The sequence below is a fragment of the Dermacentor variabilis genome, chromosome 5 (assembly GCF_050947875.1).
Source record: "Dermacentor variabilis isolate Ectoservices chromosome 5, ASM5094787v1, whole genome shotgun sequence".
NCBI classification, from domain to species: Eukaryota; Metazoa; Arthropoda; class Arachnida; order Ixodida; family Ixodidae; genus Dermacentor; species Dermacentor variabilis.
In genome coordinates, this window is record NC_134572.1 from 96,164,409 (window position 1) to 96,452,766 (window position 288,358).

Here is a 288,358-nt window from a genome sequence, read left to right on the forward strand (position 1 = left end):
AATTAATGTGCAGATGTCTATCACCGAATGTGTAAAATTGAATATTGCATTACTTTAGTTGTTCTCGAGCTATATGTTCAATGCATTTGATAGCACAAAGTGCATAAATATTGATTTTGTATTTTTTTACCCAGGTATACGCCACTACGTTAAGGCTTCCAATTACATTTGTTGTTTCTGCACACCCAAGACATGAAGTCTGCTTAAAACAGAACCTTTATGCCACAGCAGCAATGATGTCAGCTCTACCACCGAGCATACGGCTGCACTAAACTATCTGTTATGAGCCAGGAGTAAAGTTATCTTAGCTTCTTTGACCATTCAGTCGTTAAATTAAGTCATCAGTCTTGCCAAATATCATGGTATAGCTCACTGAAAAGCATGGCCACTAATGCCCACAGTTGGGCACTAGCTCCGTATTGCACCATATTGCTTGGTTTTAGTTCTAAGTGACAAAATAATGACAAATCTAAGTTATGACGCAAAATAGGCAAAACGAAATAATAAATATACGTACGCATTTACGACATGTTCATTAGGAGACTTTTCGTCATTATAAGTAGTATAATCTCAGTGCTTTCCATTATCGTTCCCACCGACTATTATTGTTCGACATATGCACTAAAATTACCAATAATTTGCTATTAAAGGGCACCGTTAGACCAGCAATAACAAGATAGCGTGCAAAACTATGAGCAGACGACAACCGGCAAACGGTCACTGCTAAATTATTCCAAAATGCTTGGTGTTCTCCGACCAACGTGAGAATGTGGAAGCGTTTGTAAACATTTCTTCTTTGTCTCCAACATAATAATTGGGCTACATTATTTTTATATGTTTCTCAAGTCCATGAACATGCACCGTGCAGCATGGCCTCTTTGATAAAGTGCGCGCGCGTCTATACAGACACCATGGAGGTGAGCTTTGAAAAAAAAAAAAACATGATTGCCTGTAGGTACGCCAGCGTTGTCATCATTTTTACAATGACAAAGAGGTAATTGATTTTTGAGGGCTTATGACGTTCGCAACCTTCATTTTGGGATCGGGAGCATCGTGCGAACTGAACGTTAATAACCTGAAACCATATGGCTCTTTCGTGCAGCTGATTACTCAAAACAAGAAATCGCAGGATGCTCGTGAGTGGTCATCAAGGGTTAACTCATCGCATAACATGAAAAAAAAATGGCAAACGTTCAAACTGTCCCATTCGGAGAACACATCTTTGTAAGAATAAATGTAACAAATATTTCAATAGTCCTTCTTTTGAGAACAGTGGAATACTAATCAATTACGAAACCTCTCTCCCCTCGAGTTCAGAGATCCTGTTGCGGCTGCTGCAAGTGTGGCTGTAGTATTCGTCCATTGCGAGCACCTGAGCGTTGTCTTCGGAATATCACGAACTTAATATACCTGTTGTAGCATCCCTGCCATTCGCTCGGAATACACGTGTGTCACAAGCATCTCGTACGCCTTGGGGGCATCTGGACTGCAACGTGCTCAACGTGAGGAGAATGATGGCGAAATGAACCCCGGCACAAGTGACGCACACACATTAGCCCCCGGAAACCCACCTTGCTCATCCTCCTCACCACATCGAGTTCCTTCTTGTCATTTTTTGTGCTTATAGGATAGAGTTTTGCGCGTACGTGAACGTCTAGACTGCACCTTGGGATCTCCATTTCTTGCCGTCAGCTCCGCTGAAAGACCTTTTTGACGCGACCGACGAGGGCGCTTTTCCCATGGGAAGCAATTGACACAGTGATCTGGGGCTTTCTTTCACACCGCAGGAAGGCAAGCGCAAAGGTCGGCACCATGAAAAACGATGAATCGCGTTGGCTGGGCGCTCTTCTAGTGTGTTTCACGTAACTTGAACAAAGGATTTTAAAAAAAAAACGCGATTAACCACAACCGAATGAAACCAACGACATAGGGTTTGCCGTCATGTGGCGCTCCTTAGGCTATTTTTATATTGCACTCAATTAAGTAATTAAGTAAGATCAATTATGCAATGCACGAGCGCAGTCACGTGTTTTTATTTCATATTTCGCGGGCTCTCTTTAAACTCGGGAAAAAAATCCCGATGCAGCATGTATGGTGCCACAAAAAATTGGATCGGTCGCTTTTAAATGTCGTCTACAATGTAACGGAACGCGCTTGGCCCTAAACTGAATATTTAAAAAATACATAATTGATGTTAGTTAATTAACTGATTATGCGCAATATAAGAAACACCCCAAAGAGCACCACATGACAGCAAAGCATATATCGTTGGTTTCATTCAGTTGCGGTTAACCACCTTTTGGTAAAGTTCTTGGTTCAAGTTACGTGAAACACCCTGCATAAAGGTTTCGTAAAAAGGACCATATCAAGGTATACAAAGGTGTTGACGCCGCGGAGGTAAACCACGTAAAGGTCAACATGGTCTAAAACCTGTAAATCAGGTCGTGATCTCTCCGTAGTGCTTATGAAACCTTTAAGCTCTCAAAAAGAATGAAAATAAAATCAGGTTTATAATTTGTAAAATGCAAATTAGTTGTGGCTAAAAGTAGCAGCGGGGGTAACCAGATTGTCAGTGTGGTCATTGCCGATCTGGAAGCTCATATTGAATCCAGAACTCATGGTGCTGACCTGTCATGCGATATAAATGATCAATTAGGGACTGCCTCCTAAAATTCCGATGGCTGCCGAGACTGAGCTCGAGAATTGCGGTGCGTTTGGGCTGAAGCAGTGGAGGCAAACTTCCTGACACGCGCAAGGAAGGCTTGGCTTTAAAGAAAAAAACTAAGGCTTCTAGAATTTAGATTCTAGACCTCGACAAAAACCTTTCTTCGGCTATTTCATCCGTTTTCGCGGTCGGCGCGCGAAATTTCCTCGCCGATGCAAAATGCACGTGCTCTAGCGCAACCGAGTTGAGGGGCGCTATCAGTGTCGAACGCCAACTAACTTTTTGAGCTGAACGTGCTGTCACGTGAGAGCTCAGCGGCGTCTGTGGACGGTAGTGACGCTGCGTCGCGCCTCTCCATATTGGCCGCGAGATCGAGTAGAGTCGCTGCCTGGCCGGCACTGGCTCAAAGAGGATAGTGTGGATTGCTCATCTCGTCATCTGCTAGCCGCTACTTGTTTACACGTGCGCTTTCGGCGCACATATCCGTGCAAGTCAGTTATTAACGCGACAGCGTTAAGAAGCCCGTGTCACAGAAAATGCGGCGTCGGCGTGCCGCGGCGACGTTAAACGTCGCTTTGGCAAAAAAAAAAAAAAAAAAAACAATTTCGACCCAAATCTCGAATCACGCATACCCATCTATTTCTCTACCACCAAAGTTGTTCAGGCGTTGCCTTTTTTGTTTACAAAGTTATTCCTCAGAATTTTGAGAACAGCAGCCCACAAACGAATGGAAAGGAGGAAAACACCAACAGCGCATGTCCTTTATGTTAGCTCTTTCAGAATAAAATATTAAAAGTGCGAAATAATAACAACAGATCGACCCACGCAAGTGGCCGCGCTTCTACCAGAAAGCTCGCCTTCGAGCATAGCATTGGCAGCCAGCGTTTTCCGGTAAACGTTGCCGGGTAGCATGAAAAGCGTTAAGGGGTCTTTGAACGCTATCGCATTTCATTCTTAAACGCGAAGCTTAAGAGGAAGCTTTAGCTCGGGCCCAACTCCAACGCGGCCTATTCAAATACATGTAAAACGCAAAAATGTTTTTCTGAGATAACCCCTGGACCGATTTTGATGAAATTTGTTGCATTTGAGAGACAAAGTTAAATTCTAGTGACCGATGCAAGCAGAATGTCGATTTAGTGCCTGAATTTCGTTACAAGAATTTTCAGAAATTCGAAAGTTTAAAAGAAGTAGAAGCAAGAATTTAAAAAATAATCGCTCTGCTCCAAGAACAGATATCACGGTTTTGTAAACGGCATACATTAGATCATTGAAAGTGACCAACTTTTATATGTCATTTTATGTCTTACGTGAATTTGTTACGCCGTGAACAAGGGTTCTGCAAAAGCTGAATTTACATACTACTCAATTTTCCTAGGCTCATGTGTAACATATCAGTTTTGTCCGATTTAGATGAACTATTAGATGCAATTAACATAGTTGTGATATCATCTTTGATTGCTAAGTTACAGGATTGTAAACTTGATAGTTTCGTTTTCTGAAAATTTAAAAATTTTGCCAATATTTAATAAAAAATTGGTGCCCTCAATCAAAATTTCAAGACTAACAGTCACTAGATTTTAAGTTTTTCTTTTAAATGCAACAAACCTCGTCAAATTTGGTTCAGTGGTTGACGAGAAAAACAAATTCTCCTTTTACATGTATTTACACAGGAGCACCCGAGTTAAATTTTCCTCTCAAAGGGCCCCTGAAACGATTCGGACAAATTTTGTAGACGCGCAGGGTACAACTTAAGTAGAACATTCGCACCAGAATTTAAGTGAAGTGTTACGTAATAATGGAGCTACAAGCAATTACAAGTTACCCTCCTCCCTAGCCATGCTTTTCATGCCAAGCCATCGGGGCTAAGCTCCGCCTTCACTGGTTCTGCGTCACGATGCGACGTCACATCTTCCACTTCCGGTTGTTTTGGAGCCCGCCCCCGCCCGCGCGAGACCTCTCCGCTAGCCGCTTGGCCGTCGACCGCAAGCGAGAGCTATTGAAGCAGCGCGCGTTGGCGAGCATTCTGTCGCAGTGCCAAACGTGTCTGGTATTCCGTTAACCACACTCTGGCGGAACGTTTGGACTGAACGGTGGAAGCATAAACTCAAGCTGATGAAGGAACTTTAGTGTAGACGTACGTGAGCTGCCTGATCGGTCTCCACGGTCCAGCCACCCGTTGGCGCAGAGCTTAACCAGACAAAGAAAGAGCTAATATTGCTCTAACGAAGTGTAAAACATTTTAAACAATTACAAAAACGACGTGTTAACGATTACACGCCTGCGAGACATTTACACCAGCAGCAAAGAAGAATACATTTTGTTACTGCTACTGTGTCTGGTTGAGCTCTATGCCCCCAGGTGGCTGCACCGTGCAGACCATTCACATTAGCGCTTCTGTTCATCCCACGAAACCACACGCAAGGGGACACGGCCAGTCGCGGCCTGTCCCCTTTGCGCTTGCGTTTACCGTAATACCGGACTCGCGAAGCGCTATTGCGTTAGTAATCTTCCGGTGTAAAGTGACGGCCACAACCGCCCAAATCCTGGCGCCGATCGGATAGCGGCAGTCCGATGCGCTGCAGCCAGTCCGTTCGTCTACTTGCTTGCAGAGGGACACGATGTCGCAGCTTGACATATTGCCAGTCGCTAGGTTTGCAGTCCACAACGCAACAAGGTCGAATCATACTGCTCGCGAAAAGACAGACCGACACTGACGGCGGAGCTCTCGTCAAAGACGGAGCACGTTGTAACACAAGCAGACGACACTTGCTGTGTGCCGGAAGTGCTTAAGTGTGCAGAAAAATTGTTCTTGTGCATTCCCTTTATGTTACTTTCTGTTTATAAAAACAAATTAACTAACATTTCAACTATTACGAACATCATTTGTTTACCATAAAGTTGGAAAAATTATCGATCACGCGCACTGGTCAGCCAATCGGATAGCTCGCCCCACTGACGTCACATGGGTGATTTGCGTCATAAGGGTAGGGGCGGCTTAAAATTCCGCCGCGCAGTGTGCTGCGATCGGCAGCGATGTGCATTTTTAAAACGTTATAATAAATTACACGCTTTACGCAGAACACTTAGATGCGTCAATTAATGATCAGAAGGACCTACTCTAACGACTTAGTACGTTTGTAGAAAATCGTCAAAATCGTTTCAGGGTCCCTTTAAGGCTCCTCCAAATTTTTCCGTGGTTGTATCGCCGTCGCAAATGGTGGTAGGCATCTTTTTTTTTTTTTTTTTTTTTTTTGACGCTATAGTGACTCCTTCGGCTTTGCGCTGTAGCCTTTGCGCTGCAATAAATTAGTGTCGAGCGCGCGATGTGCGATTGTCGTGTCCTTCATTTGTTACAAGCATTTAAATTTTACTGCCGCATTATGATTCATGCACTTCACCGAAAACATTTGGCATTGTTTTAAATAGATGAAGTGGTCGCTGCGATACCTGAACGCAGAGCTCTAGCGATTCCTTGTAGCTATGTGTCGATCATTCCGCAATCTTCCTGACACCATGAAACATGGACGAGGTGGTCTGAGACCACTTAACCGAAGGAAAGAAAACCTTAAGCGCTCATATGACCAGGATACACTTGATCTCAGGCGTATAATTGCATGACTGCCGCTTGGACGTTATGCAGCCATCCTTAGTTGTTCCTTAGGTGCCCATTTATTGTGTGGACATCCCACTATGCAAAAAAAATTTTATCTCGCAAGTGAACTTTCGCGCTTGGTATTTTTATCAGTTGCTACAAAAGGAAGAGATTCTAGAATATTATAAAATGAACATATCTAACATTGTGGTCACTAGACTTCAATGTTACAGGCCGTCGTAGAACTGAGCTGCTGGCGGCTAACATAATGAACTGTTTAGGGGGGTGTTCTTAGCTTGACGGGTAGTAGCGGCCATTATTTTCTAATATGAAGAAAACAACGTAATGGTGTTGCCTCTTAAAATAATTGAAAATTATTTGCATCATTCTCGCGCACGTAATAATTAAAAAAAAATATTTCCTGCTAAAATGTAGCGTTTTTACCGCTACCCTGAAAAAACAAGCAAACAAACCTGTGTAAAGCCCCATGGTAATGCGGCCACGACGTAGTCAGTCGTAGTGCACCGCACCTTGTTTAACTAAACTTGGTAACTGTCTTGTACTTGACAGATAATTGAAAAAGAAGTAAAAACCCAGTTGCGTATCCGTACGAGGGGTGAAGTACATTCACAAGAACTAGCTACTTTAACTTAATTGTACAGGAATACAATAATAATAATATTTGGGGTTTTACGTGCCAAAACCACTTTCTGATTATGAGGCACGCCGTAGTGGAGGACTCCGGAAATTTTGACCACCTGGGGTTCTTTAACGTGCACCTAAATCTAAGCACACGGGTGTTTTCGCATTTCGCCCCCATCGAAATGCGGCCGCCGTGGCCGGGATTTCATCCCGCGACCTCGTGCTCAGCAGCCCAGCACCATAGCCACTGAGCAACCACGGCGGGTGTACAGGAATACAGGCAATTTTATAATCAGTACGAGTATAGCAGAAAGTTTAGTTGAGCAACAGCAGCGCCAACAGAATGGGCAGAAGCTGAACCGAACGCGAACAAAATTCCACCGTAGAAGTACCGGAATAGAAACTGCGTTGTACGCTCCGTTCGCGTATACTAGGAATGTCTAGTAAGAAAAACAATAATCTGAGTATCTCAAAGCGACGGCAAACAACAGTATATTGGTTCTGTTCAGATACTTGGCGTTTGCATATTTTTGAAGTGTGACTTGAATTACGTAGGACACCCTGCATACTGGGCACTCTGTAATGGGCGTCTCATACTAACTCCGATTTCTATATTCGAATATGCGTAAAAAACCGAGATGATTTCCCGAGACTACCGCTGAACCAATTTGAATTAAATCTGTTGCATTTAAGAGAGAAAAGTATTTTGCAGAGACACTAAACAGCAAACTTTTGATCTACGTCTTAATTTTTTTACGAATATTGCTGAAAACTGTTAAGGTAGAAAAATTAATATTGAAGTTTACAAATTACTAACCCTGTACCATGCGTAACTCGTAAACTTCTGTAAATTGCATCTATTTGAGCGTATAAAACTAAAATATATGGTGTATGAATCTGCAGCTTTTGGGAAGTTGTTAAGTGCTTGCGAGGGTGTTCCAAAGAGCTTACTCACAAATTAGTGGTATAATTTAGAGCGCTGGACAATGCCTCAATTTTGTACGCTTTATATGTGTTAATAGATGTGATACACAGACTTGGTATTTCATTATTTATTACAGACTTGGAATTGAAAACTTGGTAGTGAGACTTCTTTCAGTCTTGCAATTTTCAAAAAATTTTGTAAAAGAATGGCGGCTTAAACAAAACGCCTTGTGTCTACTGGCGCTGTATTCTAACCTTTTCTTTCATTTTTTTTTTTTAGAGGAGACAAACCTCGTCATTATCGGTGCCATGGTTGCTGAGAAAAGCGATTTCTCCATTCCCTTGTATTTAGACACAGGCTCCTCAGCTAGAGCTTCGTTTTAAATATGAATTATTCTGAAGCATTTCTTCCCCCTCTCAGCTCGCCCGGGAAAAAGAATAGATAGAAATATAGACGGTGAAGAAAACAAGAAGCCCGCTATGGCTAATTGAGAGAGACCGGGTGCTCGCAATTTGACAGTGGAGCCAACAGCCCAACGCTTCGCAAGAACGCAACAGCTAGCGCATAATACATGACCACGCATTCAGATTGCTTCGTCATCCTCAGGCCCGGCTTCCTCCCCCATTTTGAGCTGCTGTCTCGCCGGTCACAGGGCTGTCCACAGTACATGTGTGGATCCGAGAATGACGCGGCAAATTAAGTGTCGCTGTGACGCAGCTATATCAGCCATCGTCGGGCGAATACTGCGAAAGACATACTTTGTATTTCTACTTGTAAGAGAAAACAGAAACGAAAAAAGAAAGAGAACTAAAGACGAGTCGGCCGATTATTCTCGACGCATGCTTGCGCCGCACATTCCATATTCGAGTCGCAGTCCATCCGCGTTTGCGCGTAACCGCGCCGCTCATTCGCCGCCCGACGCAAACGGAGAGAGTCCCGAAGCCTGCAGCGGGACGAACGCGCCGCGTCAATCCAACCCGTCCGTCCGGATGACGAGGCGTCTTGCGGGGTGGGCGGGTGGGGGCCGCGCGATGAGAAGACGCCTCTTGTTCGAATAGCGTCCGTTCCGTACAAAGTATCGATCTGGGCGGATATAAAAAGTCTAGAGACCCGACCACCAGGTGCGCTGTCAGATACGAGTGCGGCGAGCAGCGCGCTGCTCGCTGTTGGGCGGCGGGAGAGAGGGAAAGGAACCAACGAGGGAGAGAAGGTGGGGCGAGAGAGGGGGCGCGACGGAAGCGAACTTGCCCCGTCAGTTCCGCCGCTCCAATCTGCTCGCCACGCGAGGTTCGCGCGTGCCGCGCCAGTTTCGGAGCCCCAGGATACGGACACTTGTTCATCGCGCGCGCCAGGGGCTTCATGTTGCCGGCTGCGTTGTTCTATGTTGTCTGGGCTGTGCTCGAGTCGGGTGAGTTCGTTTTACCATCCGCAAGACACGTTTTTACTGTTGTTAATGGCATGGGTGACGCCAAAAGCTTTCGCAGAACGGCGATTCACGACTAAGTTTCCTTTTCTCGTGACTTCTCCGCACTTTGTCATATTTAGGCGAACATTGCTGTGGCTCTTCGCAAAGGGATCCACTTCCCCTTTTGATGCATTCGCGGCGAAAATCTTTTGCTACTTCTCGCACATGTGCACCAAAACGTTTGTGGTTAGGGGTGCCTTCAATGCTAAAGCCTTCATGACGTCAAGTGCTGGCTCCGCCGTCTCAAAAGTGATTCGAAGGAGAGAAAGCTGTTCAATTGAGCTTAATATGTTTCACTCACTTCATTGCTGATACTTAATATAGCCCCATTATTCGGTGCAAAGGCCAGGGCGTCCTAATTTCTTTCACTACTCTCGTTTAAGTCACCGCAGTTTGTGTGTGCCTTTTTAGGAGATACAGTAACTGGATATTTAATTCATCAACCTCGTTAATATAATCTGAGTAGTTCCCCTACAGTTACTTGAACTTCGTAATACGTGTTCTTGAGTTCTCCATTTTGTTTATTCGTACTGTTCTTATGAAGCACAAAACCGAGTTGGCCCAATGCGTAATTAAATAAATGAGCAGCGTTGTTTGGAATATGAAAGTACATGTCTGCCAGTTTTTTTACCCAGTCAATGAGATGTGAAGCCTTGGTTAAGTGAACGGATTGCATGAAAGCTCCGAAGACAGTAATTCGGACTTGGGATAACATCATTACCACAGTATTTGTTCCTTTAGTTATGTGAGTTGTGATGACATACTCTCTACTGCGGCACTAACTTGTTTATTTAATAACATTTACATTTTGGAAGAGATGTACAGCGCCGCTTTGTTAAACTTCGTTTATTTATCTCCTTCATATAGTCTATTTGAAGGTTTTCCCTTTTAACACTTGTAAGGATAAATTCCTCAAGTTGTAATGAGCCCTTTGTTCGACAGTTCTGAACACTTACCGCTTCCACAGGAACAGTCAGCACTTCTACACATTAAGCCACCTAAATGAAAGACTAATCACAACTAGAGTTGCCACCCGTCCCGAATTTAGCGGGACAGTCCTGACTTTTGAGCAAGTGTCCCGACTTGACCTAGTCGGTACAGCCAAATGTCCTGACTTAAGCTTTTCTTATACTGAAATACAGCTCATAAATCAGATTTCTTTTATTAATTCCTGACAGCTTCGGTTGCCCATTATTTTATTTTGTTGTCTGTTGCACTGGTATTTCAATACGAGCTTCGATTTCGTCGTGGTTCTAGTTGCGTTTCTAGCCCTAAGCGTTCATAGTACATCTCTATTAGGAGCTCTGTTAACCAGGCAAATACTACATCTTTCTTGTTGTGAATTGCGACATGCTAAGGCTTCAAAAAGAATTTTGCAATTTTTGCACATAGAGAATGGCGGCTCCTGATATTGATAGGGTAGGTCGTCGCTTTACTCGCGCACAACTTTCTGAGGTCATAGAGGGAAAGCTGCGGGGGCGGTAGTCCCTGTAGCTTTCCTACTTCGCTGGCGAAGTAGTCCGGCAGTGTTTCACAATGCTTTTGGTCGCTAGGAACAAACGCGGAATCGACGCAGCTTCCACGTGCGACGGTTTCACGTTTGCCCAGACGTGGAAGGGAAAATCCGCAGAATTAGTAAACATTTACATTCAGGGGTATGCTCTGTCTTATTTAATTGCTGCTAATAAGGTGGTTATGCTTTCTCTTCCCCAGCTTGAACTCCCGTGAATGAAAACGCGGGACTCTTTTCGGAAGCGCTCTCACTTGGGAACTCTTTGCCTCCGTAGCTTTCCCCTTATAACTACAGAACGTTGTCCGCAAGTGTAGCCGCCAGCGCCACCCCTCCCCCGCTCCCTTTTTATCCTGACCTCGTCAACTCGAGAGTTGGCAACCCTACTCGCAACCGAGATTAGCGAAGTATCTGTCGTATGCCAATACCTAATTTCTTGATGATTCTAGCGAGGTCGCAATATTTCTCTGGCGTCGTCTTCTAGGCTCTCAAAGAATTTGTTTCTTCAATACTTCGCACTAGCGTCCCTAAAGCTTCAGCAAGATGTTTTGTTTTCGGTGACGTGAAGTAGTTGCGTCTTTCTTACCTTATCTCAATTTAAGCCCATTATCTCATTGACACATATTACACATATCCATTTTATCAGGGGATATTTTTCAGACTACACTAACTTTGTGTCCATATTGTAGCGCACATTCCACTGAACCCACTGCCAACCTGTACCTCTAAACAATATTCGTTCAACTGTGTGAAATCTACACAATAATAAAAAAAAGAATTCGTTCCATTTCAGTAAGGCGACGCCGTACCAGGTGAATAATCAGGCCGCAACACTGCTGAATTAAAGGAAAGCACTACAGGAGGGTAACTTGAACTAATGTTATTCCGCAATCGTATAAGTTTTGTTACTCGAAAGTGTTCCGCGAATCACCGAGGGAAAACTTGCGTATGCTACCTTTATTGCTAGCTTGATTAGAAGAGCGTCTAGTCTAAGCGGTGTTCGCGGCATCGATTCCTGTTACCAGAATGTTTTTAATGTGATTGGCAGTCTTTGCCTTTATCAGGCACTTTACGTCCGTATATCTATATATCTGGCTAGCCTTCTAGGCCGGCCCAGTGACCTAAGTTGTCTGCTTGCTTTGGCCACTGGGTACGTGGTCCTGGTCGTGATGCCGTCGAGGTCATTCCATCGTCGTCGTCTGACTATCGTCATGCTGTCACCGTCATACAAATAGTGGTCATGCCGTCGTCGCCCCACTGTCGTCATACCAGCGTCATCATTTTAGGAAGGGCATCTCATCGTCGTCATACAGCCTTCGTCATTTCCCTGTCGTCTTTCCATCGTAATCGTGGAATCGTCAATTAATCGCGGTTACGCCGCCATGGATTGTCGTGTTACAGTCTTGACTGCGTCGTTGTCATACAGTTGTCGCCATGCAGTTATACCGTCGTCGTGATGCCTTCGTGGTTCCTTCGTCGTCGTCATTCCATTCTAATCGTGCCATTGTCGTCACGGCATCATTCTCGTACAGTGGCTTCTTCACGCCATTTTCGTCATACTACCCTCGCAGTTCCATCGACCTCATTCCTTCTTCGTAATTCTATCGCCATCACTGCGTCGTCATATAGACATCGTCGTACCATTATGGCCATGAACAACCCTGGCAAGCGACTCTTGTAGCCAAGTTGGCGTATGCTGGAGACAGCGTGTGTCGAGCATAGCCGAAGCAATATACAGAGAGAGAGAAAATACGAGAGAAAGCAAGGAAAAAAATAGCAGGGAGGTTAACCAGACGAGCGTCCGGTTCACTACCCTACACTGGGGAGGGAAAGGGAAAAGGGGACTAGAAAGAGTAAAGTGGGAGGGAGTGAACATTCTGTGTGTGCACGCAGCAGAGCTTTGAAATCAGTCATAGCCAATCAAGTGCCCCACCGGTGCATTGAACTGTCGTCACTATGTTGTCTGAAGCTAATCTTGGTGCCTTTTCATAGCTAGTGATGCGCGTTGAAGTCACCTAGGAAGACCAAGCGGTCAGTGGTCGTTAGCAGTACGTTAGAGCACGTGGCATTCTATCGTTAAAGTAAACCACAGCCTTTTTTACTTCATTGCGAATAGAATGCCGTGGGCGAGCCGTGATGCTTACTCAAGACATGCAAGCCCTGAATTGAGAGCGTCCAGCACTTATATTGCACTTCGCACTGACGGAGCATGCAGAGTAAAGGCAAGGGAGTTAACCAGATTCGAGTTAGCGGTTTGCTCGGTTCGCTATGCTCCAATTGGAGGAGGGGTATTTGGGGGGAGGACACAGACAAACAGTGAAAAACATAGAACGTGACAGGAAGGGTATTCCGATTAGAGGTGTCCGGAACAAAGGCCGGTGGACCTCGTAAAGCGCAGTAGCCCTTCCGCGGCCTTCTGATGCGATGTGCAATCCCGTCGTTGCTGGAGAATTCCTTCCGACAGGGTCCGGTCATCCAACCAATTGAACACGCAGGAAAGCAATTGTCTCTGCACACTGTACTGGGGACGCTGGCACAGAACATGATGAATTGTCTACCCGTCGCCGCAGTGGCCACAGGCTACAGCGTCATCTATCAATATGCAAAACGCGTAGGCATTGGTAAACGATACGCACAATTATAGCCTACACAAGATGATCCCGTCTCTTCGGGGAAGCTTTGTGGAAGTCGAAGGCTTAAGGTTTTATCTAGGGAGTATAATTAGGCAGGTAATAAATGTGGTTCATTCCACTCAAATGTGGTGCATTGCCGTCCAAGTACGCGGAGCATCCTTGCAGTGTCTCGGGATCAATAAGGGGTGCTTTTCTACATGCGCCAAACGAGCAGCTTGATCTGTACGTTTACTGCCGATAACAACACAATGATTTGGTAGCCACTGAAAAAAAGACCATGTCATTTCTTATTAATGTGGCGTATGGCCTATATAGTTTCAACACCAACTGTTCAAGCGGATCACGCCTTGAGGCTGACAGTAAACACTGCAGTGCCGCCTCCGAGTCTCAGAAAATCGACCATTTGTGTGTCGGTTCGTCATTAATAAAGTGCTACATGGACGCGAACCGTTGCGATTCTGCTGCCATCGATGTTGTCAAGTGATAAGCTCTGAACTTTACAGTGGTGGCTTTTGCTGGAATGACGACAGCTGCGCTAGAGCTGTTCGGCAGGACGGAGCCGTTCGTGCAATCAAATGTCAGAACGACTACTACAGACTGTATGTAGAGGTTTCTTCAGTAATACCGCATGCCACGGCATTGCTTGAATGATATCGTATTTACGTCGAAAGTAAGCGTGAGATTAATTCTGCCGCAATTTTTCTTCTCTTTTGCGTTCAAATGTTCAGACTTTTTTACCTTTCTTTTGAAGCAGCGAGGCTTCATTCAGACGAACTTTAATTAGGTATCAATGAAAGGCTGACTAGATGACATAACATGGTACTTACAAATCATTATGTGACGCCTAAGGGCACGGTTCCCTCAGACGCACCACATCTTTAAACTTATTTGGAGGGCGAATCAGAATGTATTTAACCCTATCTTTTAGACAAGTTATGGCTGTAAATACGAAGTCAACATATCAATTCCCAGTGGCGGACCTTTCTTGGACCGACCGACCTTATCTGCCGGTAGCTCCGCGGCACGGCGCTACTGTCAGTTGATGAAGATGGCGATTGGGCTTCACACGTCGTACGGGCTTCACACGCGTACGAGCAACGAAGTGTGGATCGCTTTCTATGGAGCAAGGGACGAACGCCCATTCAAATCCACAGGGAAATGCAGCCAACATATGGGGACAGGTGTCTCGCTTTGAGAAGTGTGAGGTGGGGGTGTTGGGAGATCGCAAAAGGCCATGGAATGCTCCCCGACATTGAGCATTCGGAGAGGGCGAATTGGTCGCTGACTGACAACATTTCCCGCATGGATGCAATGGTGAAAACGGATAGGCGTGGGCACCTCAAGCACATTTTCCGGGAGCTTGGCATTTCGGATGGGAGTGTTTACGACGTTCACGGGTCCTTGGGGTACCGGAACGTTTCATGTCGGTGGGTGCTTAAGCATTTGGGTGACATGATGAACGGCAAGCCAGTCATTGCTTCACTCAGTTATCTGCAACGGTATGCCAAGGAAGTTGAAAGCTTCTTGGACCACATTGTTACTGGGGATGAAACGTAGATACTGCAGATCATTCCAGAATCGAAGCAGCAGATAACGCTGTGGAAACGTCCGAGTTTGCCTCTGACAAAAAAAAAAAAATTCGTACACTGCAATATGTTAGGAAAGCGATATTAACGGTCTTCTGGGATCGCCGAGGACCGCTCCTGCGGGATTTCATGCGAGAAGGTGCAACCATCAATGCCGACAGTAATTGTTCCCCACTGTCACGCCTGCTGGCTGCCATCCGGCGAAAACGCCGAGGGATTCTCGATGTGGACAACGCGGTTATCCTTCACTACAATGCGAGGCCAGATGTGGCAATCAGAACCCCCGGCTAGCTCCGGTCATTTCACTGGGAGAGTGCGGACTGCCTATCATACAGTCCGGACCTCGCCTCTAGTGATTTCCACGTTTTCAGTGCGCTGAAGAAGTTCCTGGCAGGACAGCGACTCACGTGCAACGATGAAGCCAAGGCAGCAGTCCGACGGTGGTTACATAGTCAGTCGGACAAATTCTACCACAGCGGCATCTCAGATTTGGTGCTACGATGGGACAAATGTCTGAGCAGGGGGGGTGTCTATGTAGAAAAGTAGTATAAGGGTCGTAGAATAGCACGTACATTTGTAATTACCTATATGCACATTATTTTGGCTAACAAAAGATAGCAGCAAATAATTTCTGATTGGCCCTCGTACAATAATATGCCTTTTGAGAGGTCCACTGTGTACATCATTGCAACCATAACTTTCATTTTTTTTTTTACCGATTAGACAACTACTCGCTCTACGTACCACAAAGCGAATTCGGTAGGCAGCCACGAGCACGCAGCACATCTTGGCGTGCTTGGCGCCCTTGGCGCGCGCAGAGTGTCTTGCCTTCAAGCTGGTGAATTGATATGTGCTCTATGGAAAACGAGAAAAGCTGATGCATTGCATAAGGGTTGAGTTCCGTGCTCAATATACCGACAGTGCCTGCGCTTATTTCATTAGGTGAATATTCTGCGAGGATTGTGTAAAATAGAGCCGAAAGAGCGCTGGCTCTGTAAAATGTATTCCTTCACCGCAAATGCAATGCTCCGTCGGGGGTACCTTACCGCCGAAGTAACCCACACCTAAACGTACAGTGTCTGAAGGCCCATGGTGCGGCCGCCTGGGATGCGGAGAAATTTAAATTAGCCTAGGATTCCAATCAAACCAGCCGCCCTTTTGCAGCGTTCAGCTTCCTCTAACGCCGTTGTGATCGGACGTAAGCGTTGCAACACCCCACCACTCGGCAATGAGTACCCGTCGCCCGCGACAAAGAAGAAAGAAAAAGAAAGACAAGAAACTATCGTCCTCTTTCTTTCCCTAATTTAAAGCTAGCTATTCCCTGCATTCGCGCAGCCCGCATTCGTGAAATAGGCTACTCGCAATCGGCATACCTTTGGAAGGCACTTTCCTTCCCCAAGCCAAAGGGCAAAGAACGGATCCTCTCCAGTGTATGGGCCGTTGCTAGTTCCCATGTGTTCCAAAGCATTCTAAGGAAAGCGGACACGACGGAAACAAAAGAACGAGTAAGAAAACTAGTGGAAGTGCTTTCCAAATATGGCATGTTTGTTTCCTAGCCTCTTGCTCGTATTTGCCCCTACGGAGCAGTGGGCTGTTTTCAAATTCTAATCATTTGCCGGGACCTTCGCTCAGGTCCTCTCCCCTCTCCCCCAGCAGTGGCAGAGGGAGCACGTGTGTGTGGGATCTAACAAGATTGGGATAAAATATTCACTCGAGGCGACCCCCTGCCGCCCCCACCCCATCCCCTCCCCTCTAACCTTACTGCTCTGGCCGATTGCATTTCTTCCGCGTAACCCTCTCTCTTTCTTTTTCTCCTCAATTTCATTTGGTCTCTTCATTCCTCTTTTTTCGCCCTCTTATTTCTGTCTACTGTTGCGTGTATGCGTGTGGCGAATGGGGAGATCGTGGCCGCTGAACGGGGGGGCATATTCTTCACCGACCGTTGGAGGAGTCGCCCGTACGAGCTGCCGCCGCCGCCTCCGCAACGATGCCTTGTTTCTCTTTGCCTACAGTTTCCTTATCGAGTTAGACTCATCGTGTGGCCAGCCGCATCTCACTTTGCTGCCCGCGGGGAGAGCGGCGCTGAACAAGAAGACCGTTGGGGCATCACGGAGACTGGCGGTCTTTTACCGGACCCTGAGCGTTTAACGTAGTACGCCAAGGCACGTACTGAGTGGTGTAAGCGCGGAAGCGTGAACAGCGTCCGAAAATCTTTCATGCTTTTTATCGACAAGGCTCGGTGCAAGGTTTTAGTGGAGGAGGGGGTAATAGCAAAGGAAAGTAGCATGGCTGCGCGTCTTCTTTACAACGTCGCATAAGAGATTGCCATCAAAAGAACAAACGATTGAGTGGTGCTTTTCGTGCGACATGAGGGCGTGGTGACTAGAAAAACGGCGTGTGCATTTTTTGCCGTTTAACAAAGTTAGGTGAACTATACGTTATACTTGTGCAACCGGATATCTCGCAGCATCAAAGCTCATCTCGGGGCAGTAAGCTACGTGAGAGTTCGATCGGTAGGTTTGAGCAATTTTTTCAACAGATCCTGGACGTTCCTTCGCCCTGAAGCTGCTGCCTTCGAATGCTTTACCAGGTTAGAGACGAACGGCGGACTGTGGTTCGTTTCTCTTTCCTTTTTTTTTCTTCTTTCTTCTTTCTCTCCTTTTTCTTCGATTCTTGTGCCATCGTCAAAACACTGAAAGCACTTGACTGTATCTGCTGTCGTGTCCGGTTGCAATGGTCATGTAGCACGCACGGCGCTTCGAAGGTCATAGGAATGAAGAATACTGTGTCACTCTCGGAGGCTTTCCATTAGCGAACTCCTTGCACGAACCGTAACACACCACCTGACATGATACTACCCAGCGACGCACACGACAATATCAGCATATTTCTTGTGCACTCAAGACTACCTTCGGACCATGTGCTTTAGCACCGTCCCTTGTATTAACAATAAAACATTCTAAAAACACATAAAATGCGGCGTTTAGTAATGACATCAGCATAGAGACACGGTATTCATAGCGTACCCAATGAGCCGTCAGGACAGTACGAAAGTTTCTTCATACGTCTCACGAAAGCGTCTTCAATCTTCGGATACTGCGGCTTTATGTGACTCTTTCGTGTTTGGGCAGCAACAGGTGATGCATTGTCGCGTTGCCATGCCTTAGGAAGGGATTATTATTCGTTATGATAACCAGCTCAACTGGCGCTCCACAGTATGCCCATGTGTAGGGCAAGGCTTGCGTGATGTCGCAGATGTAAAATTAGAAACATGTAAACAACGTATTCTTCACCAAATTGAGTTCGACTCCTCTGCTAAAAGTTGTTCAGGGATCTCGCCATCTACAGCATACCCCTTAGTTATTTAGGGTATCTACCAGAGAATCCTCCCTCTCTTTCTCCTTTTTTTTGTCTTTAAGAAAGTGCCAATAAAGATCGTCGGCTGAATGGAAAGAAAGTGTGTGGCAGTGAGATTACACTAGCTTGCTTTAGCACTTTTTGTTTCTTTCTTTACTTTTCATTCGGTTCTATTTTTTTTTCTCGTCGACTTGATATGAAACGCGAAGAATGTGGGACACAGGATTAAAGGTTTTACTCTAATCCTCTTTGGGCAGATTGATGAAAACTACAGGCGCGACGGCAAGGGTAGCCCGGGGATGTGCTACCTAGCCGGAGGAGCGGATCTTGTACGTCGCACACCCGCCGGGGGCACATTTACTGTTGCGAGGGCGGCTGACACGAGGACACACGAGAAGTGAAGTGTCAATAGGCTTTTCCTTTTCTTCATTTGTAATCGCTTACTTACTTATTTATTTTTTCTCATGCGGTGCTTTTTTTTTTTGTCCTATTCTTTTACGAAGTTCTTCTTCATCGACTTGCTCACGGTTCGCTTGATAACAGGATCGATGTTGAACAACGGCTTACAAGATTCGTCAAAGCTTAGCCGAAGCAGTACAAGACAAGGACTGGTATTTATGACCTAGAGGCGTGAGATCTACGGCCAGCGGTGTAGCTGAGATTGCAATGAAAGAGCGGTGAGCACGACCAAGACGCATTTCGCTAGTATTGAACCAGTGAAGTAAAGTAAAACACGTGAAAATAAGCGCGCAATGGCAAAGTCTCGTGCATATCAACCGTAAGGGAAAATTGGAAATAATAAACAAGTACTGTAAATTTGAGCTGCTCTATATGCTTCCACATATACAGCAACGAGCGACGCTATGTTTTAAGGCTGGAATAATTGTACACTGGTAATTAATTGTACACTTGTACACCGCTGGGTAATTTCGCTTTTTTTTAAATATTTCTGTAGCTAATGCTGCTATTTTGCGTTATTGTTCCCAACCCTCGCGTTCCTACGCTAGGTTCGCACGCATGCTCTCATGCCGTATTTCTTTCCTTCGAATTACCAAGCACCGCCGAATGGCAAAATCTTTCGCGGGAATTTCGTGCAATTTTTCAGCACTTAATTGCTTCGTATAGCTCCTGCCGTTGAACAAGTAACAAGATGGTATGACGTTTGTCGCATGACGTAATTTGTATACCCGGACTTTACGCTGATCGAACTTTTGTTGTAGAAGTTTTCACTGAATCGAAAATTGTCATTTATTGCACTGCAGGAGACTATAATACTCGTCGGGCAAGTTAGAATTCTGAATTAAATGCAGCAACTTCTTTGAAGCAGTTTTTGTCTTTACTTCACCGAGCGCCTACTACAAAGCTCACTGAATTTTTACTTGTTCCATTTTTACTTTACCATATTTTACTTGTACGAAACTGTGTTGAGATATTGAAACTTGCCGAAGAAATGACTCCATGAGAAGAGAAAGGGCACGGTCTTACTATTAGAGCTGTAGCTCTTCTGCTCCAAGTACAAACCCAGAATACGCCTGGTTCCGTAAATCTGACCTTCAAGCTCAGGCAAGGTCAAACTGGCACTTGCCCTGCGTGCGCGCCCACATCTTGAAAGCGATCTCCGATGTGGACAAAATGCGCCGAGTGCTGGTAGCCTCGTATGCGCTGTGCTTTCGACGCTTAGTTCGCGGTGAAGCGAGACGCAGCGTGAAGGTCGATTCGCTCGCTGCTGCTGCCGCGCCGAGCTGCGTCTGTGTTGTCGTGTGGTGCAATTGTAGGTGCTGTACTTGCTGACGGCGCCGAACAGCGTCTGTGTCCTTTCCCAAAGCAAGCAAAACAGTGCTAGCATTCGACAAACGTAGTTCAGCTGCGTTCAACCACGCGAATGATTCTTCTTTTCTACGGCGCACATTGCAACCAAACTTGGTGACGAGCTTCTTCACACGTCTAGGAATCCAAAGTAAACAAGTTTAGAAGATGTGTTTTTCGGTAATTATCACGCCACACAGGTGTCATTAGTCATGATAAGAGAAGAGAAAACTTGCTCGCGATCATCCCCATCGCAACAAATACTGCATGTTTCTCACTGTGTGGTAGATGATGTTCTGAATACATGTGCGCGAATGTGTATCAGCCGAACACAATGCCTGCCATTTAAGGCGCACTTGGCTGTGGCCTCTAAAAGCTCTTGCTTTCAACTCTCGCGTAACTTCGTTTCGGAGCAGATGTTAGAGAGGCATTCTTTTTTCCGCATAAGATAGGATGACCGTGTTGCATGTATAGTCTGAGAATTTAACGTTATATTTGGGCCCTTCGCCTGACGTCAAATCTAGGCGTTATTAACTTTTTTTTAAATATGCGGGTATGGACTGCAGGATTTGAGTAGACTTGCCTGTTATGTGTTTTGCATTTTCCTTCACTGATCTTTGTCACCCATCATGATCTTTTTTCTTTCCCTGCTCCCCTTCCCTAAAAGCCGAGTAGCTAGCTAAAAAAAATGCCCCTCCGACCGGCCTCTCCGCATTTCGTATCATGGAACTTTAACTGTATCATGTATCATGGAACATGAAAATTTAGCTGTTTCTGATTGATTGAGTTTTTTGTGGAACCGTCAGCCTTTCACGAAAATAGCAGTGCTCCTTCGACATGCTTTTGCGGCGTGTTAAATTGCGACTACTCCTCACCAGTAAAGCAGCAAGTCCGCGTCGAGCAGGAACTTATATATATATATATATATATATATATATATATATATATATATATATATATATATATATATATATATATATATATATAGTCAATATTCCTCGTCATGACGTATCAGTGACTATTCTACGCATGTGCTGTGAAGAGCGGTGATTGTGTGCATGTGCTATATTTTTCTCTCTACGTCCTTTCTTATTTTTTTACGTTCCCCTTTCCCAGCCCGAGCGCACGGTAGCAAAACGGATTTTTGTTTTGCTTACCCTCGATGCGTTCTATTTCCACCTACCTCCCCCCCTCCCCCCTTCGTGGTTCATTCATCAGTGCTGCACGTGTAGTTTTCGTCACGTTCAACTTCTTTCGCAGATAGTTATGCATATGTAGCCATCTGCATTGTCATTGTCATCTTGTCACAGTAGTATGGCGATTCGGGTTTGTTAGTATTCATGTAAAAGATTTTTAAAGCGCAACGACGAACAGGGAACGGTGTTTGGGCTCATGCAATACGCGCACGTCACCACTTGCCCTCTTTGAATCACGAATATTTGCTGCACGCGTTGATCACTTGGGTTTTAAACGTTTCCTTGCTTTTGTCCTTTTCGTACATCTAGCTGATTCATTTTATACCTTCTTCTAACCGTGCACTCAATCTGGTTAACATCTCTGCCTTTCACCTCTTGTTTTCCCTGCTCCTCCTCCTCCTCTTAAGTATTTTGACATCCTCGAAACATAAAGAACTCATTATTTTGTTACCCGGCATTTTTATTGCGCCCACTGAAGAGACCATATGAGGCATACCGGACTGCATGAACGAAAGCCTGCGCTGCAACCTCCGTCCGGACTGCACATAACGCGGGGCATCATCTCTTCTGTGTCAGTTATGGATGCGAAATGGCTTCACGAGAACTTATTCATCCATAACTTCTATGGCTGACCGTGTTACATCTGATGTGTGCGGTTGTGAAGCAAATATGCATTATTGAAGGCAGGCACGTGTCAGCCCCCCCCCCCCCCCAAGTTGAGCGGCATACTTAAGCGGCATAAGCGGCATAATTAAGCGATCTGCTAAGAGAGAGAGCCGAGGCAACAGCCAAACAGGATGTTAAAGCGGAAATTTACAAATTTAACCGTTATTTGGAAATATATTTATGGATGAACATCTTTTTATTTAAAAGATCACCACCCTTTCTAGTACGTGAAGATGGTCGAACAGCGAGTGTTAAATTATGCAAGTCAAACTTCGTAAGCAGCCTATATTGTAAATCTTTTGTTTCACCATTCTTTCGCCTGATTTTCGCTTTTGGGTAGGCAGCTTGTTCTTCAGGAGTACGCACTACTCGTGGTCTTCGCATACTTGTACCTGGGATGGAATGTGCGGAACCACTAATCCAATGCTCCGCATATTGGGCACAAGGCCCACCACTGGACATATGGGCGCTTCAATCGTTCCGGCAATTGGTTGGTTTTGTTTGACGACTGACGTGGCTGGCCGGTACTTCTTGCGCCAGTAGCCACGCGCGCTTTGTATTGCGTTTCAATCGCTGGACACTGCTCGTTGGCCGCAAACCGCCAGCATAACATTTGCTTCTTTCGCGGCAGGCTGGAATCAATCGTCGATAAATTCTATGCTGATCTGGCTCGATCGCCGAAAATGCATCGTGTGACAACCTTACAAGTTTCACGCATAAGCGAGAGAGAGAGAAAGGGGGAGGGAGGGATGTTAACCAGTCAAGGGCCTGGTTGGCTACCCTACGCTGGGGGAAGAGAGAAGGGGAAGAGAGAGAAGGGAGAGAGAAGGTGTAGATACGTGTACGGACAGTATTTGAGTTAAAGCCGCTTTCGCGAACCAGACGTTCTGAGAAAGCAGAAAAGTGCCTTCACTGCCTTCTGAGCCGATGATCGGTGGAGAGGGTGCTCTAGTACTGTCTATTCACTTAGAGCACGATCATCAAATTTCCCCAATACGTTAGACAAAGACTGTCTTTGTGCTTGAAATTGAGGACAATGGCACAATAAGTGGTCAATGTTCTCCTCGCATCCACAAACATCACAGTTAGGACTATGAGCCATTCCAATTAGTGCTAAGTAGGCATTCGTGAAGGCAACTCCAAGCCACAACCGACACTGAAGAGACGCTTCGCGTCGGTGCAGACCAGCCGGAGGTCTACGTTGAAGTGACAGGTTTAGTCTGCGCAGTCTTGTGCGCCTTGTATGTGTGGTATTCCACACTACAAAGGAGATCTTGAGTGCTAGAATGCCAAGTCGTCTCGCGACGTCGGTCCTTGAGAGAGGAATGGGGACGCAGCGGTCTTCTTGGTTTAACGTCCGAGCTGCCTTATTTGCCTCATCATTTCCTATGATACCGCAATGACGTGGTATCCACTGAAAAGCTATATCATGGCCTTTTTCTCCTAAGTGATGGACGAGTTCCACGATTTCGCGCATGAGTTGATCGTGAGTTCCATGTCGGAGAAACGACTGCACACATTGCAAGGCCGGCCTTGAATCGCAGAAGACTGCCTCTTTGCTAGCATTTTCAGCACTTATCACACAAGGCGCGTCGCGGAAAGCCGCGAGCTCTGCAGCTGTAGACGTAGTGACGTGGGCAGTCTGAACCGCTTGAGTGACCCCTTTCGCTTTGTGAGATACAGCATTCGCACAGGGCGAAACCCCTCCAACCCCTCTCCCCCTGTTGAGCTCTTCTTTTCCTCTCCCGCTAGGTCACATGGCCTTGTTTTAGCGAAGTCCGGCAACGACTGCATATGGTCCGCATAAATAGCTTCGCTCTAAAAGAACGTAGAGAAAACGCTGCCGGAAATGGAGCATAATTCCGTGTGTTTTGAATGACGATTTACAGTTATCAGTCGAGCCGCCTGACGTAGCCACCTCTCTGCTGAGCTTATGTAGGTGTTTAACCTTCCGCGGTGGCCGCCGTACGTCCAGAACCGCGGCGTCCTGCGCGCTACGCGGTTATACAGTCCTGGCGGCCGCGCATCGTTACACAACTTCTAAAGTAAAAAATAAAAGACAGTTTTGGCACGTAGCTTGGCAGAGCAGTAAACGAGGCATCCAGAAGAACTGTTATTGTTCCGCAGGTACATATTTCTCTATAATTCTTCCAGACCTAATTCAAGAAACGCTACTAGATATCCTTATTTTACACTTTCGCTGGTTTACTTGTTTTTGGTAGTGTTCTTCCTGCGCTTGTTTCCTGTGCGAGTCAATTTTTTATTTATTCATTTACTTAATTATTTCTTATTATTTATTTATTTATTTATTTATTTATTTATTTTACATACTTTCAAGACCCGTAGGAAGGAGTGGTACATTCAGAGAAAAGGAATGCAGAGCAATGAATAAATTATTTGTTAGATGGCATGGATAACAGCAGTCTTGAGCTTCGATGCGTCTGTAATAGTGGCGACCGAAGCGGGAAGGTAGCTACAGTCATTGCATGTACGAGGAAAAAACCAGTAATAGTAGCGTTCGTACGACAAGATGGCACGAAAACTTAGGAAGGTGATCGCTGCGGGACGAAAAGTAAGAAGGTTGATCTGGTTCCTTGTTTGCCAAGTAAAGGAGAGGTGTATCTCACAGGTGTACCTGTGAGATATACCTTACTTTATTTATCTTTTGCGGGTTTACGCGTCTTTATGGTGAAGGGTAAGCATTATTCCCATTTGCACTATAGTAAAGGCACCCCCCCCCCCCTCATTTGCACAGAAAAGTTGCCTTGGGTTGCTCCTCCACCCCGCTAGAAAAAAATCCTGGGTTAGTGCCTGACTGAAGGTGAATTCATGCGCTGCAGAGGTGAACACACACGGGAACTTACGAAAAAATGCACCGACGATTACGATACTGCCTAATGCGTAATTGGAGCGCAGCTCTATGCGTGTTTTCATTTCGCGATATATTGGCTGGCTCGGACAATCTTTCTCAAGCGGCACGTTGGAAAAGGAGCGAAGTGTGGCGCGACTGCCTCGCTCATCTGGCGAAAGCGAGAAGCAGCGCGTGGGCGACGCGTAGACGCGATTCACAGCAGCCGTCACACACAGACCCCCTAGACAAGGCGCACTATTCTGGCGCCATCTGCTACGCATCGTCACCGCACTACGCTCTCACGCCTTCGCCGTACCCTCGTCCACTTTTTGCTTCATGGTTCCGCTGCGCCCTCCTCGGCTTTCCTCCTCGTGTCTTTCATCCCCAGCTGCGCTCTGCGTTCGCTCTTCAATCGTTCTCTTTGCTCGTTCGCCCGGTTAGGCCGACGCTCGCTGCAGGAATGAGCTCCCAGGAGCTGCGCTCGAAATACGAAAAAGGAAGACGGGCCTTGAGCTTTTTTCTTCGGTTCCCGCGTGTGTTCACCTCTGCAGCGCATCAATTCACCTTCACTTATGCCATACCAACTAGCCCCAGTCGAAGCACATTTGAACATATAAAATAGTGCACTCAGCCAGTGTCTTCGATTTGACACACAAAGGCAATGTCAAATGCACTACGGCGACTAGACAATCGTCCCTTGTGCATACCGATGCTTCTTTAACATTGACCGCACCGGTCAACGGCCAGAAGTCGTAAGTAAACGCGAACTCTCGGTTGCGCATAGCGCCAGATTATTCCCCGAGCACAGCTGTTCACCTTCTGTTAAACCGTGAGCAGTGTCTTATCAGGAGATCAAAACAATGAAACTGTTACTGCAAGGGCTGCTTCCGTAAAACGACTTCATTTAATGACAAAGAAAAAGAAACTAAGCCGCTCTGTGCACTCCAGATTTATTTATTTATTTATTTAGTCTTCACAGGCCCCGTAGAGCATTGGGTGAGAAGGTTATCAATATACAGTACAGAAATGATAAATCAGAGTAACGGTACAACCGGCATGGTGAATTCATGCGCTGCAGAGGTGAACACACACGGGAACTTACGAAAAAATGCACCGACGATTACGATACTGCCTAATGCGTAATTGGAGCGCAGCTCTATGCGTGTTTTCATTTCGCGATATATTGGCTGGCTCGGACAATCTTTCTCAAGCGGCACGTTGGAAAAGGAGCGAAGTGTGGCGCGACTGCCTCGCTCATCTGGCTTACACACCAAAGGAATACAAAGTTGATTCGAAAAGGGCATAGCATTAACATATTAATACGAAAACTAAAAAAAACGAAAAAAACACGAATATGGTAAAAAGAAATAATCAAGTACAAGTGAAAGAGTAGTACAAAATAAAGCAACTGAAAGAGTGGTAGAAGAGAAAACAACAGTTAGAACAATATTAAACGATAAGTGCACGCAGAGGTGGTTTGCGAACTTTCCACAGTCAGAAAAAGCGATCAAGTTGTCAGGAAGATCATTGCAGAGCTTAACTGCTCTATGTAATTCAGATAAATGATTGAGTTTTTCGATATATGCGGTTAAAGCAGAGATGATTATATAAGTGCCATGCATATCTGGGAGGTAAATAAAAAAATAAACTGCGCGTATGAACATATTTACGAAATAAACACAAAAGTTAAATAGAACGACGATTTTCGAGTGTCTGCATATCATTAAGGGTCTTAAGCTGGGAGACACTGGCGAGGGGTCTATAATTGTTAGAAATGAACCGGGCAGCTCTGTTTTGAATAGACTCAAGCATTTCAATGACCTATTTTTGACGGGGCGACCAAACAGATGAGGCATATTCCAACTGTGGACGAATAAATGTTAGATATGCTAGTTTTCGAACGGAGCTTGGCCAGTTTTTCACGTTTCGGCGTACGAAATCTAATGTCTTCGAAGCTTTGTTGCAGGTTGTTGAAGTGTGACAAGGTGATACCATTTCTGCACGAGATTTAGGAAGGATAAATGTAAGACAAACGTCAGAATCGTCACATATCTAATGTCTTCGGCCCGGCCTTTAGCATAGAATTAAGGCGAACGTTAAGTGTTAGGACCTGCACAGTTCAAACTGTGTTATAATTAGGCAATTGTCTTAGCAAGCAGTAGTGTACCGGTAGTGTGCGCTGGTACTCCCCGTGCTGGCCCTGCATGGCTCTACGGCATGCCTCAGTGCTTTGGCTGCCGCGTAGCCGGTGCGTTCTAATTGCCAGGAGACCAAAGAGCTTCTACTGACGTGTATACAAACAAGCCACAAGTGATGGAACAGGACGTGCAAGCTTATTGACGGCAGGCAAGCAGCGTATCTTCTCATACAAAAGCAGAAATAAAATTCGCATCTCGAGACACGCTGAAACCACTAAAGCGAGCTCGTAAACGGCTCACATTCGTCGTCGCATATGTCGGTCTGGTAACGAGCGACAACCAGCAGCGTAAGCAGATTAGACAAAGTGTCCCACCTGTTTGCACAGACAGTTACCGTTGAAGGTGAACAGCTTGCACGGCGAAGCAATCGGGTGATGCAGGCGTCTGCAGCCGCAGCCAACACGGCGAGATTAACTACCCGGCATATTTGCGTTACCTCCTTCCCAACTTGTATATTTCTTTTTGTTGTTTCGGGGGCCACTAATGTGTCGTTCACCGTTAGTGCCTCACCTTCTCTCAATATGGACATGGTCGGTTTTCTCAGCATCACCTTCGGCAGCCACTTTTCAAGGCCTTTCCAGCCATGTGGCTATTAACTTCATACACTACGGATCATGTAGGCGTTTGTGCTGGTATTCGTTCACGCCAAATCACGGCTGAGCACCGCCACAAGCACAATTGGCCCATGGCTGCAGCAGGAAAGGACGAACGGGGAGCCATAATCACGGTGCGTGTAAATTCGGAGTCTATGTCACTGTGCGCACTGCAGGAGCAGGTGCACACCTCGAGAAATTGCTTCCGAATGCAACTGACCAGGCCGCGAGCAAGTTGGGCCGCGTTGAAACGAGACTCTTTAATCAATCACTTCAATGTATCTTGCGCAAACGCCCAGAATATCGAGCGAGAAGAGCAATCCTGAGCGACACTAGCAATCAAATATGGGAATCAGAAAGCTTGCATCCAAAAAAAGCAGCCACTTTGCTCTGCAAGCACTGAAGACCAAAAACAAGAAAAGTCAAATACTACATAGCACATGGTACAAAGGTTAATGCAAGGCACATGTCGATGCCATATCAGCTATTGCATGAGAGGAATTACACATGGCAACGTACACTAGAAAATACTGCTACAGATATGTGACCATGCTACTAGACAGTGACTGGTGTTAATGATGAGCCAAGAATTGGTTGACCTTTATATTTGGATGAGGAAGAAAAATGATCACGAACATAAATGAGGAATGAAAAAGCTTGCATTCATAGAAAATAACAGTTTATAGTTGACACAAATGGAATAATTTGAAAAGGCCGGTAAGCTGATTAAGGAAAGGAAACTAAAAACTACGAGTCATTGAAGCGGGGGATTCCCGGTCCCCTCTGCCAAAATGGAGAGCATTTCACTTGTAACATTTTGATGGTGCGCAATGGGATCTATTGCACGTGCCAATTTGTTTTCCAGCCTCATGACATACGCTCGTATGCTGCCTCAGTTTGCACACCTAAATGCCGACGTCATTACCCTTTATTTCAACAGCTTTAAACATCATCAATAAATGACTAGGTGTTGCCAGGTCCTGGCTACTTTCCTTCAGGAGGTCGCGGCATGTGCTGCACTGCGTTTTCTTTAGGAATGCATCTATGAAATATTCACACACATAGTAAACTATGTTTGACTCAAGCACATTATCACTTGCTTCTTCACTACTTTTAGAGAGCCCTTCTGTAAAAGCAGCACTTGTGGAGATAGAAGCCCCTTCAGGCGCTCTGCTAAGGTTAGTGAGAAGGCGTGCCTTTAGATGAGTTAAAAGAACACCCTTGTCCTGCTCGCAGTTGCTTTTGTCAGAAAGCTAGAAGGAAGGAAGGAAGGGAAAAGTGGAGAAGGAAGCCAGGGAGGTTAACCAGTTTAGCCTAACCGGTTTGCTACCCTGCACATGGGAGCGGGATGGGGGGATTAAAGATGAGGAGAAGAGATAAAGAGCACATAACACGGCACACACATCGTTGGTTACAGTCTGTCACTCTTGCGCGGTACGTGACATCACTGTCACAGCCGCTTGTCCAAGCCCGTCTCCTTCATAAACCGAAGTAGTCCCTTCGTCGCCTTCAGCTGCGATGTCTTCTGTCGGCGACATGGGAAAATGGTTGCAACTGACAATGGTATATTGTCAAGGTGCGCTATAACGGACGCCACGGAGTGTCTCTGAGCATTATATTCAGGACAGTCGCACAGAATGTCTTCCAGCGTCTCCTCGCAAAGACAGGCATTGCAGAGAGCGTTGTCGGCCATTCCAATGCAAAACGAGTAAGATTTCGTGAAGGCCACCCGTAGCCATAAGCGATAAAGTAGGGTGGCCTCACTTCGGCGGAGTCCAGTTGGCATACAGAGATGCATCAAGGAGGGCAGGTCGTGTTGACGATTCCTCCGGTTGCTTTGGCTGCTTGGTGTGCACCACAGAGAGAGCGTGATCTCCCGTGCAAGCACTTGAAGTCTGCTGGCTGCGTCGGACCGTGAAAGTGGTATGGCCTCTTCCTGTGTGTTTTCAAGAGCTGTCCGAGCGGCTTTATCGGCTTCTTCTTTTCTTATGACGCCGCAGTGACTTGGCAGCCACTGAAACGTCACGTGATGTCCTTTCTCATGTGATGTATGGGGTAGGCAGCTAATATCGAGCCCGAGCTGTTCGAATGGCCCGCGACGCAGAGTTGATAGCACAGATTGTAGGGCTGCCTTTGAGTCACTGAAAATTTACCATTGTCGAGGTGGTTCCCGATTGACGAAACAAAGTGCAGCGCGAAGAGCAGCCAGTTCCGCAGATGTAGATGTCGTTGGGTGCTCAGTCCTAAAGCTGATGGTAATACCTCTTGCTGGGAAGACCACAGCACCGGACGAACACTGGATTTTTGTGGAACCATCAGTATAAATATGTGCACTGTCCACGCACCTCTCGTGCAGAAGAAGCAGAGACAGTTGTTTCAGCACAGGCGATGACAGCTCAGACTTTTTCCCGATTCCTGGCACGCTGAGATGGACTGTGGGGCTGACAAGGCACCAAAGGGGTATCGATGGTTTAGATGCAGCGGTGAAGCCCGAGGGAAGTTTGCCGTTGTACTTGACGATAGTTTTAGAGAATGATGCTTGGTGCCTGTCTGAAGGTAGTGTTGCATGGTCGTGATAGGGGGCACGTGCAGAATGTCTGATATGCGTTCTCAGGGCTTCCGCCGTGATGTGAGTTTGCATTGGATGGTCCCGAGCAATCGCAATAGTTGCCTCAGTAGACGTGCATCTGGGCAAACCAAGACAAACTCTGAGTGCTTGAGCTTGTGCTGCATGCAGAACACGAATATTTGTCTTGCAGGAGTTGTTCAGTACAGGTAGACTGTATTTTAAGAAACCGAGAAAGAGAGCTCTGTAGAGTCTCAGCATAGCGTCTACTGACATCCCCCACGTCTTTCCTGTCAAGTATTTAAACAACTGGGAGGTTGCTGTCAGGCGCCGTTTCATGTGGGCCACGTGCGGGCTCCAACAGAGGTCTCGGTCGATAATTACGCCAAGAAATCTGTGGGTTCTGACATAGGAAATGGCCCGCCCATTGATTGAGATGACATGAGGCGTCATTGGCTTGCGAGTAAATGCCACTAGGGCGCATTTTTCTGGTGATATGCTGAGACCTTGTTTACACAAGTAGCTCGCTGTCAAAGTAGCCGCTCTTTGAAGCCGTGCACGTATCTGAGGACGTGTGACTGCTGAAGTCCAGACACAGAAGTCGTCTGCGTATATTGAAATTTTGGTGGTAGTTGGCAAGTGTTCAGCAAGCCCAATAAGAGCGAGGTTGAATAGCGTCGGGCTGAGAGCACCGCCTTGAGGAACGCCCCTGCTGGTATAGCGTCGCGTAGTTGGGCCATCGTCAGTTAACACATAGAATGATCTTGCAGATAGGTAACTTGCAATCCACAAAAATACTCGACCAACTACGCCAACCGTCACAAGAGCGTCGAGAATAGCCTCATGTAATCAGTTATCGTATGCCCCTTTCACATCTAAGAATAAAGCTGCAGATAAACGTTTACGAGACCTTTCGTGCTCGACATATGAAACGAGATCAACTACATTGTCGATGGAAGAGCGGTCACGTCGGAAACCAGCCAGGGAATTCGGATAAATCTTGTAGTGTTCAAGGTACCATTCCAGGCGGCCAAGGATCATCTGTTCCATTATCTTTCCTACACCGCTGGCCAACGCTGTTGGGCGGTAAGAGGTGAGCTGTAGCGGGAATTTGCCCTGCTTCAAGATTGGCACCAGGCGGCTCACTTTCCATTCCATACAGCTAGAAAAGCTTTGATACAACAATGTGCCTGAGTCCTCAAGAAAGCTGGTATACATTTGGAGTTTCATTGCAACTGTACTGCTACCGAGTGAGCCCGAACATATTCTCAACGGGATCCTGCATCAGCTGCCATGTCAACAAGAAATGAAAATGAAAAGATTGCTGGAGGTCTCGCCACAGCAAAAACTTTGATTGTGAGCTGCCATTCAAATATAGTCCTAGGTTGAAAAGGTCAATTGAACTTCCTGAACCTAATGCAAAGCACGCAGATCTTTAAAAATTCAATGTGCTCTGTGAACGAGGCAATGGCGTGTCTCATTTTCTGCTCCTTTATGTGCACTGGGGCATCAAGGCATCGAGCGGCTCGTCCATTCTTTGCGAAGTGTGAAAACACCCGTGAACTTAGATTTAGGTGCACGTTAAAGGACCGCAGGTGGTGCGAAATCCCAGAGTCCTCCACTACGGTTAACCTCATAATCAGATCGTAGTTTTGGCGCGTAAAACCCTAGAATTTATTTTTTTAGCTTGTCCATTCGTTCTACAAAGTTGCCTGTGTCTGTGGCAGTAGGAGGCAGAACGTTAAAAGCAATGAAGGACTCAATTGCCAAATACACACTGTTGCTTAATGCCTGCGAGACAAATTTTGCCTTCATGTTGCCGAAAGGAGTTTCGTACAAATGCCTGTCAGTGATTTTTGGTAGATATTTCAATTTGAGCTGATAAGCGGACTTGTAAATTTTGAATTGTTCTTGAGTGGCAAGGATGTGTTTCCTTGAAACGATATCTTTGCCAACGTGATAGTCATATTTCCGCAAGTTGTTCCTAGTAGATTTCGACGAGTGCGGCGGATCAAAAATAAAGTATTTTTTGCCGCATCTATAAAAAAAAGATCATGTGGGATTATTCCGAGTGTTGTCCCAATTGCACATTTGTTGCTAGCTTGATCGCAGATCAGTGCCTTTGCATAGAGACCATAGTCCTTCAGCTCACCTACTAGTTCGCTCAATAAACTGAAAGTGAGTCCAGAATGAACTGTCCCGGTCACCTGTCATAAATCTACAGGCTGGAGCCATCGCTTCGCTATACGTGACACTATAAACAAGAGTGCTGTGTGTGCTACAAGACGAGACCTTTCAGGGTCGCTCTTAAGCTAACAAGCTAACCAACAACACCATGCTTAGAGTCATGCTGCAGATTTAGCTTTAGAGAAATTTCATCAAAGATTTTTTGGGGGGCGAAATTCGGGTTCTCTTGCATCAATCCAGCTTTGCGTGATACTGCCGATGACCACGTTCTTAACGTTTTTACTGTTGGAAGTATAAGTGTTTTTGCCAGGTACCTGTACGCTTTTGGGATACTCAAATAGAGGTTAAGGGCAACTGACGGAACTCTTTTGGCCAGCGTCGTCCTTGTTTGTTCAGAGGTTGCAGGAGCATCTGAACTCGAAGAAGTTCTAGTAAGTCTTTGTTGAGGTACCTAGATGACTCAGCCAATATCCGTGCTGTTGCAATGATGATTGAGGCTCTTTCAATCTTGACACTGTCCTCAATAGATTTGATATCTCATCCAAATGCTTCTGCATCACTTTATTTTTCCGTGGTGTAAAAGCCTTGCGAATTCGGCTCCGGTACTTTCGTGTCGGTGTAGATGCGGGCTTCTGTGATGAGGACCGAGATGTGCTTGGTTCAGAGTCTGTTAGGGATGAACAATAACACATAATATATAGCACAGGCATAAGACGCAAAACATAAGACGCAAGAGCACTGGCAAATGTATACTGTTCGTTATAGGGTGGTTAAGCAGCATGTTAAATAAACATTGCTACTGTCCATAACATTTATGTCTACCTAAATACAACGCGTGTCAACAGCTTAAGTATTATTAGGATAACAAATGAGAAAATTTGTGGGCTCATTTGTACTCTAGCAGCAATCACAGTGCTAGCGCCACAAGCAAATGCATGAAAGACATGAAGCTATTAAGACGGATGCATTTCTGTATTCTTTTTACTGCACGAACGGGATGCACCGCTTAATTACTGCAAAAATAAATACCATATGCTAAACGAAACTGAACAGCAAGAACATTTGCAGCCTACAGGAACAAAACATGTTAGAAGACAGAAAAGACATTAAGTCACGACTAAAGGTTTACTACAGAAACAGTGGCGGAGGATATTGACGGCTGATATGTAATGCATGATATAGTTCTTTAACTTGTCATCACGTGTAAGTTAACGAGACCAATATGACATAACAATTCAGACAGCGATGTTAAACGACTCACCGGTACTGCCATCGTCAGTCTCAGCAGAATCTGGTTTCCGTTTCGATGCAGAAGTGTTCCGCATGGTTCACGACCGGAACCGGAGCTTTCGGGTTTATAACTTCGCTCGCAAAAACGTCACTTCACCCCAAGCTATATAACGCAACATATCGAAACGCAATAAACTGGTTTTAGCACAAAATAACTAACCAGTCCAAGTGTACGAACCAATGAATCCGTGCCTCCTTGCACGCGAATATAACGGTAAAAATTTTAAATCCAGGCTAGAGGTCATGTGGGAAGTCGATGATGCTGAACGCTATTTTGGGTTTATAATGGCAAACAAAAAAGAAACACAGAGTTAAAGCTCAGGAGTACAATGTATAATTAGTAATGTAAGGAAGATGAACGGCGCTAGACCGTTTCATCCAAACGTCATAACACACCACGTCAAATAACAGTGGCAAACAGGCCTCTGTTATTTAGACGACGTTCTGGTGTTTGCGTCCCACTTGCAGACACATGTTCAACGCTTGGAACTGGCTTTTACCTGCCTTACGCAAGCTGGGGCCATGGGCCGTATAACGTAAAACTATTCCGATATGTTTTTATTCCAATCTCCTGACGTCAAATTTGCGTAACCGCCGACGCAAGCATCTGGCGGTCACCCGCAGGGTTGTCTGAACAAACCAATCAAATGCTCCCCTCGTTCATAGGAGGTCACTTTTGTTGGCTTGAAAAACGAATAACATTGCCTGCACTGAGTGGCGTGTCTTATCTAATTGGCTCACAAGAGACGAGGAGCATTCTTAAGTGGAAAGGGATTCGATGGGGCCGAGCCACTGCACTGAAAATTGGTAACCGGATGAAGAGGGTGGTGCCGACGCATGCGATTGGTACGCTTTCCCTTGCGTATATCTATAGCTTGCGATGGCAGGTCGAAAATCGCGGCGGCATGCAACGGAAGGTCAAGAATGACGCTAAACCGGATCCTCAGGAAAGAGGAGTTGGCAGAACGAGGTCGTAAACCTGCCGAAAGTGCTCGAAAACATTGCACTGCCACGCAAAAAGCTTTATTATACGTAAATAAACCCATGCTCTCCGGCAGGGGCTAGTAGCCAGTGCCGGAGCGATCGGTGGCAGCCATCTTTTATTCCTTTCGGAACGGGGCAGCCTGCGACTATTCAGAAGAAAATTCAGTTTTGTTCGGCATATCAATGCATCTTTATAGCGAACACGCCACCTTGACGCGGTGAGTTTTCGCGGTTTTGTGATGTCGATGGCAGGTGAAGTGGGTGCCACCCGAAAACTTTTTACAAATAGCCGAGGTCTAATCGGGAAAAGGCGTCGAACCACAAATAGCAATTTTTCTTTTGTTTGGTCCAATCATGCATAATCAGTGTGTACACGTAATATCAGATAGGGAGCTATCGCGGTTTGCGTGACGTCGCGTGACAGACAGGTAAAGGGGAGGAGGAGGTCCAAAAAAGCTTGCGACCAATCGCGAAGGGCTGATTGCGGAATAAGAATAGAAATGTTTGGAATAGTTTTACGTTATAGCGCCCCTGGTCTGCAGCTTAACTTAAAGAAGTGTTTTTTCGGTGTAGTTAGCTATAGTGGGCCATGTTGCCCACTATAGTGGCCGCGCTGTGGCTGACTTTACTAAAGCGTGGCAGTTTGGGCGAGTTGGTATGTCATAACTGTTTAAGGCTATCAGCGCAGCTCAGGACGAGCAAAAAAGGAAACAGGTAGGGGTAATCAAAGGGAACGGAAAACAGGGTGAGCGCTAACTTCCAACTGAGGTTTATTTCGTGACACAAGACTACTTATACATTCGCAAACCATGTGACATCAACAAAGAAAACCAAGCAAGAAAACCGATAGCAACCAAGTGGCAACACATTCATACAGCCTGTGGCTGCAGTTGGAGATACGCCAATTCATTTCTTGATAATGATAATGAGGGTGAGCTTACACATGCATGGCCCAGACCAATCATTGGTCTGGGCCATGCATGTGTAAGCTCACCCTCATTATCATTATCAAGAAATGAATTGGCGTATCTCCAACTGCAGCCACAGGCTGTATGAATGTGTTGCCACTTGGTTGCTATCGGTTTTCTTGCTTGGTTTTCTTTGTTGATGTCACATGGTTTGCGAATGTATAAGTAGTCTTGTGTCACGAAATAAACCTCAGTTGGAAGTTAGCGCTCACCCTGTTTTCCGTTCCCTTTGATTACCCCTACCTGTTTCCTTTTTTGCTCGTCCTGAGCTGCGCTGATAGCCTTAAACAGTTATGACTTTACTAAGCCAACGGCATTTAAGGCACTGCGTAGCTTCATTAAGGCCGTGCTTATATTTCTGCCCTTCTATGAAATTTCGTTGCAATCATTGGCCCCCGACATAGCTGCTTGCCGGAACCAGTGACCTTTCCACCTGGTAAGAAGAGTGTGACGCCACATTCACCACCTTACGTCGTCTATGTCACTTCTACGTCATTCTACGTCACTTTAGTCCGAATGCTCCTGCGGAAATTCGCACTGACGCTAACGACGTCGGCCTGGGCGCAGTGCTTGCAATACAAAAATTAGGCTTTGGCGAGTACGTCGTAGCCTACACCAAGCGAACTCTCACTAAAGCTGAAGCGAACTACACTGTGACTGAAAAGGAATGCTTAGCCATTGTGTGGGCTCTTGCTAAATGTCGGCCTCACTTTTACGGTCTACCTATCGCCGTCGTCACAGATCACCATGCACTTTGCTGGTTGTCGTCCTTCAAAGACCTGTCTGGCCGCCTCGCACGATGGGTCTCATGTCTACAGGAATACATCAAGGTTATCTGCCGCTCCAGGCGCAAACATTCTGACGCTGACGCTTTATCACGTCCGCCAATTCTACCCGACGTCGACAGCATTTCGCCCATGACGCGCGCTTTGTTACCTTTAGGCATCTTCGACTTGGCTTCAGAACAGCAGAAAGACCCGTGGATAACCGCTCTTGTGGACCTTCTGGAGAATCCTCTCGGACTACCAGTGTCACGTGCGCCCGCCGGTGAACGTCACATTTAGCAATTCGAAATGAATTTCTCTACCGCCGAACTTATAATTTCGGCGGTAGAGAAATCCGCCGCTAGAGATACCGCAGCAAATGGTTGCTAGGGGTCCCGCACCAACTCCGTGGCGCTATCTGCGCTTCATTTCACGCCGACTCGCAGGGTGGCCGAGGTTGTGTGTCCCAGACCTACACGCGACTTCACCTACACACGATTTTGCTGCCGGGGCATATACGATTGCGTCAGCAAATACGCAAACTCGTGCCCCGATTGCGAAGGCCGCAAATTAGCCCCTCATGAAGCCGCTCTGTTGCAGCCACTTCCAAGCCCAGTCAACCCCTTTGACCACGTCGGCATTTATTTATATTGTCCTTTCCCATGTACGGCTTCTGGCGACCGTTGGATCATAGTCGCGGTTGATCACCTAACGTGACATGCGGAAACCGTCGCCCTCCCAGAGGCCACAGTGCACGACGTCGTTTCCTTCATCCTCTATGAGTGAACGAGGGCGCATGTTTCCTTCTGAGATAGTGAAATCTCTCCTTCATTAATGCAGCATTATACATCGCAGCACCACCGCTCGGCACACTAGAAAGCGCTGTCGCCATCGCATGTCACGCGGCCAGTTCGCCCATCAAGTTGAGCGGTCGCTGCCGCCGCTGTGTTTCTTGCTCACGCTTGACGAGTCTAGTAAACCTCGTCACAGGATCAATAATTTTGTGCTTTGTGTCATATGATAAAAACGCTTCGGTAAGTGTGGGAGAAAGGTTGTAGGTTAAAATTGCGCTTACTACGGCGCCTCTCGCGGGAGATGTTGCGCTCACGTATAGCAACATTTTGAGCTAGTGTACTATATGCTTGATTTATTAGCAGCGCCACACTGCAGTTTTTTTCGCCCTCCATGGCCATTTGTTGGACTTGAGAGTTTGCAGGGTACGCACAGAACGCACCATATCAATCAGCTCGTCTCGCACCACGCAATCGTTTCGGCACACGAACGATGCCCTCTGTGGCACAGAGACCCCGCGTCGCCACAGCTTTGAGCAGCGTATGAAGCACTCCGATAGCGTGATGGTGGAGTTTCGTAACTAGCAAAACATAGGAAGACTATGCTATTGCCCTTCCCCGGCTCAGCGAAACCAACAGGACGTTCTTCTAGTTAACATCCCTGCCTTCTCTCTTTCTTCTCTCCTTATCTAAAGAGAAAGGCTTTAGCGCGCATTTATAGCGGAATAAATATTTTGTTCTGCAGCTTCCCTCTGGGGACAGAAGCGGCGAGCATTTTGCTAAGTGCCCCAAAATAGACTGAATAAAGACGTTCCCGCCACCGTTGTCCGACCTACAGACACCCCAAAATGGTGGTGCGATTCTTGGTTCGAGTTTTGACAGGAGCGCCTCGTCCGAATGTCCGTACCGACTTCTGGATAGACAGTAACTTTCTTAGAAACGTTCTAGCCAATTGTTTCGTACTGCATGTCGGCCACGAAAACTCATGCCCGTCACTAAGATACAGTATTATGACCGATGGGCAGAAACTGCCATGTCCAAGTAAGGAGCGAGAAGCAAGGAGAGAGGGAGAAGTATTTGTTTTTCTCCGTCCGACAATTTGCGTTAGATATTTAAAGGCGAATGGATTCCTGCCGCGTAAAACAGCTTCAATTTATTTCCGAAAGCCACAGACAGTAAAAATTACTTCATTTCATTAATTTCTCCTCCCTGTCGGCTTTGTTAGGAGCACTTCGCGCGCTAAAATTTTTTTTATCTTTCACGTATGGAGTTTGCTCCAGTGCCCTGAAGACATTGTGTGCAAAAGCCCGAAGTAACTGTAAGGCACTGACGAATGAAAGCGACTCGTCAATACAGTTCTCTCTCTCTCTCTCTCTCTCTCTCTCATACTTTTTTCGACGTTTGTCACGATAATTGTTATAGCCACACAGTGCTGCCTAAGCAACAGTTCAATGACACGCAGCCAGTTTCTTTACCTTCTCCGAGCACGTGAGTTTTTCAACTTTGCACGGACAAACTTTTAATGGTTTGCGGCAGCTTAGGCTGCCACGGCGTTGAGGCGGGACACAGCACGTGAGTCTCATTAGCAAGCTCTCGTTCTCTTCCCGGCACATCTCAGGTGGCGCACATTCGCTTTTGTTCGCTTTTTTCATTACCTTCTCAGAATCGCTTAATCGACGCAAATTAAACTTAGCTTTCGGGTTGTCCTCGTGTCGCGCCTAATGAAAAAGGACGCGACTGCTTGCAACTGGTACTTTCCTTTGCTTCTTTTCTTTTTTGTCATCTTTAGGTGAAGTGTTACAACGCTTGTCAAGGTACCTTCAAGTACACGCTTGCTAATTCCGTTTGAATAATGACTCTGTCACTAGAGGCCGTAAGCTCGTCTACTAACAGTTGCGCCTAAGAAAAGAAGTGCTATGTTTGTTCGCTAGGAATGACAGCGGGTTTTCTGTGTTTTAGCCCTGTTTCCCAACATGCATGACAGCAGAAGCCGTGTTTTCCAGGCTTGGAATAAGAAATAAGAGCTAAGAGTTTGCCCCGGCCATATGTATACGCTGCATCGGGGAACGAGAGTTACAATAACAGCAGTTTTGTACACCGGGGGCACGTGTTTCTCAAGCATCAAGGGTAAAAACTCCCGTAGCGAGAAGGGAAATATTTTTCGCTTATCGCGCTACAAGAGTCTGTGGCTTGCGTAATTCATTTGCTTGTAACTTTTCTTATTTGTTGAGTGATTTGTTGCTTACTCAAGTGAAGCATTGCTCCATGCATTGAACAAGTTTCGCGGTTGTATGTTACTTCTTGGGAGAGAGGTTAGCTCCAGCTGCCGGTTAACTTTAAAAGCAGAAATAATAACAAGACGAAACGTGGGTGTGGAAAAGCAACCGGGTCGGAAAGAGGTACTCCCACTTACCTGTGCTTCGAAAACCTAAATGAAACATCGAGCTCACCCGAATGCATTTGAGAACATCCGCACTTCGCCTTGAGCTTAGAGCTGGTCTTCTCTTAAGTGTGAGAGCATAATTCTTGTGAATATATTTTTTCAGTGCAGATTGCACCGGTTAGTGTCTGAGAAATAGTAGCATCAGTTATGATTGCGTTTTATAATATTTCTTGTTTGCATTTTGTTTTCTTGTTAACAATTCATAAACTTACCAGGGATTTTTACACGCCGGGTTAGTTTACATGGACTTGGATAAACAATCTTGGGGAAAACTACTGAATCCATGGTGTATCAGCGCAACTATAGGACACGGTAAAGGAGACGACACAAGCGCTAACTTTCAACTGAAAATTTGGCGAACACACCTGACAAATATACCGTGTGACCCAGCTAATGTTATACAAGCTGTTCAATGAAGAAAGAAAAGGATTGACAAAACACGGTGCGAGATACAGTTATCCGATTTGCGGTGCTCGGTCGTCAGTGGTCTGACGACCGAAAGCCGTAGGCTGTAAATTGTACGTTGCGAAGTGTTTTTGAAATCTTTCTTTTCTCATTGAAGAGCTTAGCTAAAGTTAGCTGGGACGCTCTATATGCACACAGCGTAGCGCGCCATAAACTAATATGTTTTAAACGTAATTCGCCTAGTTCTCCATTCTTTTGAATACACATAAACCGTTTTTTAACCAGAGCAGAATCATTAGAAAATCGCCGGTGGCAGATTTAAGACATCTACTGATTGAATTGGATTACTCGATAAAGCGGATACTAGTCGCCCAAGAAATCAAAACACATATTTGACTAATTGACATATTACCCTAATCAACAGTTACCTGATTTAGCGCACATGCTACAGCACATACGAATTGAAGCCAATAATTTGACAAGGCGGATCCACCTGGAACGAATTTTGAATCTAGCACCGGTTTTGAGATTAATGCTGTCAAAGTGGCGGTAAAAATAAACTTTTGTAACAGTTACTTTTTAAAAAAATATGCTTTCTAATGTATCTGAAGGTCAAAAATAAATGGGCTACCAATGCATCTTGTTGTCGAAATGACAACACATATATACCGAAAGTGGTGTCATCCTCAGAATTTTTTCGAAGTGGATACGACTTGCGAACTGACCGGCTCCAATTCTTGAAATGCAATATGCGCCGTAAATTAGTTTAAAAGTTATATACCTAAATTTTAATGATTAGCCGACTTAGTATTTCTGTTTTTCATGCAAATAATGTTCGCCTATTAGAGTATCCAGCTCATTACGTAAAATTGGGTTACCTGCCACTAGTGATGTTTTTACCTCTGTTAGCGATAAACCGACACATAGGTACCCTTATGTACCCCAAATTGTCTGAATTTCGCCATGACACTACCGCGTCTAGTCTTTCTATGGCACCCCCTGGGTAAAGCTTTCAGATTTCAAACATATCAACGTCATTGCACGAAATATGAATTCAGCTCCATCGGTACACATGGGCTGATAGCGTCTGATCGAGTTCAAAGCCTTATGCTACGCCGTATTAGCATAAGAAGTCAGGGCAATATTTTCTCAAGTCGACACAAGCGTACACACAGACGTCAAAACCTGCACGTGTCACGTAACAAAGAAGGCATTCATTCGTTTGCTCCGAGGCAATCTATCGGGACACAAGCAAGAAGTAGCGGCGGTAAAAGCGAGTCTCCGTTTGGGCGATATCGATTTTCTCCGCTGAATGAGCTCTCAGCCGTGTAACGTATTACCTGTTGGCACGGGGAACATTCGTTTCGGCGCTGCCTTCTCAATGTAAGGCTAAGGGTCGTGGAAGAAAAACACGAATACTGTCTGCGATTGTTGTGCACAACATCCGAGCTTTCAATCTTTCTAGTGGACACACAGCAGCACCGAGCAAGACCTACTTTTATCTGAGCCAATTGCAACAGTGTCTAAGTTTTGAACCTTCTGATAAGAAAGGTGCAAATACATGATGTGCAAATACATACGCTCCGAAGATATCCTTAATCCTGCGGCGTTCACGACGATCCCTTTTGAAATAGAAAGAAAGGAAGAAAACGCTTTTCATTAGTAAAATACAAAGAATTCCGCCGACGTATATGTAAGCGCTTACATGATACTCTCTCTGCATAGGAAAGGGTATCTGTGACAAAGAGGCCTTAGAAAGAGGAGAGCGGGAAAATGAAAAAAAGGGGAAAAACTATGTCATCATGGTAGTTAGAGGTGTGATAATGGTTATGGTGTTGGCGTGAATAGGTTATAATTTTTCAGTTAAGCCAGTGTCTTCAAAAAATTAAAAAAAAAATAAAAGTTCGAGCTTGACGCTTCTTAGACGGCGGAAGCGTATGCACCAGTATGCTCTCAAAACCTAGTGAACCTTGAAAACAAGACCCCCATTCTTCTGAAATAGCATGTTTTTTCGCCTCTATAGCCCAGATATCCCTCAACCAAAAATGTTCCATCCTTTCTAACTCGCAGCAGTTATCGCAATAACCGTTGGTGGTCAGTCAAAGACGGCACAGGTTGGTGAGTACCGCGTTCAGAGAAAGCCGTTGGTACATAGTCACAATGTGACGAGGAAGTTGATGTGGAAGTTTTGATTTTAAGAAAGGGTCAAATGAATCGAGAAAGTGACGTAGATGAAGCGACAGACGATCCCCTGAGGATTCCTTTCCGTGTGGGCGTATTGCTGTGTCATTGCTGATAAGTCGGATTTCGCAAATTACGTTGGCCTGAAATTTCTTAAATGTAGGCCTCTGCGGGCAACTAGACCCGCTTTTCTCATTTCCGTTTATGGCACAGTGTCCAGGAATCTGTTGGCACATTAGCGCAGCCAGCGACAGTGGTCATATGATGAATGTAACCTATGTCTCGCTTTACTGGATGTTGGTTACTAGCACTGTTCATGTTGTAAGTGCTCTGTAGGACCGCTTTTGAAAGCGGGGAGGTGACCCATCATCCTGGTGGTTACCGAAGGAGGTGAAGTTTGCCTTCTCTTTTACCATAAAGTTCAATCACCTTACTTGATGTTATCTCTTCAAGACGGTATTCAATATGGTATTACGAACGGAGCTCCCATTTTGTTACGCATTTCGCAATATAACGAGAATGATATTTTAAATATTCCATGATTGTCTGTATTGCGACAATTAAATGTTCCTTCCGCCTGCTGCTGATACACCAGTGCATTTTACCAGCTCTAATTGCGCGAATATCTCGAAAAGAGCGCTGCTTTCAAACCACGAACCCCCAGTGCTGCTCCCCGATGCTTGGACGGCCAACCCATGCGTAGAATGAAGCAAGAAGAACGATATCCAGAGTTCGGAGGTGCTTTGCGCATGCCTCATATGCATAGCAACGAGTTACTTTTAGCCGTAACAGCATGCTTGTTTTCCCAGTCTTTTCCTAGTGGAAGAGATATTTGAAACGCTACATAACATAGCACCGCCTTCGGGTATGGTTCAGGTCAGCGGCCGAAAGGACGCCCCCGGCGTTGCGTGTTGAGTGAAACCACTGCTCTCGTCGAAAGCGAGAGACACACTTGCGACCAAGTTCGCGCAGAACTTCACGTCTCGCTGTCATGCCTGCGCTGTACTGCTATGCGCCGTCGTGGAAGAGAACGGCGAGGCTTTGAAATTGAGTCAACAAGCATCGGAACAGCGCGAAACTGACTTGATACAAAGACGGAAATTCGACGTCAATGGGTATCGAAACTGACGCTAGAACAACCGGCTGTCTGGTCCTTACAATATGTTTCGTCTAGCTTTCATTCCCACGTTGCACGGAAACTGCGGGGCTTTTCTTTCTTTCTTATTTTTTTGTATGAACGTCAGTTATAAGCTATAAAGTGATGTCCATATTATTGGTTCATTTCCTCGGTATGCTTTAGTTCAGGCAAAACAGGATCAACTTTAACTTTACTGCGCAAATCAGTTATCAGCAAGGCAAAGCCGATGCTGTGACAACGACGACGTCATGACCCAGATGACGACTACAACACTACAACAGCGAAGATGGTGGTATGGCGAAGACGACAGCAGCATACGTCCAGTAATTTGCTGTCAGAACTGGTGCTTCACCTTTCGGCGAAGATTCCGACTTTTTTTTTCTAAAAAACTAAGCTAACGCGCAAATTCAGTTTGTTCGAGATATTGGCGATGGGGTCGCAAACTGGTCGCCCTTGATCCGGTACAACGGTTCCCGGGACTGAATGGCTCTCACTAGTTAAGAAGTAAATGTCCCGGTATACATTCACATTCACTACTTCTTACATTTGGCTCTTTTCCTTCAATTTGCACATACACTTTCTTCTCGCTATCACTGACCGGAGGCTGGAAGAGCGAAGCAAGTAAATTTAACTTCTTTCCTTTCCATTCATCGCAACTGTCCCTTAGTTAGCCACAGTTACAGTGTAACGGACTTGATTCTAGGGAAGGCAAGCGTAGCAGGGGGTGGCAGCAAGTTAGGTGGGCGGATGAGATTAAGAAGTTTGCAGGGACGACATGGCCACAATCAGTACATGACCGGGGTAGTCGGACAAGTATGGGAGAGGCCTTTGCCCTGCAGTGGGCGTAACCAGGCTGATGATGATGATGACGACGACGACGACGACGACGATGATGATGATGATGATGATGATGATGATGATGTTGATGATGATGACAGTGTAACAAGAAACGGTTGATCAGGAATGGCCTAAGATAAAAATTTCTAAAAATTATATCGAAGAAAGTTTTTCATTACGCTTGTCATCACCTTTTCTTTCTTTCATGCTTCTTTTCTAAGGAGCATTTGACAAGAGAGCGTGCTGCTCTACAGGGTCAACGCCTCCTAGATAGACTTCAATCTATAACGTCATGCTACCGTGGCCGAGTGCCATGGAATCTGATGCGGATGCTCCCGAGTAAGCCGCGGTGATTTTGACGTCACCGCTTTCATCACGCCGGGCTTGACAATGGGAATTTTGGTCAAAGTAACATGACGTCATAAAGCAGAGTGAACAGGCCTGCTATTTGAGGGGCGTTGATATGGAACCATTCTGTGTGGTTTGGCTGTGACGTTATCGATAAAACCTATTCGTCAGCCACGTGCTAATTCCGTCCGCCTGCTATACACTAACACTATGACCGGCCAACTAGCGAAACACAACATCCCAAATGCCACATATAGAAGAGAGAGGGGGGGAGGGGAGTGAACGGAGCGGCTGGTTAACCTGTGCTAGAGTAAAGGGGTAAATGGAATTCAAAATGGTAGCCATAGGCACGAGGTAAACTAAAGCAAAAAAAGAAACATATTCTTGCAGAAAGTATCTCAGTGTGACGACTGACGTCATTGCGATTAGCACTGAAGCGGTCGTAACGACGCACCGTATATGGGGCGTGTACTGCAACCGGGATCAACTCTCGCGTCTCCATGTGGAAACGCTGCGCCATCTAGCATCGCCGCTAGGAAGTGTGCGCGTAGTGCGGATCTGAATATATATTCACACAAGAGTGTCAGTATAAATGATGCGGGTTTGATCTCGCCCGGCACCGTAAAAATCCCATGGGATTTATTTTTGATCGTACAGCGCGAAGGACAAGGACAGTGATAAACGACATACACAGCGCTGACTTCCAACAATATTGTATTGCGTTGCCACATCGTGTGTATATATACAAGAAGAGGCATGCGCAGAATATTTTCTGCGCATGCCTCTTCTTGTATATATACACACGATGTATATATACACACGATATATACACGCGAGCGGACGCCCAACTAAAGCTGCCTAATATTCCGCTACTCCTACGCTGAAATAGCGTGCTGTTATCGCCTTTATCTCCGCTACCAAAACAGCGATGGGTTACTTCAGCGACACAATAATATGTCACTCTTGGAACTCAGCTCGTCGTATCGTTACTCGCCGCAGTCGCAATCGCAAAACGCGCCGCAATGACACACAGCTTCAAGCGACGACAACCTCGAAAGCGCACCATCCGGCCACTTAATATTTTGCTAAATGTGCTCTCGATGCGTTCGTTTGTAGACTTGGCCACACCGCATGGAGCTAATATTTCGTGCCAATATCTTCGGAATGAAGAGAGGGAGGTGAGCACCTTGCAGGAGGAGGTGGAGGAGGAGGAGGAAAAGGAAGGAAGGAAAGCTAAGGTGCTCAACCAGACGCACGTTCGGTTTGCTACCCTACACAGGGGAAGGGGTTTGAGGGAAGAAAAGAAAGGAGAGGGAGGGAAGAAGGTACTATCGGTGTAAATACGTGCGAGTGTCCACAACTTTACGTCTATAATCTGTCATTGAAGCTAGTCGCTTTCATGAAATGTAGCAGTGCCCGCGTCGCTTTGTAAGCCTGCGACGCGTGGGGCCATGATCCGGGAATCTTAGTCTCTGAAAATAGTCTGTTATCTAATCGGTTTAACACTCTCCGAATAACGTCGCGTTCGTTGTCATAGAGATTACAAAAACACAACACGTGCTCGATCGTCTCTTCACAGTTGCACGAGTCACAGATCGGTGTTTTCGGACATTCCAAATGGGTAGGCTTGGGTAGGCTTTCGTAGAAGCCATCCCTAAACAGAACGAGCACAGTAAAGTTGCATCATGGCGGGAGAAGTTCGATGAAATCTGCAGCTTCACTTGTATAATCCAACCGGTGAGACGGCAGTTGGAGAACATCGGGTTGTTCCACAACGCTTCAGTCTTGGTTTGAGCACGTAAACGAAGACGTCGTGCAGCATCTGTCCTTGATAAAAGTGCAGTAAGCGTCAGGGTTTCTTTTTGGGCTGACCGGGCGGCATCATCAGCGAGGTCATTTCCGACGATGCCACAGTGCCCCGGAAGACATTGGAAGATGATATTGTGAGCGTTTATGAGGGCTTGGAGGAGAACCTCTCTGGTCTAAGACGAAAGTTATTCATGGGTCTTGCGTCGTAAGGCTAACCGCAGACTCTGAAGGGCTGCCTTGGGGCCACAAAAAACGACCCACTGTAGAGATTTGGCATGTGTGATGTAATTAACAGCCTTGCAAAACCACGAAGAAGAAATGGGGTGAGCGGAGGACGAGAGCACGGGCTAATACTGGGCGTCTGTTATCGCTGGGACATTAGTTGGCCGCACCAAACGCATTGTTAGATAGGCGAGCCAGTGCTCCTACGTATTTTAATTCGTTACAAGGGGTTTAACTAGAGAGGATGGAGGCAGTACGCCTCCGACTACATTATTTGACTGATATGCAATAAAAATGATTTAGAATATAAACAAATAAACAATAATAACCAAAAATAAGGAGAACGCTTTAGGGTGCTTGGACACTATCACTTGAATGAGTTAAAGAAAACGAAACATACCAATGGAAGGCAAGTCAGTGCACAAAATCGTCACTAGTATTTCGCGTACTTGTTCGTGCTTCTAAAGAAAGTAGTTTGTAACGCAGATTGCTGTTCTTTCAAAGCGGCTATATGACCATTGCCCAAGTACTGTCCCAAGGGACAATGGATAATTTCGCAGAGGCCGAAGTGTAAAGCGCATCTGTTACCTTTTCATCCACCGCTCCATGCAACCTGACGATGTCATTTGCAAAGGAAGTATTTTTCTTAATTACGGGGTTTTATGTGCCAAAACCACGATCTGATTAATTATTTATTTTATTATTTATTTATTAATACCTCAAGGGTCCAAAATAGGACATTACATGAGGGGTGGGCATGTAAAAGGCGGGATTGATGATGTGGAAATTAGAAAGATGAGTCGGAACACTCAATGGCAGATCTAAAGAGTGCTGTATCGCGGATGAGTGCAGTTTGTCTGGGAACGCCATTCCAGTCTCGGGCGGTTCGGACGAAGAGTGACTGCAGGAACGTAGTGATGCGGGCTTGTGGTGGGATTACGAAGTTCGGATGGCCTGTTCGACGAACACGATGAGCCAGCTGGACCAGCTGGCTGTCACGAGGTAAGGAATAAAAAAACATGTGATAGAGGCATAGGCGAGAGATGCGACGACGAGAGGCAAGAGGCGATATGTCTAGTTTAGATTTTAGTGATGAAACGCTAGTGTGATATGAGTAATCTGAAAGAATAAATCTAGCAGCACGGTTTTGAACGCTTTCAAGGGCTTTAGTGAGATTAGTTTGGTAAGGGTCAAAGATAGCACATGCATATTCAAGTTTTGGTCGCACAAGCGTTTTATAGGCAACTGATTTCATGGGTGGTTGTGCCATGAAGATTTTACGGCGAAGATAACCAAGAATTTTGTTAGCTGAATTAATTATGTGGCTTACGTAATTTTTCCAAGACAAATCTTTGGATAGGTGAATTCCTAAGTACTTGAAGGAGTCGGTAGTAGATATAGTGCAGTTATTAATCTTGAAGGCAGGGGGAATGTAGTTAGGTCGACGATGGAATGAAATATGCACAGTCTTACTAACGTTTAGGGACATGAGCCATGTAGCACACCAGTCTTGAACATGAAAGAGGTCCTCCTGAAGAGCAGAGACCTCTGCGACGGTATTGATAGGGCGGTATAGGACACAATAATCAGCGAAAAGACGTATTGCAGAGGTTACAGTGAATGGCAGGTCATTAATGTGGATTAGAAATAGGAGTGGCCCAAGAACAGTGCCCTGAGGTACACCAGATAGAACGGAGGAAACGGAAGATGTACGGTTGTTAGCATATACAAACTGCTTTCGGTTAGTTAAAGAACACTGGATCCAGTTAAGAACAAGTGGGTGGATGTTTAGGCGTGATAATTTTAGTAGAAGGCGAGAATGTGGAACCTTATCGAAAGCCTTTTCGAAATCTAAAAACAGGGCGTCAGTTGGAATGTTAGAGTCGAGGTTTAAATGAATATCATGAATAAATAAATCTAACTGCGTTTTGCATGAGTGGTCTTTCCTGAAGCCATGTTGTTGTATGAGGCACCGCGTAGTGGGGCACTCCGGATTAATTTTTGACCACTTCGGGTTCTTTAACGTACACCTAAATCTAAATACACGGGTGTTTTTGCATTTTGCCCCCATATAAATACGTCTGTGCTTAGCAGTGCAGTGTAAAGAAAGTGTTTTGTTTGTGGACACACCAAAGTGCAAGCGGTGAAAAAAACGTTTCCAGATTTCGCGGTGTTTTCCCATATACATTGAGCATCATCTAGGGTATACAAAGTAGATCTTTCGGACTATTCATCGAACCATGCCGCACATTATCTTCTCGCTGAAAGTTTTCGTAGAATGTTTCTAACTTCAATGTTGAACAGCAAGATGTTGCGTCCTTCTCCATGTTCGTGGGCACATTTTGCCAATTCATTAGCTCGCACATTTCCGATTATGGCGCTATGACTGGGAACCTTCTGAAGAGCGATTTCATGACCCCGAATTCCCCAAACTTGTGTAAGCTTAGCAATTTTTCCGATTATTATTACCGTGTGCAGTTTTTCGCCTGAACGTTGCAAAGCAGCTCATGTGCATACTCTGAATCTGCGCACACTACCCATTTAGTTGGAGGCTGACTGGTCGCAGTAAACCTTGTCGCTTTCAATATCGCGTAGCGTTTTTCTGTCGTTCGTGTCGTAATACGAGAAAGCTTAAACATGGCCTGTGCTCCTAATGTCGATTAGCTAATGCACACGTTCAAGTGTGTTGGTGCACAAGCCATCTGTGTACATTTGTTTTGCGACAGCTTCATGGTTGTAGTATTTGAAGCTACACTAATTGTACTGCAACTATTGGTGAAACTTCAGATTTTTTCTTCATTCCCTCAACGTTTACAAACACTCCGAGTGGTTTGTATATCCATGACGGCAGTTATTCATTACTGTGTTCAAAAAAGTTGCAGTTTCGCCCGGAAGGCGAAGCATCGATTGCGATAGCAAATTAGTAGACAGCTATACGAAGTAAGGAGAGTAGTCTTATCGGCCGTATAACATTGGAAACGTTCGCTTACTAAGCGCCAGCGCACACAAGCAAACATGAACACATCACACTCAATGAGCGCGGACACTTGCTGTCAAAGCACTGGTGTGAGCAAGCGCGGCTGCAGCAGCGAGCGAAGTGACCTTCGTGCTGCCTATCACTTCAGCGCAAGAGCGGCGAGAACATATCGCGCACAAAGGTATGAGCCGCCTGCGAGCCCCTCACAACATTGGCGGCGAGGAGTTACGGAGTCGCCACCTATCGGAAGCGCTTCGCTGGCGTAGTATGAGGGATACAGCGGCGCGCTCCTCATAGATTTTGCTGTCAGCGCTCACTGAAAACACCAAACGCGAGCTCTCCCGGACATTTCTGTAAGTACTTTCGAAACGAGAGAAGTTGTTTACTGTCTAAATAATAATCTTGGGCAAACTGAAAGCACACAATCGTTTACAGACGCTATCTCTTTACCGAATACGTACAGTGAACGCCCTTGCGCGCGGTCGCCGCGATGGAGTCTCCCGAACCGGCTTCTTGCGTGAAAGGTAGGTAAACGCTGAGAGCAAACTATGTGAAATATGTTCTTATAGTGTTTGTATAACTAAATGGAGCGTAATAGAAAGAAGCCTCAATGCAGCGATCGCGCAGATTCGCAGCGACCGACTGCGCGTCTGCATGCTTGTCCGCGCACTGTTTCGCTTTCTCCGCGCGCGCGTTCTCGCACCGTGCCATGAGCTTTATGCCGCAGAATATGAGCATTTGACAGTATACAAGCAACCATTGTTGCGTGGGAGCTATCAGAGCTGTAAAAAAATAATTTCATTGTAGAGACTTCGACGCCTACAGGGACTATGATGTGCCCCAAGGCCTTCTGCGCGACAGAAGACTGCACGTTTACTCTGCGCCTCCCTCCCTCGCGCGCGCCAGATTGAGCCGCGATCGTCCGTTCCCAGTGGCGTAGCTAGGTCATCTGGCACCCGGGGCCCTTAGCTCTTCTGTCACCCCCCTCCCCCCGGGTGTAGTCTAGGAAGGCGCGGATATCGACAATTTTCGGGTGTCTTCAGACGCATATGACACCCCCCCCCCTACTGGCCCCGTGCACCCGGGGCCCACGGCCCCCCGGCCCCCCCTGTTGCTACGCCACTGTCCGTTCCCCTCGCGTGCTTTCACTCGCGCATGTTGTCGCCCTTGGACTTTGCATGGAACATCACGGTGACGTCGACGCCGACGGAGACGGTGGCGGCAAAAATTCGCCGGCACTGTCCATATATTTCTTATCCCAATAAAATGGGAAGAATCCATTCCTACCTAACCAGCTGCGAATATAAATTACATTCATTTCTCATTGGGAGCGCTTCCGATAGCTTGTGGCGCTGATGGTGAGTAAATATATAGAGAGAAGGCCGTAATGTCTCCCTCCGCTCCATCACAGTGACTGGAGGCTCTCGTGCTTCTGCAATGACCACTGTGTTTCACGTCGACTTAGGAGCTTCAAGACCATCAATAAGTGTAAGTTGGAGTCTCTCTTCCGACAAAGGGCGATTGAACTGTGTAAATAAATATATAAATAAATAGTGCGATTCAGAGTTATTTTCTAGGTGCACACTATGGAGGAGGGCATTCAAAGAGGAGACGCGCAATCATCCTCTCGCGACTAAAGTTTTTTTGGATTTTGGGCTGCCAGCCATTTCTGTGCGGAAGGAATAGACGTTTGCGAAAGTGACCCAGAAGTATTTCCTCAGCTCGTGATACCCCAAGCGGAAGATGGAGCTGTACACACGGATCCAAGCTGTCGAGATGAGTTTTCGTGAATTCCATCGAGTTCTATGGTTCCAGTGCAGTGTCGCATGCTATCAAGCGAAACCTTGTAGCTGCATGGGTTCTTCGCAGTCGTAGCGCCATATAATGGATATCGACGTGGGTAGGTCGGGTAGCCTCATCCGCACGGTCGTTACGATAGATGCCGCAATAGCCCGGCAATAACTAGTATGCAATGTTACGGCCGATGACGACTACGTGGAACCTAAGTCAGCGACTAGTTGTTCACTATAGAGCCATGATGAAACTGTTACATCGTTAGTCGGACACGGCGCTGGAAGAAGGCGAGCTAGACGCAGGCTGACAAACTGGAAGAATGGACGTTTGTTTTCAGTTCACGTCGCAATATAAAGACAGGCGAAGGAAAGAGAGGAACAGAACCAAGGTAAGGGAAACATACGATAGGCAGCCAGAATGGCACGTGTAGTTGTCGACTTCAGTTGAGCCAAGAAATTATAAGACGAATACTGCAGCTGCAACAGAAATGGTAACGTAAAAATCTCGAGTGCTGCCAGAGAGTCAGAGAAGGTAAACTATGACTAACCATGACTGTAACTGTTCCTGAATTATGAATTCCAGAGCAGCACCGAGTGTGAAGTGTGCAGCCATCAGTGACGTAAAATGCGATGTTTTGAAATTCAAAGGCTGGATCGCGCGGGAATGATCCCGGCATCTGCTAAGTTTGCGGAGAAAAGCCGACCTGCATGCCGTGTAAATGTGAAGGGGTTTAACCTGTTTCTCATGCAGGAATTGTAGCATCATGCATTGGAGGACCACAAATGACAACTCGGCTTTATTTTCATGCCTGGAACGCTGACGAGGGCTTGCAGTTCGTGGGTGTCGGAAACACAGTGGTAAAGATGGTCACGCTGTAGGCGCGAAGTTTGCCAGTAGAGTTGCGTGATGAGCAGCAATAATACTTGGCTATAGAACGTGGCTAAGCCATGAGGAAGTTGCCTTCGTGATGCGATGTATGGCGGGCGAAGTGTCAGAAATTTACATGTCCAAAACACTGGACTGGTTCCATTAGAGCCACTAAGGTGACACTGTTATGGCATAAGTATTTGCTGCCCTCCGTGTCACCCCGGCACCTCTGTAACGCCAGCGGACGCTTGATTGGTTATGGAAGCTGTTGAAACTTAAACTTGTTCATCCGCACTGCCAGTTTATATTGTTAAATGTAAACAGGTGTACCTATAATGATACAGAGCCGAAGGTATTTAGCGAGTACTGTAAGCTGCAAATCAGTTTTGTTTATTGGCCGCCGCAATAAAACAAATATATATATACAACGACAACAAAGCCGGCACGATGATGACGGTGTGACGAAGGCAGCATAACGACGGCAAAAATGGCATAGAACACCAAAGACAGCTATCGCTTTAACACTTTGTGCAAAAAAGGGCGGCTGCTGAACGTGTGCACGTAGCGGGCAAGCGCGGCTCATTTGCATGTGCTCATTTGCGTGCGCGTTTTCTCATAAGCAATGAGAGTGAATCGATTCGCGACTCATGTGCAAACGACACGGCCAACCTATTTAGCCTTTTGGTCGCGGGCGCGTACCACAGATTGAACTCCACTGCGCCGGTTTTCTCGCAGAAACAAGAAATCTCGCTTGAGAGAGTTCGATGTTAACGTCTAATAATATGAACCGCTTCATTCAAAGCGCATATTCCTTGGTATCTTTCTTTTTCTGTACAAATTACCGGAGAAGACGAGAATACTGCACACAGTTTACGCCCTGCAGTAACGCTGCAGCCCGGATCCAATAAGGCGTATTTTATGTCCACGTGGAAAACAATTTCGCACGCACATCGAAGAACCGTTCCGGGTTTGTTTTCGTTTTCTTAAAAAAAAAAAGAAGGTGATGGGATGTGTGGGTCTATGGCGTACATTTATTGCCATCTTGTGGTTCTTTTACGTTTCTCGCTGATAAAGAAGGCACTTCCGGCCGCATAGTTAGTGAACGAAAATCGCATTATTGGTCAGTTCCTCTCTCTGGCGCTGAAGCAGAAAGAAAAGAAAAATATTGCGGCCGTGTAAATCTCTACAGAGAGGAAAACTGCAATCTTGCTGCGAAGTCTCAGGGTTTGATATCTTTCGCTGTTCTACGCGTGCGCTGCGCGGGGTCTTAACGAAGGCATTTGTTTACGCAAATAGCATCAAGACTCGTTTCGAAAATGGCCCTGCATTTCTTTTGATGTGCCTTAGCTCCTGACAGTCGATTATTGTTGCAGCCCGCCTCAGGGAGTGCTCATTGCTTGTGGTGGTGAGCTATAGGAAAGCGATGCATGTAAATAAAATCCAGCCGCTCTCAGTTTAATAATTCTGAGCCCCAAATAAAACAATGAATCACAAAAACAAACGCATCTGATTCCCACTCACCACCAGCCGATGAGGTAAGGCGGCTGCTCGTCCTTCCTCGAGATTACAGGGTAGGCTATCTTTCGTTAAATAGACTCAAACACTGAATCGTGTTGCACTGTGGAAGCAGTTTCTAAACTCTATGTTCGTTACTTACACGGGAAAAAGTTTTAATATAAATGAACTAGACCATTATTGTCAAATTCGTTCAGCCATTCAGTAAAAACGAGGCAGAAGAACGTCTGTGGGTCAAGCCTCATTTTGTAGTGACTTACGAGAGGGAAATTTGAATGTACTTTTTCCAGCTTGACGGAACGTGGCGTCAATACCTCCAAAACAGCCTCGTATGTTTTGTCGATTGTAACTCACCACGGAGGCTGACCGGCTATGGTTGTCTTGCTACTTTGCACAGTGTCAAGAGTTAAGACGTCTGGTCGCGGAGGCCACATTCCGATACAGACAGAATACAAAAACGCTCGTGTACATTGATTTAGGTGGGCACGTTACCGAACCCCAGATGGTCAAAATTAATCCGTAACCTCCCAGTATGGCCTCACTCGTAAATGCCAAAATTTGTCAGCTTTTGCAAGGGGCAGCCATTTTTCTGGGGACTTCAGGAATGGGGCCAACCAGTGAGAACGATACCGCTCAGCATGCGGTGGCCGCATGCGTGGTCCATGCAGGCACTGCGAGCCACGCATGCCACCAAAAAGGTGCTGAGGCCTGATGAAGCGACATCGAACTCTGCCGTAAGTGCGGGAGGTGCCAGGCTGTCTGGCAGCGGGTGCGTCATGGAGCTTAGCAAAGACAGTAGAACGGAGATGACGAGGGACAACTAGCAGTAAATCTGGTCCATAAAAGCTGTTGTTGCGTCGATGAAGAATGTCGTCATGGAGCACAAACATTCTGATTGAGCGATCTAATTGTCCTAAAGTCAAGCGTTCAGTGATCGACCGGAGAGAGTCGTCCTTTCGCTGCTCAGTAACGATATCGCGAAAGTCAGAAACGGCCAGAAGGCAAGTGCTGGAATCTTGTTCGTCGTTGTCAGGAGGATCGACGGGATGACGAGACAAGCAGTCGGCGTCCAGATGTAAGCGGCTGGACTTGTACATCACAACGAAGGAATATTCCTGATGTCTGAGGGCCCAGCTACCAAGGCGGCCAATCGGGTCTTTCATTGACGATAGCCAGCACAGGGCATGGTGGCGCGTGATGAAAGAAAATGGGCGGCCACAAATGTAAGTGCGAAATTTAGCCACTGCCCACACCAGAGCCATGCGCTCGCGCTCGGTAATAGAAAAATTGTGCGCTGAAGGGGACAACAGGCGACTGGCGTAGGCAATGACGCGCTTGACTCCATTTTGCTGTTGGGCGAGGACAGACCTATGCCATAGCCACTGGCCTCTGTGTGAACTTGAGTTAGTGTCTAGAAGAGTTGACTGTTGGGCTAGTTGGTCGTCCATATTTGAAGAGGTAGCTTAGCGCAAATAAACCCACGGACACAAGGAAGACAGACAAGGACAAGCGCTACTCACAACTGTTTGGAGTAGCGCTTGTCCTTGTCTGTCTTCCTTGTGTCCGTGGGTTTATTTGCGCTAAGCTACCTCTTCAAATATGAGTTAGTGTCGGTGGATCAAAGTGGCCTAATATCAGAGGCGTTGTTAACAAGCGGATTAGAGTGTCGAAAGCATCGGCTTGTTCGCGGCCCCAAAAGAACTTAGTGTCCTTCTTAAGAAGGTCAGTCAGTGGCCAAGTGATATCTGCAAAATTTTTAACAAACCGACCAAAATAGTAGCATAAGCCCACAAAGCTGGGCACATCTTTGGTGAGCAGGATACAGGAAAGTTCTGCACTGCGTGAATCTTATCAGGATCAGGACATATACCGGCATCACTGATAAGGTGGCCAAGAACTTTGACTTCGCGGTGTCCAAAATGGCACTTAGAAGAGTTAAGTTGAAGGCCAGCCTCTCTAAATACCTCAAGCATAGCGACCAAGCGAATGAAGTGGCTCTCAAATGCAGGAATAAATACGACAATATCGTCCAAATACCAGAAGGAGGTGGACCACTTATAGACCCGAAGGAGGGAGTCCATCAGTCTTTCGAAAGTTGCTGGGGCATTATAAACTCCGAAAGGCATAAACTTAAAATGGTAAAGGCCGTCCGGTGTAACAAAAGCGGTCTTCTCACGGTCGAGTTCATTAATCGAAATCCGCCAGTAACCGCGCAATTGGCTTTTCCCCATGTAACATTTTCTCATGGAAATAATTGTCAATACATTTGTGCATCCAGCTTCCCACTTCATAACATTAGGTGGAGGTGAGAAGTAATTACTCAAAACAGAACTTTGCAATGTCCGCCGCTTCGTTTCTTCACCGATGTTGCAGGAGACAGTCTAATACTTCCTCGTCGTCTACCTCTTGCGCGCACGGTCCCGCCCAAGTATCCGAGTATCCAAGTATGCGAGTACAACGTAACAATATACAGGGTATTCAGCAAACACTTTCAAAAATTTTAAACGTTGGCTGTGGCAGATAGCACATTCTAGTTCATGAGCTGGTCTAATCGAAGCGGTGGACTTTACTAGCACGAAACATTGAAATGCATAATGGACTAATGGCATAAAATCACTAATTAACTTTCTAACTAATTATCTTATGGCCTATATGGCGATTTACAAATTTCAGCCCATTTGTTCGCAAGGCGGGTCCACTTGGAACGAGTTCTCAGGTGGACACCAGTTTCGAGATAGGGAGAGACAGATGGACCATTTGTAACCACAAAGGAGGGAGTCCATCACGCCTTCTAAGGTTGCGGGTTCATGGCACAGTCCAAAGTGCATAACTTTGAACTGATAGAGGTCATCCTGTGTGACAAAGTCACTTTTTTCTTGGTCCAAGTCGTGAACAGAAATCTGCCAGTAACCCGAGCGCAGGTTTACTGGCTGAGAAGTATCTCGCACCGTGAAGACAGTCAAGGGTGTCACCGATAAGTGGCAGTGGATATACGTCCTTGCGCGTTATTTTGTTTAAGGCACGATAGTCGATGCAAAATCTCCTTGTGTCATCGTTTTTATTGACCAAGACGACAGGTGCCCGACACGGACTGAAAGAAGCCTCTATGACGTCTTTGGAGAGGATTTTATCGACCTCGCGTTGCATGACCTCGCGTTCGGATAGGGACACACGATTGGTCGCCGTCTGATAGGAATAGCATCTCCCGTATGTATTTGATGACTTAGGAGAGACGTTTGACTCAAAGGGTGGCCATCGAAGTGGAAGATATCCCTGTAGTTCGCTAAGAGGTGCTGGAGTACCGCGGCTTGAAAGGTCGGAAGGTCAGGGGCAATCATCTTGGTAATTTCGTCGGGAATTGGACTCGCCGGGCTGGTTGCGAGAAAGGACGAACAAGTTTCAGGGTCCAATGCCGTGATGTCGCATGCCCCAAGCGCTGAGACGTTGCCCACTATATGCCTTGCGGCAGCGCTTGGGTCGAGATGCTGAAGTTGATGTGCGGGAACTGGAAGTGAATGTCGACAACAGTCACAAGGGTGTGTGGCACGGCAATATTTCGGGTCAACAGCACGTCAACTAATGGAGATACTATGTAGTCGCCATCGAGGACTGGTGATGCCGCCGTCAAGGCAACACAGTTGCGGTGACAACCGAACGCAATCGACAGAGCATAAGCAGTAAAATGATGAAGGCACAACATCAGCAAGTTGAGGAAGCTCAAGTCGAAGGACACCGGTTGCACTGTCAATGAGTGCGGCATGCGCCGACAGGAAATCGAGTCCGAGAATGACGTCCCGGGGCATTGCTCGATGGCAGTAAACAAAACAAATATATGCTGACCGGCGGCAGTGATACCAACTGTGCACATTCCCATGACCGTGGGACTTCGTCCATCAGCGACGCGAATAATACCAGTAGCGGCGGGGGTGAGTACTTCCTTGAGGCAGTGCCAAAGTTTATAACTCATCACGGAGATTTGCGCCCAAGAATCGACGAGTGCGGGTACAGTTAAGCCGTCAAGGTCAAATTCGATCAAGTTTCGTCGTGTCGGCCACATGAGAAGAGGATTTGAGGTGGAAGTCGAAGATGCAGTGTCACCTCTAATAGCTACATTTCTTAGTTTCCTGTCGCATGTTGAGCGGCGATGTCGGGTGTCGTCGTAGAGGCGAAGGAGATGATGGACGACGCGTTGACAGCGAATGGGACTGGTGACCTCGGGGCGACGGGGAGTGGCTGTGCGGCGTAGGGGTGGTATGGACGTTGTACAGCTCAAAGGGCTGGAAGCGGCGATAGCTATCACTGTTGTATTGCTCAGTGGGCTGAAAACGGCGATCGTTGTCGGTGCGGCTAGCAGTGTCATCACGGGTGGATGGTGACTCCCAACGGTTGTTGCAATGGCGCGTGACGTGACCGATACGGTGGCAGTTGAAACAAATCGGCTGATCATCTGCCGTCCACCATTCAACCGGATGCCAAGAGCGAGGATATAACCGTTGTTCCTGCGGCGGCGATCTTGGGCGAGGTGGTGACCTAGGGCAAAAGTCCGGTGTCCGAAAATGAGCAAGGGTGTAGACTGCGAGCGAAACCCAATTTGAAAAGTTCCTCCCTCACATTGGACTGGACTACGAAAACGGTCGGCACGCGACAATCGCCGTGGTCAGTGTCGGGAAGAGCAGGACCAATTGCTTCTATTTCCCGACGGACGATTCGTGTAAGTTCCGATGGTAGCGACGACTGCAGACGAGAGACCTGTCCGTCTTCGTAAGATGACGTCGGAGCGGTGTTCGGCAGCCGAGCGAAAGTCCTTGCGATACGCCGGCTTTTGGCCTCTTAAAAACACCGGCATTCTTCAATCATTTTTTCGACGGGGTCGCACCATTTTGGCACAGTAATAGGTTGAACACATCCTCTGCGATTCCCTTCACCATGTGACCAACTTTGTCCGATTCCACTATGTCACTCTCGACTCTCACTCTCGGCAAAGGGCTAAGACACCCTGAATGTAGGATATGTTCGGACCAGTGGACGTCCGTGCGCGGATGGATAGCTTCTTCGTTTCGGCTGCCTTTCGACCCTTAGGCTTCCCAAACAAGGACCTAAGTTTTTCTTTGAAAGTGTCCCAACCTCCAATCCCCGCCTCGTGGTTCGCGAGCCATAACTTTGCCGTTCCTTTCAGATAAAACAGCACGTTCGCCAGCTTCAGCGTTGGGTCCCAACGATTGACCTCACTGATGCGTTCATAATCGGCAATCCAATCTTCGATGTCAGCTTCATCCATAGCGCTGAACGTCCCGGAGTCGTTAAGATGCATAAGGACGATCATTGACGTTGTTGTCGTGGCTGGTGCAGGCGTCCTACTGCCCGGCACAGGCGTGGTCGTGGTCTCATCTGTCATCATGATGATCCCTACTCGACGACCACTGCGGAGCTCCGTTGTACAGCGCTTCTGGAACCCCGCAGCTCCCCCATATTGTCACGGGGATTCAGAAGCACATGGGGAAGAGCTGAAAACGTATATTACAATATTTACAGGCTGCTGTTACCGCAGAATGGCCGACAGCATCTCTCGAGGCATGTCTCGTCTTCTCTTCGCGGAGCGAAGCGTTTCTTTAACGGAATGTGAATACGGGATGCTCATAACAATATTAGGCAGTTTCGCTCGAAGAGCGAAGTATAGGTAGCGGTAGCAAGGCTTAAGGATGTACTCTTACGCCTCGGGCGTTGTTCTAACAGTAGGAGAGCGCGACATGTTGGCGCGATGCAGCACGTTTTAATAAACTCCCGCTGGGTAAAAGAAATAGCGCCCTGGCAGCTCCAAGCCAGCTCCAGACCGACATGGCGACTCCAAGTCGCCATGTCGGTCTGTCCGTAAAACTGCTGTCACGCTATACCGGGCCCTACCGCGTATCGCAAAGATTGGGTCAATTAAATTAGGAAATTGCCCGTGTTGAAGACACGCCGTCCTCATACCAACTACGAATTGACGTCGTCCACATGTCCCGTTTAAAACCGTAGGGATAATCTAGTGCGCTATCATTACAAGAAGCGCCGGGACAGCGCTCCAGCCCCCGAGAGCCTTTGGACAGGACCGTCCGCGCAGGAGGGAGACGAAGAGGAAGTGGTAGACTGTCTCCCAGAGCTCCGACCTTTTATGCGAAGCATATTAACGTAGGTTTCGGGCCTTCGCGCGACGCCCGGCGGTGGCCACCATTGACCCTGAAGTGGGGTCACGTGACATGACGTCACGTGATGACGTCACACCGGCTGCAGATGGGGCCTCATATCGCGCCGTCGGTCGCCTCCCGGCGGTGGCCACCATTGACCCTGAAGTGAGATCACATGATGTGACGTCACGTGATGACGTCACACCGGCTGCAGATGGGGCCTCATATCGCGCCGTCGGACGTCGCCCGGCGGAGGCCTCCACGCTGCGGTTCGCGCCGTCGCGCGCGACGCGGCGGCGCCACCATCACTGCATCACGTGATATGTGACGTCACGCCAGGGATGAAGCGGCGCGCGCCCGCCGTCGCGTCAGTCTCTGTGCCCGCAACCGCGCCAGCGTCTTTGCGCCGGGCGTGTATGCGGTCAAGATGCCTCCAAATGCTAAGGATACGCTAAGGTTAAGCCCAGAGGATGCTTCGCATCCACTGGGCTTAACCTTGATAAGCCTCCAACTTTTTTACCAGCCTGCGCGTTTAGCTTTTCCCCATGTAACTTTTTCACCATGTAAATAGTTGTAAATACACTTGTGCATCGGGCTTCCTCTTCGTAGCAATATTGTTTATCTAGTGGAGAAAATAGAAGCAACATTTTCTTTTACTGATTTCCTTTCTTTCAGTAAGCTGACAAACCGAGGCACCCTAAGCACGTGTTTAATCATGGCATCCAAGCTATTTTATAGCATTTACAGAGCTTGAGCATTGAAAAAGCAAGCTTCTCAAAATTTCTTAGATCCAGCTTTCAGTTCAATGAAAATGCATTGCCTTCGTTATTTACCAATACGCACTGAACTAAACAATAACAGGCAGTAGAGAGAAAAGAGACAAAGCCCTTTACGTCACACAAATATTGTGGAAGAGCTTCAATAAAGCATCACCAAAGACGATTTCCTTTTTTTGGTGTGTGTGTGTGTGTGCTGTTTCATATTTCATACGTTGCCAAATCATCGGTTGCTGTACCACTTTCTCGGTATTCTTAAAACGTAATTTAGTATACAGCTCAAGTTGAAAGTCATGTTTAGCACAACTTTAATGCGTTGTCGGGTTTCTGAATAACTCCTGTTCATAAAAGTGTGAAGCAATTCTTTCTCTCTCTTTCTCCCTTTCTCTCTCTCTATACTAATTCATCTCTACCCTATTGCGAACGCCTTTTGTTGTACGCACTGCCAAGCGGAAATTCTTTTTTTGTGAGTTCATGATGACCGTTGTACTCAGCTATTTAATTCCACTATATCACTATTTGTCATGCTGAGCACACCACACTTTGGTGACCTTATTAAGTTAATGGCTTATTCGCATAGACGTTTTATTTGTAGAGAAGGGCCTATTGTTAGCGTGTCGCTAATTGGTGTAGCAAGAGCATCGTGACGACAATAATAATTTCGCAATAAAGTCGCGCAACCGCGCAGTTGGCTACTAGTGACTCCGTAGTGCAGTATTACGGATCACTTTTGAACATATGACGTTTCATAACCAGCTGCTAAATCTCCCTGCACTGGCGTTTCTTTCTTTCCTTCTTCCTTTTTTTCTTTATGCTTCGCCTCTTAAGTGCGCCTAATGCGGCTGGCAACTGGACCTGCGACATAGTATACTCACGGCATCACGCCATGGTAGCTGAAATACAGCTGTGGCTGGCGCTAACACAACCGCTGCACTGACGCGGTAAGGTCTCTCTTTCGCTGCGCAGGCCTCTTCTTATTTCCAAGCATCGTTCGCGACTTTCCCGCCTCTCCGTTCGCAATGGGGCAAAATAACGGCGTTTCGCGGTCCATAAGGTCCGACTTGGCGTTTATTCTCCCCACGCCAAATCTATAGCCCCGCGAGCTTTGACTTGTACCACGTAAGTCTCCGTACAGCCGGAAGGCACGATGACAGTGAGCAAAAGATCATTTATGAAGGGGGGAGGAGGGACAGGGGGAGTAATTCCCATTTTCTTCAGAAAGCGGGAGCGATGGCTGGGGAGGGACAAAAGACAGTCGGCTTTCAGTAAGCTGCGATCAGATACATCTCAACGCCATCGCCGCTGCTATTTCGGCTTTGCTATCAGTCCTTTCCACGTTTTCTTTTCTGCGCCTGTTCTATTCCTCGATTCGCTTTGGTGGCTTGTGAGATTGGGAAAGGAAGAGCGATCAGGCGGGGTCCACGGGGCGATACCGATCGTCGGACGTAAGCAGGCTAAGTGTTGCGGAGGTGTCTCTGGTGTGAAATAATACTGCAGCGCCATCCACACAGCGACTACTGGACTGTTATTCAATGTAGGAAGGCGAAGAAATAGAAGCAAGAAAGGCACCTTCAAGATGGCGTTTCCTGGCAACGGAGAGGAACCCCGCGAGCCTTTGTCACGCGACGAGCTCACGTCGTTCTCAAGGTCTTGTCCGCCGGCTGCAGAATCCGCCACGCCTTCGGCTCAGCGATGTCCAGTGACCTTTGTGCCGATAAGAAACGAAACCACGCGAAGAAAACTTTCGCAAGCGAAGCAGGTTCCCTACGCCTCGCTCGTTGAGAACCGTTGGACTTAAAGGGTTTTGGCCGGCAGCGCTGTCTCAGTGGCAGTGGCGTTTCGCTGCCGAGCCTGAAGTCGCGGGTTCGATTCAGAATCTAGGCGACCGCCTCCCAATCGAGGCAGAATACAAGAGCGCTCGAGTGCCGTGCCAAGGGTGCGCTAAGGGACCCTCAAACTACCGTTTAATATTAATGAAAAACACTCGAAAGCTTAAAAACAATCGCTTCTACTTCTCCGGGCTTTCCAGTCTTTCATTCATGTCCAGTCAGGTTTTTGAATTTTTTTATTCTCCCCCATATCGTTAAAGTATTATAAAAAAAAAAACAAGGGACATCCTTGTAAACGCAACAAATAGTAGCAAGATGCCACATTTTATTCTTTTTTTACGGGTTTGTAAAACATAAGCGAGGACAGATTGCGGGCTATACTTCGCTGCGGTGATAAACTGTGAGAGCAATGCATATTTTAAAATATCCGAATCGAAGACTAAACAAGCACCGCAAGGTCCGAATGATGAAAACATTTTTTGTCTATCTCTCGCTCTCAGTGCTGCAACGGGTTGTTGCGTTTCGCCTGCGACACGTGGTTTTGCCGGCGCGACTGCGGCGGGGCGGCAGACATTTTGGCCCGATCGTCGTCGCCGCAACACTCATCGCCAGGTGTTTCCAGGCGCGTCTGCGGCGATGCGACCGCCTAGGGATCCTCCTCGCATTCCAGTCATTGTGCCCGAAACAGGCGATGCCAAAGCAGGGATCTCATTCCAGTTATTGGGCCCGAAACAGGCGATGCCAAAGCAGGGATCTCGTTCCAGTCATTGTGCCCGAAACAGGCGATGCCAAAGCAGGGACCATCTTCTCGTTACAGTCATTGTGTCCGACCGGCAGCGCCACGACCAGGTGCTACGAGATCGTGCGCAGCGCCACGACAGGGTGCTACGAGATCGTGCGCAGCGCCACGACAGTGTGCGTCACCATTAGCCCATTGTACATTCACGTGCTCGTCTTTTGAGGGGTTCCTTCTTGCCCTCAACTGCGAGAGTATAAAAACAGCTGCCCCCGGACGCCAAAAGGAGGGGCTCCGATTTCTTCAGTTGAGTGAAGTGCTCTCCCGTCTCTCTACTTCGGTCAAACCTGACCACCAACTCTTTGCGATGTTAAAATAAACAAGTTGTTTCGTTGTTACCAGTCGACTCATGCTTTGCCGGGACCTTCGGATGCTTCCAGTTGTACCCCAGGCCGCCAGGCCAACGCTACCCTTGGGGCTTGCGACCCAGGTACAACCACGGGCGTCAGCGCCGAGTTCCCAACAGATCGTACCAGCGGTCGGATCCAAACATCTGGTTGCCAGCGGTGAGATCGCCTACGACTTCAAACAACGGTCTGCCAGCGGCGAGATCGCGACAACGGAGGCCAGCAGCAAAGAGATGCAGTTGACAGTATGCTGAGCAGCTCAACGACGATCCGGGAGCAGTGCAACGAGCCCTGTGTGACGACTGGTTGCCTGCAGCGGAACGACTGCGTGGAATTCCTGCCTGCGAGGTTAGGTGAGTGCGGGACTTTCTTCTTCTGAGCTTTGCCAGGCTTTTGTTAGTGTCAGAAACAGAGCTGGTAATTGTGGTTGTCGTTGCTGCCGGGTTAGTTTGCGGCAAGACAATAGTAAGCAGTAGAGAAAGCAGCATTCAGAGCAGCCATGGATTTGAAGTCGTTGCGCAAACCGAAATTGTTGGAGCTTGCAAGAGAGTTGGGTCTGGATGTCTCAGACAAACTAAGAAAACCTGAACTGCTAAAGGCTATTCTTGAGTTAGAGGCTGAGGATGACGAGCTGTCGGAATGCCTTGAGACTATTGAGGAGAGGTCAAAAAGACAGGAGCGCGAACTTAAAGAGCAAAAAGAGAAACATGAGCGCGAACTTAAAGAGCAAAAAGAGAAATATGAGCGCGAACTTAAAGAGCAAAAAGAGAAACAGGAGCGCGAACTTAAAGAGCAGAAAGAAAAAGAAGAGCGCGAACACGCTTTGGAAATGAAGCGTCTCGAGATAGAGATGGAACGCGCTCGTAATGGAAGTCAGGCACACGGTGCAGGAGAACGCGTATTGTTCAAAATGACTGACCTGATGCGGCCGTTTAAGCTTGGAGAGGACATTGGTTTGTTCCTGGTTAACTTTGAGCGAACGTGCGAGAAGCAGGGGTTCTCTCGGGAAACGTGGCCACAGCGCTTGCTCACTTTGTTACCCGGCGAGGCGGCCGACGTAGTCGCTCGCTTGGATAGAGAGGAAGCAGAGGATTTCGACAAAGTAAAATCGAGTCTGCTAAAAAAGTACCGGCTGTCTGCGGAGGCGTTCCGTCGGAAGTTTCGGGAAAATGAGAAAGGCAGAAGTGAGTCATATACAGAGTTTGCGTATAGGCTTATGTCGAACATGCAGGAGTGGCTCAAAGAAGAGAAAGCGTTTGGTGACCACGATAAAGTTCTGCAGTGTTTCGGGCTAGAACAGTTTTATAGTCGGTTACCTGAGAACGTGCGATACTGGGTCTTGGATAGGCCAGACGTTTGTACGGTGGCTAAAGCCGCTGAGCTAGCCGAGGAGTTTGTGACGCGTCGAGCTCGCGGAGCTAAGGACGGTCAAAAGGGTGAATTTGGCTCGAAGTTTGAGAGGCCGAAGTTCACACCCATGAGATTAAAGGGGGACACGCGTAGTGCGGATGCGAGCGAAAGCAGTCCGACCAAACGTAAAGAGACGGCAGCCGAAGCCGAACGCAGAAAGCGGTTCGAGATGAGGCGAGCGGGCGTTTGTTATACGTGCCAGAAGCCAGGTCACTTTTCGGCGCAGTGTCCGGAAACAACACCAAAAGTTGTGTTTTTTTCAATAAGCAGCACTGACGAGAACATGAAGCTTCTCGAGCCTTACATGCGAGACCTCCTCGTGAACGGGAAAGAGTGCCGAGTGCTTCGCGATTCCGCAGCTACGATGGATGTAGTTCACCCATCTTACGTAGAACCCCATATGTTCACGGGCGAGTGCGCGTGGATCAAGCAAGCCGTGGAAGCTCATAGCGTGTGTCTGCCAGTAGCAAGGGTGCTTATTGAAGGACCTTTCGGAGCGCTTGAGACAGAGGCGGCAGTGTCATCTATGCTGCCACCCCAGTACCCGTACCTATTTTCAAACAGGTCCGATCACCTCCTGCGCGAGAAGGGGCTTTTGTTTGGTGAAGCTAGTGTTCAGGCCTTAACCAGATCGAAGGTTCGGGAGCTCGCTGCAAAGGCGGTAGTTGCGGGGCCGACGTTATCAAACAACGAAAAAGGGTCAGAGGCGCAGCAAGCTGATATTCAGAGCACGCCCGAACAGAATAAAATTGAGTCTGTAGCGTTGAAGGCGCCAGATACTGGAGAGGAAAATCCCGACGCGGGAAAGTTAGAAGAGCTATCTACTGATTTGCTCATCGCGCCTACGTCAGACGGACTTGATAGGTTGCTAAAAGTCAGCCGGACGGCTTTGATAGCCGAGCAAAAAAAGGATGGCAGCCTGGAAAACGTGCGCTGCAATGTCAAAGAAGGTATCGCCAGGAAAACTGCGCGTTTTGTGGAAAGAGGTGGAGTCCTGTACCGGAAGTATCTAGACCGCCGAGGAGTGGAGTTCGATCAGCTGGTCGTGCCTCAATGCTATCGTCAGGATCTGTTGCGCTTGTCACATGGGGGTTCGTGGTCCGGACACCTAGGAGTTAAGAAAACTAAGGACCGACTCTTGCAAGAGTACTATTGGCCAGGGTGTTTTCGGGACGCAGACCATTTCGTGAGGACATGTGACACTTGTCAGCGGGTGGGCAAACCAGGGGACAAATCGAGGGCGCCGTTGAAATTGGTACCTATCATTACGGAGCCTTTTAGACGGCTCGTTATTGATACAGTGGGACCTCTGCCGGTAACAGCCACGGGGTACAGACACATTTTGACTGTGATCTGCCCAGCGACAAAGTTCCCTGAAGCAGTGCCGCTTAAAGAACTCAGCTCAGTTGAGATAGTTAATGCACTACTGTCCATATTTGCGCGAGTGGGTTTTCCTGCAGAAATTCAATCAGATCAGGGCACAGTGTTTACTAGCGCTTTGACGACAACTTTTCTCGAAAGGTGTGGGGTAAAGCTGTTACACAGCTCAGTGTACCACCCACAGTCGAATTCCGTTGAGAAGCTCCACTCCGTCATGAAGCGCGTGTTGAGAGCGTTGTGTTTTGAACATCGAACTGACTGGGAGCTGTGTCTGCCTGGGGTGATGTTTGCTTTAAGGACCGCGCCGCATGCGGCTACGGGGTTTTCGCCAGCTGAACTGGTGTACGGTCGCTCGCTTCGATCTCCGCTTCGCATGCTTCGAGAATCATGGGAAGGTAGGGGCGACGACCCAGTCGTGGTGGAGTACGTGCTTAAGCTCCTCGAACGCTTAAGAAGGGCACAGGAGTTGTCAGGTGAAGCAATGGCAAAGGCCCAGCAGAGGGCCAAGGTTTATTATGATCGGACAGCCAGGGCCCGTCGTTTTGAGGTTGGCGATGAGGTCATGATATTGCGCACATCGCTAAACAACAAACTAGACGTGCAGTGGGAGGGCCCAGCACGAATTGTTCAGAAACTGTCGGACGTTAACTACGTGGTAAGTCTGCCAGGAAAGCGGAAAGCACAGCAAGTTTACCACTGTAATCTGCTCAAACCTTATAGACAAAGGGAAGCAGTGGTGTGCATGATGATAAACGTTCCTGAAGAGCTTCCGGTCGAGCTTCCGGGACTAGGCTCAGTGACGAACAGGGAAGACACCGGTCAAGTCATTAGTGACCTTATCAGTAAAGCACCGCTGTCGCCTGAGCAGAAAACCGAACTACACCAGCTATTACAAGAGTTTCAAGGTCTGTTCTCTGAGAGGCCTGGTAGGACTTCTGTACTTACTCATGATATAGAACTTACCTCCACAGAGCCAGTACGATCCAAGGCGTATCGGGTGTCACCCCGCCAGAGCGATATTATGGAGGCTGAGGTAAAGAAAATGCTACAGCTCGGTGTTATTGAGGCAGGTGAGAGTGATTATACCTCCCCTTTGATTTTAGTTGAGGTACCGGGCAAGGAACCTCGTCCTTGCGTCGACTACCGCAGGCTTAATTCCATCACTAAGGATCAAATTTATCCGATCCCTAACATCGAGGAGCGCCTTGAGAAAGTTAGTAGCGCTCAGTTTATTTCCACCCTAGATCTTGTCAGGGGTTATTGGCAGGTTCCACTTACAGAAGAGGCTAGTAGGTATGCGGCGTTCATTTCACCAATGGGAACATTCCGTCCTAAAGTGTTGAGTTTTGGTTTGAAGAACGCGCCATACTGTTTTTCAAGCCTCATGGATAAAGTGTTGCGGGGACAGCGAGAATTCGCTTTACCGTATCTAGACGACGTAGCGATATTCTCCGCATCCTGGTCTGAGCATATGGCACACTTGCGGGCAGTGCTAACCCGCCTGCGCGAAGCGGGCTTGACAGTCAAGGCTCCTAAGTGCCAGATAGCACAGGCCGAGGTTGTCTACCTCGGTCACGTGATTGGTCAGGGTCGTCGCCGCCCCTCTGAAATAAAAGTGGCCGCTGTGCGAGACTTTCCGCAACCGCGCACCAAGACCGATATTCGGTCGTTCTTGGGTGTCGCCGGCTACTATCAGAGGTACATCCCTAGGTACTCTGATATCGCGGCTCCCCTGACGGATGCTCTAAGAAAGACAGAGCCTCAAACAGTCGTCTGGGACGAGACAAAGGAAAGAGCTTTTAGCGCCCTAAAGAGTGCCCTAACAAGCCAGCCTGTGCTACGATCGCCAGACTATACAAAAGGGTTCATTGTTCAGTGCGATGCTAGTGAGCGAGGCATGGGCGTTGTACTGTGCCAACGGGAAAATGGAGAAGTAGAACACCCCGTCCTGTATGCTAGTCGTAAGCTGACCAGTCGTGAGCAGGCGTATAGCGCCACCGAGAAAGAGTGTGCATGTCTCGTGTGGGCCGTTCAGAAATTGTCATGCTATCTAGCCGGCTCGAGGTTTATCATTGAGACGGATCACTGCCCTCTCCAATGGCTGCAGACCATCTCTCCCAAAAATGGCCGCCTCCTGCGCTGGAGCCTCGCTTTACAACAATATTCCTTTGAGGTGCGTTACAAAAAGGGGAGTCTCAACGGTAACGCCGATGGCTTAAGTCGAAGCCCCTAACGTAGGAATCAGCCTCAAAATTGTTTGTTACTGATGTTTTTCTTCCTGAGGCAGGATTTTTTTTAACATATTGCTTTTGTTTAGTGTTTCAAAGTGATGATATGCTTTCTAGTGCAATTTTTCAATTTGTGGACGCGTTCTGAGTGATGCTAGACTACTGTAAGGAACTAGGCAGTGGTATAAAAAGGGGAAAGAGCCTGGCAGGGCTTAGTGAGGGTTGTGCCGTGCTTGCTGACTGAGCGGTTGAGTTTCAGCGTAGTTCTAACGCTTGCCGGGAACGAGAACAAAAATGTGAACTCTCCCGAAGTCACTTTGCAGTGTCCCGTGCGAACCTGAACAAGAGAACGAGGCCTTCTCTGTGCGCTGCGCTCAAGAAACGTCGAGGGACGCCCGACTTCGGTTATGAGCATCATCGAGCGACATCCCTCCGGACAGCGGATGCAGTCCCCTGTCCATCGGGATCTCCTTCCCCCGGCGGGGCGGTCTGTTGCGTTTCGCCTGCGACACGTGGTTTTGCCGGCGCGACTGCGGCGGGGCGGCAGACATTTTGGCCCGATCGTCGTCGCCGCAACACTCATCGCCAGGTGTTTCCAGGCGCGTCTGCGGCGATGCGACCGCCTAGGGATCCTCCTCGCATTCCAGTCATTGTGCCCGAAACAGGCGATGCCAAAGCAGGGATCTCATTCCAGTTATTGGGCCCGAAACAGGCGATGCCAAAGCAGGGATCTCGTTCCAGTCATTGTGCCCGAAACAGGCGATGCCAAAGCAGGGACCATCTTCTCGTTACAGTCATTGTGTCCGACCGGCAGCGCCACGACCAGGTGCTACGAGATCGTGCGCAGCGCCACGACAGGGTGCTACGAGATCGTGCGCAGCGCCACGACAGTGTGCGTCACCATTAGCCCATTGTACATTCACGTGCTCGTCTTTTGAGGGGTTCCTTCTTGCCCTCAACTGCGAGAGTATAAAAACAGCTGCCCCCGGACGCCAAAAGGAGGGGCTCCGATTTCTTCAGTTGAGTGAAGTGCTCTCCCGTCTCTCTACTTCGGTCAAACCTGACCACCAACTCTTTGCGATGTTAAAATAAACAAGTTGTTTCGTTGTTACCAGTCGACTCATGCTTTGCCGGGACCTTCGGATGCTTCCAGTTGTACCCCAGGCCGCCAGGCCAACGCTACCCTTGGGGCTTGCGACCCAGGTACAACCACGGGCGTCAGCGCCGAGTTCCCAACAGATCGTACCAGCAGTCCGATCCGAAACAGGGTAAGGTGCGTCCGAGTACTTATGGCACAGTTACAACAATCTGAGGACACCTGCTGGCTACCAGTGTAAGCGCGAAAACAGCATCGATACGGGTGTCAGACATTGTGCTGATCCGACCTGGAGCGAACGCCCTTCATCGTGCCCCCTTCATTATCAATTATGCCAAAGCTCCCCACCTGCTACCCAAGCGGTTCATTCGTTATTCTTCATTTCTCTCCCAGACGCCGCGCTTTAAGCGGCCCGGAGGCGATCGAAGCGCCACTGACGCTGGGCAACCGCCCACCCTTTTGACCGACCTTTCTTCTTCGGCGCGCCATGGCGACGGCAAAAATATATACGGTGCGAGAGATGCGCAATATTATTGTAAACGTATGCCAGAATACATCGCAACATAATACATGAGTCACTTCATATCCAGTATTGATTAATCGATTGCGCGTCAGACGCTCACTGGGCGCGACTATTTCCTCCTTGCTACCATTGTACAAAAGCTTCGCGAGCTGGAACTTCGTGTAGTTCAAGCGCACTCGAAAGGCGTGATTAAGTCTTGCGCAATAAAAGCACTCAAACTCATGCTTTCTTTTTCTTTCTTTTATTATCTTTTTTTTTTCAATATTACTCTCTTGTGCGTCACGCTGTCCGTTTCTTCCGTTCTTGTCTAAAATTCAGCGCAGAAGGATGTGCTGCGATCAAACAGGCGAGAAACACAATACGCAGCAGTTAACAATGAGTTTTAAAAAGTAGCATACAACGATGCAAGACAACGACTCATTTTACGTTAGACCGTTGCTTCTTGTTTTACAGGCATATAATGGCGAAGTTTGTGCTGAGTAATACGAATACGCAGAAATATTTTCCGAATTCAGCAGACGACGACACATCTGTCGCAAGACAATCCAGCTCGAAGAACTTAAACTGGTTCTCCGCATGCGTGAGAACAGGGGCTCCTGTTGATAAACAGCTCTTGCATTAGAAATATTCGTAGGCCTGATGCTGGACATATGATTACTGAAGGCGGCCGGCCACAACAAAGAACACTTACGAACAAAAAGCTTTGCGAATTTGGCTACGGAACACCTTCTTTTCGGCGTCATTCAGCGCATGAGCTCTGCTGTACGTAAATAAGTTGCTACGTTAACGGAGAATTCAGCATTTGATAATTTGGCAAATGAAGTCCACAAAATTCTGGGAACCGTTCAAGTGGGTTTATGCTAGTGGTTAAAAATTAATTGCATACTGCCTTGTGACTTCGCACCGTATGCCAAAGTCGAGGAATTCAGAACCACCACAGGAAGTCTTTTAACTTAACGGTAGCCTCATACGTCCAGTGCAAGAAGTTCGTATGCGGCTTTTCATGTCGCCATTTCGCAATTTCATTAAGTATATTTATGAACATTGAAGCTATGCGTTAACTAGCGCCCTCCTTACACAATATGTTACGCTATCCCAGCTCACTGCTACTCTTGGTCTCGTGCGCAGAACATAGAAGTATAGGTGTGTGCCAATATTTGAGATTTCAAATACGAGTCGGATAGTCTCTGCCCTTCGACTCTTATTTAATTTGGGAACTTATTCTTTCAACTTGTCGACTATTCTTTTATTCGAACATTGAAGCCGCGAGGGAGCGAGAACGACTGAAGTAAGGACTGTTGCAAAGTATTTCGGGGAAAGAGAACTGCTGTGGCTGCGCAGAGAGACCAGTGCCTGATGGAATGCATAGGGATAAATAATTTGTGTTCAATAATTTCCAGTCGTTCAATAAGAAAGCCTGACTTCTAGGCCACCTATGCAGGAATTTGTTCTTTGAATTTTTTATTTGGCCAGTTTCCCCATGAGTGCTTCCCTTTAAAACAGTGTGCGGGGTGCTGTAATATCATACTTTTCTTCAGTAAACACAACACTGTACGTTCATCTGGTGACGTGCTGTTCGTTTGTTTCCTTACTTCCGTTGTTGGGGTGATCCATACAACTGAAAGCAGTTGTCGCGCGTTTACAAGCTCCTACAATACATAGGCATCAGTTATTTATTTTTTTTTTATTTTTTGGTGCCCCCTGCATTGGGTGCGCGTTAAAGATCCACTGGTGCTACAAATTAATCCGGAGTTGCCCACTACGGCATGCCTCATAATCAAATCATGATTTTGGCACATAAGACCTCAGAATTCAATTAAATAAAGTTATTGCACCAAATGGTCAACTCGTATGCTTTGTATTTCACTTTCTGTAGAAATCACACTATATTCGTTGTTCGATTCGGTAGTATTTGCATTTGAGTTGATTCGGAAATTTTACTACTCGAACACCTCTTCTTATATGCTTAAGTAATCATTTTCTAAGCTGTAGTCTTTTTGTTTGTGGGTAGTGCGCTTCTCTCTGTTTTGACGTTTGGTGCCTCTGTGCTGTATTTGTAGTGTTTGCGCCATTTTAAGCTGTATTTTGCTGTGGTGAAGTTTCATGCATTCATGTATGAAATATCATTTCAAAATGCCCCTTTTTCTTGCCTTTGCGATGTTGTGGGGCGTATTCACGTCTTTCTCCCATGAAAGGGAGTAGCTGCACCACCTGTTGGTGCAAACATCTTCTTTATTCATGCGAATAAAAAACATCTCGTTTAAAAAAAAAATAAAACGTGTCTCCTTTGGTTTCGACGCAATCCACGAGAATGGCTTACATATGGTCCGTTTCGTCACATGCTCAGTTTTCTCTTTCCGGCAGGAGTGCGGTGCATCCGGATCCTATCGCTGGAGGTGCCCCAGACGGTGGTTGTGGGCACGGAGGCCCGGCTGAGGTGCGCCTACGACCTCGAGGGCGACGTGCTCTACTCGGTCAAGTGGTACCGCGACGACGTCGAGTTCTTCCGATTCGTGCCTTCCGACCGACCGCCCGGGCAGTTCTTTCCTGTGGACGGCATCAGGGTCGACGTGAGTAGTATTCCGCCGCGACCGTATACAAACGGGCTTTTAGGTATCGCGGGAAGTTTGCTAGAAGCATTATTGCAACTCAGTCGTTTATGCTAGAGGTTAGTAAGGGCATGCGACCTTCGAGTGCGCCCCGTACAGCCTTTGTCGAAAGTGTGCGGTCTACGTTGCCCGTGAGCGCCCTTTTCCTACATGTGGTGTGTCAAACGTTTCAGTGCCCTGGAGAATGAAAATAACTCTCGTACTAATCATCCAATGGTCCGAAGGGCTTAGAGCGCCACGGGAAAGCACGGCAAGCAGCCAATCAACACACATGTTAAAGCAGTGAACGAGCCCATACACTTTTAACAAAGGCTGCCATTGAGTAAGCTGCGAGGCTGAAGTTCTGCTTTGGTTCCGTATAATAGTTATGTCGTTATACCTTTCCTTTCCTGATCTTTTCCTTATTTGTGCTGAAAAACACTGGTGATAGTTGCTACTCTTTCCACGAAACGTAGTATATTTTCCATGCTTTACGCAAAAACTTATTCTGCGCATTTAGGATAAATAACCCATCCGAAAGAAAAGACAGGAAAAAAAGAAGCCCTTCAATCTTTCTATATTTTGTGTCATCAAGACACGAAAGCGAAAAGCGTGAGCATGGCGTCGCGGACTTGTTTCTTTCTTTCCTTATTTCTTTCGTCATGTTTTTTTTTGCTTGCGAAATGCAGGCGCTGTGTCACGAAAGATGCTAAACTCTAGTGAAATAACTGAATTTCTATTTATCGGGCGTTTTCTCATACAACGGAATCGCTCTACATGTTAAGCACTGTTTATCTCATCATAAACTCGCGCTGTTCTTTTTACTGATTATTTGAAGCACATTAAACACCGCAAATACAGCTCAAAAGATAGAAAAGCTCTTCGGGAAGTTGTTCTTTACCTGGCGCATTTCTAAACGAAGAAAAGAACCCTCTCAATATCATTGCGAGTACGGTGTGCTTGACAACATTCGGCAGTAATAAATAACCCCAAAAGTCTAACGCCCGTTTGTAGACAAGACATGCGGGCACGCAATCACTCATTCTCGGCAGGTATAGCACATCGAGCCACGCGCGGTTTGCCAGCTTCCGAATGCCACACGGCTCCGCGCCAGACGCCCGTGCCGCCGGCAGCCACGCAAACGCGTCCCGTGTGCACATTTCGGACAGCAGCACTTGACGTGAAGTGCTTTTTTATGCACGTGCCAGCGTCTCGCGCAGCCTTAGCGCCCGGCAGAGTGTGTCACACTCAACAGCGAGAAGCAAATACAAGCGACGAACAGCACGAGAAGGCAGAAGCGGTTGGGGGTGATGGAGGGGTGGAGGGTGGAAGAGGGGGGGGAGGGCAGGACAGAGATTGCTGCTTTCGGCTGCTTCGGTTGCTTCCGCAGACGCGGCAGCCGTAGGGCCGCGCACCATGCATATATAGCGACGCGGGCGCCGGTGAGAAGTGTTTCGTGGGGTTCGCCGCATTAAGTCTTTGTTATTAATACCGAGAAGCAAGCTCTCGGGCGAGAGGGGGGGGGGGGGGCGTAACGCGGGCCACCGCTCGGCTTACAATATTTACACACGACGCGCTTTCGTTCTTTCTTTCTTTCTTTCTTTCTTTCTTTCTTTCTTTCTTTCTTTCTTTTTCTGTTCCGCTCCACTCGTTATTATGGTAATGAGCGGAGCCTATAACTTTGTTCCCGCGTCTCTGCGGCGTGGCGGGAAGGGAGCGCGCGCAGTGGGCGCGAAGGCGTACGAGTGTTTGAAGAGCGCGCGTAATGTAATGCAGTTCGCGCTCGTTATTCCGCCATTTTCATATGTGGTGGCGCGCAACAGCCTAGCAATCGTAATGGGAATGCAAATGCACTCCTCTCTCTCTCTCTATATATATATATATACCGCCCGGAGGATGCCCCCTCCGCGTCGTTTGTCTTGATTCCTCGAAGGATCGTCCATCCGCCTGCGCTCCTTGGAGACTTGGAGAGCGCGTATATAGGTGTAGGCGCGGGCTCCGCGCCCGCTGCGCGGATCTTGCGCGCCCTGCCAGGGCGCCGACGACGACGACGTCGCAGTTCGCTGGAAACTGCGCGTGGTCGTCTTCGTCGTCGTCGCCTTTGAGAACGTCTTCGATGATTACGAATGTATTGTTTCATTTTTACGCATTATTCTTTTTTTCTTTTAATACGAGCACTGCGCGCGTGCGATGCTCGAGCAACGACCCGCGAGCGAGCGCGAACTTGTCGCAGTGCTACGGCGCGCACGAGCGCTCGACACGCGCGTATATATGTGCGCAGAAAGTTACCGTGCCCGCAGGCACTGCAACGTCGCACGCTGCATGTTGGAGTGACGCGCACGTCGTTCTCCGGAAACAACAACAAAAATTTTGATTCTTGCCTCACTCTAAGGCACACAGACAAGAAGAAAAAAAAAAGAAAGAAAAAACATAAATTTCTTTCTGCACGCTACGGTAGAGACGAACAAATACGTCACGCAGAGGCGAGAACTATGTTAATCATCTGTCGCATTCCTCGCGCAGTGCCTTAGGCTACGTTCTTGCTTTTATCTCAGAAGAAGTGTTGGGCGGGGGGGGAAAACGAAGCGAACGCTTTCAAAGCGTCGTGTGAGGTTGCGAAAAGTGCAAGAAGCTTCTAAGAATCGCACGTACAGATGAGTGCACCTGGAATTGAGGCTGAGTGCTTGGGGCACAAATTTTTGGGGCTCAACACCAGGATTAGCCCGCCACTGACTTGTAAGAACTGCACGACATCCATCATGTGCCGATTCTTCTCTCACATTTACGCTCACGCTAGACAGCGTAACTATATATGATATACAATCGAGTCTGCTTGGAAAGCGAAGAAGCAAACAATGCATGAGGGAGTCACTCAGTGCTCTCCGCTCTCTTGTTACCTTCCAGTTGCAGCGTTCAAACAACGGCACCGTGTTCATCCGCAATGTGGATCACCTCACAGGTGGCAACTACAAATGCGAAGTTTCGGCAGATGCCCCTTCTTTCAAGACTATGTTCGTGGAAAAGCTCATTCGGATAGATTGTGAGTACCGAAAAGTACTTTCTTCTCTATAGCTGCACGAGTTGTGTGTTGTGGGTGATAAGGCGCGTGCATGTGGTCTTACTGGGAGTGTGCATGCCCCTGTGACTGACGTGTGACCACGACGACACCAATTCTGGGGGAACAAACACGGAAACGCCCGTGCTTCGCACACGCAACAAAGTGCTCTAAACGGTAGAACGAACCCGAACCACCACGATAAGGCGTTGTCGGCTTGGGAGTAGTGCGGTTCGCATTCGACGCAGAAATGGCGTCAATTTCATCTTATTTGCATACAGACTGAGTCATGCGGTCGACATTACTTTTTTGAAGTTTACATTTCGTGAGCATGTCAAGAGCACAGCAGCTCTGAATGTGAATACGTGAAAAAAAATAATTTCAGAGCACATGCCTAACGATATCAGTATAATGAGTTTGGGACTGTAGACTGTTGGGCTGATTGTCAAGAAAAGAGAGGCCAGGCCAATTGGACAGACAAGCAACTGAGTATTTATTGAAACGTTCCTATGTGCAACGCATGCACTGCTAAGTACGCACATGCGTCTCGGACGAACTGGGCACTGGACAATTCCGAGGGGAGTAGTACACATGTCAACTTCGCCGAATATCGTCAGTTACAGTTGCTTGTCCACTGGTCCTGCCCCTCTCCCCGACAGTGTTACCGCTCTGCACAATAATGAATATAAAGAAGAGGCTCATTTAGTTATGCTGTTAATTTTTTTTATTCCTGATACTCAGCTTGAATTAAACAAAGCCTTCCAGTACCGGTCAATATGGTCATCTTGAATTACTCTATGCGTCTCGTGGTCTCGTGGACTCTATGCGTCTCTTGCGGGTCTGAGCTGGTCAGCGCAGTCTCCCAGGAGGAAGGTGAAGGTGAAGGAATAGGGGAGTAACCCGGAGGGTGTGGGAACTCCCAGGTGCAATGATATACTGTGGGCTTTGCTCCACAATGGGGACAGTACGAGGGATTTTTTGTGGGGTGAAAGAGGTGAAGATAAAGAGGCGGGGAAATGAATTAGTTCGAAGCTGTCGCCACGCGACAGCATCTTCTCGGTTAAGGGGAATTATGTGGTGGAGTGAAGTGTCTCCTGGTATCTTTTTAATATTGTAGAGTTTCAGTGTAGTTCAGTGGTTCTGTCGGTGCGTCGTCTGGGTTGCACAGCTCTTCCAATAGCGCCCGGTTAGCGAGCTCTCGGGTTACCGCTCGAGGCACATTGCGTGTATTCGCGGGCTTGTTTCACGCTCGGAAAAACACTTCTACGTAGCGCGTATTGAGCAACAGGAAGCTGCATCGGAAGTTTTGCATGTTGCTTTACAATTTGCTCATTGACCCTTTGCGTCTAATAATATATGGGAAGTTCATTAATTAATTAAGACTAATGATGCAATTAGGCGGTGTAAAAAAAATTGTTTGAGCATCTCAAAGCGACGGCAAACAACACTGCCTTGGTTTTGTCCAGCTACGTGGCATTTGCATATGTTTAAACTATGGCTAAATTATGGCTATGGCTATGGCTATGGCTAAAAAACCCTCTACATCGGAAAAAGGTAGTGCTGTTGCTATGTTTGCTAAAGGCGCTGTTAGACTATACTCAACACCGTCAATTGCACCACGGAGCACTGCTGTCCAGAACACACCATGCTCTGCCACTCGCCCATGAGTTCACAGTCATGGAAAAGCGCACATGTTACTAATCGGGACTGCGAGACACATGTAAGCGTTATGGGCACGTTCTCCAGCTAGCAGAGAATTACCATCGCCGGCGTCGAGCTATGGTTTGTCATAATATGTGGGCCAAAACAACATCTCGTACGCTTTTTTAATTTACTTCCGTTTTTTGAACTGTATAAGTCGGTTTATAATTGGAATCTCCTCAGCAGCATATTGCTACTTATGGACACGGTCGACAGGCAAGTTGCTCGGAGATCACATCTAGGTTATGGTGAATAAGGTCACGTTGTTTCTTCATACAGGTGGTTCTAGCCTTGAAAAAAGCTTTACCGGCACTTGATATGGCCGGACCACCCCAGTATCTCTTTTTTCCTGACTGATTTTTAGAAGATCGTGCGCGGTAGAATTTCCGAACAGGCGTACCATGTCCTCACACGGCGCCCCCTAAGCGGCTTGAAAACCCACGTGTGGACCCCTGCTCACGCGGCTGTGCCCGGCAACGCGTCGGCTCACAGTTTAGGCTCGAGATCTCGCGCGCCGAGCCTCGTCCCCGGATGCGGACGGCGTGAATGAGGAGGAGAGACACGAGGAACGCGGCGAGACTTATCATGAAATAGCCCATAGGTATCGCTCGAGGCGTCGCGCGCTCCCACCACCGGCCAAGCAACTCCATAAAACGCAAGCGGTCGCGTTTGGGCGACCCCAGACAAACACATACCCGCACCCAAAGTACACTCATAAAACTACAGGGGGCAAGGAAAGTGACCAATGTAGGCTCTGTTCACAAACAGGAACACTCACACACATAATGCGGGAATGCACCTCGCTCCCGTTTTCTCATCCCCCCGTCAGCAGCGAGGCTGACTGGACAGCCTGGCTCAGTTCGGGGGACTTCGACCGACAGCTTGAACTGGTGGACTGGGCGGAGAAGGCCAAGCAGGCACAGGGCCTTACTTGAGCCCGATCCCTCAGCCACCTCACCCCTTTCCCCTTCCCCCTTTCAATAAAGTGTACCACCACCACCAGAAGCTCGTGTGAGTCTGAGTCAGTCTAAATGTGTCTCTGTCAACACATATTTCCCGGCGTACCATGTATGAATACGTCTCGGTCGACGCTCATAACGGGTGCCAAGATGTCGTGTAAAAGAAAAGTGTAAAATGCAGGAAAGAGTTTTAAAATTTTTTATTGCACTTGGACCTATAAGCTCTAGCGGAACGATTTCTGAGTCCATATTTCCTGTGTCTGTGGAAATGAGCTCGTAGACATTCATCTCAATGTATTGCATGCTTTCTATAAAACAGATGTTAAGGCGAGTCACTGTTATTGCGTGCCACAAATTATCCTTGTTACGTCAGTTCTCTTTCTGTTTGTATTCGTATCTTGCTCTCTGACCTCTTCGTTTGAAAACTCCTAAGATTAAAAGCACAAATTTTGCGGGTGTTAATGGCAATTAATGACTGATTTTAGAAAAAAGTATTCCTACACTTCGTTGGTGAGCTGTAACTAGCGCTCTACCTTAGCTTTGAATTTGAATTACAGCTCACAATTATTTCTTTGTGTTCCTTGCTTGTTATTTTGTCAGCGCAGTTGGTCTGTTTTGTGTTTTTCAAGAGCAGTAATACAAAATGTTATTTATAGCTTGTACACTGCATAACGAGGTTGTATGAGTCGTTTTAGATTACAATGAACTCTCACTTGAGTGAAATTCAAAGTACCGAAGGAAATAGTTCACTTAACTGAATGTTCACTAAACTGAATATTCACTAGACCAACATAAGACATGGCATACAGAGTCAAAAGTTCGAACGTGCAATTCAAGGAGCAAAAGATATGGCACCCATAGTGTTAGAAATGTGTGAAATCGAATTTGTGCATATCAACAAGTATAAGGTTCATAACAGTTATAATGCTGCCTTTCTCACTTGGAAAAAAATCTGTAATCTTCTTCTGCACTTGTACTTTTAAAGCACTGGAAGTAACAAAACTGTCCAAAGAGTCGATGTTTTTGCACACTTCTTCTGGCCCAGCTTGCTGTTGAGACACAGTCTCTCAACTTTCCAATGTACCCTACAACCTCAGCTAGAGTTATAGGCCTTGAAATTGGCTTGGCAGTTGCCTCTTCTTCGTCTTCTTCGAAAGAAAGAGATGAAGACCATGCAACGACTAGTCGGTCGGAAAAAAACACGCACCACGTGGTTTGTGGTGTGACAGATCGCCGCTTTGCTCTGGCGCGTAGCAAACGCCAGCGATGTTACTTTGTCCATGGCCTTCGAGATTACATGCTTGCTCGTTTTGTGCGGGCAATCTCGGAGGCCATGCCTCGTTGCTGTTCATTTTTCGCGCCGCCGCTTTGCCCCAGGGGCGCTGTAGCGCCAGCGACGTTATATTGCCTCTGGAGCGGCGGTTTGGTGAGGGCGCCCGTCTGTTCTAATCGTAAAAATAAGCCTTGGTCCTCTGAGCGAGTTCGTTAAACTGAAATATTGACGGTTCGGAAATTCGTTTAAGTGAAACATTTTTGCATAGAATCTATAAGAAAACTGCCGGGGATTTTTAAAAGGTTCGTTATTCTGAAATATTTGATAAACCGACATTCGTACAACTGAGAGTTTACTGTATTAGGTAATTAGAAACGTCTATGAAAATAGGGGCATTTCATAAAAAGCGAACAAACACTGACACCAAGGACAACATAGGGGAAATTACTTATGCTTAATAAATGAAATAAAGAACCTATAAATTAATGGAAATGAAAGTGGATGAAAAAGCAACTTGCCGCACGTGGGGAACGATCCCACAGCCTTCGGAATCTGGTAGAGCATCGCACGCGAAATGCGAAGGTTGTGGGATTGTTCCCCACCTTTGGCAAGTTGTTTTTTCATTCACTTTCATTTCCAGAAATTTATCGTTTCTTTATTTAATTTATTAAACGCAAGTAATCTCCCCTATGTTGTCCTTGGTGTCAGTGTTTGTGCGCTTCTTATAAAATATGACTAAAAAAATTGGACCACTCCGTTAACCCCCGTTCTTCTCGTTTATGAAAATAGGGGCTTTTTTAAAACTTTTTACATGCTTTTATTAGCGGTTATTTTGTCAGAATGAACATTCCTGGTATACTTGAATAAAATATTTAGTTTATCGGACATGAGAAATTCTTGAACTTCTGCCGCTTTTTCCTGCAGGAAGTTCGAATACCTAAATCACGGCTTCTCATGTACTGCATTAGTAAGAGTAAGAATTGATTCCCTGTCAGCCTATTCCGGATGTCAGAAAGTAAGATTCTATTCAGTGTTCCTTGTTCGTGATTTAAAGCACTCACTTCGTTGTCTATTTCTTGTGTTTTACCACATGTACACTGTTGCGTCGTTGCTCCATTGAATTATTCCTGTCTTCCATGCAATGCGCCTTATATTCATCATTAAATTGTAGGCACGTGTAACCAATCTAACACTGTGCACTAAAAAGAAACTTGGTCGGCCACATTGCTGTATTAAGTACAACTAGGGTTGCGTACCATGCACTGCAAAATGGTCATTCGCTCTGTGTGTCTGTCGCTCGTTGCTATTTGTTCTCAACAGCGTCATTTTTCATGTCCTTTTACGAGCTGAATACAGCCTCTCCTCGTTATTACGGATCAGTTAATGTGAAATACACGAATTCTGGACTCCTTTCCCTTAGGCTATACATTTATGATGCATGTGCGAATGCTTATAACTTCTTAAAAAAGGAGCAAATGTGACCTTATAATTCGGGGTAGTCAATCGAGACAGCCTTTACATTAACCAAACATCGACTATCACAGGCAAATATTAATCAGTACTGAACACGCAACAGATTTCAACAAAATCCTGGGCTTATATTCGTCAAAAGTGCCATTGACAGTGTGAACTTAGCACTGTAATAGCAAGATCTAGGAGCAATAGTACAACAATAAATATACATACATGCAGCATAAAATATGGGATTTCATCATTAACAACTATGAAAGAATGCACGACATATGTGGAAGTATTACTCCTGTGGCATCGGATATTCTCTGGCGAGTTTTCTGGGCCAATTCCACTTTTCATCGTCTTGTAATTATAGACCTAAACTAGAGTTTTAAGCGCTACACAACATGTCCGTAATAACCGAGGAGCGCCTTTGTTTAGCCAATTCTCCTGACTTTTCCAAGTTCTTACTAAAACAACTTCTCTTCGTTTTCCTTTCTTTTCTCTCTCACCTCCTCCTGTGCCGCCTACTCCTAGCCTCTTCTACCCACATTCAAGTTCCATCTGCGATGGCGCTCCTGCTACTGGCCCTCGCGTCTCGCGCCGTCTCCCATCTCGTGTCCAATCGCTGACCACACGAAGAATCACGTGCCCCAAGAGCGGATGTTCCTCCGCGTATTGCTCACAGAAGCAGGAGACTCTGGTGTTCGAAAACAATACCTGATCGACGGAGTGGGCACGACCATGCCGTGTCCGAAAACAGCGCCGGAAAACCACTGCAGCGTCTGGCACGCGTCAACCGAAGAGATGGCGTGCGGTCTCAGGGTCAATCTGTGTACTTTTCCTTTCTTTCGTCTTCATTCTTTTCTTTTTCTTCTTTTTTTCTTGTGTCGCAACAGGATGACCGTATAAAGTCGCCATTTTTGTCGAGGGAAACACCGTGCCCTCTCGCTGCCCTGTGATGCCTCTAAGATATGACTAGTGCTGTGAAACGATCCAGTTAAGTATATATCTGGCTTGCTTATTGGAAGACAAAAACCGCTCATAATTTAGGTGTTCACACCGAAATTACGAACGCAGCTCTTCTGAGTGCGAGAAGTGTCGCCGTGACTGCGGAGCCTCCGTCACGCTTGTTTAGGGTACCTATAGCAGCCCGCTTCTGGGTGTCTCTGTGCACTCACCAGAGGCCACTATTTCAACGGATCGGGTTTCCCAAAACGCGCGGCTGATTGGGCTGACCACCTCTAGCCAGGCTCCTTTCCGCGCATTCCGCTGCGTACTTCACTTCGGCAGAGGACTCACATTGTGAGCATGATAAGGTTATAGCAAACGCCAGGCTACGATACCAAGGTCTACTCATTGACATGAATGCTCTAGAGCTCTCCCCGCAGCACCCATTATTGTTGTTGAGCGAGCCGGCCATGTTGGCATTGGCCTACCCGTCTGGCACCACATGTTCTGAATCAAACTTGCTCGCCTATTGGCAGCGCAGTATGAAAACTTATCCTATTTAGCGCACGCCAGCCCACGCTCTAGACAAGCGCGCCGTGGCTGTTGTGTGTGACAGGAATAGGTGTGGTATTAGTCAAATTATTACAAATCAACTTTCGTGTTTCTATAATGATAAATCAATCATGCCACCATGTGCTAATGTTAATCTCGAGGCGGGAAGGTATTAGAGTTGCTGAGCATCCGTGAAATAAACAAGTGATCTCGTTTACTGAACACCCGAGGCATCGAAGGTAAATGACGAATTAACAAATTATCACTATCAGTGAGATATGAGTGATATCACTATCACTCACTATCTGAACGCAGGGCGCTTCGTGTTCGGCTGTGTTAGCGGAGGCCTGCCAGGTATAGTTATCCAGCTTGCGCTCAATCGCGGATAACAAGAACGCATTTGGAGACTTCATGCCGTGATTTGCACGATGCCGAAAATCACTCTAGTAGTTTATTGTTGTTCTACTAAATTTTTCGCCACGTAATACACCACTGCAAGGAGGCGGGAAGATTACTAAGTGTGCTTACACGAATCAGTGTATCATGCATAAGGGTGAATGTATGCATAATTTTTTCCGTCTTAATTGAGAAAAGAGCTCCACCGTTTTATGAGCTCATCCTTATTTATCTTCTTTTAGGATCACAGAAGTGGTTCAGAAAATAGCAAGCGTTATTATTCTGGAAGGTTTGCGATCTTCAATCTTGGTTGAAAGCGTTTAAGTAGAACGGGTAATATGTTGGTTGATATATACCGGACGATCATATTTAGGTTTTACAGAATTTTTGAATATCACTTGTGACATATGGCGTAACTCCATTGCTTCAGTTGGAATACACGAAGAGGCGGACATCACTTCCACTAGAAACCGAAACGCATTCTCAATTATTAGCGGAATTTCGCTGAATAAGTTCCTAATTATTATACGGCACATACTACAATTTATGAATGATAGCCAATGAGTTTGCAAGGCGTATCCACTTCAAAGGAATTTTCAGGGCAACACCAGTTTCTAGATGTTCATTGCCAAAGTGTGTGACTAAATACATGGGCCTTCCATTTACTTTCGTGCGTCAATGCATAAAATATCATTTTGCTAGAATAGTAAGTGGAAAAACAGTCCATTTTTACCACGATTTTGATGGGGCATATCTCGAAACACAGGCCATCCTCAACATATGTTCCAAGTGGATATGCCCTGCAAACAGAAAGGCTGCAATTCGTAAATTGAAGTATGGGCTGTAATATAAGTAATTAGGCAGTTAATTAGTTAATTTTCGCCAGTTAGTTGTATATGTGTTTCGTTTTCTTCTGCAAATAACGTGCGCCTCCTTGAATATTTGAGCTGAAGGAATGGCATTATTCTATCTACCACAAGTTATATTTTATTAAAAAATCCTGTAAAACTTAAAAATGGTCACCCCTTATATATAGCTGCAGTTACCCGGATAGTTGACAATCTGTGAAAAAGCTTTGCGAGATTTGCACTGCATAAAAGAGGAAGAAGCAATTACTAAAATAATTGGGTTCGCGGTCCAGTGCAGGCCTATTTGAAGAAATGGGTGTGATTTAGTAATGGTAAAATAAACGTTGCCGTGCGAAGAACATGGTCAGGAAAGGTGCTTATACGGCAGGCTGATCACAGTTGTAAAGTGTGTAAACTGTATATCGCAGTTATCATAGCATGTAATATGTAAGGTACAATGATGAATTTACTACAACCAAAATGTTTTGTGTATTTATAATTTATTGCAGCGCAGGTACAGAGACACTGACATAGAAAGCACATGAGACAGCATTCAATGCTCTGTGTTGTTTCGCGCGCGCGCGCGCGCGCGCGTGTGTGTGTGTGTGTGTGTGTGTGTGTGTGTGTGTGTGTGTGTGTGTATGTGTGTGTGTGTGTGTGTGTGTGTGTGTGTGTGTGTGTGTGTGTGTGTGTGTGTGTGTGTGTGTGTGTGTGTGTGTGTGTGTGTGTGTGTGTGTGTGTGTGTGTGTGTGTGTGTGTGTGTGTGTGCGCGCGTGTGTGTGTGTGTGCGTGCGTGCGTGCGTGCGTGCGTTGCGACTGCACTGCAGCAAATTAGGAAATTGCCTACCACAAAATCCGTCTAGCCACTCTGATCTTCTTTTACAACAGAAAATTACTCAGAATTACCAGCAGCTGTCAATGCTTGGGCAACATTTGCGCCATTCTTCCTCTTTGGAAGGCCTATGTTTGCATTCGGCACTTCAGTTTAACCCCACAAAGCTCAAAGACAATTCCAAGTGAAAGAAAATTAAAACAACTTGCTCACACGTATTTCTGGCCACGGAGAGTATATTGATATTAAGAAAACAGCGAAATTATAATTGACGAAAAATAATTTGTGTGGTAGTTATTTAATTAGTAATTCATTCGCTACACTAGTCACAAATGAACACGCCCTCCAGAACATCAAAAATGCTAGTATGGGCTATACATTGGGTTTACAGCACTAACTCAGATTTTTCAGGCATCAAATTCAGTGTATCAAAAATGATACATTGGCCCTTGCGGGGTTAGTATAGTAAATTGACGCATCTATGTTTGTAAGAATAAGTGTGGGTATAACTTTGGTTTATGACTGTAATGCATGATCTACTTAGTCATACTGAGTGATCCGCAGCTGAAAAGAACTGTGTACAGTGCCGCCATGTTCTGGACTTCTGACGCTTCAGTGAGTCTTCTGTGGAAGCCTTCGTCATGAAACGAAGGTTCAGTAGAGACAACATTATTGCGCACTCTGTGTGTGTTTAGCGGCGAGCGCTGGGCGAAAAATGACAGGTACAAAAAATAACTCCTATGATGTTTGTTGCAGAGATTTTTACCTGTCTCCATCAAACTTTGTAGGTTTGCCCACTGAACCGAGTGCTATTCAGCTAACGTGGATTGAACAAGACGCTTCAGGTAGTTACTTTCTAGCAGTGTCCCGTGTAGGCAAGTTTTATTTCTGAGTTGCCTAACAACGCAAAGTGACTAGCGTTCTAGTTCCTTTGTTTTTGTAAACAATAACACTTCACGTCATTATTGTACATACTGTCATCGCTGTTACATTACGGAGTTTCAATTAAACTGTAGTTGTTGCACCACTCGCCATTTGTTTGCTTGAATTCCTTGAACATGTATGAATATAGTTACGATTAGGCAATGTAGTTAACTTCGGCGGTGAGATACGTCTTGCAGAGCACAGCTTCTCTAACCGAGGACTAAGATAATGGCTCAACCATTTACCAGCCGCTAACCTTGCAACAATGGTTCGGTACGTAGCCCATCATAACCCAGGAGGAGGAAGGTGAAAAGGATGGGAGGAAAGGTAAGGAGGTCAACCAGGCGGACGTCCGGTTTGCTATACCGCACACAGGGGAAGGCGTTTAAGGGAAAGAAAGAAACGCGAGTGAGGGAAGAAGGTACTATCGGTGTGAGTCATAACCCTAATAGGACTTTTGTGTGTATGTGCCTAAATGATGTTTTTGTCATTTACAGTTACAAAGACATGAAGTGACACTGCGCAGAAAGGAAAAGAGAGAAGAGAGAACTTGTTTTATGAAAAACAGTGAAGTCGCCCCGAGGCAGCACTTCTCGAGCCTGCTACTCTCCCGCTCAAAAGAAAGGCTTTACAAGAATGCTTGAAATCTGCAGAGAAAGTGACCTTTTCACTGCAGCTAGTGTTCGCGAAACAAAACACGCCACCATGCCACCATTAGAGGTGTTCCTGCAGCTTCAGCGAAGGCCTTTCTTGGCGGAAGCCTTCTTTAAAGGCCCCTATTCTCTGTTTTCGCAGAAAGTGTTAGAGCAGGCCCTTTTTCATTCACAGCTTCGCGAGACGCAAACCTGCCGAGTTCCTGCTTAGCTGCGACATGTGCACTGACCCTTTCCTTATTTTATTTTTGTATTTGTTTTTCGGCAAGACAATCCCTCACCGCGCAATTTTTCTTTTGTCTCCTTACAAATCCATCGCACCTGGGCTGGTACCCCCCTCTCCACTCGGCCTCTTATATACATTCCCCTCCTGTTCGATCGTGGGGGTTTCGGTAGAAATGGAGCAAGAGTAGAGTTCCTTCACTTCGACAATGCACTTTTCCAACTACGTCGGTCTGCGATGCGGAATCCGTTTTCCTGCAGGCCACCTTCGAGCGCACTTCGAATAACGCCCTTTCTTTGCCACCGCCGCCGTTCCAAAAGCCACGGGCAACTGTCCCAATTTTGTTACAGGCTTTCTGCGGGCGCCGCCGTTTATTTTTGCTCTCCCACAATCCCTCCCACAATCTTCTTTGCCGCGAGCGCGCGGTTACAGACGTTGGGGAAAGAGGCGCAGAGGGTGGGGAGGAGGGGGGAGCTTGTGGAGAGTTTATCCCTAGAGCCCCACCAAGCGCCCTTAGCGCTTCGCACGCCTCACTGAGCAACCCACGTATTGCACCGTCTTTGTTTTATTTTATTTTTATTCTCGCATTTTTTTTCTCACTTTCATTTTTCTTCGCACCTTTCTTTGAACGCCCCCAGACTCAGCTATCTAACCGCCTTTACCGCGGCTAACCCCCCTTTCCACAGAACCACGGACAGACAGACATATCTAGCCACCGACTACGCCCGATGGATGCCTTGTTCTTTCAATCACTTTCTCCCCATCCCCCACTTTCACCTCCTTACTTTCGTGCATGAGTTGAGCTATGCGCACGTTTGATTTTGTTCAGTCGCCTCCTTCCTCCTGTCTCTCCCGTCCTCCAGCGCTTCTGATCCACCGCCTCGCGCTACGTGTATACATTATTTGTGCTTGCTGGGCATCCACATCGTCTCCTGCGGCGTGGCTAGCTGGCCTCGTGATAGCTGAGCAGGCCTGCTCTCGCTCTGATGCGGAGCCGTTGATTTATAATTTGTTTTCGTTTTCCTAAAGGTGCGGCATGGAAATTTCTGTCGAGTCAAGGTGGCTCTGCGCCACCTTGCTTCGCCACCGTGCCTACTTTGCTGACTGTTCCTTGTATACCTTCGGCACTCATGATCTCAAAATTGTGCTCGCTCACTTCTCCTTTTCTTTTCCTTTTTTTTCAATTGTTTCTTTGCGTCTTGAGTCTTACATTGGCAGGCCTTTGAGTCAGAAGGAGGAGATAAACTCAGCACTGTGAGTGCAAGTGGTCAAGTGCGCAGACGACCCCTTCGGATTGATGGAATAAAGAGGAAATAACAAAATAACTGTAAGGGGGGGGGGGACCACTAAGACCTATTTGTTTTGATGCGGAAGTATTGATCCCTTCTACCCTTCCTTCCCCCCCCTCCGGGTTTTGTCCCTCGGTGTTACGGAGCCGTCTGCCATACTGCACCCTGGTTTAGTTGTTTCTATTCTCGATAAAGCCGGGCTACTTGAGTGATTTTGAGACGTCGCCTCTTGCGCCTCGTCCCCTTCGCTGACCGGGTGGGGTACCGATGGAAAATGGATTGAAAGCGCGTTCGGCGCAGCTTGTGTTTGCCTTGTTTGTTCCCCCGAAGCCCCGATGAAGAGAGAAGGCAAAGACAGATAAAATAACAATAAAGCACAGCACTTGCTTGACGCCTACTCGGTTTCCATTATGGGAGCCAGTGAATCAGCGTCTCCAGTTCATCATGATGGGCAGCTCAACAGAGTTCTGCCATACGCACAAAGACGAGCCCAGCAATTTATTGGGAGTGAAAACTTCGTCTGAAAAGCCGGGAATGGGAATTACATTTCGGTTGAAAGTCGGAGAAAGACGTGACGCTGAAGGTCAAGGGAGCATTCTTTTTCATTTTTTCGTGTTCATGACACTTGTTTCCTACTGCCTAAAATAAATTAACAAACGGCGCAGTAAATGTATGCTTGGGTTATTCAATACAACTCAGCAGTAAAAGCAGAAAAAAAAGTAAGGTGTAAAATAGCGGATCAACTTGGTCTTTGTTGCGGATAATAGAAGCATGGCGTCGCTTGTTGGTGTTTTTTTGTTTCCTTCTGGTTTTAATTGTTGCCAAGTATTTGCACCCTCTTGCAAAACGTAGTGAGTATAAGTGTGAAGTTATAGTGTGACCGCAGAAGAGGCGCTTAATGTGCGCAACTGGAGTGCCTAACATGGTTGCCTTTAGCATTTATTTCATGGAATGCTCAGCGATCTCCTGACTAATCCAGCTATACCAAAAGCGTTACTTAGGTTGAACAAGCTCATTGTTTGCCCATGGCTATAAATCACTTTGTTGTTAGCATTCACTTCGTATTACAACCACAGCACATGGTCAATCAACGGCCTCAGCGTGACGCTGCTGAGCAAACGTCCACCCCATGCGATTCGCGCGAAATACGAAAACTGGACCACCTGCTGAAATTTTATTAAAAATAATACTCCCAAGGGGCCATTCGAGGTGGGTCCTCCTCACTTTGGCGTGTCCCATATTTCTGGTAAATGCTGGAAACATCCAATGTTACTGAACAAACAAATCAATATTCTAATCCAGGATAACCGTTACCTGATTCTGAAGTATGTTGCTTTTTTCTGGCTACTACCGTAAGGCAAGAGGACCGTTCTATGCAACAGACTAATGCAGTTATCGACTTCGGTGTAAAAGCCTGGCTGACGCGCGCCTTTAAAAGCCACCTGCGAAGCACATGTTGTACACTCGTGAGCAAAAGTATACGGACCACAGGGTCGCCGAAAAAGTTGAATGTCTTCGTAATTTGCAAGCATAGACAGGAATTAACGAGTACATTGAAAAGTTCGCAATGCCAAGTTTCGACTGCAGTCCTCAATTTCAAGTTGCGTTCACAGGCAGAGGAAAGAAATTGGTTTTATCACGCAACCCCTGGTCCATATACTTTTTCTCACGGTTGTATGGAAGAAAGCAACGAGTTAGTGAAGCTGTTCTACTGCTTTCACAGTTCAAGCTGCCAGGTATCGCAAGCGCGCGAGGATATCACAGCTTGACGGGCAGTACGCCCAGCATTTAAAGGAAACACCTAGCTAGCAAGAAGGTGAGTATAACGGAAACGCTGATACATTATCGAGATAGGAAAATTATATGACGCATTAAGCTGACAGTATGCATTATGAAGTAGTTTGCATTTGGCCATGCCATATTTCCGCTGTAATATATTACCCCATACTAACTTTGTGTTTATTTTAACAGCAGACCGTACTGTACTTTCCTCACGAAAGCACATTATTTCTACCATCAAGAAATACCTCTCACCAGAGCGTACGCATCAGCCTCCCTCCTCCCCTCTCCTCCCCCCTCGCCCGCCACCCTTTTTGTTGGTCTCATAAAGACTACTCATAGGAAACCCTACAGCATACGTTGGCCATATTGTTGAGGCATTTGTGTCTCTTGGTACTGGCGTTTCCACTGTGTCAGTCCGGCACGTATCATTTTGCATTTTGCGGCGCCGAAAAGGACAGAAAAAATGCTCCGACTTAGCCGCTTTGGCATCGAGCGTGGCTCCATCACCGGTGTAGTGGTTCTCTCCGGGGACCGGCGAGGCACGGCAGAACGACAGCGCAGAGGTGATCGCGAGCAAAACAGAACAAAAAGAAAAGAAAACGAAGAAGCCCGGGCGACTGCGTGGTCACGCGTGGCCATCGCGTCGAAACAGCGCGCCCGCGCGACAACTGAGACGTCTGGATGGTCTCAAGTGTGTGTGCGTGTGTGTTTGCGCGCACGCTTCTCGCGCTTCGTTGTCCGTGCTCGGAATAAAAGGTGTCAATCTCGGAAAAATAGGAGGGAAGGGGGAAGACCTCGAAGCAATAAAAACACGACGCCGACGCGTCGCACTCAGCCATCCGTTAGGTATAAATGGAACCTTGATGCTCTCTCCCCTGCACGCCCATGGCTTCCCTCCCCCTCTCCTTCTTCTATTCTCCCTCCTTCCACTCTCTCCCACTCTCGGTTTCCTCTCCTTTCACTTGCTTCTGCCGGCAATACTATCCTGCAGCTTTGCGCGATGTATGTTTGTATCTTTTCAGTTGTTATTTTGCGATCGGCCAATGTGGGAAGTAAGCACCGCAGGAGCCTTTCTCCATTCGGGGATGGCCTTTTTCTTTTCCCTTATGTGTTTCCAATGTGCCGCTGCTCTGGTCGCCCTCCTCTTTTCCTGACTCACCTTTCTTTTGTTACGCCGTTGTGGGCAAAACACAAGACGCGCTCCGGCCTAACAGAAGTGGGGCCGTGCTCCCAATGGAATACTGATGAGCGCCGCTAAGCTCGTTGTTGGTCGTCGATTCAGTATTTAACCCTTGTATTGGTGTCCCTGTTTCCTGTCAGATAAAGCGCGGAGGGACACGAAGTGGTTTCTTCCCGGTTTGAAAAGAAGCGCTAAGAAGGCCGCGCGGGAGGGCCCGTACTGTCGTACTTGTGACTGTCGTTGCCGTTGCTTGTTGGGTTGTGCGGGGCTTTGTTTGCTTGGCGGCGACCCAGCGCGGAATGTGAACAATGACTCGCAGATAACAAGGCGTGCTGGCGATGCCAACCTTGAAATATATTTATGGAACTACGTGGCAGGCCTGTATAAGACTGCACTCTATGGACGGGGGCGCTTTGACTAATGTCTGAAAGAGGGTGAGCGCCTGCAACCGGGGAGCGTTATATTTTGCTGTGGATGGGCGGTTGTGTTCTCATGACAAATGCACTTCATGCAACCGTGGACTTCTTGAGAAGGTCGTCGGTCAATAGAAGAGCACGTGGTTGGGTCGTTTTTCTGGCAAATACTTTAGGTTGTGCCGTCAAAGAAATGTATAAAGGCTTCTAAGCCTCGTCTATATGTATCGCTCTGTGGCTAAACATTCATTATCGTGCCATGTGAGGATTTGTTTGAACCTTGTTCAATGTTTAATAGCATGCTACTCTACGTGCAAACATTTTTCAGATGGAAGCAATACAAATATAACAAATATTTTAATCAGAGCGAAATTGTCTGTCAGAAAATTGTAGGCCATCACCGAAATTCCAGATTCATCCTTCTGTTACTGTACACGTGTTACATAAACGTTTCTTTTTTTTTTTGAAACATTAAATAAAGCCTGCCTAACACGAAAATGTTGAGCGGCACTTTTTATTCCACTTTGGGGATGCTGACTCCTGGAGTAAAGCTTAATGAGTTGCTGCATCACTGGGGAGTTAATCGTGGTTGTCATCGCTGGTAGAGCGCCACTTTGCCTGAGGAGCCATAGCAAGGGCCACATAAGACGGGAGTGCAGCGTTCCACGATACGAAGTTTGTCGCCGATACGGACGTGATGAGAGGCAGTTCGTACGTACATACGCTAGTGCAGCTGGTACTTCGGGCAGCGAGGAGATGTCTGAGCTATTGATGGAAGAGGCTGACGCCGAGGAGGCCTCAGCGCAAAAGGAAGGGAACGCTTCTGCAGGGATGCCGTCGTAAATCTCGCCTGGCGACAAGGTGTATGCAGAACCGAACGCCACACCGAGCACACGCTGGGTGTGTTACTATAATCGCGACTCCACCTCTACGCCGCGTTACGATAGTGACAATTCGTTAGACAGAGACGCAGACACAATGGACGGACACCATGGAGTGTTCGGAATATGCAGCCTATAACCAATCGGTTAAACGCCCTTGAGAGGAGACTGCAAACGCAAGCGGCGGTTGCGAGCCATTGCCACAATCAACGCAGACGCGAGCGACGCTCAAACAGAGGCCGGACATCTCGGCCCAGTAAGTGGAAAACCCGAAAGCCAAAGACGTAGTCGCACGACTGTGCCAGGTGGGGCGCAACGGGGATGGAGGGATGTAGTCAGTTTGAATTAGTGCAGTAAGGAGTGCAGCGATGCCGAGAAGCGATATTGCTGAACAATTGGAGGGTAAGCAACATGCACAGGGTAAGCACCGATATTGCATTCGCACTACATTGGGCAACAGCATTTTTTGCTAGATTTTACTCATTTGAAGCAATGGTGGTTCATACTGAAACAGCCCTTCGTGTAGCTACGCTGAACGTTAGAAGTCTAGAGTCGCGATTACGCCACTCTCAGTGTAATCGTCTTTTGTTTTAAAGTGGTGTAGATTTGGCCGCGGTGCAAGGGACTAACGTATAAACTGAGGAGACGAAAGAGCTAATGGTACTTCCTTTCCGAGTTTGATGTGACGTATGTGTTGATCATAAACACCGGGAGGGCATGCGTGGTTTATGAAAAGGAACTTAGGAATTGTAGGTGTTTTAACTGTATCCACCAGTGTTCAATTATTGGTGGTAGATTTTTCTTTTTCTAATAACTTTTGCCGTGTTATACGTTTTATACCCCAAATCTCAAAACGAATCACTGTGACATTTTTGGGTGATTTCAACTGAGTGTGTACCGCTGCCGATATAGCTAACTGTACCGCTGTATGTGACAAGAGCGGCATAACTTTGGATGATTTGGTGGCAAAGTATATTTAGAAGACATTGAAAGTATTTTAACACATCTTCAACGGAGAAGCAATAGCAGATTTGATAGCATCTATACTTCAATTGAGCTTGTTCCAATATGTATATCATACGATGTTGAGCCAGCCATGATGTGGAGCCAGTGCAATTTAGTGACCGTTCTTTGGTAACGGAGATTTTCGAAGTGAGAGAGAGAAAGTCGCAATGCAGCTGAACTCTTTTGAAAGGCGGGCAGGCTGAAACACAGACAGACAGACAGACAGACAGACAGACAGACAGACAGACAGACAGACAGACAGACAGACAGACAGACAGACAGACAGACAGACAGACAGACAGACAGGCAGGCAGGCAGGCAGGCAGGCAGGCAGGCAGGCAGGCAGGCAGGCAGGCAGGCGGGCGGGCGGGCAGGCGGGCGGGCGGGCGGGCGGGCGGGCGGTCGGTCGGTCGGTCGGTCGGTCGGTCGGTCGGTCGGTCGGTCGGTCGGTCGGTCGGTCGGTCGGTCGGTCGGTCGGTCGGTCGGTCGGTCGGTCGGTCGGTCGGTCGGTCGGTCGGTCGGTCGGTCGGTCGGTCGGTCGGTCGGTCGGTCGGTCGGTCGGTCGGTCGGTCGGTCGGTCGGTCGGTCGGTCGGTCGGTCGGTCGGTCGGTCGGTCGGTCGGTCGGTCGGTCGGTCGGTCGGTCGGTCGGTCGGTCGGTCGGTCGGTCGGTCGGTCGGTCGGTCGGTCGGTCGGTCGGTCGGTCGGTCGGTCGGTCGGTCGGTCGGTCGGTCGGTCGGTCGGTCGGTCGGTCGGTCGGTCGGTCGGTCGGTCGGTCGGTCGGTCGGTCGGTCGGTCGGTCGGTCGGTCGGTCGGTCGGTCGGTCGGTCGGTCGGTCGGTCGGTCGGTCGGTCGGTCGGTCGGTCGGTCGGTCGGTCGGTCGGTCGGTCGGTCGGTCGGTCGGTCGGTCGGTCGGTCGGTCGGTCGGTCGGTCGGTCGGTCGGTCGGTCGGTCGGTCGGTCGGTCGGTCGGTCGGTCGGTCGGTCGGTCGGTCGGTCGGTCGGTCGGTCGGTCGGTCGGTCGGTCGGTCGGTCGGTCGGTCGGTCGGTCGGTCGGTCGGTCGGTCGGTCGGTCGGTCGGTCGGTCGGTCGGTCGGTCGGTCGGTCGGTCGGTCGGTCGGTCGGTCGGTCGGTCGGTCGGTCGGTCGGTCGGTCGGTCGGTCGGTCGGTCGGTCGGTCGGTCGGTCGGTCGGTCGGTCGGTCGGTCGGTCGGTCGGTCGGTCGGTCGGTCGGTCGGTCGGTCGGTCGGTCGGTCGGTCGGTCGGTCGGTCGGTCGGTCGGTCGGTCGGTCGGTCGGTCGGTCGGTCGGTCGGTCGGTCGGTCGGTCGGTCGGTCGGTCGGTCGGTCGGTCGGTCGGTCGGTCGGTCGGTCGGTCGGTCGGTCGGTCGGTCGGTCGGTCGGTCGGTCGGTCGGTCGGTCGGTCGGTCGGTCGGTCGGTCGGTCGGTCGGTCGGTCGGTCGGTCGGTCGGTCGGTCGGTCGGTCGGTCGGTCGGTCGGTCGGTCGGTCGGTCGGTCGGTCGGTCGGTCGGTCGGTCGGTCGGTCGGTCAACGGACTGAGCCTGGCAACCGAGGTGGTCAGAGATAATAGTGCTAACATGTCTCAAGAGCAGAACGGTAAAGTAGTCTTACACCCTGCGTTATCCAGGCACTGTAAGCAGGAGCATTGAGCGTACATTGAAGTACACCATTCAAATATAATAATGACACGCGTACTTATCTTTATCTAGCGACCACGTTTCGCCGCCTAACAAATGTTATCACACAGCGCCGGACGCGCCTGCATGTAAAAGAAGTTTCTGGAATGTTATCGATGGTTCCGTCCACTGTATTTCACCGTAACTTGTGTAATTTGATTGCATGTATGCGCGACGCGAATAGTGTAGAACTTTGTGGAAGACACGCGGGTCCCAGCGGTTAATCTGGAACATTCGATGATTGATCTGTAAAAGCCGATGCGCTTGACCCGCTGATCAGATTTTCGACGATCGCCGACCGTGTTCGCCGCTATCATTGTGCTATAAGTGTAGCCTGTTTTTGTGGGCACAGGTTCGCGCAATAAAAGTTTTGTCTTTCACAGTATTGCTACTGTGTTCTTCAACGTCACCACCACGTGATATCTGGTGGAGGTGCTTTTCGTTCATGTACCAGACGCCCCCGACAAGCCGTGATCCAAGCCCGGACCGCAAAGAGAACACCAACGTCGACAAGAACCAGCGAGGTAGCCGCAGGCTGCAAGGACTGCCCGGAGAACGGACTTTTGCCTGAGACGACCAGGAAGAACGCCACCAAGTCCCCCCCAATGGTAGCCCCAGCGTCCCTCATCGTGCTGCAGCAGCCCAGCGAGCCCCCGACGTTCCGCGGTTCAACGTTCGAGGACCCGGAAAGCTGGCTTGAAACATACGAGAGGGTCGCTGCTTTTAACAACTGGAACAGCGACGACAAACTGCGACATGTCTTCTTCGCATTGGAAGACGCTGCCAGGACTGTGGTTCGAGAACCGAGAAGCCACCTTAACGACCTGGGAGCTGTTCCGAATCGGCTTCTTGCAGACATTCGCAAGCGTCGTTCGCCGAGAACGAGCACAAGCGCTGTTAGAAACCCGGGTGCAGCCACCTAATGAAACAACCGCGATCTTTACAGAAGAAATGAGCCGCCTATTCCGCCACGCCGACCCGGAACTGTTCGAGGAGAAGAAAGGCCGCGTACTGATGCGTGGTGTAAAGGAGGAACTTTTAGCCGGAATGATACGAAGCCCACTGAAGACCGTCGACGAATTTCTTTACGAGGCCACTAGCATAGAGAAGACACTGGAAATGCGGAACCGGCAATTCAACCGCCGCACGAACTCGACAAACTACGCCCGAGTTACGTCACTGGCCGCCGATGACCTGCGTGAGACTATGCGAGTGGTCGTGCGGGAGGAACTACAGAAGCTGTTGCCTTCATCACAGCCTCAAGTGGCTTCGATTGCCGACGCCGTACGTGAGGAGCTCCAGCAACAACTCGGAGTACGCCCTGAATCGCCACAGCCTCAGCTGCAAGCAATGACTTACGCCGCTGTAGCCCGCCGTCACGTTCCCCCTCCGCGCCCACGGTAGGGCCCAGTGACGACACAGTTCCGTCGTCCACCACCACCCCGCCGCCAACACGCCAAGCCCTCACCTCACCAAGGAAGACTGACGTTTGGCGCGCCCCCGACCACCGCCCGCTTTGCTATCATTGCGGAGAAGCCGGGCACATCTACCGCCGATGCCCATACCGGGAGATGGGACTCCGAGGGTTCGCCGTTAACGCGCCACGACCACAGATTGGCGAACGACCTCGCGATATCGCCGACTACCTGGCCGCCACTCAGTGGAGCCCTCGACGACCATCCCGTTCGCCGTCACCAGGCCGCTACCTGTCGCCGCAGCGCCGACCATACACCGGCCCAGCCCGGGGCCGCTCTGCGAGCCAATATCCGGAAAACTAAAAGCAGCAACCGATGGAGGTGCGGTTGCTGTTCGTCGAACTGACGAAGATCCTCCGCCGCCGACGAAGACGACGAAGAGACTATCTCGACGACATAATGACACGCCGCCGTCCCAACGAAGTCAGGAAGCCAAGACTGCACCGACGAAAGACGACTTGACCACTCGACGTTCCAGCTTCCGCTCAGCACGACGCAGCCGTGATCCGACGCCAAGACCTAACTGCAACGCCAGACAAAGAACCACCGACCTCGACGTGCTTCTCAACGGCCATGCAGTTACCGCCTTAGTGGACACAGGGGCTGATTACTCCGTCATGAGTGGACACATCGCCGCCCAGTTGAAGAAAGTTAAGACCGCATGGGAAGGCCCTCAAATTCGGACTGCTGAGGGACACCTCATAACGCCGACTGGAATCTGCACGGCAAGAATAAACATTCATGACCGGACTTACCCTGCCACCTTCGTTATCCCCCAACAGTGTTCACGAGACGTCATTCTTGGTATGGACTTCCTGAACCAACACGGCGCAATCATCGAGCTCAAGTCGAAGTCAATAACGCTGTCGGAAGATAAAGCGATACCGCCGGAGAGCCCTCGTAGTCACCACGCCTTGAGTGTGCTCGAAGATCAAGTGAGCACCCGCCTCGCTCCAGCATTGTTATTTCGGTGGCCACCGAAACACCCGCTGACGTAGAAGGCGTCATCGAAAGCGACCGACGTCTACTGCTAGACCGTGAAATTTGCGTCGCAAGAGGGATCGCTCGACTGCATGGAGGGAAAACTGAAGTGTTGCTGACAAATTTCAGCCAGGAGTTCAAGCACATCAACAACGGCACGAAGATCGCGTACATCGAGAAAATTCTGGAAACAAGTAATGCGTTTGTCCTCTCAGATTCCGCCGCATCTACCCCGACGCCCATGGTTCCGAACCAGACTACGACATTGATCCTAATCTCCCTATGACTAAGCAACAGCAGCTCAGAAGTCTGCTCCGACGATGCAAAGGCTGCTTTTCGACGTCATCGAGGATTCGACAAACACCAGTCGCCAAGCATCGCATAATCACCGAGGAGTGCGCTCGACCACTCCGCCAGAGCCCTTAGCGAGTTTCGCCGCGAGAACGTGAAGCTATAAGAGAACAAGTCGACGAAATGCTGCGCGACGACATCATCCAGCTGTCAAAAAGCCCGTGGGCATCCCCTGTTGCCCTGGTAAAGGAAAAGGACGGAACCCTACGTTTCTGCGTCGATTATCGTCGTCTGAACAAGATCACCGAAGAAGGACGTATAGCCCCTCCCACGGATAGGCGACGCATTGGATCGGCTCTGCAACGCTAAATACTTCTCGTCGATGGACCTCAAGTCTGGCTATTGTCAACTAGAAGTCGACGAAAGAGATCGCGAAAAGACCGCCTTCATCACCCCAGACGGCCTCTACGAGTTCAAGGTTATTCCATTTGGACTGTGCTCGGCGCCTGCAACGTTCCAGCGCGTGATGGACACGGTTTTAGCAGGATTGAAGTGGCAGACCTGTCTCGTTTATTTGGATGACGTCGTTGTCTTCGCTGGAAATTTCTACGATCACATTAGGCGGCTTGCAACAGTACTCGAAGCCATCAAGTCATCAGGGCTCACTCTGAAGCCAGAAAAGTGCCGCTTCGCTTACGATGAGCTTATGTTCCTAGACCACGTCATCAGCAACTCTGGAGTCCGCTCCGACCCGCAGAAGACAGCTGCCATAGCAAAGTTCCCACAGCCCATCGACAAGAAGGCAGTGCGTAGATTTCTTGGCATGTGTGCCTACTACAGGCGATTTGTCAAGGACTTTTCACGCATCGCTGAGCCGCTGACACAGCTAACTAAATGTGATGTCGAGTTCAAGTGGGAAACGCCGCAGGCCGACGCATTTCAAGAACTCAAACGATGCATGCAGTCGCCGGCCGTACTTGCGCACTTCGACGAGCACGCCGATACCGAAATCCACACTGACGCCAATAGCCTAGGCCTCGGTGCCGTCCTAGTGCAGTGAAAAGATGCACATGAACTAGTGATAGCTTACGCTAGCCAGTTGTTGTCAAAAGCGGAAGGCAATTATTCTACGACCGAAAAGGAATGCCTCGCCATCGTTTGGGCTACAGCGAAATTTCGCCCTTACCTATATGGCGGGCCATTCAAAGTCGTCAGCGACCATCACGCCTTGTGTTGGCTAGCGAATTTAAAGGATCCCTCAGGACGGCTGGTACGGTGGAGCCTCAGACTGCAAGAATACGACATCACTGTAACATACAAGTCCTGACGAAAACACTCAAATGCCGATTGCCTATCACGCGCCCCCATTGACCCGCCGCCGCAAGATGACAAGGATGACGACGCCTTCCTTGGAATAATAAGCGTGGAAGACTTCGCCGAACAACAACGAGGGGATCCCGGAGCTAAAAGCCCTAGTCGAGTATTTGGAAGGGCGCACCGACGTTCTCCCTAGGGCATTTAAGCGTGGATTGTCTTCATTCACGCTTCAAAAAAACCTACTCGGGAAGAAGAACTTCTCATCAGTCCGCGCCAACTACCTTCTTGTTGTTCCGTCGGCGCTGCGTCCAGAAGTACTGCACGCCCTACATGACGATCCGATCGCTGGGCAGCTCGGTTTCTCCCGGACGCTATCGAGGATACAAGAAAGGTATTACTGGCCGCTCCTAACCGCCGATGTCGCCCGTTGCGTCAGGACATGCCGAGACTGTCAGCGACGCAAGACACCGCCGACAAGGCCAGCGGGATTACTACAGCCGATCAAGCCTCCTTACCGACCTTTTCAGCAGATCGGGATGGACTTGTTGGGACCGTTTCTGACATCAACTTCCGGAAATAAGTGGATCGTCGTGGCGACGGACTATCTCACCCGCTTCGCTGAAACTAAAGCTCTACCGAAAGGCAGCGCAGCCGAAGTGGCGAAATTTTTCGTCGAGAACGTCCTGCTGCGACATGGTGCTCCAGAAGTCCTTATCACCGACAGAGAAACGGCTTTTACAGCAGAGCTCACACAAGCCACTCTGCAATACAGCCAGACAAGTCACAGGAGGGCAACTGCATACCATCCGCAGACGAATGGTCTCACGGAGCGCCTGAACAAGACCCTCGCCGACATGCTAGCAGTGTACGTCGACGTCGAGCACAAGACGTGGGATGCGGTCCTGCCGTACGTAACATTCGCTTACAACACGGTGGTGCAAGAAACAACACAGATCACGCCATTTAAGTTGGTTTACGGCAGGAACCCGACGACGACGCCCGACGCCATGGTGCCGCACGTCACTGACGAGGAAAATCTTGACGTCGCTACCTATCTCCAGCGCGCCGAAGAAGCCCGACAGCTCGCCCGCCTGCGGATCACGAACCAGCAGAGGACCGACAGCCGACACTACAGCCTCCGACGACGCTTCGTCGAGTAACAGCCCAACGACCGTGTTTGGGTATGGACCCCGATACGCCGACAAGGACTCAGTGAGAAACTACTGCGACGCTATTTCGGACCCTACAAGGTCATCCGACGTATTGGCGCTCTGGACTATGAGGTCGTGCCAGACGGCATTTCGCATTCACAGTGGTGCCGCGCACGATCTAAAGTAGTCCACGTGGTGCGCCTTAAACCCTTTTACGGACGCTGACGAACTTCCTTATTTTTGTTGTTTTCTTTGCTACGAGTGCTTTTGTTTATTACTTTTCTTTGTTTGCAGCATCGGGTCGATGCTGTTTAAGAGGGGGGTAATGACACGTGTACTTATCTTTATCTAGCGACCACGTTTTGCCGCCTAACAAATGTTATCGCACAGCGCAAGTTTGTGGAATGTTATCAATGGTTCCGTCCACTGTCTTTCACCGCAACTTGTGTAATCTGATTTCATGTATGCGCGACGCGAATAGTGTAGAACTTTGTGGAAGACACGCGGGTACCAGCGGTTAATCTGGAACACTCGATGACTGGTCTATAAAAGCCGACGCGCTTGACCCGCTGATCAGATTTTCGACGATCGCCGACCGTGTTCGACGCTATCGTTGTGCTATAAGTGTAGCCTGTTTTTGTGGGCACAGGTTCGCCCAATGAAAGTTAGTTTTGTCTTTCACGGTATTGCTACTGTGTTCTTCAACGTCACCACCACGTGACAATAAAAAGCTTCTGCTCACATAAATTTGCTATTGTTCGCAAAGTTGCTATTGACCATAGCCGCGGTGACCGCCTTGTGTTTTGCGCCCGCGTTTTATTAGTATCGTACATGTGAAGCCATTCAATGTGAGAACTGCCTTGCGTAACAATTTTTAATAGATTATTTTTGTTCCTCTGTCATCTTGAGCACCACTTTCCTATTGAATACGCCAGCATTCAATTGCATACGAACTTAATGGCTCTCTTTCAGTGCCATCGCAGAGCGATCAGATGATAACAGACCGATGGTGACTCCTGCGTGCCGGCTGCAACTTTGCAATACCGAAGTGGCTGCAACTCTACACGTGAATACTAAGTTACCATTCCCAATCTACCTTCGTACACCGTTACTCAATTCCAGCTCGCTTCTCTTTGACTGATGTTGAAATCCAACGCCGGCCCAATGGCGGACGCAAGAAAGACTATTTGAGGGGCTGAGTGCGCCGGTGACCAGGCTGACCCAATTGTGCTTCTCAAGTGTCCCTGCAAACACGGCGGTGAAATTGTGCAAGTTTGTTCTTCAGACCAGCGATAAATGGGAAGAACGCCATTCTATGGAAAGAAGCCTTTGGCGCTACCAATAGCTGCATTAAGAGCTAGCAGTTATTTCATGTTTCAGTTTAACTGAATGAATATAGCTCCCTTAGACATTTCATATTTCTTGTATTGTCTATAAAGACAGTGGAAGAACCGAAACATGCGCGTCGGTTTCAGCGAGTGCTCAGGACTTCAAAGTTTATGTAACTCGGGCCCTCGCGTCCTTATTTCGTCGTCTCAGCGTTAGCCTTCCATATACGGCGTCATCTTCCTTCCGGCGTCTTCATCTTCAGAAGAGGCACTTATAGTATCGGTACTTTTATGGAATAGAGAGAGATATAAAGACAGATGTCCATGCAGGTTAACCAAGGTCACGCCCGGTTGGTTACCCTACGTGAGGAAGGGACATGGACATAAAAGGGAAGAAGGAGAGTTATAGTGCGCACACCCGCACATTAATTTTCACTCACGTAGTCTCAAGCACCCGCTCATTCCCGTCACTCTTTGAAAGCGCATTAACGCTTTGGCGGCCTTGTGCATACAAAAGTTATTCGGCCCAGGTACCAGGTCCTTCGCGTTCGAGAACTATCAATCCGTCATGTAAGCGACTGAGCATATCGCTAAAGTCTAAGAACGGACACTGTCACAAAAAACCTGTGTAGTTTTGTCACATCTGTAAGATTAGAATGTGGAGAATATTGTCCATGTCAGTGTGCAATGAACCAGCGTTCATGAATAAACACCCACATGCGGCCCATTGAGGTTGTTTCACGACGGGATAATGCGAGTGGCTGAAGTCGCAAGTGAAGGTCCAGTAAATAGGATGGTGTAGGTGTCACGTATAGTTTACTGTTCAACATTAGGTTTTTTGGTATAATTATGTCTTTTCGACCTGCTCGTAGAATAGGAAGGTCACCGCCCTTCTTTTGTGGGTTTTAGATAAAATACCCACGCCACGGAGCTCCACGCTTTCAATACTAGAGAAAAATCTGGCTCCAGTTAATGGCCGGAAGGCACTCTGATTGGGCTTGTTGGCATCGATTATGCTGCAAGAGCGTGTACCGCGAAGTTGTAAAAAGTATCATTGCTGGTATGACTGTTTAGCCACCCTGAGTATGATGGAAAGTACACCTACTTTCCTGAATTATACCATTCTTGCTACAAATGACCCGCAGGGTTTCTTATCTAAGCTGTTCTTAAAGCTCATTCTTTAGCCTAAGCTTGTTGCATGGCAACAATCGTTATTTTATATCGCCTCTAAGTTGTAGCACTCGATGGTTATGAAATTCCGTTTCTGCACCGTCCTTTGTGCCGAAATGGAGACGACCCGACATTAGAACAGTGTCGTGCGCGCACTGTGGGCTTTAATTTCGCGCCAGCCTTAAGTATTTATTCTTTCAGTGTTATACATTCGAAATAGCTATAATGGTCAGATACAAACATTTGAAAACACAAACTACCGTGAAGCAGTGCCTAGGAATTCTAAAACGCAGCTTTTATTTGCAAAGTATCCGAGCGTGAGCGACATTCTCAGGATGGTTTAGGGGGCTGATGAACTGCTCTCTTGACCCGGTGAAGCATCAACGCAAGTGATCATTCGTCAACTGACTTGGAGCCTTGACCAAGACCTTGTATCGGGGAGTGCTAAGGAAATAATGCCAGTCCAGCCACTCCTATATCTCTCCCCACGGAGGACTTGTGCATCCCCATTTGTTAACACAGGACTTTCAATCAGTCAACTCGCATTCATTATACGAGCAAATGTTGCGCGTGGCGATCATTAACAAACATCGTCTAAATTTAACCGCAAACGCGCTCAAAGCTGCCCATGTGATGGAAACTAGATGATAAAGTAAGTTACTTGGGAACTTCAAGCAAATGTCTGCCCTCTTAGAAACTTTGTGAGATTAACACGCGGCGCAGTTGAATAACAAACAACAGTAAAAGAAGCTGCAGCCTGCTAGCTCGACGAATCTATGTCAAACCATAGAGCAATCGATGACTCGCCCTGATATCTATGGTGACTGAACGATTGCGGCACCATATTTTACCCTACTGTTTCTTTCTATAAAACATCTATAACTCACACAAGGCACGGCGCATTCATCGCCCTTCACATTGCAAGCGCAACGTCGTAGTTTTCACTCATTCGGTGCTCCGAAAACTTGCACGTAACCAGACGACCAAACCTCTGACCTACTTAAAATGCACCGCAAACTTCCCGAGTGCGGGGAATTCAAAATGTTCTATTCATTCCGTTAAAAGTTGTTACTAGCGTACTGTGATACCGGATGTTCCCACACCACCGACACCCGTTACACCAATATTGTGCTAAATTTTTCTGTGTAGCTGACTGAATGAATCTTTTGCACGTGTACTCCTTAGCCATGATGTGCACCCGACTCACGTTCCCTCCTGGAAATCGCAACTTGAACTGGCGAACGTGAAGAGTAAGCTACCCCGCGGGACATGCGACAAGAACAAAAATGCCCTACGGCGACCTGCGATTGTATCTGCAGTGGAGGGAGAAGAAGAAACATTATTAATGAATGTTCCGGCAGTTTTGGTTGTGGTGGCGTCAGGTGGCGGCTCGAAGTACTCAGACTCGGGCGGCACCTTCGGCTTGCCGCACGGCCCAGAGCTGAAAATTTTAATGACGCCTCAAACAGAAGTGAATGATGTCCAGCAGAATCTGATTCCAATGCACTTTCTGCCCACGTGGCAGTAGGATATCGACTAAAATTATGATAAACGCGATCGTCTGACAACTACTCTGGATATCACGCCACTGCGTAGAGTTCATGGTTTATAAATCATGTCACAAACATAAAAAAAAACTGGGCCGGCATTCGCGATATCATGGGTCGGTTACTGCGGCCAATTTGCCCGTACATATTCTGACAGTTACGAATTAAGGAATAAGGCCTTGCTATAAATGTAGCAGTATTTTTATAACATATGCGATGCCTGTCCTATCGGTTGACATCCTGTTTGTTTTAACATGACGTCTCTTTATTTATTATCGTATGTGTTCAAGAAGATGTTGGCACCTGTAGACGGCACCGGCTACCTTCTATTTTAATTAACACATGTGCACTAAATGATGCAAAAGTGTCAAAAAAGAAAAACAATACACTGCACAACAGATGTAAAGTTCATGTATGCGCTCACAATATATATACATTTTTCTTTAAACTGAAGTGGTTTTCCTAAGGCATAGTATAAAAAAACGTATACCGATGAATGCAATGTTGCATCGTGCATATATATATATATATATATATATATATATATAGATATATATATATATATATATATATATATATAATAAGAAGCCCACAAACACTGACACCAAGTACGAAATAGGGTAAATTATATGTGCTTAATCAATGAATTAAAGGAACGATAAGTTAGTTAATGGAAATGAAAGTGGATGAAAAAACAACTTGCCGCAGGAGGGGAACAATCCCACAACCTTCGCGTTTCGCGTGCGATGCTCTACCAATTGAGCTACCGTGGCGCCGTTTTCCCATCCACTCTCTTGGGTATTTCTGCTGCCTAGTACATATAAATATATATATATATATATATATATATATATATATATATATATATATATATATATATGCTACTCCAGACGCTGGTGGATAGTTGTGGCGCGTACAGTGACCACATAAACGTGCAACCAGCACTTTCAATCACACAAACACACACGCACACACACACACATGCACAAATACAGATAATCACAGAGATTTCTTAGGGCTTGTCCGTAAGAACGTCAGTAGCGCTTTCGTGGCATGTAACGTGCAGGTGGTGCTCTGCCACGGGCCGAGAATATCCCGCAGCTCCAAGCACGGGCCTCGCTGATAAAGTAGTGCCGCATTCAAAGACCGTCGCTTTGACAAGTAGCGCCAGCAATGCAAGTATACAGTATGTATGGTTACACGCAGAGCACATTGGCGAGTTGGTTCATCAAATTTTACCACTTGAAGTAGCTCTTGCAGGCTACGTTAAGTCTGATGAAGTGGAGGCATGCTTTATATTGCTTAATAAACCTCGTGGCATGTAAAAGCCACAATACCGATCGACTTTTTTTATGTAAGGTCTAGTATTGTTCTTTAGTGAGAGTAATCTAGAATTCACGTGCTGAAGTAGGCCGGCCAGCGCGGAGGCCAGACCTTCTGAGGTCTGGAGGAGAATGTGGTCTGGTGGACGTAGGTGATGTGTGCCTGGGAAAGTCAAGAGCAAGTGGTACACATCAATGTCTTGTGCCAGGGTAGGTGTAGTTGGGCCAGGCGGCGTCGTCCTTGATGAAGTCCTTCCACTTGCAAGAGACCGCAGGGGTGTGGGCTACCCCAGACTTTTTATCAAAAGAACTTACGCAAAATGAAATGTTCGTGAACACTTCATAAAATGCAAATGTTCATGTGGGAATACAAACTACTCCTTCGTTAGTGCTGCGTTAAAAGCGCAACGCTCGCGAACTCGTGCACAAAAACCTGGGAAACACGGTAACAAAAGAGATCACGGAGACACGAATGTGTCTGAATGTTGAAAAAAAATTGATAAAATACACCGATGCAACATTTTGGCGAGATCAAAATTATGATGAGCCATGAGCAAAACGAGAACAAGGTGAAAGCCAGAGCCAATGTTTCTACACGTGTCTTTTTCAGGGCGAGATATGCTTTTCTCGGCACAGTATATATAGGTACAGTTCTTCTAAAGGGGAGAGGGGGTAATGCGGGTGGACGAGGCAACAAACAAAAGTGGGTTAGCGGCGAGAGGGTAAAATTAAAAAGAGATGTGTGCTATTCAATGTCGGTGGAGGAATGGGAGGTAGCGTAGTGCGTCGGCCGTTTGACGTGTCACTGTAGGTTCCTTTTTTCGTGGAAGGGGCCTGGAAGATGGGAGACAGGGGTGGATTATCTGCTCTGTTGGAGGTCAGTGAACTATCGCCTCTCTGAAAGAGAGACGACAGCATAAAATTAGCAGCGGAAAATGCTGCTCGTGTAAAAAAATACTAATAAATGTGTAAATAAAAGAACGTATGAATTACATACTATAATTATAACTATATTGCCGCAACACGTTCCCATTCAAGTTGCGCGCCCTTCCTATTGGACACTGTGCACGCCGTACCGTGGTGTCGTTCAGCAATAACAGGCAGCGAGCTTCGTGGCACGGGTAGCCGGTTGGACCCGGCTCGCATGCGCCACGCGCACGAGGTGTCACGCGAGGAGAAAGAAGAAGACGGTTTGATGATGATGATATGTGGTGTTTATTGGCGCAAGGGCCAAGTGTGGCCAAAGAGCGCCAAGACAGTGGTGATGAGTTTGCAATGTAGTTATGGCATCGATGGGGATAATGTAAAGTGGCTGTATAGGGGCCTTAAGAATAGTCGCTCTAGAGTGCGTAAAATCTATCTGCAATAAGAATATGTCGATGACAATGACGTGTTCTATGTGCAATAAAATCCATCGTGAAAAGTGTCATGCAAAATAGAAAATATATAAGCTGGTAAAATCACTTGGAGCACTGCTGCCTCGCCAGAGCCCTTGACACGCAAGGGACGAGAGGCATGTGCTATACGGAAAAACTATCACAGCGCTATCCTCTATAGAGAGGAGGCGCTGCGAACGTATGGGCTAATTACATGTAATACAACATCTTTCAGGAAACCTAGGACTGCGTTAGTGTCAAAGAGCGGTTCTGCTCCGAGTAACATAACAGGATGGAGGGGGATATGCTGCCGGTATGCTAAGGGAAAATGTTTCTTTCTGTCATGTTCGGCTTCCCGACACTCTAGGAGGACGTGGAGGATGGTCAGCCTTTCCCCGCATCTACCACAGGTTGGAGGCTCGTTTCCCGTGAGCAAAAAGTTATGTGTGCCAAAAGTGTGTCCTATTCTTAGCCGGCAGAGTAGGACATCTGTCCGACGTGATTTTGTTGCAGAAGGCCAGAACCCTAATTGTGGCTTTATTACGTGCAGTTTATTATTTGTTTCCATGTCCCACGAGCGTTGCCAGTAGTTCCGCAGTTTTCTGCGCAAGTAGGGCCTCAGATCTGTGACAGGGACTGCTGCGGTAGGATTTACAGAATACGATGCTATTGATGTGGCCATCTGGTCCGCCAGAGCATTGCCTTCGATGCCCCTATGACCCGGCACCCAGCATATGGTGACATGCTGGTTACATATATACGTTTTACATAGGACGGAATAGAGTTCATTGATTACTGGGTTTTTGTGCTTAGAAAATGACATTAGGGCCTTCAGAGCACTTAGTGAGTCCGTATATATAACTGATTTCTCGAGTTTTGATTTCTTTATATACTTTACAGCTGACAACAGTGCGTAGGCCTCAGCCGTAAAGATGCTTGTTTCCGGATGCAGTACATCGGATTCCGAGAAGGATGGGCCGACGGCTGCATAGGACACCCCCTCGGGTGACTTCGATGCGTCTGTGTAGAACTCCGTGCAGGAGTGTTTGTATTGGAGTTCCCGGAAATGCATTTGTATTTCAATCTCTGGAGCGTGTTTTGTAACTTGCATGAAAGATATATCGCATTCTATGTGCTGCCACTCCCAAGGAGGTAGCAGCTTGGCTGGCTGCATTAGGCGGGGCTCGAGGAGTGGGACATGCATTTCATCACTAAGCTCCCTCACACGCATCGAAAAAGGCCGTCTTACGGAAGGACGATTATGAAAGAGCGTGGCATATGTCATATCGTTAATGGTATTAAAACATGGGTGTTGAGGATTAGAGTGGACTTTCAGGAAGTATGTTTGGCTGATGTATGTTCTCTGCAGATGTAGTGACCACTCATTTGATTCTGCATATAAACTTTCTATGGGACTTGTTCTGAAAGCTCCAGTGGCCAGTCGAATTCCTAGATGGTGGACCGGATCTAGCATCTTTAGCGCGCTCGGGGCTGCAGAATGATAGATCACGGCACCGTAGTCCAACCGCGATCGGATGAGGCTCTTGTAAAGATTCATTAAACATTTCCTGTCGCTGCCCCATGCTGTGTGGGATAACACTTTAAGTAAGTTCATTGTTCTTAAGCATTTGACCTTGAGGTACTTTATGTGTGGAATGAAAGTTAATTTCGAATCAAGTATGATGCCTAAGAACTTGTGTTCTTTGTTCACAGGAATTCGCTGACCATACATTTCGATACTGGGTTCTGCAATGAGTCCTCTCTTTCTTGTGAAAAGCACACAAGAACTTTTGTTGGGGTTGACTTTAAATCCGTTTTCTTCTGCCCATTTGGACACTTTGTTCAAGCCCTGTTGAACTTGCCTCTCACATACTGTAAGGTTGCAGGATTTGAATCCTATCTGTATGTCGTCTACGTAAACAGAATAAAAAATGGCTGGCGGTAACGAGGCACGAAGGGTGTTCATTTTCATGATGAAGAGCGTGCAGCTAAGTACACCTCCTTGAGGTACACCAGTTTCCTGTATAAAAGGTCGCGACAATACATTGCCGACTTTCACGCGAAATGTACGGTTGGACAAATAGCTTTCTATTAAGACGAGCATATTGCCACGGATGCCAATTCCCCACAAGTCTCTCAATATTCCATAGCGCCACGTAGTGTCGTACGCCTTCTCCATATCGAAGAATACGGATAGGAAATATTGTTTATGTAGAAAGGCGTCGCGAATGTTTCCCTCAATGCGCACAAGGTGATCGGTTGTGGACCGCCCTTCTCTGAAGCCACGCTGAAAGGGATCGAGGATATTGTTGAGTTCAAGGTAATGTACAAGTCTGCGGTTAACCATTTTTTCAAAAAGCTTACAAAGACAATTTGTAAGAGCTATCGGACGGTAACTTGCCGCCAAGGAAGGGTCCTTGCCCTGTTTAAGAACAGGGACCACAATCGCTTCTTTCCATGTGGATGGGAGGTTTCCCGCAGCCCAAATAGCGTTGAAAAGCGTGAGTAGTGTAAGTTTGGTGTCAGCGTGTAAGTTTCTGATCATTTCGTACATGACCCTATCAGGTCCCGGCGCAGAGCCCCTGCATGTGGTCAAGGCAGCTCTCAACTCAGCAATATTGAAAGGCCGGTTATAAGGTTCATTCTGCCTGGATTTTCGTATTATGGGCTTACATTCTTCTATTTGTTTGTATTTCAAAAATGATTGCGAATAATGGTTTGAACTCGACACGCTCTCGAAGTGTTCCCCAAGTGAATCTGCCTGATCTTTTATTGTTTCACCTTGTGTGTTTACCAAAGGAAGTGAATATGTTTGGCGCCCTTTTATCCTATTAAACCGGTTCCAGACTTTGGCCTCATCTGTATACGAGTTGATACCGGATAAAAACGTCTGCCAACTCTCCCTTCTAGCCTGTCGGCGTGTTCGCCTGCCTTGCGATTTCACTTTCTTAAAGTTAAACAGATTCTCCGCAGTGGGAGAGGCGCGTAGCAATCCCCACGCTTTGTTCTGTTTCTTACGAGCGATCCTACAGTCCTCGTTCCACCACGGGACACGCCGTTTGCATGCCCAGCCATTTCCTTGTAATATACATTTAGTTGCGGCATCTATTAAAAAGGCTGTAAAGTATTCCACGGCAGCATCAATTCCTAACGAGGACATCTCATCCCATGAAATATTACTGAGAGTTCGGAATTTCTCCCAGTCAGCTGTATCAATCTTCCACTTGGGAGCCTGTGGTGGATATTCGTTTTCTTTAGGTGTTCTTAATAGTATGGGGAAGTGGTCGCTTCCGTAAGGATTGTTTATAACTTCCCATGCGAGTTCAGGAAAAATAGAAGGAGAAACTATGCTGAGATCAATTGAAGAAAAGGTTTTGTTGGCAAGACAGTAATATGTGGGTGCCTTCTTATTAAGCAGACACGCACCGGAAGACAAAAGGAGCTGTTCAACGAGACGACCTCGCGCATCGATACGAGAGTCGCCCCATAGGGAGTTGTGCGCATTGAAATCGCCAAGAACAACATAAGGTTCTGGCAATTGATCTATAAAGGATTGGAATTCATGTTTCGTTAATTTGTAATGTGGGGGTATATAAAGAGAGCTAATGGTGATGAGCTTGTTTAGGAGAACAGCTCGAACCGCCACTGCTTCGAGAGGCGTTCGTAGCTGTAAAAGTTGACACGCAATGCTCTTATGGATAACAATGGCGACACCGCCCGATGATGCGACAGCATCATCGCGATCTTTGCGAAAAGTTATGTACTGTCGGAGAAAATTTGTGTGTTTAGATTTTAAATGTGTTTCCTGTAAACACAGCACTTTTGGATTGTGTTGGTGGATCAGTTCTTGTACATCATCAAGGTTTCTAAGGAGACCTCTGACGTTCCATTGTATGATTTGTGTATCCATATTTAATGTAAATTAGTGCTGTGTGTACGGAAACGGAAAGATGCCTTAGATTACAGAGCCCTTTCGAGGCCCTGTAATTGGTGTTTTGTTCTTTTTGAAGCGTTCGAGTGATTCTCGACGCTCCTTAGGCGCCTGGTGCGCCTTGAGGATAGGTGTGGTGTCCATTGCCTCTTGTGAGGCGCCGGACACGTGCTCTTGAGAGCGGGAAGTTTTCAGAGGGAGTCCCGCCTTGGAGGGCAAGACCCCTGCGCCCACCAGCCCGGAGGTCGATGGGGCTCCCAGAGGGATTTGGCTGCGCTGGCCGTTGCCAGCGCTGGAAGGGGCCTCGGAGGCTGGGGCAGCCTCGGCTGCACCCACCTTCGGGGTGGATGGTCCCTTCTCCTCGGTTGACGGAGCAGCGCTAGCTGCAACCGCCGCGGGGGCAGATGGCGTGACTGCCGACTCACTGCTTGTGGGTCGGACAGCCGCCGGAGGCCGTTGTGACGCTGCCCCCTGACGCGCCACTTCGGCAAAGCTGGCCTTAGGAAGGTATGCAACCCGCCTGCGTGCCTTTTTGAATGATATGTTTTCTTTTACTTTGATAGTGACTATTTCTTTTTCTTTTTTCCAAGACGGGCATGACCGCGAGTATGCGGCATGCTCGCCATCACAGTTCACGCAGTGTGGAGCGTTTTCGCACGTTTCAGAGGCATGGTCACGGGAACTACATTTTGCACATGTCTGGCGGCCTCGGCAGTTCTGTGAGCTGTGGCCGAATCGCTGGCACTTAAAGCATCGTAGGGGATTCGGAATGTACGGTCTCACTCGGATTTTCACATAGCCTGTCTCGATAGTGTCTGGTAGGTTGCTTGAGCCAAATGTAAGTATTAGGTGCATGGTATTGATTTCTTTTCCGTCACGTCTTATTTTAATTCTCTTAACATTGATCACGTTCTGATCATTCCAACCATCTAGAAGTTCAGCTTCAGACAATTCAAGCAGATCAGCATCCGATACAACGCCACGGGTAGTATTCATGGTACGGTGTGGGGTCACTGTGACTGGAACACCCCCAAAAGATACAAGTTTGGACAGTTTTTCAAATTGTTTCTGATCGCGGAGCTCTAGAAGAAGATCACCGCTAGCCATTTTCGATGCTTTGTATCCGGGACCAAAAACTTCTGTCAGAGATTTCGAGACAATGAAAGGTGAGATCATTCTTACAGTCTTCTCAGGCTTATCGGAGTGGATGACATGAAAGCGGGGAAAGTTCTGTGTACGATTGCCAAAAAACTTAAAGACATCTTCGGTGCGCCCTCGCTTCTGAGGGCGATCAGGAAGTTTGGGGAAACCAGTTTCCATGAAGATATATAAAAATTCGGCAACAGCGCCGACCGCCCACCACGGAGCCCAACGCGGGGACGCGACAGAGCTTGCATACAAGTCTGCACGACGCCAGTCGTACGCCGCCACTATAACCAAATATGGTGTACCCAAGGTTGGATAGCCACACAGGGTTAACCCTTGCCACCAAGAAGAAGGAAGTAAATAGAAGAGAGAAGGAGACAGGAAAGGTGGAAAGTAAGGGAAAGACGAAGGTTGTAGGAAGAGAGAGACAGGAAAAGGCGACTGCCGATTTCCCCCGGGTGGGTCAGTCCGGGGGTGCCGTCTACGTGAAGCAGAGGCCAAAGAGGTGTGTTGCCTCCGCCGGGGGGCCTTAAAGGTCCGAACACCCGGCATCGGCTCAACCTCCAGGATCCCCCTTTCCCCGGACACGGCTAAGCCGCGCACGGCTACACGCGGGAGGGTCCAACCCTCGTGTGCTCGGGTACGTGGTGGCGCAACACACCAAACGCCTGCTTACGCAGACGCCCCTGCGGGGAAGAAGACGGTTTGAGGCCAGAGGCCAGTTTGAGAACGCGCCTGCCACACGTGCCACAGGCTGCAACAACAACAACAACAACGCGACTGCCGGGGATTTCTTCGCGACCGCAATGACTTCGGTTTTGGGCACAAGTTCGCCCTTAATAAACATGGTTGTTTTATTACCGTCGTTACATTTCTGGTGGAAGTGTGGGGTATGAGTCGAAGCCCCACGAACGGAAGTCAGCATAGCCCCGACCACCAGCGAGTCCATCGCGTGGAACTGACACCTGTACACCAGCGGACCAGCCGCCGTCTTCGAGGTGACTCGCCCGAATTCGGCTCTCTTCTCTTCATGCCGAGGAAAACTCATACAATGGACGCCGCCACAATGACTAGTCAGGCAACACCGGCACAGCTAGTCGTAAGCCGACCTCGCAAGCCACCAACATTCCATGGCGACTAGTTCGAAGACGTGGAAGGCTGGTTGGAACTGTTCGAGAGAGTGGCGAGCTTTAATGAATGGAATGAGAGACAGAAGCTCCGTAACGTATATTTCGCTTTGGAGGACTTCGCAAAGACGTGGTATGAAAACCACGAACCCTCTTTGTTCTCTTGGGAGGAATTTCTACGACAACTGCTAGCAACATACGCCAGCACGGATCGTAAAGGAAAGGCGGAAATTTCACTTCACGCGAGGAACCAGCTCACAAACGAGAACGTGGCGATGTACATCGAGATGTCCCGCCTGTTCAAGCGTGCTGATCCAAACATGAGTGAAGGTAAGAAGCTGCACCATCTCATACGTGGGGTGAAGCAGGAACGTTCCCTTCGTAGTTCTCGTCCCCAACCCACCGCGCACGGTCGCCGAGTTCAGATACGAAGCAACGACCATCAAAAAGACGCTGGAACAGCGGGCTTGACAATCAACCGTGAGGCGAGCTGTGTACCAGCCCATGTCTTCTCTAGAGGCGTGCCAAACGACCTTGAAGCCCTGCGGGAGATCGTTCGGTCGGTGATCAGGGAAGAGCTCAACAAGTTGCAGACACCTCAGGCTCCAACTGCACTATCTATCGTCGGCGTTGTCTTGGACGAACTGAGGCAGGTCATACGGGATCCAGAGCGTGAGCCACAGCCGATGCGGCGCATCCCAACGTACGCCAACATACTAAGGCAACCCGCGGTATACAGTAGTGGAGCAGTTGCGACGAGCATTCCCTACCCGCCGGCAGTACGCAGTGCACCTCGTCTGCTGGAACCACCGGCTGCCTATCCGTCTCCAGCACGTAGTGCACCTTGTTTTGTGGAACAAAGGCCCCGGAAAAGTGACGTCTGGAGTGACCACGAGCGCAGGCCTCTGTTTTTTCACTGCGGAGAAGCGGGTCACCTGTATAGGTTCTGCCCGTGCCCTCAAGCTGGATTAAGGGGTTTTCCCTTAAGTGCACCATGCCCCCGAAACGGTGAACGGCCAGCAGAGATCGAAGAACACTTGTCCACGCGCCAAAGCCCCTTACTACTCGCCAACATCAACCACGGTCACCGTCGCCCATGCGCTACCGATCGCCTAGCCCACGTGCATCTCCAAGATTCCTGGTGTGGGCTTGGTGAACGCCGTCTAGGCGTTCACCAAGCCCACACCAGGAAGACTGCAGCAAGTGACCTGTGGAGATGAGGTCGCCGATAACCAGAGTTATGAACATCCTCCAATGCGTTCCCAGTGCGATGACGAGATAATTTCAGTAAACAGGTGCAGGAACGAAACGAGAATATCAGATTTGCGGATGATAATAGACGGATGCGAGCTGAATTCCTTACTCGACGCCGGCGCTGATTATTCGGTAATAAGCTTCAAGATGGCGAGGCACGTGAAAATAGTTGTGACTCAGTGGACTGGATCGCAGATACGCACGGCAGGCGGTCATCTTATTACGCCCCTTGGCCGATGCACCGCAAGACTTACGATAAAAGGCTTCACTTACGTTTCTGACTTTATTGTAGTGCCAGGAAGTTCAAGGGAATTTATATTGGGAATGAATTTTCCACAAGCGAATGGCGTCATAATTAACCTACGTAGGTCCAGCGTGTCTTTCTCGACAAAGCAAGCTATACCTGTGGGAGAAACTGAGGAGCGACATCTTCATGCACTGCACGTCGTTGATGATGATGTAACTGGGCCGCCGCGCTACAGTATAATGGTTCTTGTGCAGAATGAAACATTTTACGACTGGGAAGGCATAGCGGATGGAAACATAGAGCTACTTTTCAGCAAAGGCATTTGTGTGGCTCGGGGTCTTATTCACTTAAGCAATGGCTGTGCAAATGTCGCACTTACGAATTTCGGAAATGAATTCCAACACATCGCACAAGGAACAGCTATTGCCTATTTCCACGAGTTCTGTGTAGCGACCGAATTATGCAGCCTAACGACAACGTCAACTGCCCTACCAGGAAACTGCAGTGTCGACAGATCAATTACCGTCAACCCAAGACTCCCGGAAGCCCAACAAAAACAGATATATGCCCTGATAAAGGATTTTTCTGACTGCTTCTCCACTTCCTCGAAGGTACGGAGCACGTCTGTTGCAAAGCGCAGAATCATAACAGAGGACGCCACAAGACCGGTATGCCAGCACCCGTATCGAGCTTCACCAAAAGAAAGAGAGATCATCAAGAAGCAAGTAGAGGAGATGCTTTCAAACGACGTTATTCAGCCTTCCAGCAGTGCATGGTCGTCTCCCGTAGTGATTGTTAAGAAAAAAGATAATACACTTCGATTCTGCGTCGACTACCGTAAATTGAACAGCGTAATTAAGCGGGATGAATACCCCCTTCCGCGTATCGACGATACGTTAGATCGGCTACGCTGCGCAAAGTTTTTCTCCATCCTGGATCTCAAGAGTGGATATTGACAAATAGAGGTGGATTAGCGGGACCATGAAAAGACAGCATTCGTAACCCCTGATGGCTTCTACGAATTTAAAGCGCTTCCATTCGGGATCTGTTCCGCGCCTGCAACGTTCCAGCGAATGATGGACACTGTGCTGGCAAGATTGAAATGGCAATCGCGCTTAGTGTATTTGGATGATGTGGTCGTATTTTCCACCACATTTGACCAACATCTAGAGCGCCTTCGACTAATATTAAAAACTATTCGCGCAGCAGACTTGACAATTAAGCCAGAAAAATGTCAATTCGGTTTCGATGAACTTCGGTTTCTCGGACACATCATCAGTGCTGAAGGCGTTCGGCCGGATCCCGAAAAGACAGCAGCTGTTGCGAGGTTCCCGACACCCACAAACAAAAAGTCAGTGCGACGTTTTTTTGGGTTTTCGCGCATACTACGAAAGATTTGTGGAAAACTTTTCAAAGATTGCTGAGCCCCTTACAATACTAACAAGAGAAGATGAACCTTTCATGTGGAAAAGCGAACAAGACGCCTTTGACGAGTTAAAGAAATGCCTGCAAGCTTCTCTGATCCTTGCCCATTTTGGTGAGACAGCCGACATTGAAGTTCATACCGATACTAGTACCGTCGGCCTCGGTTCCATACTAGTGCAGTGGAGGAACGGCTAGGAGAAAGTAATAGCTTATACCAGACGTAAACTCTCGAAAGCAGAGGCAAACTACTCAGCAACCGAGAAGGAGTGCCTTGCAGTCATTTGGGCACTATGTAAATTTCGGCCCTACCTCTATGGTAGACCATTCAGAGCAGCCAGCGATCACCTATCGCATTGCTAGCTGGCGAATATCAAGGATCCATCCGGACGACTATCACGATGGAGCCTTGGGCTTCAAGAGTATGATATTACTGTCGTACACTGATCCGGGAGGAAACACAGCGATGCCGACTGCTTGTCACGCACACCAGTCGACACAACTGTGTCGTAAGAAGAGGATTTCCCGTTCCTCGGCATTGTTGACGCCTCACAAATCGCTCAACAACGACGAGATGACCCGGAATTGCTTCCACTTATACAGCGCCTGGAGGGACTCGACGTTCAACTCCCGCGTATTTTCTCTAGAGGGCTATCTTCGTTCTGTCTGCGAGGAAGTGTCCTCTACAAGAGAAACTTCGAGAACAGCGAGAAAAAGTTTTTACTTGTCGTACCCACAGCTATGCGAGAAGAAATTTTGCATGCATGTCACGATGAACCGACATCTGGACACATAGGCGGGAGCCGTACGTTCGCCAGGAATCATCTGAAATACTACTGGCCTAAGTTATTAGCATCAATGCAGTACTATGTCAAGACTTGTCGCGAGTGTCAAAGGCGCAAGACTCCATCCGTAAAACCGGCAGACCTCCTCCAGCCAATAGAGCCACCAAAAGCGCCATTCCAACAAGTCGGTATGGGCCTCCTTGGACCCTTCCCAACGTTATCCTTAGACAAAAAGTGGATAATTGTGGCCCGGGCTACCTGACCCGTTACGCAGAAACTGATTCCCTGTTCAGTGCAACGGCTGTCGAAGTTGCAAATTTCTTTGTCAACAATATCGTGCTCAGGCATGGCGCTCTCGCAGTTATTACCGACCGTGAATTGGCCTTTCCTGCGGACCTAATGAAATGCTTGTTGCGAATGACACATACTGATCATAGGAGAACTACCGCGTACCACCCTCAGCGGAACGGTTTAACTGAACGCCTCAACAGAACACTGACTGACATTCTTTCGATGTATGTCGACGTTGAACATAGGCTGTGGGACAAAAGTTAGCCGTGCATCACCTTCGCATATAAAACGACCGTTCAAGAAACAACACGAGTCGCGCCGTTTGAACTTGTATTCGGCCGAGCAGTAACCATAACTTTGGATGCTATGTTGCCGTTGGATGAAGAAAACAATAAGTCATCTCACCTAGATGATTTCTTGCAAAGAGCCGAGGAGACACGACAGGTGGCAAGGTACCGAATACGCCGCCAACAACGCATCGACTCCAGCCGGTACAACCAGCGCCGTAGTGAAGCTCATTATCAGCCCGCTGACAAGGTGTGAATATGGACACCAGTGCGACGCCGTGGGCTGTCTGAAAAGCTTCTGTGCCGATACTTCGGCCCTTACGAAATACTTCGTCGTATAAGCGACGTCACTTACGAAGTGAAATCCGCTGGACATGAGAGCCCAAGACGGCGCAACTCCACGGAAGTTGTGCATGTTTTCCGCATGAAAACCTACCTGGAGTGCTTATGAACAAAACAAAACAAAAAGATTAGAGCCCACACGAACCCCTACTTCCTCTCACGCATCGGGCCGATGCGGTAAGGAGGGGGATAATGCCGCGACAACGCCCCATTCAAGTTGCGCGCCCTTCCTATTGGACACTGTGCATGCCGTACCGTGGTGTCGTTCAGCAACAACAGGCAGTGATCTTCATGGCACGGGTAGCCGGTTGAACCCGGCTCGCATGCGCCATGCGCACAAGGTGTCACGCGAGGAGAAAGAAGAAGACGGTTCGAGGCCAGTTTGAGAACGCGACTGCCGGGGATTTCTTCGCGACCGCAGTGACTTTTGGTTGTGACCACCTGGGGTTCTTTAACGTGCACCTAAATCTAAGCACACGGGTGTTTTCGCATTTCGCCCCCATCGAAATGCGGCCGCCGTGGCCGGGATTCGATCCCGCGACCATGTGCTCAGCAGCCCAACACCATAGCCACTGAGCAACCACGGGGGTCAAAATTTCTGGAGTCCTCCACTACGGCGTGCATCATAATCAGAAAGTGGTTTTGGCACGTAAAACCCCAAATATTAATTATTGACTTTTGGTTGTGGGAACAAGTTCGCCCTTAATAAACATCGTTGTTTTATTAACATCGTTACAATATACATAAGTATAGTTATATGTTTTATATGTATATACTGTGCCGAGGAAAGCGTATGTCACCTTAAAAAAGACAAGTTCACTTGTCGCAACGTTGGTTCCGGCTTTCACCTTGTTCTCGTTCTGCTCATCGCCTTGAATTTCCGTTTCCCGCCTTCCCCGTGTTTCCCTGCCTTAGATATCTTGGAACTTTATGCTCCATTTACGAGCCAGGCTTTCCTTGACATTCTTCATAGACTTTTCTGTAACTACAATGCATATCATTCGCCGCTAGTAGTAGTACTGATAGATAATACATGATTTTGCTTAGCTTTGCGCACCGTCGCAATTGCAGTGACATTCCCTGTAATGTCACAATGACTTGACATCCACTGGTATATGATGTCAATACAATAAAGAACAATAAAGCTTGCGAGTCGCTGAGAATCAGCCATCGAAGAGATACCGAGTGTTAAACACGTGAAACGTAAAGCATGAAGTATCGCATAAAGCATTGCTGTCGTAGATGTTTTAAACTGAAACATCTTAACTGTTCTTCGCCCTCGATATGCCGGCACGAAAAATACCTATGTAGAGCTTCAAATCCAACACGAACCATTTGCGTAGATTCTCCTTGTTTCATATCGTACTTGTGACACCGATTGAATTTGACATCTTCGATTGGCTATAATGCACGACCTCACACTCTTTCAATTCTTTATCTCATAAGTTATCATCTGCGCGCACCTTATAGCTTCTGAAGTAAACTGAAACCTAAAGGAAATTATTATGTCCACTTCTTCCCTAGTGAAATGGCCGAGCCCACTCTGGGAAGATTGTCCTTGAATCGCCCGGTGAAGAAACTTTTTCCTAATAGATTAGGGTTAAATTAAATAAGTATCTTACAAATGGTATTTAAAGTGTGTACTGCTACAGATATGAATAATCAATCAACTGAATATTATATAGCAAAATTATGAGCATAATAAGTATTGAGATGAGTCGTAGTACTTAATTCTGTGTGTCTAACGCAGATATATGCAGTGGGCTACAAGGCTTCAGCAATGCCTATCTTTTATCTGAGCTTTATCGGATTTGTTTCAGGCGTCTTGAAATGTTCCCTAAACCGTTGATTCAGTGTACACTTTGATTCACGAACGGCAATCAATCTACTTTACTGAAGCATCGCGTTTGTAGCCAGATAATTATACGTATTATCAGTACAATAGACAGCGAATAACTGGCGCCCAACACATATGCACCGTACCGATCCACATGAATGCATGTGTAGCCCCCCTCAAAAAAAAAAAAAAAACGAAAATCTTTAATGTTTGTATCTTTGAAAATCTTTGCATTTGAAATGCAACGAAGAAACACATCAGCCAACGTAATTTCCGCAGAACACTGCTTAGCAGCCCTATTCTGCGGAGCACACATATCCTAGAGAGGCCGACGTTGGGCCTCGTGACTGTCGTGGCCACAGTCCCAACGCCTCCAGCTCGATCCTCCGTACAGCGCGACGACGGTTCGCTAGTGCGCGGGGCAGCGGGGGGGGGGGGGGGGGAGGTGCTTTCTACCCCCACCCCGGCGGTGGGAGCGTGTGTCTCGCGCGGCGTCGCTAAGCGCCGCCGGGCCCCGAGGTGCCATCAGCGGGCGCCGGAGAAGCTCTTCTAGCACGCGAGCCGCCGCCGTCATCATTGGCCTTTTGGTGCGACCACTCGGCGCACACTCGCCACACCCTGCCGGCCGCTTCAAATTATAATACTTCACGCAAGCACGGAACAATATACGTGCGCCGCATGGCTCCTTCCGAGCCTTCCGAGCCGCCATTGGGGTTTGCCGCCGATGACCGGGCTCGTCTCGCTATGTGGTGTGCGGGGGGATCCGCTTAATCTTTCGTCTTGTTTCTCTTTTCCTTTGCCATTTGCCTAGCCCCATTCACCTCCCTCCACGCTATGCCTATATATTGTCTACGGCCCGGCCCCAGCGGGGCTTCATATCTCGAACGCGTCTAGTACCTGTTCGCGCCACGGCTTTATCATTCTCAGGGAAGTCACATCCGTCGACTTCCCCGTCCCACCTATGCAGCCGCTAACAAGCGGTCGGAGGGATCTGGTGTAATCGCCGATACGTCGAAGGGAATCACCGTCGCTCTGAGTGTAAATAAGGAACGACCGCTTTTGTTTGAAGCATCGTGTGGAAGGCGAGCGCGTGGGCTCGGGTCCGCGCCCGTGCGGTGACCATGCGGATGAACCGCGCAGCGTTTTCTGCCCGCGAGGCAAGATTAACCTCGCCACAGGATCATCAGGCGGTCAGGAGCAATCTCGAGTTCGTTGGCACGGCTCCAAATAGGCCTGCATGTAGCTCATACCGTGTTCGACTGCGAGGTTGTTCAAACTGTGCAAACCGGTCGCTTTGTCATTCGCGTTCGAATGACAAAGCCGAATGAAGACGAATGACAATACGAACGAGGCTGTCTCTCATTTCAGGGCGTGGGCTGCAATATGGAGTCAGTGCGTGCGAGCACATTATGAAACTCAACAGCTTACGAAAGGCAAACCTGTGGCGCAGTCTTTAATTCACCTCTATATTCCCTTCATTTGATGTCGTCCCGTCGGCCATTGTATTAAACGCGTACAAAACTAAATACGATCTACCAGCTAACGTTATTCAAGCTGTTCAACAAAACAAAAAGGTTACAAAGGCATGGTGCAAGAATGCAATTTTCAGACCTGTGATGTCTGGTCGTCAGACCTCTGACTACCACCGTATAGGTCTTAAAATTGTGATTTCCATTGTTTCTTTGTTGTTTTATTTTTCAGCCTTTTTTTTTTTTTGAACAGCTTAGCTAACGTTAGCTAGGACACACAACGGCTATTTTTGAATAATTGTCGTGATGTCTTTTGAAGGGTAAAAGGACTACTATTAAAGACTATGCATTTTCCACAACTGTGCCTGAAGTATCGTTCGCTTCCACTTGCGATGCACAATGCATCTCCCTTCACCACTCGAAGGTGAGTGCTTTAGGTTCGTCTTTCCAGTACGACGGCTCGCGCTATAGGGAAGCTTTATTGTTTTTATTTGGAATACTGCCAGTCTCTCGTTGAGACCTGAGCAGGTGGGCAATACATTCGTCAGGTTTTGACAGCTATAGTATCATTGTTCACAGTAACTCTGCAAAGACAATAATTACGAAAACGATACTCAGTTAGTGTGTACGTGTGCTGCTTCCTTAATGCACGTTTGTGTGTCAGTGAAATATACTTCGATGAGTCAATCTTAAATGCGTTATGAAGCAGCTGATAGAGGAATTTCAATCCCGCGCGCTTTTGCCCTTATTGATAGTGTTCAAGCCTGGATATTGCAGCTCGTCCAGTTGGAGTGACAGTTTGTTTATACTTAGTGTGAATGAATCTGAGTACTTCACGCTGTATTTGTTCAAGTCGCGAAAGGTTAGTTACAGATTGAGGAAACGAAACTATGTTGGCATATTCTAGTGCAGGTCTAATGAGCATTTCATAAGCCAAAAGTCTATATTGTGCTGGGACAATTGGGCGAAGACAGCTTTTAAGAAAAGACAACTTCCGCAATGCAGTTGAAGTGATGTTATCGATGTGTTCTCCCCATCTTAGAGCGTTTGTTAATGTAAGACCTAGGTATTTGTGTTTGCTAACGAACGCCAGTGGTATTCTATTGATTGTGTACGCAAACATTGATGGTTCCTTTTTTCTGGTTACTGAAATTGCTACGACTTGTTTGTGTCAACTGACATATGAAAGTTACTACACAAAGAAGCAATTTTATCTAATGATCTACTAAGTATGACATGGTCACGATGGCTCCTGATTTCTCTGTTAATTATACAACCGTCAGCAAAGAATTTAATGTCGCAGTTGACATATCTGGTAATTCATTTAGAGTTCTAAAGAAATCGTTGTTATGAGCACTTCCCGTGGTGCCGCCGTGACTGCGTCTTTAAAACAAAGAAAAAGAAAAAGAACTCCCTTACGTCACTCTTTATCTTGATTGTAATCTCTAAAGTAGTTCTATGCGAGCTCGTCGTAATGATGTGGTAACAGAAAATGAGCTAAATTTGCTTTAACGCCCAGGTTTAACGAGTTCGTCTTGTTCCTGATTCTTTTCATATATTGGGTTAAAGATATCAAGTAAGTGGTAAACATGGATGCAGCTGTTTGTTTGTGTCAATCCTGCTAGAAATGCGTCCCGCGAGGCAAGATTAACCTCGGCGAAGGATCATCGGGTGATCAGGAGCAATCTCGATTTCGTTGACACTGCTCCAAATAGGCGTGCATGTAGTTCGTACTCTCTTAAACAATGACGTTGATGTTTTTGTTTTTCAACCTTTGTCACGCAACGCGCTGACCTCTTCATTTAGCGAGTCATTATGCACCTACTGCTACGTTAGGTTAGTCACCTTTGAAAGATTCGTACTTGGTTGTTATGTTCAGTAACCGTACTGAACATACTGCACTAATAACACGAAAGGTGAAGCCATGATTCTAAAATTCAGACGAATCAAATGTAACATTTCTTACCCTGACTTACCCGCTGTATTTTTTTTCTTTTCGCAAGACCCACGCGTCCCCGCATCAGCAGGCCATGTCTATGCGTGGACCTACCTCCTAGTACTTTCCTACGTGAATCGCTCATGCGTTCATGCGGGTCCTCTTATGAATATAGGAATTGTTATTGACTGCAGTACATGAGGCATCTTTCTCAGCAGAAAAATAAAGCCTACGAATCAGAGAATGAAAGCGGGGAAGACAACTTATTGTAGGGCACGTCCCGTCTCATGTTATGAGAGTCAGGACATGGGAGGCATTGCTGACTACCCGTTACACTGTGTAATTTAAGGGCAATGCCAATTTCCGAGCATGCCCGCCAGGTGCACAACCTACTTAATCTGCGCTGGCAGTCTATTTTCATCAAAAGGTATAGCCATAATGTCCGCACTGAATGTTCATCGAAGACTGCCATGCCCGGAGCTTCACGACATGTACTTAACCCGCGGCCCAACGCTGCTTGGGCATCTCGCGCAAGAAAGGATCTTTTAACGTTTCCTAGAGACGCTGGTCTAAATAGATACCTTGTTTTACGTATGTTAAGCATTTAGGTGTGTTTGCGTATGCTTTGCATCTTTTACGTAAGCTTTACATACCATTTGGTTTATCATATTCATCCGGAGTACGTAGCATACAGGGCATGCCGTGAGGCAAACCTAGGATTCAACAAAGACTTATATTACTCTCTCCCGATCATGCAATTTTTTTAGGCTTTCGTAAGCCTTCAAGTGCTTGAACGCTGGTGCAGTTGTACTCCCAAGTACGGTATTGCGTCAATTTTGTATACTTTGCTAAAACGTGTCTATGGCGATCACTGACAAGCGAGCAAAAAAGGCCGTGTTCACAGAGCTTTCCGTTCACACGTATTTTTTTAATTATATTTTTGCTATTAGCCAGCCGGATTATGTTCAACATGACGATTCTCGCATCTGCTTTTACGTGCAGTTCTATTACAACGATTTCGTTTTAATACTTCCCGAGCTTCTCTTTATGTCTCCGTCACGAACAACGCCGGCCGAAGACAAAAGCTTTTCAAAACACGCTGAAGATAAAAGGAATACTACTCGTACTAGCCCCATAAATGATATGCCCTTTGACACACACACACGCACGCACGCACGCACACACACAAACACACACACACACACACACACACACACACACACGCACGCACACACAGACAGAAATTGCTACACCAAAGCACGCTCCGGAAAGAGCACCTGGGCGATCCGCCGCGGAGTCGTGTGCGGCGTCTTATGTATTGCGCCGCCCACCCAAAAAGCCCAACACCGAGTCGTTCGTGTTCCGACACGATACCACAACTTTCCCGCGGGCATATGTGCAGCGTGGCCTCAGTCGTGCGTTTCTGGAACAGGTCGCTCCGCAAGCATAGCTGATGGCCACTCGGTGATATATATACGCTGTGTCGCGCTCGCATTGGGAAACCAAAGCGCGCCGTCTTGTAAAGCGAACAGCAGCGAGTCAGCACTGGCGCGCGAGCTGCGATGCTCGGCATCGGGCTTTCGGGGTCCGAGAGTGGCATACCAAAAGCCTCCTTTTTCTCTCTCTCTCTCTCTCTTCTTTTACTTTTATTTTCCGACTCCGAAACGATGGACATTGTCCGTCGCGTCGAGCGAGCCGCTCCGCTTCGGCCACCGATGCCGGTCACGAAGACGGCGCAAGCCGCCTGAGGTCGGAATACGTGAGTCCACCACGCGAAACCCTAATCACCGGCGCGCCAGTCGAGCTCGCCTCCGGCCCCTCGACGTGCATCTCTCCCTACACCTCCCCACTTTCGCGTTGCGCATCCCCCTTTAGGGCCGGCTCTCCTCCCCATTCTCCTGTGGGGTAGATTCCGCAGCACTTCTCCACTGTACTCCCCACCGATGGCCGCCCTATGTATGCATTCACTCTCCCGACACCGTTCGTTTCCCTCTTACTATGTATATGTGGCGCCTTCGCGTTTGCACCAACGGGAAGGCTGGCTCACTGCGCTGGGCATCCTCTTCGACACTTCCAGACATCCCATTTAAATGACGCAAATTGTATCACGCTCCTCGGCTCCCAAACGGAGTTTCCGGCCAGTTGGAATCCCAAAAGGACGAGCGAGAGAAAACGAGGAGACGGGCAGTCGTGGCCTGAATGCAGCTTGAGGTGGGGTGCGGTGGGGAGGGCAATCGCGTTTCACGCGTTGTCCTCCCCACTGTCTGCGTCCAGCCCGCGCGACTGCCTTTGAATAGGGTTTAACTGGGCCGATTCCACTGGGACTGATGCGGCGCGCGCGCGGGTGTCTGTTTCAACGCTGACGAACTGTCTTTGAAATTCCGGCGCCGGAAACCCGGCCTGGGGAATCTTGACAACAGTCCGCGACGCGTTTCGGGAACGGTAGCCGCTGTCGAATTAGTAGGAGGAAGCGGTGGCGTACTGGGCGTTGCTGTAAGCAGAGCAGTGCTATAGAACCTCGCAGAACATTGTTTGACAGGCGATTTGTTCTCTTACACCTTAAGAATTACCGTACGGAAAGTGTGTGTATATATATATATAGACAGAGAGAGAGAGAGAGAGGGAGAACTACGCTAAAGCTCTTGAGGTATCAACCCTCGTTCATGCAACTTTTATTTTTATGAGGTGACTTACAGTTCATATGCGAGAAGCGTGTTGTTGCAATAACATCTAAATCATCGTATCATCCTAAAGATTTAGAGCGAATCGCTAACCTTATCACACAATTTCACAATAAAGCCATTTCTTTTATTATCTTTCTTCTAAATGTTTACAGAAGTCGTACCAATTGAGTTTGAATTAATATAGGGTATAATAACCTAGCTAACGACTAGTGGTAAATTATGTGGATGCTACAAGCTTAAGACCATTCTTTTGCCCTATAATTCAACAGCAAATTGCTAACCAGTTCGCGAAGTCTCATACGAAATTAATAGTGCCGTGATCTGTGACCGAAAATTTCAAGGGAATCTACACCTTCAAAATCCATGGAAAAAAAATGTGCTAACCTTCCACTCCGTTTCATCGCGTAACTTGGAAAATGGCGACGGATTGATTACCTCCACACACCAAGCAGGAGAGAGCCGTCTGCTTCTTTACATAGTTCGCGGAACATGGTTTGAGTTTTCTTTTTAACGTGAAATACCGTGTTCGTAATATTCGTTATCGTTCTGATCACTTATCATCAGACATTTCTCGAAATATAAATTCACTTAAAACATATTCTTTTCTGATCACCTGGATTTTCAATTTAGAAAAAAGAAACATGGGTCATGGACAAGGGGCGGTGTGACAAATACGCAAGCACATGCGGTGCATACGTAGTGTGGAGACGTGTGTCTGCAATGTCTGCGCTATGTTTCCTATTTTTCTTTTCTTTTTCTTCGAGCAGACAACTGCTGCCACTTCATGCCACCACGCCAAATAGGCAGGCAGACGTGGTGCATACGTTGTTTGGACAGATGTATCTGAAATGTCATCGCTATGGCTTTATTTCTCTTTGAGCCGACAACAGCTTTCACTTCGGCTGCTCGCGAATTCCGGTGTAGTTATACACTGGGAGACTTCACGTGGAGTCCTACTGCAATACTATTGGCCCACAGCGACCCCTAGCCTTCTCCGTCTGCCAAGTTACGGTGTAACAGAGTATAAGCTAATGACTGACAAGAACTTTACAGGCCAATACACGACTAAGTAATCAATAAGACGAGGTATCAGATTAGTTTGGAAACAGCCTGCGTCTAACACACGTAAAGCACGCAAAGCAGAAATGCCTGCGAGATTGCGTAACTTGAAACACCGGCTTCAAGTCTGCAACGAAGCATGTAGAAAACTCGCTTATATCGTTTCGCGATGATGACGAAAGAGATCTGTGCTCCATAAAGTTTGCTGCCGCCCATGAGGTACGTTGCTTTGGTAAAGACAGGCGTCGCCTAAGCCGATAAACAAGCGTGTAAAGAGACAAGCGATGGTGGACTCTAGTTAGACCTCTCAAGCAGAGCGCGCTGGCATGATGTCTCTTCTCTGAAACTTTTGCTGCCGCCACACAAGCGCGCCACTCTGATTAGACGAGTGGCCTGCAAGATCGGGTTGCCGTCGTTGCCCTACAGTGCAAAATAAACGGCGCCTTGTCTTAGTCGCATGAGGAAGTGTGTTCGCACGAAATCACTTTCCAGTGCAGCCGGCTCAGCCCAGCGCCATTTTCGCGGACAAACATAATCTGGTTGTGGCGTGATACGCACCTGCGTTTGTTCCCAGATTGAAATCGCTGATCCCGCCGCTAACAGGATTTCAACGCCCCTTCTCAAACTCGCGGTAGCCGAAGCGAGCGCCTAATTCGTACCCAACTGAGGCACACGACGCGTTGTCAGCTTCCCAACGCACAGGGCGGCGGCGATGCGAATCTTGGCGGATTCTATTACGCTATGTAATATCCTGGTCGCCATAATTACCGCATTTGCATTGCATATTCGCGCGGTGCGTCGATTGAAGCGAACTGCGTTGGCTAGCGAGCGCTATGTATATTTGAGCGAAGTTGGCGCCTTAAATTTTTCGTGAAGAGTCGTCTGACCTCTCTTCAACTTAATTACGTGGTGAACTTCATTACCGCAAAGCGTGAGGAGCATTACACGTGCTCGATGCGTTAGAGCTACACACCTATATTACTGCTTCGCCTCTTTCCGGGAAAGCGCATTAAGAAGGCTCTCATCGCTGGTGCAGGTGACGTCATTTACTGTAGTAATAGCAAAGACAGCCACGGCATTTGTCCTATAGATGCGTCAGAGCAACCACGCGATATGCTCATCAAAGCAAGTGGCTGCATAACCTGTCCCTGTCGGGTTTTAAACGTGGAATACGGAATATTTTGTAGCATGAAGCTAAACATGTAACGCTGTTTGGTATTCTTCAACGTTTGTCGGACTTTGTGCATAAGATGGTTCTGTCAGATGTCACGGATTATATCGAGGTTTCGAATTTGGTGCGTTCAATCAGTTGACACTATACTATTAAAGTACCGTTTTGCTTAGCTTGAGAGCAAGGTAGCAGATGCTGGGCTCTATACGTTGAAGTGAGAGCGCTAGGGGGACGTCACGTTTTGGGTAAATTATTTACACTCGCACATAACAGGGCTGATAGATATAATGTTGTGCACACGGCTAGCCCCGCCGTTTTCTACTCCGATTCTTTAAGCGCACTGGTATTGTTGAGGCGAAGAGCGGATACACTTCAGCTTTAGGCCCGTTCGCATCGTCGGTCGGGGCACCAGTAGAGTGCTTAGTAAGCGGTGTGTCACTTTCAAGCCTTACCACACAACTATCGCAGTGGTTGCTACTGGTATTGTTGAGGCGAAGAGCGGATACACTTCAGCTTTAGGCCCGTTCGCATCGTCGGTCGGGGCACCAGTAGAGTGCTTAGTAAGCGGTGTGTCACTTTCAAGCCTTACCACACAACTTTCGCAGTGGTTGCTAGAGTGATAGGCCGTACCTGTTAGCAACATTTTACGTTGACCATTTGTTGGACGCTCTGGTTGTTTGCGCATTCTTTCCTACACCTAGACATTGGTGCGTGTGTATGTGTGCCTGTGTATGTGTGTGCGTGCGTGTGCGTACGTGCGCGTGCGTGAGTGGGCGTTAGTGTGCGTGAGTGTGTGTGCGTGTGTGGGGGGGGGGGGGGCGCGGGGTGTGTGTGGGTGTGTGCAGTCATTTGTGTGTGTGTGAGTGCGTGCGCGTGTATGTGTGTGTGCGCGTGTGTTTGTTTTTCGAGAGAGAAGGGGAACAGGAAGAATTTTTTACATAACTGATTTATGCTGCAATGTCTTGCAACGCCATTGGGCCAAAAGCATTGCGACAAAGAAGACGTTTCGCAAAAAAAAAAGTTGCTTATCTCAAAGAGAGAAATGCGCCGCTGTAAAACGGAGGTGTACCCACTGAGCGGAGGAATAAAATCACGCAATGCTCAAACAGCGGTTCAAGGGTATCGCCTTCTGGACTTTTTGTCCGCATAAGTGCGTTCCCGCTCAGGTTAGCAGTGAACACCGTCACATGGAAGCTTACGACGAAAACAAATCGCCTTTCACGCTGTGCGTCACCGCAAACATGGGACGCCTCCGCCAAAAAACAACGGGTGATAAATGTACTACCGTTCAGCCGCGCTGCCGATGTTACGGCAGTGGAAAATACTAATCCTGCAAGAAACGCGATCGTGATGTCCAATCTTGCATAATTCTAAAACGTAGTTTTAGTGCTTTACCGAGAGAGGAGCTCATCGTTTATCAGTTTGTATGTACGCAAACTATTGCGGCACACTCTAGAATTGAATTCTAGAATTGGGATTGGAACGAAGACACCACTCTCACCACCAGCTCTCAAGCAACTTTCATTGCTCTTGCTGTATGAACGATACAACGATGATACACTGATGGTTTAACCAGCGAAAACGGTTCTGCAGGATCAGTAACTTTTCCTACGCAAGTCACCACATTAAAGTTGAAGACATCGCGTCATACTACATCACAGCCGCGGAGCTTGCTGCTCTTCCTAGCACACTACGCATAATTCGAGACGAACCACCTCAAAAATAGAGCATCTTGAGTGACTCTAAGGCAGCTCTACATTGCTTGCTTTCCGCCTTACGCCGTGGACCTTACGAACAACTAGTGCTACAAATCGTAGAGCTCCTTTCTCGCCTCGTCGAGCAAGGGCGCGACGTCCCATTTCAGTGGCTTCCTAGTCACTGTGACATGATGGGTAAAGAACAGGCCGGTGAAGCTGCTTCATCTACTCTTGAAGACGGCGTGCGGGAGCCAATCTCGCTGTCAAGAACAGATGCCGCAGCGCAACTTCGAGTGCTTGCATATGATGCCTTACGATTGCAGTGGCGCACACCTAGTTTGCAGCACACACGTCTACATCGACTGGACCCCTGTCTGCAACTTCATCCGCCGCCTGGACTATCCCGACCTGAGAGAACGGTACTTTGCCGATTCTGGCGTGGCGTCGCATTTTCGAAGTAGTTTGCTTTCTGCATCTGATGGAAGGATAGTGCTGTATGTGACCACAGCGGTGATGAGGAAACTATAAAACACGTTCTTTGTCATTCTTCCCTATACAGCACACACAGGCAGTCACTCACGACCGCGCTGGCACGTCTTGACGACCCGCTGTTTTCGGAGCATACAATCCTGGAAAGCCGACCTATACAGTCGTCACACCTCAAAACAGTGAAGGCATTCTTGAAATTTTCACGTTCGAGTGGCCTATTTGAGAGACTATTTCTCATGGAAGTTCGCGACCTTCCCTACTATTTCTTTTTTTTTTTCGTTTCTTTGCTTTTCCACTCCACTGTCTTACCGTTATTTTCATTTCCCTTTCCCCAGTGCAGAGTATAAAACCAACATCTCATCCGGTTAACCTCTTTGCCTTTCCCATCCCATTTACCTCTCTCTCTCTATATAAAATTGACCTCGACAAGTGGACTTCTCGAAAGACCTTGATGTACACAAGTCACACTGTCGAAAAGTTGGCTTCAGGCTGAGACTTTTCTTGCTCTCTAATTCATGGTGACGTTAATTGTACACTCTTCACTCTACACAACCATATCATGCATGCGCCACAATGTCGATATCAAAGGAACACAAAACGGAAAAAATAAATTGAATTTTATTGGCAAACTACCCTTCGGCAATACCGAAATGATGCCACTTACCGTAAGAGGCTTGGTAAACCAGAAAAGACAGACATTAAAAAGTGCGGGAGAGAGAAAAACATGCTTAATGAGAGCAAAATAGTAGTATTGAAGTACTGGTTCCCTCTTCAGGGGAGTCCATGCACTGTCTTGGCTAAGGCGGGTGGCGATGCTGCTTTGAAATGGCCGCACCAACTTGCTGTGACGTCATCAACTTTGACACCGCCTACTCTAGCCTATTCATTTTTTTTTTTTACTTAGAAAGATGGGCTGCAGTATACTCTAAAAGTGGCAGTACGTTAAAGAATCCCCAAATGGCCAAAAATTATTCCCAAGTACCCCAATACGGTTTGCCTCATAATCAGATCGTGGTTTTGTCACGTAAAACTTCAGAATTTTTTTTTTCACAGAGGCGAAGATAGAACTTTATAAGTTTTACTGATTACCTAAGTCCTGAATACGAGAAAATACATTGACATTCATGAGGTGACGTTGACGCTCAGGCGCTGGAATTCGTACGTAAAATTCGAAAACTGAAACTCTGACCTTGATTTTATTTTTTGGTAATGAAGCTGTTATAGCAAAACTAACGAACGCAGAGTATTCAAAGAATATCAATCTAAACTAATTTAGTGTTTCTGTTGAGTGTCTTCTGAAAGCTAGAAAGTAGTGAGTATAATCTCGTTTGTGAAAAATTCTGAGGCTTTCAGGGAGTGTGAGGAGATTTTTATTTATATGCCATGAGTTGTAAGTACCTCAAATACGACAAACAGTCAGAGAGAAGCGGATTAGCAATTCAGCGAAGTGAAAAGCGGGGCAAGTTGGTATAGTTCCATTGGTATATGACAGCGCGACATTCGAAGCACGGAGAGAAGAAAACCACGAGACTAGCGCTGACTTTCAAATGAAACTTTAATGTCAAACCCATGCAATATAGATACATCTCATAGTGTGCGCGGAAAGAGCCGGTACGAAAAAAGATGTATGTATATGTATGGGTTTGACATCAAAGTTTCACTTGAAAGTCAGTGGTCGTCCCGTGGTTTCCTTATCTGCGTGTTTTATCTGTCGCGCAGTCATATGCCAATGGTTAGCCACTGTCTTTCAAAAGAGATACTACGCCCACTCGCACGAAGGGAACAGAAATTAAAGAAGAAAAGAATAGGGCAGTGATAATCCCACGATAGCTGTCGACGGTAATGCTATTAGCATTCCAGCAATGTAACTACACGCCGTGTTTCTGAAGTCACGTTTATTTAACATGTTTAGTGGTCATTCTGAGACTTCAGTTTCTCCGGATATATGCAACATACTCCGGTATCCTCCAACTTTGCTATGTCATTAGCTTGCTAAGGTTATTTGCTCGCCAATTGAGCTTGGCGCAATGACGACGACTGTGTGATAGTTACGTAGTGACGACGATGGATTGACGAAGGAATAACGTAGATAAAACGACAAAATCAATATGACGAGGATAACATGACGACAATAAGATAAAACGGCTGTAATAGGCTGAAAGAATCCTAATCGCATTAAATAAAGAAAGAGAAGAGGAACGAAAGGAAGACATAAAACAAAAGATAAGGGAAAAAAACAGAAGCACATGGAAGCTATACAATGTAATGACAGGCTGCCTACCCTGTTTTGGGATAAGGGAATAAAAAAATGAACGATGATGTAGGAGAGTGGAATATAAAATAAAGCTGCCTCATCTCGGAGGGAAGAATCCTGAAACGTTGGTGGAACTCCCCTCATCACAGAGGATCTTAAATGCTATGCTCTGCTTCTTGAGGACATTCACACTGATTGACACATTTTTGAAAGTTTTTGCATGCTTTTGCGCGTAGGTAGGCAGTTTCTTTATCATACTTGCAGTAGCTTCGGAGTATTTTACGGACACTAAGCTAACATACTTCTTTTTTTAACAGGGATAGGTCCGACGGGCTCGCTTCCCTGGTCGTTTTGATGCCGGCCGGTGTCGTCCCTGGAATTCCTAAATTATTTAAGGGGAATCACAAGGAAAGCAGGTTCTCATTCTGCCAAGAGAAGTCAAACTTACGACCGGAACATTGGCAGTCCATGCAAGGTTCTACCTCTGCCACTCTACCGATGCTACAGCTGTGGATAATACTAATCCTGCAGAGAGCGCGATCGGGATATCAGGTTTTGCATAGTTCTGGAACGTAGTAGTAGCGCTTTACTGAAAGCGGTGCCCATCGTATATCAATCTGTAGGCGGCATATTCTCGTCGTACCACAGAACCGACCTCGTTGCCACGACAGCAAACGGAAGGTCCAATGACGCACGCATCCAAAAACGGCCAGACACAAGCGGCCATCATTCGATTCCAAGACCACTGACCGCAATTCACAGATTGTTTCTATTACCGCAGGTGAGCTGTATCTTAGTTTAGAGGGCACAGCTAGCGCAGGTTCACCCAACATGTTTAACTCGTCCCTGCCTGCTTGCCTGAGCGCCGTCGGAGCCGCGTGACAATATGGCACCCGTGATTTTAGATGTAGTCCTAAATTTGTAACGTGCAACTCGTGTTAGACTGTATTCCTTACAACTTCCTTGCTCCGACATTATTCAAGGCCGTGCTTGGAAAAATAAGAAAGAAAGGGAAAGGGAAAAGAAGAAAGAGCGTGAGATAGAGGGGAATGGGGAGGCGTTGGGGGTACGAAATACGCAGTAAGCGTAAGGTGTGTAAGTGAAGCAAACTGGCGCCGCTTTGAAGACGCTTTAATGGGCGCTGGCCGTGTACCAGAAGGAAGAGGCGGCCTTTAGCAAGACGCTTCACGTGCTCTGGAACTCTCCGGGGGCAAGGTATCGGCAGGGCGATCACGTTCGGCGCTGCGGCTAAGAGCGAGAAAAGGGCGCCCGCCTGCTACCGCCATCGCCGGTCGCTGCTGTTGTTGCTGTTGGAGAAACCAGATCGCAGCCGAAGCATCGTGTTTTCTTCTTTGGCGGCTGCCTCCTCTTGGTTGCTCCACTCGCTTTGTCGACAGTGGCGCTTGCATTGCCAGCGCCGGCAAGCGTGCGGTCGCATTCTGGAAAGCTTCGCAGACGAAAGATTGGTGCAGTCTTTCAAGCACTTTTCGAGTCACTCTGGTCTCCACAAAACACATTTATGTCAAGTGCAGAAGTTCTAGGCAGAGCTTCTAGACGGACAACGTCTAGGTCGGAGCTGCCAAGGGAACTCATAGTGGTAGGCTTAGGGAAAGGATGTATTCATAACAAAGTGTTTGAGACATCTAAAATTCTTCGTTGTATTGTTCACTTCGTTGTAAAGGTCGCACCCCGTGCCGTTTACAATCAAAGAGGCTTAGCGCGTTAAACAAAAGAAAAATTTCAAGTTAGCATGAGTTCAAAAGACAGTGAAATAAGTCGCTATATTTTTTGTGCACACTTTGACAGAATGCGGAACTGAAGCCAACCCTATTGCACCAAAGTTGGCAGCATGCTCTGCGGCGACACACAGATTCCACGAATGCTGCTATCACACCCCTTGCCATCAAAATCCTTGGTTCATTTACAAGATCTTCATCACTGTTCCGTTCATTTATATTCGCGTCCTTTACACCATAGATGCATTTGAAGGCGTTGTCCGTCGTCACTACATGAGCACATCGCCATCCACTGTGACGTGTTCGTCAGCTGTCATACCCACTGATGCGTTACAAGAAGCAGTGAACGAGTTGAGCAATTCTTAGAGCAGTGCAGCATGGCCTTATGACATTGCTATGCCCATCAAGCGCATTGCTGGGGCTGCGGTCAGCGCTAGCGCAAAGCGCACCTTGGTGACGTCTGGGAAGGGCAGAGGCAGCACCACTACGTGGTGCTCGTTGGAAATCACGAATCAACCATTGAAGATATATAAATTTCTTCGTTGTACAGACAAATGTTTTGTTGTGGTTTTCCTTGTAGAGGCATTCAAAATACATACGAAAGATATAAGGTCTAGACTTAATCATTCCTTCGTTATATAGATCATTTCGATGTAGAGGCATTCGCTGCAGAGGCGTTCGACTGTATACATCCACTGCTCGGGTTCCTGTGGTCTGGCCTATATAATAGGCTATGGAAACAGGTCGTGCTACCCCTAGCTAGATTGGCTATTGCGTTCTTTGTACCTGCATTTCTTTTTCTTGCTCTATACACTTGCACTTTCCCATCACGCAGGGTACCTACCAAACTACCTCTAATTAACATTGCCGCCTTTCAATAAGCTGTTTGCAGCGGTTATTTTCGAGAGCGCCAAAGAGATGGCGCTACCGGAAATGATGCCACAGGACACCATACGGAGCCTTCAGAGTGCAGCAGCATGCCTGAGTCACAGCAATGAAGGGCTGTGCTACTTCTATTGACTGTATACGATCACATATTGAACATTTGAAGCAAAGTGTTGCGTAGTACACTTGAAGAAGTATCCTGCGGCACTATCGGGTGTCAGCGTACCATGCAGTACCAATAAGGCCAAACGCGATTTCACGTGTTATCTTTTTTTTTTCAGATTAAGCATTTAAGCTTCTAAAAACCGATATTTAGCCCCGATATGAATTCGTTGTTAGCAGTTACGAGCATGAGTGAGGTCGGAACGATTAAATGTCGTTGTTTTGTACACTTCTGATATCACCCCCCTCTTATGCTTCTTAACAACAATTTCTTGTCTGATAATGCGGATTTTCTTGACAGGGGGAGATGACTGGTCAGGACTCGCACGCACGAGTTAGCGCAATGTACTGTGCATGCAGTCATGTTGATAAAGCGACACCGATGGTGAACATATTGGGGTCGTTTCACAGCAAATTTTGCTGCGATCACGTAAAACATAATGGAATAGACTGCAGTTTTGTTAAAGCACGAACCCAATACACTTCAGGCGCCGTATTTTGTTCATTTCTCTCTTTTCATGATCCGAATGGCGAATTCGGTGGCCGTTAAGCTCATATTATTATAGCGTTGCTAATTGGGCAGACCTTGATGTATATATATGCGACTGCTCGCTGCTTATACATCTCCAGCGATTGTGCTTGCTTAAACTTGCTTGTTCGAAAGAACCGCTGGTTAAAATAGACAGCTTAAAAATAACACAGATACATTCTTAAGGGCCCTGAAATATTATAGCTCTCACATTAATTTACTAAGGTACTAAAGTAGTAAGAGTTATCTGCTATAACAAAAAAAAATATCAGAAGTACACGCGATCAGGTATCGCTTCATCGGGGAATTCGCACGCACGGACGCGTCGTATTCGCTCATCATTAACCCGCTAAAATAAGACCGAATGCAAATCACCTCACCTCAGTCCTCGAGTGTTTATGTTGACAGTTATAATGATAAGCCGGTGGACATATACTTTTTATTGCGCTTGTTTATTGTAATCCTGAGGGTGTAATAAGTGATTACAGATCACGCTACAGATGCAGTAGTATATATATATATATATATATATATATATATATATATATATATATATATATATATATATATATAATTCACAACAAGAAAAAAAATATGGGCACAGAAATACGACGTTGGCTGCTGCTTGAGCGCGCTATTTAATGCGTTCATGGTTTGTAATCTTGAACTCTTACGCAGCGAAGTTCCCTAAATGTTTCCGACATTTTCTTTGCACAAAGGCGCCAAACATTTCGTCCTAAATACCCAAGAGAGGTGGTACCAGGGACCGGTAACTCTGGGACTACCTTAATACATGTGCACGCGCGTTTACTCGCACGAAACCCGTCTTCGTCAATTCTAGAAGTAATGTAGTTATGGCCTACGCAATAGATCTTTATTTAAAGATCGGAAAGCAGAGAGAAAGAAGCGGCACCAACATGGGCGTTCTTGTTCAGAAGCATCTTCAATTTTTCATTCCGAGACAAGTTACAGAAAAACACAGGAATCTCCTAAAGCCAACATACAGACAGGTAAGAATCGTGGGTGTGCAAGAGGGCGTTAGGCTCTCGGTTCTCGTATCGTCTATTTTAGAAGTCGCGTGGTGACCACATTTATCACCTATGGATTCCTGGGAATCCTCCCTCTCGGAGGCATCATAACACGTCTGAGAACCCTGTGACGCAACTGTGAGACCTGTCAAAATACTTGTATCAAACGTACGCTGCACTCGATGTAACAGTTCCCCTAGCCCCATCTAAATAACCGTGTACTTAAGTTGTCGTTCATGCAGAAGCTTACGAGCGGACTATTTTTTGGAACCACAGAATATCTTTTCTCACAGAATCCTACCCGGCTATAACTGCGAAATTTTCAGGCGCGACACTAAGTGTTATAAAAAAATTAATACGCTAATATATTTGTGCCACCATTTAATCGGGCCTCTTCTTATGCAAGCGCTTCTCAATCCACCCAATATAGTACCCTGAAGTTTTCTTTGTTTATCTCTGGAACTATACCGTCGTGGTTACGCAGTGGCTGTAGCGTTCTACTTCTGAGCCCGAAGTCGTTGGTTCGATACCCTTCCGCGGCAGCCACATTACAATGGTGGCGAAATAAAATGTGCCCGTGTACTTAACTTTAGGCACCCATTAAATAATAACCTTAATTCAAAATTAGTTTGGAGGCCTACAATACGGCGCACCTCGTGGCCACAGCGTTGCCTTGGAACGTTAAATCCATCAATAAATCAGTCTTTCAGGGTCTATCAATGGGCTTTACATCTTTGGAATTTTTATTCTGTTGGCAGAAAGACACCGCTCACCGGCGTCCATGCGGTCCGTCATAGAAACTTATTGCTGTACGATTTCACCCTCATCCAGAATTTGCTGATCTTCGACACGACGCTGTCGACAAACCACATCACTTTTCCCGGATAGTTCTCGAGAGCTCGCGCACCGGCGGAGTCTAGCTGCGGGTACTTCAAGTGCCGCTTCCAGTACTGGCACTGGTCTCGGCGCAGCTGCGAGCCCGTCGTGTATCGCCGGGGCCGCAGAGACAGATAGGTGCCGTTGCTCCGTTGAAACTCGTCCCAGCGCGTGTCTCGAGTGCTTGGGTTCCTGAAAAGCGGCAGAACGAAGGACGCCATCCTTGTCAACGGGCACAGTGTGACGTCACGAGAACGATGACGCAAGCGCGGGTAGGAGTGGTCCCCGATACCGCCGATAACGAGGAAACGGGAAAGCAAGAAAGAGCCCACAGAAGCGAGGTAGGATTCTTTTCCTTTTTTTTTTTTTCTGTTGGTGCTGATGTCTTTTTTTTTTACCTTCCGGATACAACGCTTCATACCGCAGAGTCTAGAGGGCGTGCTGGCTAACCCACATCCTGTTGCACATGGCCACGCGCTGTTTACATTTTGTCTGTTGGCTGCCTTCGATGAAGAAGCCGAAACACTAGGTAATCATCAGTACAAGAGTAGAGCCATTGAATGCTACCGTAAAGAAACTGACAAAGAATAAAATAAGAGTTCGTTGGAGGAGACGGGAGCGTTCCGCTGGCAAAGTGCTCGTGGCGTGAACGCGTTCCTTACGTGTGGAACGCATTCACGTACGAACGCAAATTGTGAGGCGCGTGGAGAAAGAGAGCAGCACCGACCGCTTAGAGGAGAATGCCTAAATGCCTGGAGCATGATACGACTTAAAGCGACCAAATTTGTTACCTGTACATTAAATTTGCTATTTGACAGCAATTGGCAAGCCAGAAAAGAGTAACTGGGAAAAAGAATATAGGGTCCATAAAGAACAAATTAGTGTTCCGCGGGTTAGTCTTTTTTTTTTTGTCTATACTGAACGAGCACCCACGGGCAAGAAACCTTCCAGAGATGTTTTACAATTTCTAATTACGGTTTGTTACAATGTCTCTCATTGCTACGCGCGAGGTGTGAATGAAAGCAGTACGTTTCTATCAGCAAGGGCTACTTCGCTCGTAGGAATCGAGCGTAAAGCTTTTCCAGACGTACTCACCCTGTCTTGGCGAAGGTGACCCACATGTCGATGATGTTCTCGGAGAATCGCGCCTCGTCTTCCGTGTAGTGCGCGGGCAGCCTAAAGGGCATGCCGAAGACGTACTGCACTTCGTCGCTATGCGGAACGCCCATCCAGGGGCCCCAGATGCTGGCCTCGGTGCGGTGCTCGAACGAGTAGTAGAACACGCGGTTACCGTGCCTCGCGTACGTGTGGGCAAAGTGCACCGAGGGGCAGACGAAGAACAGGTCGCCCACGATATCAATTAGCCGCCCACGCAGAAGCTCGTCCTCGCTAATTGCACCGGCGCCATCTTGAGCGTCTAAATACACGTCGAATAAGTCGTCAGGCACCGGCGCGTCCAAAGCGTGCAGCAGGACTCGGGCCACTTTCTGCGTGTCCTCTCGGGAGACAGGTTGCGTCGTCTTGAGAGGATAGAGGTGCGGAAAGCCGAGAAAGAGGAAGAGCGACCCTTCGTCTGCGTTGGTTCCGATCAGGACCTCGCCGCCTTGGAACTGGCCCCTTTCGATCTGCAGCAAGTGGGATTTGGGCATGAATTCATCGCCGTGCACGGGCCTCATGCTGATGATCTTGCCTCGTGAGAAGGCGATGTGCGCGCGCAGGATCTCATCGGCGCTCTTGGACCGCAGGCATCGTACGACTAATTCCGGGTGAGAGAGTAGGTCCACGTCTATGTTGCTCACGCAGCCGAGGGTGCTGGCGAAGTCGTTCGACACCCGTATGGCTTCCTGCGTGGTGCTCATGAAGGTGGCGGAGTAGAGGCTCCCACTCTGCAAGATGGCACGCTTGAACAGGCCACGGCTCAGGGGAGACAGGAGGTGCAGGTTGGCCGAGATGGCTCCAGCGCTGACTCCGAAGAGAGTCACTTGGTCGGGATCACCGCCGAAGTTGTGGATGTTGTCGTGCACCCAATGCAACGCGAGCAGCTGGTCGTGGAAAGCCATATTGCCCGGGGCGTCGTCCGTGTCTGCAGTGAAGAAACCGAATGCGCCGAGCCGGTAGTTCATCGCGACCACTACCACGTCACCCAGGGCGGCAATCACGGAGCCGTTGTTGTAACTATGGCTGGCCGATCCCATTATGAACGCACCACCGTGCAGCCATACCATTACAGGCCTCCTAGAGGAGTCTGTTCGAGGAGTCCACAGGTTGAGGTAGAGGCAGTCTTCGCTGTGCCGGCTCTCGTCCTCGAAGCCGGCGCTGAGAAACACATTCTCGAGTTGCATGCACGAATAAGGCATTGTTGTCGCGTCCCACACATCTTTCCAAGGCAAAGCTGGCACAGGCTTTCGGAATCGAAGTTCGCCCGTCGGTGGTTGAGCATACGGAATGCCGAGAAAACCGAACACGGTCTTGTCTTTCACGGAAATTGGAATGCCGCGCACCAATCCGCAAGTGGTGTTGACGACGTGCGACGACGCTGCCGATATCACGGTCACGGCCAGGAGCGTCACTGTAGGAAGCTTGTTCATTGCTGAAGAAAAGAAATATGTTAGAGCTCTGTTATGCTTCTAAAGTTGTTTTGATTTGACGCCGTTTTCAAGGTGTATTGCTGCCCCATGTCTTAAACACTGATAAGAGATTCGCATGCCCGCTTTAATGCTTGTGTATCTATCTCTTTTTTCTTCAATGTTTCAATTTTTGTAGCAGTTACGCCAATAGCGTGACTTAATGAATACCCTTGCAGAGAATCAAATTTCTGCTCTCGTACTGATGGCAACATCCCTGGTAGACAAGCATTTGGTTCATTGGGTCAAGTTCTGGGGCGCATTTGTCTCATAGGTTTGCAGACACTTGAGAAACGAGTACGCAGAAAGTGATAAGTGTATCTTTGTCGCAGTGACCGATGAAGCTATCTGCAGCGAACGTACAAGGGGAACACTGGGACATGTTAACCCTGAAACCCACCTCCATCATTTATGCTGTGACGTTACTTCCTGTTGAATAAAGGATCGGTAACAAAGTAAATGGTTTATTGCATTAATTTATTCACGCTGTCATTGGCAATATGACCAAGCTTCTCATGCCTGCCATTTAAAATTTATGCTATTCTTTTGCTGTATGCATGCTTTCGGACATAAGAAGCTATCTTTCACCACGATATTTTCGCAGTGAACCGTTTCATACTTAGCCTAGTCACGCACTTGTCTTTAATTTTATTACGACGTACATCTACAAAAGTACTGGATGCCCTAACTTTCTAGGATTCTCGCATTACATGAAAACACCGAAGTGTCGTAACGCCCTACAACGTACTCTATAAGCCTTGACACCAAAGCAACAGCCGTTGATACGGTATAATAAAGTGCTTTGCAGGGTTAGTAGTTGTACTTTGGTACACAATACCGCGCAAGTATAAGCATAGCGCCAAAAGTATAAGATGCTGTGAAACGTGCTGTGCAACTCGTTATAAAGAATAGAACGGGGGGGGGGGGGGACAAAAAAACGTTTACCTCTTTGAAACCCTCCTGCATGTGGCCGCATCCCTTCCTCTGCTGGCAAATACACTGATCCAGATGTTAGGTGTCGTCTAAGGTTCTCTCTGGGAGCTGCTGATAACGTACATGATTTGTTTGCGGATAGATAGCGTCTCTTATTCTTATCGCGGAGACTCATGCTGTACAAGCAGCTGTTATCAGTGCTTGCATTTGCGTAAAGCCCGACCTGCTCATTTGTAGTTGCACGGCGTAAAAAAGGAAGATGGTGAAAAATACTCTTTGGGTGTCAGCACCGTCTTACTCCAATGATCTCACAACTCGCTTCCGTAAATTTAAAACAGGCATTATGAAAGCCTGCTGTGACAACGACTGTTCAAGTTGTAAGGTCTGCTGGGGCACACTAATTATCTAAAGCGTACGCATTTGCCTCATCGGATCGTCATCAGATGTCTCCTCAGAAGCACCATAAAACTAAATAGAAGCATCTTCGCAAATGATAGTGTCTAATGCTGCAGTCAGAAGTTATAAATTAGGCAGTAAATTATTAAATTCTCTAAAAGGCATATCTCTATGTCCCCCGCCCCCATCAATTTGGTCCAATCTTTCTTTTTTCGGGGCGCTTCTTTTTGTTGTGTTAAGGCGATCGTCACTGAAACATCCAAAAGTTAGCCTAAAATTTTTGTCTCCCTACTTTATTCTGTACACAGTCCTTTTACCTATAGTTTCGTCATATTAATTTTAATGATAATGATAACAATAATTCAGTAATAAAAACACAACATCCCCGCACCTCCACCAGTATGTTACGGGGATGTTGGGAGTACAGACCGTTTTATTGAGGGCGCTGCCATTTTTCGATCGCAGCCGACTCTATCGTCCGGCGACATGCCGTGGTATGCGGGATCGCGCTGGAGGGTGCACGGAGAATGTGCTGTTTATGACGAGTGGCAAGTTTTCGTGCTTACCCAAAAGGTGTCAACAACTTGTTTGGATTGGTAAACTTCTTAGAATGTCGTCGCTAAGGTTTTAGCTTCGATATAGGCTCATTATCGAACGGCGACGGGCCTAGAGGCGCTCCCGCAGCTCTGCCCACGATCGAAATAGGAGGCAAGTCTCAACATTGTCGATACGTAACGTATACATCGAACGTGTTAATATTATATGTCTAGCCTTAAACTTAATTAAGGTATCACTCAGGCGACAACAAGCAGAGGTGTCATCGCGTGTCATGCGGTGTGTCACACGACCTTACAGCCCAATCCAGGTAACTGCGAAGCTCCGAGGAAACAGCTTCAGTGTTCCTATAATTTTCCCAGAACGAGTTTCTAAACATTGTTTACCTGAGTACCGGACATCAAGCTTTACAAAATAAAGAACCGTAAGATAATCCGATCGCAAGAGCTGTTAACTTGTATAAAATGAGCTACTGACAATGGCCGTGAATATGCCACGATCAACCAGACGCACGCGACGCGTTGAAATATTATGCACACTCTTAGGTCTCGAATGGTGCTTGTGCGTGCAAGAGCACCTCGCCTACTCGAGATAGTTGAAAAACGAATAGCTATACTCTTTGCAACGGCAACTTATTTTCTGCAGTAATACAGCGCGCGGTGAGCGGCGTCGACAGTTTACTGGAGAGATTCGGAAGCACGGGACAGCCCTTGTGAACTAGGGCCGGCCGGCACACTGCAGGCATGGCTTTGGTTACAGAATGGAAAAGAACACACGATCATTTCTTAGTCGGCACGTACTGTTTTCATAATGCGACCTTGGTGAACTTCTACCAGAACGTTGGTTGGCAACCTTTCTTTCGTATCCCAGTTTGATTATGGGTGCCGAGTTCCGAGTTCGTCGCCATAAAACCGCCCAAACGTACATGCGATGGCATCAAGTCCTTTCTGTTTATGCTGGCAATACAAAGCGGACGCTTCTCTGCTATCGCAGTGGAGATGTCCACGAAATCGCCGGGGCTAATGATGCACTTCACGCTTCCTTCCGAAAGTTATTTTTGCAATCGAATACGGCAGAGTGGCAGCCCGTAGACCTTAAGTCATCTGACCGCAGAAATCCCAGACAGAACACGTTAGAACCGAACTAATTCGCAATTAAACCGCTACCTTTCCAAGCTGCCGCTGGGAGAAAAGCGAATGCGCACATGCCAGTGCGAGAAGGAGAGCGGGGCGGTGAGGTGGTTCGAGGCTACGTTCCTCCTCGCCGATAAAACGGTCTATAGGCCGTTTTATTGAAGGCGCCGCCATTATGAGATCACAGCGCGGTCTGTCCGGCGCCATGCTGGTAAGTGGGTTCGGGCTTAGAGGGCGCAATGTGAATGTACTTTTGACAACGAGTGGCAACTTTTCGCGTTTTTCTGAGAGGTGCCAACAAGTTTTTTGGATTGGAAAACCCCTTCGCGTGTCGTTACCAAGCTTTTAACTTAGAAATAGCCTCATTATCGAACGGCGACCGGCCTAGAGGCGCTGCCACAGCTCTGCCCGCGATCGAAATAGGAGGCGAGTCAAGACTCAACATTGTCGATACATAACACACGTGCAACGTGTTATTCTATGAGTAGCTTGAACTCTATTAAAAAAATTGACACCCGATTTTTAAGGACCAGTTTTTTATGGCGCAACGCTAAGCTAACCCTCGGCAGTGCTTACATCTGCAGCGGTTGCTTCCAAGAGAGTGTGGATATTTAGAAAGCAGTATTTTTCAATCTGAGCAGCCTCTAAAAAAGTAAGAGCTACGTTCCTCCTCGCCGATAGAACGGTCTATAGACAGACTGTATTTACAATATACGTACAAGCAGAGTCATTTTGGTTAAGATGGCCGACCAGCAACAACACGCAGCAGCCAGCGTCTCGCAATCTTCTTCTTCCTGTCCCTTCTTTTATCCTTCCGTAAGAATATTATTACTTTATTGCTGAAAGTACAAGGATACAGTGGACAAATAAGGCCTCTTAGTGTCACATATGGCTTGAGTAGCAGTGCCTGGAAGACATCAGAAGCGTAATAATTTTAATTGACATACATTTCACGTCATTTTAATTTCCATTTAGTTAAATTATCTCTAACCAAAAGCAAACGAGCACTAGCAAGGAGAGGGTAATTACCGGAGGCACCTATTAAGTTGCACCTCAGAACCTTGTCCAATTCATATTTTGTTTTAGCCCGCAAGGCACTTGGAGACAGCTGATTAAAATATACAGGAACATAGTGATATTGTAATTGCTTGCCATAAAAAATATGGGGTTTTACGTGCCAAAACCACGATCTTATTATGAGGCGCGCCGTAGTGGGGGTGTCCGGAAATTTATACCACCAGGGGTTCGTTAACGTGCTCGTAAATCTAAGTACATGGGTGTTTTCATTTCGCCCCCATCGAAATGCGACCGCCGTAGCCGGGATTCGATCCTGCCACCCTGTGCTTGGCAGCCCAACAGCATAGACACTAAGCTATTACGGCGGGTTTTGCTTTCCACGTCCTGTACAATTGCTGGCTACAAAATTTACGATACACTTGCTTGAATGTTTTATACCGGGACACATATATGATTGGCATTGTTCTAACGAGGAATTTCTCGCGCTGAGCAAGCGTTTCGACATGGTGGCTCCAACTTGAGGCGTTCCTATTCCGACCGCGGTTGAACGCTCCAAGCTTCGATGTTGTTATAAGCCTCATTCTAGTTGGGCCACATGTATCTCCTTCGCGCTCACGTCACCAAGTTTGTCTGTTTCTGTTTTTTTTAGTAAAAACAAACGTTTAACGGCGCTGACGCACAATCTTCTCTTGCAAGCGAAATGTATCCTACGGTAAACGTGATGTTATCATATATCCCGTGTCTTAACGAATAGTGCTTTACTTTATCTATGGTGCAAAGATTATTGGAAGCTGCACTGTATGTGGCGCGTAGATATTATCACAGAGAGTGAAAGCGATGGTGGTGGTAGTGGTGGTGGTGTCTGCAGTCGGCGTCACCCTGGTGTAGATCGCGGAAACGGCGGCCGCCGGAGCGATGGGTGGATGGATGGATGTTATGAGCGTTCCCTTTGAAAAGGGGTGGTGGAGTGCGCCACCAAGCTCTTGCTTTTGTACTGCCTAATGTCCTACCTAGGTTAAAAAAGAAATAGATAAAAACCAATATGGGAACTCCCACAACCAAGTTTTCTGACCACCTATTGAGAACTTTGCTTTTGTACGTCTGCGTTTTCTATCGTTTCCCTACTTCCACCAATCTTCCAATCACCTCTTACTCCGCAGCCAGCCAGCGACGTCTGACGGTAGTGGCTGGGCCCGAGATAAGCTGCGTCTGCCGCGCGCGCCAGGCAGTTGTTATCTCGAGCCCAGCAGCTACTGTTAGACGTCGCTGGCTGCCTCCGGACCGGCATGGTGGCCGCCGTTACTGCGCTCTACAGGAGGGTGACGCCGACTGCACTTATGTGAATATTGGACCGCTAGTGGACTGGACTTGGCTGCATATTTTTACCGCTAGGGGGATTTTTGACATTATCGAAGTTATATGCCCCACTCAAGTACATTATTCCGCTACCTACATTTCAGGTTACGTGTTATCTACCCCTGAGCATTTACACGCGATTCACTTACTGGCGGACGTCAAGATAAAGACAGCACGTGGAGAGTGAAACCTGGATAACGTTTCTAGGTAGCAGTCCTGCAAAAGCAGTTCGTAGTAAGCCTAGCTTACTATAACAGCGATTGCGTGTGGCGATCTACACATCAACAGCACCGAACATTACAATGGAATTATGGGTCATGCTCATACTTGAAGATGGCGACGAAGTTATGGTACAAACTACCGACTGATCTCAAAGGACTGACCCATTGGAAGTCATAGGCTGTCTTGAATGCCCGCCGTGATGGTGAGACACCTAAGGAAGTTCACGCCACTTCGACGCTAGCGCGGATGTTCGCCATGACTGTTAGATCTTGCAGCAACTGTCACCATAAAACCGGCGGTGCAGATAAATTCGTCCGAATCTCAACGCCGGCGGCTCCTTTCTCTTAGATAGCGAGGCCGATCTGTGCCGACCATTCGAGTAGTGCCGCTCTCGAGATGATAAGAGAGGAGCAAAGGATGTCACTTGAATACACGAACCTGACGACAAGGAAACCACACATCTCCTAACGCCGCAGAAGCCGTCATGCGAAGCGTCGAAGACATCTGGGAAGCAAAACAAGATAAAAACCGCCAACTAAGGTGATTGTGACTTCGGAAGAACTTGCCAGACTACTTCGAGCGCCAAGCTTTCAATAACTGCTTGTTATCCTTGGTCGTACACCTCTCGCGTGGCTCAAGTATACTACTAACGCCATTGCGTGTGGATCACAAATGAGATTTCTAAAACTCTATATCCAAGTCTCATGTATTATATCAATAAATAAATTATGGTTGACTTGTGTTTGAAATATATACAAAATGTGTATTCTTTTTTTTTTCGTCTTGAATGCGGTATGTTTACAGATGGTTAAATGAGCACGTATCATTAATACGAGAAGTTAAATAAAACTGAGCATTCAGTTCTCATTCATTCATTCATTCATTCATTCATTCATTTAAGTTATCTTTTTGCGGGCTTCACACTGTTCGAAACGCTCCGCCTTGGTACAGGAGGAGCATCTCCATGCCGAGACATATATTGTTCTACAACGAACGTAGGCTGTCTTCGCATTAATATTTCAATAGGATAACAGCGCAAGACATGGGACGAGCAAAACCCTCGCTAGGCTGTCTTGTTGAAATTCAACATATACCCAACGGCCCAAGTTAGCATTCTTTTGCCATCGTATATTGTTACTTTAGGTTCATCGTGTGTCGATAGATGGCGGTAGGTATTTTGTTTTTATGGTTGTAAAGTGAGAAAACGTGCTGGAAACTGGAAACAGAGACTGAACGTGTCCTCGTCGTCGATATCGCCGAGGGGTCAGTGTGATGGTGACTGTTGGTTTAGAAATCCGCGCCAAAATTATGCTTGCTTCTCAATACTTCTGATTGATAAGAAGAACCACTGAACTGCAGTGGACTTGTCATCAAGAGCGATAGTGATGCAGAAGATATGCATTTTTCGTTAAATGTTTACATCTAGGGGTGAGTGCATATATAACCGTCTTCTCTACAGAGGACGAAACTCGGCATGAGCCATCACACGCCATCTTTCTCCAAGCTTGAATTCATATTTGTCTTTGATTGTCGAAGAACCTTTCTTTCGGGGCTACAGTTTATGCAAGGACTTTAGATTTAGCATATGAGATGCTTTGTGCTCCACATTCTTTTAAAGGCGTGAAACTCCCTCTCAGAATGAATAAAATATCAGTATATTTACGAAAACAATTCCGTTATGTATCGATTTTTATGTCTTACGATATTACGGGCATTTCTTTTGGTAAATTAAAAATGTGCACTATTTATAGAAATTGGCCACTAGGTAAAGTATTAACAATCATGCGAAATGAGAAATATACTACAGAACATCAGGTAGCTAGTAATATATCTCACCTCAACGGCAGCACTGAGTGGCTTCTACTACACTATTGAAAGGCCATGTACTTGCCGTGTCACCACCGACCATAAGACGGGAGTGCATTGACTTATACCTTGAGCGTCTTCCTGCGATGTGCTCAAATTTAAACGAATAATTTTGAAGGTTCGCATCGTAGATACTCTACAGTGGACGATGTTGTTGTTGTTGTCCCAACACGTGGCTCGTTCCTTTGCCCCTTTCTTTTTCTTCGGTCAGAGCTCAAAGAAATGAAGTCTACAAAGTTTCAGCTCCCGCATCGCACGGCCATTAGCATAACTCATGCAGAGCACAACTGTATGTCTCAAAGCTTGTTCTCTCCTCAAACCTTCTGAGCTACAGCGCCAAATTCCATTGGTAGGCTTGCTTTGCTGTGTCGACCTTCTCACAAGGTCACACCTTCTGTGACTTCCGGTACCACATCATCGCGCATTGTAGTTTATCAAACTTCGAGCGTGGTGCAGAAGTATGTTATTAAACTAGGAGTCCACATTGTAGTCAAGGGTAAAACGGACGTCGACAAAAAGCATTAAAAGAACAGAGACCAAGACCTTTCGGCAAGACGTCTGCATCTGGAGTCATTACTATTCGAAACTACTGATATAACACTGAACTGCAGTCACGGCAGCCTTCCTTCCGTTTATGCCCGCTGTTTGCGTCCCCTATTCGCAAGTACATAATCAGCTTACCCCTTTCGTTTACTTTCATTGTGAGCAAGGCCTCCGTAAGGGAGCCTAAACGTCTTTGTTTCTTTTCAGTTAATGTTTTTGGTCGGCATCCGTTTTACCCTCGACTATGAGCAATCCCGACCAGACGAGTTTTCGTCGAACTCTTGATCTCCCATTGTGTCAATTACTGATTACAGTGAAAAAAATAACCAATTCCTTAGGAAAGGACAATTGAATGTACATTCTTGAAGCACGGCTGTATTCATAAATGCGCAATTAAACGGCACTGGTGAATAAGTGTATATTTATATAGAGATGGCTTATTGACAATATAATGCGGAAGGAATTTCAATTAAAAAAAAAGTCCGAGGACACCTAAGCACTTTCAATGAGTTGCGAATGCGAAAGCATTAATGCCCATTTGAACGCCGCTGGGCGGTCCTTCGATTCATGAACTCCTCGCGGGCAAGCGAACGCATTGATACGCTTGGCGCGTTTTGATTTGGCCTTACCGAGATGCACTTTGAACGCCGGCGAGAACTTGCGCGGTCAAGAAATGCACGGATAACGCAAGCTTCCGAGAGCGAGGGTGACATGACGTGGCGGCGATACCTTTCCCCTTACGATACACCTGGCGCGCTACTGCGCTAGCAGGCGTCTCCTTTCACTCGCTCTGCTCCATCGAGGTGCGCTTGTACCGTGGCGTCGCAGCCAATGGGAATTTAGGTGCCGTTTCACTGTTACAGACGCCGGCTCTTTCGCTTAATGAGCCGTTTGATGTTTCGCATAAAAAATGCCTTGAGTAGTGGTTGCAGGGATTGAATTCACGGGCAAGGTGCTCCCATGCCAAATGCTACGAAGACATACGGCTTTACTGACGGTAGTATATAATCTTTCCTGACGTTGGATGTTTCGCGTGCTTCGTTGATGCTAATGAGAGCTGCCCATGTCGATATAACGCGCTTTAGTCTGTTCAACGTTACAATGCTGTCCTCTTTGAAAAAAAAATTGGGAGTTTTGGTTTCCCATACCTAAAAAAGCATGAACATATTGAAGCGATTTGGTGCAACGATCTCGTTATCTAAGGTAGACAAACCGTTGCTGACGCGTTTAATGATTTCTTTTCGAATGTCTACACGAAAGACAACTCTCAACCTTCGCGGCTTTATAATAATTAAGAAAGGGGTCTTCGATTTCCTCTTGTGGGCTGACGCTAAAACGTCGAACGGATCCGAAGAAAACACAAATTCGCTTCCTGTGCAGGTATGCAGAATAATGTTCAGAATTTTTGTACATAATTTTTATGTATAGGCTTGCCTCTGGTGACATGCCTAATTATTGGAAGATTGCAAGGGTTGAGCCCCTTCACAAATAAGGTAGCAATTTGGACACCCTTGATTACAGGCCAGTTTCTCTCCTGTGCTCTATAGCAGCAAAGCACTAGAGCATATTCATTTCAAGTACACCTCTGTCTTCCTCTAAAAGAGAAAGTTCTTTTTTCGCAAAGAACAGCACGGAGCTTCAGGTGTTGCCTGTACACTGTCACGCCGCTAACGCACGTCGTGCATGAATTAGTCCGAATATTTGATAAATCCGGGCCAATCAATTTCGTGCTTTTGGACTTCGCAAAAGCATTCGATCGCGTGTCGCACTCGAAACTTTCGCACAAGATAAAGATAACTCTCAACAGCGATGAAATTGTCCGGTGGCTTGGCTCGTTTCTTAGTGATCGCTCGCAGTACGCACGTGCGTGTGGACGGATAGGCGACATAATAGAGCAGGGCAGTCCGGAGTGCATCAAGCCGCCGTAATCGGGCCCCTGTGGTTTTTAATAATCACGAAACATCTTGAAGTTATCCATTCTTCAATCCAATGCCGTTTCTTCGCAGACGACAGTGTTTTGTTCCCTGACATAATTTCTCCAGATGAGCAATCATGTATAAATAAACATCTATTAGATGTGTTTTCATGGTGTACAAGATTGCAGATGATCTTTGAAGTTATCCATCCTTCAGTCCAATGCCTTTTATTCGCTGACGACTGCGTTTTGTTCGCTGAGATAATTTCTCCTGATGGCAAGCTTTTTTTAAATGAATGTCTAACCAATTTTTCTATGGTGTACAAGATCGCAGATGATCGTAAATGTGTCTAAGTGCGTACAGACGACTGATAGTAACAAAAAGAATCTATTACCCTTCCTTGCTCGATAAAAGGGGGAGTGAACAGATATATCCATGAGATAGTGTCAGCCCAAACTTGACATGGACCTCTAAAGTTCAACGTCTAGTCAACAGTGAACTTTTAAAAAAAAAAATATGTGGTTTCTTTGGCGAAAAATCACCGCCCAAGCACTCCGTACAGATGATTAACCATTGAAACTGAAACGTGCGGCTCCCATTTTTATCAGTGAGTTATTCCCGACTGTTCAATAAACGACGGCTTGGTAGGCTGCCCGATCCTCGGTACCCAATTGCTGCTTGCACTCGGCTGCACGAGCATGTTTTTGTGCCCGGGCTGCAGCATCGGTTCGGCGTAGACGAGCTCGTTCTCGGTTCGGCTCGCGGCGTTGCTGATCGAAAGCTGCCTGCTCCTCAGGAATACGTATGACGCGTGACCTAGCCATTTCAGAGGTGGAGAGAAACTGCTGCGTGCGCGCTCGGCTACGACAGAGAGCAACAACGTCACTACTGGCGCAGCCAATCGCGCACCTCTCATTCTCTTTCTTTTTCGCGCATGCGCATGGGGTTACGCCGGATGAGTTTTCAGCGTACAGGTGGCATACAAACAGACGGACGGACGAACTGGCTAGCCATATAGAGCTTCGCTCTGCAATGTGGCGTTCGTTGCACAGCACCCACGAAACTGAGTGCCTGCAAAACGCTAATAAGGCCGATAAACTACGCCGACGTGGTGCGGGACCCACCCACAAAGAAGTGGATTGCCATGATTAAAAGCATCCAGAAGAAATCATTGCGGTTTATCTCCATTAGATATGAATCGCCATCATCTACGAAGGAGTTATACCACATGTCCAGCATACGCAACTTCGAAGCAAGAAGAAAAATCAATCGCTTAAGGATGTTATCTTAACATCTTGAATAATGACAACTGCCTCGATATTACCTGCTACGTAAAAGCAGCTGGGAAAAGGTCGACACACGCCACAGTAGGACATTCCAGGAATTTTTTTCTCGTTCGTTTTTTTTTTTCGCAAGACCACTTTTAGGCACAGCTGCTTCCTTCGTACCGTCATTGAGTTGAATGAACGTCCAGCTGACATAATGTGCAAAGATACATTGATTCCTTTCGCATCGAACATAAAAAAACTGATTTTTGAAAGCATGACATCAGAGATCATCGAGATCTTTTTCTTTTTCTTGTCCTATTTTAATGTCTAATTTAACCATGCAATTTATGTGTCATTCAGTTTGCTTCCTTATATACTTGATCCCTTCTTTCAGCTTGTTTTGTACACGTGTTAATATTCATTGTGTGTCGGTGATAAACCTGATTAGGATGTGGTTAGTGATGATAGTAAGAGCATTTATTTTTTGATAAAGTTAGGAGTTGATATTGTTAGTTTGTTGATACATGATGATGTCTGCTGAACACTGATATTGTGCCCTCAATGCATACCCACATAACTCGATGCCTTGGCACCGGGAGTGACGGGTAGATTTACCTGCAAATAAAGAAATAAAAAGATTAATAAATACATAAATGCAGAAATAAATATATATAAATAAAAATGTGGCAGATCCCACGCCCCTGTGGGTATCGATGTTATGCGAATCAGTGTGCGGGGAGCCTACCAAGTTAACGAAACGACGACGCAAGCACCAAGACGTAGGCGACCGTTTCATGACCTACATGACACAGATGTCAGAACATTCCTGTCATGGCCTATTATTTATGTTCGTCATACACTGTTGTCATGTTATGCCTGTTTTGGTCTATACCAAGTTAACGAAACGACCATGAGAGCACCAAGAGGTAGGAGGATGGATGGATGGATGGATGGATGGATGGATGGATGGATGGATGGATGGATGGATGGATGGATGGATGGACGGATGGATGGACGGACGGACGGACGGACGGACGGACGGACGGACGGACGGACGGACGGACGGATGGATGGATGGATGGATGGATGCTTCGCATTTGATAAATATCGGGCATCTCCATTTATTTGACCACCGGGAAAGTTGTATCTGCGACGGAGATTACAGATCCTGAAATGTATGTGAAAAAGACAATAAACATGCTCAAAGTCGTGAAAATTATTGAGGCACTAGTGGCGACGTTCGTTTTCTGGCCTTATTTTAAGGAACTCTATTTCTCCGGAGGAGTTTCACAATGGTTCGTGTGCGGCGGCGGCGGCGGATGCCAGTGTGCGGTGGCGTGGTCAGTACAATATCTTAGTCAAACAGCTGCCACCAACGCAGCCTGCATTAGAGCCACAGATCGGTTGTATTCCCAAGGCGTCGGTGAAAATTCGCAGCCGGACGTGCTGAGTCGAGCCAGTACAGCCGCTCAATACGCAGCTCTACTAGACAGTGGTAACACGCGTCCAAACACCCGCGTCGGTATAGCCGGCACAGTATAACATACAGAATACATGTGCCGTCTATAACAGAGTATGGGAGTACTGTGCTTGTATATAAGGGAGCTCGGATATAGCGAAAGAATTGCACCGGATATGTTAAAGCGTTTACACAGCCTTGGGTAGATTACCGGCCGGGGCAGAACAGATCCGTCGGAGTTTCTAAGGATGTGAGAACTTCTTTGCACAGCTTTTCTCTTTGATGTATGAGTTGCTCGGATTGAAAAACATATTAGAAGTTTATACATACATACATACATACATACATACATACATACATACATACATACATACATACATACATACATACATACATACATACATACATACATACATACATACATACATACATACATACATACATAATGTGTGTGTGTTTGTATGTGTATGTGAGAGAGAGAGAGAAGAATGGGGTCAGAAATACCTTTTGCTGTGGCTGCGTACGCACTTCGAGAAATGCTTCTTGACCCGATTTTTGAGAAAATTTTCTTCATATAAGCTGTTCTAAATGAAAAAAAGGGATTATCTCTAAGAAACAAACAAACCATGTACTCATACGGCTGCTAACACGTTTTAAATCAATTTGCTTATCGTTGTTTCTTTTCTTCGAACGTCGTCGCCGCCTCACCTGCATGCTCTCGTGAGCAAACGCTTCCTGGCGCGCTGCGACGCAGAGGCGGGAACGCGCAGAGTGATAAAATTAGGTGACCGGACTTCTTGCGTAGCTTCCACAGTGTTGCACCTGATGTACGAAGCGGAGTATAGACTAGCACGGATATCGTCAACTTTCTTGAGTATTTGTATACGTCTAATAGACTAGCCCTTGCTCTGGTTTCGTGATCTCCTCGCTTGTGATTAGAGCTTTATAGCAGAGTGGGTTTACGGGCCAGAGGTAGAGGTCTGCGAGCGGAGAGGGGAACGGAGCGCCGCAGGAAAGGCAGCGCTTTAACACAAAAGCATCACGGGCCCCGTGTCGTAGAAAATGCGGTGTTACCGCCGTGGTTGCTCAGTGGCTATGGTGTTGGACTGCTGATCACGAGGTCGCGGGATCGAATCCCGGCCACGGCTGCCGCATTTCGGTGGGGGCGAAATGCGAAAACACCCGTGTACTTAGATTTAGGCGCACGTTTAAGAACCCCAGGTGGTCAAAATTTCCGGAGTCCTCCACTACGGCGTGCCTCATAATCAAAGTGGTTTTGGCACGTAAAACCCCATAATTTAATTCTTAGAAAATGCAGTGTTGGTGTCGCGTCGGTGGAGTTGTCCGGGAACGAAAATGCCGTATATATTTAGGTATATGAATATGCCACGCCTTTCTATAAAACATGCGGTATGTGCGGCTTATATTGCCGCACCATTCTATCACTAAAGGTGTTCATACATTGTCCTTCATTCTTGAGAAAGGTGTTCCTCGGATTTTGGGAATGACAGCCCACAAACGAGTATCACGAAACAAAACACCGACAGCGCATGTTTTTTATATTATATCTTCTCACACTTAAACATTAAAAATGCGAAACAATAGCAGACGCCTGAAAATGATGCACCTTTTCTTGGGTGGTTGTGCACTGCCTCCGGGATCGGCCCACCTAAGAGGCAGCGTTTCTACCAGAAAGTTCGCATTCGTGCATAGCGTTCACCATCAGCGCTTTAAACATACGGTTACATAAGCTGCAGATGTCAGGAACTGTGAGAAGCAGTCAGGGATCTTTCAGTGCTGTCGCATTCCACTCTTAACGGCGAAGCACAAGTGTCCTCCAAGCTTTTAGCTCTGCGATACCTCGTTCAGTCGAGCGGAACGCTTTGCTGCGCGACTTATCGAACAAGGTCAGAATTACTGTAAAGAGAATAGAATATAACCAAGCCTGCTTTTATTAGGCACAAGTAATAAACAGGCAAATACAATAGCAGCATTATGCGTTGTTGTAGTTCATATAAAACATTTTGCCCCTTGGTCCCCCTTATTTCGGCGTTCGTGTTGTCCACTTCTCTTCTCTTGTGCCCGGTGTGCACTCCTCACCTTTTGGATAATGAATCCTAACCAACTAGCTCAGCTTTCTGTCGTTCTAAGCTTATTTCTCTCCCTCGTTGCATAGAGTAAGGTCCGTAAGTATATGCAATAGCAGCGGCTTGATTTTTGATTTTTGTACTTAGAAGATTTAGTGAAGCAACTCGTGAACAAATGTTCGGTGTTTAAAAAATGTTAGTAGTTTACAAAAACGGGTGTTCAGATAGGGGGCGGAAGGGAAGGGTGACGTGTCTATGTTTAGGTTATCTTCTTTGCAACAGACATCAAGGTGTTAAGTTTTCTAGTATTTTTTTAAATTTTAGTTAATTACTCTTTTGCAAACAAAACACGCAGTATATCGGCGACTAGGGTTGAATATTCAAAGTTTGGAATTTCAGGGTGGTTATGTAAGAAAAAAACAGTAGTGATCGCTTAGGAGCAGTGTTGAACTAGTAAAAAGTTCTGTCGGTCATATTGATATCATTTATTATTCCATGATTTATTTATCACAGCGAATGCGTTCAGAAGCTCAAGCAAAATACAATAATTAGCGATTTGCCATGTTCGTACCTTTGCGAAAGTTAACGAACTTTAAGTCATACTACACCTGACATGCACCAGCGCCTGATGGGCAATTAGACCACGCTTATTGTGTATCTTAACACGTGCTCTCGAATCACCGACTTCCAGGTTGAGCAAAGCGGAGAGTCTTGGTCGTCACAGCCCACAGCTGCGTGATCCACCACGTTCGTTAGGTAGCGGCGTCTACCGGCGCTGGTAGTAAGCTGCAGACGTTGACACTGCCGCTCCCACGAGATGGCACGACGTGGGTAAATGGAAATTGGGGTTGCGCTGTCGGGTGTCATTTGCGAGCGAAATGGTTCGCCCGCGTTGTTTGGCAAGCACCTTTGTGGTATGCACACACGGAAAACGACCGAAACTGTTTTATTCGATGTAGTGATGTGCTTCACAACATCACTACATCACTGACATAGTGCAAGCACAACGGTTATGTTTTGAGTTATCAAAGTTTTCCCCACCGTTCATCACCCTAAACGCACACTTGTGCGGTTGGTGTGGCAGCCGTTTCACATTTATGAATAAAAAATATGGACGCATTGATGCAGATGAAAGTTTGCACATATGCTAGCTTCCGCTTGATCCGCTTCAAACCTAACGAAATAAAAAAAGAAAATTAGGAAAAGAGCAAATCACTCAACCAAAGAAAGAAAGCATGTGCTGACACTGCAGCTCTGCCTCTTCAGCGAGAGTATTCTGATGCATCCGCAACAAATAAAAATGCCGACTATAATAACTAACAAGATTAGCTCTGTGAATATTATAATCAGATAGTAATTGTGTTAACTACCAATAAACAGTCCTTGAATGCATTCAACAACGTTTCGGTTACTGAAATTGGTGATTAGTTCGAGACATAATGGCTTCTTCCTGATTCTTTCAGTTGCTTCTGGACTTCAATCCCACACTTTCTATCTATCTCTCTTCTACAGTGACGCTGTCTATGGCTAGCACCTGAAAAAAAGAATGTGTCCGAGAGGTTCACACACACAAATCATCATGTGTGCCGATACTGGTGATGGTGTAGAAAGGGTCCAAGCTCAATGGCACATACTCCTGTAGACTTGGGGATCTGTAACGCGCCCTTGAACTACCCCTATCATACGTGGGACTCAAAGAAGTCCCAGGCACACGGGTAAGAAGAGGTGTTTAAAAAAATGTTTTGTGCTACTTTTCCGAACTGTTAAAGAATTCTCGGTGTCAACTGTGCAAGCGCGCTAGTGCCACTGCTCGCACGTTCGTCGTCGTCGTCATCTTCCATGGCTGGCTCCGTTGCCGGTCATTGTTCCAGCGTAGAATTTGACTTCTGTCGTCATAATGGGGAGACCGCGTTGACGAGGGTATGAGCCATTGCTTAAAGGGACACTAAAGTGAAAAATTCTTTCTTCTGCGTCAGTAAATTACCGTTCTACAACACCAAAAACACCCCTCTTACAACGATATGACGTTTGGTAGTACAGAAAAAGCGCAAGAACGAAATACGGGTGGCGACGCCTACTTATGTTCCGGCACCTGGGGGCTGTGACTTCTTGGATTTTGATGGCATCTTCTAGGGCCTACTAATTATATGTAGCGGCTCAGATTGACTACATTGCGTTCTAAAGGAACCAAATATTAAACATGGCAACTTTCGGGAACCTTTACTCAGCCAACGCTGCCCAAACGCGAAAACATACTTTGGTATCCCTGACGTCACGCTGACGTACCGGCGCTGGGGTTTCGGCGCGAAATTCAAATACTGATACTTGGACCTTCATTTTATCATCTAATAATCAAACTATTTTTTTAAATGAATGCCTGCAGGGTTCTCAAACAATGCTTCAGTAGTCTAAACTGATTTATTGTTTCGCTTTAGTGTCCCTTTAAGGCGGTACGAGCCATTCATTGACTTACGTGACGGACACGTTTAATAACAGAGGTGATACGCGAATGTGTGCGCGTACCTATATCGCCACGATGACCACAGACTAGGGCAATAAATATGTTCGTACCTTGGTTCACTATTCTGGGTCAACTATGTGTCGTGCGCTAAAGAGCTTCGCTGGTCATCGACCATCACAGAGTGGAGTGGCACTTTTAATGTGCTAATATCAACAAATTCTTAGTTTTTTTGGACACAAATATTTCATCCTCTTTTAATTGGTGAAAGAGCTCTGGTTACTGCGCTAAATATATTTAATGATTCATACAACATATCGTCTTATTTAATTTGTGCTGAGGTCCATGCGCTCCATTAACAGCACGAAGCGCAAGCGATTCTGTTATCCTCTACTGCAATTTCGCGACTTAAGAGTTGACCTGCTCCTGACAGAAATAAAAAAAATTGCTTTTTAACACAATTAAAGTTAAACGCGTTAAACGTCACTTACATATGTGATTCTTGTTTTAATTTAAAGATTTCGCCCATCGCTTTCATTAATTAATTTCAATAAGCAATCACAAATTATGTGTTTACCATGATGACTACAGGCTAGTATGAAAAATTCTTCCTTGCTTATTTGATACAACGTTTTCAATTGGTGCCGATCATTAGGTGGCATGATTGTGTAGGTTATTATTCCGAAACATTTTTCCACAATAATGGGTATTCACGAAGCAGTACGCCGCTATTAGTCTTATCATCTTCAGAAATAATAAACAGAAAATGTCCCTTCGTTTTGAATTCCTGAAACAAATCTGACCCCATCCAGTACCACTTCTTCAAATACGCAATGAATCTGGGGCCTAAGTTGCGTATCACATTATTTCTATCTTACACTTCGATTTGTTTTTTATAGAAGGGACTTCAAGGCGCGAAAAACAAAACAAGCAAAACCCCTTTAAAAGCGCTCGTCAGCATCGCGTTTGAAGGGAGATGCATATATAATCCATCCTTCGATGCGAAAGAAAGATTATCCTCTTTTATATGCATTTTTTTTTTTTGCTGTTTCATTTGTCTTTCACCTCCGCAGCGCGCTTTCATCTCTTTCACGAATAAGAGAGCACCAATGTCCGTTATAACAGCTACAGGTCATTTCAAGAAATTGACGTCATCATAGGCTGTCTTTTCTTTTACTGTAATAATTACATGTACGCTACCACAGTCAATTCATATGCACGAATACGGCTATGGCGGCTGCGTTCGACGTTTCACGAGCATGTTAACGTTTATGTCACCGCGAAGAAAATTAAGAAATCGATCATGTAGCAGCCCGAGATGGCGGCGCCCATTGTTGTTGTTGTTGTTGTTGTTGTTGTTGTTGTTGTTGTTGTTGTTGTTGTTGTTGTTGTTGTTGTTGTTGTTGTTGTCGTCGTCGTCGTCGTCGTCGTCGTCGTCGTCGTCGTCGTCGTCGTCGTCGTCGTCGTCGTCCTTGTTGTTTTCGGTGACTTACAATCTGTGTAAAACTCACACCTGTGACTTGTTCTTTGGAAATAAAAAGAAGTAAACACTCCTCTCGCATTGACATCTCTGCACTCTTAAACCTCATCACTTGTCCACAAGCTGCTGTGGCGCCGGCTTCTCGGTAGTACACAGCTGTGGCCTGAAACTGACTCACGTTTAGTGAAGCCGTGAACTATGATGGAGCAGCTGCCTTTGTTCGCTTCGCCCCTTTCTCTTTTTCGTCGCGAGGCGTGTGTGTGACGCCAATGAGACCTTTGAACGGCGCAGGTATTTTGATGATTTCTTTTTGTTTTGCTCGCAGCTCGTATGTCATACACTTCTCTTAATACAACTTCTTCACAAGAGCCTTAAAAAGTTCGAAGGTAACCTGGAGCGACACGAATTAAGCGAAAACTCTTTATTCAAGCAGCGTTAAAACCGGCATGGTGCCAAAGCTCGCTCTGGCATATCGCAGTAGATATTGACACGCGTACTTGTTTATCGGGCGACCACGTTTCACCGCCTAACAAATGTTGTCGCACAGCGCAGGACGCGCCTGCATGTATCGGAATTTCCTGGAATGTTATCGATGGTTCCATTCGCTATCTGTCACCGAACCTTGTGTAATCTGATTGCATGTGTGCGCGACGCGAATGATGTAGAACTTTGGTGAAGGCACGCGGGTTCCAGCGATTACTCTGGAACATTCAACGACTGACGTATAAAAGCCGACGCGCTTGACCCACTGATCAGATTTTCGATGATCGCCGAGTGTGTTCGCCGCTATCGTTCTTCTTTGAGTGTAGCCTGCTTTTGAGGGAACAAGTTCGCCCAATAAGAAGCTAGTTTCGTTAATCACAGTTTTTCTGCCTTCTTCACCGTCACTACTTCGTGACAATATAGCCATTATAAAGGAAACGCCTCCCACACTATGTTTGTTCGTTTCATGCTTGCGTGCTTATTGTTGGTTTCTCATTGGGTACTTATCTTTTGTTCTTTTCATATTTACAATTAATGCGCCGAAATCATAGATGTCATTTTGCTCATTGTGCATCAGTGGTGCGCGCTTAGATATATTTATACTCGCCGTGGTGGCGTAGCGGCTACGGTGTGGCGCTGCTAAGCACGAAGTCGCGGGATCAAGTCCCGGCCGCGGCGGCCGCATTTCTTTGGGGGAGAAGTTCAAAAGCACCCGTGTCCACAGCATTGGGGGCAAGTTGAAAATCCTCTGTGGCCGAAATTAATCCAGAGTCCCCCCACTATGGCGTGCCTCATAATCAAATCGTGGTTTAGGCACGTGAAACCCATAATTCATTCATTCTTTCAAATATACTTATTTTGAACACTTTATTTGCAGACAAGAAAACCAAAAATTTGTTTTGAAAATGACATTCTTTATTAATTGAACATCTGGATAACAATTTTTTTCACATATTCGAAATATATATGACATCGGAGTAGCAAATTCACAACTTGCGTTTGACAATACACACACTTTAAACAAGGTGGAGCTGGTGGAAAGTTCGGTTCATCTAACTTCGTGCACTGCTCCACCGTATCAAAGCTATCGTCACAGTCGGTGACATCAGAGTCTCTGGATGTGTCCATTTCAACAACAAAAAAAAAACACTAACATCACTGTCCATGCTTTTATGCAGAAGCAAATCATATTTTGGGCTTGATAATTCAATTATATTAAAGCCGCGCTTTCGCGGCGGGCGCAGTAGCACGTGACTGGCAGCCGCCATTTTCTAAATCTCTACCGGACGAGCGTAAGCGAACGGAGTCTATACGCACTCTCGCTGCCAAGGAGGGAACTCTCCAGAATGTCAAAATGCATTGGATCAGCCCGGCCAGTTACTGGCACTGGACGAGACAGACTCGTCATTGGCACTCATTGCCGAAGAAATTGTAACCGAGTAAGAGTCGCCGACAGCACTTAGAAGGTTAATACGTGCAGCATAACTTCTCATTTCTATACGCCTGTGTGCTGCAAAAGTGTATAACACGCTAGCAGACAATGCCTTGTAGAATGAGTTTTCTAAGAACATGGCAAACTATTCAGTACGCGATAGAAGAAATTGGCGGTTTCGCGCTAATAGCGAAGCCCTGACTGCGACGGCAAGGTTCGATGTAGCGCTTGAATTTCTCTGGTGGTGTTCCAAATATACCCGCATCCGACTAATGCGGACATGACACACACGGGGGCGTCAAAATTTCTGGCCCCCTTAACAGCTTAATCGCGCTCTGTAGGACATGTAATGACGTGACAAAGGCGCCACTATATATAAATACGCTACGCGTAAGGAGCCGCGCCTGTGAAATTATATCAGTTTCAGGTTTTGCCCTGATGAAGTTAGAAGGGCCATGCAAGATACGTCCCGCCTGAAAGCGGCAAGAGAACATGGATTAACAGTCGATTTAACCAAAGATAGATAACATACTGCACTTGAAGATCTTGCGGTCCCTAATACACGATGCCTAATGACTTCAAGTGTACCCGAGAGGTGCAAGAATGCCTGCAATTTACTAATCCATACTACGGGAAACACTAAAGAGTTCAAGAACTATCGACCCATTAGCTTGCTTTCCATATTGTGAAAAATATTTATCCAAGACTATTTCCAATAGAATCAGGGCGAAACTTGACGTCAATCATCCAAGAGAACAGACTGGCTTTATGAAGGAATATTCTGCAACTAATCACGTCCGTGTCATCAGTCGGGTAATTGAGAAATCTGCGGAGCACAATCAACCTTCCTATATGGCTTCCATATATTATGAAAAGGCATTTGATTCAGCATACAGATACCCGCAATAATGTAGGCATTGCGTAATCAAGAACTACAGAAGTGCTTACGTGAATATCTTGAAACATAGGCAAAGATTTCACATCCACCTTGTTTTTCCACAAGAAAAGTAGAACATTACAAATCAAGAAAGAGGTGCGGCAAGAAGATACAGTCTCTCCAATGCTATTCACTGCATGTTTTGTAGTATTCCAGCCATTATTAGACTAGGAAGGCTTAGGAGAGATGAAAAACGGCTAATATTTCAACAACCTTAATTTTGTAGATGACATTGTCCTGTTTAGCAGCGCTGCGGATAAATTGCAACAAATGATTGAGGACCTTAAATGTGCAAGTGTAAGAATATGGCTGAAGATTAATATGGAGTAGACAAAGGTAATGTTCAATAGCCTGTCAAGGGAACAAAACGTTATGACCGCCAGTAAGAAGTAAGCCGGCGCAGGGGTACGTTTATCCAGGTCACTTACTCACGGGGGGCTCTGATCATGAGCAGGAAATTTACAAAAGAATAAAAATGGGTTGGAGTGCCGACAGCAGGCATTACCGAATCCTGACTCGGAGCATATCACTGTCTTCGAAAAGAAAATATACAGTCATTGCATTCTACCGCTGCTAACATATGGGCTCGAAAGTCAGAGGTTAACAAAGAAGCTCGAGTACAACTTAAGGACCGCGCAATGAGCGATGGAACGAGAATGTTAAGCGTAACGTTGAGAGACAGGAAGAAAGCGGTGTGGACCAGAGAGCAAACGGGGATATATATAATATTCTAACGGGCATTAAGAGGGAAAATATAGAGCTCGGCAGTCCATGTAATGCGTAGGGTAGATAACCGGCGGACCATTAGACTTACAGAATGGGTGCCAAGGGAAGGGAAGCGCAGTCGAAGATGACAGAAAACTAAGGGGGGTGATGAAATTAGGAAATTTGCAGGCGCGAGTTGGAAACAGCTAGCATATGACAGGGGCGATTGGAGATCGCAGGGAGGGGCCTTTGTCCGGCCGTGGACGTGGAGTGGATGGCTGTTTGAATGCAATAAATATTTAGTCGTGAGTCAGCGCTCGTGTTCCGCCTCTATTCTTAGGCCGTATTTTTTACTGCGCGTTGTAAGTATATATGGTGTCAGTGTACCGACTCACCCAGCTAGCTACCGCACGACGTAAAAATAGGCGGCGGCGGCTGCTGCTCTTGCTGCTGCTGCCGGCTCTTCCGCCGCTGCCGCTGCTGCAGCTGCTTGTTTGCCCTTTTAATGATAGACTGAGTACATTTTAGATATAAGGCATGCGCTGTGAATGTTCTGTTTTATGACATCTGTCCGTGGGCTTCCATTCTCAAAATTTTCAGGAATAATTTAGTCAACAACATGAGACGTGGTATGAACAACTTTATTCATTTAATGGTTTAGCATTATGACCCGCATATATGGCAGTGATAAGCTTATAGAATAGTTATGCCTAAATGTAATTGGAGCCCCCCCAGCGACGACGATAGTGACAATTTGCTTGAAGTGTCCATATAATTGATAAAGTATGCCTTTTTTGTTGCACCTCTATTACAAAATAAGTTCTGTTGCTCACCTCATCTCGCGCCTTATATATCAGCCCCATCATGCATATCTAACCGCATTGGTCATTCCCTTAGAGTTGTTTGTCTACGTGTCAATACGACATTTTTCAGCGTCTTATTTTTACAGGCAACCACTAAATTAAACGGCCTTCCTGAGCACATTGCTTCCTAAAAGCTGCTGTAGATCATTTCTTTCCGCATGAAATGAAGACCTGCGTTTATGAACATTTGTTTAATTGCTTCTTTCGTGTCATTGTTCTGTATACATGTATAGCGTGTTTTCATTTCGCAATACTTATGTTCACAATTCAATATGATTATATATGTATTCCTCGTGTATATTTTACTAATGCAGCTGTATAACTTGTGTACCCGCCCCTTATATTAACCCATTTTATTAATGGCCTTTAAGTTAATAAAATGAAGTGAAATAGCAGTTAAACTCGTGATATCAGATATGTATTATATGGTTTACAATTTTATTTGGCAGGTTCATTAGTTGCTAGAATAATATTTAAATACACGCATTCGCCTATGTACCAAAACGCTTGACGCGTATATATTTGACCACTAAACTGCATTATCTCACAGGCAGTCGGCTCTATTTCAGCAGTACCGCCTATATTTTTTCTTGGCCACTAGAGAAAATCATCGTGGAAGCAACATTCCTACACGGACGACGTTTCCACGGCGCATTGTGCTTCTGGCATAGTTACGTAATTTGCAATTTTTTAAAGAGTATGCTAATTGTGCTACGCTGTAAAGTTATCATCGAGTACATGATTAAAAAGAAAGCTTTTGGCAAGAGACCATTTATTTTATTTCCGCTCTGGTTTCGACCTAAAGATTTTCTCCCTCCCTTTCTTAGTGCCAGGTAGAGGAGGAGGAAAACCATTTATTGAAAAAAAGAAAAAAAAAGGTGTCTTTCTGCTTGTGCGGGGAGGCACCCTCAGTCCAGGGCTCCTGCGGCTCTTGCTGTCTCCCCGGGCCCGCCGCACCAGTTACTGTTGGTCGCGAGGGCCCGAGCTAGTCAGTTGGGGCAAGCCCATGTGGTGTGATAGTTCCAGGCAACGGTAATTTCTTTGTTGCTACAAGGCATAAAGCGTAGTTTCTAACAAATAAAAAGAAGGCGCAGAGCGACAAAAGAGAGTTGATGAAGAAGAAGGCAGGGAGACAAAGTGATCTCTCTCGTGGGCACGAGCCATGTTTTGAGGCAACAACGAGACAAGGCCGTGCTAATTTGGCTACCCTGCACAGGGTGAAGGAGAAAGGGGGAAGGATAAATAAGGAAAAGAGGAAAGAAAGATAATAAAGAGCCAGCCCTTGTAGTGGCGGAGGAATGTTCACAAAGAGTGACAGGTGGCCGCACAATCAAGTCGCCTTCAAGGAGAGTGGAGAAAAGAAAGTTTGGCTGCATGTTACACTCCCGTAACATTCGAAAGCGAAAGCCTGCTGCACACTTGGCAATGCGGCCTCTCGCATCGTCGCGTTGCTGCTTTTGCAGTGCGGTTCCTTCTGCTCGTTTTCGACGCTTAGCTGCGGCTTTGCGTGCTTGTATAGTGGGGTCCGACTCGCGCCAACTACGTTTCTCATCTAGTTTACGTTGCATGCTCTCAGCAAGGGATTGACACATGCTGTCGTGTGTGTTGTATGCGTGATTTCAATGAACGTATGTGCTCTGTCAGCTTCACTTTGCTGAACGCTTGCAGCCTCATCCTTAAAGGGGGGATGCGCCAATGCTTACGGAGGTGTGAGCCACTGAGGAGGTCGCGTGGCATTTTGTACCACTTCACTAGACGCCGCGTTTCTGTACGTTGTATGCGTGATTCCAATGAATTTATGTACTGTGCACTTCACTTAGCTGAGTGCTTGTAGCCCCTGCATTAAGAGAGGGATGGGTCATCGCATTTTTTGCTTGCTTAGGGGTGTATGAGCCATTGCTGATGATGATAGTTCTTGTACCACTGGATTGGATTAAACTTTTTTTTCAGTGCCATCGGGGGTATGAGACATTTCAGGCTTTCGCCTTCAAAGGCAAAAGGCAGGGATGCTAAACAAGATTACCTTATGCTGGGAGTTGATAGCGTAGTCTGGAAAATGATAAGAGAGAGACGAAAGAAAGACTCGGCGAATTCACGCACGCACAACCACGACGGACTCCACAGACAGAGGTCTTCCCAAAGGCCAGTCTCTTTTAAGAAACACAAAAGTTCCTTTACGGCTTTGAATGCCGACGAGCGAAGGGCAGCGCCTGTATTGACAGTGGCCAATCATCCAGTCGTCAGAATACATTGGAGTGTTTGTCCTTCTGAATGAAGTTGAGGAGAGTGCTACAATTATTGCCCCATGTTCTCTTCGCTTCCCCAGATATCGCACTGAGTAACTTTCGGTTATTTCAATTAGTGTAATGTAGTCCCCTTCAAAAAACACAAGGCCATGCAAGCTTTAGTTCCCTTGAAGTAGAGTAGTAGAGCTTTCGTAGCGTTGAGCATAGAAGAGCGCATGGGCCAAGGTCGCACATTCTGATGTTCTGAGAGTGGTGTATCATATAAGCAGCTGAGAATTGTTTACAGATCACATCGTTGAACATCGAACAACGCAGAAAGGGCCTAATGCTATACGCAATGTGCAATAGCTAAGACTTTACGAATGTGCTCTAATGCAGATACACAAATGTTTCAACTTAATAATCATTTCCCTTCTGTAAGCTAGTTTATTATAACTGTCGTACAGGAGATCGGTGTAATGCAATGTCGTGATCGCCATGCCTCTGAAAATTTTCTGTCTCCACCTCGCAGACCTGAGAAAGCACGTATCAGCCTGAGACAATCAATTAAGCGGGGCTATCAGCAAGGATTATATTCTATGAAATGCAAAGCTTGTTCTACCCGCGCACTAGCACAGAACAATCAACACGTTCAACTACTGCTTTGTTTCAAAATAGCAACAGGCCTGCGCGGCACACCAATCACAGTCACAGCTTAAGCTGGAGGAGCGGCTCCATAGGAACTCCATTTTCGGCAGCACGCGCTAGAGGGTCTTCGCGGTGACGCCTCTTTGCGTCGTTTTAACTAGAACGTTCCTCCCGGCGTCGACGGCGAGCTATAGCGCTTGTGCTGCTCTCTGCACAGCGGTCTACTGAGCCCGATGTTGCCTGGTTGTAGCCTCGCGCCAAGCTCGGGAATTCGCTTCTTCAGCAGTGGTTCGTAACTTGAGAGGAGGCGCCATAAAGTGCACCGAAGAGTAACCACAGGTATCTAAACTACGCGGCGCGAATATTACATCGCCTCACAAATGGCACGATTCGGTGCTGATGCTGCTGCTGATGGTGATGATGATGACGACGATGATTTGTCTTCATCCCCCTTGAAACTGGGCGGTGACAAACAGTCACCTAGCATGCTTGAGGTAATCAGGTATGCTGTATGCGTTTTTCATTCTAGTATACTTGTATAGATATCCTTAATCTTCCTTTTTCTTCCTCAAGACAGTCCATCCATTTTTTGGTCAATCCCCCATAGTAGATAGGAGCCACATATTTGATAGGAAACACAGACTACCTTGTACCGATACCTCGGCAGCTGCTACGTGTTGTGCAACCTGACGTAATAATGTGCAACGGCAATGCAAATTGTAGAGTGCATCTCACATTGCGTGACAAAGAGCACGATACTGTGCTAATGATGATGGTAATTATGAATTAGTGGTTCCCCCTTCGAAACGGGACGGTGACAAATAGTTCCCTAGCCTGCTTGATTTAATCAGGTATGTCATACGTGTTGTTTGTTCTAGCATTTTTTATTCATCTCCTTAGTATTGTTTTTCTTCCTCACGACAGTCTAACTATTTCTTGGCCAATCCCCATAGTGGGTTGGAGCCTGACGATAGTTGCAATGGAAACCGGCAGCGGCGGTGGCCAACACCACCAATCAAAATGGCTGGAGAAATGAGCCCATAGCAGCTTACGCTGTAAAATTGCAAAGAACGTACGCAAATGCAGTCAGGCTCAAAAGTGCAAAAGATCATTTGTCCTTTAATCGACACGGTTTCTGAGAAGCGTAATAGGAGTGTTGTCGGGTTGATGGAACTCTGCAGATCAAGGACTAAAAACACGATTTAAAAGCACCTGTCCTACGCTCGGAGCTCTGGAAATGGCGCGAGGAACAAACTGCCTGGCTCAGTGACGCTCAAGTCAAAATAGCGGCCTTTAAACTTGCGGCCTTTAAACTTCGCTTTGAGACGACGTCATGGTTAGGCAGCAATAGAATATTGCTTCGATACGTTCCGCGCTCGCAACCAGCAGCTCGCACGGGATTCGCTTGCAGCTCGCGTTTCTCCGCAGCAAAATGTTGTACCGACGCTCTAGGGCAGCTGCACCCTTAAGTAACGAAAAGCATTCACGCCTCCGCGGAGGTTTTATGGCTCCTTCCCAGCTCTCTCCCTCCAGCTGACCTGTCAAACGCGTCTCGCTGACGGCACACGCACGGCGTCGGCTGAATGCGCGCCGCGCGAGGGTGTCCAACTGTGAGCTCGACGGGCGTAACACGCCGGGTTCTGCTGCGCCGTTCGCCGAGGCGATTCGCATGGGAAAGGTAGGTGGAGACGCCCCCACGTTGGATGTTAAAGAGTGCGTCCTGATAGCTTCACTGCGTCGTTAACACTTAGTGCAAACTTGCTTCGTCGGAGCTACCTGATGGTGGTATAGTTTTCAGGATATGGGTCGGGGCTGGTCGTCTCGACGAAAAAAACTATGCGCATCGTTAACCATTTGTGCATATGCAAGCCTAATGCATGCTTGTTTCATACGCGAGCGATGATCAAGACGTTGCTTCCCTTGTGAGACGATTCCTGCGATCCCGTTTAATTGCAGCGCCTGACTTTTAGTGAAATTCGCCAGCTGTCTTCCTCTTTCCGTGGTTCGAACTTCCAAGTATTATTAGCGTAACATTTATCACGCGCAGTCCTTGTGAAAGGCACAAAAGCCAACGATGGCGTGACTGACGCTTTCACAGAGCGGAGCAACGAGTCCCTGTAGTATTTATTGCGTTCCATTTCCTGTTGGCCATTGTAGAAAGTGTTTTCGCTCTTTAGAGTTGCAGGGTTCTACAGACGTCGCAGAAAGCATGCGTTATAGTAAAACAAACTTGCGGGGCTATCACTTCTCTTTTTTTAAAAATAGTCCAGATTGCATTGCACTATTCTTAACGAGATGAATATTGTATGGTTTTTAAGCATAAACGTTTATTGTGAAGACAAAAATGTGAGAAATCGTATGTGCACTTAGTTCCAAAACTGTCACCGAGTGTTTATTTTTCTTGTACGATGTTCCTCTGCCTTTTTAGCATCAAGAAGTGTCCTGCCAGGAGTACCTATGCACTCTCCTTTCTGTAACCATGAAGAGATGCCTTCGAATGCAGCACAAGCCAGGATTGTGGTGTTGTTAATATGTCTTGTAATAGGGGCCATCCTTCTCTACAAGCGCCAACAACGGCAGGAACCATCAGCTAAAACTCCCGTACGCCGAGCTCCGGTGACGAAGACCCTGCCGCGTCTCTACCATCGGCCTAAGGATTACATCATACTCCCTCCAGCCATTTGTGGCAAGCGTTCGGTGAGGGACCGCGTGAATTTCTTTGTTGTGGTCGTCTCGGCGGTCGGCCAGATCGAGCAGCGTCAGGCGATACGGAAGACCTGGGGGCGTGACCTGAAATTCCGAAGGAACAACAGCTTGGTGTTCCTCCTGGGAAAGGCAGGTGACCCCGAGCAGCAGCGACGGGTTTTTGAGGAGTCGGGCGAGCATTTCGACATCGTTCAAGGTGACATGTGGGAAGGGTACAGAAACCTTACGGACAAGTCCGTGCAGGCGCTGCATCTGGCAACCACCCACTGCCCCGAGGCGTCATTCCTGCTTAAGACCGACGACGACACCTACGTCAACGTTCCTAAGTTGCTAAAGCAAGTAGGTAAATTACCCAAGGACGCCATCTATGGCTCCATACACGCCAACAATTCGCCCATTCGTGACCCGTCGATGAAGTGGTTCGTCACCTACGAGGAGTACAAGCCTCAATCCTATCCCGATTTTGTCAGCGGGTCGGCGTACGTCGTGGGCGGAGAGGTCATTGCCCGGCTGTACGCTCAGACAGGGCGCGTGCGACCGCTCTCGCTAGAAGACGTGTATGTCACTGGCTTGTGCGCTGAAGCAGCTGGGATACCGCGCATCGACTTACCGACCTTCAACTCCGAAGACGTGTCTTCGGTGTGTGACATGCGGAATATGGTGACTTCGCATTACATGACGCCAGAGAAAATGTTACAGTTCTGGCACGAACTACGAACCGCTGACCTCAAATGCAATTAACGAATGTAAGCACGTGAGTGAGCAGTTACTGTATGGCGCTTTTACAGGGTACAAATAAGGGAACTTAGAACAAAACAAAAAACAAGATTTCGTCTCGGTATCTGAAGTAGATAATGCTGCGGCAGTATTTGGTTGCTTGTCTTTCTTTATTAACTCATGACCTTGCAATCATTTTGTGCCGTTGCGTTTGTGCCTACGCAGTCAAAGCAAGAAAGAAAATCTAAATACCATAACGAGACTTTTGCAGCAATCGTAAGCTTTAAAACCACTTGATTATTTGGAAATTTTACATTTTGTAAAACTGGAGCAAACTTATTGCGGCATTTTCAATCCACGATCTACCTTAAATTTGCTTTATCGTACACTGAGGTTAGGATTAAGAAAGATGTGTCGTTTTATAAATATAATAGCATTCTAACTTGTTTCCTTTACAAATAAAGCTCGTTATCCATTTTTAAGTATATAACGTAGCAAAATTTATTTATGGTTTGACACTGTCGATTATCTCGGAACAAGAATGCGAGCATGGGTGCAGCCAACCATTCGACGCATTTTTTTTTAACTTGGCACAAAGGAATTGAGCATTTATTGAGAGTTTCACATGTTTACCGGCTCTTTTTCGCAGCACGGGAACCTGCAGAAAGAACTGATTAAAAAAAAAACGGGACCATGAGTTAGAATGTGCACGATGGTCCTGTGCGCAGGAGGAGACTGCAACAAAACAAGAAAATGCGGGCGTCTGATGAAGTGTGCACAGTTGTCACTCATTTATTGGGTTCCAATTCTAAAAGCCACACTGTGACCATGACAGACCCCGTAGTAAGGGTGCACACTGTTATCGTATTGCGCAGGTGTAGCATGCAACTTCTTCAGCAGAAAATTGGACGCGGATCCAAAACAAGAATGTCAACCCACTGAGCCGATATGGCGAGTAACGTTGTCAAACGAAATTATTACAAACAACACTTATTACGATGTAGCGTACCCTATTTCCTCCGTAGACATTCGTTTTCATTGCGCACGGTTACTTATTGAGGATTTACCGACTCTATATTAGTAAACTGATTATTTACGTGCGCTGTCCATCAGGCTGACTAATTTAATTGAGTGAATGTTGAATCTGTTGGCATACCTGTAAGTACAAGATGCATTTAACCTTAGTCCTATCGGCCATGTCATGTTGAACATGCCGGTTCACGTGACGTTGCCAGAGAGCAAGCGGCCTTGTACTGGGCCAATGCTTGGCGTTGAGGCCAATAACGATCCCCGAGTTCCGGCGGTTTCTGTTCTGCTGCAGAATAGCCCACGTGTAACAAGTTTATCAGTCTATGCTGCAAATTAATCATTTTATATAAATCAGTTTCTTCCCCTTGAACCCAAAACAGTCGTTTTCCGAGTGTTGTATAAATGTACTCGTCGTTAATACATATTTGCAAGCCAAGATACTTCAATACACCTGAGTTACCTTCTGCTGATTTTAAAGAAATACAACCTTGTTGCTTAGTTACGCATTTAGTAAGGTTCTTAGAATTCACATGCGCAGTAAATCTTATGTATCCAAACAGACATTTTGCAGTTATAAACAAATAGAATAAATCAGATGCGCCGCTGTTGAAGTATCAAGCATGATAGGATGATTATTTTGCAATTAACCAAGTAGAGATGTGTAATACACGCGTTAGAAGTATGAACTGAGTATCCCGGATGATTGCTTCTTTTGTCATCGGCACCAGTATGCAAAAATTGTTGGGAGATTCCCCACCGAAATTACTTTCTTCACAGACATTAAGAATTGTGACAGCATTGCTTGCCTCAATGTTTTTCTATACTGGGGTCGCTTTTTCGTGCGTGGACTGTACTAGTCAATGCATTATGCGCCATTTCTAGACGGCAATTGCTTTTTTTTCTTCTTTGCTCACGTTTTTATTTCTTTATTTTTGCAGCAAGTTATTTATGGGTTTTGGCACTACTGAAAATCAGTGGTTTTAGTTTTGTTATGTCATTTGCAGTTCTTTTTGTGTGCATGTAGTGTGCTGTATATTCTAGATGAGCCCTTTATTCTACAATCTAGATCTCATATTTCTAGAAACATTACTTTTATGCTAGAGTATACAACTTATAGTGCTTTTACTTCGTGTATGTTCTGGCGTATAACTAAAACCAATCTTCAATCTGCGTCATTGTGTCATGTGCCATTCTCTCTTTAATAGTTCGGACTCCCAGCCGATCGTCCGGATTCCCAGTCGCATACTTAAGCAATGCCGACCTCTCATATGATAGGCGTCAGTACATATAGGTGTAGCATAAATCATAAAATCGCATATAACGCATAAAATCAGCCCACAGGCAGCACGTTTTCTACTATCACTATGTGAGTTGGTATTCATTGCACGAATAAACATTTGCATCGAAGATGTTAGTGCAACTATAAGCGATCGAAAAGGTTATGTGCGGGTTTTCCCGCTCTCTTTCGTGAGGCAAAAAAAACTGCACCGAGTTGAAATACAGAAAGGATTGGGGACATCTTAAGGGAGACGTGCGGGAGAAGATGGAAGAGTGTGCATTAATTGGAGGCTAAATATAAATTGCTGTAAACTCATTTATTGCGTCTTTAGAGGCGCTCTGTAAAAACAGTATAGAAAGTTTTCCTGGTGTCCTTTGAGAACTCAATGTCGCAGTGACATTATAGAGAGTCCTTTTTTTTAGACCATACAAATTTTTCATAAAGAGGTAATGACTGACGAGAGTAATGAACGTGGCGTATTGGCAGACGAGTTTCTATAGACGAGGTGAATATACTTTGCCGCTAATAACGAAAGTTCCAGAATACTAATTAACAAAAATGTATTATTATCTTTTTTTATCAGTGCCTTGGGGGCTTACTCTACATGACATATTTGGAAGCAGTCACGTTTTAATGCACACTGATCTTTTTAAACCTCGAGAATCGCACACAATTCGAAATATCCATCGGCGAATTACAAAGCTCAGTCGAGGCGACATCGAGGCCGAGCGCGTTCAGCTGCGGGTCGGGCTGCAACAGCCCGCAAGGAAGTCTGGGGCGAACGTTTGAATGGTAGCACATCGTGGCAGATCCCGACCCTGCACGCGCTGCACGTGTTTGTCAGGCAGGACGTGCCGTATCAGTAGCTGCCGCGACTGACCGAGAGAGAGAGAGAGAGAGAAAGAAAACTGTATTGTCGCTGAGTGGATTGCTGAGCCGTGGCATCAGTCCAGGCCGCCTTTGTCAGAGACGTTCGGTTTTTTCTTCGCGCTTGCCGTCACGGGGCTTTCCTGTCCGATATGATAGCGGGGCAGCCTTTTCTGCGCTCTCGGTGCGCTCGGTTGCGATATTGACCGGATTTGCCGTTCAGCTTCGACGATCAATATCGCTAATTTGAAAACATGAGGGTGCATTAACACGTGACTGCGTTCAAATAAGCCGGTTAAACGACTGCTCCTAAGGCAGTAAAGAAAAAAATTATTAATCTTTGTTAAGTATTTTTCTGAAGCTCACATTGATAGCTGCAAAGTATGTCCACTTCGCCTAGAAACTTCTCTGCGATAACAGCACGTTCGTTGCGCTTATAGAGATTTTATAAAAAATCTGAACGTTCTAAAGAACACCCTGTATTTAAAGATAAAGAGAGCGAGGGGGGGGGGGGGGGTTGAATGATTGATGTGGCATAAAGTGCTTAAAGGGTGCGAGTTTATTACTGTCTTTGTTACTGTTTATTGAAAATTCGCTTTCTTCCCCCCAGACGCGTTATTCGCTTGCCTGGTAACCGAGGAGAACAAAACGTGGCACCTAGGTTCACTTTTCAGTGTAACGGGAGTCATGCACGATCAAAGCCAAGTCGGTGTGGGTTAATTATAGCATTTGCAGAAGTTTCTTATAGAAGATTTTAACATCTCTATATAAGCACGTTTTACGGACCACATAGAAAGTTTGCCCTATGCCCTCAAATAACTGAATGTTTTTTTCCCAGTAAAAATTTGAGGGATTAGGGCGGAATTATGGGTGATTCGTGTGTCCGTTTCAAAAGCGTAGTTTAGTTACACGCTCTTCAAGAAAATTGCTTATGCAAGAGCCTAAAAACGTTACACAAACGTTATACACACTTTTCTCCGGTTTTCTTGTACAACCGAGTGCAACACCGAGTTGGCATTTGGTAAAAATACAGGGCATGTAACGGGTAACGTACGGTCAAAGTTTAAAGTTGCTGATAATTACTGGATGTTTGTTTTCTTCGCAGTATCTTCAAGCGTTGTGCCATGCGCACAGAATGTGTCTCTGCCCTTGGTGAACTAGATGTGGCACTATAGTTTGCATTCAGTGAAAATAGGTGGACGGTTCCTGGTGATGTGCAGGGACATATTTATTTGCATGGTGTAATTACAGCCTTTGCAAGAAGTTACTTATGCAAGCTTCCCCGAGCGTTATAGATTTGTTTCACAAGCCGCATACAATATTTGTCCCCTGTTCTCGAAAATCTGACAACCGAGTTAGTTCACATGGAAGCCACGTTATGGCTCCTGTGCCTACTGAGTTTAAGGCATGTGGGTTAATTACTCTTTGCATTAAATTACTTATTAAAGTGTTCGCAATCGTTACAAAGACGTCCCGCATAAATTTCTCGGTTTTCTGACACAACCATATCTGGCACCAAGTGGAAACTTCAGCGCCTCTTAACCTGCCAATAATGGCGGCGGTGGTATTGTTTGTGCAGTCCATGCAAATGCACATATTGGGGGGCGTCGACACAGTGATGTCACTAGGACGTAGGCGATGTTTGGTGCTTGTCGAGAAAAAATTCTGAGTTACATCTGGGCAGAAGTACGACGTTTAAGATAGTGGCCTGTGTTTATTTTTTTTTTTTCATGCGAAAAGATTATGTGCCAAATTACGCGAAAGTCCGTCGTAGTTTTCAGCATGACCGAAAGATGGTACCAAAAATGGCGACGGCGCAAAGAGTGAAAACACGTCAAAGAAGGCTCATATTGACGTCAGATTTCTCAGGGAAGTTCTTATAAACTGAGTAAGTTAATGGCTTTCAATTTTTTTTTTTGAAATTTTGGTTATGTGGGAATCTGACCTGGCCTCCGGGGTGCGAGACAAACAGGTTTTCCCCTACGCCACGGCGGATTCACAGCTCGGGCTGGTTAAAGGGGGACCTAGTGCGTGCGTCATTGCACGTATCACGTCGCAGCCATCTGGTTGACGAAAGCTATGGCCTCTTCCGTGCGTCATTAAACACGTGATGGCGTAGCCAATGGGGATCAAGTGGCGCCTCGTCATGAGTGTGCAACATGAGCGCGTTCGTGACTTTCCGAGGTTTACAAACGGTATAATGCTATCTTAAGTGTTCCTAATGCTTTCTTAAGCAGTCTTAAGTGTGTCTGCCGATTATATTTTTTCACTCGTGCGCCAGTGGCCTCCCTTACGAAAATTCCATACCTACTGTTGTATTTCTATTGACTTTCTACTTCCTTCATAATAACATCGGTTGAGGTATATTTGAGTACCATGTAATATTTTTGCAAGGGCGTAAGAGCTGATGGAAACTACTTTGCCCGCACGTGCGATGCGACAAGACGTACCCACCAAACGTCTCGGAGAGCTAGTTAGCGCTGGCGTGAGCTATCTAAGCGTCTGATTTCGGCCTATGGGTTAGAGCATCGGGTTGCTTTGCTGTGATAGTGAGGTTCGATCTCACGATCCGGACACGTAGCTTTATTTTTTTTTCCAAACTTTGCTTACTGTGGGCTGTTGCTGCTGGGTGCTTATTATAAACTGATCACACAAAAAAAAATATTCAGTGTTGATTTAGCGGCAACTGCGAGAGAAAGGCGTTAGCATTACGTCGCACCTCTCTGAAGTCTCGGATCCCTGATTTAAACCACGTTAGCCGCATTGCAAAGTGTTGTTCAGGTACGCACTCGGCCCACGTCCTGCCTCTTCGACGAGCGAAGCGCAGCTGATGTGGTTCCAGAGCAGACCGCCAACACACACACACACACACACACACACACACACACACACACACACACACACACACACACACGCACACACACACACACATGTGTTATATATATATATATATATATATATATATATATATATATATATATATATATATATATATATATATATATATATATATATATATATATATATATATATATATATATATATACCTGATCGGCTTCCCACTTTGGCACGCATAACGCTTACGCATTGAACAAAAAGCGAAAGAATTACATGTGAGATAGTGGCACGGCTCGATCTATTTCCTTGAGCCCAGAGGAATTCATGAGGATGGGGAAGCTTTCCAACTTCACTGCCGCTACGGTGCCACTTTGAAAACAGGGTCGTCCTTGCATAGCCGCGTTTGGCGCAGTACAATTTTGTCAAATGCGTGTCATCGTTCGCAAGGCAGAAGAGACTTGGGTTTTTAAAAAAACAACGCCCTGCTTCTGAAGCGCCCGCTAACAGGCCACTCGAACATGAACGCGGTCCGGGGGCGAATCTTTTTTGGCAGCCTTTGGGATCACTACAGTCACGGTTGCCGCAACGTGCAACTGCAAGCGGTGTTGCGTAGCTGCAATTTTTCGGTTGGATTCATACTCCGCCCCCCCGTGCACTGTCATCCAGCGCAAGTGGTGACACGTCAACCCTGTGTTTAATTTCCCCCTTCCCCCTTTCCTCAAGCAATTAATATCTAGTGAGGAGCAGTGGGAGGCTGCCTTGCGCAGCTCCAGGCCCGATCTTCAGGAGGCCATCCTGGAGTGGGCTGAGAGGATAAAGGATGCCTACTTCAAGTAGTTCCTCCTCCCACCCTCTATTCCATTGCCCCCGTCCCTTTAAAGAGGGATAAATAAAGTTTTTCATCATCATCATCCCTGTGTTTTGTTGTTGGAAAGCGGCTCTTTCGTCATGTTTGGAAAAATAAATGAATAATGACAACAATAAAAATGAAGAGCTGCAACTGGGCGCGCCTGTGTTATTGTCACTTCTAATTCCGACGGCTGCTTACTTAAAAATGCTAAATAATGTTTTTTTCTTTCTAGCTATAATGCATCTGCTGCTTTTCGTTCTATGTAGCTCCACACAGAAGGTGTATTGTGCCTTTTGAAGGCACAAGAACTGCGTGAGAGGCAATGACGGCAATTGCGGCCTATGTCTTGTACACTGCACCCGATATTGGTTATCTAATTATTTTTTAAATGTTTTTGCGCCATCGATTCAGAGAAAAACGAACCTTCATATTTAGAATTCCCTACTCCAGCACTTGTCAGTATAAGCCTTGTCTCGTTAACCTGCTGTCTTTTTTCTTTCTTTACTCTTTTTCTCTCTCTCAGACTGCATGGAAGTCTGTGCGATATTTCTTCTATACTATAAGAACATTGTAAGTGCAGGTTAATTGCTTTTCTCAGCTCTCACTCTCTGATTTTACAATTAAATCTGGGAGCAAATTTGTATCCTCGTAAGCATATAAACAACTTTTCTAGCGACCATCACAGTGCTTCAACCGCTTAAACTTCTTGCCGCACTTCTTGCTGGACTGCAGCGCCATCCCGGGACTCCGAGTAAACCTACAGAACTTGTTAGTCTGGAAACTTGCCGTGGTGTGGCTGTTCATTCCTTTGAACCGTCAAGCTCAATGAAGGGGTCGATAAGAGTGCTCTGCAAGGTTTTCGAGTACTATGACTACTGTAGCGCAGCACTTTAGTGGCAATAAATTGAGGACACTGAAATCGACCTCCTTGAAACAGCTTGTTTTCGCACCTTTCATTTTGTCCACTGCTTTGTAAAGCGCTGGCAGATCTGTAAACCTAGGATGCTCACTGTTTCATCCCTCCATGTATTCAGCGGTTACCATCTATACGCTAGAGACCGCGGATTGGTTTCGCCCACCTGGGCGCGGCGATCTCGATCACTGCTTTCACGGAGATTCTCATTTTTGTACCCGCTGCTCAGCGCGCGATGCGTGCTTTTGAAGACGGCAATAACCGCATCCAGGCTTTGTATCAAGCAATATATACCGTCAAAGGCCAACCTGTCGCGCGAAAATCGAATCCTCACGGACTCGCGGGTTAAGCAGAAAATTAACAAAATACCCGCCTGTTTAGTCAGAACATCATTCAGTGTAGTTGGTCCTTTGCGCAAATTTACGGTCTGCATTTGAACTGCTCTGCTAGGCCCGGACAAAAGATGCGCGCAGCGAAATCGGAGTGAAATTGTCGGAGCTTCTGCGCGTTGAGTGAACCCGCAGTCATGAAAGTGCATTACGCTATGTTCTCAGTCATACCAACCTATTTGAATACGAACGAGTGGGCGAATTGGGGAAACGTGCGCCCGAATGCGGAGAATAGTGCATTCAGTTTTGTCGTCACGACATTAGAAACATAGTACGAAGACTGTCAGGGAGACGATGCTCTTCGGCATGGTTCGATGAAGATGCCGGACGTTGGCGGAAGTTATGTGTATACGTGAATTTAAATGTGAAACGTGCAAACTTAGTTCCGCAGCTTTCGCTTTGCTGTGCCTATAATATTTGAAATTTCTGCTCGAAATTGACCGTGCAAGAGCTTCGTTGTATGGGTGTGGACCGGCGCACAACGGTGTTGAGCGCGAGGCTCACCACTGGAAGCGCCGGCTCTGTAATCATTCTTGCGCCGAAAGTGGCACCACGTGACATCACTTCGCCACGGCTGGTGCGCAAGCGGGGATATTATCTCGCGATTTACCAGCCCTATAATATTTAAAGGTACAATAAACATTGCTTTTTGCAGTTGAATAAAAGTGATTGCCATATTAGAACAGGACAAAAGTACCTCGGGGCCTAGTACACGGTCTTTGTTGCGCTAACCACGGAATGTCGCCAGCCAAGGCCGGAATTCGTTCTTGTTTTGGTGGGATTATTTGCTTAGAGTACAGCGACAAATCCTGCTCTATATGAGTAAACTGGTCACAGATTGTTTTCTACATTTTGAATAGGCTAAAGACTCATTCTTGCAATTTTGTTATCAGCAAGTTAACTTGTTGCCGAAGACTGTCAGTACTCTGTACGCTGACAAAGAAGTTAACTGTTATGTCCCGCTTTCATTGCTCAGCGTAGGTCGCTAATAAAAGAGCATTATATCCTTGGCCTGCGGTGTACCACCGTCGGCTTATGTCTGTGCCCCATTGGCTGTGAGACCCGAGCAATCAAGGTCACCTTGCCCACCTTAGTATTCTAGAAGAAACTCACTTGGGCTTTCCGTTTGTAGCTTATGCTTTGTTAGCGAGTTACAAGAATCCGGAAATAATTTATTCTAATTTTAAGCATTCCTTTAGTACAGTGCGACTTGCAAGTGACTGGCTTAACTCTGTTTTTGTCATTGCTTTGCTTTATTCGAAATCATTCATCTTGTTATTTGTTTCCTCTGTACTTCCCATCTTCCCTTCCTATGTTTTCTGTCTCCTCCTCCTTTTTTGAAAAGTAAACAGGGGTTGTGTTCCTTCCGGTAGTACTTGCCAGACTGTTTCTTGCTATTTCCACTCTTTCAAGCATATATGTTTTCACATGAAATAATAAGTGTCAGCCTTGTTACAGTTGGTCATAATGTTATTAAATTATTAGGCTTACTTTTTTTCATCAGCAAAACAAATAAAGGCGGCCTTCGCTACTACATAATACAAACAGGAGTAAAAGATTATGCGAGTTTCACAGCACAATATAAAAATGTGACAACTCCACACATGAGTTCATGGTTTCGTGCACTCCTGGCTTTATTTTAATTGTTTCTTTTTTTTTTGCAATATCGCGTTGACAGCGATATTGCAGGTAAGTTAGGTGAGGACGATACTTCTATAGCATAAAGTTATAAGAATAACTTAGCTGTCCATCATTGCACGTAGACGGCAAAAGAGGGCAAGCTTGTCTGAACCGAATGATTCAACTCAGGCATGTGCGTATGATGCCGTGAAAAAGTAACGAACTAAAATAACGCGAACGAATAAATGTCTAGCATATACGACAAGATTTCTTTCACATGTTCAAACGAACTAAACGCCGGACATTTAAGAGATATTTACTTGTTCCACGTACTTCACTGGCTGCATTATTCGCATATATCTGGCTTCATGTATTTAACCTGCTTTACTCTCGCGAATGCAACTTGTCATTTCGCGCGTCATACGCGCGCTTTAATACGCTTGTCATACGCGCGCTTTAATATTAGTCACCGGTAGTTGATGACCTTTGAGCTTCTGTAAAAGCTGCCGTGCTTTCTATTTCCTCGATAGTACGTACAGCTAAATCTGGCTCTTAATGGTACGGAGAAACTCCTCGTATTCCGATACAACGTATAAAACTTAAAGTTGAAACAAAGAACAAACACTGTTGCATAAAACTACTACAACTAACAAATTGCACTGAAGTAACGACGAAAAAGAAGCACGCGATGGCGCCGATGCAGACAGTCCGGCACGTGATCCAACTTTGGACGTCGTTCAGGCACTGGCGACAGGTGGCGTCGCGGTATCTCCTCGTCTCCAATCGCGTCCGTGTTGCTGGGCTGCATCCTATGTGCTCCAGCAAAGAAGACAGCTGCGCTGCAAACACAAGGCTCTAGGCAACCATCCATTGTCACCTGGGGACAATATTTGGACCAGGGTCGGGTGGTGGCCTTGAGAGGAGAGCTTTCATTGCAGTTAAGGACTTATTCATTAGTATGGATATGATGCTCAGAATATTAAGGACGATTTTATGCCCACTGACTCGCGTCCGTTGTTTTTTATTTTCTCTTCGTTTCGCAATGTTCTGGTCCTTGCGCGAGTGAAGGGGCATAGTACCACGTCAATATTATTATTATTATTATTATTATTATTATTATTATTATTATTATTATTATTATTATTATTATTATTATTATTATTATTATTAATGTAATTATCAATCCAATGCTATAATCTGCTGAGAAATCCCATGAAAGGGGCGTCAGTGGGGCCCCGTGTAATGGTTCGAGCAATGACTAGCATCGTGCAACTGTATACAGCTGCGTTAATTGTGTGCCGCTAACCATTCTCGAGAGAAGATCGCGCGCTCATCGGTGCGCGCACGGCAGCTATTGTTATTTGGCATTATTATTACTTGGCGTGTTCTTCTCTTCCTATTGACACGTGTACTTGTTCATCTTTCTCGGGCTGAGACTACGGGACACTACGGTGCAAGAAGTATTGCGAATGGATCACCTCGAAGCGTAAGCAGTGTAAGGGTGCGTCTATATCGCGAGCAGTTAGTGTTGGGTAGCACAGAAAAAGCTAGACAGAGAGTCAATTTTATGGAGTAAAGACCACTTCGCACCATCATCAGACCATGTTATAATTTGACTGACTCTTAGCATCCCATGGCGAGAATGCTGCAGGTTTAAATTATTCTAAAGTGTGTGTCCCAGCTGACAGTGTAACTGCTACTTCATTCCTAACTATACCAATATGATTTGGAATCAGTAGTAAATTGATCTGACTATCAAAAGAAGCCGCGAGACCCTATGTTTTAGTAGTAAGGTGGTGAGGAAGAATCACATTGGAAACATTGTAAACGAATGGAATGCATTACTCTCTCGAGGGCTGTTTTATATTCAAGGAAATTTAAGTGACCCATTTGCCGCTTCCGGCAACAAATTTCACAGCCTGAAGAGTGCTTAGTAGCTCTGCCACTGTAGATGACGTCTTGTTTGGCAACCTATAACCTTTCCGTCTTCGTGCGCTGTAATGCAAAAAAGCAGCTGTTGTACTAGCCTTTGTTGACAATGCATCTGTATATACAAAAGTGGAGTCCTCCTGCGACTTCTTCATATGTTATATAAGGTGTCCCAAAATTCACGTAAGATTTAAATTTTCTGCCTTTTGCATGTTAAAGTGTTGCCAACGAAAAAAAAAGACAAGACAGTGTGACAGCTGACAGTTCAGCGTTATTAAAAATGCGGCGCTAACTGAAAGAACAACGCGTTTCTATTGTTGAGCAATATTTTAAATATAATGGAGGCTTGGTAGATCGCCCGTTTTTTGTGATCGTAATTCGTCCCCCAGATAATGCGATTTAAATCCCTTGAGCTTCTTTCTTTGGGATTTTTTTTTAAATCTAAGGCTTCTGTCAACAAGCCCAAGACCACACACGCCTTGAAGGGTAAGATTGAGTTTTGTAACAACGAAATTCAGCCACACTTATGCAAACCGGTCATGGAAAATTTCAACAAAAGAGAGCGCACATGCCAGCAATGCCGTGGAGGCCATTTACCCGATACATTATTCCATACGTAGCCCTGTACTGTACAATGTATGAAGAAATAAAAAAATACAATTTTTAATCACAAACCTGTGTTTTTCATCGAAATTACTTATTGCGCGAGTTTTGGAACACCTTAAGCAGAAATTTGCCCTTTACAGATGCTTTCGCTACTTCCTTTCATGACCTGTACCTCGTAGCCTCACAGTAGAGATAATTAGCTGCCCGGGAGAATTGATCGAACAGGAACGCGAATAGTAGACTGTTTCGAAGTGAAATTTTGCAAAGCTTGCACTGCATCGCAGACTTTTCCACATCTCTGAAGAAGCTTGTGAGGCAGTGGATGACTGCTGGGCCATGACGACAGTCGTGTCAAATAACGAGAGGTTTGAACGAGGCACTCCAACTCATATCCTCAGACTTCGTAGTGGCAGTTTTCATAGAGCAGCAAGCGTTGTCCCATTGTCGAGACTTGCTCTGATCAACAGTCATGCCGCAACCTTCGCGATGAACAAGAATGGCTAATAAAAATATGCAAATCCCACGCACATGTTGGAATCTATGTGAAGGGAAGCGTTCGTGAAGTGGTTAGGTTTCCCATTTCCCATTCCCGTTCCCATTCCATACCCACATTTATGGTGCATAGAGAAGCTGGCGCGCGCATATATTTTCGCACACCTGTTCTACATAAGGTAATCTTATATTACATTGTGTTTTCTCATTTATTCGTATTTACTTTAGCTATATCAGCCGCTTCTTGGTGGATCCCCCTTTGTGGATATGTGCCATGACATGGTAGTCATCATCATAATAAACACATGGCGACTATGAAAGAGCTAGTTGGTGTCGGCATGAAAGAAGTAAACGTGCGATTGTGGCCTAATTGTGCCGGTAGAGCTATATTATAAATATCATTGTACAATCATTATACAGAGCTATATACATTGGAGGTCATGTAGAAAATATTCCGAAGCGAATGAATCAGTGTGCAGTCATTAAACGACGAATAGTGAAGATGTAAGTAGGACCAGCTGCGAAAGCCTTTCTTCTTTAGGCTTCATGCGGGAACCCTGACTGCGCGGGTACTTCCGAAAGAATGTATGTTTTATTCACCGTGGGGAACAAATGATCTCACATGCAAAAAGAAAGAAAAGAAACAAAGACAATGGATCATATTTTTCTGCACTGCTAGAAAGTTCTGTACTTTTGGAACGTGTTACCAGGAATATTAAAGAAATAGCTGCCCTTAGACCCAGAAGGAATCCGGTATGTAGCCATATAAAATGAAGACAATCTAATTATGTTAATAAGCTTCCACTGTTTATGGCGTGCCCGCATGGCTGGTTTTCATTGTGACTTTGACAGAACTGCAGCGTGCCTGCTGTTTCACGAGAGCATAGGTAAGTTTGTGAAAGTGACCACGGCACAGGAATGTTTCCTTATTGGCTGTCCAAGGTGGAACCCATGACAGCCCTCAAATACTGAAATGACAAACTCAACAAAGGCCTGGCAGATCACAATGTGTTCAGTGTCCTTTATTTACATATCTGTGCATACCAAAAATGGGGTGACGTTTGTTGTAACATTGGGAGATCCGTAAACTTTTAAAAAAAATTGTCGGTTAGAGCAACCATTTGCTGCGCGGGGGGCCAAGGTTCGAATCCCGCTTTACCTTGAATTTTGTTGTTGTTTTTTAGAGAGGGAGGCCTACCCGGCTGAGAGCACGACCAGCAACCGACCGACCGACAAAACGACCGACACAGGCGAAACCATGGAATGTTATGCAAAAAAGGTTCGCTTTAAAACACGCTGTGGTATCGTTAGTGACGTGCTTTTTACACAGTGATACGGCGATGACCTGATCATTTTGAAATAAGATTAATTGAGTCCAAAAATCATGTTTGTTTGATGCAGCTCTCAAATTAAGAATAATTACAGCTATTCTTAAAAGTACGCGCATTCGACGAGTCCTACTAAGCACATGTGTCGCTTTTTTGTCTTGCGTTAGGTGCAGTGCGCCTAAGGACTTCAGCACGACGTGCCAACAAGCCCAACGTGCAACCTTAGTCGAGGAGTCCTGTCGCAGGATCTGTCATGTGGTGAGCTTTCGTGTCAGTGCACGGAGACGCCAGCTACATCTTCGTGTGGACATTTGAGGCCTCTCTTCTGTCCAGTAGAACACACAGGATTCATTTTTGCCTCAACGAAATAGCGGCACTAGGCATTTCCGAAGAGCTACTTGGTCTACTGCTCCGCGCTTTCTGGCACCACGCCTCACTGCACTGCACTAGTTTCACGGTTCACCGATCACGGTTCACGGATGGAGACAACCTCCAGACCAAGCAGAAATCTAATTTTTACAACGAAATGTGTCGCCTTCTTGATTGAACAAGGAACAGCGCAGCGGGTTCAGCACCGCATTCGAATCAGGCTCCTCGGCGATACCGCGGATGACGTCATGACCGTCTTCACCAGTCTGAGCGCGTTTTCCGCTTCGCGTTGCGTCCCGCCGCTGCTGTTGCCTATTTTGGCTGCAATAAAGCGACTTACGGAGATTTAGGGCTTTTTTGACGTTGACTCTTGTATTCAAGGGGTGAATAACTAATCACTCGCTGAATTCTCCTTCTTTCTCACATTTTTTTCTTTTTTTTTTTGAGAAGCGTTTCAACTTTCCTTTAACAAGTGATCACAACGCTGAGGATGTGTGAAAGGATTCACAGACTTAAAAAGCCGCCACAGTTAAGTGGGTCCGGGGGTATAGTCAGGGCCACGACTATAAGCTTGAATACCGGAAGGCTCATTTTTTTCTGCACACCAGAGACCACTCAAGGTTCGGCGACAACATTGCAACATATAGAGTCGGCTGCACCTATGGAGAATGTTCAGATACATGCAGGCGCGTCTTGCGCCGGGCGATAAGTTTTAACGTTTGTTAGTTGGCTATGCATGGTGTTGCGACGCTAAGCACGAGGTCGCGGGATCAAATCCCGGCCGCGACGGCTGCATTTCGATGCAGGCGAAATGCAAAAACGCCCGTTTCACCTGTATTGGGGAGCGCGTCAGATCTCCGCTGGTGGCCAGAATCAATCCGGAGTCCTTGACTACGGCGTGCTTCATAACTAAATCGTGGTATTGGCAAGTAAAACCCCAGAATCCATTCATTCATTCCTTTTGACGTCTGCTCCGTCCTCACTACTTGGAAATCTCTCCCCCGGCAGAAAACGAGCGTCCTCATGTACATGCATATCTGCTTCGTTCCACACAATCTTTCTCAGGTGGAGGAGGTCTCCCCTCTTTCCGGAGACTTCGGATGCCAGACATCACTGACATCTAGGGTCCACGTTTCCAACACAATGTGAAGCGTCCGAACTGACCCTCTCCTCCCGCGTCCTGAGCAAATGCCGTCATCTACTTTTGACGTTTCCTGGAACAAAGATGGCCTCTGTATATTTACTCTGGGATGTAAGCAACTGACAGACATCACGTCGATGAGCGATGGCTCATGGACGATGCGTTTGACAAAGCTCTGTTGTAGTAACTGCATTTAACGGGCCTCCATTGCTGCATCGAATTTCCATTCGGCATTATGCCACGTATACAGCCAGCAAAATAATAATTAAAAATAAATACCTGACGTAATGAGCGTTGACCCATGAACAATGCATTTCAAAAGACGCGGTTGCGCAATCTTCACGAAACGAGTCTTCATGCTTTTTTATGATTCCACTTCCACATTATGCCGCGTACGCAGCCAAGCAAATGCGCAAACAGAGCTACTCAGAACGCTTGTGACATTTTATACAATGCCTGCGTCACAATGGAGAGGTTCTAACTCGGTATGTGGTTGAGGATCGCTTGCCACTTGCTCCAACACATGATTAGGGACCTTGTGGATGGTTCCGGGTGGGACCAGTAGTCGGACCTTTCCTCTCTTTGTGGCTTATTGGTTAGCAATATATAGTAGCGTCTGGCTACTTCGCCGAGGCTCTGCGAAGTCGGTCGGAGTTAGATATATGTCTTAACTGCTAGAGCGTAGCAGGAACTATAGGTAAGTATGTCGTGCTTCGAATGTAATACCGCCTTCTTTATAATGTCTTACAGGAGCAAAGGGCTGCTGGTAATGACAGGTCTGAGAGTGTCGCAGCAGCTGATTAACCGCATGCTACTTAATCTTATATGAAGCGAGCTAATTAACTTGCACTATAAAGCGCCAGAGTCACTGTTCGATTTTTTTATGTCTCAGCGTTTCATCCCTCCACATGCGATCGCCAAGGGTAGGAAGCCCAATGAAATGTCTCTTAAGACGCCGGCTCTACATCGGTACGCGACATCCGCGTCGTGACCAGTTTTCGTGACCAGTTGAGGTGACGTTGTCCCATTAATTAACGGGCGCGTCCAAGACGCATTTTATCGCACAAGTGTTTATGGCCCAGTGTCCAGCTGCGGCGCGAAACACTATCGGCGGGTTACGACGTGTGGTCCCTCGACGGTCAGCAGCAGCGGCAAGACCGCGTGGTCACTTATGCACGCGGAACCGTCGCCTTCTCCCGTACTCAGGTGCGTATCTTGCCGCTGTTTTATGCTCTCGAACGACGAATGAGTCGGTTTCTTTCCGTGCGCCTTTCCGCGTCATGTCGTAACGACAAGTCATGGTTTAGCGTCTCTCTATTTATGCGGTGATCAGTCTCAGTTTTGGACTTTGTTCAATCAAATCAAGACTCGTGCCCTCCATTTATCAAAAAATCAGGTATTAACAGGTCAGCTCTTTCACAGAGCTGTCCAGAGATACAGAGTTTTTCGTCCGTCATATTGTCACTAAAATATTGGGCGCATGCATTACGCAGAATGATTGTTTACCAGCGAAATTAACTACGAAACGGAGAGTATAATTGAAAATGAAGATATGCATAACTACTTTATTATGTCATATTGAAAACTGCGGCCGAAAGTATAGGGTTAAAAAATCTGAAATGAAGCGATTCCCTGATTAGTAAAAGTGGTGGAAAGGGCATAGAGAGCAGCTGTGGCATTCGAGACACGTCAGGACTATGAAGAGCTGAACCAACTTTCGTTCACGACATTCTATAGTTTAGCGTAAGGGGTAGAAATTGAAGTGGGCAGGTTGTGCAGTATCTAGAACAAACAATGTGCGATCTGTCAAAGACAGTGTCAACGGAAGGGAAACGTTTTCAAGAGGGTCACAAGTGGCGAGCAACATGGAACTAGTTCGAACCTAATTTGGTGACGTCACCAAAGGCTGCGCTTTTGCAGCAATGCGTTTTTCGATGCTATTCCTTCTCGCGCTTTTCGCACTTCTTCAGTGATCAGAGCCACACCCCGCCCGCGTTATCAATGAGATCAACCGGCCGTGAATGTTGGATCATAAGAGTGGCATAGAATTGAGCGGAAGGCATCGCTACAAAATTGTGGCCCATACCTCTACAGCTATATATTTTTAGATGGCCCACGAGAAAGGTCCTATCCTCTGACAAGGCCTTCGCCCCGTAATCCGGGGATAAGGCGTTGTCAGGAGGCGTGATTTATCTGCCTCTTTTAGCCTCTCCCGGGAGTATATTGTATATTGTATAATACGGCCGAAATAAAATACTGCTGCTACTACTACTACTACTACTACTACTACTGCTAACTTGCTCTCGCTTTTGAGAGCTCCCTATGACTCAGTTATTGTTCAACACTCGATAAACTCACTGTACCACACGGCATGTAACTCCCCAACATATAAACTCACTCACTTGGAAGATCACTTCAACTTGCATTATTGCGATATGACACCTCATAAGGAATACGGTGTTTCAGAGTAGCAGGAACCACGTCAAGCGCTGATAAGTCTTGTATAAACTGGGACCGCCCTTCTGAAGCGTTCGTTCTTCAAATCTTGCCTCACTTAGGCCTTTCCTAATCTTTCAAGCTGGTTATCTTTGTGATAGCCCGTACCACATCGGAATCGTTTAATATACAGTGCATCTAGGATTCCAAGCTGTCCTGATCCGAAAGACCCATATGCCACGTGCCGTAATACTATATGGTCATATGGGTATGAAAGGGGAGGAGTGCTCGTACAGGATCGGGTTTTGTCAGGTATGAGAAAAGACACAGCGCAAAAGAGGCAGGCGGATTTTTCCTACAGGGGCGTATACGACTTAAAATTTCATTTGTCTAATATGGGGCAAACGAAAGAAGAAATGAGCACAAGGTTGTAAAATCTGCTTGCAATCTTTGCAATCTTTTCCATCTCTCTTCTTAAGGGTAGCATGGTTGAAACAGAAGAATACGCGGACAGATACCAAGAGGAGCGACGAATTCCAGCTACGACTTCCGCTATTGTGGTGCAGAAACAAAGGTGGTGCCGGCTCAAGAACGCAGCTCAAGCCAAAAATCACATGGTGAGTAGCTCAGCTATTCCTTTCAGCTCTAGTAACACTGTAAAAGATTCTAGCCCAGCCAGCGCTCGTCACACAGAAAGCACGCACACTTGCCGCATAGTTTTCGATGAAGGCCGTGTGCTCAAATTTGAATAATTCAGAACGCCTTTGCTAAATAATGTGACTTGGTAATACACCTTATCAATGTGTTTCCCATCAATGTTACCGTTGAGGAAAAAAATATATATTTCAACTAGAAGCATTAATATTCTTTATCTGTCTGTCTGTTTCACCAGAAAACTGCTAAAAATGCAATTGAATTACAAGTAACCGATTATTTGAACGTGTTGCGGGCGTATCTGGACGGCGCTGTGTCTTCTAACCAGACGAGTGGTACACGTACTGTATACAAAGAGTAAATGTAAAAAAGTTACGACAGCGGTGTTCCATTCGTTAGTCTATACCGCATGAATGACGGTGAACCTGTTATCGTGGCCCATTGGCTATTACGTTCTACGACTGAGCATTGCGAGGTCTCGCGTTCACTACCCAGACGCCGAGGCCGCACTACGGCGCGGGAAAAACGTTAGGAACGCGAAGAGCCACAAGTGATCAAAATGAACCTGGAGCCCTTCACTACACACCCCGACGCTCACAGCGCCCTCTGTCTTGTTTGGGGCGTGAAATTTTACAATTAAAGGCAGACACATAGGTGTAGCAAGAGGTAAAAAAAAATCGCTGTGACTGGTTCGTCAGTAAAATTAATGCTCCGGCGTCTGCAGTGGATCACTACTTAATTTACCTGCTGTCTGCCTTCAGTCGCATGTCGGCGCCGACGGTATATAAATGACAGTTACATATTTGTATGGAGGTACGAAAGACAAAACTCGTTGCCTTTGGCATGAATGCTACAGCCACTGCTGGCATGTCCCTAACATAATTTCGGATACTACACTGTCGATAGGAAGTCCCTAACTCACGAAAAAAATATAATAAATCAAAGCTGATCTGTAATTTGCTGGTTTGCTAAAGCCCTCCCAGTGCGATTTAGAACACCCTCTTGCAGCCTTGAGGTAAAGAAACACTTGCAACAAGTTGTATAGGACCTCAATAATGTTTTTTTTTTCCTCCTCCCCTACCTCCTCCTATTTTTCTCATCAGGAGTGCTACCTCTATGCTCGCGCTTTTTTTATACGTTGTTCTCGTCGATACTGACCGAACAAGCAAGAATAAGTTAACTATCCTAATATCGACGTGACTGAAGATAGCTTTCTTAATCTCTAAACGAATGTAAACGACCACAACTTTCAATGCCTAACATGATGAAGTATACGTTAGTATGATAGACCATTAAGAGAAAGTTACTCTAATGGTTCATAATACAATTCCCGGGTTCTCCGTGCGTACGTACCGATATCGTCGAGTGCCTTCGAAATCCACTCAGCGCACTGCCTTTGCGACCAGCCAACTTCACTGCCTGAACAAGCGCATAATATTTGACAATATTAAAGTACAGGCTGCCACGGAAATGTGCTTGCGGCATGAAGCTGCTTCTAAATGTTTATTTAAAAACTATCTTGACCTAGCTATCCACAAAAACGAGCAGCGGTTAAGCCGGTTCCCCTAATAGCGTATATGTATACTAAAACATCCTGCAATTGTTTTATTGTACAGCACCATAGGTAAACATTTGCGCAAAGTTACACATAATTAGACGAGGTCATGCCTAATTTGGCAGAACTGCTGAAAACCGTGGGTTAAACTGATATTCACTGTACATTAGTGTGGAGCACCGACATTTCCAGAGGCCCGTTGTTCCACGCATGGTGACTCATTGGCGAGGGAGTTCTGCTGCCGAGCGCGACGGCACCAGTTCGATTCCCGACGACAGCCGATTGGAAGCTGAGCGCCGAAAAAACGCTTACCTATTTCTTTTTTCTTAGGTGCCCGTTAAAAAAAAACCCATGTGGTTAAAGTTAGGCTGGAGCCCTCCACTCTCATAACCCCATTGTTACCTACATTAAGCCTCACGAGTAATATCAGAGGTTTCTTTTGATTCAAAAGCGTCAAATGGCTCATTGAGTGAGAAAGCCGGCGTGTCGTGTCAGTAGCAGCGCCTCAGTTCGTCACGTCACGAGCGCGCCTCGATGGAGCAGAGCAGGCGAAAGGAAACACCTGCTACCGCATCAGCGCGCCAGGTGTTGCTTGAGAAGAGAAGGCATCGCCACGGCGCCAAGTAACCCTCGCTGGCGCTCTCCGAAGTCTGTGTTATCCGCGCTAGAGCGTACCCAGCGCGGGCTCCCTGATGAAGATTTATTTATTAGAAATGTGGTGGCGCCACCCCTCGCCTTCACCTGAATGACCGGTCCCACCCGCCGGTCGAACGCTTGTGGCGTTGGAAACCCCACTACAGCAGCATGGAGCTTTGACAAGCGTTTGAATCTGCTGTATGTAGCTTTGACACTCGGTGGCGGAAACAGGGATTATATTCACCTCGCACTTGTCAATAAAATGGTAGAAGAGCAACGGAAACGATGCAAATGACGCAACAACCAAGCAGTACGTAGAGCAGACGACAGCTACTCAGCCCATGAGCTTGCCTGAGCCAATGGGCGCTGTCGAAACAGCCGCAGCTTCAGGATAAGGTGACGGTAGCGCCGCCGCAATTTCAACGTTTTTTTGCCATCACCTCGGCGCTTGCTAAAGCCAGCGCCTCCACTATTTTATTGTGGTAGCAATTATATGGACACTCGAGGTACATTTCTGCCGTCGGCGTCGGTGTCACCGTGAGGTTCCGTATAAAGTCCAAGGGCGATAAAACCCTCGCCGCGTGCCGCATGCTGTATGTGCAAGTGATAGCGTGGGAGCGTGAGCCGGCGAACGCGGTTTCCACGCGGAGCGAGGAAACCACGAGCGAGGACTGCTTTCCACGCGGAGCGAGGAAAGCAGCCCGGATGCGTGCCCTCTCCTGCTAGAATGCTAGGATGCCTCTTCGCCTGCCACTCGGTACAGAGTGGAGACAACCGCGGCGTTTAGTACAGCGTTGGCCACGCGAATCGCGGACGCCGCGTCCGCCTTTGGCGGATGCCGTAGAGACGCGTTGCCAGCACTCGCGTGTCTAGAAAGCGGTGTGCGACATGGCCAAAGTGCGGGCCAGGGCAGGCCTCATCTTCAAAGCAGTCTGCGATGTTTGCAGGGTGTGATATACTCGCAGACAGCTTTCTGTGGCAATGAAGGGAAAGCTACGGGCGCGTGCTTGCTGCACATGTGTTACGGTGCCAAGTAGTCCACCAGCGTTTGACACGGCTTTTGCTTTCCCGGAACAGACACTGAATAGACGGTTTCGCGTTTGCCCAGACGCCGAAGGGAAAAGCCGCGGAATAAGTAAGCTTTTACATTCAGTGGTGTGTTTTATCTTATTGAACTGTTACTATTAAGGTGTTTACGTTTTCTCTTCCCTAGCTTAATCTAATGGGGATCAAAACACCTGACTCTTTTCAGAAGCGCTTTCACTTGTGCGCGCTTTTCCTCCGTAGCTTTCCCGTCACTGCCACAGAAAGTTGTCTGCGGGTATTGTGTCAGTAGCTTCGTATGCGCTGGGCTTTCGACGTTTCGATCGCTTTGAAGCGAGAGATGCATGAAGGTTAATTCCCATGCTGCTGCCGCGATTCCTCACTCCGGAATACGGACAGCGAGTTTCCGCGCTCATCGAGCGAGATGTGTCTATGTTTACCTGTGCGCGCGTGACACTGTGCAGGCTAATTTAGTTAAAACACGTTGGTGGGCTAGTTCGTTTGAATCCATGATAGAATGTGCAAGCTTGACTGATCGAGGACGTAGAAAGAAGCAGGCGCACCAAGACAGAGCTGTCTCTGTGTGTCTGTTTCGTCCTACGTCCCAGTTCAGTCACGCTTACACATTCTATCATTTGCTATCTCAATCGGTGCTTCACCTTTCGGGCAAAACTGCGACTTTTTTTTTCAATGCCAACCAGGTGCGGCCGGTCCGACCGTTCACCGTGTTTTCCTATCGTCCTTTCCTACTCTCCACCGTCGGCTAGCGTTTGCGCCATCTTTACGGTCGTGGGATAGAGTACCATGTGGGTGACGCCTCACGACGGAAGTCGAAGGAAGACTGACAGACGCGTGACATCTTGAGAGCAGCAGGGACGGAGCGCCTACGGCTTCTCCACCGGGACGACAGCGGTGCGCGCTTAAACGCACGCGTGGCGCAAGCTGTCGTACATATTAGTCGTACCATTCGGGTAGCGTCGCATCGCGGCAACTCACTGGACTAAGGCGCACGAACGGCTTCTATAGGGGGGGGGGGGGGGGGGGGTTGTACTGGCATTGAAAAAATAGAGGAGGCGATGACTGAACCCACTCCACCATTATGTTGCACTCTATCCGCCCATTCCTTGTCAGTGCAAGCCCACGCCTGCTTTCTAACTGCGCTTCGGTAAGGCCACATCGAAATTCGCCGACCGCCTCAACTCCCTCGCTTGGCAGCGAGTAGTTCATAGCTCAAAGGACGGCTCAACGGCGTTCAAATGGAGATTGACGGTTTCGCATTCACTGCTGAAGTGACTAGCGCAAGAGTGGACACGGGACACTAAAAAGGCGACAAGGATAGCGCTTGTCCTTGTCCTCTTTTCAGCGCCCCGTGTCCACTCTTGCGCTAGTCACTTTAACATGGAATACCAACTAGCCCGGTCTCACACCCTGCTTCAGTTCGCATTCACAACTGATAAGAAGTGCGTAGGTGTCCTCAGATCTTACAGCGAAGCTGTATAGCTCTACCTCCCAGTGGGTCTGTTGTGCCCGTAGGGAAATACTTGGAAGGCGCGCGCAGCGTGCGCCGCTTGGTTCCTTGCAGCACCAGCAGATGACGCTCGTCTCCCCGCATCCTTAAACCCCCCAATGCTTAAAGGTAACACCAGAGTCCTTCAATGCTCTGGTAGCACCATCTCCGCCGCCCTCCCCCGTTTCGCGCTCGTTTCTCATGCGCGCTCTCGCCCCTCGATGGTGGCGCCCCCTTTTGTCCGTTGCAGCGTAGCAGACGACGCCACGTATTATGCGAGCGGGGGGATAACATTTTGGTTTTGGTGCTTTTGTTTTAGCTCCTATTTATTTCGTGTGGCACTGAAATTATATTCGAGAGCCTTGTTTCGACCCTGGAAACAAGAAAAAGCAGTAAGAACGAAATTTTAGTCGGTGGGGGGTGGGGGTGGGGTGATGTAAAACATGCCTGCTCTGTGGTCACGACAGGGACAGCGTGGGCGCACACATTCGCGTCACTTTGTACGGGTTTTCGCTGGTTTGTGAATCGTTGCAAGCAGCTGTGAAGCACAGTTGCCCCAGTGTGTTAATCAGAAATAGAAGCTATAAATATATTTTGAGTACCAGCGACTACACTTTAAAAGAGCAGGGAGAGAGAAAAAATGAACTAGCCGTTTTCCTCCTTCATGGCCTGTGAGTTCCTCCTTCACACGCACTTCACATGTCGCGCCCTCTTGTGGCAATCAACAGGGGAGGAACGTTTCTCCCTTGCGTGCGTATCTCGCTTAGCCGCCACCGGTGACTCGAACGTCGGCTACAATAACTTCTTTTCGATGGAAAGTAATGCGAAATAGCATAACCTGAGGTCTGAACTTTTCATGACAAGCGACCATTAGTGTCAAACCTCTAGCTCCAACGGGAGCTGCCATACGAGAATAGTTCAACCCAAAGCAGTGCCCGGCGGCGGACGCACTACCTTGTGACGCACAGCGAGACAAGCCCATACTCAGGCATCTCGGCCTAGACACCGCAAATATCAGCCAGCCTTTCTCCTTTTGATGTGTGAAATTTGGATGAGGAGAAATTTAAGCTATCTCGAATGTATGCATTTGTGGCCGTTTTGAAGCGCCACCCGCGATGGCTTCGAAGCGAAAGCAAAAGCTGGCGCTGTCGGCACGCAGCTGGGCGCTGCGAGCGCATCACCGCCGCAAGCGACGGCATCAAATCCACAGCTGGAGCACAAACCCAGCCCCTAGAGCAAGGAGGCACTCGAGCGCACCATGCAACTAGATATACAGCTGTATATCCAGCGCCACTTGCGTGCCGGTTCGTCTGCGTCTCCACCCGCCAGCGGCGGCTTCTCCGTGACGCATCGTTGGCGTCACGGCTTCTCCGTGAGCTTGGTGGTGCGGCCCACCGCCCCGTTCCAAAGAGGACGCTCGTAACATCCATCCATCCATCGTGTAGCGCGCACGACAGTACTGAGACAAGAATTACCGACCAACAATAGATGTCTTTCCTAAAAGGCGGGGTACAAGCAAACCTACGAACAAAAAGTATGCAGAAAATAAATTAGAAAAAAGGCTTTTACAAATTGCTGACTTCCGCGTTGCAGTTTTGCCCATACGGCTGTCGGCGTCTGTGAACAGAAGGAGACACCCTCGAAGATAACATGCAGAGGGACAATTGAAACTACAAAATACGAAAAGCCTAATGAAAGGCCCCAGGGTGCGGGGCAAACGGATATATGCCCAGACGTGAACGGGAGACCAAGGTAATGGGAAAGACATGGGTACAGCAGCGTTGTGCACTGTGTCGGGTGCCATGCTTCTAGAAAGCTGCATGGCACTGTCGAACTGGAACGTCAGTACGAAGCGAAACCACCCTCTCTCTAGCAGGAAGCACGGCTAGCACGGCGCAGACACAGCTTTGCAATAGAGGCGCTCGGAGAGAGACGGCATACTCCAAAGTCGGCGCTATCCTTCCCGGTCACTTGTCGCGACGGTTACGCTTCAGCCATTGTATTTACGCTATGCTTATAGTAGTTGTAGCCTAGCAGAGTGTATCGCAACAATCTTCGTTACCACGATTCTCCTAGAGATGGATATAACACAACAGACATCAACAGTTAGCCCTCCGATATCGTTAATGGTGAGCGGGGCCAGTCATGCCAACCGCGGTGAGTAATCTTTGGTTCTCGTATGTAGTAGCATACTGACATCACGGCGAGTAACTTCTATAATAGCCTCCTTGGATGCTATGCTAGTATTTACGTCCGCTCTCCTCCAATATACTTACAAATCGCAAGCAGCTGGTCAGCGTATAGCAGCGAACGTACCAGAATACTTTTAGTCTGTGGTCATGAACGCGAATCATGATTTCTAAGGCTTGCTCGAAAGCGGTGGCTTCAGTGTCCCGGCAAGTCAGGCCGCCGGCAGCCGCCGGCACACCGCGCGCCGGCTCGCACGTACTCGCTCTGCAGCGGCGTACGGACTCCGCGGATAGCAGAGTGTTTGCCATTTCTGCATAAAATTAGGCGAGAAAACGTTGGAGCGATCTCAACAGAATGCATTTAATAAAGGTCAGCGGTTCTTGAAGCGCCATCCGCTACGGCTTCGAAGTGAAAGGCTTAAAACTCCGTCACCACCATGTTGATAATTGAAAGTCGCTAGTCAAAAGCATTCATTATAGGGCAGTTTTATATGAACATGTCTGCGTGGATTCTCCGTGCCTATAAGGTGACTATACCTAAACAAGTATTCCATCGAAATTTATTGTTGAATAACGTATAGCAGAGATATTATAAGAAGCCAACAAACACTGACACCAAGGACAACATAGGGGAAATTACTTGTGCTTAATAAATGAAATAATGAAACGATAAATTAACGGAAATTAAAGTGGATGAAAAAACAACTTGCCGCAGGTGGGAACCGAACCCACAACCTCCGCATTTCGCGTGTGATGCTCTACCAATTGAGCTACCGCGGCGCTGTTTCCCCATCCACTTTCTTGGGTATTTATGTGTCCTAGTAGAACCCGGGGAGTGTCAGCCAGCGCCACCACTCACAGACCTTGGCGGCGGAGGTGGAACGTCCTTTTTGCAGCAGGCGTCACGAGAACGTGATCTTTTTGGGTGAAGGCAACTGGTCCATAAACCCACATATGCTACCTGAAGGTATCAATGTAGCCGGATTCGAGACCCTCGTTATGTAATAAACGAGAAGAAAGGGATTTAACCGAGGGGCCCGATTTTTATTAGTCATATCATAAGAAGCCAACAAACACTGACACCAAGGACAACATAGCGGAAATTGCTTGTGCTTATTAAATGAAATAATGAAACTATAAATTCATGGAAATTAAAGTGGATGAAAAAACAACCTGCCGCAGGTGGGAAGCAGAGAGTCACTCACTGGCACTACAATGCAGTTCGAAACATCATGGCTATATAAAAGGGTTCCAAGGCATATGGATGTAGGCAGTTCATATGTATGTAGGTAGCTCGAGCAGACATATGAAACTAGTGTGATCTATGACCACAAACTCTATTGAAGCTTGTAGCCAAGCTGGAAATAAAAAAAAAAGCTTGAGCAGTTTGTGTGTCTGCCCTATGTCGTGTGTTGTGGTTGCTCTGTCCTGCGCAGTATGTGTGAAAGTTCTCCGTGTTGCTCGGTTGTGCATAGTATGTCTGTGAAAGTTCGTTTGTTGCTCTGCATGGTTTTGCCGAGTGGAAAGTGCAAAAGGAAATGCCGGTTCTTTTTTTTGATGGATGTTATGACCGCCCCCTTTGGAACGGGGCGGTGGGTCGCGCCGCCGAGCTCTTGTTATTATACCGCCTAATTTCCTACCTAGGTAAAACAAGAAAAAAACTTTGAACTCCCACAACCAAATTTTATGATCCTCTACTGCGAACTGTGCTTTTGTAGGTCTCCGTTTTTTGTCGTTTGTCTACTTTTATTCCGCCAATCCTCCAGTCGCCTCTTACTAATCCCTATTGCGGACATGTTTACTTTTCCACTGCTCTCGCTGAACCCAAAGGCTTCAAGGAGGCCAGTGGTGCCCAAATCGACCGTTGGGTAGACGTCTTCACATTCTAATAAAACATGCTCCATAATTTCCCTAGCTTTACCGCAGCAAGCACATGCTTCTTCTTTCGTCTTATATCTCGCTTTATAGGTGCGTGTTCTAAGGCATCCCAATCTCGCTTCGAAAAGTAATGAGCTTCCCTTTGAGTTATCATAAATTGTTTCTTTCGTGATTTCGTTTTTTCCTCTTAAGTAGTTACTCATGGCAGGTTTCTTTTCCATTGCCGCCACCCATGAGATTATTTCGGCCTCTCGGACTTTCCGCTTGACGTTCTTTGTTGCTGTGTTGCCCACCCTACAGGTCGCATACTTGCTGGTAAGCTTCCTAGTTCCTTTCCTCCACTGTGAATCAATGTTTTTTCCTGTACAGATACCTCAACACTCTCCCAGCCCATTTTCTTTCTTCCATTATCCTCAGTCATTCTTCATACTCAATTTTACTGAGCTTCCCTCACTTCAAAACAGGTCCAGCCCATATCACCCTGCACAGCTTCATTTGTAGTCTTCCCGTGAGCGCCCAATACGAGGCGTCCCACTAACCTTTGGTTACCATCGAGTCCTGATTGCACCCCTGATTTAAAGCAAACAACCGCATTTCTAAAAGTAAGTCCTGGAACCATTACACCTTTCCACATACCTCGAAGCACCTCGTACCTATTGTATCCCCATAGCGCTCAGTGCTTCCATTATGGCTGCATTTCTCTTCGTTTTCACTGTTATTGTTTTTTCCTGTGTTTCCATATATCGATGGCCTTCGCTTATCCATATACCAAGGTATTTATAATCTGTTACCCGTGGTATTTTCTGGCCCTGTATCGCCACTGTTTGTTAACTGTTTTCATTGAATACCATAACACCTGATTTTCTAACACTAAATTTTAAACCTAAATTGTTGCCTTCCTGTCCACAGGTATTAGCCAGACGTTGCAAATCACTTTGTTTGTTAGCTAGCAACACAATGTCGTCCGCATAAAATAAACCTGAAAGGTGCTGCTCTACTACAGTACTATCGGGCCGCGCAGTAACTATACGGCTTAGTAATTTCAAGCCTCTCCAGGTGGCGCTAAGCGCGTTGTTTACATTGTTTGCAAAACAAAGTTGACAATACGGGGTCAGAGAATTTGGTTATGGAAATTCATCGTGGGTTTCTTTCTTCTTTTTCTTTGTTAACCTAGGTAAGCCATTACGCAGTATAATAGCAAGAGCTTGGTGGTGCAACCCGCCCCGTTCCAAAGGGGACGCTCATAACATCCATCCATCCATCCATCCATCCACATTAGCGTGCGTGTGTGTGTGTGTGTGCACGCGCGCGTGACGCATTGATCTATGGGTATCCCTATATGTTTATGGAAGTTCAACGCCGCGATGTTCTAGCGATGCCATTCCTTTTTGCGCTTCGACAGTGGTTAGAGCAACGCTCCGCCCGCGTTACTAACATGATCAGCCGGCCGTCAACGGTAGGCCATAAGCGTGGCAGTCGAGCGCAAGGCATCGCTACAAAAATCGTGCTGTATTGCACCTGGTTCCTTGTATGCCCCAAAAAAGCATACCGAGATAGTTTTTTCTTTAATATTAGTAACGTAACATTCCTTTTGACGCGCACGTTGTTTTCCAGATGCGAACTAACACAGTTCGTAGGCCTAGTCGCATCCATCGCTTCGCTTGTCTGTAGTTGGCCATGTTGGTTTTGAAGAGGGAGAAACCGTTGCTACCCATGCACGAGAGAGGAAATTTCCTCCATTTAAAGACAACCATAGGGGACATCGCCGTTTCTCCCTTAATGGAGCAAGGGTCACACCTTTTTTTCTTAGAGTGTATAACTACTCATTTATACAGCTAGGTCGTTAAGGCGAACAGAAGTGGTGATGGAAGCCACATCAGCCATTCGGGCACGTTGGCTTCGCCTAGAGTCTTAGAATAAATATTAAAATTTATTATTTTGGGCACTGACTGTGAGCTCTGGCTGATAACCTTGGAGCATTCGCTTGCACTGGGGTGCTACCGTAGTTATTTATTTATTTATTTATTTATTTAGCTACTTATTTATTTCGTTTACACTCAGAATCAAAGTGGCTTCCTATCTTGTTTAGCTGGATCACGAATGGGGCTTACGTGTAAGGGTCGGAGGGTGATTTACACTAACATCATCTGAAGAACTTGGTACGCTTACTTGTAGCGTCCGGTTATTTTCGCAAAATGGAAGTGTCGTTTTGGAGACTTACCGTTAAGTTTTCGGATGCTGAAATTATCGTCACTAAATAGTTAGACAAAGAACTTTCCATTACCGGAGTAATGCAGTCCGCAAAGCACTCACGCGATGTAATCAAACGCTCAACTTGGTCGTCCGAAAATGATCCTAATATTCAACAAGATGAAAAAAAAAACGTCCTACTTAAATTAACCATCATACTGCCCGAAAACGATTCGTCTCGGACAAATTTCAATGAAGAAACACCGTAAGCTTGTCATCATAAATTTTGATCGAATAAGCAGCGTTTCCCACAGAAGTTGCAAAGTTGAAACACCGCTCTTTGCTAAAGCATCACCAATCAATCAATCAATCAATCAATCAATCAATCAATCAATCAATCAATCAATCAATCAATCAATCAATCAATCAATCAGTCAATCAGTCAATCAGTCAATCAATCAATAAATAAATAAATAAATAAATAAATAAATCAATCAATCAATCCAGGGGTTCTCCACGGCCTTTCGTGCGACGGAAGGCGGCGCATTTCTCTCCGCTTTCCTCCCTCGTATGCGTCAAATTGAGGCTCCGATCGTCGGCTCTCCTCGCGTACTTTCACTCGCACATACAGCATACGGTGAGCGGCGACGGTCTTATCGCCCTTGCATTTCGTACAGGATATCACGGTGACGCCGACGCCAACGGCAGAGAAATGTGCCTGGAGTGTAAACATAATTGCTATCGAAATAAAAGGCTCCTGTGCCACGCTCTCCGCGTGCCCCAGCTGCTGAAAGTTGATCCACGTCGTCGCTTGCCATAGCCAGAGTACTGATTTAAGACTTCGAAGCCTAAGCAAGTAAATTTGAACCACTTAGACACTTTGTTGTTCGTACTTGAAAGATCTGAGATTTCATTCTTCCTTCCTATCGCGCGCGCGCACGCGCGTGTCTTTATCTGTGTGTTTGTGCGTGTATGTGAGAGTGCGCGCGTTTGCCACCTAAGAATAAGCTACTACTCGTGCTGGCGCCTCATACGACACAGAATATACAGCCCTGCGATCAAAGAGAGCTCATCCGGCACGGAAGCTCGGTGGCTATGATGTTGACTACTGGGGTACTTTAATGTGCACCCAAATACGCTCGTGCAGCGCATCTTGGGCTCACGTTAAGGTACCCCGTAGGTCAAATTAATCCGGTGCCGTCCACTATGCCGCGTCCCTCATTAATCATTGTGCAGTCTCGGGATGTTGAACACTATATACGATTATTTTTTTAAGTACCAGCGTTATGCGTCAGCGACATGTGCTTTTTGCTGCGATGAGTCACGTTTGCATTGTAGGAGGCAGACATGCGCAGACATATTGCTTCAAACGAATGTTCTGGGAAAGTCAGTAACCAGTTCTCGCAAAACACGAAATAATCTAGTCAGCAAAGTAAAGCAGTCCACTACTTTTTTTTCGCCATTGCAGCATGGCATAGGCGGTTCCAGGAATAGACGTATTCCCGTGGCTGATGACGTGTCGCATTCATGGCAGGTGGGACTAACGTTAAAGAGGAACACAAGAAATACAGAAAAGTCGTACTGGCGCACTAGCAGCTCGCGTCTGCGAAATTTTATCTCAGCTTTCTATGCGGCCTTCCTGTCCTTTGGACGATATATCCAGTTTTAAAGCGATAGCATGAAGGGCCCCGTTGCGCAGTGAGCACGGCTTCGACACGTTGAGCGTCAGTTGACCATGAGCGAAACTTTACTACCAATCACAGTGCGAAGCGTTTCTGCGAATCACAGAGCGGCGCGCCGCGTTTCTACCAATCACAGTAGCGACGGCGCCGGCCGTGCGGGGGAAAGGCAAAGAATGAACCAGAAAGCTCGCCTTCGTGGCATAGCGTTCGCCGCAAGCGTTTTCCGGTACATATAACAGTTGCATAAGCTGCAGTTGCCGGGAAGCGTGAGAAGCAGTCAGGGGCATTTTAATGCTATCGGCGTTCTACTCTTAAAGGCGAAGCTTAAGCGTCCCCCAATTTTTTCATTAAGGTCGAAAATATTTCTTGCTTTTTTCCCCCCCTTAAGGTGAGAAAGAGGAAACGAGCCATTCTAAAGTGCTTAAACGAATGTCCGACAATCTCGAGGGCGATGTTGCGGCATCTGCGACACAGCATTGCCAAGACATTCCGAGTTCGTTTTGTAATTTGCGATTTTTGAGCTTTTTATGTTGTATTGTGACCGGTAGATCTGAAGTCTCTTCTGATTTGCTTCTGTTTGCGTGCTGTCAAGGAATGATTTCTTTACTGTTTTTATCTTTAAGAACATAAAGCAGTTGCTGGTGTCATGCATCGAGGCTCTTTCTATGGGTCCGCCAGTTAACCAAGTCTTATCCACACCCGAATATTAGCTCACCATATCACTCACTTTTCGAGCACGTGTAGACTATAATTGTTTAAAGCATTTCATGGGAGTTGCAGCGAATAGTGCGTTCTGCTTTCTGATTGGCTTGGGTCGCGAAAACTATTAAAACACCTTGCGGAGAAAGCCCACATGGCGAAAGGGCCAACTCACGGAATACAATTTCATTCTGCGCCCTCCAAAAAATATCCCCTTTTATCTAAGTTTTCATTTGCAGATTTTTTTACTCACCTAATGTAAGCGCGATATTCCTCCACGCTTATCAATCACGCGTACTACGAGTGATCAGCAACCCCTCCTTGCGTTTAGCAGGCGTGATAGGGACCCCTGTTCACACACTTACTATGGCGTGACCATTCTCCATGCTTAGAGACCCGGCCTGAGGCACGGCGCCTGTTGACGGTAGGGGGATGAGTTGGGCAGCGTGACCCATCCCCCCTCCTACCTTTTCTGCACGTGCGGGAGGCTACGATGAAGTACTGGCTCTTGTCGGCTTGGTGCTCTTTTCCGAAGCGCTTTGCTCGCCAAGTTCGTCACAGTCCTCTTATTTAACTTCTGTTTCACCGGCGCAGACTATGGCGGACTAAGACGCTATGGCAGTGACAGCGGGCTGGCGAAGTAGAAGCTGAATATCCTGCAGAGAGATTGCGCAAGACGCTCCCGCCGGCGACACGGATACTAATCCACTAGGAAGGAGCTGTGCTAACTCCTTGCGCATTTCAACGACGCCAAGGAATGTAAAACGTAAACAAGCACCTCGGTATTTCCTTGCGCAGAAGAACGAACGCCGTCTCAACCATGCTATGCGTTGCCACGCGTTCGAAGATAGCGAGCCGTGTGCAGGATAGGGACGTCAGGGCAGCATTTCCCTCATTATACCCCCCCCCCCCTCCCCCCGTTATTGTACTCTCCTTCCTATTGTTGGCCGAAAATAATTGATCAAATCATTTTTTCTCGGTTCTTCTAAAAATTCGAATACTCTAAAAAGCGAAACAAATATGACAAACGTACTTCTTCCTGGGGTAAATAATTTGTTCACAGTATTCATTCCGAGAAAATAGGATACAATGAAACGTTGATGTTTAAAAACAATACTTGCGGAGACAAAACATCCTTAAAGCGCTAAAAGAAGCCAAGTATTTATATGCGCTTGTCACACGTGCAAAGCGGCGAAGAAATGCATTAGACTTGTTTATTATATTTCGGTGATTGCTGCTGGCTTTATAATTTTTCAATGATTTATAATTGAAAGAAATAATAAATAAAGAACTGTCTAAAAATAAATGCAAAGATATCGATAAATCTAATTCATTGCAACAGAGCAAACCGAACCTAGAGCAACAGCATTTGCATAAGTACTTCAAGAAGCTGCCCTTTTCATCTGTGCTGATAACTGGCTCGGTAGGTGTAGCATGAAATGGAAGGCGATTTAATGGGCTGACGGGTTAGTTTTCACACCAGGGTGCAATTGTGCCTTCTGCATGAGAATCACTAGAATGCGCGCTTCTATTGCGACGTTGGCTTTCCATGTCATGGCCACTGGTCGAGGGTCCATCATTAATCGGGCCTTGAGTGACATCGGTGGAGCCTGTGTCTGTACAAAACAAATCAAATATTGCAGTTTCGCGGCAAAATACAAAATAGTTGCACGGCGAAATTATTCACTTAATTATTTCATAAACATACGCATTTCTTTAGGTTTGAAAGATGCGCGTCAAGAAGTAATGGAACATCAGATGTAATCATCAATCGCATGAAGACTTCCCACACTGGAAACTTGGTAGCACAGCTTGTTTGCATGAAGCATATTGCTTAGATGTAATGCATTGTGAGTTTCAGGGATATATAAAGCTCGTGTAATGCGGACAACCACCTTACAGACAAGTTTAAACTGCATTTCTTTGCCACGATTTTTGCCGGCCGTGGTTGCTCAGCGGCTATGGTGTTGGGCTGCTGAGCATGAGGGCGCGGGATCGAATCCCGGCCACGGCGGCCGCATTTCGATGGGGGCGAAATGCGAAAACACCCGTGTGCTTGGATTTAGGTGCACGTTAAACAACCCCAGGTGGTCGAAATTTGCGGAGTCCTCTACTACGGCGTGCCTCATAATCACAAAGGGGTTTTGGCACGTAAAACCCCATAACTTATTTTTTTATGCCATGATTTTCAATGTTTTTCTTTTATCACACTTTGCAGATTTCATTACAATAAAAAGTGACTGTCGTGGTGCAGTGGTAACGCTTGGCCCACATCACCCAGGGGTGCTATGCAGGATGCACCGAATTTGGTGAAACTCGGGATCTTCACGAGCTCTGGCGATGCCTCAAGATTATTTATTTATTTATTTATTTATTTATTTATTTATTTATTTATTTAGCATATTTCCAAGGCCCAAGGGCATTACAGGAACGAGTGGTAAATAACAAATGTTTGCATGTACAAGAGAGAAAAAGAAATACAATTACAATAAATAAAGAAAAACATGTCAGCAAAAGGCTTCATGAATGCCAGTATTGAAGCTGTCGATGTCGGTGATGGCGGCGAAAAGGTGGTTCCATTCTTTGCTAGTCTTCGTAATGAAATATGCGCTGTAGGTATTAGTCCGACAAGATGGCACACCAACCTTGTAGTTGTGGTCTGAACGCGATGACACGTAGACAGAAGCGCAAAAAATGACGTCTTTTAAAAGATGAAAGAACTAATGGTACCAAGACCAAGTTTGTCCCTCGGCACGCCTCCAATTTCATTGTTTTATCTAGATTCAGTCTGGCTGGCTGTCATCGCTTGGCGTTGCCTTATGGGTGGTTCACAAACTGGGGCTCACGTGATCGTACCTTCGGTGCATGATCGGTGCCTTCTTTCACTTTATTTGTCGTTCCACCAAGTGCACTGCAGGCAAAAGCAAGTTATAAAATAAATTGACCTAGTACAATAATATTAGTCAGTTAAATATGGTTTATAATCATTTTAAAGTTTACAAGATGTACGCTGAATGTGTATGACTAACTTGTAATTTATTGCGTTTAGCGTTATAACCACGAAAAAACAGCCTCCCCCCCCCCCCCCCTAGATTTCCTCTGGACTGGATTGGCGCTGCTCGCTAAGTGCTTGCGCTTGCATTTCCGAGCAAAGATTGATGTGCGCTTGTTTTTACACTGGGCTTTCAACAGATCGCTCGTTGCTCGCGCTAAGGTAAGGCTGCGAGAAGAAGTGAGCGTCGGCTACCGCAAAAGTGGTTTGCCGCGCACTTATCGTGTAGGCACGCAGGAATGCCAGAAAACACTCATACAAGCAAAGGGTCCGAAAACTACGCTTTAATTTCTTTTACTTCGTGATGGCACCTTCATACCGGGTAGCACCGAGCTACGGCTTCTAACAACCTCAGGAAAGAGTCTTCATAGTGGGTAGCCCCGAGTAATCCATGGCTACTAACAAAGGCAAGAAAGGGGAATTTGCAGCGCACGTGGCCGTTAATTGACTGCCACCACATTCATGCCTGGCGGGACTCCAGTAGCGGCTCAGTTACCCTGTACCCGCCGCTGGCGAGGTGGCAAGGTCGATCCAAATAGGTCGCGAAGCTTCGTACGAAAAGCGGTTCAAAACGAATTGTCACCCACATCGTCAAGGGCGGTTATGGGAGCAGCGATAGAAGCGCGACTATGTTTGAAGGGAACAAGCATTGGGAAAGAAAAAGGCATTTCTTAACTAAAGCGAGACACAGTTAGATTCGTTCAACGAAAATAAAATTTCTTATCAATTTTATATATGCGCCACGAGGAAAGACAAGATAAATCTATTTTATTTTATCATTATCAGTAAATACCTCTTTTCCAGCACCCATCGTAAGAGGGGGCATTAACGCTGCTATCGCTTGCAAAGCAATGTAGCTCTTGAAGTGTTCAGAAAGGGGCGCTCGTGAAGTTCACCTATTACAATGCACCCCTTAACAAGTTGTGCTCAGTGTGTTCAACGGGGCAGGTTGGTTCATCTTTCGAATAAAAACAGGAACAGCGCAACACAGGGCGAGCGAGTAAACAGGACAGAGCGCTGTCCTGTAATGGACAGAGCGCTGTCCTGTTTACTCGCTCGTCCTGTGTTGAAGCTACCCGCGTCACCAAATTCAGACAAACGTCGCCAAGCAAAAGAGCACAACTTTAGAATAAAAACAGGAACAGCGCAACAGAGGACAGAGCGTAGGACAGCGCTCTGTCCTGTTTACTCGCTCGTCCTGTGTTGCACTGTTCCTGTTTTTATTCTAAAGTTGTGCTCTTTTGCATGACGATGTTTGTCTGAATTTGGTGACGCGGGTAGCTTCATTCTTTCTCAACTTGTTCAGTCAAAATTAGTGAGTTACGACCGCCAGTTAATGGCTTACTTTAGTTGTTTTGCTGCGGCTGCGCCGACCAACGGGCTTGGCGTCCGACGATAGAACCAGCACTCTGCACCTAAACCTTTAGTCGGCCTCCTAACAAACTATGTTCTGTTCAAGGGTGCGATTTTGGCGCCCGTACGGCTGACCTTCTCGCGCATCGCTTTCCGCGCTGAAAGCTCGAAACGCCCATCAAGTGGAATGGTGGGGCATTTATATATACAGCTATATGGCAGACCACCAAAACAAATTTCGCACCTTTGAGAACCAAATTAAGTCGCTTCTTTCTTTAACGAATATGGCGTCACATTGTTTTCTCTTCTGCCGGAAGTGTTCCATCTTGATACACATGGCGCTAAGCCCCAAGGACCCTGATGAACCGCCATGTTTTGAGCGTATGGACTTCTATGGAAGCTTCGCTACCAGGTATATGTTTACCTTGGAGGTGACGCTTCATTTTTTGACAATAACTTCTATTTTTTACGTGTGAGCACTGGTGCTAGGGTCCACAAAGTTCACGCTGTGATTGACTATCTCCCAATGCTGATTGAGGCTCGCCCCGTTAGCATGCACTAAATATGGTATACATTGTACAAGTTTGGCACGAGTTCGTCTGTCATTCAAAATCATAAGTCACACCCCGTGCGCGGCATGTAACTCTTGTGCGCGCATCCACCACGGTTGGGCCACGCCCAACTTATCTATCGGCAACCGCGACTTGGTACTGAGCTGAGAGACATATCTTGACCATGGAAATAAAACACCCTGTCAGGAGTGACAAGCATAAACAAAGAAAGAAGACGAGGAAGAAGGAGTGAAGCGAGCGCGTGGAGCCGCCATCTTGGAGAAGGGGTGCGCGCAGGGAAGGACGTGGTGGCCGGGCGCAGCGTTCCAGGAGAAGACGGCTGGAGATCGCCCCTCTGGATCCTGCCCCAGTTCCGAGGCGACGCATCGACGTCCCGCCCGAGTACCAGATTCGGCGAGCAGATGACCGACGTCCCCGAACTACCGCTAGCCCGGACCTACCTGCCAGGACACGTCAGCGTTTACGCCTCTGAACAGAGACGCGCGGAGGCTGGTTGCAGCCAGTCACCGTCCCGTCTAGGGAACTAAGCTGGGCCGGCGCGCACCGGGAGCGCCAGCCGGCACGAGCCCTGCTCTGCCGGAGCGCGACAGCTCCTCAGCGACCGTGCCTTCGTCACGTCGGCCGGGGCGTCGTTGACGCCGGACACCAGCGACGACTGAAGACGACTAGACTGCAACGACGGACCACAGACCGGAGGACGCCGATACCCGCCCCGAACAGAACCGGTACTGTAAGTGCCCCTACCATAGCGTATGGACGATCGCCGCACAGACGTTAGTAAACGCGGTAGTGCGAGCTGAAAGCTTAGCAAGGGAGGACGCATTCCGTGTGCAATGAGTGTCGAACGTTACCGTGTGTTGCTGTTGTTAAAAGTCCATATTGAATGAATGTTGTGTGCGTGCTGCACCTTGCGTTCATGTGTTCCTTCTGCCCGCTCAAGCAAGTGTACCAGTCGTTAACGAATGCGTGGCACACTCATAAAACTGTCAACGGTGATTTACTGAGCGCCACTATCAAAAACAAAGCGTCGACTGTCGCTGGATTATGTATATATCTTCTCTAGTTGGTGACGGGCCCACAACTCGGTTTAATTGCCTGCATTGTGGCGACGTAGCTCACAGCAAATCATTATCGTCACGTCACTGTAGCTGCTTGCAAGGCGTCGATGCACCGTGGTGGAACACAGTGCTGAGGAGTGCGTAGTGTTCTAGAACGACAACGTATCGCAGCTGTCGTTTGAGAATCGTTTGAGATGGCTGCTCTGTCATCGGTGGTGTATCGGAGCTGCAGTGTCGCAAACACAGTCAGCGTCGAGAATAGCTCGCTTTTATAGACCCAGTTCGATGGCATTTTTCTTTATCGCAAACACTGCGCACTAACTGTTTGCAACACCTGACCTCATAACTGCACACAGGAGCCCTTCCTGCCAAAATGTAATTGCTGCAGTGTCGTTACGATCTGTGTCTGCGATCGCTGTTAGCTCCCGCAGAGGCAATAGGCACGCACCTTGTAGTGCACAACACACTCGAATACTGCGTTCATGCGCAGAGAGGCGCCTTAGCTGGGCAAGCGATGACAAGCGATGAATTGTCGCTGGCCAGCACGCTCTTATTCGCAACCCATCGCTGAGGCTTCAGGCACACAGGTAAATCGGTACAATTTCACTGTGCTCCGTCGCTATGGATTCTAGACCACGTATACTGTACCGCCATTTTGCAGCGACAGATGTTGATCCCGTCTCTATGGATAGAGTGTCGTTTTAGTTGGTAAAGCGGCGGCCTCAATAGCCTCAGTGAAGCGCCTGCGGTGAACAGCCAAGCCACGGCTCTGCAGTGCCATTGCCGGAGAATGGAGAATGGTGATATTATTGCCGTGACTTGACATGATTATTGCCATGAGAATAGCACTGCAGCGCCCCTGGGGACTGCTCACCGTATGAACTCCCTTGTGCGTGCGAGCCTCTAGAATGTATCCGCTTGTAAGCTTTCGTCTCACTGTCGCCACTCGAGGAAAAAAGCGCAAAATTTCATAATTTCCTCAATCTCCATTTGTCATCAGAAATTGAGAGCATTCAAAACAAAAAAACAAATACCTTAAGAAAGAAAATGTAAAAATGTAGAAAGAAAGAAATGTGGGAAAGTGTAGGTGCAAGAATGCGCCGCATGGTGCCCTGTTCCGATTTGCCGGAAGATAGATAATGCCCAAAAGGGGAGGCACGCCTTTGACGTGCTCGAGAAAGGCGTGGCAAGCGGCTCACGGCAAGTGTGCAGATAGACAGCCGGTCAGTCACTGTATCGCTAAGTTGCGATAATACATCGATAACAACACGCCGCGCTGGCGCGTTTCGTTGCGCAGCCTTGTGTGCTTGAAACGCCGAAGCAGTGTGCCGGGCAAGGCGCGCTCATGTTGTCATGCGTGGATTTTTCTCGACATTTTTTTCTCCCGCTGTTTTTGCGTGTTCCATGCTATCTTCGGTCACTGACTGCCACCGAGCAAGTTCGGGTAAAACTCATGCGAACGAGCAACTCGGCGCATCCTGCATAGCGCCCCAGTTCAGGGACCCCACTCCAACAACGGAAGCTGCACTGCTGTAAACTGGAATCTCAATTTCTCCTTTGACAACTGCAGCACATATTCTTTTTTGTGTGTCTCACCAAAAAAGCCTTGATACAAAGGGATCCTTCCAACGGTAGCGCAGCAACCCGGCATGCAGCGCGGGTGGAGTTGGGGGAAGTGAGGGAGGGAAGGGGAAAGCAAATGCCGCTTTAGCGGCCGCAGACCGATTTAAATTATTGATGCCACGTTTATTTTTTGTAAAACATTTATTTGGAAGTTATACTGAACCTCATGTTGGTGACTCGGCGGAGCATGTATACGTGGCCCGCACTGTAAAGATCGCCTGCCATTCACTACGCATGTCGCCTTCTGGCAGATTGGCGAATCGTTCTATAGGTACCCCAAAACATGCAGCAGGCACAAAGGACGTGCTTTTGGCAAAGGATGCTTCGCATTAAAACATTCAGCGGGAGTGGCCTCCGTTATTTTGCCAGATATATACTATGTGTCTTTGCCGTAGCAATGGGAGATAAAAAAAAACACCGTTCCACTCTGTGAAGATGCAATGACAGCGAAAGCTGACAACAGTCAAAGCTCTCCAACGAAAAGCAAAGTGCTTTCGCTGCCATTCCATCTTCGCAAAGTCGAATGGCTGTCATTTTTTGCGTTGCGAGCCTGGCGTCGTTGCTCGTTCGGAGGTGCCCGGGCTCGCGAGTGTCGTTTTCGTTCAGCATCGCGGGAACATTCTTCGTCGGTGGTCGTTTCGCGCCGGCGCCGATTACATTCTTGTCGCTGTTTCCTCCGGCGCTCCTCGTACGCATGTTGTTCTTCGGGTGTACGAACTATACGTGTCCACCCCATAGATAACGCAGCTGTTCTTTAGGGCCGATACCTCTCCTGCTTATATACTGCGATAACCTTGACGTCACGCTATTGCTCACGGCGAGCGCTCCAATCTGTTCCGCATTTTGACGTCTTCGCCGCTGCACTGCAGCCGTATGGGTTTATTAGAAACCGCCAAGTCCGTTTCTGTTGCCGTACGCCGAAAAAATTACGGAAGGTTACTCATATACAGCTTTCGCTGTAGAAAGTACAATTTAGGAGACGGGGCAGAATGTGGAAAGTAACTCACCGATAACTCGAGTTAATCGAACTGCTTACCATGAAAAGCCATCGTCAGCAGACAAACATGTTCCACTGTCACTGCTTGGGTTTCGTGGCAAATACATGAGTCATCGATCGGGAATAGTTGCTTATTCTGCTGCTGGTTGTGTATAGATGGTTTTGCAGCTCGAAATGAAGAGATGTATAAGCACATTTGCAACGAATAGAGTATACTTATGTTCAATGAACACAATCCCAATTTCTATCTTTAAAGATCAAAATGTAAAATATACATTTTGGTCTTATCTCTCTGTATATATACATATACAGAGAGATATCGTAGTTCAGAGTGCAATCAGATTGCATGTAGCATGTGCGCTTTCCACCGCGCATGCACGGCTTCCCAGATGCAGGTTACTGTCAGTCGACAAATAGCTGACAAAATTAGGAATTCTCACTTTATCGACAGCGGTACACTACGAGCGGCATACGCTACAATTTATTTCCTTCTGAACTTAAGCCTGGCCAAATCATCCCAGTTCTCAAGAAAGGCGACAGCTCATTCTTACATAACTGCAGACGTATTTGCATTCTACCATTCCTTGGAAAAGTTATTGAAAAACTGATTGAAGTATGGCTAAAGAAATGCCTTTTTAAATTTAATATCCTCTCTTCATGCCAGTTTGGTTTTCGCCACGGATATTCCACAGAGCTGGCGTTCGTTCATCTTACTGACCAACAAAAAAAATAATAATAATTGACGAGCATCTCTCGCCGCCTCAGTTTTTATCGATACAACGCAAGCATTCAATGGCCTATATCATAATATCCTATTTTCTAAGCTCGAGTCAATTGGCATTTACGGGCCTGCTCTTTCACTACTAGAAATCTGTGTATATAAGAGAGTTCAAGTTGTTTCTACTTCCAATGCATATTCCCGACAGCGAATTACTAACATTGATGCGCCCCAGCGCTCTACCCTGGAGCCACTTCTGTATTTGGTTTATGTTATCGACATGTTTGCACAGCGCAAAAGACAAGGACTGAAGGAAGAACACAACACAGGCGCTGACTTCAGCTGATCTTTATTTGCGAAATGGCCGGAACTCTATACATGAGCAAAAGTAATGAAAGAAAACAACTTTTGCAATAAGTCACACATGAACCCCTATTGCATCACAGCCAGATGCTTGATTTTGTTTTTTTCTGAGGGCAATACATGGCATGCTGATGCAAAGGTCGCCCAGCCGCTGTGTCTTGTCAGCCTCTATGATTTCACCTGTAAGCTGTTCTTGGTGTTTGGAAATTATGACGCAGTTTTCAAATTCAAGGTCACAATGGCAGTCTCTGCAGTGAATGCCAAGATGACCTTGCACGGCGGTATGAACACGCATATAGCATGCAACGTGGGTGTGGTTTACATGATTCCCTTGACTTGCGGAAATAAATACGTTGGCCAAACAGGCAGATGTTTAAATGAGCGATTGAGCATTTCTACAATTTTTATGGCTCGGAAGCGAAAAAAGTGTCGTTTTTAGGTCATTATTAGTATAGTATGTTTGATGAAACAGGCATAAGCAGGAAATAAGACGTCTAGTAGAAAGGAGAAGTAGATCAAGCTTTTGCTTCATGCGAGAAACTCTGGCTAAGCGATAGTATAGTTAGAGAGGATAAATCTAGGTGAGCGGTTCTGAACCGATTCTAGGGACTGTGTTAACGAGCTATTTTACGGGTCCCATATCGGTGAAGCGTACTCGAGTCTAGAACACACGAATGTTTTATATAGTAGTAGTTTCAACGGAACGGGAGCGGGGCGGAAATTCCGCCGAAGAAAACCAAGGGAACTGCTAGCTTTGTTAACATGGTGGATATGTTTCTGCCATGACAGGTTATTAGTGATATGGACGCCTAGATACTTGTAGCTGTCGACGAACTGAAGAGGCAACCGTTAAGATCGTAGCCCTGAGAAATGGACTGGATAATCTTTCGAGACACCCTCATTGCTTTACATTTGTTAATGTTTAGTTTCATAAGCCATGTATCACACCAAGAAGACATTTTATTTAGGTTGGATTGAAGAACGGAAAAGTCAGAGCCATCAGAAATTACGCGGTGCAGAACGCTGTCGTCTGCAAAGAGCCTTACGTTAGAAGTAACAGAATCAGGCAGGTTATTAATATAAATTAGAAACAGAAGAGGTCCAAGGACTGACTCCTGAGGAACACCGGATGTTACACTGCATGATTTAGAGTCATGATCATTAACAGAAACGTGCTGTGTTCTATTCTGCAAGAAACATTCAATTCACTCAGGCAAACTACAATTAAGATGGAGTGCGCTAAATTTCAGTAAACGTCAATGTGAGACGGTATCGAAAGCTTTCGCGAAGTCAAGGAAGATGCAGTCAATAACTGAAGCTCGATCTAAAGCGGAAGACGAATCATTAGCAAAGGTTAATAATTGAGTCTCACAAGAATAATTTTTACCAAAACCATGCTGCTGTGACGCCAAAAATTTTGTTAGACTTAAAGAAACTAATAAGGCTGCAGTAGATTATGTGCTCTAATGAGTTTCATGGAATAAAGGTTAAGGAGATCGGCCGGTAGCTTAACGGGTTATGTATATCACTAGACTTGTGGACTTCCATATCCATATGGAACACTCTTCCTTTCATAATGAAATACGCAAGATTTTTATCACAATTGAAAAAGAGAACTAAAAATGCATTTATTATTGACAGATTAACGAGAAAGCCTACAGTATTCGGTTTTTGTACGCTTTCCTTTCCTGTTTCTTTTCTTTCTTTTTCTTTTTTTCTGTTGTTGTTGTATATAAACTGTTGGTATTTTCTTCCCACAATTTTTTTCCTGCTGCCATGAGATATTCTAAACCTTGTTATTATTTGTAATCAATTGTGTACTTTGTTCTGTAACTGTTCTTTACTTGTTGCTTGTGTACAACTTTGTTATATGCTACTGTTGCTTTGAAATGTTAGCTATCATAACTGTTCTTGTACAGGGGGTCCCGATGCAGTCTTTGAACATGGGACCTCCTTCTGTATACTAAATACTTGCAATGTGACCCAACTTCTAATAATAACTTGTGATTCTGATGCGCCAGTAACGGCGTTCTAAATCATGAGAAGAAACACGGTGCAAACTACACAGTGGCATATCCCAGTTCGCCGCCCTTTCTCGAGGCGAATTTTTGCAGCGGGCATGGAGAGCACGGTGAACTGGAGAAGATAACATTAAAAAAAAGAAAGGCGTTATATTCGTGTTATAAATCAGAACATAACGCGGGGCACGTTCCGACATCAGAATTATATAAAGTAATGGCATTGTATTCGCGGGAATTGGTTACTTGAGCACAACAAACAAAAAAATTCACAGTAACAGCAGTCCAGCGTTAAAACTTGTTAAACACGCACAAGGTTGAATACTCTATATTTCGGCCATAAGTTACTGCTCGCGCAAAAGATGCTCGCTTTCTGCTTAAACGATGTACCATTAAGGCGAATTTTGCGCCGCACATGATACAAGCAGACACCGGAAATCGTAACAAACAGCTAGCCTCCATTTCATAAAAACAAAATATGACTACCGTTCTTACCTCTATATTCCCATCGCCCATGAAGGGCAGGTGAGTTGCCACGATATACGCATCATCCATACCGAAATGCTGATCGCGAGCCGTCAGGCCGTGGTGCACGCTCTCTTGTAAACACGGCGCAGTCGCACTCTGTATGCGATGCTTGCACCGCCCGCGTTGTACGCCAAGAATGTCTGTAGAATTTAACATCGCGATGCACACCAGCTCCGACAAGAAGACCGAAAGCTCTGTTCTGCAATGAACGAACGTCGTGATAGTCTGCCGGAGAATCGAAACAAAAAATGGCCGACTGCCGTCTTGAATAACACCACGTTCCTCGTCAGTCTCCCTGGACCTGCGCGGTACAAGCAGCGCAGCACAGTCTCAGTGTAAGCTAGAGGAGCGGCTCCAGAAGAGCTCCATTTCCGGCACCACGCACTACAAGGTGTTCGCGCCGAAGTCTCTTCAGGTCGTTTTCATGAGAAGAATCTGAAAGGTCCGCCTGGCGTCGACAGCAAGGTGCGGCTTGTCACATGGAAAACGGAGAAAGGGATCATAGCTGTAACAGTAAAAAAATTAAAAGCGGCTTAGCTCAGCTAACCCTGGATTAGCTTGATTAAGTCTTGGTTTCACATAGTTAACCTTACATTTAGCTGTAACTATTATACTTATATATACAATCATCGTTAGGCCAGGTATGACGGCTGTGCGTAGGTCGGTGGCTAGCCATGACTGTGATTAGGCTTGGGTATACACTCATCGTTCGACGGAGCGATGCCTGTTGTGCCACAAGGAAAGCGCAAGTACTAGACATAAAAAGAGACTCCGCGAACATGCGCAGCATCGCAGCACAAACGGACAGGGCGCGAACGCGGTCGCTACAATGATCTCCACGTTGCAACACCTGTCGCATTCCGGACCCTCTCCACTGAAGCAGCTCGCCGGGCGATATCCGCGAGGTGGTCAGACGCAGCTTGGCGACGTCGGCTCAAGGCATTGCTCAAGGCCTCCCGCTCCCGCGCAACGCTTAGAGAAGACGGCCCGGCCTCGCCCTCATCCTAGGCCAAGCTCGCATTGACTATAGTGCCGCACCAGATACCAGCTTCAGTCCGGCCCACGAAGAGCGGAGTTGCGGTTGTGCCACCAGTACCCACTGCTGCTCCGCCATCCAAGAAGGGCTCATCAACTTCTCTGATGATGGCCTCCAGAGCCTCGTCTCTCGAGGCGAGGCCTTCAAGGCGAACGCACCGCTCGCAAGAGCGGGTAGCCAGAGTAACGAAAGAGGCGATGGACGCGACTCTCAGTCAAACGGCGCAGCTAGCGCCTAATGTTGGAGAGAATCTCTCCACTGCTCCAAAGACAGAGAAACCGCATAACAGGGTTCGTAAAGGGCTCCGTATGGTAAGTTAGATTTCCTATATTATGAATACAGCACAAACCTACTCCGCAATATGGACACGCAAATATTCTAGAGGAATGTTAGGACACTCCTGCACAACCTGGATGATATTAAAGAACTTCTTTTAAAACTAATTCCAAAAGTGATCTGTGTTCAAGAAACTCAACTAAAGTATACACAGACAAACTTTCTTAGACAATACGCCATTTTTCGGAAAGACCGCGACGATGCTATCGCCTCGTCGGGCAGTTAGACTATAAAGTAAATATTGATGTTGCCTGACGCCCCTTGAAGCAGCTGCTGTCCGAGCACTGCTGTTCAATTAGCTAGTATGCAATTAGCTGCATAGAACAGAATTTCGGAGCCTTATCAATGAACTTCCCGAACCTTATATAGACCTACAATATGTAGACGCGCATAGCACCCGGTTGGGAGACTCTTGTTGCTGTGCGGGCGGCCACCTAATCAAAAATGGTATTATTTTCTCAGGTGCTTATCTCCTTTATAAGAAAGTGCCAACATGCTATAGGGTTGCACATCAAGCGTTCTCCTCGACATGCATAAGCATCGCGTGAGGTATACTCAAGCCGTACGTAGAGTGAAACGTAACGAAGATCCCTCACGGAAGTGATCAATTTCCGTGTTTTAAGCCTTACAAAACCATATGAATGCTCTGGCCAAGTTCCCGGATTGAAAGTCCATTCAGGGGACTGCACGTTTTTTCGCGAACTTACGTAGTTTACCTTGGATTATATTCGTGCGCTCGGTATTGATGATGCAGTGACATATCTAACAGCGTGTATAATTGAGGTCACGTCAGTATACATCCCATAAACTAAAGGCTTGGCTTCTAAACAAGGCATTAACTGGCTGAATGAGGAATGTGAGAAAGCACGGAGAGGGCAGAACAAAGCGTGCTGTCTCCTATGTGACTTTCGAACGGCAGAGATACTCTAGTCTTTAAACACAAAAATCACAAAGCCAGCGAGCGCGACGCATTGCTAGAACGGAGAGTAGGCAAAAGTACACTGAGGCCTTAATTCATATTCGCAAGAAACGAAATTATGGAGCATAGTAACATAATTATTACATTGGCCCTCTTACCATTTGTCGTTTGTCGATGACGAAGGTAACGGTCGTAAGGACTAGGTCAATGTGACTGGAGAGTATTTCGAGCATGTCTCTACTTCAGAACATTACTCCGAACCTTTCCTGAAGCACAATAATATAGCAGAAAGTAAGCCATGGAATCGCAAACGCAGTGGAGGTTGACAATACAACCGTCCTTTTGGTGTAGAGCTCAGAGCTTCTCTGAATACCTGCGAAAAGTCTGCTCGGGGAACTGACTGGATTATGTGCTTAATGATAAAAAAAACCTTCATTCTGATACGCAAATGGCTCTATTGTCCCTTTTCAACGCTATCTGGGCAACAGGACACATTCCGTTAGCATGGAATGAGATTATTGTAGTCGCTATCTTTAAACAGGGTAAGGATCGATCTTCTGTGGTCATTTGTCGGCCTATAGCGCTAACAAGCTGCCGCTGTAAAGTATTTGTATAAATGACCAATCGGCGGCTATTACAATTCCTCGAATCAAAGAACTTGTTTGACCCTTATCTATGTGTGCTTAGAGAAGGCCGATCCACAACTGACCACTTCATGCTGGTTGAGGCATACATTCCTGAAATTTTGTTTTACAATCTTCCTTTCGGTGTTCCTTGATAAAGAAAAGGCTTATGACACCACTTGGCATTACCTAATTTTGCGAGATCTTTCTTAAATACCTGACAACATGCTTAACGCGATATACAATTATTTATCAAACCACTCGTTCCGTATTAGAGTTGTCAATGCTCTGTCCAGGTCATTATTTCAGGAGACTGCATTACCAGATGCTCGAGTAATTAGTTGTACCTCTGCTATTGTAAAAAATGAATTGTTTACATCCATTTATTCTACGAAGTGTGTTTTATCCCACCTATGTTGATGAAGTGCTGATGGCACGCAGACTTAAATCCTGTAAACTCAGTGTTGTGGTCGGACCGCTGGTACGAGTTGTTGGGAACTCGGCGCTGACGCCCGTTGTTGCACCTGGGTCGCAAGCCCCAAGGGTAGCGTTGGCCTGGCGGCCTGGGGTACAACTGGAAGCATCCGAAGGTCCCGGCAAAGCATGAGTCGACTGGTAACAACAAAACAACTTGTTTATTTTAACATCGCAAAGAGTTGGCGGTCAGGTTGACCGAAGTAGAGAGACGGGAGTGCACTTTACTCAACAGAAGAAATCGGAGCCCTCCTTTTGCGTCCGGGGGCAGCTGCTTTTATACTCTCGCAGTTGAGGGCAAGAAGGAACCCCTCAATAGACGAGCACGTGACTGTACCGCTCGGGCACAATGGGATAAGGTGACGCATACTGTCGTGTCGCCGCCGGTCGGGCACAATGGGGAGGAGCAGGTGACTCACACTGTCGTATCGCCGCCGGTCGGGCACAATGGGGAGGAGAAGGTGACTCCTACTGTCGTGTCGCCGCCGGTCGGGCACAAGGAGGAGAAGATGACCCCTACTGTCGTATCGCCGCCGGTCGGGCACAAGGAGGAGAAGGTGACTCCTACTGTCGTGTCGCCGCCGGTCGGGCACCATATGCACATACACTCACACACGCACATGAAGACACGTGGCATCGGAACATGCCTGGACGCGCTTGGCGGGGAGGCGTAGCGGCGACGCCGAACGGGCCAAAATGTCTGCCGCTTTGTTGCAGTCGCGCCGGCTAAACCGCGCGTCGTAGGCGAAACGTAACAGACCGCCCCGTCGGGGGAAGGAGATCCCGATGGACAGGGGACTGCATCCGCTGTCCGGAGGGATGTCGCTCGATGATGCTCATAACCGAAGTCGGGCGTCCCTCGACGTTTCTTGAGCGCAGCGCACAGAGAAGGCCTCGTTCTCTCGTTCAGGTTCGCACGGGACACTGCAATGTGACTTCGGGAGAGTTCACATTTTTGTTCTCGTTCCCGGCAAGCGTTAGAACTACGCTGAAACTCAACCGCTCAGTCAGCAAGCACGGCACAACCCTCACTAAGCCCTGCCAGGCTCTTTCCCCTTTTATACCACTGCCTAGTTCCTTACAGTAGTCTAGCACCACTCAGAACGCGTCCACAAATTGGAAAATTGCACTAGAAAGCATATCATCACTTTGAAACACTAAACAAAAGCAATATGTTAAAAAAATCCTGCCTCAGGAAGAAAAACATCAGTAACAAACAATTTTGAGGCTGATTCCTACGTTAGGGGCTTCGACTTAAGCCATCGGCGTTACCGTTGAGACTCCCCTTTTTGTAACGCACCTCAAAGGAATATTGTTGCAAAGCGAGGCTCCAGCGCAGGAGGCGGCCATTTTTGGGAGAGATGGTCTGCAGCCATTGGAGAGGGCAGTGATCCGTCTCAATGATAAACCTCGAGCCGGCTAGATAGCATGACAATTTCTGAACGGCCCACACGAGACATGCACACTCTTTCTCGGTGGCGCTATACGCCTGCTCACGACTGGTCAGCTTACGACTAGCATACAGGACGGGGTGTTCTACTTCTCCATTTTCCCGTTGGCACAGTACAACGCCCATGCCTCGCTCACTAGCATCGCACTGAACAACGAACCCTTTTGTATAGTCTGGCGATCGTAGCACAGGCTGGCTTGTTAGGGCACTCTTTAGGGCGCTAAAAGCTCTTTCCTTTGTCTCGTCCCAGACGACTGTTTGAGGCTCTGTCTTTCTTAGAGCATCCGTCAGGGGAGCCGCGATATCAGAGTACCTGGGGATGTACCTCTGATAGTAGCCGGCGACACCTAAGAACGACCGAATATCGGTCTTCGTGCGCGGTTGCGGGAAGTCTCGCACAGCGGCCACCTTTATTTCAGAGGGGCGGCGACGACCCTGACCAATCACGTGACCGAGGTAGACAACCTCGGCCTGTGCTAACTGGCACTTAGGAGCCTTGACTGTCAAGCCCGCTTCGCGCAGGCGGGTTAGCACTGCCCGCAAGTGTGCCATATGCTCAGACCAGGATGCGGAGAATATCGCTACGTCGTCTAGATACGGTAAAGCGAATTCTTGCTGTCCCCGCAACACTTTATCCATGAGGCTTGAAAAACAGTATGGCGCGTTCTTCAAACCAAAACTCAACACTTTAGGACGGAATGTTCCCATTGGTGAAATGAACGCCGCATACCTACTAGCCTCTTCTGTAAGTGGAACCTGCCAATAACCCCTGACAAGATCTAGGGTGGAAATAAACTGAGCGCTACTAACTTTCTCAAGGCGCTCCTCGATGTTAGGGATCGGATAAATTTGATCCTTAGTGATGGAATTAAGCCTGCGGTAGTCGACGCAAGGACGAGGTTCCTTGCCCGGTACCTCAACTAAAATCAAAGGGGAGGTATAATCACTCTCACCTGCCTCAATAACACCGAGCTGTAGCATTTTCTTTACCTCAGCCTCCATAATATCGTTCTGGCGGGGTGACACCCGATACGCCTTGGATCGTACTGGCTCTGGGGAGGTAAGTTCTATATCATGAGTAAGTACAGAAGTCCTACCAGGCCTCTCAGAGAACAGACCTTGAAACTCTTGTAAAAGCTGGTGTAGTTCGGTTTTCTGCTCAGGCGACAGCGATGCTTTACTGATTAAGTCACTAATGACTTAATCGGTGTCTTCCCTGTTCGTCACTGAGCCTAGTCCCGGAAGCTCGACCGGAAGCTCTTCAGGAACGTTTACCATCATGCACACCACTGCTTCCCTTTGTCTATAAGGTTTGAGCAGATTACAGTGGTAAACTTGCTGTGCTTTCCGCTTTCCTGGCAGACTCACCACGTAGTTAACGTCCGACAGTTTCTGAACAATTCGTGCTGGGCCCCCCCACTGCACGTCTAGTTTGTTGTTTAGCGATGTGCGCAATATCATGACCTCATCGCCCACCTCAAAACGCCGGGCCCTGGCGGTCCGTTCATAATAAACCTTGGCCCTCTGCTGGGCCTTTGTCATTGCTTCACCTGACAACTCCTGTGCCCTTCTTAAGCGTTCGAGGAGCTTAAGCACGTACTCCACCACGACTGGGTCGTCGCCCCTGCCTTCCCACGATTCTCGAAGCATGCGAAGCGGAGACCGAAGCGAGCGACCGTACACCAGCTCAGCTGGCGAAAACCCCGTAGCTGCATGAGGCGCGGTCCTTAATGCAAACATCACCCCAGGCAGACACAGCTCCCATTCAGTTCGATGTTCAAAACACAATGCTCTCAACACGCGCTTCATGACGGAGTGGAGCTTCTCAACGGAATTCGACTGTGGGTGGTACACTGAGCTGTGTAACAGCTTTACCCCACACCTTTCGAGAAAAGTTGTCGTCAAAGCGCTAGTAAACACTGTGCCCTGATCTGATTGGATTTCCGCAGGAAAACCAACTCGCGCAAATATGGACAGTAGTGCATTGACTATCTCAACTTTGCTGAGTTCTTTAAGCGGCACTGCTTCAGGGAACTTTGTCGCTGGGCAGATCACAGTCAAAATGTGTCTGTACCCCGTGGCTGTTACCGGCAGAGGTCCCACTGTATCAATAACGAGCCGTCTAAAAGGCTCCGTAATGATAGGTACCAATCTCAACGGCGCCCTCGATTTGTCCCCTGGTTTGCCCACCCGCTGACAGGTGTCACATGTCCTCACGAAATGGTCTGCGTCCCGAAAACACCCTGGCCAATAGTACTCTTGCAAGAGACGGTCCTTAGTTTTCTTAACTCCTAGGTGTCCGGACCACGAACCCCCGTCCGACAAGCGCAACAGATCCTGACGATAGCATTGAGGCACGATCAGCTGATCGAACTCCACTCCTCTGCGGTCTAGATACTTCCGGTACAGGACTCCACCTCTTTCCACAAAACGCGCATTTTTCCGGGCGATACCTTCCTTGACATTGCAGCGCACGTTTTCTAGGCTGCCATCCTTCTTTTGCTCGGCTATCAAAGCCGACCGGCTGACTTTTAGCAACCTATCAAGTCCGTCTGACGTAGGCGCGATGAGCAAATCTGCAGATAGCTCTTCTAACTTTCCCTTATCGGGCATTTCCTCTCCAGTATCTGGCGCCTTCAACGCTACAGGCTCAATTTTATTCAGTTCGGGCGTGCTCTGAATATCAGCTTGCTGCACCTCTGACCCTTTTTCATTGTTCGATAACGTCGGCCCCGCAACTACCGCCTTCGCAGCGAGCTCCCGAACCTTCGATCTGGTTAAGGCCTGAACACTAGCTTCACCAAACAAAAGCCCCTTCTCGCGCAGGAGGTGATCGGACCTGTTCGAAAATAGGTACGGGTACTGGGGGGGCAGCATAGATGACACTGCCGCCTCCGTCTCAAGCGCTCCGAAAGGTCCTTCAATAAGCACTTTTGCTACCGGCAGACACACGCTATGAGCTTCCACGGCTTGCTTGATCCATGCGCACTCGCCCGTGAACATATGGGGTTCTACGTAAGAGGGGTGAACTACATCCATTGTAGCTGCGGAATCGCGAAGCACTCGGCACTCTTTCCCGTTCACGAGGAGGTCTCGCATGTAAGGCTCGAGAAGCCTCATGTTCTCGTCAGTGCTGCATAATGAAAAAAACACAACTTTTGGTGTTGTTTCCGGACACTGCGCCGAAAAGTGACCCGGCTTCTGGCACGTATAACACACGCGCGCTTGCCTCATCTCGAACCGCTTTCTGCGTTCGGCTGCCGCCGTCTCTTTACGTTTGGTCGGACTGCTTTCACTCGCATTCTCACTACGCGTGTTCCCCTTTGCTCTCATGGGTGTGAACTTCGGCCTCTCAAACTTCGAGCCAAATTCACCCTTTTGACCGTCCTTAGCTCCGCGAGCCCGACGCGTCACAAACTCCTCGGCTAGCTCAGCGGCTTTAGCCACCGTACAAACGTCTGGCCTATCCAAGACCCAGTACCGCACGTTCTCAGGTAACCGACTATAAAACTGTTCTAGCCCGAAACACTGCAGAACTTTATCGTGGTCACCAAACGCTTTCTCTTCTTTGAGCCACTCCTGCATGTTTGACATAAGCCTGTACGCAAACTCTGTATATGACTCACTTTTGCCTTTCTTATTTTCCCGAAACTTCCGACGGAACGCCTCCGCTGACAGCCTGTATTTTTTTAGCAGACTCGATTTCACTTTGTCGAAATCCTCTGCCTCCTCTTTATCCAAGCGAGCGACTACGTCGGCCGCCTCGCCGGGTAACAAAGTGAGCAAGCGCTGTGGCCACGTTTCCCGAGAGAACCCCTGCTTCTCGCACGTTCGCTCAAAGTTAACCAGGAACAAACCAATGTCCTCTCCAAGCTTAAACGGCCGCATCAGGTCAGTCATTTTGAACAATACGCGTTCTCCTGCACCGTGTGCCTGACTTCCATTACGAGCGCGTTCCATCTCTACCTCAAGACGCTTCATTTCCAAAGCGTGTTGACGGTCGCGCTCTTGTTGCTCTCGCTCTTTCTGTTCTTTACGTTCACGCTCTTCTTTTTCTTTCTGTTCTTTAAGTTCGCGCTCCTGTCTTTTTGCAGTCTCCCTCTCCTCAATGGTCTCAAGGCATTCCGACAGCTCGTCATCCTCAGCTTCTAACTCAAGAATAGCCTTTAGCAGTTCAGGTTTTCTGAGTTTGTCTGAGACATCCAGACCCAACTCTCTTGCAAGCTCCAGCAATTTCGGTTTGCGCAACGACTTCAAATCCATGGCTGCTCTGAATGCTGCTTTCTCTACTGCTTACTATTGTCTTGCCGCAAACTAACCCGGCAGCAACGACAACCACAATTACCAGCTCTGTTTCTGACACTAACAAAAGCCTGGCAAAGCTCAGAAGAAGAAAGTCCCGCACTCACCAAACCTCGCAGCCAAGAGTTCAGCGCAGTCGTTCCGCTGCAGGCAACCAGTCATCACACAGGGCTCGTTGCACTGCTCCCGGATCGTCGTTGAGCTGCTCAGCATACAGTCAACTGCATATCTTCGCTGCTGGCCTCCGTTGTCGCGATCTCACCGCTGGCAGACAGTTGTTGTGGTCGCACCGCTGGCGCGAGTTGTTGGGAACTCGGCGCTGACGCCCGTTGTTGCACCTGGGTCGCAAGCCCCAAGGGTAGCGTTGGCCTGGCGGCCTGGGGTACAACTGGAAGCATCCGAAGGTCCCGGCAAAGCATGAGTCGACTGGTAACAACAAAACAACTTGTTTATTTTAACATCGCAAAGAGTTGGCGGTCAGGTTGACCGAAGTAGAGAGACGGGAGTGCACTTTACTCAACAGAAGAAATCGGAGCCCTCCTTTTGCGTCCGGGGGCAGCTGCTTTTATACTCTCGCAGTTGTGGGCAAGAAGGAACCCCTCAATAGACGAGCACGTGACTGTACCGCTCGGGCACAATGGGATAAGGTGACGCATACTGTCGTGTCGCCGCCGGTCGGGCACAATGGGGAGGAGCAGGTGACTCACACTGTCGTATCGCCGCCGGTCGGGCACAATGGGGAGGAGAAGGTGACTCCTACTGTCGTGTCGCCGCCGGTCGGGCACAAGGAGGAGAAGGTGACCCCTACTGTCGTATCGCCGCCGGTCGGGCACAAGGAGGAGAAGGTGACTCCTACTGTCGTGTCGCCGCCGGTCGGGCACCATATGCACATACACTCACACACGCACATGAAGACACGTGGCATCGGAACATGCCTGGACGCGCTTGGCGGGGAGGCGTAGCGGCGACGCCGAACGGGCCAAAATGTCTGCCGCTTTGTTGCAGTCGCGCCGGCTAAACCGCGCGTCGTAGGCGAAACGTAACATCAGTCTGCGCATGACAGGTTCAAATTGTCTTGAGCAGATTGTCGAGATGGGCACAGGAGAAGGGCTTTGAACTAAGTCCCCTGAAAAGTTCATGCGCCTTTTTTTTCTGTATTGTCTTTAAAGACCCCTGACTAGACAGGTAGGGGCTACTGAAGAAATAGAGACCTGGTCCTAGACCTCCATATTGAGCTGAATGGTCAACACCTAACTCTAAAGAAACAACACAAACTTTTAGGCATCATTTTAGATATGAAATAACCTTTGTTCTATACATGATTTACCTTAAGACCAAATGCCTAAAAACTATAAAAATTCTTAAAATATAGTCATACACACACTGCACTAACCCTTTAAAACTAACATGCCGAGGATGACGAGGCCGCCTTTGATGAAGATAGGTCCTCCTATCGAAACGTTGGTGAGTCTTTCTGAGGCACCTTATCCCTGTTTATAACCTTTATACCACAACGTGTGGTAGTGAGAGGAAATACCTCATAAACCTTTACAAAAGCCCCATACGAACACGTTTAGATTACGAGGCCATAGTGTGTCAATCGGCTACTCCTAGCGCTTGAAAGATGCTAGATCCAGTGCATCACCTAGGTGTCCGCCTGGTGACCGCTGCCTTAAGGACAAGTACTCTAGATAGTCCCTACGCATAAGCTGATGAGTGATTGCTCTATTTCAGAGATCATGCTCCAGATTCATATATTTTCTGAAAGTGAACGCAAACCGCGAACATCCCTCTTACGTGACCGTAAACGATGTGACATCCGCAAAGCTGTTTATAATCGACCTGTAGCTGAAGAACCATTGTCTCTGCGTGTAAGAAAACTTTGTGAGGAAATGGGTTTCCCAAGCCTTGCGCATAGCCTGATGGGACCAGCGAAGCCATTACCGCCGTGGCCATCATGTATTACAGAATGTGATACACCAATCGTAGAGGAGACCATACACGCTCCTGAGGCACATAGTATAATGCATTTCGTAAAACGTCTGTACAAGTACTCGTGCACAGAATTTTACAGTCACGCTTCTAAGACACATGCAGGCTTGTTTTATGCAGAAGTTTGTCCATCATACTCGGAATCCGGCGTCCTGCACCCGGAAACAAGCATCTTAAACGCTGAAGCACATGCACTGTTGTCGGCTGTGAAACGTATAAGGCTATGAAGACTTAAAAAAAAAACAATTATATTTATAGACTCTCAAAGCGTCGTAAAAGCCTTAATGTCACTACGTACACGAAAACCCTGTACATGGTAAGTTATATTTCCTTCTTTCCATAACTTACATGTTTCACCAGCATGTAATTATATGCTGGGTGCCCGGGCATAAGGACGTCGAGGGTAATATGCCAGCTGACCAAATTTCCACATCGATTGCATCTCAACCTATCAATCCTACCGCTGTTGCCTCTGCCACAGATCTGAACCCTTTCCTACGAAAGAAACTGAGAAGCCATTAGCAACGCTTGTGGGACGCTGGAACACATAATAAGCTTCACGTAGTTAAGGTTACGTAACAGTTAGGGTCCTTGCCCTCCACAAAGAAAACACGATGAACTAATATAGCACCCACACGCCTATAGCACCCACACTATTTTACTGATTTGTAATGAACATCCATCTTGTGGTAGATGTGGTGAGAAGCTGACCGTCCTCTGCATCCTCCTGGTGTGTTGGGAAGCAGAAGCTGAAAGAGAAAACACTTTCCTTTAGCATACCAGCAGCACATCCCTCTCCAGATCCGGTAATGTTTGTTGGTGAAGAACCGTTTTTTGACACCAAAGCAATCGTGGGTTCTTGGATGATGTTTTGTTACATGTTATTCGCCCAAAAAATTCATAGCAAATAATCTCGCCAGGGCATGCCGCTGTAGTAACAGTGTTTTATAGCCCATGTCTCAAGGCCCTTGTACTTCAAAGGCTAGCTTTATTACGGCAGTAGTGCTTCTTTCAAATTTTACCGCTGAGATGTTTTAGTATATCACATAATTTTTACATGTCGAAATGAAAAACATGTACTCAGTGCCAAATAGCAGTAAGAGTGACAAACTCCTTTAATTGGTTCAAATTGAGAAAGTGCATGTTTCATTCGGAACAATTAGACAGGGAGGTCGATCCTATCTCTCCCTACGACTTCTTTCGTTCGTCGATCAAAATGTATACTTTTAAAATAACAATAATATAACACAGCATTGTGTATGTGCAAGCCGACGGGTTGACTAGCGCTTCAGAAGCATTTGTCCTTCGATGCACTTCGTTCACTCAATCCTGCATGGATCACGCTGCCTGCCAATCTCAAAAAATTTGATGCGGAAAACTTAACACTCATCAGAAGCTAAAATTATTGCTATAAAGAAACATTAAGTAAACCAACTAATATTTTATTCTCATTTTTTCTACAGTTAGCATGAGAACAGGTATACCAAGAGTGCTCTGTGTTCGGCGTAGCAGCTCAGCCTTGAAACGAAAGAAGTAGTGAGACATATCACACCAGGAATTGTAAAGGACTAAACGGGCTTTCCCCGGCCAAAAAACTTAACTGAGTGAGCTCAGACTAAAACACTACTTCGTTGTCAGTTAGGGTGCAGGAAAAACAGAAAGAACCGAAAAATATGTCGAGATGATGAAGACGGGCAGTAAATATGGGCCGATACCATGATTCTCGATAAAAGTGGGTGCTCTCAATAACGTTCCGTGACTGTGAGTTAATCGCGAAGAGCAAAGTATTTCCTACGAAGCCTGCATCCCAAACAGGCGAATCCTCGCTTCTGAAGAAATGAATATCGCAAACCATTCGGAGGTTATGAATGTGGCCACTGTGGTCATACATAATAAGCGAAGGCATTGTAAAAGGTAGTCGCAAACATGTCAGCCTGTGGCAGAACTTGAATTTAGGCTACGTCCATTCTTTGGTGTCAGAAAGATGGTCGACGGTGGAAATTATGGAGGTTCTTAATGCGCACAGAGTTCTGCTTTTCTTTATAAACGCTGCGATATATTCCGATCTCGGCGCGTGTTTTCTTCTTGAAGGCCTTAGAGCAGCGCTTTCAACGGAAGCCACCGATCGATATTGCTGTAATCGCGGTAGTAAAAGACACCGCAGAATTGACAACCATCCGGCAAATTCAGGTAGTGGCGAACAACCCTCTCTTCTAGTGCTCAAAGCGGAAGAATATGGGAGAACAACAGTTGAAGCCTTCATCAAGTCTCCGTCAGCGGGGACAAGGTGCCGGAGCACATAGTAACGAAAGACGCGGTCCCATTCACTCAAAGAATAACAATCCAAATCAAATTGGAACGAGTAGCGGCGTAAGTTATGCTTCTTAGTTTGTTATAACGCGTATCACTAAGGAGGATTGAAATGAAGCTAAAAATGGCAATGACTTTGAGCATAATGAAGTGCCAACCTCAGCGTGAGTTTTTTCTATAGCGTGAAAATATGTTACCCCTAATCAACACCGCTTTAACATAAGTATAACTAAATTTACAAAGTTTTGCGTTGGACCGCACCTACGTGAATCAGTTATTCGAACAGGATGGTTATAATATGCACTAAATTACAGTTATACAAGTTCCTAGAATTACTGTGGCCTATGGTACCAGCATTAATTTATATTCTTTCTTCAATTCTTGAGCTTTGCTTGGGTAAATGTCTCCACTCAAATAATTCGACTATCATGTTCGCGTCATTCGAATGCCTAAATTAGTGTTGCCGGAGAAAGGAACTTCTCTGGCATAATATTCCAATAAAATTGTGCAAGCACCTGAAACGACGCAGGCCGATGCCTGAACATTTGCGTCGGCTAATCGGTACAACTCGCACAGCTGTCGACTGAAGCATACGATTCTTCTTGGTCGTTGTTTCAAGGCACGTTTCAGCTCTAGCATCCAGCGCGCGCCGCAAGAGTCAGTCAGGTTGACGCTGCTGCTCGTGCCTCTCTCTCTCTCTCTATCGACAACAAACGATAAAAAAAAAAGTTTCGAGGTCCCATCCTTGGGAACACGCGGGCCACATGTCGGCGTGGAGTACTGATGCACTTTTGCAGCAAACGTGCACGGCAATAGAGGCAATTCACATGCACGTCATTGCGTACACGTGCACTTCGAATGGGTATAATTCATTCGTGGGCTTTAACCTCGTAAAACAACACTGGGGCTTTGGGAGACGCGGTGTGCAGGACTCCCGATCAACTTTAACCACCTGAGGTTCTTTAACATGCATCCAAAGCAAGATACACCGGAGTTCGTGCAAAACATGAAAGAAAAACAAACAGAAAATTCAGCTTGCTGTAATGAAACAGCCTTATTTGCATTACGCATACACAAAAAAAAAACGCCGCCTGGCTCGTTCGAATGTACCTATCTACAGTTCTACCGGAAGCTGGCACAAGAGGGTAAAATCAAAATATCAAAGGCTGGTGCGAGCACTCGTAGCAACCGCAGGGCCCTCTGATTGGCTGAAACCGAGGTGTACCGTGAAAGAAGGCCATATGCGGTTAGCGTCACCCAGAAAACTCGCAGCAAGGGCACTCAAGCTGTTTTCACATCATTCGACGGAAATCTACGGACAGTGACAGATGTGGTAGGGACAAAACTAAAGCATTGGACGGAGCTTTTTCAATACACTTAAACCGAAGAGAAAGATAAAATGAAATTTCGGCTTGCATACAAGGTGAGTTCGTTGCATTTCTGAGAAACCATTGTCGTAGTGACGAAGAATTTCATGCAAATTGAGCATTATGTGCTGGATAGGATGTTAAAAAAGATGGCTCAAAGATAAACATCCAAATTTTAAACTTTTTCGCAAAGCATTTCTATTTGTCATTATCTTGTAGACCCTTTACTGGCTGTAGTCGGCTTTTAGATTGTAGCTTGTTAGAGCTTGTTGCTCGTTAGCTATAGGGCACGACAAAGGAGAAGCTTTGTTTGACAATTTGAATTCCTTGTAAGATATGCGATCCTCAGGGTATGAAACGGTACATTAATTATCTTCCGATTCTCGTATTCATGCCGGGCAAGTAATTGAGGAGCTGATAAGATCACAACGACTATTTCTTAATTGCTCAAATACACTCTTGTGACCTAATTTTTTTTTTAATTTACAGAAACGATATGCTTGATTGCTCGTGTTCAGTCTACGTCAGTGCAGTTTTAGCTCGAAAGGTTACCTTTCGTGATTCTGGCGTAACTTGTTCCGTTTAATATTCGGTCGTAAACGGAAAATTGAGTATTGCTGATTCGGTACCCGGTAAAGGGAGGGGTAGTCTCGAAATATCAGTCCCAGCGTAGTTCGTTTTTTTTTTCTTTCTCCTTTTATAGTCGTTCCCCAAAATAAATACATTTCCTCCGCGACTGGTGACATGTGAAAATGCTCAAGACTAGCACGTGCGCGCGCTAAGAAAACTAAACAAAACCAGATTTTTTTCAAGTTCCTCGCCTAGGTTATATCGTTTCTAGCGACACCTACTTTTTGAAAAAGTGTCTTTTAGTAGATGAGCCGCGTGGTGTAAAGCGTACCGCTTACACTGAAGTCGTCAGCTTTGAAGCTCCGTCTATATATATATATATATATATATATATATATATATATATATATATATATATATATAATGAAATGGTGTTTATTGCAGCTCGTTCGAGAGATCGCAGGTAGCTCTAGATGACGAGTCCTAGCACTTCGCATCAACAGCCCGAGCTCGGGTCTCGCGCGCAACGGTGGCAGTCCGCACTGTGCCACATGCATATTGCCCACTACAACTTCCCCCGCGGCGAAGAGGAGCCATCCTGGTGACCTAAGGGGATGACACGATAAGGGGGTCGTGGTACGGCTTCAGGCGGCTGACGTGAACGGTCTCGCGGCCACGGCGGCGTTTGTCCGAAGATGGCGTCACCGGTTTGACCACATAATTCACAGGCGAAGTACACGCGACGATCCGGTACGGTCCTTGATATTTCGGAGCAAGCTTTGGGCTAAGGCCTGGAGCTTGGAAGGGCAGCCGAAGCCAGACGCGAGAGTCCATGGCGAAGGACTGTGTGGGCAGATCGTTGTCGTGGCGATCTTTGTGGATTCCTTGGGTATCCGACGTGAACGAGCGAGCCAGTTGGCGGCACTCTTCAGCATGGCGAGCAACTTCGGAAAGAGGGGTGAATTCAGAGGCATCCGGGTGATATGGTAGTACAGTGTCGAGGGTAGTGGGTGGTCCACGTCCATAAAGAAGGAAAAATGGTGAGAAGCCTGTGGTAGTCTGAACGGCGGTATTCTATGCGTACGTCACAAAAGGGAGAACATCGTCCCAGTTGGAATGATTAGACGCAACATACATGGTGAGCATGTCCCCAAGAGTGCGATTGAATCGTTCCGTTAGACCGTTAGTCTGTGGGTGATACGCCGTAGTGGTGCGGTGAATAGTGCGGCACGCCGCGAGTAGCTCATTAGCAACTTCAGACAAGAAGACACGGCCTCGGTCACTGAGTAGTTCTCGCGGTGCGCCGTGCCGTAAGACGAAATGCCGTAAGATGAATGCGGCGACATCGCGAGCAGCAGCCGAAGCAAGTGCAGCAGTTTCAGCATATCTTGTGAGGTGGTCTACTGCGACAATTACCCAACGATTTCCGTTATCACTGCATGGAAGAGGCCCGTGAAGGTCAAAACCCGATCAAAAGGACGTGCAGGACACGGTAAAGGTTGCAGAGGGCCTGTCGTATCAGAAGATGTCTTGCGTCGCTGACAGGCTGCATATGACCGAATGTATTTGCGGACATAAGAATACATGCCGCGCCAGTGGTATCGCTGGCGGAGCCGCTCGTAGGTTTTCAGGACGCCAGCATGAGCTTGTTGTGGGTCTGCATGGAAATACGTGCATACGTCGGAACGCAAATGGCGAGGGATCACTAGCAGCCATTTGCGACCGTCTGGCTGATAGTTCCGGTGGTACAAGATGGCGTCCCGTAGCACGAAGTGGGTGGCTTGGCGACGAAGGGCTCGAGGGCATGTAGACGTTGAAGAACTGCTAAGAATGTGAATGAGAGACACAATCCACGGATCTTTTCTCTGTTCAGACGGCATGTCAGTGACAGCAAGCGCAGCAACCGGGCACTCTATGGATGAAGGTGGCGTTTCGTCGGATCGCATGGGCAAACGGGAGAGCGCATCTGCATCAGAATGTTGGCGCCCGGATCGATAAATGACGCGAATGTGAAATTCTTGGAGCCGAAGAGCCCAACGTCCAAGACGCCCCGACGGGTCTTTCAGTGACGCAAGCCAGCAGAGCGCGTGGTGGTCTGTCACAACGTCGAACAGACGGCCATACAAGTAAGGGAGAAATTTGTTTAAGGCCCAAACTATAGCCAAACATTCTTTTTCCGTGACAGAGTAATTGCATTCTGCCTTCGTGAGAGCACGACTCGCATATGCAACCACATATTCTGGAAAGCCAGGCTTCCGTTGTGCAAGGACGGCTCCAAGACCAACGCCGCTGGCGTCGGTATGAACTACAGTCGGTGCACTCGGGTCGTAGTGGCGTAGAACAGGCGGTGAGGTAAGCCGACGACGCAAAGTGGTGAAGGCTTGGTCACAAGCCGGAGTCCAGTCGCGAAGGTCACCAGGACCAGCCAGGAGCTTCGTCAGGAGAGCGATGATGCAGGCAGAATTGCGCACAAAGCATCGAAAATAAGAGCAAAGACCAACAAAACTTCGGAGCTCTTTCACTGTAGTCGGCCGCGGAAATTCTACGACAGCACGAAGATTGTCAGGGTCGGAAAGGACGCCGTCTTTGGACACGACATGGCCAAGTATGGTCAACTGGCGGGCTCCGAAGCGGCACTTTTTCAAGTTAAGTTGAAGGCCGGCGGCGGTAAGGCAAGTAAGGACTTCGCGTAGACTAGAGAGGTGAGTGGTGAAATCAGGGGAGAAAACTACCACGTCGTCTAAATAACACAAGCACGTCTTCCATTTGAGGCCTCGTAGACTATTGTCCATCATCTTTTCGAATGTCGCGGGTGCATTGCAGAGTCCGAATGGCATTACTGTAAACTCATACAGGCCATCAGGCGCAATGAAAGCTGTCTTCGAGCGGTCGGATTCATCCACTGGCACTTGCCAATAGCCCGATCGCAAGTCCAAAGAAGAAAAGAATTCGGCACCATGAAGACAATCCAGGGCGTCATCTATGCGCGCTAAGGGATAGGCATCTTTTCGTGTAATCTTGTTGAGGCGACGATAGTCCACACAGAAACGAATCGAGCCATCTTCTTTCTTAATGAGTACTACAGGAGACGACCAAGGGCTGCAGGATGACTTGATAACACCACGTTCAAGCATGTCTTCAACTTGCTCGGCGATGACACGACGCTCGGTGGATGACACGCGGTACGGACGCTGGCGTAATGGTGCGTGATGTCCCGTATCAATGTGGTGAGAGACGGCACTTGTGTGGCCTAATGATGCTTGGATGCACTCAAAAGAGGCGTGAAAATCATTTAAAAGAGTAATAAGCCGCGCAAGTTGTGTCGGCTCGAGGTCATCGGCAATAGAGCGACCAAAAACATGCGGTGATACTTGGTTAGATGGCACATGGGGTGCCAGTGCTGTTACGTTGGCAGTATCCACGTCGTCGGTAACAGGGAAATGCAGAATAACGTCAGCGTCCACAGTCTGGATGGTACCAATAGTCTCGCCACAATGCAAAGCCAAAGTGTACGAATTTGGGTTAGAAATCAGTATTTCTGCAGCCCCATGGTGAACCGTGATGAGGGCGAAAGGCAACAATAAAGGCTGGCGGCGAATGAAGACGGCAGCGGGTGAAAACATGACCGTCGCTTCGGCAAGCGATGCGCATGAAAGAGGGACAAATACCGTGCAGTGAGGGGGAAGGTCAGTATCTGAAGCTACACAGATCCTGGTAACATCATGAACTTGAAAGTCGTGAGATGGCAAATCGCACAGAACGGAGAACTGAACTTAGCACGTGCACAAGAGAGTTGTAGTGGGCAATATGCATGTGGCACAGTCAATGACGGCGTGATGGCGCGACAGAAAATCCCAACCGAGAATCACATCGCGGGAGCAACAAGTTAACACAAAGAAATCAATCGAATACAAAATGTCTCGAATCAGCACCCTGGCAGTGCACATAGCGACTGGCTGAACTTGTTGTGCACTGGCTGGTTTAAGCAATAGTACCGAAGGCATCATGGTCACTTTCCGTAATTCACGGCAAAGTTTCTCACTAATCGCGGATACAGTAGCACCTGTATCGACGAGCGCAAGACATTTGATGCCATCAACGGACACTTCAATAACATTAGCGGGGGGAAAACGAGGACTTTGATGTTCCGACGATGACGCAGTTCGTGCCTCAGGAACTGCGGAAATCAGTTTTCCGCCACAGTAGTACTGGCACTGGGCCTACGACGCATGGGTGAGAGTGAGCGCCGACGAGGGGAAGGCGAGCGATGAGTACTGTAGAGCTGTGACTGCGGTGCTGGTATGTCATCAGCAGCGTAGACTTCCGGTGGTGGTCGCTGAGGCATACGGAATGGTCGGAAGCCGGACCTGGGTGGTCGCGCGGTGCCCACGAAGGCCGGCAAGCGCCAGTGGCAGAAGCGCGCTACATGTCCCGGTGTACCGCAGGCATAGCATATTGGGCGGTTGTCAGCAGTGCGCCAAGGATTTGTACCTTGCTGCTGTGCCCTGAAAAAGCGAGCCACCGGCTGGCGATGCGAAGGCGGATGAGAGAACACCGGCTGGAGAGGCGCTGAAGGCTGAGGAGAGAATCCCGGCAGACGAGGCGCCCGTGCAGCGGCTTCAGCATACGTCAGAGGCGCGGCCACGGGAGCCGGCTGACACGGAGGTGGAAGAGCTTCGGTCACTTGCTCTTGAATTACCTGTCGGATCGCTGGAGCCAAATATTGAGAAGGCTTCTCCGTGGTCGGCAAAATCGAGAGCTGTCGCGCGACCTCCTCGCGCACAAATTCTTTTATTTGCGTCAGCAAAGTTGTGTAGTTGTCGCCAATAACCAATGCTGCTAACGAATCTTCCATATGCGGTGGGCGCCGAGCTAAGATGCGTTGTTTCAGTAGCTCATCAAAACTTTGGCATAAGTTGATAACTTCGGCCACGGTACGCGGATCCTTCGCTAACAACATTTGAAATGCGTCCTCATCAATGCATTTCATAATGTGTTTTATCTTGTACTGTTCCGCCATTGACGGATTCACGTGCTTACACAGGTCAATGACATCTTCGATGTAACTTGTGAACGTTTCACCGTGGTGTTGCCCGCGCCCCCGTAAGCGTTGTTCTGCGGGAAGCTTGCGCACAGCGGGGCGCCCGAACACTTCTGTGAACCCGCCGTGGTTGCTCAGTGGGTATGGTGTTGCGCTGCTGAGCACGAGGGCGCGGGATCGAATCCCGGCCACGGCGGCCGCATTTCGATGGGGGCGAAATGCGAAAACACCCGTGTACTTAGATTTAGGTGCAGGTTAAAGAACCCCAGGTGGTCGAAATTTCCGAAGTCCTCCACTACGGCGTGCCTCCTATTTAGAAAGTGGTTTTGGCACGTAAAACCCCACAATTTAATTCTTTTTAACACTCTGTGAAACTTGTCTTGAATCTGCTCCACGTTGTGAAATCGTGTTCGTGGTTTCGGAACCAGAGGTTCGCGACGTCGGTTAAGTAAAACAGCACGTTGTGCAACTTGGTGACGTCATCCCACTTGTTATGCTGGCTCACCCGTTCGTGAGATGACAACCAATCCTCCACGTCATGATCATCGGTGCCGCTAAAGATGGCAGGATCACGCTGGCGCAATGCACCGGAAACGATGACCGTCGGAGGCTGTGGTGCATCTTCCTGGGTGGTTTTGTCAGGCATGGTCGCAGCAGTCGGTAGCGTCCGGCTTCGGAGTTCCAGTTTTCAAGGTTACCTCGCACCTCCACCAAATGAAATGGGGTTTATCGCAGCTCGTTCGAGGGATCACAGGTAGCTCTAGATCACGAGTCCTAGCGCTTCGCAGCAACAGCCCGAGCTCGGGTCTCGCGCCGCAGCGGTGGCAGTCCGCACTGTGCCACATGCATATTGCCCACTACAATATATATATATATATATATATATATATATATATATATATATATATATATATATATATATAGACGAAACTTCAAAGCTGATGATTTCCCTGTAAGCGGTACGCTTCACACCACGCGGCTCATCTATTAAAAGAAACTTTTTGAAAAAGTTTCAAATTGGACAACTCGGACTCTCTTCTAACTATAGACGTGCGCGACCATACGCGGAGGTCATATACGCGTGCACCCCAAAGATTCTGGCACCATTGAAAGCTTTACCTCGCCCTTCAGAGCCAGAGCGGCGCTGCAAGAGCGGCGCCAGCAAAAATTACATAACTTTCAGATTGTGAGCACCAACATTGTTTTTACTTTTTTAGTAGACTGAGAAGATTTAAGATAAAAAGCACGCGCTATGAATGAAATGCCTTATTTCTACACTGTCCTGGAGAATAATTCAATCAAGAAGACAATGCCTTGATTGAGCAACCTTGGCGGTTGAATATTACAGCATCAGCCTTGCATATACGGCATAGGTAAACATGTGGAATACATCTACCTAAACGTATATACGAAGCAGATATTTTATCGTCCTTGTGGTATTGTGCCGTGATTGTGGCTCAGTGTTCGTATCGTCTCTTGCTGGAATAAACTTTTTCTAAACACACCATGGTGATGGCGAAAATTCGCCTGTATTCTTCTTATAATTGCTATCGCAGTAAAATGCGAGTAAAGCAATGCCATACTCTCTTGGGGCAAGTATTGAACCAATCTCAATCTTGTCTGTGGAACTTTAAATTTGAGAAGGTTAAATTTTAGCGTCATTTGAAAGCACACTTCTAATTAGCGCTACAAGTGTGTGAGATATGATAGAATATATGTGAGGTCAAATTCTAGCGACCGTTTAAATCAGACTTCTGATGTCACAGTAAGTGGATAGCGCGTTCTCTGAAATTTCCGAAGTGAAAAAAATGAGCCTTCAAGTTAATGGTTTTTTAGCATCGCAGCACGGGAGCCCTTAATATGCTCAATATGCCATCATGTTCTAGGTTTACATCTTCAATAGTTTTTCAGAATGTTTTACATCCAACATATACTTCAAACGGATAGATGTGTGTTTTCTATGTATGCTAGACGTGAAATAGATTTGTTTTTATGTATGGCGTTCTCGTACAGAGCTCACGCATAGAGTCTATATTCTGGAAGTTAACCAAACGTACTGCATGTGAAAGTGTGATCTACACTCATGTCTTCTCTCTCTCGTTCTTTAACTCTCCCATCCTCTTTCCCACTTGAAGCGTAGAAAACTTGACAAGTTTTAGTTACCTCGCCCGCTGCCTTTATTTTCTTCTCTATCTCTCCATGTCCGCCAGGCTACAAGAGGGCACTGGGATACAGTTCAGCAGCAGCCGCTTTGTTCCAATTACTTTTGTCCGCAGCCCTACCTGTGCTGATGCCATTGAAAGCTCTAGAGTGTCGTAATATATATGTTAAGTGTTGCGATACATTTATTTACTCATTAGCTATTGGTGAAAGTGGACGTATCTGGGACAAGTAATGACGCACAGAGATGTGTGCGAAGTGGGGCGCAATGTCCTAAATTCAAGGTTTTCACTAGAGCACCAATATTTAGCCTTAAAGCACAAACGCTAAAAATCTTTTTGCAGATATTCCTGCTGCGGCCTTCAACCTGGTTCCAGTGTCGCCTCAAGATTGTTGCCATCGCAGCAGTGCTCACACTTCTTGCTTACCTACTTCTACGCCTCCTAGTGCCTGTGATCAGAGCAAGTTTATCAGAGACTCCTCTTAGGTGGTTCCCAGACCCGGATATCGCTAAGAAACCTATGCCACTCGAGCGGCTATACAATAAGCCGCGCAAATACCTCATAAATCCCCAAGACGTGTGCCCCACAGATATACCAATCGACTATCTCTTCATGGTTTATTCTGCACCTCAATATGTCGAAGCCCGCAGCGTCATTCGACGAACATGGGCAAATGACGCGAAGAGGTACGCTGGAAACAGGGTCCTTTTTCTCTTCGGCAAGCCCAGCACCGCTAAGTTACAGAGCGCCCTGGAGTTTGAGTCGCAGCAGTACGGGGACATCGTGCAAGAGGATTTCTTGGACACCTATCGCAACCTGACGCTGAAGACGGTAATGATGCTTCGATGGGCGGCGTACCATTGCCCGCAGGCCCGCTTCGTCGTCAAAATAGACGACGACTGCTTCCCTAACCTGGCCAATTTTTATCGGGCCATGCATGGTCAAGCAGAGGACGCGATCTACGGTGAACTGAGGCATCGCGACGTACCGCTGCGCGAGCCCACTCACAAGTGGTACATCTCGCGCGAAGAGTTCCCCAGGGACATGTTTCCGGACTACATCACGGGAGGCATGTATGCCATCGGGGGCCATGTCGTGAATCTTCTGTACAGGGCCACGGGACAGGTAAAGTTCTTTCGCGTTGAGGACATGTATCTCACCGGAATGTGCGCAGAGCGAGCGGGTGTCGCGAGGACTAACTTGGTGGGGACTTACAACCTCAAGCTCTCTTCACTGTGCGATTACAAGAAGGCCATCTATGGTCACCACGTGACGCCCATGGAGATGAACGAACTGTGGTACGCCATGAGGCGTCTCGAATACACGTGTCATCGAATATTATTCAGTGTTCATCTATGCTACTGCCGACCAGTAGATACGTCGACTGGTTTGGCCATTGAGACGCCCGTGTTTTGAAAAGAGTGTCGCTTAATATTTTGTTATGAATTAACAGCCTTTAAAGGCGTAGCCGCAAACAGTCCACATGCTGAAAAACAAAACTCTATTTTAATCACATATTTTATTGAATATGCGGCGTGCGCATGTCAGTGTGTTTCTTAGATCTCTTCGTATTAGGACTGTGAATAACTTATTTCTTCCGTACCTGTTCCTTTAAAGGCGTGGGGGGCACCTAGAAGCTCCAGTAGAAGAAGATAAAGGTGAAAGGTGAAACATCCAAATAAAATATTTTTATGTCCTCTATTTTCTTCCACTTGAATGCAAAAACCCACTGGACCCGCCATTTATGAAGGAAGTTAGACTGAATACTAAGCTTGAGCCTCGACTGCCGACTAGATCAATCTCGGGCTATCGAATCCTAGTCTGCTTTTATTTTATGATGGGAAAGGCAAGAAAATTCACTATTTTACTGTAAAGGTATTTCTTTTTGGTTGATCATTGCACACATGTAGTGGGGTCACGTGTGACCATAGCCTGTGTTTCCATTAGCAGTCCTTCTGAAAGTAGTCACATTGACCTTGCACATTATCCCGGCGCTTGCAAAGAAATGTGCTGCACTGCATCATGTCAATTCCCAGGTTGAGGTGCCTACCCATTGGTTACAGGTAGAGCCTTCTTTAGGTGTACCATTAAAATAAATAAAAGCATTGTTGGGTCTTCTACTAATCACGAGGATCATTCTACAGGTTATTCACTCAGCTCAGCACTCAGCTGACAGTGTTCGTGATCTCCAGGTCAAAAACGCAGCGACAAAGAAGAGACCAACCTGTGACCTGAACGAACGGTGTTTCATTTATTAGGCCGAACCAGCCACTACGCAATGGTCGCTTTGCGCAAGCGAAGCCTGTACTGAGCGCTGGAAAATGCCAACGGTTTAACGCCGGACTCGTCAGGCATGGGATCACAACGCCACGCATACTGCAGAACCAGACTCGATACCTTAATGAAGACGCTACAATTTGATTTGAGGTAACCTAATTTTGAATTTTGTGTAGATGTTTATTCTTACTATAGGAGATGCGTCAAAAATCTGATGGTGCGTACGTGGCCTTCAAAATACACGTAGTACCGTGCTCGCTAACCGGGCGTAGGCAGGATACCTTTGCGTATTAGCGTTTATATTCACCGTCCTACACAGGCAGTTTTCTTTTCATTATGGCTCATGGAATGTGCAGTTTTCTTAATAATGACTGTGAACATCCTGGATATCTTGAATTTTATATATTGGGGGAGGCGGCATATATACATTCGTCTAATAGCGAATGGGAAAGTTTTTCCCAGAATATTTGTACCAAGCGAAACCATTTGTCCTGTTTCTTCGTGGTTATGGGTTCCTGTTTTGTCGTTGTAGGCCTGATTAATTCGTTGCTTTTAAGTATGCGCTTAAAACTTATTAAGTATATTGTGCCTTAGGCAGCAGCCTTATAGCCCCCCCCCCCCAAAAAAAAATATAGATACCGTACTGACGCTGATTCCCATAGAAAAAGAGCGTAACTTGTATTCTTCCGGAAATCTGCGATGCACCATAATTTCGCAGCACGTATATGGGCTCCAGCATAGCACTATCCCCCCCCCCTTAGAATCCTACAGGAATTTTTTGTACCTGCTTGCTACCTGTGAGATATAGGCTCGTAAGATGTAGTTGTGTGTAATGCCCCTTTTCTACGCAGGCAATTCCGCGTTACATCGACTCCCTTTGAATTCCACTTCACGAAACTCGTGTTGATAGAGAACTCGAAAATGAAACCATGCTTTTGCATAGAATGCAGACAACTCTTGCAGTCGCCACAGTGCTGGCTTTCGAGACAGGATGTGCTGATTATTCTCTCTGGGCAAACTGCGATGAGGAGGGCGACACGGGTCACTAAACCTGGCCACCAATTCTTCACTGCTCAGAGCTAGAGACAATGATGAATTGGGAAGAAGAGAGCATTACTTCAATTGTGTTTGTAGGATCCATTGTGGCCGGAAGATCTGCGAATAGTGTGAAAAGGGGCGTCATATTATTATGAAAACTTAGAGTGCTATAAAAGCACAGGACGTAGAAAAAGAAACACACACCACACGCGCTCACTCACAACTGGTATTTAATGCACTCATGGAAAAATACATATACAGAAAACGGACGCATCACGCGTGTCAGGACGAGGTACAAAACCAACATACATCTAAAGCACGTGTTAACACAGATTAATAAAATTGAATTGCTTATCATGCAGCAATAAGGGTGGTCGGCTTGCACACAGTGCGGCGTTCGTGGTGAGATGATAGGCTTCCCAGGTTTCTTGTGTGGTTTGGTTAGGGCGACTGAACAAAATGAGTGTGTTTTCGAACATGAATTTACAAGGGCACGATTTGCAATGTAAGGCGAGATGAGAGGATGGCACGCTACTTAACGAATTTCTGTCCTCCTTGAGGCATACACTGACACATCTGCCTGTTTGTCCAATGTGCATATGACCATAGCTAAGGGGAATTTTATACGCTACTCTTGAGACGCAATCGACAAAACGGTTACCATGTTTCTGGCTGCATTTTCTATCATCTATTGACGTGGCCTGTGCCCTTCTGTGCACAATGAAGCAAATACGACTTAGCCTGTGTGGTGCAGAAAAAGCCGCCCGAACACCATAACGCTTTGCCACATTATTTAGGCCATGGGAAATTTTATGTACGTAGAGAACAACTGCCTTTTTTTTTTGTTTCCTTCATTTTGAACAGAAGGACGGCGCCCGCATTTTCCTTGCTTGGCAAGGCGCACGAGCTTTTCACAAACTGATGTGATGAGATGCATAAGGTAACCGGCGGCCTTGAGGCGTTCCGCTTGAATTCGGAAACTCGTGCTCAGCTTGTGCACGCAAGCTTTTCTTTTTCAACACCGCGCGTAAGCACGACGGAAAATTTCCGCGTTTTACAATTTTTTAGTGCCCCGACGCGAAATGCAAATCCGGTTTTGCAGGTCGTGGATTCTACCGCCTGCAAACATGATCTGCACCAAAATTTATGCACAAATCAAGAAACTGCAATCTATTATTACTCGGCAGCTCGGGGGTGAATTTTAGACCCATGTCTTCTTTTTCAAAGCAATCAACAATTTCTTAAATTCTCTGTGACACACGTGATTTGTCAATAAAAATCAAATATTTGTCCACATACTTGAAGACTCATACACCGTCCTGAAGCTTGGCGTTTACACTACTATCTACCACCCCTAGAAAAATAGAACTTAATATTGGCGCCACTCAAGAACCTGCACAAACACCTGATTTCTGCATGTACAAATTTCCATGCCAAATCATGGAGGTAGATTTTAAGAAAGTCAAAAGTTTTAAAAAGGACTCAGCCGAAACACCACATTTATTACCAAAGGCAAGTTCGTCGTTAGATTCTTGCCAACACGGCTTAAATATTTTTCGTGTGGCAAGGAGTAATACAGATCGACTGCATCAATGCTGAGGCTGTGAAGCCAGCAAGGTCATTCCTGTTAAGGTACTTGTGCATATAGTTGGAAATGACTATAGCTGCCAGGTCTCCTTTTCCGACACAATTGCTCTAAACCGCATTTCCGGTTTGTGCGTTTTCATGGTGAAAAATATTTATAGCTCACATCTTTTGATATCTTCTCTCACATCATCTCGCAATTTTATACCACTGTGACCTCATGAACTTGCGTAACATGCATTATAGACTTTTCTTACGAGAGCTTCCTGAACGTCGCCACAATGCCCTCTTGGCTATGTAATTACATGTGAGCCCCCCGAAAAAGGAAGCTACAGCATGCGCATTTCTATCCGCTCGAGCAACAGTACAGAGAGGAGGTTCTCCCCCCCCCCCTTCACCGATGGACACGTCTATATTATGGAAACCTGCATACAGACAGAGAAATAACGTCTTCAGGCATCAATTAATTAATTCTGTTAATTAGGGATTTAGTTTGACAGCCATTTCTTACATAATAATAACCATGAAAAGCGTGCAGCCACACAGTGCAAAGAGAATTTTCAATTCTTTAGGGTGTTTCGTCAAGTTCGTGGAATGCATACTTCGTGCGAGAAGTCTCTGCTGGAACGTCAGATATGAGGACATCAACTATATATCATGTCTAGCATACTAGGAAAGCACCTGTCCAGACTGCTGTGAAAAAATTCACGCAGAAACTTCTCTGGCAGCTGTCTAGGTATGGGCAAGCATTGCGCCACTTGTTCATCTCCACGCAGCCCGGCACCGTTATCAATGTGACGAAACTTGATCTGATCAACGACAGCGCAGACGCGACACGAAGTGCTGCGGACGGCGGCGCAAGGTGAATTGATGACGCAAGCAAACTACTGCAGGTGGCGGAGCCAGGCACCCCATATTTTGATTTTGATTAAGATAGATATAATTAAGGCACTCGAACCCTCTACCTTTAGTGGGTGATAACCTCACTACCTTTTGTGTAGGGCGAAGTTAATTGTGAGACAATTAATTAATGTAAGGTTAATTAAGGCGCTCGAGCGCCCATATTCAATGGCACCAAAGTTGATGGGAGACAGAGCCACGACCATCAGTGGGAGTCGCGCCCCCGACCTTTGGTATTAAGGCGCAGTTGATTCAGATAGACTTTATTCAGGTACTCAAATCCACGACCTTCGTGGTAGTCGCACGCTCGACCTTCGGTGGGAGTAGAACCCACGACCTTTGGTCGTGTTCTACTCTACTACTCTACTCTACTCTACTCTACTACTCTATCTCTTCATTTAGCCTTAAACAACATTCTTGAATGGAGCAACAAGTGGGGAATGAAACTTAACTCAGATAAATCTGTGCTTCTACGTATAACAAACAAAAAACTACCCCTAAAATTTTCTTATTCTATTGGCCAAGATCCCTTGGCCGAAGTGAGCGAGTACAAGTATCTTGGAATTACAATTACTAACAACCTAAATTGGAATAGCCACATTGCTGCTACCGCCTCCGCTGCTTTCAGAAAGTTATGTCTACTTCGCCATAAGCTTAAACATGCATCCCATGAAGTAAAATCCTTAGCCTACACCACATTTATTCGACCCAAATTGGAATACTCGTGCGTTATTTGGGACCCGTTTACCAAAATCAACATTTACGCCCTTGAAAGGATACAGAGAAGAGCCATACGTTTTATTTTTTCCAAATACGGCCGCGAAGAGTCTGTTTCTGAATTACTGCGTACAAATGGCTTTCACACCCTTCAAACGAGGAGAAAAATAATGCGCCTGCAGTTCCTCTACTCCTTGATAAACCGTAAATTTTCTTTAGATCCTAGTTCATACATAACACTTTCCGCATCCAGGAAAACCCGTCATTCCCATCCCCTCGCTCTCTCCCCTTACGTTGCCAGGACAAACCTCTTTAAGTTTTCATTCTTTCCTCGAACCATAGAAGAATGGAACCTCATCCCTTTCCATCATCTGAACTCACCTGAATCAATTCAAACTCATATTATTAGTATTTCTTAACTAACATTGCTGTTTCGTGTTATATTGTTTCATTTCTTGAATTTCATATTTTTGCAATTCTGCCTTTTATACATGTACTTTTATTTGTTACCATGCCCCTCCTGCTTGGGCCACACGGCCTGCAGTATGCTGTAAATAAATAAATAAAAAATAAATAAATACTCTACTCTACTCTATTCTACTCTACTAAGTTAAGACACAGCTCCTTAAGATAGAGGTAAGTAATTAGGACATTCAAACCCACAACCTTTGGCCGAAGTCGAACCCTCGACCTTTGGTGGGACTCGAGCCCACTACCTTTAGTGTTAATTATGACAAAGTTATTAAGATACAATTAATTAATTTTTTTATTAAGGCGCTCGGCCACCAAAATTTAATGACACCAAATTGATGGGAATCGAATCCATGTTTATTAATTAGAGTCGCACCCCGAATTTCGGTGTTAATTAAGGCCCAGTTAATTAATATAGTGCTAATAAAGGCACTCGAACCCATGACATTTAGCGCGAATTAATGCGAGGTTAGTCAAGACACAGTTAATTAGGACAGAATTAATTAAGCAACTTGAACCCACGACATTTGGTGTGATAAAACAAGTAATAGGAAGTAACAACACATTCGAATGAGAATGTCAAGTAAATGAATGACTGTCTCATGCGCGCAGGGTTTCACCTTCATTCTCTTTAGCGTAGGCTGAAGTGACTGTCATCATTTTCTTTTTTTCATTGAGCAATGAATATCATTCTAGCTTGGCAAAACAATTATCCATAGGGAAACGATTAAGTGGGTCTGCCGTGCACACTTTATACTGACGTAGAAAGGGCTAGGCAAGCGCTCATCAATAACATGTACCCGCAGCGTGCCTTAGTTGTTATTCACGTAAATGAGTTTTAGTAGCGTCGTGGATGCTGAAAAAAAGCAACACCCCCTCGACGTACGGAAGCAGCTGCAAATACGACGTAGAGTTCTATGTCACCTAATATACGGCAAGGTCATTTTCGGGCATAAATATCAACTTGCATATTCATAAAGCATAAGGGAGATTTAACCGATATTTATATCCCTCTCCTCCAGGCTTATTGCGGCTGAAGCATTGTATAAATCCTTCGTCTGCATTCGCCAGTTCATGTAGCTTGTTTTTTTCCCATGTGGTAATGCAACCGCATGCCGCAGTAGATAACCGCTCTTTTGCGGAACTATCATAATTTACAGCTGCATGTGTGCTCTATTCCCCATGAGAAGCCCGTTCGCGCAGCTGCAGCGCTCAGCAGATGCGCAAACACGCGCGCTGCATAGTTGGCGAAAATAAAAAGATCTTACATTTTGTGTGCATGAACGAACTTTCAGTTCCGTAACCAACAACGTTTTTTTTTTTTTGCGTAAACAACGACAAGAATTCTTGCGTTTGGGGAGAGAAAGTGGTTCTTTGATGAAAACTGGACAGGCTTGCCCAGTTGCATCATGCATGAGCGACATACACCTTTCGCGTTTGGGTAATGCTCCAAAGAAAGCCACTTAAGAGAGAGAGAGAGAGAGAGAGAAAATAAAGGGAGGAAGGATAATCAGAAAAATAATTCACGCAGGAAGTCCTCTGGTAGTTATCTAAGTACGCGTAAGCACTGTGCCACTTGCTCATCTCCACGCAGCATGGTGCTGTTATCGATGTTATCAGACCTGATCTGCCCAATATAAACGCCAGCGCTGCGGCGACACGAACTGCTACTGACGGCGGTGCAAGGGGAATCGATGACGCAAGCAAGCTACTGCAGGTGGCGGCGCCAGGTGCGCTGAGGACGTTTCGATCATTATAAGTTATTATCACTGTTTTATCCATCCGCGTCGAGCTCTTATCAGAATGAAGACTACAAGATTTTGCGTAGGGGAGGAAAACCGAGACCATCATTTAGCCGAGTTTTAGCAGCAAGGACAAAAAGTAAGAGCTGGGATGAAGCATTCCTTACGGTTTGCAGCCCTTTTTCTGAGCGGGTGGGCGGGGTACCTCGCAGTTAGGTGAACCGATCCTAGTGATAGTGCAGTCTCATAATATATAAGCGCCACAGGGGTGACGCTATGCGCACTGGGGCCACAAGGCAGGCGCCACTGAGTGGCGCCTGCCTTGTGTAGGTGCCTGGGTAGGTGCCTAAGGGGCACCTACCCAGGTAGGTGTGTAGCAACTGGGCAGGTACCGCTGAGCTTTTGCACTGAGGCCTCTGGGTACGTCCCACTAGGTCTTAGCTTGCTTTCAATCCTATATATTCTCATCGAATTCATTCTACTTACTATAAATACAAAAATTAGTTTTTCTGCGAAACACTTCGTAAGAATAGGTGCCAACCAATCGTGGCATCGGACGCATTCTTACAGTAGTCAACCGGCCAATGCCGAAAAGTTCTACGAACCACGGGATGCGTGTCATCGCGCTCGAAATGGGGTCGAAAGTACACTCCGCGTGGTTTCGAAATTTCTGCAACAACCACAATAAACGAAGTGTAGTCCGCCTTGCGGCGTCAGAAATTTCGAAAATACGTCACAAGTGGGTGTCGTTTTCAGTGACGACGCCCTAAATTAACAACGCGGCCCTTATTGTTGCGAAGGCATGGCCATCTCGAGAAATGCGTGCCAAAGTCGCATCAAAAGTGCGTCGGTTCATCTGGCTAGCCGCTCTAACGTGCTCTGCCACGGCCCCTCGGAAATGCGGGTCTTTTACGACGCTTCTCTCGATTTCAAAAACGTAAACGTCGGTCGCACAGGGTCGCCATGGGGTTCAACGAAAACAAAGTCTACTGCACAACCTACTGTATACGTTCAACAGTTTACAGCTGTGCCGAAAATCTGTTTTGTGTACGCATGAAACAGGACGAAAGGTCCTTCCGGCTGCTGCTTACGAGCAGATATTGAGACCGTCGGATGCTCTACGGCACGGGACAAAAAAATAAAAAAAAACGTGGACACTTCACGCAGCTGGTTGAGGATGGAAGGTCGCACATGACGTCCGCTTCACCAGCCACGGTTCAGAGCGTATCCGCTCACCAAGCTGTTCGAAAGTGAAAGGAATGACGTCCGGCGCTACATGGAAGGTAGGCAGTAAACATTTCATTGTTGCTTTGTTGTTGTTGCGGGACTCGTTTCTGCTCGCTTTGCCAACCATAAACCGTAAGATTGTAGTGACGACTGAGGTGAATATTTAGGAAGTAGAACAGTCGTTTTCAAGCGCCACAACAAGTACCCAATGTTGCTGTTCGCACCTCTCTCAAACAAAGATCCTGCACACCTGATAATATTTATGACAATAAAATGCTTAAAAAATAAGTAAAATTTGTGTCTGAAAAAAGTTGATAAAGAAAAGCTGCAGTCGCAGCAGTTCAAACAAACCATATTGCACTGTGCGGGAAGCACTGTGCAAGCACTGTACAGTGCTTCCCGCACAGTACCTTGTGTATCAGAGGCGGCTTTGGTTCAAGAGCCTGCTCCTGTTGCTTCTAAGCGCGCATGCGTAGCAAGCGGAATCAATGCGAAGTATTCTTGTCGAGCATCGCCCATTTTTTTTTTCTGCCAGCTGGCTGGCCCTTTTCGCGAAGCAGATGTAGTTATCAAACGCCTAGGTGGTGTCCGAAGTGGCGGCGAAATCAATCACTCAACTTTCCCCATTCGCTAAGTGTTAGTTCTAGCTTCTTGATTCACTGACTTATCGACCCGTTCTCTCAGGCGCAGTACTAGTTGGCGTTATAGAACTCATTTACCTCCTTTTCTACAGGGGTTCACAGCAAGCACCATAGACAGAGATAGACTCTCGCAGCGTAACTTGTGTGACAATGCTACCAACCGTTAGCGAATTACTGGTAAAACCAAACCGACTATAATGTCGCCCACAGAGCACTTAGGCCGAATGCAAAGTTATTGTCACTAAAGAGGCAACGTTTTGTATCGGCTAACAAATAAATACCTTCAGCGCAAGGGTATAAATTCATGACTTCAGTTGTGAAACAGCGAAATGTCAAGAAGTAACAGACAATGGGACTTTACAGTGGCGCGGCTTAACGTCGCATGAGAAGGTCGTGCAAGCGCCACTACGCTTCTTGAGATCGACCGGCCTGTGGGATCGTCTGTGGTTGGAACGCCTTTTCTCTTACCTGTTCCTGTTCTCTTTATTTCTGTTTATTCTCTCTATCTTTGCCCTCTTTCGAACCTTCATATCCCCCACCCCAGTGCAGGGTAGCAAACCGGAAACCTGCATCTGGTTAACTTCCCTCATTTTAAGACCTCTCTCTCTCTCTCTCTCTGTTCACTGTGTCATTTCGCAGCAAAATGTCAACGGCGCCGTGTCGGCCACATCCAGTTCTTTAAGTCCTCTCCATTTCATTGTTTTCGTGCGTGACTTTGCAGGTTTCAATTAGAGTTGACTGGAATTGGTTTGCTCAATAATGAAATTTACCGGACGTTGGTTTTTCCACAGGCAGGGTAAGGGATAAAACAAACTTTATGTGGACATAAAAATGTTCACATGCATGTGCTTCGCATTTGCCCTCACCTCTAGAATGCTGCTCTAGGCTGTGCTTCCCGGCCTTTTTCCCGCGCTAGATTTACAGCCCCAGCGACGCGATGAAAACGCTCAACTGAGCATGTAGGAGATTGCAGAAGTGTCAAAACGATTTGAGGATTTAGCTTTTATGGCCACAGCTCCATATGCATGTGTGCCTGTGCCTGTGTGTGCATGCGCGTGCGTGCGTGCGTGTGCGCTTTTGTGTGTGTGTGAGAAACAACATCAGAAAGCATGTACTACAAAAAAAATCAGAGTGGCGACAATAGCCTAGTTGGCATACGATGCATGCTTAATAAACTGACAGCAATAAATTAAGAGAGAGCATATGAACGCTACCATATTTTTTACTCGTACGCAAAGAAGAAAACCGAAAAAGTAACAAAAGCGAAATAACACTGAGGTTCTCGTCAACGCTGTTTTAATAATGGTATATACAGTAACTGAAATATTAGACAGACAGACAGACAACGAACTTTATTTAATCCTGAGGAGCTACCAGGACCAGAACTCTTTTTATAACTGAGCACTAGTGACCTCATGGTATTTGTAGTAATGAAACGGACGTAGAGAAAATAATTCTGGCGGTTCTTTTGGAATTCGTGATTTCCACGACCTTCAAGGGGCGCCGCAGTCGAGCACAGGTGCAGGCTGGATCCAGCATCCCATGGATGCTCACGTTCACTGTGATCACATTCCCTCTCGACCGAGATATTAGATTGCTTTGTTTCATTGAACGCAAATACCCTGTGTTGGGCACGCCCTCTGTGGTTGTCGGCGTAAAAGAAAGAAAAGGTACAACAGAAGTACTTGGTCTATGTATGCAACTGTCTGTCCTGCAACAGGAGCCGCATGCTGTATCGGTGCACTTTCGTGATGTTTCTTTTTTCCTAAAATCTGCGTCAGTGACGCTGATTGTTGCTGCACAGTGGAAAGATTGGGAAAGCAAAAAACACATCTTTTGTACACTTACGTACTGCTGCAGGTACGGCAATTAATCTTGCCATTTTGGCTTGATGCAGTAGGCAGCCAACTGATACGACTCACCAGGTTGATTCGCTTGCATTTCAGTGCAGAAATCTAAACGGGTACTGCATTAGACGCGCTCGCCATTGAGTAAAAGTGAGTGTTTGTAAATTATTTACTTCTACATCTTGCTAAAGAGTGCAGGCTACATGCGCGCTAGCGAAAACACTGAACGGTCTACATTGAAAGCTGCCACTTCCAGCGGCCTCTGATTCTTCGCCTCAGGGGCCACCAGCGCTCAACGAGTAATCATGCGTTTTGCTTTTGGCGGCCCTACATTTTGTGTAAAGCATGAACTTGGTAAAGCTTCGGCTGGCTGAAGCTTATTTAATCAGTACACCAGTTAAGACGTAGTATCTCAGTATTGTGTCCTGTGTGCGTTTAAAATATACCTTTACTTACTTAGAATTTGGATCATTTAAGCTCTTAGTGAGCGAGAGAAGCAACTTTATCAGGAATGCCTGCAGAACGATTAGCCTTCCCTTGTAAGGGAGGCGTCACCGTGACGTGGCCATGACGTCTTCCCGGCGTGTGGCGCCTCTACTCCGTCCACGGCCGCACTACTCCCTTTGGTCGACCATGCCTGCCACTCTTTTGGAGTGGCAGCCTCCCTCCGGTTTCGCTCAGTCGTTGCCTTTCGAGGGCCGCCGAGATCTGCTGGACGGCCTGGGCTTGGACCTCGTAATCGTAGCACCTCATTGTGGCCTCGAGCCGCGGCGGGATCGTTGTCATCGTTGCAGCTTCGTGCGGGTTCTTGGAACAGTCCCAAAGAATGTGAGCTGCAGTGGCTCTTTCCTTTCGGCACACACAACACAGGTCCCTAACATAAACACTCGGACACACGTGTCTCATTAGCACCGGGGTGAATAACGACTCCGTCTGAAGTTGTCGGTATAACACCGCTTCCGTACGGGTCAAGCCCGGATGAGGTGGCGGCATAGTCCTTCTCTCTAGTCTCTACCACTTCACAATTTCGTTGTAAGAGGTAATTCTGTCCTGTGTTTCCCACCACCACGACGGGTCGACCGCAGTATCAGCGGCACGGTTGGTTTGTCCTCGCACCGCCACGTTCGCCGTCTCGTTGTAGTTTGCGTTGCCGCGATCCGACACATCACTTCTCATGTGCGCCGGAAACCACTTTATCACCACACGCCGATTTTCACTTGCGAGATCGACCGCACGCAACACACGCGTGGCTTCACCACACACCCTTGCTCTGGCATAATTTCTTACTGCCGTCCTAGAATCACATAGCACAGCCGCGCACTCGGGGTCGGCGATGGCCAGGGCAATGACCACCTCCTCGGCTCGATGCACCCCTCGAGTCCGCACACTCGCCGCAGTTCTCGTTGCACCGGTCGACGCCCCGACGACTGCAGCGGCGAATGCCTTTGTGTCATCTGAATACTCTGCCGCGTCCACAAACACGGCACCCCTGTCATTGGCATGGAGATCGATGAGCGCCTTGGCCGTCGCCACCCGCCGCTCTTTGTGGAACTCAGGGTTCATGTTTCTTGGCACCGGACATACCTGTAGCCGTCTACTATTTGCGTCCGGTACAGGTACTTCTGCATTTTCGGGTCTCCCTTCCTTTGGCCCCAGGCCTAGGTCACGCAGCACTTGTCAGCCCGTTCCTGTTTCCAATAGCCGCGCGAGCTCGACGGTCCTCTGCACCTCGGTGATTTCCTCCAGGGTGTTAGGCACTCCCAGGGCCAGGAATTTGTCGGTGCTTGTGCAGTCGAGAACTCCGAGTGCTGCGTTGTACGCTTTGCGTATGAGAGCATTGATCTTATTTCGCTTGCACTACCTCCAGTTGTGGAAAGCAGCAACGTATGCAATGTGGCTTATAGCGAAGGATTTCACTAGCCGGGTGAGGCTTTCTTCCTTCATGCGGGCTCTTCCGTGTGACACCCTCTTGACGAGGCGAATGGCTTTGGTGACTTTGGCCGCGAGACGGTTGACCATCTCGCGGTTCACTCGTTTGCGCTCAATCAGCATCCCCAGCACACGGATCTTCTCGAAATCCGGCATCGTGTGACCGCCACTCGTCTTGATCTTTACTGTCTCTTGCTCTCGCAGGTTCGTTGCCTTTCCTCTTCCTAGCTGCATTTTTCGGTGGAATCACCAACAGCTAAGACTTGCTTGGGAAGCAGACGAGCCCAGACCCGTCCAGCTGCTCCTCGATAGCGTCAACCGCTTCTTGCAATGTATTCTCGATGTGTCCATCGCTTCCTCCTGGGACCCAGAGCGTTATGTTGTCGGCATAGATGGTGTGTCAGACCCCTGCGACTCGTGAGAGCCGCTCGGCAACCCCTATCATTACAAGTTTGAAAAGTAATGGCGAGATGGGGGGGGGGGGGGACCGAGCCCTGGGGAGTCCCGACACTGCCGAGCTTCTTCTTTTGGAGCCGCAGCGCACCGGCGACGATCTCGGTGGTCCGCTCCGTCAAAACGTCCTTGATGTACGCATATGGTGTTTTGCCCATGCTTAGCCGTGACACCTGGGCCAGGATCGCAGTGTGTCAAATTTTATCAAAAGCGCTCTGCAGGTACAAACCCAAGATGGCTCGCTTGTCTTTCATGTTGGTAGTGTCATCGAGGATTTCATTTTTCAGTTGTGTCATGGCATCCTGAGTTCCGAGCTTGTTTCGGAACCCGATGATGGTGTTTGGGTAAACCCTCGAATCTTCCAAGTACCTCTGCCACCTGTACAGGAGTTCATGCTCCAACGCTTTGCCCACACAGTACGTAAGCGAGATCGGCCGGAGGTTCTCAATGTTGGGTGGCTTGCCCGGCTTGGGAATTAAGATGGTCTTGGCTGCTGTCGATTATCAGCCTGCTGTCGGGCCCCGCGACGTTGCACGCTTTGTGTAACAGTGCTTTGAATTTCTGCTTTCCATGTGATGGGCTACTGTACACATTTATCAGAAAAGTGCTTTCCATCTGCTTTTTCCCGGTAACTACCTCTACCATGATGTGCTCGATTGTGCTTTTGCTCAACAACTCGTGCTCGACGTACGTAATGCCTTTTTTTCACCAATGTGCAAACTCCCTTGCCGTTACTGCCAGCCGCCGCCCGGAGGCTTGGTGGGCTGGCGTGGGACCGGTAACCTGAGAGCTTGACCTCCTCAGTGAAGGTCTCTTGCAACATGATGATATCTGGTTTTCTTGATACTTGTTCCAAGTGTTGCTGAAGTGCAGCCTTTTTCCCAGCAAAACAGCTGCAATTCCAAGGCCAGGCCAGCAGGCCTTTCACAGCTGTTGTGGTTGCGGTGGCTGATGTCCTATCCATGTTCGCTGAAAGTTAGCCATTTGCGTCGGCAAATTCAGCACTGTCGTAACCAATTGCTGGCACGTCTGTTCAATTGCTATGAAACGGTCGGTGATTGTCTTGGTCAACGTCGTGCGAATATACTCCTCAAAGCGGTTGAGCCTATCTTCAAAGTTGTCTACCCTATCGCTGAGTCTACGCTCTTTAGTATTTTCAATTGCCCTTCTCCTGGGTGCCGGACCCGCCGCGGCCGCGTTCTCTGTCCTCGGGTTCACCGCGACTTCTGGTTCATCTTCGGTCATTGACATCTGCTGTGGTGGCGGCAATAACTGCTGTGCTTGCTGCTGCTGTAGCTGAACAGCCAGCATTTTCTTGATCTCTGCCATTTCCGTACTGATCTCATTGACTGTCGCCTCTAGTTCAGTGTTCTTCTGCAACGCCTCGTTTGCTTCTCTAAGCACCTTCATCGCCTCACTTTCATCTCTAAATTTCCCTCCGCCACCTTGCAATGGCGGTGACTGCTGCAGCTGACGCTGTTGCTGTGGCTGCTGCTCTCTCTTGGCTACCCCCGGCTTTGCTGCGTTTGCCCAGCCGACTCTATCTTTGGATTTGGATCGGCGGCGGCGGCTAATGCTTTTGTTTCGACTTCCGCTGTGCCCCCCCCCTCCCCCCGCGCGAGCGCGACTCACGGCGACCAGCTGTGCCGCTCGCTCCCGCTGACGTCAGCAACGGTGGAAATTCTCCGGGTGCTGGTTGTTGCTGTACGCGCTGCTTTGCCATGTTGTGCTCCACTGGCTTTTCGTTACTATGAAGGGAGTTTTGTATTCGTGCTTGCATTCTCTATCGGCCGTTGGTTGTTGTCCCCCACAGAGCTTGCATTTAGGGTTACACTCGTGGCCGTCGACAGGGTTATTGGCTCCACAGTCGAAGCACACTTTCATATTGGGGTCAGGACAAATGTCTCTTCTGTGACTTACTTTGCCGCACTGTTTGCAGACATTGAAAGGCTTGCGGTACAGACTGCACCTCGTTAACAGAGGGCCGTAACATACATTATTTGCAACCTTCTGGCCTTCAAAAACTACAATTACGGTATAGTCGTATTGCCAATTCTTTGCTCCCCTCTTTCTAATAGATTTCTTGAGATAACAACGCTCCGGTCAATCTCTGCCGGAGTATTCGATTGGAATGCCTCGAATGATCCCCTTGACCATACCATATGGTGTGGTTTTGTACGCGCCTACCTCGTGTATCTTATCCCCGATGTGGATGGCCTGAATCATATCACAAAGCACGCCCCTTATCGGGGGTACTCACCACCATGACGTTCTGGTGTAGGTTGGGACAGAAAGTACCCGCCACACCGTTTTCTCTCGAAACCCTCGCCACCACCATGATGGCCGAGGCTAAGAACGCAGTCTGCGTTCTTGCGATGTTCAGGCTTCCCCGCGGCCTCACGATCACTTTCGTGTCCTCTCTTGGCAGCACGTTTGGCATTCTCGCTGCCCTCTTTGCCGATGCTATCACTTTCCTGTAGAAGTGGTTTATTGTCCCGCCCCTCGACTGGCGAGTGGCGGAGCCCTCGCTCGCAAGGTTTGTTATGAGCTGGCTTACTTGCCACCAGCCGATCCCAGTGTGGAACTCCTCAGGAGAAATCTATTCCCCTTGCACCTCGACGAACATCTGGCCGGGGCCAAGGCTCGATGTCGTCAGAGACGTGGCCGTCTCCATCTCGGACGCCATGTCGTATCGTTCCAGGCCGGGGTCAGGCCCAATTCCGGCGGCCGCGGAGCGAGCCTAGGCTTAGCTCACCACCACACCGACGCCGGCGAACAAGTTCCAGAAAACGGCGAAATACTTGCCTTACGTCGAAAGTTAGGTATCGGGCGATTCCCAGCGCCTTCACAAATACACTGGTAGCAACGAAACTGTGATTTGAGTTAAAAGGCACTGCCAAATCGGTCATCGAAGACGGAGCCAGTGCCAGCGTTCAACTAGAGAATCACTTCGCCTTCCTTTTAGTGTGTTTTTTTAGGAACGGGCTTGTCGAGCTACCTGGCTTTAGCCGCACCTGCACAGAATGCCCGTGGGCATTCAAAAATACTAGTACAAGAGACATAGCCATCAATGGAAGTGGTAGAGCTGGACTATGTTTCCACGGCATACCTCCTATGTTAAAAAGTGGTCGGGGCAGCATAAAAAATGTTGCTGAGTCAAATCAAATAGCCGCTGTCCAAGTGCCCTGATTCATCTGTCGGCAAATGTACACACTTCATCTCACCTGGAGCGGAGAACTGACAGAGCTGTGTTTTAGCTGAAGTGATTACTCGGCGTCCTCCTGTTGTCTCGTAGAGCCAACCGCACAATCACTAGGAGAGGTCAAATGAGCCACCTGCATATAGTGGAGTTGCTCAGAATCATCTGTAACAGACACGTTGCATGCATTGCATGCAGTTAGCGAGGTTTACCGACAGTGGTACCAAGAACGTGTAGAACATGCCGAACTTCAAGGTAGTATTTTATACATTCACGCTACGCTTTTGGTACGAGCTAAGATTTACCGTTACTGAAACACGTTTTGCCATTCGTCCTAATCTCCGAGCGGCTTAATTACTCAATACCAGTTCATGGTGCCACGGAAGCATGTCGTGTAATGTTTCTTTTAACGTTATGTACGTTGTTACCTTTTATGGCTCACTCTTGCGTGCACTGCAAAGTTGTTGCAACTTTCTGTAAGCACGCAAGCTGCACTAAAAAGCATGATTTTCTGCTTAATGCGTCTAATGAATTCGGAAGACCGGCAGTGATACATTACTACAAAAAGTGTCATACATCGTTGAACAAATTGGCTTTTGGTATAAGCGGGTGGTATTCTAGCAATGACATTTTTTTTATTTGTGTATTGCTGTATGTTTAGCGCAGGCTGTTGAAACATATATTAAATGGAACCAAATTAAACTAAGTGTCGCATATTAGCCTTATAGATGCACGATAATGAGACAAGTGACCACACTCATGGTAATGTGATATGTGTAGTACGCGAGACGGTGCCGTGGTGGGGAGGGGAAAAGAAGATGACGATAAATAATGCGTGCGCGGAGGCGAATCCTGTGCTAGGTGAAAGACGGCGCGATCAAAGAACATCAAGCACAAGAACGCGCGGAGCAAGGAGATAAAATAAAAGGAAGGACATCCAATGGGAAGAACCAACGGAGTTTCCAGAGGTCAATCGCCTATGAACATGGAGCTACGAAGGTCACCAATCAGGCAAGGACAAATCGGCCAGGGCGGCAGAAAAGCGAGGTGAACTGGCAGAAGAGAGGGAGAGTTCCAAGAAGCCACGCTAGGGTGAAGGTCGGCCACCGGACTGGGAGCTAAAGACGGGCCGTCAGGTTCATGACCTGAGCCTCCAGGAGGACTTCACTCGACCAGGGCCTCCTCAGGCGTCGCAACTCTACCCGATCACGTACTGCTGCTCGAGGCCGGCGAACTCCTGCACCCGCCGGCAGAGCGCCAGCAGTCGGGCTCTGAGCCCGAGTTGGCGTCCAATGCCTGGTCTGAACGCCGCCTCCAGCTTGACGTGCTGTCAGGCCACCTGCGTCCAATCTCCAAGCCAGAGATGCTACGCTCTGGTAGCCCGTTCGTCGGCCAATCACATCGACCTTTTGGCGCCACCAACGCTGCTTCTTTCGTTGCTTCTCCTCCACCCTTCCCCGTCCAACTATTCCACGCGATCACACTCAGGGTCTGCCCTAACTCGTGTGGTACATATACTGTTTTAGGTTCGAATGTAGTGGTTTCTTGCTGTGAATCTTCATTGAGTGTTGATTTTATACATTTCGTTTTTCACACGAGTTTTATGAAAATGGTTGTGTGCGTTCTGCAACAAACAGCCTTGTTTTTAATTGGGTTCTAGTACGCTCCATCTCAGGTAACTGTCTGAAACATTGAAGAAAGGACGAACAGAATCTGCACCACGCGCATATTTATTTTGTTATTGACATAAAAATAAACAGAGCAGTTCTTTCCGTTTGCTGGCGAAGGGCACCACTTGACACGTCGCTAATAATATAAGATAAAAAATAAATATGAGTATAATTCTTGCATTATCGAATACCTAAATCAAGCATAAGAACGTGCTTATTACTTTCGAAGGACGTTCTTCAGGGCTTTTGTGTTCATACTTGAAGGAAGGTTAAAACTGCGCACCTGCCTATAACACCTGTTTTTTCCTGTGTATACATGTTGACCACCTCTTATGGGATACCCCGAATGGGGTCTTAGGTAATAAAATGAAATGAAATGCAAAAAAAATGAGGACAAGCGAAGGGAACACACAACTGCGCTCGTGGTGTGTTGTGTGTTCCTTTCTCTTTCCCTCATATTTTTGCGCCGTTTTAACCTTCCTTCAATTATTACTTTCACGTAAAATCTGAATAGCAGTTGGGTCCGTAGATATCCCGCAAAGAATACGCGTGCTACCTAACTGTTTGTGAGAGTACATGCCATGCAATTGTTGATGTTGACCATAACAGTTGCGAAGCCGTTCGGGCAATGGCAACCAGCAGTTTACGAATTTGACGCTTTGCTCATTAGGCCCCTTTTCTACATTTCAGCGAAGGTTGCGGGTTCAGCTATTAGCGTTTTTCATGAGATGGATGCCGCGCCACGCAGCACTCTATCCGAGGTCCGTGCGCACCAATTTCGAAATTACCGCGTCTGCTACGTAGGCCGGTCGCTTTCCAAGCCCTCTTTTGATGTGCAAGCAGCGCTGCAAAAAACAGACCTCGAGATCATTGTTAAGTACTTTTCGGCACATCCACGAGAACGAACGTTGTGAAGTGTCATTCCATCGTTTCCCAAACGCCCGCGAGCAAAAGAGCAGGCATCTTTATTGGGCCCAGAAACTGTGGATGGGCAAGGCCATAACGGCGGCGATTATTGTATGCTGGTGGCATTTTCAACCAGATGAAATATTTTGCCAGGTACGAGAACTTGCATAAATTCGCCTTTCTGCTTGAGGGCAAAGCACGTGTGTGTAAACATTTTTATACTCACACAAAGTTATTTTAACTCTCACCTGCCATGGGAAAACATTCGCGCTGTAAGAGTTCAAAATTAAGCTATCCCATTATACAAAACCCCGGTAAAAAAGGGCTGATTAGGTTGCACATAACCCCAGGTGGTCAATCCCACAGTACAATCTGTCTGTGCTGATAACACATCAACCCGAGCTGCAAGTAATTAATAAATAGCAGCAAACTATCAGTGCTGCTAACACCGTTCATTTACTTGCTGTCGCCTCTCATATTCTTGATAACACATTTTGTTTTTCGCTTCCAGATATGCCCGATGCGTCCATCAAGATGGTTCCAGTGTCGAAGGAAGATGGCGGTAGGTTCTAGTGAGTTGTAGAGTTGTTCGACTACTCTCAGCGTCTGTCCACATTCTCACCACAAAAGCGCCGCTAAAGTGGATACCGCTGACGTGGATACCACAGAGAGAAACTTCTCCACAGAGAGGCTCTACAATAACCCTGCCTAGTGCCTTATCAATCCTCCAAATCTGTGTCGGAGAGATGTACCGATAGAATACTTGTTCGTAGTCTTCTCAGCGCCAGAATACGCCAAGACTCGCGCTGTTACAAGTAATACGCGGGCTAAAGGTGTCAGGGGTCTATCAAAGAACTGGTTGCATTTTGTAACCGGAAAACCAAGCACCACTACATTTAAGAGCACCTTAAAATTTGAGTCACAAGTGGTACGTACATTACAAGGCGCTTTGAACAGACGTTGTTCGCGAGTTCATCAAAAAAGGCATGTATGCCATCGAATACAGCGCGGTGAACCTTCTCTACAGAGCTACATAACACCTTCGGCTCTTCTGCATGGAAGACATGTGCTTCAGGGGAATGTGCGCCGAACGAGCAGGGTTCCCTAAGATGCACCTTGATTGTACGTATAATTTGAAACTATCATCACTGGGGGAATACAAGAAGGCTGTAGAGGACCACCACGTGAAGACAAAAGATATTAACGATCTTTTAATATCTTTTGTACGCCTTCAAGCGCCCCGCGTACAAGTGTATCTGTTTTATTCAGCGTGCCTCTGTACTACTGCCACAGAGTGGAGGGCTTCAGGTACTCGTGTTTGGTAGCACATCTTTAGCCTTTCGAAGTCACCACCACTCCTCTGTAAAACATCTTCATGAACACTGGAAACACGTGCATTGAAAGTATGTGTATTGTGATAAACTAGGTCTTTGTGCGGTCTTCTAACTTCATACTATGTTTACTGGTAACATAACACGTAGCACATGAACTCTCAAGTTGAATAACTCTGATTTCATTGAGAAAAACTACGGCCACTCATCGCAGCTCGCAGGGCAAATTGCTTAAATATTGTCACGAATAGTGGCGAAGACAAAGACGTAGTGAGGCTGGGTCATAGTTTCTCCTGTCGGACTGAGAGACCTGCTAAAACCTGTGTGGCCTGTGCAGTCTTGACCAACCGAGTGCTAGTCGTTTACTGTTTAGTAAATACTACCCGTAACATCATTTTGGCGGAACTTGTGGCCCTACGTTTCGCGGCCCTGGTTCTTTGGAGCGGACGCCACGTTTCTCCCGCCTCCATGGCCGAAGACAGTACGCCGTCATCACAGCTCGCGCCCATGGCTCCGGCAACTGTGGTCCTTTCGCATCGCCTCGACCCCGGCACATTTTGCGGTACAGACGACAACGACGTCGACGATTGGCTCCTATTGTACGAGCGCATCAACAAGCACCACGGGTGGGATGAGACGCTAATGCTGTCCAACGTCATTTTCTACCTACCGGGCACAGCTCACGTGTGGTTTAACACGCACGAAGAACTGACGAGTTTGGATGTATGCAAGGATAAGATGCGCGAATTGTTTGGATGATCAATCATATACACCACAAATGACAGCCTGGCACGAGCTCGCGGCCAGAGCTCAGATGTCGACGGAATAGTACGTCGCATATATCCAAGACGTGCTAAACCTTGGGCCGCACCATTGACAAAGACATGCCAGAGGTGGACAAGGTTGGCCACGTGTTGAAAGGCATAGCTGAAGATGCCTTCAACATACTCATGTGTAAACACTGCAGCACGATTGACTCCATCATAACAGAATGCCGTCGGTTTGAACAAGCAAAAAGCAGGCGTATTACTCACCGCTTTACCAGACTCGCGAACATGGCTGCGACATCCTCTAGCGAAGATCCCGTGACACTCACTCCGCCAGATCAAATTACTTGGACACCTAGTTGATGCTACTGGTGTCCAACCAGACCCTGACAAAGTCCGTGTCGTCCGCGAGTTCCCAGATCCGCGGTCCACGCATGAAGTACGCAGTTTTCTTGGGCTCTGCTAGTACTTTCGCCGCTTTGTTCTCAACTTCGCAGACATTGCTCGACCCCTCATGGACTTCATCAAAAAGGACACGACCTTTTCATGGGGCGCGGACCAAGCAACTTCCTCTGCGTCGCTAATTTCTGCCCTCACATCACCACCTGTGCTGGCTCATTTTGACTCAGTTGCTAGAACAGAGCTTCCCACCGACGCAAGCGGCCATGGCATACATGCTATCCTCGCCCAAACACAGAACGGAGCTAATTGAGTGATAGTTTATGCTAGTCGCCTTCTGTCACAGTCGGAAAATAATTACACCATTACTGAGAGGGAGTGCCTAGCTCTCGTCGGGGCTGTCCTGAAATTCCGTCCGTACCTATATGGGCGGTCATTCGTGGTCATAACAGACCATCATGCGCTCTGCTGGCTCTCAGCACCAAACCCTAGAGGGAGGCTCGGCCGCTGGGCATTGCGGTTAAAGGAGTACACGTTCTCAGTTGTGCAGAAATCGGCAAGTTACACACTGACGCCGAGTGCCTATCCCGTCGCCCCGTTGAACCATCCATATCCACTAAAACAGTCCCCGGCACTTAAGTCTTAGCAATCACATACTTCATCCATTTGGGTAACGGACAACGTAGAGATCCGTCGTTGCTCTCTCCAACTGACCACTTGTAATCCGGCAACCTCGACTCCTCACTCAACATGTTCTTGCTTCAGGATAACGTTCTTTACCACCGCAACATGCACCCCGATGGCGCAGAACTCCTGTTAGTTGTCCCTCGTCATCTAGGAAGAGATGTCCACGTCCAATTTATAAGCGAAATGTTCGCACAGTTCAGAATACATTTCTAGCCCCACTTTAGTACAAGCACCGTATACGCTACTCGTGCCGTGTGGACAAAGCGTAATGATCACCGAAAGCGCTTACTCAGAAGCTGTGGCCGAAGCTTTGTGTCCTGCGCTCAGTCACTGTGTAAGATATTCGCCAAGATGCACGTCTCCTGAGCAGCACCGAGGCGCCATGCACATCCATTGTAAATACGAAGGCAACAGACGCAGCTGAGGCAAGTAATGTACCCGTCACCAAGTGACCAAACATGGCAGTGTCCATGGGATCATGGTGAAAGGGTCCTATTATAAGAGCCCGCGATACCCGACGGCTTTAATACGAAGCATGCTTAACTAGCTCAACCTACTTCTCTGTTAACAGTTATCTGACCTGTACCCCGCCGCCTTCGTGACACATGAAGAAAACGCTCTACACCCGTGCAGTTAACGCCAAATTTTCTTTTATATACGCGCTCCCTAATTTTAAATGAAGTACCCGTACATACGAATCGCTTCTGTCTGCCGGCTGAAAAAACAGTATTCATTTCAGCAGCTAAACTTGTGATAGTGCGAAGGTCCGCTCGAATGAGGTCCTGTTCTGCTAGGGTGTCTCACAGAACGCTCTGAACATGCAAATTACACACGCAGGTTACACCTTATGCTGCACCCTATGCTATTATTAGATGACATAAGGCGCCTGTAGCTTCCTAGAAATGCGCTTACCTAGTGTCACTGGGTTTATGCCGCTGTGGGCCTGACCATGCATGTGTACATACATATCTCTGTATATTCATGGACACAAAGACCCATTGGATACACCTGTCACAAAAGTGACATTGACTGCACAGACCTTATAACATTCATACCAACCATTCTCTGCCACGCAGAGCCTGCATAACTTTATTTTTCTGAAAGCTCCTACCCGGGATCAAACAATGACCTAATAAACGAACTCAAGAATTGATAGATTGTAAACCATCCTAGAAAGCACTTGCCCACACACACGGGTGACCCAAACCCAATAATCGACGAACCGACCACGGAAGCGGAAGTGCGCGAGGCCATGCACAGTCTACGGACGCACTCCGCTCCGGGTCCGGAGGGCATAACAAACAAAATTATACGGAACCTGGACGCTGATTCCATTGAAGCACTAACTGAGTATATCAACGAATGTCGGGAAACTGGCCACATCCCTAAACAATGGAAGGAAGCTAAATATGTCATGATACCAAAGCCGGGCAAGAGGATGCATCTAGGGAACCTGACACCCACCTCGCTCACCTCCTGCCTAGGTCGTCATTATCAGCCTGGCTACGCCCACTGCAGGGCAAAGGCCTCTCCCATACTTCTCCAACTACCCCGGTCATGTGCTAATTGTGGCAATGTTGTCGCTGCAAACTTCTTAATCTCATCCGCCCACCTAACTTTCTGCCGCCCCCTGCTACGCTTCCTTTCTCTGGGAATCCAGTCCGTAACCATTAATTACCATCGGTTATCTTCCCTCCTCAGTACATGTCCTGCCCATGCCCGTTTCTTTTTCTAGGTTTCAACTAAGATGTCATTAACTCGCGTTCGCTCCCTCACCCAATCTGCTCTTTTTTTATTCCTTAACGTTACACCCATTATTATTCTTTCCATAGCTCGTTGCGTCGTCCTCAATTTAAGCAGAACCCTTTTCGTAAGCCTCCAGGTTACTGCCCCGTAGGGGAGTACTGGTAAGACACAGCTGTTATACACTTTTCTTTTGAGGGATAATGGCAACCTGCTGTTCATGGTCTGAGAATGCCTGCCAAACGCACCCCAGCCCATTCTTATTCTTCTGATTATTTTAGTCTCATGATCCGGATCCGTGGTCACTACCTGCCCTAAGTAGATGTATTCCCTTACCCCTTCCAGTGCCTCGCTACCTATTGTAAACTGTTGTTTCCTTCCTAGACTGTTAAACATTACTTTAGTTTTCTGCAGATTAATTTTTTGACCCACCCTTCCCCTTTTCCTCTCCAGGTCAGTGAGCATGCACTGTAATTGGTCCCCTGAGTTACTAAGCAAGGCAATAACATCATCGAACCGCAAGTTACTAAGGTATTCTCCATTGACTCTTATCCCCAATTCTTCCCAATCCAGTTCTCTGAATACCTCCTTTAAACACGCTGTGAATAGCATTGGAGAGATCGTATCTCCCTTCCTGACGCCCTTTTTTATTCGGATTTTGTTGCTTTCTTTATGCCGCTATATATATATATTTCAGTATTTTTACAAACGGCTTGTCTACACCCTGATTCTGTAATGCCTGCATGACTGCTGAGGTTTCGACTGAATCAAACGCTTTCTCGCAATCAATGAAAGCTATATATAAGAGTCGGTTATATTCCGCACATTTCTCTATCACCTGATTGATAGTGTGAATATGGTATATTGTTGAGTAGGCTTTACGAAATCCTACGTGGTGCTTTGGTTGACAGAAGTCTAAGGTGTTCCTGATTCTATTTGCCATTACCTTAGTAAGCAACGGACAGTAAGCTGACTGGTCTATAATTTTTCAAGTCTTTGGCATCCCCTTTCTTATGGATTATGATTATGTTGGCATTCTTCCAAGATTCCGGTACGCTCGAGGTCATGAGGCATTGCGTATACAGGGTGGCCAGTTTTCCTAGAACAATCTGCCCACCATCCTTCAACAAATATGCTGTTTGCTGATACTCCCCAGCTGCCTTCCCCCTTTGCATAGCTCCCAAGGTTTTCTTTACTTTTTCCGGCGTTACTTATGGGATGTCAGATTCCTCTAGACTATTCTATCTTCCATTAGCGTCGTGGGTGCCACTGGTACTGTATAAATCTCTATATAACACCTCAGCCACTTGAACTATCTCATCCATATTAGTAATGATATTGCCAGCTTTGTCTCTTAACGCATACATCTGACTCTTGCCTATTCCTAGTTTCTTCTTAACTGCTTTTAGGCTTCCTCCGTTCCTGAGAGCATTTTCAATTATATCCATATTATACTTCATTATGTCAGCTGTCTTACGCTCGTCGATTAACTTAGAAGGTTCTGCCAGTTCTATTCTAGCTGTAGGGTTATACAGAAAAGTCTACACCCTTTGGAGTGTATATTTGCCACGCAACGATAATCGTCATCTGTCTTGCCCGCATTTCCTTTCTTGAAAACTCTGCGCTCGTTACTTTCCTGTCGGGAATGCTATGTCATGCTGATAACGCGCGTGCCATTCGTTACTGGAAAGTACCGGGCTCGCAGCGTTAAAGAAAGGAAATGCGGACAAGACAGATGACGTTTATTGTTGTGTGGCAAGATACAACCCAAAGGGTGTATATGGGTGAAGGGTTAAATGGTGAAATGGGCAGCTGCGGTAAGAGCCGGTAAGGTGCAGTGCATCCAACCTCTGAAGCCAGTTATCCCTTAAGTGAAATAAAACATTTTCCTTGATTTCTTTAGTTTTGTGCAAAATGTGGTTCAATTCATGAATTTCATTTCTCTAATAATAAATGTTTGTTTGTGTGAGGCAAATGGTGGCAAATTTTTATACTTTAAGTGTATTTCTGTATTGGTTTTAAATTATTTAATAACGAAGTCACTGGACTCGGCTTAAAATGATGTCGTAGTGGAAGTTGTGCTAACACGGCCTATTAGTTCAAGCCATATTCACAGAAGAAGACGTCAGCACGTGCTTACTTGGTTGCTGTCCAAAATTGTTGGGCCTAGGGTGATGTGCCAAGATTACGTGGAACTTTGTTCGAATGGCAAGATTGGCACAAGGCCTCCCTTACGAATGTAAGAATGTCGAAGCAATAGCGTCGCTACAGTTATTGTTTTTTTTTTGCATGCTATGTACGACCTAACACCACCTCATTTGCGCACCCGCACAACAGTTTGTTTTTATCTCTCCGAAAAAGCAAACACCGTAACACTAGCAGATTATGTGTCCGGTTACACGCAGATGAGCTCGCGCTGCCCAATTGTTCACTGTTCTCGCTTACATACGTTTCGCCATCTGCAGATAATTATTTGTTTCCGATTACACATACATCATCAGCACAGCTAGATGTAAGAACGTCAAAATCGCAGCAGCAGCAATTCGTTAAATGACCCAAGGCCTCCCCATTCCGTGGCTAGCTTAGCTAGATGCGTTCAGTGCGCTGCTGCATGATTAAGTACGTCATACTTCCCATGCTAATGCGGAGGTAGTTTGAGGTGACTGAAATAAAAGCGTGGCGCCACGTCAGCAGTTCAGCCGTTTCAATGTGTTAGCACGAAATTTCACTAGATTTTAATAAATTTATTTCCCTGAAGAAGGGTTAAAATCCCTAGATCTAGGAAAATTTCTCTAGAGTTTGCAGCGCTGTACGGCGGACGTCAGAGGCGTCGCGAGACGCCTCCAACGATGCGCTCGCTCGAAGAGTTCGCGTCCACGTGATACACTCGCTAGTGGCGTCTACCGAAGTGAGCGGTGTGAGCATGAAGGTTGTTAAGATGCACATGTCTGGGCAAAGTGCACCTAAGCGCTCAGAAAAAAACTATAAAATATAAAAGTTTCAGGGAGCGAGCGCAGGAAGTGGACGTGCCAAGATCAAAGTCTGAAGAGAGAGATCACACATATATTTTACAACTGCCGGCAACCGCGGTCAACGGTTTTAGGTCTCCTCTCAAGTTTGCGCCGATATTCGGCGGATTCGTACGATTGGAATGTCTGTGTTGTCGCGCCAATCCCTTTCCCCCTCCCCGATGCTTCTCCCTAAAAGAAATAAATCGATAGCAGCCAACATGGGATTATAGAATCTAGGGGAAAGGCCAAGCATATGTGGATGTTTGTAAACTCCCCAAAAGATTTACGGTAAAGCAGCGCCCAGTTTTGTGTCTATACTAACACATGTGCAGAGTGCGGCGCATGGAGGAGCATATTGCCCCACAGAAAGGCTATATATGCCCCACATAGAGCGTTGGAAGCTTGCCGGCTGGTAGCCTACACGTGTGCGCACATTTAGGTTCTCGAAAAAAAAGCGTGTGCTTTTGACACAACAGGTTAAGGTTAGCACGTTACCTTATTTATATACCTGCTTCTGATGCTTGTAACCTTGCTAACATATTGTGGCGCTCCATACGAGTGCACTGAGTCGTCAAAGCGAGGGACCTGCAGGCGACAGGGATGAAACTCGAGTCGGCCATTTGTTGTATGGTAAGACGGGCTCATTTTTTTCTATTGTGGTTATCCTTCTACAGTTTATTACTACAATTACTAGAGCGAACCATGACGCTACAATCGTTCACACGCCATGGGAATGATGGGTACATACATACATTTGTCTAATCTCGAGACTTACTTGTGCCTTCAGGTGTTCTTATGGCGTTGTTATTTACGATTTTACGATTTACCTTTTGAATATTTGAAGGAATCAATGTTGTCTAAACGAAGAAGGCAACAAAAATCTGCGCATATGCATAAGAATAGCAAATTGTTGCATTTATAGCGTAATAATTCGTTGAAAATCATAAATTTGCAAATTCGCAATGTCGTTTGAAGCCTAAAAGACGAATTTTGGGTAAATTATGTATTTACCACCATTCCCATTCTGGCCGAAGCTCCATACTTGCGGCTTTAGTAGACACTGGGGCCAGGCTTTCCCCTATTGATTTTAGCAAGAAACTCTACGGTTTTTATCGACTTCATATGTTCGAATCTAAGCAACGAGCCATACCGAGACTCCTAATGATCGGGTCATAAAACAGGCGTTTTTTTTCTGGGCGGCGAAAGTAGATGTTTACAATGTCCTTTCATGTAACGCACATTGTCGAAGAGAAGCACTACAACTCTTGCCAAAATGAATACGCTCCTTCAGGCGGCGCCCGTCAAAAGAAACCTCGCGAGATACTCATATGTAACGCAAAATCGGCATAGAAAAATCCAGAGCAACAACTCGAGTTACTCATAAAAGGCACGCATTACGGAAAAATAATAAGCTAAGTTTGTGAAACGTTGCTAGGATGACTGCAGCACCGCATAACTTAAATTATATTCTTTTAGAATATCGCGAAAAGCAAGCCCGATTCAAAGTATGTGACATAGTAAAGACTTTATGTACTCAAGTACTATATATTTAGAGTATCCAGTACCTGCAGTGCCCTCTGAGCTGACGGTGTTTTTAGCATTGCCGTGGAGCCTTGAGTAGACATCATGGCTCGTCCAATACTGTTATTTCGCACTGAGGTCAGAGAAGCTTCGATTATACAGCGAAATGCCAGGCGATTGAGGTCCCACAACTCATCCTTCCGTCAATACATTTTCACAAATCGGATTTCCGTAATCATTATTTGCGAACCCAACGTACTTACTCCCACCATCCTGTCAGGTTCGAACCATTTCATTCGTCGACGTGCGAGAAATGCAGCAATGTTGTTGTTTACGTCCGCACGCTTTTTGCGTATGTATACTATGCAGTACAACCACAGGATGCCAATCAATATGTCTGCCTACGTGTAAGAAAGAAGCAAGTGCCATTCACACTCATTGGCGTCTATTCATCCCCGTCAGGATTATTTGAACGCGATAGACTGCGAGACATATTGTTACATACCAGTGGTACTTGGATTATAACCGCGCATCATTTGCCCGGGAGTAGCCCTAAAATCATTTCTAGAGGCAGGAATCTGGTGTCAATTGCCTCTGATCACGACTTTTGTGTCATGCATGATGGTAGTCCTACGTACATGCGTGGCCTCAAGTACAGTAGTCGCCTCTATTTTACTTTAGTATCACTATGCTTCAGTTCACAAGTGCAGTGGTTTTTAGACATAGAAGCACATGGAAGTGACCTTATTCCGACTTACTTTCGGATAAGGGGGCTTAAGAATTCCTCCTCGTTGAATGCAGTACGAAGAATTGACTGGTCTAAATTTAATCTTCACCGTATTGCCTGGCAGTTGCATAGGGAAAGTAACGCAAAACATAATCCTTACACGCCTAGAATGGTATCTTGAACGCCACCATGTGTATCCTGATTCCAGCTTTTGGCAAGGTAGGTCATCTATAGGCAATGTCACTGACCTCACAACGTTTATACAACAACAAAAATACCTCAAGCACATATCAGTGGCGCTCTTTCTTGATATGAAATGGGTGTACGATAATGTCACGCATGAAGCGACCATCGAGTCATTAGAGGCTGTTGGAATCGGTGGTCGAATGTTTCAGTGGATCCGTGACTATTTGACGAGAAGGTCCTTTTTTGTGCAGACCAAAGATAGCCCGACTGCCAACTATACATACGGTGGCGCCCCACAAGGCGATAGTCTTGTGAGATAAACCGATTTCGATTGGCTAAATAGGCGATAGACTAATTTCAATTGTGCATATAATGAAGCTCCTGTACGGGAAAATTTGGGGCACGTCGATACGGTCCGTGCGGCAGCTGTACAGAACACTATTTCTGGCCTTTTTACAGTGCAGCTCGCCAATTTCGGCGAACACGTGCAACACAAATATTCACACCCTCGAATGCTTCCAAGACCAGGCTCTACGAACATGCCTTGGACTACCACGAGGCGGCAGAAAGTTAGGTGGGTGGATGAGATTAAGAAGTTTGCAGGGACAACATGGCCACAATTAGTACATGACCGGGGTAGTTGGAGAAGTATGGGAGAGGCCTTTGCCCTGCCGTGGGCATAACCAGGCTGATGATGATGACCACGATGCGCCTCGACTCATGCAACAATCATAATTGCTAGAGACTACTTGATGCCAACATGCATCACAGCTCGCAACCTCAGAGCACATATTCGACATCTGTGTCGCGTACCCAGTCACTATATTGTGTCTTTGCCAGCGCAAAGAGCGCAAGCCATATTTTACAAAGTTGTTGTGACACATTAAGGTTGCTTTCCGTCGGGCTTTACACCGGCAGCAAGACCACTGTTACCCCTGTGGTGCCTACCACTGCCACAAGTACACCTCACGATTCCATGAATTGCGAAGACCATCATTCCACAGTGACTGTATGACAGTTGATATTGTCATTACTGTACGAGGCATATGAACGAAGATAGCACATTTACACCAATACATCTGTCTCAGCCACCAGCTCCACAGGCGTTCTTATCATCCCAGCCTCACAAATCGCAATGAAGCTCAAAGTATCCCGCATAACGACCTCCACGGCAGCAGAACTTGCCGCCGTACATGCCGCTGTTATTACATCGCAGAACCAAAATTTCGAAAGTGGATCGTTTTTTGTGATTCCAAGGCAGCCCTTCAGAGTCTGCAGTCAGCCTCACAACGCAAGAGGCATGAGCAAGTGCTGTTTGAGACTCGAGAGGTTCTCCATCAAGCCCTCTTAAACGGGCATGGCATCATCTTCCAATGGCTTCCGGGGCACTGCGGCATGGTCGGTAATGACCTTGCTGATAATGCCGCCCGGTCAGCCCATAAAAACGTCCTGACAGTTCCTATATCCTTCTCAAAGACAGACGTTGCGAAGCATCTTCGTGTACTTGCTCAAACCACGACTGAAATTTCCTCGACCACCCCGTTTTTCTTAAACTATCATCTCCACCGGCGGGATCCTACATTGAAGTTGCAAATTACATCGTACTTCTACCGCCGTGATGCAACTTTACTGTACCGCTTTTGGTTAGGGGTGGCTTTTGCGAAAGTCCGCTCATTCCTTAGTGAAAGTTCCGACACACCTATCTATGACTCATGCAACTGTGAAGAGACGATCGAGCACGTGTTGTTAGTGTACTGTCTCAGGGCATAGAGATTTCAGTAGCTAAGAATAGACCTTTATGGATAGCATTTTTAGATATTTAGGAAGCTTAGGACAGCGCAGACAGGTAATGGTTATGGGATATTCTCAAGCACGATGCAATACAGGACGATTTCGTGACGTTCCTGATCGAGATATGCCTGGTGTTTCTTCGGAGACAGCCAAAAATTGCTGAAAATAGAGCGCTCAAGATAATTATTTTATTTTTTAGCAACCGTATTATCGTGAACGGAGCATTTCGGAAAACAAGTTATTTGTTGTGTTTTGTTGTCTCAATATTTAAGTAAAATAACAAATCTAATTAGCACCATTGCGTGGCTACTGACACTAGGATCGCATATCAGTTTTCCAATCGTGTGAAAAGTACTTCTCCTGGCCCCTGCGGCTATGTTACTTTCCCAGCAAGATTCATAGGAAACGTCCATTCCCCAGAAGCGCTGAGATTCAAAGTGGATGGAAGCATTAACTTCTCAGCAGTCGAGACAATCAAGATACTTTTACAGTATTGGTGGAAAAAAGGATGGAATAGGTTGTTAGAATCAAAGACGTTAGAACCATAACCAACACTACAAGATAAACAGATATTTTAATGAAGAAAGAAAGATTCAAGAAGGAGGTTGGCTAAGTGTTAGCTGCAACAGATGCAGCCAACCCTCATTAAGTAAAGCAGGTTAGGTCACCACTTTCCGGCCCCCTGTTTCAAAGGGGACTCCAATAAACATCATGATCATTTGCAAGCACAGAAACACAATATGCCTCGAATCTCTTTTACAACAAGCTGTATTCGCGGCGCCGCACGTGCGTTGTTCTAGTGCACGTTTCCCTAGTGCTTTCTATAAATACGGTTTTCAGTACTAAATCTTATACATCTTCGCCAAGTCTGTCGTAAGTCTGCAAATAATGCATCGGCTTGGGAAAGCCAATCTGCGACGAGCTATTGAGATCACAGTAACGTTTCAGCATTATGAATGATTTGGTCGACTCCTTCTCAGCTCCGTTTGAAATTACGTTCTTTTTTCTCTCTTCCAGGTGTTCCTCCTGCAACGACAAAGACGCCTCAGTGAAACTCTCATCAAAATAACGGCGGGTGCTGTAATTTTAACGCTGATTATATACATATTTCAACTTCCCACTCCACTCACTAGCGTACCTACATCAGACACGCCATTGCGATGGTTCCCAAGCACGACCGTCGCGAACAAGAGCCTCCATACGGAGCGGCGGTACAACAAACCAAACAAGTACCTCATCAACCCGCAGAATGTGTGCTTGCCCCACGTGCCCATAGACTACCTGTTTCTCGTCTTCTCAGCAGCAGGACATGCCGAAGCTCGCCAGGCTATCAGGCACACATGGGCTGGGGACGCGAAGAGGTCCTCGAGAAACAGGGTGCTTTTCCTCTTCGGCAAACCCAGCACCGCGAAGTTGCAGAGCGCCTTAGAGATCGAGTCACAGCGCTACGGAGATATTGTGCAAGAGAACTTCTGGGACGCCTACCGAAACCTATCGCTCAAAGCTGTAATGATGCTTCGGTGGGCAACGCTTCACTGTCCGCAGGCCAGATTTCTAGTCAAAATTGACGACGACTCTTTGCCGAACCTGAGCAACTTCTACATGGCTATGGATGGGAAATTTGAGGACTCCATCTACGGCGAGATCAGACATGGCTCCATTCCGCAACGCAACCGAAACAGCAAGTGGTACATCCCTTACGAAGACTTCCCCAAAGATGTGGCGCCAGACTTCATCACTGGCGGCATGTACGTTATAGGAGGTCGTGTGGTGGGTTTACTTTACAGAACTACCGGCCACGTCAAGCCTTTCCTCATGGAAGACATGTTTCTGACTGGAATGTGCGCCGAACGCGCTGGTGTCGCTAGAAGGCATCTGTTTGGAGCATACGATCCGAAGATGTTTTCGCCGTGCGACTCCAAAACAGCTATCTACGCCCACCCTGTGGCTGCCGGAGAGGTGAAGGACCTCCTGAACGCCACGAAGAGTTTGCAGTACAAATGCCACAGGCTCTTTTGGGGCATCTACGTTTGCTACTGCGGCACTTCGGACAGCTCGACATGATGAGAGGTGTACGCTACCGTCCTCTGGCACAAGCCCAATCTTTATGAGCCAAACACTTGCTGTAGCTTCTTAGGCTGTCCTAAATGTGCATCTCTGGGCAAAGTAGGCACAGTGAAACTAGAGCTATTTTTGTAGCCCCTCATAATGAATTATTGTGTGCGCTTCACAATGAGTGACGCCCGCATGACTTTCCGCGGTGTCACAGTGGTTATGACATGCCCGTATTGAGTAAAATGACGTGAATTCAACTCACGGCTTCGAAGGTCGCATTCCAATAGCGGCCGGGCACAGAAACATTTGTGGTTTCTGCGCCCGTGGCTGCAAATACGCAAAGGACAGAAAAAAAAACCTAGCACAGACCGCTTTCTAGATTAACGGCATCTTAACGCAATGACCATGTCCAAAAATTACTTTTTTCTTTCTAATCTATTCATTTCTTATCTTCCGCGATGCTTTTTTTATTTTACGTCATATAATTACATTACGTGGCCGATTCTGCCGAGGTGGGGCACTGCTTTTTGTGCGTATGACGAACGACATAAATAAATAAAAATGAAAGGAGTATTGCTTAAGTACGGTCGCGGGTACAGTTCACCACAATTGTGCATAAGCACTTTCTGTAATAGTACACGTTTAAACAATCAAACTACAACCTCCCTGCCTCCATCACGGCTATCACTGACAGTACCAACTTTACGAAAGTGTGCCACAATCGCATCATGTCTTCCCACTCCTCTCTATGATCTTGTGTGAGCCTTGAGAGTATTGCCAATACAAAAAAAAATAAAAACGTACCGACAGAAGGATCTTTATTGAAATGCAGAGAATTTTGGCGCCATATACTATGTAGGTAGCTGCACGTATTCTGCATAGGGAAGGGGAACGGGGCCAGAACGGCCCTAGGAGGAGAGGGCGCGAAAGGTAAAGAAAAAAAGCAAGAAAATGTATGATCATGGTATATACAGGCGAGATAAATGTGACGTTGTTTATGTAAACAGGCTAGAGCTTCGCATCTTCAAGGAATATAAAAATTTAAAGCTTTACGTTGCCTTGAAGGAGGCATAGGACCTAGTATTTTTTCTAGAGCTGACAGTGCTAAGGAAACAGAACCCATTTTACTGAAATAACACGTTCTCTGGTCCATGTCACCCGGACAGTCCGACATAGTGTGTTTCACACTTTCTTACGCGCCCGAGCTGCCAAAATATGGGCTGGTGGTCATCCAAAGGCGGCACAGGAAGCTCTTGGTGAACGCAGCGTTCAAACAAAGTCGCTGAAACGTTGTCCAAGTGCGACGGGGAAGCTGATGTAGAAGCCTTGTCTGTTCCGTGTGGAAAGCGATGTTAATGTGGAAACTCCGCAGACCATTCTTTTCAACGAGGGCGCATTTCGTTGCCATTGTTGATGCCTCGGACATTGTAAAATATATTTGCAGGTAATTTCTGAAAAGTATAGTCCTCTGAGGGCAGCTAGATCCACTTTTGCATCTCCGCATATGCAGCAGTGTCCTGAAATCGACTGTAATACGTCAATACGTTAGTGCGCAGCCATATGATGAATGGAACCAAAGTCTCGGAACACTAGATATTGGTTACCAGCTAAGAACTGTTTTAACTGCATACACTCCACACTGCATGGCCAGCAGCACCGTGCAGCTTGTCGAAATTTTCAAACTGTTTGCTTTTCTTTTCATTCACCTCTTGAGACTCGAGACAGTCTCACCCATGAGATCGCCAGATATGTTGACGAAACTAAGACTACCAAGGAATGTACATTTAAAAAACTTCACTTGTTTAAATGCAATTAACATTATTTGGAAACTTCGCCCAGCCTGCGGTGGGTTTTTCTGTTTGTCTGTACCTGACCTCTTTCACGCCAACTTCGGTCATTGGGCAGTCCGTGGTCTAATGGGTCGGGCTGCTGTGCCGGACTTAAAACCAACCATCGCATCAACTTGGGTCACTGGGCATGTCCCTCCCTTTAATGGACCTCTGTGGCTCCAACGTGGGACAGGCGCTACACGTGGACTTCGCTCCAGTGCCTCCAGATGGCACGCTGTGCTCAAAGGGAAGCACGAGAGATGAGCCCGGTCACTACGCGCCTCATACACGATGCGATGCGGCGGTCGCAAAGCGATGTGTCACTATATTACCTGAATGTTCATCGCGGAACTGCAGTCATTCTGAGATAGTTTCTGTCGGAATGTTATTCAAGGAGCCTGCGTCACATCGCAGCCTGTTCTAATTTTTTATGGCGTAAGCTGTAATGTGCTTATTAAAACAGCCGTTTCGGTTGGTGATAGTGCCCGTCGCCGCCGCCAGTGTCCGGTGTCCGTAGCAGCTAACACCGGGAATGAGAAAAAAAACTGTTTCCTCCCGGATCGAACCCAGGTCCGCTGTGTGGGAGTCATCTACTCCATCACTGAGCCACGCCAGCGCTTGCTACCATGCAGCGGATAAATGCCCTATAAACACATCCTAGTGCGCGAGGGTACAAATGATTAGAGTTACTGTATATTACTCACTCGGGGATCCAGATTTGGGCCTAAGTTCGCCATCTTGCAATCTACTTTCGTGCAGTGAAGCGACCTCTCGTTGACGCAGGGGTTACGTTGAAGGCCGTTCTCTCGACAATCTTATTTATTGCTACTTTCTTAGAGCGCTGCTCTCAGGTGCCCGTTCCTACGTTGACCGTCGGTGTAACCGAGCGAACGAGCACAGCGAAAGGTGAAAGAGCGATCTAAGTGTCCTATATCACGGGTACAGAAGACTAACGGCTCGGGTCTTATAACATGCGGCACGTCGCGCTACGTGATCAATTACTTTTCCTAATGCCTAATTGGAGGTTGAATCGCGTTGCGTGCTTCAAGTAGCGCATGGTATCAGTTTATTTCCGTCTATTGTAGCATATTTCAGAGAACGCACTTGGCGTCCGGTCTTGAGAAAGGAATCGGGAACAGTTCTTCTGAGTTGTCGAGAGCACTCTTCACTTCTTCGGCTTCAGTATTAAAGATTAGGTATGAGAAGTTTAGTCGTAGAAAGGGACAGCTATACCAAAACGCTTGTACACTTGTAGTACGCTTGTACTGAAGGTACGCATGTCAGTGCATATAGTTTCATACAAATACTAGAGGGAACTGTGGCGCTAGTTTCTGCGCGAGCGGCAAGCAGGACGGTTGAGACAGCACAGGAATGATGGGTAGTTCATGGATTTGTTTAAACTTCTGCCTTCTGGCTTTAAATGCCTTCGTGACATTGCAAAGTGATCAATTTTTAAAAAGGCCTGCGTTGTAAATTATTGAAGACAAATTAAAATTGTCTGGCAACAGGATTCGAGGACAGGACCTCCACCACAGAAGCCTGATATTGAACCCTTACGTGACGGATGCATACACAAGTGTAATTACTCAAGTTACCAGTGATTACGCGTGCTTGCAGAGCCTTATTAACCTCTGCATTAAAAAAATAGTAACTTGCTTTCAAATTTAGGCCAATTTAAGCCCTGATAAAGCGTAATCCACGAAGCCACAAGAGCGTCTGAACTCCCAAGCGCAAACATCAGACAGATCCATGTACTACCCATCCCTCTCATGATCGCTGAGCCATCACAGCGCCAGAGTTTCTTCTTGTAATTCTATGGAACTCATTGTTCCAGTGAACATGAGCCAGTTAAATGCTTCTCCTACTTTGATAATACAGAACACAAACCAAACAAAATATTTGTCATTAGAAAGCAGTCAAACAATTATACCACTGTAGGTTATGATGTGACTTAAGTTACCTCATTCCGTGGAGCGAGAGCAACAAAATGCCATGAATAAAATGTTTTTTGTCCCCCCTGGTGTTTTGACCAAATGTCGCGTCTGGCTCTTGCTTAAAATTTTATATTCCTAGGTGCTGAAGCTTTTCTTTGTGCGCACCGTACCCATATGTAAGCCGACACAACTTGTGCGGGTCCGCGCGTACCCGGCTTGCCTGAAACCACGCGCATTCCGCACAGATGGCGAATAGCAGGAAAAGTGCGGTGCGCCTAGCAACACAAAAGCCAAGCAGAAAAAAGTAAAACGCGCAAATGACATTTTCGAATAGCGCTAGACGTCGTCTGAAGCTCATTTATTTCCTTTATTTCAACAAACTGCAACCCCGAAGGGCTATCGATCGCAGGAGTGGGGAATACAATACGTGGAAAGCATAAAAAAAGCACTGAACACCGATGATTATTAATATCCAATATAAATTCATCGTCTGATAAAAATCTTGTGTAGCCAGACAGAGCATTTTACAATTCTATAGAACGGACAAAAAAAACAATTTATACGCATCAGTGTGATGATTAAAAGTTGACATATTCAACTCATGGTGATGCCTGGTGGTTGTGCGTCTAGCGGATGCGATGTATTTGCTAAGTATGGAAAATCGTGGGGAGTCAATTAGAGTATAAAGAAACGTCAAAGATTCAATGTGACGACGATATGAGAGACTGATAAGTTGAAAACTAAAAAGATGGAAACTGGGTGAAAAATACTTGTGAAAGCAACGATAAATGAAGCGTACAGCCTTCTTCTGGACATATTCGATTATGTTGATGTCAGATATTTTGTTGGGGTTCCATGCGACATAGTCATACTCCAGTATTTGACGAACCAGTGTTTTATAAGTGAGGAGTCGTGAGCTAAATAGGGCTGATCGTAATATGCGTTGCTAGTATAGCCTAACTTTGTAAGCGCACGGGTGCACATGACTTCGATGTGACGCGACCGAAAAAAGAATCCTGAGTTAATAGAAGACCTAGATATTTATACTGTGAAACATCTCCTAGAGGGCGGCCATTATACGAATAGGTAAACGGAGAAACGTTTGGTAAATGACATAGACACAGTTTTACGGAGGTTGACTTACATCTGCCAAGTCTCACACTATGATTGAAATGATGCAAATGAATCATTAAGGATAATGTGATGGTGAGGTGTTTTAATCGTATGATACAAAACACAATCATCTGCGTGCATGCGGATTTTAACAGGAATATTACTTGCCAGATCATTTATGAAAATAAAGAACAGAAGCGGACCTGATATTGAACCTTCATGTACGCCAGACGTTACAATACAAGTGGAAGATTGAGAAAACCTAAAGAGTACTTACTGAGACAGATTTGGATAAAGAAGAAGAAATCCGATGCCTAATGCTTGGTTGTTAAGAAGAACAGTGAGGTTTTTCAACACTTTGGAGTGTGACACTGTCTTTGAAACTCAATAAATTTGAAGCCTTTGAAAACTCAATAAATACTGCATCAATTTGATCTCTTTCATCGATGACCTGGATGATATCATGAGTGAATTCATTGAGCTGCGTTGTGGTGCTAAATCCATGTACAAAACCGGGTGGAGCATCAGATAAAACATTATTAGACTCTAGAAATTCAATGATGTGTTTGTAAATTACGTGTTCAAATATTTTACAAGAACGAGATGTGATAGAGGTGGGTCTGTAGTTTAGCGAGGACTGTTTCTTCCCAGATTTGAATAGTGAAAGAATTTTAGCCTTTTTCCAGGCAAAAGGGTTAACGGAGGTCGAGAGAGATTTCTGAATAACGGTTAAATATTGACTAGTGCATAAAGGGTATCTGAAGAGGAATACATTTTCTATACGTCGGGCTTCCTTCACAGCTCGTTTTTGGCTTCGATTGGTGTGGAGCAGGCGTTCGCAAACGGCTCAGTACTGTACACGGTCATGATTTTATTGCGCTTAGTGTTACACTGACGGCACTAATGGCGAACATAAGGAACAAAACGCGGACGTACGTGACGCAATACGTACGCTGCACAACGTACGTACGTCCGCGTTTTGTTCCTTATGTTCGACCATTAGTTCCGTCAGTGTAGCACTAAGCTCAATACAGTCATGAACGTCCACCAACTAGCTCAGTTCATTGCTGTACTGTATACGGCCATAGAAACAAAAACAGAAAAGTATAACCTTCGTACTAGCGATGTCTGCGTCGAAGAAATATGAAGCCGCGTGTTTTTTTTGAAATTTCGTTTCGCTAAACATCCTTTATATGAATGATATAGATGCTGGTCTATCTTACCATGTACGCCTGTTCGCAGGCGATTGTGTGATTTACCGCACTATTACTAATCAACAAGATTGTGCCATTTTTCAACATGAATTGAACAGCGTAGTTTAGTGGTGCAGCGCTTGGGGCGTGCATATGAATTTGCAAAAAAAAAACAGTGCCAATGTCGTTTACAAAAAGCGACCAGCCAACGATTACAAGTACTTCCTAAACACTATTGAGCTAATTTCCGTGTTCGAGTGCAGATACCTTGGCGTCATCTTTACCCCCAACTGATCATGGTATCGCCACGTTGAAAAAGTTACAGCCAAAATACAAGGTAAATATACCTGGTAGCGAAGCTTCCATAGGAGCCCATACGTTCAAAACATGGCGGTCCATCTGCGGTTCATGGGGCTTAGCGCCATCTGTATGTGGTGGGAACACTTCCGGCGGAAGAAAAAATAATGTGACGCCATGTCCGTTAAAAGCAGAAGTGACGTCAATTTGTTTTCGAAGGCGCGAAATTTGTTTTGTTGTCCTTCCTTTGGAGCTATATATTCAAATGCCCCGCCGTTCGACTTGATGGGCGTTCCGAGCTTTCAGCGTGGAAAGCGATGCAGGAAAAGGCCAGCCATACGGTTGTCAAAATCGCATCCCTGCACAGAACATACTTTCTTTGGAGGCCGACGAAAGCTTTAGGTGTAAAGTGCTCATCCTATTGTCGGATGCCAAGCCCGTCGGCCAGCGCAGTCGCACGAAAACAACTACACAATTATCTGGCGGTCGTAACTCACTACTTTTGATTGAACAGATTAAGAAGCGATGAAGCTACCCGCGCCACCAAATCCACACAAACTTCGACAAGCAAGAAAGCACAAACTGTGAGGGGGGCGTATTTCAACAGGTGACCTTTACGAGTGCGCCTTTCAGCCCATTTCAAGACGTGCATTGCATTGTGAGTGATAGTGGCGTCAACGGCCCCTCTAGCGATAGGCGCTGAAAAGAAATGCATTTATTAATAATAATAAAATTAAACTTATATTTTCTTAACTCGTCACGAATATATAAAATTGACTAGGAATTTTATTTTCGTTGAATGAATATAACTGTGTCTCATTTGAATTAAAAAACGCTTTTTTTTTCTTTCTCAATGTTTGTTCCCTCCAAACATAGTCGCGCTTCAATCGCTTCTCCCATAACCCCCCATGCTGATGTCGGTGACAATCTGTACTGAACCGCTTTTCGCCCGAAGCTTCGCGACCTATTTGAATCGACCTTGCAAAATATGCCGTCATTAGGTTTCCTTTGTCGAAATACCAAGCGGCCTCCTTCAGAAATTAAACTCCTACACTCTTAAAAAGTATACACCTTTTAGGGGTTATCTTGTCCCACTACAATAATCGTCATCTGCCTTGCTTGTGTTTCCTCTCTTCAAAACTCGGCGCTCGCTACTTTCCTGTCGAGAATGCTCTCATGCTGATAACGCGCATTCCGTTCGTGGCGTGGAAGTACCGGGCTCGCAGCGTTAAAGAAAGGAAATGTGGGCAAGACAGATGATGATTATCGTTGTGGGACAAAACAAGCCCCAAATGGTGTAAACTTTTTTAAGAGTGTAGTGTACATAACATATATTGGGTTCACACTTGATTACGCCTTTGCCGTATTGGATCGCTGACTCAAAAATGACATTCAGCGAATAGAAAGAGTGTGAAATTTAGGGGTTACGCAAGACAGCTCTGTATTGGCGGCGAGGAGTTACGGAGTCGCCATCTTTCGGAAGCGCCTCGCTGGCGTACTATGAGGGATCACGCGGAGCGCTCCTCATAGGTTTTGCTGTCAGCGCTCACTGAAAACACCACGCGGGAGCTCTCCTGGACATTTCTGTAAGTACTTTCGAAACGAGAGAAGTTTATTACTGTCTAAATAATAATCTTGGGCAAACTGAAAGTACAGAATCCTTTACAGACGCTATCTCTACCGAATACGTACAGTGAACGCCACTGCGCGCGGTCGCCGCGATGGAGCCTCCCGAACCGGCTTTTTGCGTGAAAGGTAGGCAAACGCTGAGAGCAAACTATGTGAAATATGTTCTTATAGTGTTTTTATAACTAAATGGAGCGTAATAGAATGAAGCCTGAATGCAGCGATCGCACAGGTTCGCAGCGACCGACTGCGCGTCTGCATGTTTGTCCGCACCCTGTTTCGCTTTCGCCGCGTGCGCGTTTTCGCACCATGCCATGAGCTTTAGACCGCAGAATATGAGCATTTGACAGTATACAAGCAACCATTGTTGCGTGGGCGCTATCAGAGGGTTCAAAAATAATTTCATTGTAGAGACTTCGACGCCTACGGGGACTGTGATGTGCCGTCGCGACGATTCAATCTTTTTTTTTTCTTCTATATTCCTGGACGTTTCAATATTATTTCTCGAGTAGCGTCGCACTGTATGTTTATCGGTGTTCTCAGTGTGCGATTTCCCGCTGCTTCTTTTTTGTAATCCAGCGCATTAATTCATAACGCAAACATGACCATATGCCATGCTTTTTTTTAATGTGCTTCTTACCGCTCCGTTTCCACTCCAGTGAACTTGCCAGTATATATAGCATCTAGAAGTTCATAGACCAAACCGTCATGGCATTAGTCGGGCAGCGGACTCGGGCGAGCGTCTCAGTGCGCGTTTTTCAAACATTACAGACCCGGCGCCGTAGCAGAAATCTTCCTCGCGTCTGCGCTTGCTGCATACCCGAGTTGTAGCCGATGACTGTTTGCCGGTTTTATGTTTCGCGAGTCAAGATTCACGCAGCTTCTTGTCGTACGACTACATGTGAAAAGGCTGACACAGAGCTTCGTTGCCTACGTCCGGCACTGCGGCACCGAGCAGTAGCCTACCACGTTGCGCGCCTTCAAAGGCAGCCACTACCTATTGTAGTGCTTTCAAGCGTTGTAAAGGAGACACTCGAAGCGGGAAAATCTCGCCACTAAATGAGGGACGCAGCGTACGAGGGAATTTAAACTCGTTTTCAGCTCGCTTCGGCGCTCCCGAAGCAGCCGACGCGGTCGCTATGTCCACGTGATCCCTTATAGCACGTCACGCCGACGGTGGCGCCACCGTTTCCAGTGGTGGAGCTCGAGGCCAATAGCGCGTGCTAAGGAGAACCTTGGCTCAATTTTATTAGGGAAACGTAGGAAAATGCTAAGACTGAAATTTTTTGCATAACTTTTTTTTTTCATTCTCAAGCAGGCATACGGCGTGAAACGTACCTACTTCCTCCTGATTGCGTTTCTTTACGACGAGACCATGTCAACAAAATTAAAGAAATAAGGTGCACAACTAGCTAAGACGTAGTGTATCAGTTTTCCCCGAACAATTTCGAATTGTAACGTACTACTACGAGAAGTTGCCACCGCCACCAAAAATGATAACTTTTTTTCGTTGCTCTAGTAGTACATTCACGTGGGCGATGCAATTAATGCGAAAATGAATTTATCGAATGCAAAAAGTGAATTTGTGTGATTACTAGGCCCTGTGACGTATGTTTTGTTCATGCTAAGGTTATCGCTTTCTATTTTTGTGGATCATTCTTGCAGTGTTTGTTTTCGTGTGTGGGTTTTATGCACATGACAACTCACCTGTATTTTTTTTCCTTTGTTTCCCCCTTCACTGTAATATATCCCCCCTACTGTTTGTAAAGTGATAAATAAGTGATAAATAAACAAATAAGTCATCCAGGTTTCCTGCACATGCAATCTTCAAGCGGTAATTATTGCAATCTATGACTCCTGCACAGCACTTTCTCTTTCCCCTGAATTTATACTCCATTCTGATCATACACGCCGGCTAGCAACCGATTCAGGTGACAGAGCACAAGTGGAACGGAGCTGAAATCACTGATAAACTGGCTATGAATCCATCTAGAATTAAATTAGCATTGTATTCGTCTAGTATTATGACCCTGTTGCGAAATCGAAGCTGGAGCAAAGGTCGGCAAACCTAGCAATAACCGTGCGAATGTAACGCTAGAGTTGGTTAATCAAATCAAAGCAACACTCAGGCTGTGAGCGACCTCACAGTAAAGGGTGCGGGGCTTTGATTAGTTTTGATTATCCGCGGCTGCTTGAGTGATTTTTTTCTATAATTCCATGCTCTGCTAAGTGGCCGCCATGGCCAAATAATGAAAACACGCGACCTAACGCACATCAGCAAAACATCATCTCACAGCCATTCAGCTAGCCGCCATGGGGCTGGAGCTAATAATAAAGGACAAGATTAATTATATCGCAAACCTAATAGCGCTGCGTATGAGTACAGTCACGTGGTGAGCGCTGAAAGAACGAAAGAAGAATGGAAAATGAAATAGATGGCTACAAAACACGACTCCCTATTTGCATAATTTAACGATTCTACTCCGATACTATTCCTTTTTTCATTTTCGTGAGTTAATCCAAGTGGCGCTCCGCCCGTTTTATCACCGTCATTGGCTAGCCCTTTAAAGATGGATGTTCGGCTAAACAATTTTCAAGGCGCAGCATGCACCAAAGGCACGAGGTGTAAATTTTGTAACTGCTCAAGGAAAAAAGAAAGAGCCGTCTATGCATGCACTAAATCCACAATAAAGAATCGCACTAAATATGATGTAGGTTTCATATTTCGTGGCGCAAGACCACGACTCCCCTTTAAATAAATATACTACCAATTATTCTCGGAAGAGGGACTGAGTGAGGAAAAATATTGATTGATCCCGTTTTGAGAGGAATCGGTCATAGCACGAAAGTAAAACGTTTCTCCTAAGAAGCAGGGGCGGCTTCGCCGCGCATTTGCAAATGCATGATTGGTCTTTTATTGCGTTTACAAAATGTGTGCTTTTTTTTATCAATTACAGTTTCGCTCGAAGGGCGAAGCAAATGACAGCGAGAGCGCGCACTTGAGGTCAGCGTGCTGCTGCGCAGCGCCAGCGCCAGCTCCGAGGTTGCTAGGCGTGATGGGTACATCCGACGCGACGGTGACTTCGTGTGCGGCGAAACTGCATCGCTGGAACTCCGGCGGCGCAACACACGCGCGGCCCCGTGCAGTTGTTTAACATACGAGCAGAAGTGCGACAACGGTGGTGATGATCATGTTTATCGGCGTCCCCTTTGAAACTGGGCGTGGTAAAATGGTCCCCTAGCCTGCATGATTTAATTAAGGTTTTGATACACCTATCGCTATTTAGGCATTTGCCTGTCTCCTCTCGATCGCAGGATTCGTATTTAAAACCTGCATTACTGTACTGCATCATTACCCAAACTTGCAGTGACTCCAGTTCTATCAGTCTCTTCCGAGTTTCCCTTTAACCAATGCTCTAATCGTATCTTATCTCGACAGCTGACCAGGCAATCCTTCCATCTTCTTTGAACCCCAACGCTCCTGGAAGGTGTACACTTCCTGCAGGCCTCGCTGGGTGAATATATTGACTGTCCATTACGATGTGCCGGGTCGTTGACGAACTTTTTTTGTTTTTGCGGCACACATGGGCCTCATCTTGTGGCGTACATTTGCTTCGGCATGTTTTGTGCTCAGGTAGCCAGCTCGAGCCTTAAATAGCAAAACACTTCCTTTCGTGTAATGGCACCAATTTTGCTTCCTGATTTCTATGTTGAGGTTGTTGAAAATCTCCATGTTCTTTTTTGTCTCTTCCACAGCATCCAATTTGCCGTTCTCTGTTTCTCCCATTTTCTTTTTTTATGACTCCTTGTAGTCTATTTACACTTTAAATAACCTTGAACTTGTTTGCTAACTTTCTTTACCTATTCCTTCATTCCGTGTCTACGCTTTTGAGTTACAGATAGGCAGGTATGTGCTTTTTCGCCGGCCATTTCTTTTCATTCATGTTCCTTAGTATTCAATATTAATCTTGATATGTGTTTGTCTCACTGTTAACGTGGGCCCACATGTTCAATCACACCTCTCTTTAATCTCCAACGCCGACAAGATGTGCAATTTCCAGCACAGAATTGCATTTGCAAACGTTAGCACTAAAATCATTACAATTTTCCAAATTCCTCGCACCACCTCATATTTATTGTAGCCCCACAGCGTTCAATGATTCATCAGTGCTGCATTCCCCACCCTTTTCATTTTTAGATTATCTTGGCAGACGCTTGAGTAGGTCTTTCCTTCGTTTGTGTACACACCCAGGTGTCTATATTGCTAGACAATGGGTATAACTTCTTGTTGAATTGATAGCACATCATTACTCGTATCTCCATTAAAGATTCTCAGTTTCTCTGTGCTGAACTTCAGGCCTAGATTCGTCGCTGCATTGCAACTTATATTCGCAAGTCGCTGTAAATCCCTTGCATTGTTCACTCCTATCACAATGTCACCCGCATACATCTGCCCAAAAACCTTCTGTTGCACCTTCTGCCCATTATTGGTGCAAGATAGACGAAAATCTAATTCATTGTTTTCCAGTCATCTTTTTGTGCCCTAACATAAAGCTGAATAATTGAGACAGGGAACACCTTTATTTCAGTCCTCGGTTGATTTCCACAGCTTCATTGCATCTGCGGACTTCCCATACGATTTGTACTCGGTTGGCCCGATGCCGGATCTCCCAAGTAATTTAAGCCAAACTTTAAATAATCTGGAAATGCCACGTAGCTGGACAGAATCAAGGCTATGTTATTTGCCGTCGCTTGGAGATCCTCAGATTATTTTTTTTACATTCCGCCTAATTCCATAATTCGTCAAAATCAATTGATCAACTTCTCGAATATTATGATTAGATTAAAAGTTGCAATAATAAAACTGTAGTGCAAAATGAAAGACTGTCAATACAGCTTTCTATTCCTCAACACGTGCTACATAAAAGCATTTTGCTAAGCGTGAAAGAAGCCCGCGAATACACGCAAAGTGCCTCGAGCGGCCAGTCGCGCGGCAATTTGGTGTGTATTCGCAGGCAAGTTATACGTCTTATTATTCTTATTCGTTAGCAAGTTATACTTATTGCTTGCACTTATTTATGCCATCTCACCCGATTAGTGTTGTGTATAGTTCTAATTATGCAAAAAAAGAAAACGCAAGCGTATGCAACGTGCATTGAAACTTGAAAATCAACAGCCATCATTCGCTTGGTACATGCTGGATGACGACACAAATCCATGCCGCAGCCGACGCAGAGGCCCTTATCAAGGTTCGCAAGATATATTTTCCTTTCTTGCGCAAGTCTGTCAAATGCACATGAAGCGGTGGTGGGTGAGTTGGCTAAGATGCGCCGCGTGCAAAGAGACCTGGAATTGCTGTCGTAAGCCCTTTCAGACGCAGTGTCGTGCGAAAAGTCTGTAGTTGTATTTTTTTTATGGTAGCAAGTCATACAGTGTGCCAAGTGCAGTAGAGCGCAACTCGTATCTCAGCAGTGTATAGCGTAGGCCGACAGGAAATGGAGGTATGCCGTTGCCTAATCCCAGCCACAAGCACAGCTGCCCGTCGTTGTAGTAAGAGATGGATGTGTCGGTGCAGCACATTTTGTTTTCTGCTATCACCCTGCAGAAATTAGATGGAGCTCTGAGTCATGGTTCAGGGAACATATATAGCAGATTGTGAACCGTTGAAGGGGCAGACAGCCAGTTTTCATGTTACCCATTTCTTTTTTCTTTTTTTTTTTGCGTGTGTGCAATGGAAAGCTTACCGGCCAGCGTGTCTAATAATGAAGTGGCAACGCGGAAAACGCCGTGGAACATAATTCATCACAATTTTTCGATCTGTAGTGAGGATGCAGTCATTCACTAAGAGGGTGCTGAAAGCGGTTATAGGTGAGCGAGGTAACGATTATACGCCTGCATTAGTGGGAGGCTGACAACAAGTGCGGCCGTAGCTGTAAGAAGTATTATTTTGTTTATCAAGTCGATGTTCCTACGATTCATGTTTCCGAAGTGTTAAAGTATTTGTGCGATAATGGCTACGTCTTTTCGTGGTTTACTGTCCAACTGCTTTGGTACTTAAGGGGAAGCTTTATCTCGGGTGCTCCTATATATAAATACATGTAAAAGGAGAACTCGTTTTTCTCGGCAACCGCTGCACCAAATTTGACTAGGTTTATTGTTGCATTTAAAAGAAAAACTTAAAATCTAGTGACTGTTGCCTTCCAATTTCTGATTTAGGTTGCGAATTTCTTATTAAAAATTGGCAAAAATCGAAAATTTTCGGAAAACGAAACTGTCAAGTTTACAACTCTGTCACTCAGCAATTAAAATTGATATCACAATTCTGTGAAGTGCATCTAATAGTATATCTAAAGCATACAAAATTGACATGCTACATATTAATCTGAAAAAATTGAGTAATATGGAAATACAGCTTTTGCAGGACCATTGTACACAACGAAACAAATTCATGTAAGGTATAAAATCACAGATGGAATTTGTCCGCTTTGAATGATCTAAGGGGTGCCGTTTACAGAACCGCGAAATCTGTTCTTGATGCAGAGCTATTACTATGTAAGCTTCGTGCTTCTATACTTTTTAAGCTTTCGAATTGTTGACAATCTTTTTAACAAAATTCAGGCCCTAAATCGAAATTCGGCTTCCAACAGTCACTATAATTTAACTTTCACTCTTAAATGCAACAGATTTCATTAAGATCGGTCCAAGGATTATCTCAGAAAAACGTTTTTGCGTTTACATGTATTTGAATAGACCGCGTCGTAGTTGGGCCCGAGATAAAGCTTCCTCTTAAGCAGTCAAAAGAAAACATATCGGATCGAAAACGAAAGGAACACTTCGTACCCTGCGTATCCTAATACGCAGATTACGCAGTTCAGCGTGTTGCTGCAGCCATGCGTGCGCTTTTGACTTCCGTAGCATATAGAACAAAGCGCGATTGTCTAATAATATACGAACTGCAATTTTAAACAATAATTATGCTGTACTTAATAACAGTTGACTTACGCTCAGTAATCTCATAGTATACATCCGAAGTACCAAGATTTCACCGCTAGGCCTAGCCACTTACTGGTTTTGGAGACGGGTTTACAGGTTTTGGAGACTATAGTGGCTTACTGGTTTTGACGCAGCAGAGAAGAGATGACTATGTGATTATTCTGCCTCCTCGTACGACAGAATGAGGTTAAGTTAGCCACTATCTGCCGCTGCAAGCGGTGCCATGCCATCTTGACTACCTCACCGTCCCAAACCCCCAAAATTAGAAGTGATTAACTGTCGAACATGCGCCGTTTGCAATGTTGCATTTGCAGCCTAGGTTAATACGCCCGAAGAAGCGGGCAAAATTAGCTGTCGCTTGCATAGCTCCAGTTATTGAAGAAACTTCGCAAAAAATGTAAACTTAAATTTGCACTTGACAAACAAAGGTATTTAAAAATCATTTTCAGATACGCTTTGATAGCTTCGGAACTACATTTGATGTTGTAATAAAATCGAAAACATAGCTCGGCCTCATCACAAAACATTTGCTGTCAGCTGCAATGGCTGTCGAGGTGAGGGCTTGTGTATTCTGATTAATGAAACAATTGAGTCAAAAGCTATACAACAATTCTGCCTCTGCTCTATTGCTGTGGACGTTGTGTCAGTAATAGTAGGGAACCCGTCGTGATTGCCCAGTGGCTGTGGTTTTGGGCTGCTGAGCACGAGGTCGCGGGATCGAATGCCGGTCATGGCGGCCGCGTTTCGATGGGGGCGAAATGCGAAAACACGAGTGTATTTAGATTTAGGAGCATGGTAAAGAACCGCAGCTGGTACAAATTATTCCGCAGTCCCCCACTATACGGCGTGCCTCATAATCGGATCGTGGTTTTGGCACGCAAAACCTTATAATTTAATTAATATAGCGGGGAACAATACAATACTATTAGCGTTTTATAGACCGTAACGCGGTGACATATGTGCCTTCCTTAAATTTTTCGAATCGTACCTCAAGGCTCGATATGACACTCCACAAATGCAAGTTTGCTCCAGGGGACTTAGTGTGGCTTTGGACACCTGTACGGAAAAAGGGGCTGTACACAAAACTTCTGTCGCAATACGCTGGCCTATTATACGTCATACTGAAGCACTTGAGTGGCGTGACATAAGTCATCGCAAGCGTGACTTGGCACAACCGGCGATCAGATAAAACGCAAGTCGTGCACATCGCCCGACTCAAACTGCACCATCATCGGGCCATGTAACACGCTCGGAGAGCTTCGTCTGCCTCCGGAGAAACTGTGATGCTGCACGACACAACCGAAGGAAAAGAAAGTACAGGTGTGCACAAAGAGGTTGCCGCTAACTGTTTGCCTCGATTTCTTGCATGACCGTCCTGTCCCTTGCTAAATACGCTAACCATCTATTATCTTGTAAATAAACTCAACTCATCCGTAACAGTAAATATATATATATATATATATATATATATATATATATATATATATATATATATATATATATATATATATAAATCATCAGCCCGGTTACGCTCACTGCAGGGCAAAGGCCTCTCCCATACTTCTCCAACAACCCCGATCATGTACTAATTGTGGCCATGCCATGCCTGCAAACTTCTTAATCTCATCCGCCCACCTAACTTTCTGCAGCCCCCTGCTACGCTTCCCTTCCCTTGGGATTCAGTCCGTAAACCTTAATGACCATCGGTTATCTTCCCTCCTCATTACATGTCCTGCCCATGCCCATTTCTTTTTCTTGATTTCAACTAAAATGTCATTAACTCGCTTTTGTTCCCTCACCCAATCTGCTCTTTTCTTATCCCTTAACGTTACACATATCATTCTTCTTTCCATAGCTCGTTGCGTCGTCCTCAATTTGAGTACAACCCTTTTCGTAAGCCTCCAGGTTTCTGCCCGGTAGGTGAGTACTGGTAAGACACAGCTATTATATACTTTGCTCTTGAGGGATAAT

The 288,358-nt window shown here is 46.8% G+C and overlaps 4 protein-coding genes across 10 annotated transcripts; 3 read left to right on the forward strand and 1 right to left on the reverse strand.

The window, feature by feature from the left end:
* The first annotated feature begins 9,101 nt into the window (after positions 1–9,101).
* Positions 9,102–238,284, forward strand: LOC142582935 (beta-1,3-galactosyltransferase 5-like). Of its 4 annotated transcripts, none has more exons than XM_075693081.1 (4): positions 9,102–9,232; positions 72,685–72,890; positions 75,813–75,948; positions 188,165–188,251. In XM_075693081.1, the coding sequence occupies exons 1-4, from the start codon at positions 9,184–9,186 to the stop codon at positions 188,167–188,169; spliced, it is 396 nt and encodes a 131-aa protein (XP_075549196.1). In that variant the 5' UTR covers positions 9,102–9,183; the 3' UTR covers positions 188,170–188,251. The 4 variants fall into 4 exon arrangements, with proteins under 4 accessions (XP_075549196.1, XP_075549195.1, XP_075549193.1 ...); XM_075693080.1 differs by lacking the exon at positions 188,165–188,251 and adding an exon at positions 81,886–84,665; XM_075693078.1 differs by lacking the exons at positions 9,102–9,232; positions 72,685–72,890; positions 75,813–75,948; positions 188,165–188,251 and adding exons at positions 183,610–183,690; positions 183,907–183,997; positions 188,252–188,302; positions 236,926–238,284.
* On the reverse strand, positions 137,415–146,078 carry LOC142582934 (acetylcholinesterase-1-like). Of its 2 annotated transcripts, none has more exons than XM_075693077.1 (3): positions 145,968–146,078; positions 138,666–140,160; positions 137,415–137,762 (listed from the first exon to the last, which is right to left on the reverse strand). In XM_075693077.1, exons 1-3 carry the CDS (start codon positions 145,969–145,971, stop codon positions 137,486–137,488), a joined length of 1,776 nt encoding a protein of 591 aa, XP_075549192.1. In that variant the 5' UTR covers positions 145,972–146,078; the 3' UTR covers positions 137,415–137,485. The 2 variants fall into 2 exon arrangements, with proteins under 2 accessions (XP_075549192.1, XP_075549191.1); XM_075693076.1 differs by lacking the exon at positions 145,968–146,078 and adding an exon at positions 141,140–141,234.
* On the forward strand, positions 167,670–171,798 carry LOC142582936 (beta-1,3-galactosyltransferase 5-like). Of its 3 annotated transcripts, none has more exons than XM_075693084.1 (3): positions 167,670–167,854; positions 168,605–169,636; positions 170,249–171,798. In XM_075693084.1, exon 2 carries the CDS (start codon positions 168,634–168,636, stop codon positions 169,621–169,623), a length of 990 nt encoding a protein of 329 aa, XP_075549199.1. In that variant the 5' UTR covers positions 167,670–167,854; positions 168,605–168,633; the 3' UTR covers positions 169,624–169,636; positions 170,249–171,798. The 3 variants fall into 3 exon arrangements, with proteins under 3 accessions (XP_075549199.1, XP_075549198.1, XP_075549197.1); XM_075693083.1 differs by having other exon boundaries at positions 168,605–169,628; XM_075693082.1 differs by having other exon boundaries at positions 167,673–167,854; positions 168,605–171,798.
* An 8,262-nt stretch (positions 238,285–246,546) lies between the features above and the next one.
* LOC142582939 (beta-1,3-galactosyltransferase 5-like) lies at positions 246,547–276,682 on the forward strand. The gene is made up of 3 exons (XM_075693087.1): positions 246,547–246,595; positions 257,696–257,746; positions 270,365–276,682. Exons 1-3 carry the CDS (start codon positions 246,572–246,574, stop codon positions 271,409–271,411), a joined length of 1,122 nt encoding a protein of 373 aa, XP_075549202.1. The 5' UTR covers positions 246,547–246,571; the 3' UTR covers positions 271,412–276,682.
* The last annotated feature ends 11,676 nt before the right edge of the window (positions 276,683–288,358 follow it).

Excerpts from the sequence above, each read along its gene's own strand:
- LOC142582935 (XM_075693078.1), top strand. Across the intron at positions 183,998-188,251 it reads GTCGCAGGATCTGTCATGTG|AAACAAAGGTGGTGCCGGCT; the intron begins GTGAGCTTTCGT and ends ATTGTGGTGCAG. Across the intron at positions 188,303-236,925 it reads CTCAAGCCAAAAATCACATG|ATATTCCTGCTGCGGCCTTC; the intron begins GTGAGTAGCTCA and ends ATCTTTTTGCAG.
- LOC142582939 (XM_075693087.1), top strand. The coding sequence starts at position 246,572 with ATGACGTCCGGCGCTACATGGAAG. Across the intron at positions 246,596-257,695 it reads CGTCCGGCGCTACATGGAAG|ATATGCCCGATGCGTCCATC; the intron begins GTAGGCAGTAAA and ends TTTCGCTTCCAG. Across the intron at positions 257,747-270,364 it reads AGTGTCGAAGGAAGATGGCG|GTGTTCCTCCTGCAACGACA; the intron begins GTAGGTTCTAGT and ends TCTCTCTTCCAG.
- LOC142582934 (XM_075693076.1), bottom strand. The coding sequence starts at position 141,170 with ATGCGGCCACATGCAGGAGGGTTTCAAAGAG. Across the intron at positions 140,161-141,139 it reads TGCAGGAGGGTTTCAAAGAG|CAATGAACAAGCTTCCTACA; the intron begins GTAAACGTTTTT and ends TCTTTTCTTCAG. Across the intron at positions 137,763-138,665 it reads GTCACCTTCGCCAAGACAGG|GAACCCAAGCACTCGAGACA; the intron begins GTGAGTACGTCT and ends GCCGCTTTTCAG.
- LOC142582936 (XM_075693084.1), top strand. The coding sequence starts at position 168,634 with ATGCACTCTCCTTTCTGTAACCATGAAGAGATGCCTTCGAATGCAGCA.